Source organism: Pipistrellus hanaki (genome assembly GCF_964339955.1).
Source record: "Pipistrellus hanaki genome assembly, chromosome: 11".
Classification (NCBI taxonomy): domain Eukaryota; kingdom Metazoa; phylum Chordata; class Mammalia; order Chiroptera; family Vespertilionidae; genus Pipistrellus; species Pipistrellus hanaki.
In genome coordinates, this window is record NC_140513.1 from 17,350,290 (window position 1) to 17,638,647 (window position 288,358).

The window sequence follows — 288,358 nt, forward strand, 5'->3', positions numbered from 1 at the left end:
TTCTGTCCCACTAGTTAGTTTCACCCCAAGCGCAGCTTCTACAAATTGTCGCCGCATGGGAGAACGACTCGTCGGTCCCAGGACCGGAAGCTTTGCTGGGACGGTTGTCCTTGTCGTGGTAAGAGGCCGCGGGAGGCCCCCAGGTGACCTGTTTATTATTCCAATGGGTCGAGACGTGCGTGGGAACCACTGCAGAGCGGTCTCCGGGGACAGACGGGGCGGGGCCCTGGTTAGGGGCGGGGCTTCGGGGCGAAGCCGACCAGAGCGCGTTGGTGCCAGGTGGGGGCGGGGCATGCAGGGGGCGGGGCTCGGCGGCGGTAAAGCAGCCGGCGGGGCGGGGCCCGGGTTAGGGGCGGGGCTTCGGGGCGAAGCCGATCAGAGGGCGTTGGTGCTAGTGGGGGCGGGGCCTTCAGGGGGCGGGGCTCGGCGACGGTAAAGCGGGACGGGACGGGGCGGGGCCTCGGGCGGCGCGGGTGCATTGCCGCCGCCGCGGGCGGGCTGGCTGGCAGGCGGCGGGCCCGCAGTGGCGCGGCGTCCGAGCTGTGCGACCCGGGGGATGGCCATGGCCGCCTCTCCGGGCACCGCGGGCGTCGGCGGCGCCGGGGCAATGCCAGGCTCCGGCCCGTCCAGCTTCGGCTTCGACTCGGGGCTCGAGATCAAAACGCGCTCGGTGGAGCAGACGCTGCTCCCGCTGGTCTCCCAGGTAAAGTGGCTCCCGGCGCGGCCCCTCGTCTCCTGCGGCCGCGGCCCGCGATGGCGGCCGGAGGCAGCGCTGCCCCACATTCCGCGCCCGCACCACGGCGTGTGTGTCCGCCCTCCGGTCCGGGCTGGGGACCCGCCGCGGCGGCAGAGGCGGCGGGAGCCGGGACTCCCCCCTACTCCCCCACCCCCGACATCAGGAGGCGAGGCGGCGGGGGCTGAGCGCGGGGGCGGCGGCGGGCGCAGGTCCCGGTGCGGACCGAGTGCCGGCCGGCAGGTGCGCCCCGGCCGGACCCGCCGGACCCGCCTCGGGGCTGCGGCTCGGGCGTCCCGGGCCCCGCGAGCCCCCCGCGGAGGGAGGGCAGCGGAACCCAGCTCCCGGAGGCAGAGAGGACCCTGGCCGGGCCCCCCGCTGGCACAGAGGGACCCTCCTCGTCGCCCCTTTCTAACCCGCTGCCGCTCACGTTTGCTTTCCCAGCTCAGACCGGGCTGCTGGCCGCTCCGGCGGGGGCTCCTCCGCCTCCTGCTCCAGCGCTCCCCGGGCCTTTGTCCCTTCCCCTCCGCCGGGGGCGTGCGGCTCGCCGGCTCCCCTTCCCGGGCCGCCCGCCCTGTCCCTCACCTGCCTGCTCCCGCCGCTGGCTTTTGTCCCGCCTCGGGAGAGTGAAGTGAAGGGCTGTCTGAGAGCTAATCAGGATACACATCTTTTATTTTTTTCCCCCTTTTTTGCCAAATTCCACTTGGGCTTTATGGTTTATGGTGTTTGCTGGTCCTAACAGAAGTCTGGAAGCAGCTAATGGATGCGCTTAGTTTTAGAGAAGTTTTTGTTACCGTGAGCCGGGCCGAGCCGTGGGCCGCCCGAGGGCTCGAATTCCTCACCTGGATGAGCTGTGTGCCAAGTGCTGGGCGTGTGTGTGTGTGTGTGTGTGTGTGTGTGTGTGTGTGTGAAGAATCCTGTGCCTGGGGGCGCGCGTTGGCGGTGTGTGACTCACGACTAGAATGCAACGTCCTGATGACTCACTCGTATTGCCGAAATCTTCGAGGTGGAGGGAATCTTCGAGACTACCTGACTCTCAGTTTTTTAGAAAAAACAACAACAACCCTTTCTTACAGCATCCTTTGACACCTGGTCGCCAGTCCCTTCTGTAAACGTGTTCTGTTCTGTGATGGGAAGCCGGGAGCTGGTCCACAGAATTCTAAATGCCATCTCTTCTCCATCCCACTCCTGCCAGCACTCAAAGTCAGCAGTCACACATGTCCCTAGGTCCCTGGGATGCTGATTCAATGAACTGTTCCATGTTTCTTCCTCATTGTAGCCGGCTGACAAAGCGGGTAATGAGATACACCTGACAAGCTCCCCTCCCCCCACCCCTCCCATGTTTGAGGGCAGCACTGACTCCTGGGAAGGATTGCTAGGATCATTTAGTTATATCTGCACCGCCCCTCCCCTCCAGAGACTACCACCACCACCAATAGGACCACAACCCCCAGGGAGACACAGGGGAGTCGTTTAAGGAGACACGGAAATAAGAGCGTGGTGGGAGTTCAAGTTGACAGGATTTTGTTCATTTATTTACCATTGACTCTATGACAGGCCCTGTTCGAAGCATTTTATAAATATTAACTCATTGTCATAACAATCCTGTGAGGTAGATAGATGTTTATTCTCGTGATATGGCTGAGGAGATGGAGAAATAGTGAAGTGAAGTAACTTGTCATGGGACTGAACTGTAAATGTCAAACTGGGATTTGAACCCAGGCAGCCTGGCTCCGGGGTCTAGGGTCTTAGCGACTGCCTGTGCTGCGTCGTTTCTAGCAATTGGAAGCAGCGAGGAGGTCAGCTAGGAGCAGGTTCAGAGAAGAGAGTCTACAATGGAAAAACAAGCTCCGGAAGGCTGTAATCTGAAGAAATGGTAACTTTTCACAGTATCACTGCTTAAAAAAAACCCATCAAATCAGTCCTACAGCTGTGCCTTGTGTAATTCTGGGGTAGAAGAGGGTGGAGGGAGGAGGAGAGTGGAGGAGGAATGTATAAATCGCTGCTGAGAGTTAACTGGAGGTCAGTGCCAAAGAGGGAAATGCCAGTTTTTTTCCTTCCCTATTAAAGACTCATTCAGGCCCATAGCTGAGGTTCTGCATCCCACACGTTCTATAGCCACAGCAATATCTTTAGCACAATACCATAACTGATGATCCTAATGACAGACTGTACTCAACAAGAAGAAAGTTAAATTATGCTTAACATGAAAAAAAAAAAAAAAAGAGTATAAAGCATAGCCAGAACGCTATTAACAAAACAGGAACGTGTGGAGTACAATTAAGTAGGATTTTTTTGCCGGCCTGTGTGGCTCAGTGGTTGAGCATCAACCCTAGAACCAAGAAGTCATTACAGGTTTGACTCCTGGTCAGGGCAGAAGCTCAGGTTGCGGCCTCGATCCCCAGTAGAGGGTGTGCAAGAGGCAGCAGATGGATGTTTCTCTCACTGATGTTTCTACCCCTCTCCCTCCCTCTCTAAAAATCAATAAAAACATTTTTTTAAATAAAGTTGATGTGTAAGTTTCAGTGAATGTTAGCAGATTAAAGCTGCAGGTCTCTAGAAAACTCGTGTCCAAGAATCTCCTTTTCTAAGGATGCTGCATTATTATGCAACTCATGCTTCATCATCTTATCCAAAAAATATGTCAAGAATTTTAACAAAGCATTTGTTGTGTGCTTACTAAATTGCTGCTTTTTGAGGGTCTTGTATTCTAGCTGGGAAACAGGTGTACAGAATAGCACATCAAGTGTCAAATGAACATTGTCAATAGTAAATGCTCTAGCCCTAGCTTTGCTCAGTGGCTGGAGTGTCGGCCTGTGGACTTAGGGGTCCCGGGTTCGATTCCAGTCAAGGGCACATCATACCTGGGTTTTGGAGTTGATCCCCAGTAGAGGGCACGCAGGAGGCAGCCACTCGATGATTCTCTTTCATCATTGATGTTTCTCTCTGTCTCTCCCTCTCCCTTCCTCTATGAAATCAATAAAAATAGACTTTTAAAAAGTAGTAAATGCTCTAAGAGCTCAGAGGAGGCATGGATGAGTCAGGAGCGATGCCATAGAGGAGACAGAGTCTTGAGGTGAACAAGAAGGGCTAGCATTGGACAGTTTAGTGAGTTTCTACTCTGATGCCATCTCACCTCTCTGACTCTCCAAGCGAGAAGGTCAGGTTTACTGGCCTTATTCTAGGAATGCAAGGTTGAATCAATATTACACAACTATATACAATTTTCTGCATTTACATATTAGAAGAGATGTATTTTCCTATCAGATGCAGAAAAAGCCTTCAATTAAATTCAACTTCTAAGCATGATAAAAAGCACTTAAGAAACTAATAGCAGAAGAAAACTTCCTTAACCTGATAAAGTATATTTGCAGAAAACCTACAGTTGACATCATAGCAATAAGTAAAAAAAAAAAAAAAAAAAAAAAAAGTTTTTTAGTTCACACCACGGATATGTTTTTATTGATTGTAGAGAGAGAGGAAGAAAGAGAGAGAGAGAGAGAGAGAGAGAGAGAGAGAGAGAGAGAGGTGAGAGAAATACTGGTCAGTTACCTCACCCTGACAGGGAATCGAACCCGAAACCTAGCTATGTGCCCTGAAGGGGAATTGAACCTGCAACCCTTTCAGTGTACAGAACAGCGCTCCACCCAACTGAGCCGCCCGGCCAGGGCTTAGCTGGATTTTTAAAGGTAGAATTTGATAAAGGTAATCCTAAAATTTACATGAAAGAGTAAAGAGCCAAGAATAGCCAGAAGAGAAGCAAAATGGGTGGACTTACTCTACCAGATTTCAAAAGTTGTTATAAAGCTATCACCAATTAAGACAATATGGGTATAAAGATAGAGATGGACAAATAGAGTAGTGAAATAGAATGCGAACCTAGAAACAGATCCACACATACATGGAAACTTGGTAAGTCACAGAATTAGCTCTGCTTGTCAGTGGGAAAAGGAAGGAAATTTTTTAAAAACGGGTCTGGACCTGGCCAGTATTCTCAGTGGTTAGAGCATCAGCCCACGCACTGAAGGGTTGCAAGGTTAATTCCCTGTCAAGGGCATGTATCTGGATTGCAGGTTTGCCCCTGCCCCGAGTCGGAGTGAGTAGGGTAGGCAAGCAGTTGATGTGTGTCTCTCACATCAATGTTCCTATCTTACTTTCCTCCTGCCTCCCTCCCTTTCACTCTCTGAAAACAATGGAAAAAAATAACCTCAGATGAGGACTGAAGGGTCCCAGGTTTGATTCCAGTCAAGGGCATGTACGTTGGTTGCGGGCACAGCCTGGTAGGGTGTGTGCAAGAGGCGGCTGGTCAATGTTTCTCTCTCATCGACGTTTCTAGCTCTCTATCTCTCTTCCTCCCTCTCTGTAAAAAAATCAATAAAAAATATATTTAAAAATAATAATAATAATGGGTTGGGGCAATTGGTTATCTAAATAGAAGCACATGAAACTGGATCCATACCCCTAAGAGAAACCCCTGTGTGTGTGTTAGAGACATGGATTAGAATTTTGGCCTTTTTTTCTTTCTTTACTTCTTATGGCCCCAAACAGGAAACAACCCAAATGTAGGATGTTTGAATAAATTGCGCTGTGCTCATGAGATACTCTATAGCAGAAAAATGAATGGACCATGGGTATAATTAGCTATAGGGATGGGTCTCAAAAAACATAGTATTGAGTGAAAAAAAATTAAAGGTTCAAAACGTAGCAAAACAAAACCATATGTCATTTAGGGATATAACACGTGCGCAGTAGTTATAATAAGGGAAGAATGAGCACCGAATCAGGCCAGTGTTCTTTTCCAGGGGAGGGAGTGATGTAGAAAGGGAGGGACACACGGGCAGTTGGGTTGTCCGAGGTACTGACAGTGTTTTCTTCAGCTCAGCGGTGGTTGCATATGTCTTCCCTTCATTTCTTCAAACTGTACATGCCTATGTTATACGCACTCATTTGCTACATATTTTCTAACGCAGACCATTTTCTTAAAAGCTGTGGGCTCAGTCCCAAACATCTTTTCTGCAGACTAACTCCCCACCTCCTTTAATAATCACTCTATTCTTCCTGTCAGAACCCCCACTCCGAGTCTTAGAATGTTTTTATGGGAGGAAGGGAAGGGGGGATCTGCCACACAGCCCCACCCTGCTGAGGAATGTTATTCCACCACCCACTGGTCTTTTCCTGTCGGTGATGGATTTGCTTCATTCTCCATTGTGCGGACCCTTCAGAGTTCTGAGTAGCTGGCCCTGTCTTCCCATTTCTCTCCTCGGGGCCCTGGAAGCTTTTCAGGATCCTTGTCTCCCTAAGCTGGAGATAACCAGGGCACATAGCGGCCCCTCTTTGCTGATTTGTTGTATGTGAAGATATGTGTGTTTTTAATTGCAAAGATAAAACACACAAAATTCAAATGCTGCAGTGGTGTATAAAGTTAAGCATAATTGCCCCTTTTTTTCTTACTCTTAAAGCATCTCCCATGATTTGGTGTATTTTCTTTCATATTGGTTTCTATAGTCAATTAGCTGATTTCTATGTCTAATGATTTTAAGCCTTTACTGATGAGTGTGAGGGAAGAATGTCCAGCCTTAAGGAAAGCCTCATAGGAGTTCATTTGAGTTAAAGTGACAGCAATTGCCAGGAAGCCAAATCTCAACAGACTGAGGAAATGCTCTGGAGGATGGCAGTTTTGCAGCTTATTTTATACACTAGTAGCTCATCGCGCGTTATTGCGTGCAGTAGGCTGCCTGCCGCTTCCACGGGAGCCGGTGGGAATGAGAGGACACCACAGAGAGCCACCGGGAGCCGTGCTGCTTCCATGGGAGCTGGGAGGGAGCCAAGCCGATTTCGTGGGAGGTGGGCCCGCCATCTCCTCTCTGGGCCTGCGCTCGCCACAGAGGCTGCGGGCCGGCCCCCTGTCCTCCAGAGACCCTCCACAGCCACTGCCCAGAGGCTGCTCCCAAGGACTAGGTGCTCTGGCCAGGCTGAGGGGACTATGCACCACCATCTTGTGGCTATGGGTGCTACCATCATTGTGATGGAGTGATGGTTAATTTGCATATTACCCTTTTATTAGATAAAAGAATCAAAGGAGACATAAGGGGGGAGGTGAGGGTTACATGAAATCCACAGGTTGTAGATTAGGGAGGTGGGAGAAAGCAAAGTAGGGAATCTGAGATTATATAAAAAAGCAAAACAGAGACACATACTTCTTTTACGTGGTGGGTACTGGACAGAACACAGCACCAAGGTATGTTATCTTAGATGCGCAAAGACAAGAGACAGTTTTTTAATCTCTTGTCTTTGCCCATCTAAGATAACACACCTTAGGAATGCTACACGTTTCTACCCACCTTGACCGCTATTAGTTAGGAATTTTTACGTTCAGACCACCCTGTGTGTTTACTCTCAGTCACTGGGTTTGTAAGGCCCGCCATGCAGGCTTCCCCTGAGCTTGTCAGGTTTAGTATGAGGCCCAGGAGTTAAACCCAGAGGCAAACTTCTCTGCCCTGGGCTGGCTGTCTTATTCTTCAGGTCCCAGGGAATTAAGTCTGTGTTCTTTTGTAGGTATTGGCTACTGCCTTTTTTTTTTTTCTTTTTCTTTTTTTTTCTTTTTTCTTCCTGGTCTTTGCTTTCTTTTTTCCCCACAAAATCAGTAAATTAACGAAGAAAATCGATTTCACTCAAGAGGTTACTGTTAGTTACCCTAGGAAACAAAAATAACACCGCAAACCTGAGATGCTAGAAGTGTAAACAGTATCATACCTACCAGTCACGAGGTGTTGTACACTTTTACATTGACTGGTGTATTCCCCACAACCACTTGGTGAGACGGGTGCTCGTACCATTCCTGTTTTCACAGGTGAGAACACTGAGTCCTAGACAGGTTCGATGACTTGCCACACGGCAGAGCCGGAATTCAAACCCAGGCAAGGCGACACCAGAGATCGGGCTCTTGTGCAACTGTATGCTTTGTCAGAGATGGGTACTTCTTGACACTGTTGGTTAGAAGGTATCAAGTGAGCCCTAGTTCTTACTCTTTTATTCCACACAGAGTTCTTCATTGTATCAGATTCTCTTTCTTCCCCAGGGACCCCTTCTCTGCCCTCTTTTCCGGCTCAACCAGGTATGCTCTAGGCGAGTGCCAGGGCAGCTCCAGGTTGTGACTCCCAATATAAGGCGCCTCCCATTCTGCAGAACAGTAGCTAAAATATATATATTGATATATTTTTTTTGGTGCATTATGTAATGTACAAGGCACTCTCATCAGCTGTCTTTCCCTTGATCCCTAAGATAATCCTGGAGGAAAGAGCAAGTGTAGTGATTAAGAGTGAAGGCAACTCATTGTGACCTTGGGCAAATACTATCCTCATCAAACTTTAGGTTCTTTATCTGCAAAATGCGGGTGGTAAGAATATCTACCTCCTAGAGATATAACCATTCCATGAGTCAACACATGCAAAACACATAAAATAGTACTTGCTACTGTTGTGCTTAATGCTACAGGTTACCTATTTTTTTTTTTTTTTTTGCATGATGAAGAAATTGAAGTTTGATCTGAATTTTGTAAAACTGTGTGTTTACATGTGTATATGTATATGTATATGTATACGTATAAAACAAGACTGAAAGAATCATACCAAAATGCTCATGGGATAGTGGAATTATGGGTGATTTTTATTTATTTAGGCTTTTCTAATCCCCCCCCCCTTTTTTTTTAAAAAAAAACAACATAAATAATTTTTGAACCTCCCTTTTTAAAAGTTTGGTCATTATTCTAGGATATAAGTAGACCTCTTAGTAAGGAATTTTATAAATTGACTTGGCTCCTCTGTCAATTTTAAAGGCATGCCTCTATTTGGACTGGAACATTTTCTATTCTGCTTGGAGTAAGAGGAAGACAGCCAGCCACACCTAATTATGCACCGGGAAGGATGCTTGTAGTGAAAGCAAAGTGTGTGTTTCAGAACTGAACAATAGTTGATATTTTAGCCTAATTGCAGGAACTCTTTTCTTTATGACTGAAAGTTTAAAGCTTTTTGTAAATGAAGGGTTGACAAACTGAGTCTGTTCCCAGGTGGTTTTTTTGAATAATCAATGGTGATCAAGCCCTGGGTTCCCCAGGTGGTCTGGAGAGTTCCCTAGTCCAGTGTTTCCCAACCTTCTCTCATGATGAGAATCACCTGGTGGAGTTGTTAAAACACAGATTCCTGAATCCCAACTAAGAGGTGCTAAACTAGAATGTTGGGGAGCATATAGGTAAAATTGTACAGAGCACTAAGTTAAGCCTAGTCTATCCGATGTGGAGAAAAACCAAGCTAATGCTAAAGGGCTCATATTTGTCTCCCTGCTTCCCAGCAGCATGGCCCACAGTCACCCGCAAAATTCACCCTTAGCAACTCCTCTGTGACATGATAACCTAATGGCTTTAGGTAATATTTTATTTTGAAGACAGTGTTCTGCCACCCTCAAAAAAAAAAAAAAAAAAAAAAAATCAGGAAGATTGAAAACCTCCACCTAAGGAGAGTACTGGGTGGGCTTTGGTGTCAGACAAACTTGGGTTCACATTCTGAATGAGGCCACTTTTTAGCTGTGTGAGCCAAATCTTCACTTCACTCAGCCTCAGTTTTCTTATCTTTAATAATGCCTGAGAATTAAATAAGAGAGCTAATTATAATATACCTTGAGTGCTTGCTATAAACTTGGTACTTTGTTAAACACAATATGTGGATCATTTCATTTAATCCTCTTATAAACAAAGGCAGATAAGGCAGTATGGCTAAATGGTTAAGAGGCTAGGCTCTGGAGTCAGAATGTCTAGACGCAGAATGTCTTCTTGATGTCTAATTTCTTTATTCTTCATGATGTCCAATTTCTTCATTTGGAAATACCTGCTTCATTGGGATTTTTTTGAAGCATTATAGGGTAGTATAAAAGTTTGAACTTGGAATAAAAAATAAATAAATAAATAAAAGTTTGAACTTGCCGGGACCGGTTTGGCTCAGTGGATAGAGCATCGGACTGCGGACTGAAAGGTCCCGGGTTTGATTCCAGTCAAGGGCATGTACCTTGGTTGCGGGTACATCCCCAGTAGGGGGTATGCAAGAGGCAGCTGATCGATGATTCTCTCTCATCGATGTTTTCTGACTCTCTATCCCTCTCTCTTCCTCTCTATGAAAAATCAATAAAATATATTTTAAAAAATAATAAATAAAAGTTTGAACAAGTGGGATTCCTCTCTGCAATGCAAGGATGGTTCAACAAATGCAAATCAATAAATGTGATATGCCACATTAACAGAACGAAAGGGGAAAAAAAATCATATGATCATCTCAATATATGCACAGAAAGCATTTGACACAATTTAACATTTTTTCATAATGAAAATGCTCAATAAATTGGATATAGTAGGACCATATCTCAATATAATAGTAAAAAGTTGAAAGATTTTTCTCTAAGATCCTTTCTTGCTTAAAGATTCTTCTTGGTTTCTAAGGTAATAAAAAGAAACTAAATTTTTGATATTGAACATGCAATATAGTGTACAGATATCAAAGTATAATATTGTATACCTGAAGTTTATTTAATGTTATTAACCAATGCTACCTCAATAAATTTAATTTTTAAAAATCAATATACAAAAATCAGTTGTTTTTATTTAGTTTCCTTTTATTTTTATTTAAAAAATATTTATTGTTGAAAGAAATCAGTTGTTTTTATTTTATTTTTTTAAAATTTAATATATTTTATTGATTTTTTACAGAGAGGAAGAGAGAGGGATAGAGAATTAGAAACATCGATGAGAGAGAGAATCATCAATCAGCTGGCTCTTGCACACCCCCTACTGGGGATGTACCCGCAACCAAGGTACATGCCCTTGATCAGAATCGAACCCGGGACCTTTCAGCCCGCAGGCCGACATTCTATCCATGAGCCAAACCAGTTTTTGCAAAATCAGTTGTTTTTATTTAGTTTCCTTTTATTTTTATTTTAAAAATATTTATTGTTGAAAGAAATCAGTTGTTTTTATATGCTAACAATAAAATCTCTGAAAAAGAAATAAAGAAAACCATTCTATTATCAATAGCATCAAAGACAATAAAATACTTAAGAGTAGACTGAACCAAGGAGGTGAAAGATGTGTACACTGAAAACTCTAAAACTTTGATGTCTTCATGACAGGGCAACTGGCTCTCCTAAAGTGAATAATCTCAGAGCGGAGTGAGATGCAAATTGGAGTATCGTTATGACCCGTCCTCAAAAGTAGCGTGTCATCACTTCTGCTTTATTCCAAGTGCAGCCCATGTTTAGGGAGAGAGGAATGAGGCTCCAGCTCTTGAAAGGTGAAATATCAAAGACTCTATGGACACACATCAAAACCACTAGAGAGTCTATCACTTTCCTGCTTCTATTGCACTTACAAGAAAATACAAACTTGACTCCCACTCGTAGCCTTCATAGCCGGTCTCTGCCTACCAGTTGGATGTCAGTCTTATACTTGCCCTCTGGCCCACCTTAACCACTTCTGGCCTTACCTCATTCCTTAGGGGACCCCCCTCTTTTTTAAAACAATGATTTCTTTTCGCTAGAATACTTTTTCCCTGATGTTGGCCAGCCTGGCTACTTGATGTCATTTACATTTCAACTTAAATATCATTTTCTCAGAAAGGAAGAGAAATTACTTTCAGCTACACATACTTTCTAACACTTTTCCTATTTTAATATTTGCATAGCACTTATATTTAAGATTTTTTGTTTACCTAGTTATGTGATTATTGTGTCCCCCGACATTACAATGTAAACTCCATGAAAGCATGGGCCTTTCTTGTTCATTGCTGTTTGATCATTGCTTGGAATTTTATTTGGCATATGATAGGTGTGCAACAAATATAGTTTATGTAATTGAACTAGAGGCCTGGTGCATGAAATTCCTATATGGGTACAGTCCCTAGGCCTGGCCTCTGGTCAGGGCCATCTTCCCTGGCTGCTGGCAGCAGGCCCCACCCCTCCCCACCCCTGGTTCCCCATTTGCCATCGGGTGATCGGAGCCTACTGACCAGGTGGTCAGTGCACCTCCTAGTGACTGGTCAAGTGGTCATTGTGGTGGTTCTGCCATTTGGTTGATTTGCATATTATATATATATTATTGTTATTCTACTGGACAGTTAACCAGACAGAGGCAGGATTGTAATTGTCTTGTTTACTGATGCATCCTTAGGGTCTGGCATCTGGGAAGTATTTAAAATTTGAAAACCAGTATTATAGATGAGGACATTTAAAGAGAGTAAATTCATTTCCCTAGGTCATGTAGCTAGTCCGGACAGAGTCAAGGCTCACACACAGGCCTTCCTGATTCTAAACTATTAATACCATAACATAGAATGGCACATAATTATTGCCCAGACAGTGATTCCCTTCCTGTTCTCTTAATTCTCCATTTGGTCTTTGTTGATATATTTATAGAAATCAGTTCAAAGTTATGTTCCATGGCCATCTACTATTTAGGATCTATATTTTATGTAACATTCTTTAAATATTCTTATAAGTCAGCAAAGTTCACGTGCTAATTTTATAAGACATTTTGAAGATTTATCTTTGTTTCAACCAGCTTAACTTATCACCTTTTGTATTTTATTTCAGGGCCTGGAACCAAGTGTTCAGACTCTTGGTATTTCATTTACTTTGAGCTACAACAAAACTCAGAGAACATAGGTTATAATGGTCATTCTCAATATCTACTGAATTCAGTAAACATGTATGACATCATTTTGTACAAGCTATGAACTTGTGCTAGGCAGTAGAGTGGAACGCAAGGTGAAGATACTGTCTCTAGCCCTGGCCGGGCAGCTCAGTTGATTAGTGTCATCCTGATACAATCAAGGTTGTAGGTTCGATCCCTGGTCAAGGCACTTATAGCAATCAGTCAATGAATGCATGAATGGGTGAAGCAACAAATCTCTCTCTCTCTCTCTCTCTCTCTCTCTCTCTCTCTCTCTCTCTCTCTCTCTCTCTCCTCCCTCCCTCCCTCCCTCCCTCCCTCCCTCCCTCTCTCCCTCTCTCCCTCTCTCCTTCCTCTCCCTTTCCTCTCTCTTGAAAATCAGTAAATAATAATAAGGCTTTCTATTCATAGTAACTCAAGTAATAGCAAAAGAAACTAGAATTGAAGTGCTTTGATTTTCTGTGGATACTTTGAACTTAATGATCTAGCCTCTCTTATTTGTTTCCTGTCTCAAAGATTTGTTGAAATACCTGGAGGGCTTCTGGAACTTCATACCCAAGCTATCTGCCCTCTCATAAACTTGGAATTGTTATCAATGGGAGCATTGTCCTGAGGAGCAATGCAGGATGCTTCCTGTTTCCCTCTGGGTTGAAGCATTAAACTTTGAATTGGGTCTGTTAGGTGATCCAGGATGCCAGGATTAATGTACTTGGCCTTTGTGATATTGCTTTAAAAACAAGTGATTGCAATAAAATTTAAACAAGTTCCTTTTGTCTTTTATTTTTAGATTACCACGCTTATTAATCACAAAGATAATACCAAAAAGTCTGATAAAACCCTGCAAGCAATCCAGCGTGTAGGACAAGCCGTCAACTTGGCAGTTGGAAGATTTGTTAAAGTAGGGGAAGCAATAGCCAATGAAAACTGGGATTTGAAAGAAGAAATAACTATTGCCTGTATTGAAGCTAAACAAGCAGGTATGTGGATGTTGATATTGAAGTGTGCTAATACCAGTTGTACTGCTTTGGACAAGATTATCAATTATTGTCTCATTTTGAGTAAAGATGTGCACTGTGTTTAGCCCGATAATTATTACATGTACTGGAACATAGAAGGACAGGATTAGCTTCTAGGTCTACAGAACTTCTCTTGGCTCAAGCCCTAGGTCTGAAAGTATCATTTATCCATTTATTCTTTTAATAAATATGCTTTATTATTATTTTTTTAATGTATTTTATTGATTTTACACAGAGAGGAATTGAGAGGGATAGAGAGTTAGAAACATCGATGAGAGAGAAACATCGACCAGCTGCCTCTTGCACACCCCCCACTGGGGATGTGCCTGCAACCAAGGTACGTACCCTTGACCGGAATAGAACCCGGGACCGTTTAGTCCGCAGGCCGACGCTCTATCCATTGAGCCAAACTGGTTTCGGCAATACGTTTTATTATTAATGTTTTTTATTCTTTAGAGAGAGAGGTAGAGGGAGAGAGAGAGAGAAACATTGATATGAGAGTGAAACATTGCCCAGCTGCCTCCTGCATACTCCCGACTGGGGATCGAGCCCACAACCCAGGCTTGTGCCCTGACCTGGAATTGAATCAGCAACCTTTTGGTGCATGCGTACAAGACCCAACCAAGAGCCACACCAGCCAGAGCTATTTTTGTGTCTACTGCATGCTGGCTCTATGCCAGGCATTTTTCTAGGCCACAGGTATCTAGCCATGCACAGATTAGTCAAGAGTCTGCCTTCATTGAACTCGGATTCTGGTATAGTAAGGGAGACACACCTCTGTCCAGACCATAAACAAATGAATCAATAGGTAGGTATATGAGGTCGATTAGTGATAGTTATCATGAATAAAGTGACAAAGCCCAGAAAGGGTTAAGAAACCAAAGGAATTATATTTCAGAGAGAGTAGATGCCGTTGACATTTTGGGGTAGATAATGGTTTGTTGATAATCCTTCATTGGGGGTAGTAAGTCTCCATTGTCGACTGTTAAGCAGAATCCCTAGCTTCTACCTATTAGCTGCCAGTAGGTCCCCTCTGTTCCCATCGTGACAACCCAGAATGTCTTCAGACATCCTCACATGTCCCCAGTTGAGAACTACTGAGATGGGGTGGGGGTGTGTGTATCAAGAAACCCCTCTAAGGAAGTAACATTGGAGCAGAGACTGCCCAGCTACCGGTATATGGATACCTGGGGAAAAAGAAGAAGAAAACCAGGGCTGGCCTTCTAGGCAAAGGTAAGAACCTCGGGTTGTGTTGTAAGCGTAACAGGGGAGCTAGTGGAAGGTTTTGTGTAGGGTGGTGATCTGATGTCATTTACATTTTTTTTATGTCATTTACATTTTAAAAGGATGACTGCTGGCTCCTGTTTGAAGAACAGGGTTTTAGGCGCTAAGAGGTGAAATCAGAGAGACCAGTTGAGAGGCTGTTGCAGCCGTTCAGGTGATAGATGGTGGTGACTTAGACCAGGGATAGCCTTTGAGGTGGGGAAAAGAAGTGGCATTTGGTTATATCGTCTAGGTGACACTGGCAGGATTTTCTGACAGTTTAGTGGTGGGATGTGGTGGGAAGAAGGGTCTAGGTGTGGAGGATGAACAGCTGGGTAAACGATGGCACTGTTTACTTCCACGGGCACCCCTGACGGGGGGAGCGGGTGATTTGGAGAATCACCATGTGGGGAGGAGAGGAGTGGGGGAGATAAGCCCAAGTAAACATGGAAAGGCCAACCAGCTCAGCCATGGTTCTGTATGTTACATGACTGACTGTGGGTATTATTCTGCAAATGGTCATTGGAAGAATTTTGAGCCAGATGAAAGACTTGTTGTTTTGTGTTAGAAAACTTCTGGTAATAGGGAGGGAATGAACACATGAAGGCTAACTGAGAGGGGAGACTGAAGGCGGGGAAGGGTTTACAGTAAGCCAGGCTGCAGCAAGGCAGGGTCCGGGCCATGGAAAGAGCAGGGGGAATGCACAAAGCACCCCCAGCGCAGTGAGTAGCTAGAAGTCAGTTGTAGATTAAAGGAAAGGGAGGTGCCGGGTGACATGAATTTGTAGCCATTCACGAGGTGGAGAATAGATGCAACACTAGCGAGTTACACATACGTCGGAGATGACAGCCGTGGAGCTACAAGAAAGCTCTGTGGCTCCTTCAGGGAACTGATTTCTGAGCCGTCTACACTTGGCACGACTTCATCATGTTCAGGGAGCACCGAACCTTGTTGGCGGAGCAGGCCAGAAGCGACCAACGCACGTACTTGAAGTTCAATGCCAGGGGCTTAGTCAGAAAGGTTAAATGCTGCCATATGTGCAGGCTCATGTGTAACACTTTCGGCGATGGGGAGCCACAGGGAAAAGTAACATTTTCCAGAGGAAACGTTTTCGTCCTTTCAGCTCTTGCTGTTAGACGCCAACTTACACTTCTTCCCCCGCCCCTCTCGGTGTGTATAAGGTTTAATGCTAAATGCTTTTCTCTGCATATTTGGCTGCATAAAACTTGGTAATGGCTCCCTATGGCTGTGTAACTAATTAACCCAAACTTAGCAACTTCAACTGCAAACGTTTATTACCTCACATCTTCTCAGAGGGCCAGGCACGGGGAGTGGCCGACTGGTTGGCTCTGGGTCTGGCTCATGTGCTGCACTCACAGTGTGGCTGAGCCTGCAGTGATCTGAGGGTGGACTGCCTGCAGGGCCTGCTTCCCAGCTCCTTCTCAAGGCCACTGGCAGGCTTCACGTCTTTCTGGACCATTGACCAGAGGCCTCAGTTTCATCTCCTGAATGCCTCTCTATGGTAACAATTGCTTACAGCATGGTAGCTGCCACCCCTCTGAAAGAGAGAGAGAGAGAGAGAGAGAGAGAGAGAGAGAGAGAGAGAACACCAAAATGGCTACCTCGATGCCTAATAATTCAATGTTGGAAATGACATACCATTAAACTGCCATACTAAACCTCGTATGACGTGGGAGGGACAAACTCAAGGATGTAGATCCCAGGAGGTGGGCATCCCTGGGGGCTTGGCGATCACAGACTTCACCTACTAGCAGAGCTTCAGCGGTTGCCATGGTATTTCAGCATCCACATGAAGTGGCTTATCATTTGGGCTTTCCATTGTCATTTTAAATTCCTGTTGTCTGACACTAAATTTATCCTCTCCCTTTCCATGCCCTTCTGATTTTAAGTAACTTAGGTTTGCAGCCTTGAAGCTATTTTTATTTTTCACTTTCCTTTCCTTATCAACTGTTCAGGTACTAATTTTATATTTTATTTTATCAGTATCTCCCAAATATATATATTTTTAATTTTCACCTGAGGATTTGATTATTGATTTTAGAGATGAAGCGGGGGGGGGGGGAGAGGGAGGGAGGGAGGGAGGGAGGGAGGGAGGGAGGGAGAGAGAGAGAGAGAGAGAGAGAGAGAGAGAGAGAGAGAGAGAGAATATGAGAAAATCAGTGTGAGGTAGAAACAATCAGTTGCTTCCTATACACCCCCTGACCAAGGATCAAACGCAAAACCTAGGTATGTGCCCTAATCTAGAATCAAACTTGCAACCTTTTTCGTATGAGGGACAACACTCCAACAAACTGAGCCACCTGGTCAGGGCCAAATCATCCTCTTCTTTTTTTTAATATTCCTATGGCTTCATCCCAGTAAGATCCTTACTGCTTCACACACACAATTGAAATAGTAGCTTGACTTTAAGTCTTTCCTTTCAGGTGTATTTTATATGTTTCCATTAGGTCTAGCCTTGACTTTCATTATGTCACACTTTTACTCAGGATCCTGAGCACATAGGCTGGTACATGGTGGGTGTATGTAACGCTATTGACAAAGAGTGAATTTGTGAGAAAATCAATCTATTATGCACTCAGGTCTGTTTGGGATTTAAAAGATCAACATTGCAAGATAATTAAGTTTGTTTTTTAATACTCACCCAAGGATATGTTTTTATTGATTTTTAGATAGAGAGGAAGGGAGAAAGAAAGAGAAACATTGATTGGTTGCCTCCCATATGTGTCCCAGCCAGGGATTGAACCCACAACCTTTTGGTGTATGGGATGACACTCCAACCATCAGAGCCACCTGACCAGGGCAAAAGTTCATTTTTCTAATCTTATTAAAATAAGGTTTAGAAACAATTTCACACTTGTTTCATTTTTGAACAAATATTTGTATTGTTTTATAGATTGACTATTGTTATTCAAGGTCAAAAGGTTTTCAAAAAACAAAAAAATATATAAAGTTTTTGATAGCAGCAGTGAAGAACATTTTCTAGAGAATGGCTCCTGCCGGGTGTCATAGGAAGTATCAGTTCAAACAGCAAGCCTGAGTGAGGGGCGGCCTGGACTGAATTCCCAGGAGGAACGCTCTCCTTTAGTTTTGCTTTCCACCCAGAGCTCAGGCTGGCCAACAGATAATTTCCCTTATTGTTTCCTTTTGCTTATGGATGATTCTTCCAGGCCCCCTTTCCACTGAGGTGCCTCTCCCTGGGGCCCAAAGCCTTGTCTTCTCTCCCTGGGCGTCCACAAAAACTCAGGTGCCTTCAGGTTATGGAGATGGGCATTGTGATGCCTTCAAGATACAAGAAAGATCTGGACTTTAACTTAAGTGTGTTTAATTCCCAATGTGACATTTCTTCCTTGCCTTTCTTGTTAGGAGAAACGATTGCAGCACTTACAGATGTAAGCACCCCGCGTCACCCCGAATCTGGTGGCCAGATCACCATTTTCACAGACAAAACGGGAGTTATAAAGGCTGCGAGATTGCTCCTTTCTTCAGTGACAAAAGTGTTGCTGCTGGCAGACCGGGTGGTCATTAAGCAGATAATAACTTCGAGAAATAAGGTACTTCCCTGCCTGTTGTTTCCATACTGGGTCTTCCAGGGTTGTTCACAAAATTTGTTGTTATTTTTAGGTTTAACTGCAGGTAATTTAGCAATGCTTGTCCACTGAACACCATGACAATGTATATAGTAGAAACCTAGTTGGTAAAAATACTGAATTTCTCAGTACCCTTTTTTACAATTCAGAGAGTAACAATTTAGAAGCTCAAGAAAACAATCATCAGAAACCACAATTACTCACATTGTAGAATTTTCCTATGCAAAGTCCCTGAGTATTCCTGAAAAGTTACAAACCTTTGAGAATAGATTTAAACTCTTCCAGTGTCTCAGATAACAGTGCTCCTCGGTCATCCAGGAAGCTGGGGGGTGAGGGGGGGGGGGGAGAGAGGGAGGGGGTGGTAACTATTACTTGTTTCCCTGGATAATGCACTAGGCAAGGAGGCACTCAGCCAGGGACGGGATGGGCCCAATCGTGTTTAAGGGACCTGACCAGTGTGGAGTGATTCAGAAGTGTAAGTTTAAAGAGAGGAAGAAATTGGAGAGGTGAATGGATCGGGCAGTGTTAGAGGAATGAAAACCACCTTCCGGTCTCTGAAAGACAGACGCTCTGCTCCGTGGCGGCAACCTGCCTTATCTGTGGAATCGCCGGGACTTCCTGAGCGGCCCGGGCAGATTAACTCGCCAAGCATCCATCATATCCTCATTAGAGAGAAGGAAACACAGGATATCTGTGTTTTCTTTACTTAGCTCGGTCGGACTAAAGCTAATCCAGCAGTGTTATTTTAGAGAAAAAGTATTTGAAACACTGTTTCACATCTATTTACTTTCCTTTTTATTTTTATTATTTAAAAAATTTTTAAATTATTTTTTTAATCCTCACCTGAGGATATTGTTTTCATTGATGTTCAGAGTACTAGGGAGGGAGAAGGGGGAAAGACACACACACACACACACACACACACACACACACGTACTAGTACATCAACCAGTTGCCTCCAGAATTCACCCCATCAGGGACTGGGGCCGGGGATCAAGCCTGCAACTGAGGCACGTACCCCTGACCTGGAATCCAGCCCACAACCCTTTAGTCTGCAGCCTGACACTCTAACCACTGAGCCAAAACAGCCAGGCTATTTACTTTATTTCTAATGTCAAGAATATGCATGAGCCGAAACCGGTTTGGCTCAGTGGTAGAGCGTCAGTCTATGGACTGAAGGGTCCCAGGTTCGATTCCAGTCAAGGGCTTGTACCTTGGTTGCGGGCACGTCTCCAGTAGGGGGGTGTGCAGAAGGCAGCTGATTGATGACTCTCTCTCATCGATGTTTCTAACTCTCTATCCCTCTCCCTTCCTCTCTGTGAAAAACAATAAAATATATATATTTTAAAAAAGAATATGCATGACATTTTCTGTTGCCTCTACTACAGGTTCATGCTCTCTATTCACCCCTGGCTGCCCAAAGCTTCTTGGCGATGAATTCTTTTAACACAGGCAGTTCCTGTCTGATCCACCTTGTTTCCTGCTCCTGAAGTCCCCAAGCCTCCCTTTCTACTCCCCACTCTGCAGATTCCTTCCTTCCCCTATTCTCAGAAAAAAGGGTGTTCCCATGCCTGGTTGACTGACCTTAAAATTTGTACGGTCTCTTAGCCTCACCCCCTCCGGGTCCTCGGAAGATAGTCCTACTGGTCCTCACCTCCAGCATTCGCTACATACACCATTTCTTCTCTTGGATATTCTCTTGGATATTCTCTTGCATATTAGTCCTTTCCTTTATGCTTTCTCCTTTTGATTTTCAAGTGAGTTCAAGTCTCCCCATCCTAAAAACAACTTGTCCCCTCGATAATTCTCACCTTTGGATCTGCCTCTGCTTCTCTGAGCCCCGCTGTCGCCTCCAATTTAAATTTCTCTTTCCCTCTCTCTCCTCAGTCCTGACCTCTTAGTCTCTGGTATGCCTATACCTGAGAATAAAATATTCTTTGGTTTGCAGGTTCTTGCAACTATGGAAAGACTGGAGAAAGTGAATAGCTTTCAAGAGTTCGTCCAGATATTCAGTCAGTTTGGAAATGAAATGGTGGAGTTTGCACATCTGACTGGAGATAGACAAAATGTATGTATTTACCACATGTTAAAGTTTTCAAGTACATGCACACTTTCCTGGTGCACAAATAACAGTTATTTGTTCCATCTCACACACTGGGGAAGGTCAGTCTTGCCTTCAAGGCCCAATTCAAGTACTTCCTCTTTTGTGAAACTTTCCATTTCACTTTTCAATCAGGGCTCATTATTTATTTGCATTGGCTATGTGTTAGGTACTTAATATCCATGATTTCATTTAATTCTCAAAACATCCCTGTGAAGTAGGTATTGTTATCGTGAATGTGAGGAAACTAAATCTGAGAAGATAACAAACTTTCCCATGGTCACTCTTCTAGTAAATTGGGCTCAGTTATGCCTGAGTCTAAAACCTATAGTTTTCAAAGGAAACCGTAATAGAAGTTCTTTATAAGTCTGTTCCCCATTTCAGACTGGACACTGTAGTTTAGGAAGATGGAAGACCCTATTATATTTAGGACTGACTTTTCCTTGGGAGGTTATTTGTAAACAGGTTGAATATATAGTAATCAACCTTTTCTTGGAGTGCTTTGGTGTAGCCCCCCAGGTGGTGGTCTGGGGCGTGAACTTTCAGGCTGTAGCTGGAGTTGGGAGGTGGGTATTGGCCTGGGAAGTGCCAGACCATGTGGTGGTGATTCCTGGACCATCTGGGATTTATGGCGGCCTTTGTTTCGTCCTGTGGACCAGCCCTCTTAGATTGAGATGCCATCTTTGCCCCTCACTTGCCATCACCATCCACAGTATGATACAGTGTGTGGCTTTACAAGTGTCTTGTGTGGCACACCTGCTTGATGCATTGTCAGCTAGGCCCACAGGTTGTTTTGCAGGAAGTCCTGTTCAATATGTTAAAGACAAAGGGAAATTTTAGAAGTGACCTCAACTTTTTACTTTTGATATACATGATGGATGATATTCACAGGTAGGACACTGTCCTTTGGGATGTGATCTTGTGGCATAAATTAACGTTTGGTCCAAAGAAAGCTATATTGGGATGCAAGTGAATGAGTGATATTATAGGCATAACTCTGAATCTACTATAATAATTTACAAATAAAAGGCAAATGATTCTCAAACTTTGAGTCTTTGTTTTTTGTAAGAAAGGGCTTGTCACTCAACTTGAAATGAAGAAAGACCGACTAATGTGGCAGGTGGAAATATTATGTAATTTAAATGTCAGTGTCCACAAGTAACAATTTATTGGCGCAGCTTGACACTCTAACCTCTGAGCCATACCTAATTTGTTTAGGTATTATCTGGGACAGTATTCACACTACAGTGATAGGACTAAGTAGTTGTGATAGAGACCACCATATGGTTCAAGAAACCTAAAAGCTTATTATCTGGCCTTTTATTGAAAATATATGCTGACCTCTGGATTAGATGGTCATAACCAAATCATTATGAGGAGTAGTTGGTTCTAGATTGGATAAGTACTATTCGATACTTCTGTGATAAGCACACATTCCATCAAGGGCTCTGTGCAGAGAAATCAAAAGAAAAAAATTTCAAAATACAGTTTTTGCCTCAGAGTTCATAATCTAGTTGGGGAAGATTATATATATCTGCGAAACAGCCTAAGAACAAACATTTCAGAGCAGCAGGTTGGTTAAGTGTAGGACAAACCAACCTCATATCGAGATGAATTAGTACTTCGATGGGATTCATCAGACATGGTCCCTGGAAAGAGTTGCCTTCTAAGTATCTATTTTGAAGGAAACGATAGCCCACGGGTGCTCAGTAAATAAGCCACTTTTATTTAAGTAAAGCTCGGGGTGATCGTTTCTGGTTAGGAGTGAGCTGTGTCCACGAGGCCATGAGAGTGCCAGGCGTGGCCGGCCACCAGAGAGTAATCACATGGCAGCACCTCCCTGAGGCTCAGCCCTGGCTCTGCGTCCTGGCGAAGAGCAGCTGTTTTATTCCCCTCTGTTCTGTGCATGTCGTCAGATGGAAGAGGGGACACTTTGTGAAACTTCATTCTAGTTTTTTTCACGTCACTTTTTTAACCATGCCACTTCACCGTTGAGTATTGTCACTCTTGAGTAAATAATTTTTCAAGAAACTGGATTGTCCCATATCCCTGGCATGCTCAGTGATTTCACTCTCTTTTTAGGATCTGAAAGATGAAAAGAAAAAGGCAAAAATGGCAGCAGCGAGGGCAGTTCTTGAAAAGTGTACGATGATGCTTCTCACAGCTTCAAAGGTAAGGACACTTTTTGTTTCACTGTACTGCAAATTAATTAGAGAACCTCATTAAGTACACCTAATTTACATATTGTACACTTTAAAGGTGATCACAATGACACATTGGAATATAGGCTCTCCTAGTTGAATCTCAGTTATTCTTTGGCAAGAATGCTCACTCTCTTCCCCGGTTCCAAACTGCAGTTAACCTCCGAGTCAGCTTTGCTTGAGCAGCTAAGCAGAAGGTGCTGGGTTAGGTGCTAGGAATGGAGGCCTGCCCCACGTGGCTACTGCCTGCAGGGTTTTGCCAGTCTCGTTGGGCAGCCAGCACACCTATCTCAAGCGCAAGCTAGGCAAGTTAGAATCTGTTAAGTGACTGGAGTGTCAAGTCAGCCCTTAGTTTGTTTATTCTGGAAATTCATATCTCTAATTCCTTATCCTGCTTTAAACACAATTGTCAATCAAGAGCTTGTAACTCCAAACTGCAGCTGGCCAGCAAATTGGTACAATTCAAGAATGAACTAGTCAACATCTCATTAGCAGTGTGTTTAGAATTGCCTTTTCTGCTCAGAAATATTTATTCTGCTGCGATCAGTAAAGCTACAAAAAACAGGTTTATCTGGAGCCTAGGTGGCAGCCTCTGTTAGTGTCTGGCCCTTGAGTAGTTGTGCATTTATATCATTTTTTTTGAAAAGGCAAACATATATCCACAGTCACATCTCACCTGTTCATTTTTCCTCATTGTTTTTCAGTTCTTACACACATAAGACTACATTTAAAAATATTTTTAAATCATGATAAAGATATAGATAGGGGTTTTTTTCCCCCCAAAATTTTAAGTAAACTGATTATTGAATTATAAAGATATAGTCTTGCACTCTGCCTTTTTCACTTAACCTTGCTATCGCTTTTTACTCATCCTGCTTCCGCTTTTAGTGAGGAGAAGCAGCTGGGGGAGCCAGGGACCCGGGAGATTTTGGTAAAGAACCATTTTTATTAGCATGACATGTTCTCCGTAAGATTTTGTGTGTTGGGATTTGGATCAGATCTTAAAATAAAAAGCTTCACTTGTTTTGAAGACATGTCTCAGGCATCCCAACTGTGAATCGGCCCATAAAAACAAAGAAGGGGTATTCGACCGAATGAAAGTGGCCCTGGATAAGGTCATTGAAATTGTGACCGACTGCAAGCCCAATGGAGAGACTGACGTTGCAGCCATCAGTATTTTTACCGGAATTAAAGAATTCAAGGTAAGTATGTATGGGGGGGGGGGGCAATGTTAAAATATGTACACAGATAATAATTTAATAAAAAAAAAAAAAAAAAAAAAAAAAGAATTCAAGGTAAGAATTAAGAGAATATATTTTGATTTTTTTTTTTCTTTCCATGGAATATATTTATTCCATTCTTTCTATAGAATATATTTATTTTTGTGTAATATTTTAGAATACATGCTTTATTCTATATTTAGAATATAGAATATATTTAGAATATATTTAGAATATTTTTTTTTCTTTCCATGGAATATATTTATTCCATTCTTTCTATGGAATATATTTATTTTTGTGTAATATTTTAGAATATAGGCTTCACAAAGGCAGATATTTCTCTCTTGAAAATGCCAGGAGGTACAAACGTAATAACCAGTAACACGTGGCTTAGTGTGGAATGTACAAAGAACACTGGTCTTGGGTTTTCCCAGCTACTCGGACCCTGGTTAGCTGTATGGTTTGCAGTAGCCTCCTATCATCTGTTTAGAAGTCTGTCCCTAACCAAGACTTTGGAGCAGAGCTACACCATCCACAGATACTGACAGACAGCAAATCATTTCTGCTGGGATTTCTCTCTTTCCTGGGATATAGGACTTATAATTGAGATGGTAGTAGTACCCTGTTTCCCCGAAAATAAGACAGTGTCTTATATTAATTTTTTCTCCCAAAGTTGCGTGAGGTATTATTTTCAGGGGATGTCTTATCTTTCCATGCGCTATGTCTTATTTTCGGAGGTTGTCTTATTTTCGGGGAAACACGGTAGTAATAGTATTTATGATAATTAAAATTTTAAATGAGCCTTAATACATGCTAACATTTGTGGAGCACTTACTGTGTGCCAGCTCTGTTCTGAGTTCTTTAAATGTATGTGTATGTCACAAGAACTATTGTTCTTATCCCCATAGGCCAGGGGTGGGGAACGTCTGGGCCCGTGGGCCATATTAGGCCCACAAAATCGTTTGGTCTGGCCAAGGCATTAGGAGCGAGTTCATTAAATATGTGACCAAACATAGCTGGCTGATTGTTAAGGTGATAATTTTGTATGGCCCACGAAATGATGTTATAAATACCCACATGGCCCTTGGCAGGAAGAAGGTTCCCCACCCTGACATAGACTGTTGGGGAAACTGAGAAACGGATTACGAAGTATACTTGTCAGCTAGGAAGCGCCAGAGTCAGGATCTGAAACTAGCAAGTCTGACTCCAGAATCCCATCATTTTAGGGCAGAACTTCTCCTCAGAAGTCAGAGAGATGGTATAGCTGTTCTTTGACTCAGAGCCACCTCTTAGTCAGGGGCCCTAGGAAATCAGCTAGCACAACCCCTTATTCAGCAGCTGGGAAAAGTAGGGCCCTCGGAAATGAACTGATTTGCCTCCAGGTGGCCACCTCTCTGATCCTCAGGGCTGTGACAGGACGGGGATGGCATGGTTTTCATCTTACTGCACTTGCACTTTTCAGCTTGATTGTTCTATGGTTTAGTTGTGTTTCCGCTTTGGTTCCTGGAGGAGGTGAGTGTAACTCCCACCTTTTCCACTGCCATCCTGGACCCTCCGCTTTGAGTTTTAATTGTGTGAAAGTCTAAATAGGAACATGGGATGAAAGGTCCTTTATTTTTAGGGGCTGTGCTCTTAATAAATATTACTTAATCTCTAACACCCTTTTTAGGTGAATATTATTATACCCGTATTTCTTATGTAATATTTAAAAAATTGATTTGAGAGAGAGAAGGAGATAGAGGAAGGAAGGGAGGGAGGGAAAGGGGGGGGGGAGAAACATTGATTTGTTGTTCCACTGATTTATTTATACATTCCTTGGTTGCTTCTTATATGTGCACTGACCAGGTGTCAAACTCACAACTTTGGCTTATTGGGATGGCACTCTAACTAACTGAGCTGCCTGGCCAGGGCCTATTATCACAGTCATTGCTGTGATATGTTTCATGAACTAGAGATGGCGTAGCGTATCTTAGAAAACCGACAGGGAGGAAGGCTGTCCAGGGACACTGTCACACAGTGAAGGGACTCGAAGCACCAGGTGGTGAAGTGCGCGTGGGGTGAGAGAGACTGTTAGAGAGGTATATAGAGGCAGGGCCCTGGGGATTTTGTGTTTTACCATAGAGGGTTGGACTGGATTTCATAGCTGGTGAGGAGCCAGGTAGAGAGGGGGGCAGTATCAGAAGCTTCACCCTTTTGGAAAGATGACCCAGGGCCCCCTGGCCCAGGGTACTGGGCAGGGAGGTGCTGTTGGGGGTCATAAGACAAAATGGTCGCGTTTTGCTGAGTTAATTAAGGAAAAATTGAATCCTTTCCCAGTCCTTCCCATACCCTCCACCCTCCACACCCTTCCCCTGGGCTCAGGACATTTTTCTTTTTTGGGTGTAGCCTTTTCTAGGACTTTGCCTCAGCGTTTTCTCAGAAGCAGATCCTTGACGTGGAGGCGGGTTCACGTTTTCTACCAGTTGCTACATGCCAATGCTCTTCCTGCCTTTGCTACATGCTAATGCTCTTCCTGCCTTTGCTACATGCTAATGCTCTTCCTGCCTTCGTCTTCACTGACCTCACAGGAATGTGTGTTAACAGCTATGGGAGCGAGGCTCTGCATGGCCTTGGGGGGGGGGGGGTGTGTCCTGAGCTCTGTGTCCTCCCGGGTTAGTGGAGAATGCAGTCATCACTGGAGGTTGCTCCCCACTGAGCCCCCAGATCAGGCAAGACATTGCTGTGCCTCCCTGGGCACTGCCAGAAGCCACGGCCCCTTTTGGTTAGGTGGGAACACTGACTCGTGGGTGTACGTTGTTTTTGTTCTCAGATGAATATAGAAGCTCTCCGGGAGAACCTTTATTTTCAGTCGAAGGAGAATCTCTCCGCGACGTTGGAAGCCATCCTGGAGCGCACGGAGGACTTCACCGATTCCGCCTACACCAGCCACGAGCACCGGGAGCGCATCCTGGACCTGTCGGCCCACGCACGGGCGGAGCTCCAGCAGCTCGCCTCCGTGTGGATGCACGCTGTAAGACCCGCTTCCACAGAAGTAACTCTTGTCTAGTGGCTCTCCCCTAAAGTTGTGAGAGATGGGGGCGCTAAGCACATCACCAGGGATGTGGATGTGGCCCAGAGGGAGGCAAGGGCGTCTCATCCGTCGTCTCCCTCCTGCTTGGTCAAAGCTCCCTTACCATCAGCGCAGCACTCAGAGCACCTGACACCCCCAGCCTGTGTCCCATCCTGGCCAGTCTGGACTCTGTGCCACAGTCACTGTCACAGTTCACCTGTTGTCTCTGCTCTTCCACCAAGCTCACCTCTGGAATATTCCTCCCCAAAATGCTTCTTCAGAGTGAGGAGCAGAGGAGTCCCCACCTTGAGGGTCTTGGGACTTGAGTCTTACCTGAGGCACTCAGATGTGCACAGCGCTTCCCTCTGAGGACAGCTGGTTTGCAGACACAATGATGTAGGGAGCTTATTGAGGTCCAGATGCAGTGAAGACGGTAGATTCAGCTGGCCGGTGGTAGATTGCTCACCCTCACACAGATTCCCAGTCTGTGGGCAGACTCTGAAAGAGCCTTCATAGGCTAGTGGTCTACTTAAACATGGGCAGCTCTCAGGGCAGGAGAGGGAAAGGCTGGCAGAGGTGGGACAGCACAGGGAGCAGGTGCCTTTCAGAGGGTGGGTTACAACATTGAGAGACAGAAGCCTGAGATGATACTGGACCTTTATTCTTAGACCTTGCTGCATCAAAACAGTATTCAATGTGGTTTTCAACATATAGCATGGAGAGAAGAAATCTGGGACATACAGCATGGAGAGAACAAATCTGGGCATCTTAAAGGAAAGCTTTGGCAGTAAAGATGAAGAGGAAGGGTGAATGTGCTGGGATTGTCCTGAACAGAGCAGAGCCTACTTCCTTTAATACATTCATTTATGAATGAAGATTTCTCTCCTATTTTTTGGGCATCACAGCATGGCAAATGCTCACACTAGCAGGAAAACTTGACCTAGGGTAGAGTAGTGTCAGGAATGAAAGCAGCATTTTCTGTCTAGTTTGAATGATCTGTGGGCTATCTAATCTGAAGTATAGATTGCTTTGTGTTAAATGTGTAAGCCCAACATTCAGGGAAAAACGTTTCTGTGAGGAAATGCTGTCTGCGTTGGGAATCTTATTCTATTAGTACTTAGATTTGCAAGTAGCACCGTTCAGATATTTTACAAGCACTGGCATCTCCAGTTCTGCATTCCAGATGTATTGTTCACGCATTCATCTACTTCAGTTGTTACCATGTGCTTTTTATATGCCATCTAAAGATGAAGAAGATAAAATATTTGCCTGCAAGAGTTTTGCAATGGAGAAGAATGTGGGGTGGGGTGAGGCAAGTACAGAGAGATGTAAGCATCCAAAGAGGCAGACAGACCATGTGTGAGTTGAGAGGATTGAAGGGGGATGGATTTTTAAATATATATATTTTATTGATTTTTTTACAGAGAGGAAGAGAGAGGGATAGAGAGTTAGAAACATCGATGAGAGAGAACCATCGATAAGCTGCCTCCTGCACACTCCCACTGGGGATGTGCCCACAACCAAGGTACATGCCCTTGACTGGGATCGAATCCCGGACCCCCCAGTCTGCAGGCCTATCCACTGAGCCAAACTGGTTTCGGTGGGGGCGTGATGGGGGGATGAATTTTTATTCAGGGAGAAAAATGAAGATGGCTTGTTGAGGATATTGACATTTCACTTGGATTTATTCATTCAAAGACCTGAACACTTCCTTCCTTCCATTTGCTGTGCCAGGGATTGTGGATTCAGTGGTGAGCAAATTAAATATGATTGCAGCCTTCATGGAGCTTACCAATGCCTTGTGGGGAAGACAGACATTAAACAAACGAATAAAAAAGAATGGCATACCGGGATGACGACTTAGACTGAGAGTTAGCATGGATAAGAAGGGGGTCTCATTAGGTAGTGTGATCTGAGAAGGTGTAAGGACTTGAAAAGGATTCGTGTTTTAATTTTTAACTAGGTCAAGAATGATGATGGGCATCCTAGTCACAGATATCAATAAAATAGCTGAGTCTTAGACATGATGAATTTATTGAAGAAAATTAGAGTTTAGAAATTAACCCATGTATAGTTAGAGTGGGAAAATATAACTAAATACTTAAAATTCTATTTTCTATTCTAACCATAAGCAGGTGAATTTTTAAAATCTACTTTTCTTATAATGCACAGAATGATATTAAAAATTTATTATAATTTATAGTTCAAGTAAAATTGGAGTCATCAGATGAAAAAGATGAGGTAACCCTATGTATATACTTTTTAAATTGTTAGCAAAGCAAGAGAACAAAAAGCATCGCTGAAGAGCTGGAACTCAGTATATTGAAAATCAGTCATGGCCTCAATGAACTTAAGAAAGAAGTAAGTATAGTTTGAAATCTAGCCTCTTTTCACTCTTTGGAAATTTTCATGTTGTGTATGGTATGTAGAAAATGCATTAGTATGTCGCTGTGCACAGAAAATAATTTCTTAAAGTTTTTCTTTGACTTCGTTATTTTGAAGCCACCATTTTATTGGTGCCATCGTCTTAAAGCTTGTACACGAATGCTCATAGTAGCTCTACTTATAATGGCCCCAAACTGGAACAACCTAAAATTTCATCATTGGGAATTGATGAAACGGATTTTGGTGTGATTACACGAAATATTGTTGAGCAATAAAAATTATATACATGGTGACCGGTTTCACATCTTACTTGGTACCGACCTCTATTGAAATCTTCATTTTCACATCCTATTAGACCTAGAAGGATACCATTTTCTATGGTTTAAACAAACCCTAACCACCACCACCACCCCCCCCCATTCAATTTCAACCGAACTATTGTTAGAAAGATGACTATCTGAAGAGCACAAAATCCCGGAGGCGGAGTGGCTTTCCTCAAGCTTCATTTTCCTTACCTCTGAAATGGGTATAACAACAACAACAACCTGGGATCTTGTAAGAATTACAGGCAATAATGTTAAAAAGCTGTTGTCAGTACATTGCATGGACTACGAATTGATTTTATTCCCCCTTCCTCCCTTAGGGTTGGTCATAAATTGTAAAATTTGTGTGGCCTTGGACAAGCGACTCCACCTTTTCATAGTCTGTAAAATAAGGGCTGGCATTAACTATTCTCTGAGGCCTTGGTGGCTAAACAAACTCTTTTAGAATTCTCATGTGGTATTTTGTTTCCGAAAAAAGGGGGGCGTTTTAATGTCTTTGTTTCAGACTAATTATTCTCACTTGATTGCGTGAATGTGGACTGCCTATTGTTAATTTAATAGCAAGTCCTGTAATCTGAGTTGACATTGGATTACTTCCAGGGGGGGAAAATCACTTCATTCAAATGGGCTCCACTCAAGGTCAGATTTTTTTTTTTTCTGGGGACAGTGTTATGAAAAGTGATCTCTTTCTGGAGAACCCCAAAATAACCTGTCACATTATTTTTATGTTTATAATTTTATTGATTTCAGAGAGGAAGGGAGAGGGAGAGAGAGATAGAAACATCAATGATGAGAGGTAGTCGTTGATTGGCTGCCTCCTGCATGCATGCCCTCTACCTGGGATCAAGCCCACAACCTGGGAATGTGCCCTTGACTGAACCCGGGACCCTGCAGTCCATAGGCCGATGCTCTATCCACTGAGCAAAACCAGCTAGGGCCTATCACATTTCTTTTTTTATGGTCAGTATAAGAAGACTTTGTAGTTAATAGTACCCAAAGAGATCCATGTGAGAGGGCCATGCTTAAAATGCACTCCAAAGTCAAAAACAACCTTGGCGGTTTTATTACCCTTTTATGTATCACATCTCCTGCGACCCAGGTGTTAAGAATAAAGTTCTGGGTAACAACTATAGATAGACTGTAGCCCCACTGAGGGGAGGGTGGTGTCCTATTTGTCATGTGGGCCCAGGCTCTAACCCAGTGCCTGCCGTGATGCAGGTGTTCAATCACATTGTGGTGACTACCTTATTGACTAAATCCCACATTGATCCTTTTTCAAAAGTCTGATAAACTGGCTCAATGGATGAGTGCAACCTATGAACCAGGAGGTCACAGTTCCATTCCTGTCAGGGCACATGCCTGAGGGCATGCAGGAGGCAGCCAATAAATGATCCTCTCATCACTGATATTTCTCTCTCTCTCTCTCTCTCTCTCTCTCTCTCTCTCTCTCTCTCTCTCTCTCCCTCCCTCCCTTCCTCCTTCCCTCCCTCCCTCCCCCCTGCTTCCTCCCTAAAGTCAATAAATTTATATATATATATTTTATTGATTTTTTTACAGAGAGGAAGGGAGAGGGATAGAGTTAGAAACATCGATGAGAGAGAAACATCAATCAGCTGCCTCCTGCACATCCCCCTCTTGGGATGTGCCCGCAACCAAGGTACTACATGCCCTTGACCAGAAGCGAACCTGGGACCTTACAGTCCACAGGCCGACGTTCTATCCACTGAGCCAAACTGGTTAGGGCAATAAAAATATTTAAATACACTCACTCGTGATCACAAACTACCATTGATTTCTTTTTGTAATACTTTGGATACCATGTGGTAATACTGCTCTATTCCCCACTAACTTGAAGAGTAGCAGAAGCATTTTTGTTTAAGGTGAGAGAGGAGCTATGTGGGAAAGAGCTGATTGATAATAGAATGAACAAGGGATCGAGTTCATTTTTCTGCAAACAGCATAATTCCCACACGGGGGCCTCTCAGATGTTCTATCACCAGCCCAGGTCTACACAACTGCTACCGTCACCACGGGGAACTGTCCACTCCCACTGGGACTGAGTTGAGGTCTTTGGTTTTGAAAGTGATTCTGAGGCGCTTGCCCACGAAGTCTTATGGTTTGTTGTTTGTCTCATCCCCCTTAACCCCCCACCTCTGCAGCTTCACAGCACAGCAACGCAGCTGGCAGCGGATCTGTTAAAATACCATGCCGACCACGTGGTTCTGAAAGCGTTAAAACTTACCGGAGTGGAAGGCAATTTAGAAGGGTTGGCTGAGTATGCCTGTAAATTCTCAGAACAGAAAGAGCAGCTTGTCGAGGTGAGTGATCGGTTTACTCGTTCCAGAAATGGTGGCTTAACGGTCGCTGTAGATCACCAGGGAATGTTAACGCAATGCAGCTTTGGGGCAACTTTTGTGAGCATTTTCTCTCTCGTTTGGAATTCTAAAGGTATTATGTTTATCTGTGCCAATCTTTCAGCGGTCTGGCTTCTAAAACAAAACAACCCAAATTACCTGAACCCACAAAAGCACTTCTTAGTAATCTTTTCCTTATTCTCCCGGGATCTCAGTCTCTGAGTAGCGCTATGGAGGCAGAAGCACTGTCTGACCTTGTTTCTGTTTGAGCCCGTGGGTCTCAGCAGGAAAAGAATGGCACACTCAAGTTCGGATCCTCTAAAGATGGTTTAATAAAGGAGCTGTTTACAGTGGCATACACGGTGGGTGGGGGGTGGGGACCATGGAAGTGCAGTAACTGGGGTGAGAGCAGAGCTGGTGTCACCCTCATGCCCACCCTGATGGGGGTAGGGTGTGGGGGTGAGTGGTTATTAGAGACTGGAAGGGCCTGGAGTCTTCCAGAGAGACACCTTGAGAGGTGGTTCTAGGACTAGACATAGAGACAGTCCAAGGTGACCCTACAGGGAAAGGACATGGGGCTAAAGGCCCTTACTCTCCTCATGCCTGCTGGTCTATTGCTGGGGGTTCCCACCGGCCAAACATAGCTGCAGACCACGCAGGTCAGTGTCCCAGGACAAAAGCAGATTTGAGAGAGAAGGAAGGTAAATATGGAGGGACAAGGAGAAGCCATCCAGTACAAAATGCCTTCTCTGAACCTCTCCTGTTCTTCCCAAATCTCTGTTACGTGTTACTGGTGCTTACCTGCCACCTTTGTTATCATTCCAATTATTAATTGATATTCTAAGCCTTCCACCTATTAAGAATGTCTGACATCTGATCTGCTAGTAAAAAAAATACATACTCAACCCATGTATATCTTGTATATAAAAGGTAGGACTTAGCCCACATGCATATAAATGCACAAATATGAGCCATCTAGCTGGCTTTAGATTTTCTAATATACCCTGCTCATCATATCTCAAAGACTTAGGGCTGAAGAAACCTTTAGATCAACTGGACTAGCTTCCTCTCCTTCATTTGATTATATCTTAAAACTGCTAAGGAGCATTATTTTTTTGTGTGTGTCAATCCTTACCCGAGGATATTTTTCCCCTTGATTTTTTAGAGAGAGTGGGAGGGAAGGAGGGAGGGAGAAACATCAATGAGAGAGAGACACTGATTGGTTGCCTCCTGCATGCACCCTGACCTGAGCTAGGGATCAAACCTGCAACCCAGGTACATGCCCTTGACTGGAAATAGGATCTGAGACTCTCTGGTCCGAGGGCTGGTGCTCTAACCACTGAGCAACCGGCCAGGGCAGGAGCATTCTTAAAATGAGTGTAGAGTCATCTCCTTTTAAAATAGTTTTGATGCTGTTTTGTCTATAAGCCGAATATTACGATTGTAAGCAAACTTGGTAATTATAAGGTTCCTGCAGCAAATCTTTTTAAAAGATGAAAACATACTTTTTTTCTAAATTTCTGCTTCAAGCCTCAAGGCTTTCAATAATTTTTGCTGATATTAATGGTGGGCTCTCCACTCATTACATCGGTCTTGCCTAATCCAGTGTTATCTCCAATGAAAAGTACGTTAGTTAATTTCCCATGAAGGAAAGTGGTTTTTGTTGATAGGAAGAATACTTAGCTTTTAGTAATTGATGTAGTTTAGCCTAGAGACCTTGGGCAAGTCACTTCTCTGAGCTGGGTGTCTTCATACATAAAATGCGTGGGCGCTGCAAGATCCTTTCCAAGGTTGCTCCTGGTCCGAGAAGTCTGTGAACACCTTGCCATGATCAGACAGGACACAAAAACAAATGTCTGTACCCTTACTTGTTCCTCGAGACTCTGTTAGTAACCAATGTAGTTATGATAACTTCTCCTTGATGTAAAGACTTGTGTGTGTGGGTTTTCGTGTTTTATTGTCGTTATAAATTATAAAACGAGTCTGCCTTGTGAAGAACGCGAACGTGGAAGTTGAATGCAGAAATGCTCTCTTGCAGACCTGCCGGTTGTTGCGCCACGTATCTGGGACAGAGCCTCTCGAAATAACCTGTGTCCATGCAGAAGAGACATTTCAGGTGACTGGCCAGCAGGTACGCCCAGCAGCAGATTGCTCCTTCTGTAGTGAGTTTTGTCTGAGTGTCATAACAGATCGTGTGCAAGGAGGAGAAAGTGGTTCTGCTTAACTACAGGCCAAATCTACCGAGAGAAATGCAGACTCTGGAATTTTCCTAGGTACAGCGCCGGAACATAGCTGGCATTCCTCTGGGTTATCTGGTCATCTGCCAACCCGGAGATTGGCTCATTCAAGGGAAGCCTAGTTTATATCTCCTTTAACGAAGCTGTTGACATTGTGGGTTGTTGTAACATGTTTGAAAAGTAAGCTATCGCTATGGAACAAGCCATAAAAATATTCACATTTTGACCCCGTTATTCTTAAGGACAGAGGAGATAAACAACTACAACAAAAAACAAGCAAACCGCCCTCCCTGGTTTGGCTCAGTGGATAGAGCATCGGCCTGCAGACTGAAGGGTCCCAGGTTCAATTCCAGTCTCTCCTTCCCTCTCACTCTCTATAAAAAAATCAATGGGGAAAATATCCTCGGGTAAGGATTGACCAAAAAAAAAAAAAAAGAAGAAGAAGAAGAAAAAAAGAGCATGTGACCCTCCTGCCTGTGTGCAACCAGCTGGTCGCAGTTCTGTTTCTGTTTCTACTGCAGCAATGATTAGGAAAAGCCGGATTTTCTTCCCCACGATGATGATAGAGCCTGTTGTCAACTTCTAAACTTGAGAAGTTTTTTCTGTGCCCATCACCTTGGCTTTTACCTAGTCTTTGCCATCTGCCTCTCAAAGGGATTTTTAGGAAATCTGTCTATTTAGGAAATAGAGCATGCCTCTTGGATACTTTATATTTATTTCTGGAGCTCTCTGCTTTAGCAATGCCATTTTCATATTTCCTTTAAAGTGCTAGGCACAGTGAGCAGGTTACACGCTGTTCCGTGGCTCCAGTGAGGAGGGCAGCAGTGATAAAACCTGGCTGGCCAGCCCAGAGTTCTGCCTTCCCTGCAGATGGGGACCGTGTTCTGCTCATAAGGTTGCCACCAGCTTGTCAGCCCTGTGCCCATGCAGCCGTGCCCCCCAGGAGAAGCATTCTAGTTCTAGTTTCCTTGAACCTAGCATAACTTTGACATGCCAGTCTCTGAGAGCTCTCCAGTGACTTTCTTCCTTGCTCATACAGTCCAGTCCTTACTGTGGAGGTGTAACCATCGCATGGCCATTGTCGACCTTCCTTTTTTTTTTAAATTTCATTTTTAAAAATTTCTATTGATTTCAGAGAGGAAGGGAGAAGGAGAGAGAGAGAGAACATCAATGAGGAAAGAGAATCATCCTTTGGCTGCCTCCTGCACGCCCCCTTCTGGGGATCCATCCTGCTACTCAGGCATGTGCCCTTGAACAGAATTGAACTAGCAACCTCTCAGTGTGTGGGAGGACACTCAACCAACTGAGCCATACCAGCGAGGGCTGCTTGTCTGTGTTTGAGGATTAATATCAATGTAGTATGTCAAACACCTAACATGGTATCTCAAGAATATATCTACAATGTACTCATAGTTGTGTGCATATGTTACTACTACTACCTCTACCACGTATAATATCAATACCGCCGCCACCACCACTGCTATCTAGCTACACTACTACTCCACTACTATTGATACCGACACTACTGTTCCACCACTGCTATTGCCAGCACCACCAATGCTACTACTACTACCACTACTACTACTACTACTACTACTACTCTGAAGGTCCCCACCAGACTGGCAACCAGGGGAGCAATGGGCAGTGGCAGCTCGTCCCAGGATACCCCCCTAAATTTGCCCCCAAATTCTTTTTTTCTTTGACTCCACAGTGAGCTGACAGCAGTCCATTGTGGATTGAGATTGGCTCATTCAAGAGAAGCCAATTATGGTTTCTTTTCACTTCTTTCCCATAACCTTTCTAGAGAGCCAAAGCAGCCCATCCCATTCTCTCTCCTGTGGCTTCTTCTATCCTAGACCCTTCCTGGTTTCACTGTCCCCACTTTAATAAATGTACTCTCGAAATAAAAAACAAAACACACCCCCCCACACACACACACACAAAATATAGTTAGTCCCGAAATCAAGGTTTGTACAGAATAACACATACTGTTTGTCTGTAGATAGGGTTATAAGAAACAGTAAGTTTTGTCCTACCATGTATCTCCACATTGGCCAACAGGCTTATCAGTGGAAATTACTTCATAGTTGTATATTGAGTTGATTTGGACAGTACACACTTAAGTTTGGTCTTGCATTGATTCTAAGTGCTAAGATTTTGAAAATCACACTTGTTTATATTGTATTTCTTCAGATAATTTCTGCTGCTGAAACATTGACATTGCATCCAACTAGTAAAATTGCTAAAGAAAACCTAGATGTATTTTGTGAAGCATGGGAATCCCAAATTAGTGACATGTCAACGTTGCTAAGAGAAATCAATGATGTGTTTGAAGGGAAACGAGGTGAGAGACTGTCCACATATTGAAATATATTTATTTTATTGTAACGCTATTAGTTTTTCAATTTCACACTTCAGATGCAAAATGAATTATCTTGTCATATCCTGAGTTACTTTTATAGTAAGATGTCTTCCACAAAAAATCATGAAAATAATATTTGTCCTTTATTTAGCATCGAAGCAGTAAAGTTTGTTGTACAACAGCGTAGTAGATTTCTTTGAGTTAATATTAGCATTCTAGTTTTCCTCTTGACATTAAGCCATTTTATGTTTCTTCTAAACTGTTTTTTAGTTTTAGTACAAATATCTTCTGCAACTCAGTGATTATCTGATTTATTTCTACTAATTTCATAATGAAATGAATGTAGTTGTTTGATTTTTGAATTGCTTTCCTTCCACTTGGATGGAATCGTTTTCCTTGATGACCACCTGACCTGGGAATATTTCCTATGGTGGGTAAGTTCATTATTTCTACAACATGTAGAATCACACCGTACAATGTGCAGGAGGGCATCATTTTTACTTTCTATTTTAACATCAACTGGGATTTTTGTTTATTTCCCATTGTGCTGTGTGTCCTGTTATTTGTTTGCATTTTTATATAATTTTCCCTTCAAATGGCTTTTGTTAGTATCAAGCATGCTTAGTTTTTAAAATAAAATGCATTTAAAGTCACAATAATATCAAATTAGATATTTTTTTACTGATTAAGGACATTCAAACATATTTTTGAAAATATTTACTTAGAATAATTGCTGATATGCTTAAAAAAATCGGAATGGTATAGACTTTATAGATATATCATAATTTATAAAATATAATAAAAGTTTACCATGCTTGTACATCTAAAGATTTCTGTGAGGGCTAGTCTGAATGGCATATCATTTTGATGCTTGGGTAAAGTATTTATGGTTACATGGGTTTTTATGTGAGGCAAGCTTCATGCATTAAAAGGTAAAGTGAGGTAACTGAGCCGCATTTACAGGAGAATGATCTCTTAGCCCTCGGACTTGGCTAGGAAAGGAAGAGAAGTGGCTCCCAGCCTTTCTTAGCACTTGCACCCACAGCGGATAGGCCAGACTTGACACAGGAAAAGTCACAGACTTATTTTAGACTACATGGTCACTGTGGTTTCTTTGACTTTCAAGCTGGATATTATGTAATAGACCTCTTCTTTAGGTTTGGGTAACCTATCCTAAAAAATTCAGGAATTCCCTGGCTGGTGTAGCTCAGTTGGTTGAACATTGTCCCATGCACCAGAGAGGTGGCTGCTTCAATTCCGGGTTAGGGCACATGCCGGGTTGCGGGCCCGATCCCTAGTAGGGGGTATGTAGGAGGCAGTGATCGATGTTTCTCTCTCTCTCTCTCTCTCTCATCGATGTTTTTCTCTCTCTCTCTCTCTTTCCCTTGCTCTCTGTCTAATATCAATAAAAACCTATTTTTGAAAAAAAATTTCAGGATTACTTTAACCTCCTTAGGGCGAAACAGAAATTCCTTTTTAGGAGGAAAAAACTCTGCTGCTTTCTATCCATGGAACACCCACTATTTAACTGGTAAAGATATCAGACGACATCTTTATGTGGGGTTCACTGAGATAGAGTTAATTTCCTACAGTGCCTTTCTTTATCCTTGCTTTTTATCATGAAGCTCTTAAGAAAAGCTTTACCCCACGAAATCCAACTCTGAGTTTGCCGTTATTGATTGGGCTGAGTCCTTGTCATGGGGCTGCTCTGCCTGCTCTGTGGTTACGACAGACCTGCCTGTTCACCTTGTACCTGCCCACTGCTTGCCACCCAGCGCTGAGGGTATTCTTCTGATCCCACTTCTCTCTGCCGCTGTAATAACTCATGTTACAACTGTCATAGCCACCAGAGCTCTGCCCTGCACATGTTGACTCTCACAATTGGGAAAATTATCAGATATATTTGCAACTATCATGGAACCAACCAATTAAGTGGCAAACAACATGCTAAGCGATGAGAAAGTGTTCTCATACTTGAGTCATTCTGAGAGTTCAGTCATTGTTCTCTTTACTCAAGACACTCACATTTCACAGTTGGGCCTCATGGGATTGTTTTAAGAACTCAAAAATCAGCCCGACCAGTGTGGCTCAGTGGTTGAGTGTTGATCTATGAACCAGGAGGTCATAATTTGATTCCTGGTCAGGACACATGCCCAGGTTGTGGGCTCGATATCTAGTGTGGGGCATGCAGGAGGCAGCCGATCAATGATTCTCTCTCATCGTTTCTATTTTCCTCTCTGAAATAAATAAAAGGGTATTTTAAAAAAAGAATTAAAAAAATCAATATTTGTCTTCTGGTCTTTTATCTTAAAAAAAAATAAAATATATATATATAGATATATATAAAATTGATTTTTTTACAGAGAGGAAAGGAGAGGGATAGAGAGTTAGAAACATCGACCAGCTGCCTCCTGCACCCTCCCTTCCCCCCACTGGGGATGTGCCTGCAACCAAGGTACATGCCCTTGATCGGAATCGAACCTGGGACCCTTGAGTCCACAGGCTGATGCTCTACGAGCCAAACCAGTTAGAGCTGATCTTTTTGTCTTTTCACCAAACTTCCGTAGCCTTCATATTAGAAGGGACCAGATAAAGACTTGACTTTCCCTTAGTGATGAATATGTAGCAGCATTTAGAACTTGAGATTATTTTAGACAGATGTCAGGAAGAAGCCTTCTCCTGGCTTGCAGACTCTATCCCCGCTTTAAGGAAGCTGCATTTCCTTGGTTCTGTTGGACCCATGTTAGAGTTCACATGACTAAGCTCAGTTTTTAAGGATGTGTGGTAGCCCTGTCTCATAGCCCTGCGTGTAAGTCATCACCTGGCAGGTTGGATGCATAGGGTGCTGGTCAGTGACATGGGGAGTGCAGGAAGAGGAACATGCTTGTGGATAAATACAAGCTTATTTGGGGAACACATGAGTCTGGAACATGGAAGTGATCCATCCAGACAAGAGTTGATGGTGCGAGGGTAATAGACATGGAAATAAGAGGACTGATAACAGGAGAGTTTTACAAATAATATTGATAGGATTTGGTGATTGAATGTGAAAGTAAAGAAGGGTTTGAAGTTGACGATTGGGTTTGGATTTCAATCTGTCAATCCCACTCCCGAGGTTAGCCAATCATCTGACTGTCCAGTGGTTAGGGATTCGTTTTAAGTGGCTCTGGGGACATGGTTTCTTTTCTGATCAAGTATGTCGTAGAGAGCCCCTGTTGAGCCCAGAAAAGCTAACTAGCCTTCTCGTAGGGAGTAACGTAGCACATCTTCAGTGAAATGAAATGATGAGGCTTACATGTCCCTGGGGAATTTGTTTTATTTTGTAGAGATGCAGAAAAGCTCTGAATATTAAAAACGGGAACAGCACTTCTCATTTAGGTTTTCAAAAGAAATCATTTTGTTACTCTCGTAAGATAAGAGGGCCTTTGGGACTTAATGGTGAGCTTAATTGATCTTGAAGTATAAACTCAGAAATAAAGAGGGCACAATTATGGTTTTGATTTAGGCTGTATTAAACAAAGGATTTAGTGCTTTGAAAATAATTCTGTAAAACAAATATCTGTACCAAGTATGTGCTCCCTAAATATTTGTTTTTCCAATTATTCCTAATGTTTAGAACATGTTTCATCAGAGATAGCCTCCTTAAATTGATATAATAGCTAAGCATAATTGAGTCAATATATTCTTGCTCTGCTTCAAATTAATGGCAATAATTAGACTTGTGTGGAAAAAATTATAAAATGATTCAGATTCATCTTTTTTATTTTATTTTATCAACTTACTTGGCAAGAATGATCAGTTTTGCAATGATCGTCAAGCCTTCTGGGTCTCACTGAGGGCAGGAATGTGGAGCAGAGCCAAGCACAGTAGCTGAAGGAGGGCCTCAGGGAGTGGAACTGCTGGTACTAGGGACTGTGAGTGGGAACGTAGCAGACCCGACTATATAAAGGCTCTCTTACGGGTTTATTTATCCCTACCTTCTGGTTTCTTTAATTCTTTTGTATCTTAGAGAAATAAGAAACACTGAAACAGTTGGCTATTTTTTCCCTTTTGGAGAGTAAGTGTGAACATTTCAGGATCATGGGCACTGCAGGGGGTCACAAGGGTAGATAACATAGGATTGCTCCCCTAAGCTAATTATCCATAAGTATGATTATGCCCTCTTCTCATGCTTATTAAGATCATTTTTAAAGAGGTATTATGGCCGAAACCGGTTTGGCTCAGTGGATTGAGCGTCGGTCTGCAAACTGAAAGGTCCCAGGTTCGATTCCGGTCAAGGGCATGTACCTTGGTTGCGGGTACATCCCCAGTAGGAGGTGTGCAGGAGGCAGCTGATCAATGTTTCTCTCTCATCGATGTTTCTAACTCTCTATCCTCTCTCTTCCACTCTATCCCTCTCTCTTTCTCTCTATAAAAAAATCAATAAAATATATTTAAAAAAAAAAGATGCACTGCTGACAGTCTCTGTGTTCACCATCAAATTACACTTTTATTTCTCAATCATATGTGATTAATAGCCAACATTTTAAAACAAATTGGCTGACATTCCTGTTTATTTAATAATGTTTTTAAATTAGATGTGAATAATAGAAAATTTGTTTTAAGTTCTATATGTTGTTTGTAGGAGAGAAGTATGGCTACCTTTCACTTCCCAAGCCCCTGGTAAGTAGTTTTGTACATTTCAGAATGTTTTTTATTCAGAATTCAGTTATGCTCTTGCTGCCTATTGCAACTCAGCCCCCAATAACTGACATTAAAAATTGGATATTAAATGTTGATTGCTCATAGTTGTTATTCTGAGTAAAGTCTAGTTTCAGTTCATATTTTGATTATTTGTGTTGGGTTTGGAGGTTGAGGGAATAGGTAGCAGATTGCATGATTAATAAGAAGCCATAATCTGAAGTCAGAGGTCTTTTTGTTCTTCAATCTCTTATCTAATTCACATTGTCATGTTGTAATCATTTTCTATAGACGAGGGACTTTCTTAATGTTTCCTACCTTGATGACATTATGCCATGCTATTTCTATTTAGAGACTTGAAATGTACAGCTTTATATAACTGAAGCTGATGTACCTTACTGCATTCCAAAGTAGTGTCCACTAGATGGCAAGCTCTGTTGCATGAGTAAGATGGTTTCTGTACCTTTTCAGGCAATTCCCTTCCTGTATCTTCATAAAATACTTTAACAATAATTTGCAAAAGTAAACCTAAAAACAATGAAAACAGAAATCAATTTCAAAGAAAACATGGTACATAAAATTGTAAATAAAATAAAACCTAAAAACCTGTAGGTATTTTCTAAATGCTTTCTTAATTGCTTTGTAGTCTACTAGGTTAAGAAAGAAGATACAGATGATGCAATTTTACAAGGAGGAGCCAAAGAGATCATTGATCATCTCCATTTATTTTCTAATGAACATAAGAGGCAGCGTGTGTGTGTGTGTGTGTGTGTGTGTGTGTGTAACCTTATAGTTTCCCTGTACTTAGTTTCTGTCCTTTAACTTCTCCCAATTCTTCTAATGCAAGGAGCATTAGAAAACCTCAAAAGGGCTATATTAAATGAGCAAATATAAACTATGGAGTAGAAAAAAAGGAAAAGTTGGGGATGTTTAGCTCTACAGTAAAACTGGTGACACAGTAGCTGGCTAGAAGTAATAAGTCATGGTAATAATGAGGGCAACAAAAACAGAGAGGTACACCTATACCTCAGAAGTGTTGGTGATGATCTGTTTCTTAAGTGGGAACGTGAGTGTTTTGCTTTATTATAATTTATATTTTGTGTTCTCAGTGAGAGAGAGAGAGAAAGAGATTGTGATTGTGTGTCTATATATATAAAAGGCTGAATTCAAAGTATCCCATTGGGAGGTCAATCAGGAGACTGGGAGTTCAATCGCTTGCTATAAAGTGCCCTGAACACCAGAGGGCAGTGCAGAACGAAAGGAGGCCCTGGTCAGCAGCCAGAAGGCCTAGATCAGGGCCACCAGGTCTAGGGACCCTACCTGTGCATGAATTTTGTGCACTGGGCCTCTAGTTGTTTAAATAACTGTTTCCTTTAAAAAAAGTTTCCTTGCATTTTCTGGACCCAGCTGTTCTGGAACTCCTGTCCCAACCATGGGAGCTCCCAACAGATCTCAGCTTGAGAGGGATGTCCAACCTGGTCTGCCATCACTGAGGACTTCTGAACATATTTTTCAAAGGACCATTGCTATGAGTAGTGTTTTCTATCCGTCTAGTCAATAGGCACCTGCGGGTAAGCCTGGTAACCTAACTGGTGGACAGTGTTTTCTGCTTTCCCAGGGGAAATAGATTCTGAGTTCCAATAGCTCACATAGAAACAGATTTGCTGTTTCAAATATAGGGGCATGTCCAACATGTTGGTTCAAATATTAAACCTAAATTCTGTATATAATCTTCCATACAAGCTGGGTGAAGAATTGGGAATCAGAATGTCAGAGAAATGAGGTGCTGAAATTTAGCCCTCAAAGGCACATCAGGTACAGGCGTTGAATTCCAATCATAACGCTAGGGGCAGATGGACCTCTACAGAGGGTAGCTAATTTTATTACATCATTTCAGAAGAATAATTATAATAACGACTCTGGGAAAATGCCCAAGTCCTTTGGTCCTTCTGCTCCATTTCCCTCACCCCAGACTTCTAACTACCTACCTGTTCCAAGCTGAGCTCACATAGTGGCAGAGTACCTGCAGTCAGTTCTTTGTTTTAACTTAAACAACTTAATATACTTTAAGAAGTGTGTGCTGAAAATGTTTAGGTTACAACTTTATTACAGGTGTCTTATTATGCTTTCTAGTACTATTGTATTTCCTCACAGTGACCTTAATCTTTTATCTTGATCTTTTTAATGTCACAGAAGAATAATGGAAATCTGAAATCATTAAAGCCAGAGAAGTCTGACTCTGAGGTGAGACCTTTTTCTTTTTCATAATCTTACTTCTAATCTCCCTCTTACATCGGTAATAACAAAATTATTGTGAATAAAATATCTTCTCCATATTTTATAGGAGAAAGCCAAGATTGCAAAGCTTGGACTTAAGCTGGGTTTGCTCACCTCCGATGCCAACTGCGAGATTGAGAAGTGGGAGAATCAGGAAAATGAGATTGTTCGATATGGGCGGAACATGTCCAAGATGGCCTATTCTGTATATTTATTTACTAGGTAAATATATTTTGATCTTTTAAAATCAATTTAAGCCAAAACCGTTTGGCTCAGTAGATAGAGTATCGTCATCCTGCAGACTGAAAGGTCCCAGGTTCGATTCCGATCAAGGGCATGTACCTTGGTTGTGGGCACATCCCCAGTGGGGGGTGTGCAGGAGGCAGCTGATCAATGATTCTCTCTCATCAATGTTTCTAACTCTCTATCCCTCTCTCTTCCTCTCTGTAAAAAAATCAATAAAATATATATTTTTAAAAAATAAAAAAATAAAAATAAATAAAATAAAATCAATTTAATATCTAGTATAGAGAAAAAAATGCCATGTTAAATCACTGATAGGTTGAGTCAGTTTGGTATGCATGGTAGAAGTCTATATATGTCGTTCTTATGTCAATTATGTGAAAGCAACAAGAACACGATTAAGACTTAGATGTAGTAGGGATCCTCTTCTAGGTTTATATCCCATTCTTTTCAAAATTTGGATTCTACTTTTTTTATCCTATACATCAACCCAGCCAGCATCAGTAAGTTTACAAAACATGCCTTTTAAATCATTATATAAATGATTGATTAGAAACAGATCAAATAATAGAACCATTAGGCCTACCACCTCAACAGAGTGCCAAATGTCTGTGAGTCACTGTTTATTGTGTAGCACAGATTTTCAATAACTTTGCAATTATCATAAGACTCTTGAGCAAATATTCCAAAATCTTCCATTATAATAACCTTCCTATATGGTATAATAATGTATACTAGTATGTGTATATGATAGTAATACCATGTTGCTAAATATCAGTTATCAGCTCAATAGTCTGTTCTAGAATTTTCTCCTGGAATGACTTCAAACATTTCACTAATTTTCTGAAATCTATCTTTTTTATCTTTAAGAACCAGAAAGTACTCAATCTATCTAATGTTATGGCCTCTCCTTTACTCATTTTGATTTTGAAATATTGTCAGCAGTGGTTCACACCTGCACGTTGTTTCAGTATTCTGAAATGTAACCCATTTAGTCTGGAATCTAAGTTGGTAGATTAAAGCTGCTTGATTAAAGTTGGTAGGCTCTCTACTACTGTGTGGGCATCGGGGCTCAATAAATAGCTCCCTTTCCTTACCCAGCGTCGGAACAAAATACAAAAATAAGCAGAGGACTAGGCAGATGGGGGGCAGTTACATTTATACTGGTAAAGCTGATAATAGACAATGCAATTTATATCCACAGGCTGGTAGATTTTAACAATTAAATTCTATAATTAAGAAATCTTACTCCACAGGAACAGACTGTGTCTCTTGAAAGAGCAGGAATCTTTGTAAGGTAGCTTTACTTTCAAGAGAAAAAGAAAAGAAAGAGCTACCATGTCCAATTTATTTTCAGAAAGTCTGAGAGGATAAATAAATGTCCACCTCTTCAGTGGGATGGGAACATGAGGGAGGGATGTGTACTAGTGGAAAGAATTTGAGGACTCAGCATTCATTTCCCTTTTGTGTGTGTCTTCTGTTTCTTTTAAGATAAACCATTCTTCTGGAGGGCAAAGGAAAAATGACAGTTGAGCCATTTTTTCTGTGTTGAGCAGTCATTTGTTAACACCTTACCATATTTTCCATCATTGGTGACCTTTCCTCTTTGGTGATTTCCTTCCTTTGTTCTTAATTGTTTTAGTGAGCTTCTCTTGGGATTAAGTCTTCCCAGCACTATGACCTTCTTTAGTTCATATCTTTTAAAAATCTGTTAAGTCAAGTCTACAAAAGAAAGTAAAATAGAACTCCTTTGTTTTCTCAACAAGAAAATGTGCATAGATAAACTGAAATAACAAAGATCTTTACTTTTGGCTGGAATCATGCTAATAATCTCATGGTGATAAAAATCAGATCTTTTAAAAAACTTTATTTTGACTGATAAAAACTGGAGAAATACATTATTAATGAACATAGTCTGATATATAAAATCTGCCCTAAGAAAAGTTTCATGAGTAGATTTTTTCCTGTTTGCCATTCCCCTTTTATTTCTTGTTTCTTATTTCAGAATGTTTCAGGATGATATGGTCAGCATTTTTTTTTTTTGCTTCACAGTCAGAATAGTGGTTTTTGATAAAGGATGACATGCATCACTCAGAGATGGGAAGCATGAGGGGTTGCATTATGAGGGGGAGGGAACACTCAAGTTCTGTGGAATGGGACTTGTTGCTCGAAGATGGTTATTGGACTGGAACACTGAATCTTAGGACAAGGAAATCAGATTCTGTGATGGATAGATAACACCTTGTGCTGTTTGGGCAAGTCTTGTTAAAAGAATTGTACAACCTCGAGCTGGCTTTGTTTTCTACCAGCATATTTAGTAGGCCTGTTTTTTTCTCCAATTCTTTCTGTTTTCCCTTAAGACTGTGTGGTTTACCAATCTCATCTAGTTGCTTCTTTCAGAGACTTATCTGTTGGACCTCGCAGTATCCAGTTTTGTAGTTTTCCTGGGTAATTTTATAGCTCTTCTTCAGGCTATTGTTTAATGTTGTCTTAACGGTTTATATAAACTTCTTAGCCTCCCAACTCATGCCTTGTGAGTCCAGATTCATGCATTGTGTTGCTCTTTGTGGTAATTCACTGTTCATTTGTAGGATCTAATTTTTCTTGGTGGTTTTCAATCTGATACTCCCTAACCTTCTGATGAGGTACACAAATATTATTACGATTATTTTACAGACTCAGAATTGAAACTTAAATAACATACTTTATCAAAGACAACTGAACTCCTTGAGTTGAAATTGGAATGAGAAATGAGAAAAATAGGAAAAATAAAACTTTAATATAATTTGTGATATATAAGTTTTTTTTTAATTGTAAAATTAAGATGTATAATATTTAAAAAAAAATTTTAAGGGTCCAAGAAATAATAATTAAAGTTGCTTTAAGAATAAAATCATAATATTTATGATTTTATTCTTCAAAATTTGGGATCTCTTAATATACAAAATGTTTTATTACTTTAATGTTGCAAAACCAATTCCCAGGCAATGACTTTTTCTTACCTTCTTATTAATTCATTTATTTCAGGGGAGAGGGGCCATTGAAAACTTCCCAGGATTTAATTCATCAATTAGAGGTAAGTTTTATTTCCATTTTTTGCTGCTACTTCAATTCTGGGCTAAAATGGATAATAACTAATTTCTAAATAATTATGGTATCATGTTTGTGTGCTTACCTATGCACACATGTGTACTACAGAGAGTGAAAGAAAAGTAGAGAGCTTGATGTAGCTTTTTATGGAGCTTTTTTTTTTTTTTTTTTTTGAAAACATACCCTTAAATATAATAGGAGTAAAGTAGAATGGGCTTTGATAGTCAATAGATGACATAATAAGTTTTAGGTTATCCCAAGTAGGTGAAACTATGCTGTCAGCAGATGCATTTCTCTCATGTTTTCCTGAATGCTCAAAGGCTTTTTGGCCTCTTCATTATTGTTTAGATGAATGCTAGTGATTAAATGAGATAACATACAAGAAAGAATCAGTCATAGACTTGAGACTATCAGAGCAGACTCGGTACACGTTAGTCTCCTTTTTTCTTCCATATTCTTGATGATTTGGGGCAATCAGGGAGAGACAGGTATACCAACACCCACGCTTGTGCCCTGGGTGTGTAATGGAACTGCACATGGCCCCATCTCTAATTCTTCTCGCTTCGGTAGATGCTTTAGAATGACAAGCAGATGACAAGATTTCTTCTTATCTTCCCGACTCTCATGTCAGTCTGTCCGCCCCTCCAGAACCAAGAGCATTCTTGCTTCTGTCAGTTTAATCACCTTTATACCACTTTCTTTGGCCTCCCCATGCTTCCCCCTGGGCCTCTCGAGGAAAGGGAGGTGCAGCTTGAGAGGATGTTTGTCCACTGAGTCAGAAGAATTGTAGAAATATTTCTCTGGATTTTTCTGTAAAGTTGACTTTACAGAAATGAGTTTTTTCTCTTGAAACAGTTGGAATAAATTCTAGATTCATTCCAAGTCATACACAGCAAAGTAGGTATTTCACTGCTGAAGATCCATTCCTCACCTTCTTCTTGTGTGAGCTGACACTGATGCCTGTGGAATTGCCTACAAACTGCTAACATAAACTGTTCATTGACTATTGATGGAGTTTGTACCATATGTCAAACCCTGGACACGTGGGTCAGACTCTATGGACAAAAGTGAACAAAACAAAGCCCCTGTCTCCGTGGAGCTTACATTCTAATAGAAGGAGATAGACAATAACGAGTATATAATGCCCGTTTGTAAGGACTTAGAGATGAAAGTGTGTAAGATAAGCACAGAGAGGGGATAGAGGGGCTATCAGAAAAGACATCTCTAAGGAGGTAATATCTGCATAGAGATAGTAACTGAGGAAGTGAGATGGATGAATATCCTGGGATTGACTATTTGAGGCAGACAGAACAAGTATAAAGGCCCTGCCTGAGGTATGAAACTAGGCTGGGGGAATCTATAAGGAGGCCAGTGTAGATGACATGGAGTGAGCCGGAAAGAAACTGGTAACATATGACATCTCTGTAGCCACGGAAGAAACTTTCTTCCCCCAGGTGTGAAGGAAAACTCTTTGGGGGTTTTGAGGAGAGGTAGCATGATCTGACTACATTATAAAGCTTTTTTGGCTTGATCAACAGGGTAAATGGTAGTGCTGTTTGCTGAGATAGGGGACACCAAGAGACTACACCAGATCTACAGGGTGGAAATTGACCATTATTTTGCTAAAGACTGATATCAGGGTAGTTCAGGAATGGAGAGAGAGGTTTGGAAGTAATCAGCTTTACGGTGGTTTTAAAACCAAGACACGCCAAAGCCGGTTTCGCTCAGTGGATAGAGTGTCAGCCTGCAGACTGAAGGGTCCCAGATTCGATTACGACCAGGAGCATGTGCCTTGGTTGCGAGCACATCTCCGGTGTGGGGTGTGCAGGAGGCGGCTAATCGATGTTTCTCTCTCATTGATGTTTCTAACTCTCTATCCCTCTCCCTTCCCCTCTGTAAAAAATCAATAATAATAATAATAATAAAAAGAATTACAAAAATGCTGGTTTTAAAAAAAAACACCAAGACACACTATGAGACTGATGTGGATCTTGCACTCAAAAGGTTTATAGGCTAGAAGGGAAGAAGAGATAGGTAAAATAGAAAGTGGTAATGTAGAATGAGGAGGAATATATGAGTGAATCAATCCGTTTGTTTAGAAGCTCGGTATAAAACTCATTGGTCTTCCTTTTAAAGGAGAGGGAAGGATGCAAAGGATGATTTGACCTTGAGATCAGTTTATCTAATGACAGCATGTGTTAAGGCTATTGGACAGAGAAGTGAGTTATCCCTAAAATTATTGCCGCATTCATATTTCTCATCTATGGAAATTTATGAGCAAAACCTGTTTTGTTGTTTTTTTCCTCACAAATCATTCTCAGATTGTCCTGTTCACTTCATTCTTACTGCTGCCATTTAAAGTTAAGTCTTCATTTTTTTACTCCCCTGGTATCTTTCACTTAAACTGAATATTCTTATCAGTCCAACTCATTTGTCACTGTTTTTTCCCCATCATCCTGTTCTCCTCCTGGGTTGTGAAATGTGTGGTGAACAGGCAAAAACCAATCTGAATTGCTCCCCTGAAGTGGCTGGTTAAAGAATGTGTGTGGGTGACAAATTTTATCTTGCTTAGCTGGAAGTAGGGATGTTCTAAGCCTTATCGGCTCATGTTCTAAAATTCGTCACCCTTTTATAATTAGGGGTATTACAGGGTGAGCTTGGATCCTTCCAGAAGTTCAGACACAATTTGTACTGCTAAGTATCATAGGTCCATGGACCCTCGAGTGCTTGGAAGTGTCCAGGTGTAGAGGAACCTCCTTAGGGGAAGCAACTTTCTGGATACCACTGAAATCTTGTGTTTTCCTGGGTGCAACGGAAAACGTATGTGCACCATGACAGGCCTTTTATGAGTATTTTTCCTGCCAACTATCCAGAAGATGTACATTGAAAGTAGTTATATTTCTTTCTTCCCACTAGGTTTTCGCTGAAGAGGGCTTAAAGGTTGCTTCAAGTGCACAAGCTTTCTCAAAACAGGTAATGTGTTGGTGGTGATGTCATGAATACCCACTTTGGGGGTATATTATTTAAGATTGAAAGATAGAATTTGTTGGAGTTATGTTATAACTTCCCAAATTACATTTCAGCTGAAAGATGACGACAAGCTTATGCTTCTCCTGGAAATAAACAAGCTAATCCCTCTATGCCACCAGCTCCAGACAATAACCAAGACACCTGTGCAGAATCAAGGGCTTCTAAAGGTATCAGTGAGGGTGGGCTATCCAGGGAGGCACTTGAGACCTGGGCACTTCTTTAGCAGGTTAGCCTCCTGCCCTTTTTCTTCAAATAAAAAGCTAATAACCACAGAAGAGCAATTTATTTCTATTTTTCTTGCCATGAATGTGAGTCACCTATTATCTGCAGTTCTAAATGACCCCAAGAAGCAGTTGGTTCGCCTAATAAATCGGCTTTTTTGATATGCCTAATTCCATAGCATTAAGTCACTTCCCTTAAATCCTAACGTCAGCACATGTCTAAGGCACAGACTCCTGAGTAGAGGCTCCATTCATAGGGAATTAATTGGAGTGCCACAAAGCAGGGTGCCGGAGGAATTACAAAGTAGAGGGTTCACTGCCACTATTTGAAATGCTTAGAGAAGCCCCAAAATAGCCTAAAGTAGAACAGGTTGATTTTCCATCCGTTCTTTGGGGATTCATGAACTGGGCACAAGAACCAGCAACAATCCTTGCATCTGTGTTCTAGGGCCTCAGGTTATCAAGAACCCTTAAAGTTCCATAATGGAGAAACGTTATCATTTAAAAGTTAAATGGTGATAAAGTCTTTTGAAGTAACCATTGTAAAGGAGTTTGATTTGCTCACTTTTTGTCATTATAGGTTGATAAATGTATTACAAAGACAAGATCGATGATGGCTATTTTGGTTCAGCTTCTCTCCCTTTGCTTTAAACTACTAAAGAAGGTGAGATAGTTTTCTATCTTCTCACGTTTTAAAAACTAGTTTAAAGGACAATGCAAAAGAAAATAGTTATTTAATTTTACAAATTTCATTCTGAAAGTAAAGAATAAATTAACTATGTTAACTCTTTCCAGCTTCAGATGGAAAACAACAGATGGGTCTCAGTCACGAATAAAGACTCCATGGATGGTAAAACTTGAGAAGTTTTTGAGGACAGATCTCGGGAACACCATATGGCAAAGCTGACATTTTTAAAGCAAATGATCTTTTATATTTTTTGGAGTTCAGTCACTTTATAAAGAAAATAACACTGAAGTTCTGCTTTATTTTCTGATCATGACACCGATCGTGGCTTTTTGACAATGAAGTGCTGTGGTAGTTGCTAGACCTCTAATAGCAGTGTGATTTTTAAAATGAGACATTGCCACCAATATTCTTTAAAAATCAAGCCAAATATCCCAGCTGTCTTAATGACGGTTTAATCCAAAGAATCTATTTTGATTATGTGCTCACCTTTGGCATATTTTAACTTTGTTTTCCGTTTTTTATTTAAGCTTATCATCTAGAACACTAATTTAAGCTGGAAATACACAGTAGTCTGGTTGGAAGCAGTTTTCTTAAGCCTGTGGACTCCTCTTCAATCCCTCTAAGTGTGAGTGGGCCACTTGGCCACCCGCTGTCACAGACCATCCATGCGAGGAGCGCACTTTTGTTCTCTAACAAGCTTTTCACAGGCCAAGGTCATCTGTTGTGATGCATAGCCCTTCCACCCGCAAAGCTGGGTTATAGAGCTCACGCCCCGGAATCCTGGAGGAACTCACAGGAGATGGCTTTTAGTTCTAGTTGTAGCCAAGCAGCCTGTCTACCCTGAACACTAGCTGGAATCCTGAACCTATTGTGCTGGCTTTAAAAAAGTAGTTTTTAAACTGTCTTCAGTAGTGACTGATGGAATGGAAGATATAAGAGAATGATAGAACTAAGAAGCGGTTTAAAATAAATTCTGAACCATACATTTTATATAAGTGCTCTTGGAATGTTCATTGTAAAACAAATAAACATCTTTATTCTTTTTAATTTCAGGGTTTAAAGCCTTTCTTGTTTTTGTGGGGTGGGATTTGATGGAAGGTTTATAGGCCCTGCCTACCTGATATAATGCAGTTAGCTTTGGTTTGGACTTGTGATAGTGCTTGTATCCCAAAGCTTTGAAATCTTAACAGGACATGCCAGTTGCCAATTGGCTAGTTTTATAAGCTTGTCCGAGTCTTATCTGGGTTAGCCATCACAACAGTCACAAGATTCCAAAGACGCACAGTACTACAAACTAGGTGGTCAGTATTTTATTGAAGAAAACTTGAATTGTATGTGCCTCTTCTTTATAAAAATCATAAAGCATGATTTTTATTCCCTGGAACCAAAATATTTTTAAATTACAATAGAAATAATGGTGAATGATGAAAGGTAGTTAGTTATATATAAAATATACAATTTTTTTTTTTTTTACAATCATTGTGCTGCCCAAACCAGGGCCTGCTGGTTTGATACATTCTCAGTGCACAGCAGGGTCAGTGGAGATGTTTGCAGAGTTACCACCTGTATCATGCCTGGTGGGTATACCTGGTGACAGTCATGCTGGCACTTAAATTACAAGAAGTTTTTCTTGTAAGTCAGAAATAATTTTTTAATTTTATTTACAAGATACTTTTACAGACCTGAAATAATATTCTCTTATTTAAGTTCAAGTCGGGTGGGGAAGGGATGACTTAGGACTTCTACAGCATAAGATAGGGAACTAACGGAATTTACATGTCAATTGATTCCTTCTGTATAAACAACTGTTTGGATTTAAAAACAGATAGACATACATGTTTCAGCCTTTAAAAAATAACATTTTAAAAGTCTTTTATTTAAAATTAAGTATAAACAAGTATACAATCTTAAAACATAAATTCAGTTTTGTTTTTTAATTCAAATGCGAAAGCTTTTGTTCTATTCAAAGGCCTGTCTTTGAATTACAGTAACTTCTCCTTTCTTGTTACCCTGTAGCTAGTGTGAGACTGTTACTGTATCACTATTAATGTATATGTACTGCATTATAATGCTTTCATAAATCAAAGCCTTTTCATGTTGTTCCTCATAGAAGAAGCCACAGTGTTAGTTCTGCTTTGCCTCAGAGAGAAGGACATCCAGTGGCATAAGGACTAGAGAAGGTACATCTACACCCAGCCTCTTACTACAGCCTGGAGAGGACTGGGGGCAGAAGGGGTGGGACTAGACTTTCTGGTAGAGTCACAGTGAAGCACGCTGGGGAAGAAAGGTCAGCTGTTGTTTCCTTTGCCATCAAACTGATGGAAGTTTGAGCAAAAACAACTAACCATGCCATAACATTCAAACAGAAGTATGCCAAAACGTAGTATTTACTAATGAGTTATAGGATGCATAGACTATTTTTACTTGCTACTTTAAAACTTGTGTCTTCTTTTCCAAATTTCCCCCCAAATGCTCTCCTTTTTATCAGAAATGTTGCTTGTCATTTTTTAGAAAGAGAAGAGCAAAAGAGGAGCAGGCTAGGTCCATGGCTGGGCAGGTCTGAGACGAATGGGAACCCAGGCCTGTCCTGTAAGAGAAAGGGGGGAAACAAACAGGCTTCCCTGCAGAAGGCTGGCTGCGGAGTACGCTCCTGCCACACGGTGGTACTTCTTCAGTGCCTGGATCGAGTGCCGCATTGCTTTTTTATGCCATCTCAGTCCTCACGATGTGGCTGTTGGAGCATTACTGCGTTTTACCACAACTTCTTCATACTGTTTTTGTGTCAGTAACCCTTCTGTTATGCTTTTACTTTCTTCAAATTTGGGCAACACAACGGCAATGTAACCTTCAGTGGATGGCTACAAAGGAAACAGAACATTTAGTACTGTCATATGACAAAAATCAGATGAAAAGTATGTGGATGGGATCATACTTCTCCCCCTTTACCTTCTCTTGAAGAATAGAAGGCTTATGGAGAATATTTTCATTCACTTCCATCAGTCGTCCTCTAACACAGCTATTGAAAAAAAGAACTGTCTTGAAAAAGAATATTACCTCCTTTTTTATCTCCTAAATTGTGGTTAAATAGTAACTCACCTAGATATAGTATATTCTTCTCCGTCTGAGCAGTAAATCTTACACAGAGGTGCAAGTTCTGTTAGAAACTGTGCTCCCTGAAAATGAAAGGGAGGAAGTAATTAATTGATATACATTTTCACTTTCCTTTGAGAGGGAGTCCTCAGTGTCATCATAAGATATATTTATGGAATTAGTGTTTTAAAAATCATTTATTAAACATGTAAGTGCCTGCTATGGGCCAGGTACCATCCTGGGTTCTAGGGGAAAAAGCAAACTAAGACACATGTGATAACAGGTAGTTTAAAGATTAAGAATATATTTTTTGAACTTCAAATGAAAAAGCTGCATATAGCTATAAAGGTTTCAACAGTGTAGGAAAGTCCATCAATAAGTAATAATAGAAAATTCAACATTAGAGTGTGACACCAATATTGTACAAAGTTAACTTCATTAAGATTCCGACCTTCTCCAAGATGGTTTGAAAAAGGGATGTTTTTCTAGTTAACAAGTAATGAACTTGGAGGAAAATTTGGAAAATAGGTAAGTTATAAGTAGCAAATAAGAGCCATTTACCCATTATCCTATAACCCAGAAATAAATACCACATTTAAAAATACACATATTTTTTATTGATTTCGGAGAGAAAGGGAGAGATAGAAACATCAATGATAAGAGAGATTCATTGATTGGCTGCTTCCTGCACGCCCCCTACTGGGGATTGAGCCAACAAAAGAGAATCGAACCTGCTACCCTTCAGTCCACAGGCCAATGCTCTCTATCCACTGAATCAAACTAGCTAGGGCAATATCTGATTTTGACATCTGTTAGAATGCTAAGGCACGTTATTGTTTCATGTACTCCACACCCTATGGACATATCTGGGGAGTTTCTGACAAAAATCTACAAGGAGGCTCATGGGAACTGAGGCAGCCATGTCTCGTGTATTGCTCTTTTTCCCCCATCCAGGAATTTTTCCCAGAGTGAACATAGACATTTGAGGTCAATTTGCTCTGCTTTATGATCTTTACCCCTCAAAACATTCTTGTACAACATTTCTATGTACCACATTGGCTTCATTCCTCTGCATGTGGATACTTCATTTCAAAATACTAGTCCATGGGACTCCCCACCTTTAAAATATATTTTATTAATTTTTTACAGAGAGGAAGAGAGAGGGATAGAGAGTTAGAAACATCAATGAGAGAGAATCATCAATCAGCTGCCTCTTGCACACCCCCCTACTGGGGATGTGCCTGCAACCAAGTTACATGCTCTTGACCGGAATCGAACCCGAGACCTTTCAGTCCGCAAGCCGAAGCTCTATCCACTGAGCCAAACTGGTTTCGGCGGGACTCCCCACCTTTAGAAGGGTGGGGTACTCATTCCAGAGGGCTTGTCTACCACTGGGACTATGTCAAAAGAGCAGAGTGTTTTGACTCCTTTTTATCACCTCCCTTGGAAGACTAAATGGCAGGCAGTGCTGAGATCTAATTAAAACTTATCTGCAGTGGGTTCTATTTGTTCTCTCTCTGTTCTTCAGTAGTAACAACAGTGTTACTATTTTGGGTGAAGATTTATCACAGGACTTTCACAAGTACTAAGTGTTTTTACTTATAATTTGCAGATTTTGTCTTTTTAAGAATAGCCCGTGCTTTTCTAAGTGCATGTTTCCTGAGGTGAGGAAAATATCAATACTCATAAGCCACGTCGTTAGGGGATTTCAGGCCAACAAAGGGGAGTATAAACAAGGGTCTTCTGGCACAGTGAGGGTTATTGGCAGAAATTGTTAGTACGCACTCAGTACATGAAGGACCTAAAGCATCCTCTGTGATAGATCTACTAAAAGTGATCCTCTCCTTTAACGTGCTCATCCTGCCTCGGGTTGTAGAGGGTAGAGATAGCATTTTGTACAACCGAGCGTTATGTGGAAGTAGAGGGTGTGGCTATATGTGTATGAAATAGGCAATGGAAAATGCTAAGGTGCAAATACTATATATTTTTTAAGATTGCTTTTTTTACCGAAACCGGTTTGGCTCAGTGGATAGAGTGTCAGCCTGCTGACTGAAGGGTTCTGGGTTCGATTCCGGTCAGGGCATGTGCATTGGTTGCAGACATATCCCCAGTGGAAGGTGTGCAGGAGGCGGCTGGTAGATGCTTCTCTCTCATCGATGTTTCTAGCTCTCTGTCCCTCTCCTTTCCTCTCCGTAAAAAATTAATAAAATATATTAAAAAAACACACAATTGCTTTTCCCCCCTACACCTCAGGAAATGTTCTTGTCCTTTTTTAATTTACTTGTGGAAATATGTGTAGAGTTGGTCACCTAAATTTTACAGAACTCAAAAGCTGGTTTAACAAAACTGGGAGGGACAAAGTATCTCATTATAGTGGTATTCGAGTTGTCCTTTCAAAAGCCCACCTTCCCCTTCATCCTGGGGGTGACAGGTGGTGATATAGAACCTGAAATGACAGACCCTATACCTCCTGAAATACCTCATTTTTTTGGTCTGAGAATTTCTCTAGGGTCAATGTTTTCTTAAGATCAGCAATCTCAAACTGCCAAGGAAGGATGGTGAGCATACATCACTGGATTCTAAGACTGAGTGGATCTATCTTTACTATGAAGTAGAGGATTTAAGGGGAGAATTATAGGAACATACCCGTTTAAACTTCCCCGAGACCTTGTTCTGAAGTCTGCTACAGTTGGTACTGATTTGATAGGAAATGCTTTTAATTGTTTTTCCACTTTGAAGAACTGGATGAGATTCTGCCAACGTGATGACACATATTCTATAAGGAGCAAAAATTGGTCCTGATTACTGCTTGATATAATTTTTCCTCATATAACACATGACCAAAGATGATCTGAACTGACATTTGTTTAGTCAAACTATCATTTCCCTCATTTTCCTCTGGTTTCTGTAGAAAGGAATGCAATAATAAAATGGGAGAAAATGTGGTTTTATATACTTCCCAGAGAAGAGAAGAGTATGAGGTCTTCAGGTAGCACTGAGGCAGAAGAGAGAGTAGTCAGGCATGATCTCTGAACACATAATAATCAGGCCACTCAGTGTATATCCTATATAATAAAAGGCTAATATTCAAATTGTCCCCTCGACCAGGAGTTTGACCAGCAAGTAGGCCGGCCAATCGCCCATGTCCCCTCCCTCTGGCCCCCTGGCCAGACCCCATCCATGCATGAATTCATGCACACACACACACACACACACACAGGCACACTTCAGCGATCATAATAATCTGGCTACTCAATGTATACAGGATATCACCTAGACCTCCACCATAGCCTTCTCCAGGGGCTCTGGCAATTCAATGATTAAGCAAAGGCTGGTTACATCAGGCCTTAGTAACTGACTGAGGGCATGGTGGTCCATTTGAATGATCACATTTGTTTAATGTGAGTAGGCACCGAAAGGCTCCTTCTTGTCAACCTAACTCATATCATAAATCATACTATTTCAACACAGTGAAAAATGATCATTTATTGAACATTAGTTCAATCCAACACCATACCAGACTACTATACCAGGAAAAAAAATTTTTTTTAATTTAAAATTCCCAATTTGCTTACCGGTTAGAGTGCTGTAGTATACAGTGGTCCTCACAGGGTTTTCCTTTGACATCTAGAAGAATGAACAGGTCAGGAGGTTGTGGAGTCAATATTTACTACTTACTGTATAGTACTTCCTTGGTTCGCAGAGATAGTAAATTATGAAGATTGTACACATATCAATCACTTGTATCCTTTCATTACTTGAAAAGATATACCTAAAAAAAAAGGCTTGCTATAAAGTAAAGAGATGTGGCCCAGATGGAGTCATTCATTCATCATTTAAGTGATGATTCTTTGCTCCATCTCGCTTTATCCTCGCTTTAAAATGAGTACACATTATTTCTATTAGAAAAATGAGACTAGCAATGCATTCTTTATACAATACAGTAGTGTATGTTTTAGAGGGACCAACTCCTGGTTTGCCTAGGACTGTCCTGATGTTAACGCTGAATGTCTCGGATTCCGGAAACTCTCTCAGTCATAGGTAAACAGGGACAGTTAAGTCATCCAAAATTTGGCTAATAACACCTATGCTACAGTATTTTAAAAAATGAGTACACCTGTTATTCCTGAATGCAATGGAGCAAGTATGGGGCTAGAACAAGGAACCCAACGATGTTTCCACCACCGATATGCACTGCATATGCAAACAACAAAATATCCAATGACTAAGTGGCAGATGTATAGAATGCCCGCGGCTTCTCTTTTAGTAAAACTTGGATTCTGGTTTGCTATCCCTTCCCCCACAGGCCTGATCAAAACTCTAAGGAACATCAGGAGACTTGCAACCAGGGGAGCAATGGGCAGTGGCAGCTCATCCCAAGCTAACCCCTGGACCTGCTCCCAAGGCCCCCTTTTCTCTGACCCAGAGAGCTGACAGCACCCTGCCTAGGCTCACTTCTCTCCAGTCAGGTTTCTAGAGAGCCAAAGCAGCCCCGCCTATTCTCTCTCCTGTCGCTTTTATCCTAAGCCCTTCCTTATTTCCTTGTCCCCAACTTTAATAAACCTACTTAAAAAAAAAAAAAAGGCAATACACAAAATGGTTAGATTCTGTTTTCTAAATGCCTCTATTCTAACCCACCTTCTCCCCATCTCTACAGTCTTTACCTTGGTTCCGACCAGATCATTTAAGCCATTTTCTGTATGGCCACTCCCTAAAGGGTTTGCCGCTCTAACCCTTCAGGCACCCAGGAGATGGCCATCCAGCCCCTGCCAACCTCACCTTAGACAACCATCCTCTCGCCAGCAACCCATCCAGGAATTCGCACAGCGCTTGCCAGCCCCAGAATGCGCTCTGCTGGCATTTCAGCCTTTGCAAATACCCATTCCCTCCTGCCTAAACAAAGTAATACACACACACACACACACACACACACACACACACACACACACACACACGTTAGATTCCTTCCATCGTAGGGCTGAAATGCCAGAGAGAACGCGCGTGGCTGTCACCCTAGTCCCTACTGCATCAGGCCCCTAGGGCTCAGGAGAGATAGACATCATCCCCACTTACCCGCTTTGTACCAGCGAGTGAAGTAACGATCCACCAGTGACGGCACCGCGGGCCCCACGGCCACCGGCTCGGTAGCCATGGCGACCTCGGGCACCGCTCCCTCCGCCCCCGGAGACCCGAGCACTTCCTCCATGCTGGCCCGGAGGAGGAGGCGGTCCTTCCGGCACGCGGCCTGCGGCGTGCGCGTGCGCACTGCAACCCTGGCCTGCAGGCCCCGCCCACCGACGCCACCCATTGGGGCTTTGGGGTTTACGTAAACGTGAGGATCGACTACAATAGCATTCCTCCGCCTGTCTGGGGCCGCCAGCGGAAAAGGCCGGCCACGCCCCTCCAGCCGAGTGACGTCTTCCCGCGCCGCTCCGCCTGGGTCCGGCCTGCTTTGCTTGCCAGTCGTTGTCCCATCGGCTGCCTCTGCGCCGGCTTCAGCCACTCACTACCTCGGGGCTCCGGGGGCCCAGTGGCCCGGAGGCCCAGTGCGCCCGCGAGAGCTCGGAGCCGCGGTCGGAGAGGCGCGTGCGCGGCCCCAGGCGGACCCCGGGAGGCCGGCCGCGCGTGGCCCCGGAGGCGAGGGACGCCCCGTTGTTTGTGAGTGAGCGCGGCACCAGGTGAGCGTTCCAGGGACTCCCGGGGCGGGGGCTCCCGGTCCGCCAGGTCCTGATGCCGGGAACGCCCAGCGCGCACCTCTGCCCCGTGCAGGCCCAGTCGCCCCTCGAGCCTGAAGTTCTCTTTCTGCAGGTTTGCCTCCACCTGCGGCCCTGGGCAAGGGGGAGGGCCCTGCCTCCCGGCCGCACGCTTTGCCCAGCCTACGGATTCCTTGCAGGAGTGGGCAGTACCGCCGAGAGCAAATCAATGCGCGATAAAAGGCGATGGTTATTAGAAGTTCAGATACGGTGGCGGGTCCCTTCTCGTGAATGGGACTTTTTCGTGATGTCCCTGTGCTTCTCCATCTCATGGGGTATATTACATGGCCCTCTATACCGTTAAGCTGTGGCCTCTTGGAGGCAGTGACAGAATCATTTTTTGTCTTTCAGATTGGAGCACTTACCAAGTTCTCATTCCATGGTTTGCTTTTAGACGTCACCGGAAAATACTTTTTTCCGTTGATTTTTAGAGAGGGGGAGCGTGAGAGAGAGAAAAACAGAGAAAAACACCTATGTGAGAGAGACACATTGATTGGTTGCCTCCAGCATGCCCCCCAGCCAGGTGCAGGAGCGAACGTGCACCCAGGTACAAGCCCTTGACTGGAGAAAGGAACTTCGATCCTTCGTCTTGCAGGCCCAAGCTCTCCTACTGAGCCACATGGCCAGGACGCTTTCTGTGTGTCATGTAGGTCACACCACCAGTTCTTGGGATTGACTGGGTACTTACTGTATAAAGGATTCCAGCTGTATACTGGAATACAACCACGGTGGTAACCAGTGGATAGTTTAGAATGAAAAGTGGGAGCAGAAAGTAGGCAGTTTTCAAGTTGGGGAACAAGAGAGAGTAGAAATGCCGTGTCCCCAAACAGGGAAAACATGTGGTGGGGAAAGAGCAAGTACTTCCTTCATTTCCCAGGTTGCATTGATGTGGTTGTGAGACATTCTTGAAGTAACATCAGGAGGTTGAAAATGTGGGTTTAGTATCCAATTTAGGGTCAGGGCTAGACGTTTCCATCTCCGCAGCATATTAGTGATCTGCCTGTTAGTACTTGTAATCAGGGGCTTCATAAATTAGCTAAGAGATGTATAGAGGAGCAAGGGAAGAAAATGGAGTTGTCAGATATTTTGGAGATCAGGATTGATCTCTCGTGTAGAGAGTTCTTGACTACAAAAAAGTTGAATCATTGAGGGCTAGGAGTTGGAGATTGCAGACGTAAGAGAAAGGGTACTAATAAATAAGTTGAGGTCCCGGGAAGTTTGGAGGATACTCCTTTGCTGTCCTTGCAAGTTGTGGGGAAACTTGGAGAAGATAAGGGAGTAAGGATGATGGGTGTGAACATTCAGAGAAGTTCTTTTTGAGTTGGGGAGAGTTGGGGGGTGGGGAGATGAATGATGAGCTCACCTTGGCAGGTGATTCTGGAAGCTCAGTGATTTGAGAACTCCTGGTTGTTGGTTGTATTTGTCAGCCGGGGTCCAGTTGGAAAAGCAGAAATCACATTATTATTTGAACAGAATTTAATATGAAGAACTGGTTAAATAGCTATTGGAGGAACTAGCTACAACACTTAGCTAGGGCTGGGGATACAAACAAGGGAATCCCTGGGGATTTATCATGGAGCAGAGGCATTCATAAAGCAAGGACTCAGACTTCTGGAATTCAGAGGAGGAGCCCTCCTGTGGCTGGATTTCAGACACCTGGAAGGGGCCTGGTTATTGCTGGTTCCTCTAGGGATGGGGAGATGAGGCTGGTCATGGGAGTACTAAAGCCTGGGATCAAAGGCCCCTGCAAGGATGAAAGCCCATTGCTGGGGCAGCAGGGATGGGAACAGTAAGCTAACAGGAAATAGTGGGTTTCTCTCAGCTCTTACTGTCTTTACCCTCCAGATTCTTACCTCGGGGCTCCACAGGTTTATTGGTGACCAGTCACAGGGACTAGGGATATGAATATATTTTGATGATCTGACCATAGCAACAGTAAAAATAATTATTATTATTAGGTGAACTAGAACGAAAGAGCCCTGAAACTACACATCTGGTCCCCCTCTTGTCTGTCCTTACATCTTGGTACTGTATCACCTGTTTATTCCCCTCTAGTCAGACCTGCCAGGCAGTCTCTCAACTCAAATCTACCAGTCCTTTCAGATATATACCAGTGGTCATCCCAATGTTTAAAGAAAGATCATGGATGTAACTTTTATATAGTTTGGAAAGTCTAAACTTTCTGTGTAGAATTAAACTTAAAACCTTTATGGTATAATACAGGTTCAAATAATTTCTAGAAGTTCTTGAATATAAACATCACCTAAGCTTATAAAACCATTGTTTACCTTGATTTTTTTTCTTGCTTCCACCATACATGGTTTTGCCTTTCTCTTAAACCACATTTTAGATATTATATCCTTCAATTTACCCTTAACAGTATCTGCTGTGTAGGAGAAGGATTACCTCATCTTTTTCAATGTCATATGTATGAAATGCCAAGATAAAGAGGGTTTATCTTAGAATATGATAGCTTTAGGCCATTGTGGTTTGTGTAATTGCCACTCCTAACATAACTGAGGGATTTCCAGTTATAAACCTTTGAGGGATCAGAATGTAAATACCCAGCACGTTAATATTTGTTTTTCTTTCACTTAGATAATATACATTAAAGCAAGTCTGATTTTGTCAGATTGAAGTAGGTTTCCTATTTATCATTCTTTTCTCTCCTTACTCTTGCACTGGTAAAAACCAGGCCAGGAAAGTTGAATTACATGAAGTAATTATATCAAGTCATTAAACAAACATTGGTTATCATTTTGAAGTAAACTGTTAATAATCTTACCGGTCTTATTTTCCCTCTTAGAACAGTATGTACTTATATTTACTTCCACTTTTGATTTGAATTTTAACTTTTTTAATGGAAGTATATCCCAGCTTATAAATAAATGTATTTAGTGATATTAAAGGAATTTCATTCCAGATTTTCTTCAAATATTTATATGTATTTTACATGATTTTATAAATCTATTGGATTATAAGTTATCCTTATATTAAAAAAATAAAATGTTTTCCCGTTCATTTTCTTCTTTCAAATTTACAGAGGACTAACTGATGTTAAATATTTTTGTTTTAGAAGTGTTTTATCAATGGATATTTGTACTTTTCTTTCAGGAATTGCTTCACCATGAGAAATCTGAAGTTACTTCGGACCCTGGAGTTCAGGGATATTCAGGCTCCGGGGATACCTCAATGCTTCTCTTTCCGAACTGAGCGGAGCACAGTGCTCATTGGCTCAGAACATGGACTGATAGAAGTGGACCCTGTCACAAGAGAAGTGAGTTACTGATTGAGAATGCAAGCATTTGGCATGAGCACTGACTTGTTTTTTTCCAAACTTGCTTCCTCCAGATAGTCTTTAAATTGTACTGATTTTTTATACTCCTAAGTGAGAACTCCCTTTGTTTTACAGTGATGTCATATTAGCTGTAATTTAAATAGTGACCTACCTTTTACTTTGCTACTGTTTTAAATGTGAGTTGGCAAAACTCTGACTTCATGTTTTATGTGGGTACCCTACTTTTTACCCTTTCTACCTTGTACTTTTTGTAACAGTGGTTCTCAACTGGAAACTGGAAATTGCCATTTGTTTCAGCTTCCATCTCATACCAATTAAATCAGAATCTACTCCAGGATCTTGAGTGCATATAATATATATATATATATATATATATATATATATATATATATACACACACACACACACACACACATATATATGTGTGTGTGTGTATATATGTATGTATATGTGTATATATATATTTATATTTATATATTTGTATATAATGGGTCAAAAGTAGGTTAATGGTTGTTTATGTGGAAAATAATATAATTAATAAGTAGTAACACAAGAATAAACTCTGGATGGAAGAAAGATGGTGGAGGAGTAGGAGGATCTTTCTCCTACCTTTTCCCAGGATCTAACCGGAATTAATACTAAAGTGGGAAATACTCACCCTGACATACCTGCTTTAGACTGAGGGAAGAGATTTTTATTTTTTTAATTTTTATTTTATTTTTTTTCCCCATTTTTTTTTTTTATTGATTATGGTATCACATAATTGTCCTCATCCCCCCAATCCCATTCTAAGTACCTCCCTACATATGCCCTCAAACACACACACACACACACACAAACACACACACACACACACACACACACACACACACACACACACACGGTTGTCCATGGCCACTGGCCAGGCCCATGCATGCACACAAGAGGGAAGAGACTTTTAAACAAGGAAGGCCAGAAACCGCCTCTAGACTTGTAGGAAGGGCAGGGTTGAGAGCAGCCTTTGGCTGAGCTTTCAGGAGCCACGGGCCAAGGGTGAGGAGGGTTCCCTGGGAGAGAGTCTAGGACAGCCAGACAGTTGAGCCACTGGGCAGTAGCTGCCCACACAACAACCGGGGGTAGAGCTTCTAACAGTCAGAGCGCTGAGCAGCTTGGCAACAGCCACCCACATAGCAACCAGCGCCTGGCTTATATCACCCAGGAAGCAGAGCCGCTGGAGGCAAAGCCACTTTTTTCAGACCGCCAGAGCTCAGGAATTCCATGCCCAAGTTTTGTTGGAGTGGGAGGTGCATACTGGAGTTGCCTGAGGAGAGACAGGGGTAGAAGGAGTTAGGAGTGTGGCAGGAAGGACAGTTGCCATGATACCTGTGCTGTCCACCCCTATTCTCCCATATTACAGCAGTATTTCTCCTGAGATGCAAAAGGCCCTCCCTATACAAAAACTTAGGAAAAGGCAATTACCGCACCCCTTGGGATACAGCTCAGGAGGCAGCAATCTCAGGAAGCATCAGTGGCTGGCTATATTGCATGAATATTCCCCTTTTTTTCTTTCCCTTTTCCTTCTCTTTTCTAGTATTCTTTAATTTTTATTTTATTATTATTATTAGTAGTAGTAGTATCTTTTTTGTTTATTATTCTTGTTGTCTTTTCTTTTTCCTAATTCTCTCTTCTTTTGGGGTTGTTTTTGCTGTTGTTGTAGGGTTCTTTTGTATGTTTTGTTTTGTTTTGTTTTGTTCTGTCAGCACCTGCATGGCATTGTCAGGCTTGAGCATCACAGTTATCCAGCCTGAGAGGACATCTCACCAATGAATGGGAAAACAATGGTCAAGACCCAATTACAACAGAAGAGCCCAAATCACATAAGGGTTACTACTAGAGCATGCAGCTCAGTAATTCAGAGTCTGCACCATTGGTCTAACAGAACATTTACTACAAAAGACCACCCTTGCTAAGACCAGAATCATAGCAGGTATTTTAATACATAGAAACAAACAAAAAGATACAACTTAAAGGGGAAGACAAAGAACCCCTAAATGAAAGAAAAGGAGGACTCTCCAGTAAAAGACTAAAAGAGATGGAGGTAAGCAATTTACCAGACATAGTGTTCAGAGTAATAGTTATAAAGATGCCCAAGAAACTTAGTGAAAACTACAAGGAACTTAGTGGGAAATGCATCAGCACGAAAAAGACTATAGAAATCATGAATAAGAACCAATTGGAAATGAAGCATATTTTATTTAATATCAATAATACACTGGGAGGAATTAAAAGCACGATTGATGAAGCAGAGGATTGATGAAGCATTTTGGAAGACAAGGTGGAAAGACACTCAGAGAAACAAAAGGCAAAAAACATTTAAAAAGCATGAGGAGAGTTTAAGGGAACTTTGGGACAACCTGAAACAGAACAACATCTGCATTGTGGGGATACCAGAAGGAGAAGAAAGTGGAAAGGGATAGAGAACTTGCTTGAAGAAATAATGACAGAAAACTTTCCTAACCTGGTGAAGGGAAAAGTTACACAATTTCAGGAAACACAGAATCCCAGTTAAGAGGAACCCAAAGAGCTGCGAGGGGGCACGCGGTGAGCAGCTGGTTGTGTGGTGCGCGCCTGGGATCTCGGCAGTTAAAAAATAAACAAAAGAGGAACTCAAAGAGGCCCACACCAAGACACATCATAATTACAATGTTAAATGTTGCCTTAGCCAGTTTGGCTCAGTGGCTAGAGCGTTGGCCTGTGAAATAAAGGGTCCTGGATTTGATTTTGGTCAAGGGCACATGCCTGGGTTGCAGGCTCAATCCCCAGTGGGGGGTGTGCTGGAGGCAACTAATCAATGATTCTCTTTCATTGATATTTCTGTCCCTCTCTCCCTTTCTCTGTCTGAAATCAATAAAAAAAAAAATTTTTTTTAAACAAAGGCCGTAAGAGACAAAGAAGATTACTATATAAGGCTAGATGGACCATTCCAACGAAAGGATATAACCCTGTTAAACATGTGCACCCAACATAGGAGCAACTAAATATATTTTTAAAACTACTGGAGACTGTAAAGGGAAGATAGACAACAATACAGTCATGGTAGGGGACTTTAACAACCCATTGACATCACTGGGTGGTTCTTATAGACCAAAAAAAAAAAAAAAACCCCAAACCTAAAAATAATGACCCTAAATAATGCACTAGATCAGGTGGAGTTAATTGATATTTACATAATATTTCACCACAAAGCTGCAGAATATACATTTTTAAAATATATTTTTAATTGATTTTTATAAAAGAGGAAGGGAGAGGGATAGAGAGCCAGAAACATCGATGAGAGAAAAACATCAATCAGCTGCCTCCTGCACAGCTCCCACTAGGGATGTGCCTGCAACCAAGGTACATGCCCTTGACTGGAATAGAATCTGGGACCCCCCAGTTCACAGGCTGATGCTCTATCTGCTGATCCAAACTGGTTTCTGCCAGAATATATTGATACATTCTTAAGTGTATATGGAGCATTGTCAAAGATAGACCACATGTTAGGACACAAAACAAATCTGTACAAGTTCAAGAAAATTGAAATCATGTCAAGCATCTTCTCAGATCATAATGGTACGAAGCTAGACATCAACTTTAGTAAAAACACCCCAAAACATTCACACACGAAGACTAAGGAGAATGTTATTAAATGATAAATGGGTTACCAATGTGATCAAGGAAGAATTAAAAAATGTCCTGGAAATGAATGAAAATGAACAAAATCTATGGGACACAGTGAAAGCATACCTGAGAGGGAAGTTCATAGTATTACAGGCCCCCCTCAAGAAGCAAGAAAAAGCCAGCAGACTGAAGAGTCCCAGGTTCGATTCTGGTCAAGGGCATGTACCTTGGTTGCAGACACATCTCAGTGGGGACTATGCAGGAGGCAGCTGAATCGATGTTTCTCTCTCATTGATGTCTCTAACTCTCTATCCCTCTCCCTCTCTGTAAAAACTCACTAAAATAAAGTAAAATTTTTTTTTAAAAGATAAAGCTCAAATAAACAATCTAACCCTACAACTTAGAACAAGAAAAGCCCGGAGGAAGTAAAAGGAAAGGAATAATAAAGATCAGAGTGGAAATAAATCACATGGAGACTAAATAAATAATATAAAAGACCAATGAAACCAAGAGCTAGTTCTTCAAAATGATAAACAAGATTATAAAAAAGATAAATACCTTAGCCAGCCTCATCAAAAAACAAAGTGATGACCCAAATAAATAAAATCAGCAATGAAAGAAATGAAGTAACAACTGACACCACAGAAATATAAAGGATTGTAAGAAAATACTATGAACACCTATATTCCAACAAACGGACAGCCTCGGTGAATTGACAAATTCCTGAAAACATCAAAATTCAATGAGGAAAAATCAAAAAACCCTGAATAGGCCGAAAACAGTTTGGCTCAGTGGATAGACCGTCGGCCTGCAGACTGAAGGGTCCCGGGTTCGATTCCGGTCGGGGGCGGGTACCTTGGTTGCGGGCAGGTCCCCTTTGGGAAGTGTGCAGGAGGCAGCTGATCAATGGCTCTCTCTCATCGATGTTTCTAGCTCTCCATCTCCCTTCCTCTCTGTGAAAAAAAAAACAATAAAAATATATTTAAAAAAAAAATAAAGAAATTTTCAGGATTTAAAAAAAAAAAAAAGAAAAGAAAACCCTGAATAGGCTGGTAACAATTAATGAAATTGAAGCAGCAATTAAACAAACAAACAAACAAACAAACAAACAGAAAAAAACACCTCTCAGCAAACAAAAGGCTTGGCCTGGATGGTTTCATAAGGGAGTTTTACCAAATATTCAAAAAAGAACTAACACCTATCATCCTCAAAGTATTCTAAACAATTAAAGCGGAGGAAGGCTTATAAGCTCCTTTTTATAAGGCTAGCATTATCCTAGTTCCAAAACCAGATAGAGACACTACAAAGAAAGAAAATTAGAGTCCAATATCTCTGAGGAACATAGATACTGAAATCCTAAACAAAATATTAGTAAAACAGACCTAGCAATACGTTAAAAAGATTGTACACCATGAGCATGAGGGATTCATTCTGTGGGTGTGAGGCATGTACATTATTCACAACTCAAATGTGTTATGTTACATAACCACAATGAAGGGTAAAAATCACATGGTCATATCGATAGACTCATAGAATGGTGGATTTGACAAAATCCAGCACCCATTTTTTGATTAAAAACTCTGCAAAGTGGAAATAGAAGAAGTATGCTTCAAAATATCAACATAATAAAGGTCATATATGACAAATCTACAGCCAACATAATATTCAATGAGCAAAAACTAAAATACATTTTCCCTAAAAACAGGAACAAGACAAGATTGTCTGTCTATTTTCACTGCTCCTTTTCAACATAGTACTGGAAGTCCTAGTTACAGCAATAAGACAAGAAGAAAAATTGAAAGGAGTTAAGTAAAACTGTTATTATTCACAAATGAGATGATATTGTACATTGAAAACCCTAAAGATTTTACCAAAAAACTACATTTCTGCAAAGTACGTAACAACACCCAAAAATTGATAACATTTTTTATATACCAATAAACAACTCTCAGGAAGAGAAACTAAAAACAAACCATTTACCATTCCAATGAAAAAATAAGAAAACTAGGAAAAAATTTTACCAAAAAGGTAAAAATTCTGTACTCGGTAAGCTATAGGTCATTGAAAAAAAAAAAAATGAAAATACAAACAGTAAAAGAATATACCTTCTTCATGTATTAGAAGAATTAATCATTAAAATGCCCATACTACCCAAAGCAATCTGTAGATTCAATGTAATCCCCATTAGAATACCTTCTACTTATTTCACAGATCTAAAACATATATTCCAAAAATTTATGCAGAACCAAAAAAGACCTTCAGTAGCCACAGCCATCTTAAGATAGAAGAACAAAGTTGGAGGGATCACAATATCAGATATCAAAATATACTACAAAGCCATTGCAATAAAAGCAGCCTGGTACTGGCATAAGAATACGCATATAGAGCAGTAGAACAGAGCAGAGACCCTAGAAATTGGCCCATGCCAATATGGTTAATACTTGATAGAGTAGGCAAGAGCATACAACAGAGTAAAGACAATCTATTCAATAAATGATATTGGGAAAATTTGACAGGTACATCCAAAAAAAAAAAAGAAAAGAAACTAGATTATCAACTTACACCATACACAAGAATGAATCCAAAAGGGATAACAAACTTAAATGTAAATTGCAAAAACCATAAAAATCCCAGAAAAAACTAGAGACATCAAATTCAGACATCTCAAGTAGAATTTTTGCTGATACGTCTCTTAGGGCAAAGAAATGGAGGGAAAATAAGTAAATTGGACTATATCAAACCAAAAAGTTTCTACACAGCAGAGATATCACAAAATCAAAAGGGAGAACATATTTGCCAGTGTTACATCTGGTGAGTTAATTTCCAAAATATATAAAGACCTTATACAAAAGCTGAAACCGGTTTGGCTCAGTGGATATAGCATTGGCCTGCAAACTGAAGGGTCTAAGGTTCGATTCCGGTCAAGTGCATGTACTTTGGTTACAGGCACATCCCCTGTTGGGGGTGTGCAGGAGGCGGCTGATTAATGATTCTCTCTCATCATCAGATGTTTCTAGCTCTCTAACCCTTTTCCTTCCTCTGTAAAAAATAAAATATATTTTTTAAAAACGGAGAACAATATCTAAAAATGAGTGTCCTCTGTAAAAAAAAAAAAAAAAGAAAAAAAAAAGACCTTATACAAAAAGAGGAAGACAATACAATTTAAAAATGGGCAAAAGACCTGAATAGACACTTTTGCAAAAGGGATATACAGTTGACTCAGAGACAGGAAAAAATGCTCATGTCTCTATCATCAGAGAGATGCAAATGAAAATGACAGCGAGGTACCATCTCACACCTGACAGGATGGTTACCATAAAAAAAATCAACCAATTCTGGCAAAGATGTAGGGAAAAGAGAATCCTAGTACACTGCTAGTGGAAATGCAGACTGTTACAGGCACTATGGAAAACAGTATGGAGAACCCTCAAAATATTAAAAGTGTAACTGCTGTTAGATCCAGTGATCTCACTTCTGGGAATATATTTTAAGAATCCCAAAACACCAATCAGAAACAATATATGCACCTATGTGTTCAAAGCAACGTTATTTACAATAGCTAAGATCTAGAAACAGCCCAAGTGCCCATCAGTAGGTGAATGGATAAAAATGCCATTGTACATTTACACAATGGAATACTATGCAGCTGTACAAAAAGAATGATCTTTTACCCTTCGTGACAGCATTGAGGAACCTGGAGATTATTATGCCAAGTGAAATGAGCCAATCAGAAAGAGACAAATATATACAATTTCACTTATATGTGGAATCTAATGAACAAAATAAGCTGATCAAAAATAGGTCCAGAGACATGGAAGAATGGAACAGACTAGCAGATCTCAGAGGGAAGGAGTGGGGAGAGAAGTGGGACGAGATTAACCAAAAAACTTGTTATGGATACAGACAATAGTATGGTGAAGGCCTGGGGTGGGGTGAGAGCCAGGCGGATGGGGGAAATGGTGGGATATCTGTAATATCCTCAACAATAAAAATTAAAAAAAAAAAAGAATAAGCTGTGTCATGTACTCACTTATAAACCTACTTTTGCCTACCCCTGTATATATTTAAAAGCTATTTGGATTGATTTTAATATCTTCCCTTATATTTTGCTACTAATGTATTTTAGGTGATTACATTCTTAGTCCCCTCTCTCCATCGATAGAAATCTCAGGAAACCATAGTCAGAAAAAGAAAGAAAGAAAAAAAAAAATAAAGCAATAGTTTTTAACTTCATGTTTTATTGGATATTTTTTAAGAGACCAGGCTTTTTGCTTTTATTTTATGTCTGCTTATCAAAAATGTTGCATAAACTATTTTTCTTATTAAAGATAGGTAGGGTTATGAGAGTCCTTAAGTGAAAGTTTTTATTTTTATATATAAAAAATTTCTTTGAAAGCTTTTATATTATAAGTGAGGCATTAAAAAGCATTTTGTTTTTTTGTTGGAAATGTTGTCAATTGTTCTTGTAAGTAGATTGGCTTAATTTGCTTATGTGTTTGCTTTGATGGAAGGTGAGAAACGAAATTTCTTTAGTGGCAGAAGGCTTTCTCCCGGAAGATGGAAGTGGCCGCATTGTTGGTATTCAGGACTTGCTGGATCAGGAGTCTGTGTGCCTGGCCACGGAGTCTGGAGATGTCATACTGTGCAATCTCAGCACGCTCCAGGTAAGTGCAAGAGTCACGTGTCCTCCAACAGGTCCTTGTTTTGCATAGAAGTTTAAATGTCCAGGCAATGTACTAATTAAGCATTTTACAAATTACAGTCATTGCAATATATATTTCTTTACAAAAAATTGTTGGCTTCAGCTGTATTTCAGGATTCTTCTAAAACTCAGTTTTGTCTACTGCGTTTGTTAATCAGAACAATTACAACCTGGAAAAAAAACAAAAACACCCTGGCCAGGCTTGTGTGGTGTAGTTTACCTCTTATCAAAATCTGATCCTGGGTTGTAATTTATATTTCTCAATTAGAAAGTCTTTGAAATATTTATGATTGCCAAAGGAGATAGATTTCAACCGTTAGCCTCTTTCTCTACTCTAGCATAAGGTTGACTTTCTGGATTTCTGTCTTTACCTTTTTAACAGCAAGGGTTTCACACTAAAATAGTCTAAGTCTTTTTAAACTTCTTTGATTACAATATGAGTGTGATCTCTTTAACATTGATTGTGCAATGAGACTTGCAGTATTACTATAATACAATGATAGTAGTAGTAGACATTTATTCAATGTTTATAATGTGCCAGGCACTTTGTCAAGTGCTTTTCAAGAGTAATCTATTTAATATACAATCTTATGAAATAGATAGTTTTCTGATTCTTCAAAACTAGAGGAAGTTGAGGCTCAGAGAGCTCAAGTAACTAGGCCAAAGTCATCGTTTTCAGAGGGGATATGAAAACTTGGCTGTCTAAATCTGATTCCTTTGCTTTTAACCATTGCATTTAGTGCAGTAATAAATATTACTTTCAGTTTATGGTAAGAAATATCAAAGATATCAAGTACAACTTAAATAGTATTTCTCATATTTAAAAGGTATTTTTATTTTCAAAATTTTCTGTAGCAATTTTTCCTGATTACTGAGCTCCCTCCTGTCCATTAATTTAATCAAATGGTTTTAATCCTCCCTATTTGTGGCTTTTCAATGTATGCAAGACAGAATCCATGTTCTTACTGTACCATATAGGACCTTTCACTATGTGTTCCCCAAATTCCTTTTAGCTTCTCCCCTCCCCCATCATTCCTCTGTGTGTGTGTGTGTGTGTGTGTGTGTGTGTGTGTGTGTGTGCTCGCGCGTGCGCACGCGTGCGCGCCTTATGCTCTACTTGCAGCTGTTATTTAACTGCTTTTTTTTTTTTTTTTTAATTTTGTGCCTTAATATTGCATTTCCCCCGATGTCTTTTTCCTAACCCTATTATCACCCTTCAAGGTACCTTTCCAGAAAAGCTTTCCTGAATTCCTGGGCCACTAGTGGTTTCCTGCTCTGAGCCTTAACTTAATTCCCAGAAACCTCAATTATATCTCTAATCCCACTATAGAGTCATCTTTTCATCTCTTTCGTGAGATAACTGTGGGAGGAATGATGTGTCCATAGTCACATCCACTTCCTGTGCCCTGTGTCATGCCTAGTCTCTCAATACCTGATACTGAATAAATGTTTGTTGAGTAAATTCATGGTTGTTTTGTTTTTAATTATTTTGATTATGGTTGTAGTAAATTTTCACTGAGACAGTGGGGTTTTAATCTCTTATTTTTTCTGTCTGTCTCAGCTGGAATGTGTAGGGAGTGTGGCCAGTGGTATCGCAGTCATGAGTTGGAGTCCCGACCAAGAGCTGGTGCTTCTTGCTACAGGTAAACTTGTCATTGATCTCATCTGACTTTTATCAAACATGGCTCCTAATATCTCACAGGGTTAAGCTGTGTAGGTTTCAAATTTTTCTTTTAACAGTTATACCAGTGTTATAATTTAGAGAGAACTTTTATGTTAGCCTTACAACATAAATAGCTGAGAATAAGCACCACGTCAGAAGCTCTTTGTGTTTATGAAAGTCAAACACTTAGATTGAATTCTCTCTGTCTTGTTCTGTCTATAAACTCCTTCACACCAGCTCTGCACTTCCAGTGCCATTGATACTTACGGAATGGCAGATTTGTATGAAAATGAAATCATTCTTGTTTGTGCCCCTTCAAGGTCAACAGACTCTGATTATGATGACAAAAGACTTTGAACCGATCATGGAACATCAGATCCATCAGGATGATTTTGGTGAAAGTGAGTATAGCTTTGTTTGAAATGTCTTGTGCCCTGCGTTCCACTCAAGTTTGATCATTGTCTTGTGCACTAATCTCCACGCCATAACTCAGAGGACTATGATGTTTGAACTTCAGTTCATTAAGTGTCTGATCGCCCAGTTCCTTTGATACACTCCCGATCTTGAAAGGCATACTTCAGAGCCTCTCCCAGTCTGAGAGTTAGCTTTGTCAATAACCTGGGGAATAGAAAACTATGCTTAGGGTCATCTTGATAACCCAGGAAAGGGGCTACACTGGCTAGACAGAGGCAGGGAATGCCCAGCCCATGGGCTGTATGAGGTTGCGAAATCATTTGGCCTGGCCCTGCCAACACATTAGGGATGAGTTAATTAAATGTTTGACCAAATATAGCAGGCTAATTGTTAAAGTTGATCATTTTGTATGGCCCTCAAATGATGTTATAAAAATCCAAATGGCCCTTGGCAGAATAAAGGTTCCTCACCTCTGAGCTAGAATGAGGAGGCCATTTCTGGGTTACAACTTTGGGGAGAAAACAAGACAGATTTTTAACTTTGGCTGAGGTCTAATTTCATGCCTCCTTATTCCACCAACTCTAAGAAATTATTTAGAAAATGGCTGTTCGTTTATTCATTTAAAGTAATTTATTTGTTCAGTAATAATTTTGGGGTTGGTATGAACCCAGCAGTGTTAGTTGCTGTAGAGAATTTGGCTTTTCTCCTAAGGAGTCCCATTAGTTCACAGATGACTTGATGTGCAGGTATCAGGGTAGCATAAGGGGAGGAAGGGAGTAATGGAGAGGGAAGGCTTCTCAGATGTGGCTTCCTCAGCTGAATCTTGGCTGAATTGGTCTTGGGCAGTGGTTGGCAAACACATTAGTCAACAGAGCCAAATATCAACAGTACAACGATTGAAATTTCTTTTGAGAGCCACATTTTTTAAACTTAAACCTCTTCTAACGCCACTTCTTCAAAATAGACTCTCCCAGGCTGTGATATTTTGTGGAAGAGCCACACTTGAGGGTACAAAGAGTCACATGTGGCTCGTGAGCCGCAGTTTGCCGACCATGGGTCTTGGGTAAATGAGGGTAGAGGGTAGAGAAGTGATTCAAACAAGTGAATAAACTCATTCCAAGGCAAAATGTTTCCCAGAAGCCTTTTACACATTATAACTTTTTCAGACAACTGTGAATACTTAAGCGTCGATGGTTGCCAGTATGTGAATGTGGAATGAAATAACAAGGATGGATTTTGATTACGTTTGGTAGGAAGGGAATTTGGATGTTGAGTTATAGGTGATCAGCCATTAAAGGTTTTGATGATACAAGATTGAGTGATTGGTACAGAGGGAAGAGTAAGGGTGACCTAGTAAGAGGTTGCCAGATGAATATAGGTGAGGGATGAAGAAGGTGTGTATGGGGCCCAAAAGAGGTAATAAATTCAGGAAAAAATTGATTCTCAATGAGGATGGGAGTACATATTTTGGAATTATCTGAGCAACTATTTTGGAATATGTGTGCATGGTTCCTCTCCTGCCCTAGCCAGTGAGAGAAATACCGGTTTAGGAGGTACTATAGTAGGCTTTGGGTCTGTAAGGTGAAGAGGAAAGTTTAATGGGACTCCAGCCTGAAGCTCAGGTGGTGGGAGTAAAGGTGCCAGGATTTGAGAGGAAAGGTGGGAAGTGCTGGACTGTAAGGGGTAGGTGGTGAGTTATGTTTTTGGTTTGTTTCAGGGCTACCTGGTATCACTATGTGAAGGCGGCAAATATAAGGGGCCAAAGCATTGGCATGTAGGAGTCTTTACAATCTGGGGAGTAGATGAACTTGCTCAGGGAGCAGGTGTGGTCCTGGAGGAGTACGGGACCCAGGGTGGGTCTCTGGGCATTCAGCTTTGAGGACAGTCATAGAGATAGATGGTAACCAGCAAACCTTTGCATGGGAAAGTACCCTGGGTCTAGCTAATCCCACCTTTTTCATAATGTTGACTGCTGGTCCATTTATTGAGAGGTCTCGGAGCATCCAAGTAATTACCAGACCCTAACTTCTTGGAAACTAGCAATGAAACTGCTTTTATTGAATTTTATTTAGCTCACTGGTTGTCTTGCATGTTCTCAATCATTTGTTCTCTAGACAAGTTTATCACAGTTGGATGGGGCAGGAAGGAGACCCAGTTCCACGGATCAGAAGGCAGGCAAGCGGCCTTTCAGGTGCAAATGGTAAGGTTGATCTGATGAATAAAGACACTTAGAGGCTAATAAGGGACAGATGTCTTATGCTTTATAAAGCTGACACTTCAGAAAACCTCAGGGAATGAGTCATCCTAGGAAGATCCTTCTTTCTTTTTTGTTGCCATTGGCTTTATCTTTTTTATTTTTCAGCGTATGGAATAATTATAACCAATATTCAGTGTAAAAAATAAATCACAGGTAGAAATAAAACACTCTGTGTATCTCTTCCTAATATGTAGAACTGTTTTTATACTTTCCTACATATGGAGATATCAGATATTTTTTCCTGATTTTTTCCTTTTGGATGAAACTTACTTTCCTTCATTGTGGATGCATTTTGAAGGTAGAGCTACAGGATTTATTAATAATAGATCAGATGTGGGGTGTGAGAAAGTAGAATTGAGGATGATTTGGGGCCTGAGCAAATGAAAGCATTGTGTGTATATTGTATGTAGAAATTTCCATGAACTGCTCTTATAGTATAAACCAGAGGCCCGATGCACAAAGGTTTGTGCAACAATGGGCCTTCCTTCCCCTGGCTGCCAGTACCGCCTTCACTCAGACCGGGAGCGGCCTTTCTACCTTCCCACACTGTCCAGAGGCCTGGTGCGGCTAGGGTGCTCAGTGCCTGTGTATGCAAATTAACCCACCATCTTTGTTGGGTTAATTTGCATACTTGTGATTGGCTGGTGGGTGTCATGAAGGTACGGTCAGTTTGCATCTTACTCTTTCGTTAGTGTAGCTGAGTCAGTAATACACTGCCTACCATGTACCATTTTTTATCTTTCATTATTTCTAGCTGCATTTTGTGAATCGTATTTCATCTTTTAACCCTGCACCTTAGGAAGTTTGTGTTCTATACCATGGTTTTGTTTCGCCTAGAATGATTCTGGTTAGGCTGCCAGTGTATTTCCTGGGGTGCAGACTGTGGCACCATTTTGACTTAACCTGTCAGAGGAATGGATGATGGCTTTTCAGGCGGAGTTGTCCCCAACTCCGAAAAGTTGGTTTCTGTCTTGGAGGCCTTCAGGATTGAGATGCAAGTGGCACTGGACTGTTTTCATCATTGCTGCTGCCTTGATTACTCTGGCTCGGCTCTTCTGTGCACTGTTGTGAAGCTTACACAACAAATTTCTATTTATATTTAGACAAACAACATTTATTTTCTTGTCAAAGTTACCTGGTAGATTCCTCAACTCATTGGTGTTAATATCTCGATCTGTAGCTTTTTTCCTGTTGCTTGAAGGCCATTTTTTTTAAATGCTCAAAGAAGAATTTCGTTTTGTTAGAAGTTCTTTTCTCTTCTATTGATGATTTCTGCATCTAAGGGTCCTTTTATTAGAAGAGTTCCTGAGGTTTCTATGAAGCTGGTTTTTTTTCTAGGTAGTTTAATAGCGAATGAAAGATTGACATGTAATGGCCTGAGGCTTGTTTGATTCTGGGCTATTGAAGGCCCTCAATGACATTTGTCTTTTCTTATCTCTTTAGATTGAGTCTGCTTTGCCCTGGGATGACCAGAAGCCACAAATCACCTGGCGTGGTGATGGACAGTTTTTTGCCGTGAGTGTTGTTTGCCCAGAGACAGGTATGGAAATTAATTGCAGTTAAACAAACTAAAAGTTTATCTTATTAAGTTCAGGAAAGTTTATTCTCTCTCTTTTTTTTATGTGATACTCAGCATTTTAAAGATTTTTAAAAAATTGATTCTTAGAGATAGAGGAAAGGAGAGAGAGAGAGAGAGAGAGAAAGAAACATCAATGTGAAAGTGAAACATTGATCTGCTGCTTGCTACTCAATCTCCACTGGGGATTGAGCCCACAACCCAGGCACCCTTTTGGTGTGTGAGAACCCAGCTGGCAACATTGTCTTACATGGGATGCCGCCCAGCCAACTGAGCCACACTAGTGGCCAGGGCAATTTTTTCTTTGTCATTGAGAGTTTTATTACATAAAGATTTACTTTAGATGTTAACGAATTTAGAACTAAGAATTAGAAGAGTTCTTTGAGGCTATTTTATCCAGCCTCCTGTGTGTTGGACACAAGTTTTTACCAAGATTAATTTGTTTAGATTGTAATAAAACTATGACAGTTTTTATTAATAAGGGAGGGTGTTTGAAAAGTTCCGACTTGACAATGCTTATCTTAATGCTTTAAGCTTGTTTGTTTTTTGTCTTGTTTTCTCTCTACCTACTGCACAGGGGCTCGGAAGGTCCGAGTGTGGAATCGTGAGTTTGCTTTACAGTCAACCAGTGAGCCTGTGGCAGGACTGGGCCCAGCTCTGGCCTGGAAGTGAGTGGGAGTAGAAATCTTTTCATTCCTTCCTCAGAGCTCTCGGAACTGAGGGTGGGGGGAAGGGAGAGAGACCAACCAAAGGACTTGTATGCATGCATATAAGCCTAACCAATGGACACAGACACCAGGGGGTGAGGGCATGAGTGGGGGGATAAGGACACATGTGTAATACCTTAATCAATAAAGAAAAAAAGGATTCTTGGAATGGGGGTAGAGGTGGTGCCTATTGAATGTGGGTGTTTATATAACACAAAAAGAGAATTACTTTTTTTCATTTGGCTGTAAGCCTATATGTTTTTTTTCTTTTTTAGTTCCCTGGAGTCTGATTTCAATTTGAATAGTAGATTCTGAGTTCCTTCACAGACCTCACAATTCCGAGACCCATATGATTTGTAGGTTATAGGCAGGGTCTCCATGAAGCCATTGTATAAAGCAGAAAATGGTGCTTAGAAGGGAAGTCGCTGTATGCACAGCTCAGTGGGCAGAGGAGTTCTGGTGAGGACTAGGAAGAGGGCTTCCTTCCTGTGCACAGTCTCCCACACCAAGGGAATCTGTTTGCTGAGGAATGTGCAGGGTGGATCCAGCATGATCCAGCACGCTTGTCTGGTCACAGCCTGCTTGTGATTGTGGCTGCCCTTAAAATAGAGAGAGGATGTTCTCATCCACTGTCTCAGTAGCATCGGTTAATAAGCAAAGCCACTAGGTCTGTAGGTTTTAGATATCTCATTTCCCACCAGTATTTGAGTAGCAGTTGGATGATAGACCAAAGAGAAAAATGTATTTGAATTAAAACCTAGAGATGATGTGACTGAGAAGTCTTTTTACCTACCTGAGCATGGGATATTTGCTGGAGTTATCTACTTGAAGGAGAAATAGGTTATGGTGTTACAGGATGATTTAAGTAAGATATTGACTTTTTAAAAAGTTACCAAGTAACTAAGTCTGAGGCTTTGGGGGCAAGTGGAGGCTTTGTGCAAATTAGGAAAGGGCACTCTCCTCTGGGCGGGCATAGTCTCTCATTGCTTACCTACTGACATAGAATTTAAAACTTCTCGGATGCTTTTTGTTTTTGCTAAAAAAGACCATTTCTCCTAATTTTATCCCTTTTAAAGCCAGCTGCATGTACTTGCGGGCCTTCTAACTCTCTGTTTGCTTTAAGGCCCTCGGGCAGTTTGATTGCATCCACACAAGATAAACCCAACCAGCAGGATGTGGTATTTTTTGAGAAAAATGGCCTTCTCCATGGACAGTTCATGCTTCCTTTCCTCAAAGACGAGGTGAAGGTAGGTGCCTGAGTTGTTTCAGAATCAAATTTAGGGACTTCCCACAGCTATAGAGAAGGTTTATATTGGATATGGACATGCATGTAAATAGAAGCTCCTGTGTACATAGTAATAGAAATAGTGGCTTCTTATAACTAAGTTCTTTTGTGGGGGTTTTTTTCTTCTTAAAAATGAGAAATTCTTTTTCTTAGAGATTTTTAAAGAATAAGTGGTATTTCTTTCCCACCTACATAAAACATAGACAGAAAATAGAAATGCTGGTTTTTATTGTTTATTTTGACAAAAGTACAATTCTTCCAGCAATAAATTTGCCTTTCACTCATAACATTGAAACCTTAAGCATCTTATGTACCGTTAGGATCTTTGTTGGAGCAGATACACATCCAAAGGTACTCTTTAATTAAAGATACTAAAAGTGGAGAGAAGAGGTGGATGAACTCCCATGTACATATTATTTGCAAGATAACATTTTGTTATGTACATATTATTTGCAAGATAACAACATTTTGCAAAATTATTTTATCTATCCCCTCTCTCTTTGTCTCACACACAAGTATATATACACACACATTTTCATTTTATTTCCTAGGGTGTTTTTTTGTTTTTGTTTTTTAATTCTAGGAAATGTACTTTTAATATTTTTTTCTAACAAGTAAGAACATTTTTCTTTAAATAAGCATAAGTAACCACAATTACATTATTATAGCTTACAAAATTGGTAATCATTCCTTAGTATTATCTAATCCCTAGTCTATATTCAAATGTCCTTGATCGACTAAATGTCACTTGCATTTGGTTGTTAAATCTCTTTTAATCTTTAAGCATAATGCATTTTTTAGAGTCCTCTACATGAGAGGACAGATTACACAGATTTGTTTAATGACTCTGTAGGTTAATAATTTATAGCTAGGGGTCTGCTCCAGGAGAGGGTTGTTTGGTTTGTGAGAACAGGGAATTCAGGTATCAAAGATTTTGTGCATACATAGTTAAAGGACAATGACAGGTCTGTTTTCCCTACTAGGTAAATTACCTGCTCTGGAATGCAGATTCCACTGTGCTTGCAGTTTGGTCGGAAGACCTTCCGAGGGAAGAAAATTCTACTCTAAAAGCCTATGGTAAGACAGCACTGTTTCAGCCTTTTTGCCCCACAAAATAGAGTTGAAAATAGATGTGGAGTTACCCTTATCCCTTCTACTTAGTCCTGTAGTGGAATAAAAGATGGTGGAGAGGGGTAGGTGGAGATGGTTAGGTTTTGATTATTTATGGTTTCAGTCATGCATCAGTCACAGGTCTTTAGAGAAACAGAATCAGGGCAGGCCAGCAGGCTGGAAATTCAGGTAGGAGTTGATGTTTCAGTCTTATCAGAAATTTATAGGACAGGCCCGCAATCTGCAGACAGGCAGGATCTTACGTTACATGTTAGAGGTAGAATTCCTTTTTCTCCAGGAAACCCTTATCTTTAAGGCCTTTAATTCATTGGATGAAACCTGCTCGTTGTGGAGGATAATCTGCTTTATGTAAAGTCAGCTGATTGTTGTAGGGCGAAATGGGTAAGGGGGATCAAATCTATGATGACAGGTAGAAATTAGAATTTTGGTGAGAGCACTTTACAGTATAGATAGATGTCAAATTATAATGTACACCTGAAAAATTATACAATGTTACCAACCAGTGTTAACACAATAATAAATAATTTTAGGAAATTGAAAGAAAAAAAGTCATCTGATTGTGTATGTTAACCACATCTACAGAATACCTTCCTACCTTCCCAGCAATATCTAGACTAGTATTCAACGTGGTGCCATAGCCTAGCCAAGTTGACATGTAAAATTGACCATTACAGGTAACCAGTAATTTATTTTCTTAGGTGGTATTGCTGCAGGAAGTCACAATGTTGACCAATACTACTCTGAAAGAGAAAGAGAAATTAGATTAGATATAAGAATTGTTTCTATACCTTTTAAATTGTGTAAATAGGTATTTTTTAGTGCATACATAAGTGAAAACATTAAACAATAAAGATGAGAAAGAAAATAGTTAATCCGTAATTCTGTCTCTTTAATAAATTACTATTGAAATTTTCTCATCTTCCAGATTTTATTGATATGTTTCAGTATAGCCATGATCTCATTTTTGTTATGTTTGATGCATCAGTTTTTGTAATTTACTTTTCTGCTGCCATAAACATATTTCCACTTCAGGTATCCATCTATTATATATTATTCTTAATTACTGGATAATATTCATTTGTGCCACAGTTTATTAAATCCTATTCTGTTTGACTTTTAAAGTTTTGTACTTTTTCATTATCAATAATAATGCACTGAATATTTTTTTATTCACTCGTTCATTCATTTGACCCAGTGGCTTTCAACCCTGGTTGCAACTTTACTTTTTTTAATTTTAATTTTTTAAAATATATTTTTATTGATTTCAAAGAGGAAGGGAGAGGGAGAGATAGAAACATCAATGAGAGAATCATTGATTGGCTGCCTCCTGCATGCCCCAAACTAGATATTGAGCCCGTAACCCGGACATGTCCCCTGAATGGAAATTGAACCATGACCTCCTGATTCACAGGTTGAGCTTAACCACTGAGCCACACCCAGCTGGGCAACCCTGGCTGCACCTTTAGAAAACAAAACAACACTTTCCAGGCTTCATCTTAGTGGATTCATTGTATCGAAATAAAGACTATCCATATTTAAATTGTATGGGGAGGGGGGGAGCAATGTTAAAATATGTACACAGATAAAAATTTAATAGAAAAATATTTTTAAAAAGCATTAGAATAATAAATAAACCAAGTAAAAAAACAAACAAACAAACAAACAACAATGCTTCCAGATAACTTTTAACATGCAGCCAGGGTTGAGAAGCACAGGGTGTCAAGGGCAGGCAAGGCACTGTGATATGCTCAGGATATGTGTTACATAAGCACAGCCATGATACCTGTTATCACAGCATGGGCAGAAAGTCTAGCTTACCAACTCACTGCTAGAGAGATGCATTGCGATAGCCAGGTTAGAGAACTAGATTAGATTTACTGTGATCACTGAATTAAGAATTCGTGAGCTGGGAGATAATTAGAGAAAATAGGTTTCTTAATATAATCAAGAGCTTCATTTATGTGTCATCTGTTTAATAAAAGTTGGTTTTGACTTGACATGATTAGATCTTTTATTTAGCTTTATTGAGATATAATTGGTATACAACTGTGTAAGTTTAAAATGTACAATGTATGATTTGATACATGTATATATTGTGAAAAGTTTACCACAATGAGATTCACCTCACCATAATTACCATTTTTATTGTTGTTGTGAGGACATTTAAGATCAACTCTCTTAGCAAGTTTTAAGTAAATGTTACTGAATTATTAGCTGTAGTCACCATGCTGTACATTCGATCCCTGGATCTTACTCATCTTATAACTGCAAGTTTGTATCCTTTGACCAACATCTTCCCATTTTCCCTACCCTCCAGGATTAGGTCTCTGCTTTTAATAGATGTTGGAAAAGATAATTGCTTGCTAATCTCCCTTTGGACTGCTGAATCCTAATTAATACCAGAGAGCCTTGCATCTAGTTGCATGCAAAGCACTTGGGAGAAAGTATTAAGCAACTTAAGCTTAATAGAACATAGTGGTACTAGTCCAGTACTTCTGGATTGAGTGTTTTAATACTTTTAATCTTCTTTCTAATTCTTTATGAAAAAAACAACTGACTAAAACACTGTCTTGTCTTAGCCGTCCATCCTCATGATTAAAAAGTTTGAAGGTAGAGGCAAAAATAAACATGCATTTCTGATTTTATTGTGCTTGACATTTTGTCTTCATGGAAAATTGCCTTTTACCAGTTATTGTTAATATTGTTTTAATGGAGAGGCTGAGCAGGAAGGGACTTTCAAAAAAGAAAAGATTGTCCCATCCCCCTCTAGCAAATGGTATGAGGTCTCGTCCTCCAGCCTCTGAGGCCTCCTTTCATTTTCTCTTGCAGTTCAGCTCTGGACTGTGGGGAACTATCACTGGTATCTCAAGCAAAGTCTGATCTTTAGTGCCTGCGGGAAGAGCAAGATTGTGTCTCTGATGTGGGACCCGGTGAGCCCGTACCGGCTGCATGTTCTCTGTCAGGGCTGGCACTACCTCTGCTATGACTGGTGCTGGATGACCGACCGGAGCTCGGGGGATACTTCAAGCGACATGGCCAACGTGGCCGTCATCGATGGAAGTAAGCAGCTAGAAAAGGTGTCTGTGAGCCTGGAGGGGGCCCTTGAGCCGGTGCCTCCAGAAGTGGTGGTTTGGTTTAAACAATGGGGAATATTTATTTGGCTGGTTGGTTGGTTTATCTTTACTTATTTGTTGTTTTGTTTGGATGAGAATTCCTAAAGCTGGAGCATGTACTTTCCTGATTACCATAGTCCCTCCTCCCCACATCCACCTCGCACCCCAATTCCTCACTGTGCAGCATCCATGGTCTTCACATGTTTACTGGTCCGCCTTTGAAGACATTGAAAATTCTCACCCTGGGCAGAAGAGGCACAGTCATGTTAGGGTTTTGGATGTGTTAGCCTTGTCTATTGCCCTGACTCAGATTTTCATTGATCCTTGCTTCAAAGATAGTAATGTGAGTTGCTTGTACTAATTCATGTTCTATGTAGTGGTCATAAAACTGATTTAATAATCATATGATCTGTGTAGAGGACTTAATCATATATGCTTTATTACCAAATCCATGCAGAGGGAAGTGCTTCAAGGATTTTAAAGGCATTGATTTCCTGGCATTAGTCTGGCTCGGTTGCAGCCAAAGCTAGAACTCTGATCTCTTGACCTTGTCCTAACTCCTGCTCCTAAAACCTCCAAGACCAGAGATGGACTTCTCCAGGTCTGGAGGTGACAATAGCCTGATACAGAGTCCATGGTATTTCCTTCCTCCCTTACACGCTGTTTAAGCTTATTCATGATAAAACACCACAAATTATTTTAAAGAATTGCTGTATATCTCCTACCCCCATCATTTGTTAGTAGTACTGTGCTGTTCTGATGCCTTAATTCACAGTTGAACATCCATGTGCCTGATCCTCCTCCTCCTTCTCTGTCACATGCAGACAGGGTACTGGTGACAGTCTTCCGGCAGAGTGTAGTTCCACCTCCCATGTACACCCATCGAATGCTGCTCCCAGAGCCTGTGAATCAAGTCACCTTCTCTTCCTGCCCTGAGAGGAGTAACGACCTCGCCATCCTCGATGCCAGCAACCAGATTTCTGTCTATAAATATGGTATGCTTAGAACTGTTTCGAGACGTTCTGAGTCAGGTTTCCCCTCTAAAAAGCAAGTTATGGTTTGATGTTGCCTTCGCTCTAGCGTTTCTAAAAATTTTGAAATTTATCATTAATATCTTTATCGTCATGATATTTAATTGGCTTGTGGGGGTCTTTTTGGGGAAGTTTTAGTCTTACTATGGGTTATAAGAGCTATTCCTTTGCTTTTTGTGAAAGAGTCAGTTATTTAAAGAATAACATCCAACCCTGGAAATAGGACGCTATCTTATTACTCCTGTAATGTGTTTTACAGTTTTCATTGCCTTTGCACAAATTTTCAGTTGATCTCAACACTCCTAGGAATTGTGTCACCGATAGACTTCTTTGTGTTTTTTTTTAAACGTTTGCATTGACTTTAGAGAGGAAGAGAGAAGGATAGAGAGATAGAAACATTGATGAGAGAGAAACACATCCATAAGCTGCCTCCCGCACGCCCCCTCCTGGCGATTGATCCTGCAACCTGGGCTTGTGTCCTGACCAGGAATCAAACCAGTGACCTTTTGGTTCATGGGTCAATGACACTCCATCACTGAGCCAAACTGGTTGGGCTGGATTTTTTCTTTTTTATAATGAAGGACAGAATGCCAGCGGGTTTGCAATTTGCTTCAGCAAGCATGGACAGGAAGTCCAACTAAGGTGCCGTAGCTTCTAATCAGTTGTTTTCCACAGCTACATTGCTCTCAGTTCCTAGTTGCCTGATGGGCTGGGAAAACCTGACATTTGTTTTTAGTTGTGAGTTCTATGTTCATGTCACAAATTAAACAGGCAAATGGCACTGGTGGCCTTGTTTTCAAATAACTGATGCATTCTCAGAGTACAATCTAGATAGCTAGCTGCTAGGATAGAATAATTAAAATTAACTAATTTGGATTGGAATTTCCTGCTAATCAGATTTTCTGTTGAATCAGCAGGATTCTGTATATACTAACAATAACAGTGGGCCCTCCTTCCTTCAGTGTCATTTTGTTGGAACGTTGATGAGATGCTATGTAGGAACTCTTGTTTATTCCACTTACCTTATGATAAAATAGATTTCGTTACATATCATTTTGTCTAAACTCACAGAACCCATTGCCGGTGTTAAGCAAGGAATTACTGTACTAGAATATGTCTCCAGCTTCTCTGATTTTAGTTTTACTCTATAAATGCTATAACAGTTCTCCTTAAACTTTTTATTTCTTTTTTTTTCTTTTTTTCTTTTTAATATATATTTTATTGATTTTTTACAGAGAGAAACGGAGAGAGATAGAGAGCTAGAAACGGAGAGAGATGAGAGAGAAACATCGACCAGCTGCTCTTGCACACCCCCTACTGGGGATGTGCCCGCAACCAATGTACATGCCCTTGACCGGAATCGAACCTGGGACCTTTCATTCCACAGACCGACGCTCTACCACTGAGCCAAACCGGCTTCGGCAAACTTTTTATTTCTTAATAGCGTTAAAAAAAAAAGTAATAGTAATGTGTTCATTGTTAAGGAAAATCAGAAAAAGTAAAAATTAACTTTTTTTCGAAGTAGATTTTTTTTTTTTATCAACCTGTAATATGAAAAGTAAACAAGTGATTGTCTTTATACTCGACGACTGTTACTGCTAGTTTTGTTAGCTTAAAAGAATCAGATGTAGAGTACTAAGCTTTTGTGGTGCTTACTAGATGATACTAATTTAAGATTGTATATTTTTTATTGTTTTACTATGTACAGAATATTTTATCCTATATTCACTTAAAAAATAACTTTATTCATACCACTCATCCATTTAGGGTGTACAACTCTATGGTTTTAGTATATATGCAGTCTTGCAACCATCACCACAGTCAGTTTTAGAACAACTCAACTCTATCTCCCCAGAATGAAATTCTGTAGCACCCTGCGTTCATGATACTGACACTTACAACCCCATGATCAGATAGGGCAGGTTAGACTAGACCTCCGCTCTTGGGCGATGTATCAGGTGTCTGTGTGCGGGCAGGCCATGGTGTGGGCACCTGGAGACAGACATACCAGTGAGGCTGTTCTGAGTGACTAGGCAGGAGCTGGTGAGAGTTTGAGCCAGGGAAGTGTCTGTAGAAAAATACCAAGTGGGGAGCTGGAAGCCTTTGAGAGTTAGGAGCATGTTGTAGCGTATTTGGGTATAAGAGCCTGGGAAAAGGTTGTGGGAGTTGTTATTAGAGTGTAGGATGTAGAAATTAGCCTTTCAAACATGGAGCGATTTCAGACAATGGCCATGGTGTGGACAGCTCACCTGCGAGGGGAGCACAGCAGGAGGGAGGGTGGGTGGGAGAGTCAGAATTGCTGTGTAGAAGCAGCGGACGTCAGCTGTTGTGCAAGTGACAGTGAAAGTTGAGGAATAATGCATTGTGTTAGGATTAAAGGAAAGATTGGCAGTTGATGTTGAAGTCAGAATATTCCAGTTTGAGGTCTCAGAATGGACAAGTCAGAATACTGATAAGGGCTACTGAACCGAAGGGAAAGAGCTTGTATTACAAATGAACAACTTGGAGGTGAGTAGTGCACATTTGAGTCCAGTAGAGACATATTAGATGCCAGAATTTGCATAGGAGACATTTTATGTGTCCCCAGTTATTGCTCCTTTTCCCCCTCCATGTTTATTGATTGTCTCTCATATAACACATTTTATTCAAGTCCATACAATTGTGGAGTTTATCTTCTAATTGGGGAGAAAGGTAGTAAATTAGTTAAAGTCTATGAGATGGTAAATGCTGTGGAAAAAAATAAGCAAGGTCAGGGTATGGGAGAGCATGAGGATAAGTGCTGGCAGGGAAAGGTGGCTTTGCTTTTAGGTGGTCAGGAATCCTCTATGTGAAGGTGATATTTAAGCAGAGACCTAGTGGCAATTGGAGAGGGAGCCATGCGAATGCCTGGGGTAAGAACATTCTAGGCAGAGTAGAGAGCAATGGCTAAGGTGCTTGTCTCTGTGTAGGAAATAGCCAGGATTTCAGGGAGGCTGCAGCAGAGGAGGTAAGGGGAGGGTGGATGGGTGGAGTCAGAGAGGTGACAGGAACAGCTTTTGTCGGCCTCGAAGGGGCCTCGAAGGCTCTGGTACTACCTCAGTGTTATTCAGGAAGCCTCCAGAGGGTGGAGAGCAGAAGTGTGTGGTGTTCTGACTCAGTTATTTAAAGGGTTGTAATGACTGCTGTACAGTGAATAAACTGGATCAAGAATGGAAAGAGAATATCTTTTGATGAAGGATGCCAGGTTGGTGAGAGATGGTCTTGGGGCAGTGCACTGGGGTGAGAGGGCAGGCCTCCCCTGGTCTTGCTGAGGCACAGCAAGGACTGTGACTGAGGAAAGAAGATTTGGTTAAGCCTAAAAGGTAGGCAGAGATTTTAAAAAGAATTTGAGATGTGACTGTTTTCTAGATTGCTTTATTTGTAAAGTAGTTTGACTTCTAGAACCCCATAAACTTAGTATGAGGAGAAGTGTTCATAGATAGGGTAATATCATTGAATTTGAAATTTTGTTTTCTAGGTGATAGTTCAACTGTGGATCCCACGGTGAAACTGGGAGCTGTGGGTGGAAGTGGATTTAAAGTTTCCGTTGAGACACCTCATCTGGAAAAGAGATACAAGTAGGTGGTTCTTAGTAATGGGAACGTCTGGGAACAGAAGGAGCCAGCATTTACTCCTAAATTACCCAGTTGTCCTGTGCTTGTTGCTGAGTGGAACAAGTGGATACCACACCTGGGTGCTAGTTTTTAAGCCCTTTTGGGGAAGCCACTTACCTGGATTCTGAATGTCATGTAGGATGATGGGTGCAGGAGAGCCCAAGTGATAAACCGGCCTAAAGTCCATTCTTCTCAACAGTCCTTGGTTCTCCAGGGAAACATTGCATGGGAAAGATGGAGATGAATGACAGGGCAGAATGCATTCACGTACCTAAATGAGGATGTCTAGGTTATTCACATATGGCTGACCTTTAGCAGCCTCTGTCTTTGCCTCCTCCTACACCAAAACCTCTGGGTGCTGTGTTTTGAGGCTCATTTTGGAAATCACAATACATTTTCCCATGGAAATAATACTAGAAATGACTAGGTATAATTGAATACCTCAGGTACACTGTAGGCATTATAAAATGACCCAGAAGCCAATTTATAAATTATAATGCCATTTCTGTGAGAATCCAGGATTTGAGTCTATTCTTGATGAGTCTGTGCTCTCAATTCCTGCTCTATTCTGTCTCCTGGGAGCATTTATTCTTAAATTAATAGTAATAATAAACTAACTAGAGCAAATAACTGAATGTTTCTTAAATATATGCAATATATTTTATAAATGTATATATGTAGCTAACCTGTGTATGATTTAGGGGCTGCCTAAATCATACACAGGTTATGATCTTGTGTGGTCGGATTCATAAATGCTTAAAAATTTTCAAAAAACATTTATATGGATGATTTTATTTCACAAACTTAAAATCACTAGAGGAAGAAAGTGTAAGGCAATGTAGAATGTTAGTTTCATTTAGAGAAGACTTCATGAAGGACGCAAATACTAATCAATCATTGAAGAAGGACTAGGACTAGGTTAGGATTGCAGAGAAGGCTTGGGACCATTGGGTGTGGTGGGCAGAAGAATGTCGTCAAGACCCAGGTGGGGATGCTCCTGCATGGGGCTGCATGCAGTGGAGAGGCTGAGTCCTAGGAGCTGGTCCAGGAGGAAGTTTGGGCTAGAGACCCAGCTCCTTCATGCACCCTGAGGGTTTGCTGCTCGAACTCAAAGGCAAAAAGTGACCGTTATGAGTTCCTGCATGAGGCAGCAAACAGCACTGTCCTCTGCTGCATAAACACCGCAGAAGAAGATCTTAGAGGCAGAGAGACTCAAGTTAACGTGTTCATTATGGTGTGGGATGCTTGGGAAAGGACCCATTCTATTGAAGTTTAACTAGCTGCTGCAATTTGGTTTGAATGCTGGTAAGTAGGACAGTGGAAAACCTCTGGGTTTATTAGTGTAGGGTCAACCCCGGGGCAGGTAATTTTCTTGTGTGGTCGGATTCATAAATCTAAAGCTCTCAGAGAATAAGAAACAATATTAAGTAAACAGAAACCACATTTTCGAACCAGACAAACAGTATTTTGGGGGTTTTAGTATTTGACATCACTTCAGGTTTTGCCCCTACAAATAACTAGGTGTTGACTGTATACAGGGTGGTTCATTCTTCCTTCATTCAGGCAAATCTCGGTGGTATTAAAGTTTCATTCTTGGATATTCTTTTTTTGTTCTAATATTTAAAACAGAATTCAATTTGAGAATGGTGAAGATCAAGAAGTAAATCCACTGAAGCTCAGCTTTCTCACCTGGATCCAAGAAGACGTCTTCCTGGCTGTACACCACAGTCCGTCCAGCCCACAGTCCGTCATTTACCGTCTCACCGTGGCCTCTTCAGAGACAGATGACCAGCAAGGACAGCTCACTATTAGGTATCACAGCCCTTCTGTGTTCCATGTGGTAATAGGTAGAGTTATGCTTTTCTGTTTTGTCTTTATGAGCATAGGACAAAACAGAAAAGCATAACTCTAGTTATGAAGTAGGTTAAGAGGCAGTAGCTTCCTTGTTTGACACACTTGGCAAGAGGTTAAGTCTAGTTTTGAGTCATGTCAAAATACAGGCTGAAAATGTGTCAAGAAGTGGTGAAAAACGGACAAATACCAACAGATGAGGCAAAACATTTTGAAGTGTGTTAAAATTTATAATTGAGCATATGCTTACATTCTAGCAAGGCAATTGCTAGCCCATGAGAATCAGTCACTCTGATTACCCTTGTTAGTTATTAAAAGATCTATTTATATGTGCTGTATTTTGATGTCTGGCCTCTTTCTCTTTATATTCTGTTTGGCACCTGATGCATTACTATTGAAAAGTCTCTATTTTTCTTCTTTTTTTTACTGCCCCCCTAGCCTTGAGTTTCATTTTGATCCCTGACTGCGTCTAGTTCATGAATGCTGATTTCTGTAAGGCAAGCCCTGTTGTGCAGTAGATAAGTGGTATTGTCTGGGCAGCTCTGGGAAATCCTCAGGTTTCCAGTGTCACCCTTGGCACCGTGGGCCTACACTGATATTACTCTCTAGCTTCATTTGTAATGGAAGATCTGCTTAGATTTAAACTCTGAAAACCCTTATTGCAAAATTAGGAACCTTTCCTCATTGTATGCATCAAACATTTTGATGCAGTCATAAACTCCTAATCTTGATTCATAACTCTTTATATTTTTATTTATTTATTATTTTTTTAAATAGTTTTGTTTGTTTTTTATTTTTTAAAAAATATTTTATTGATTTTTTTACAGAGAGGAAGAGAGAGGGATAGAGAGTTAGAAACATCAATGAGAAAGAATCATCGATCAGCTGCCTCCTGCACACCCCCTACAGGGGATGTGCCCACAACCAAGGTACATGCCCTTGACCGGAATCGAACCCGGGACCTTCCAGTCCACAGGCCGACACTCTATCCACTGAGCCAAACTGGTTTTGGCACTCTTTATATTTTTAAAAGCTTTTTGTGAATATGTCTCGGTGCAGAAAATGTTGTAGCTACATGTAGCACTTAAAGGTTTTTGAAAAGCAGAGCATTTTTCATTAGACATGTTTAAATTATGAAATTTCTACTTTTCAAAATTTAAAATTATTTTTTAAGAAGTTATTTTTATTTTTAATTACACTTGACAAACAATATTATATTTTTGGTGTACAACATAGTGATGAGACATAAAATTTAAAATTATTTATAGAAAAAAGCTAGAGGCAGTCATTTCATTTACTGAAAAGGTAATGAGAAAGTCATTTAAAATATATTTCTGTTGCTTTGACCTTTGTTTCTCAAAAAAAAGACTGCTTGTTCATATACAATATCAATGTTTTTGAGGAATATAAAGTCCCTTGATTAGCTTGCAGCTCTTAATAGCTTACATACTACAGTTTGTCTTTGTAAAAGGTACTCTTCTTAGTGCTTTACCACTATTAACTCACGGATTTCTCACTGTACCTCTTTGGAATATGTACTGTCAGCATTTTACAGCTGAGACAGCTGAGGCACAGGGAAGGTAATAACTTGCCTGAGACCCCAGTCCCAGGAAGAGTAGCTCCAGAGTCTGCTTTCTTAACTGACAGTTAATTTATCCTCATAAAACTTAGGACATTTTGGTATTTCATAAATTGGTTAAAAAATCTTTGAATAAATGTTAGCATTGGAATCATTTTTTTTAAATCGCTATCTCTTTCACTTCCTTTAAGACATATCTAGTCTCTTTAAGATGTATCCTTCATTGACTCGGGGGGGGGGGGGAAATATGATGGCAACAGCACATTTTCCCTCTCCCCATGAACGAATTCCATGATTTCCATGAACGAATATGATAGTGATAGGGAGTGTTCTATGTTCCTACAGACCATCTTATTCAAAGAACTGCTTCATTAATGTAGTTTATATTTTAAGAATACAGAAATAATATTGGTACCAGGTATGTCTAATGAAGGCGATAAGTGGCAGTAAGTTATAATGAGTTGCTGCCAGAATAGGAATGGTGGACTTCACAATGTAGACTCCAGTTTATGTGTATTGTGGAAAATAGTGTGATGTGACAGGTAATCGCTTTATCTGTGATTGCAGTAGTTTATTGTGTGTGTGTGTGACGTGTATGTTGTATTGAAATAAGCAGAGTAACACTAAAAGGAAATTGCTTGTTTTATTTTTCTGTTTTGTAAAATCTGAAATGTCACTACTTTTGAGAAAAACTAGATCTGTTCACATCCCCTTTCTCCTTTTGATTACTTTTGTCAGTTCATCTGTGACAGTGGATGGGGTCATAATCAGCTTATGTTGCAATTCCAAGACCAAGACAGTAGCATTGCAACTAGCTGGTGGTCAGATACTTAAGTACCTTTGGGGTGAGTATCACAGTTAGAAAAGCATATTTATGATTTATATGATGTTTCATTGTTAAAAACATGACTTGTATCTTGTCTGTGCCACATTGACTGTAAGGTCTTTTAACTTCTCTGGAAAACGTTAAGCTATAGCAACGATTGGCTGGTGTTTTCTTTTTAAAAAAAATTTTTTTTATTGACTTGTAGACAGAGAGGAAGGGAGAGGGAGAGAGAGAAACATCACTGTGAGAGCAAAACATTGATCAGTTTCTTCCTTAACGCCCCCTACCAGGGATCAAGCCTACAACCTGGGCATGTGCCCTAATGGGGAATTGAACCAACAGCCTTTCAGTGCATGGGATGATGCTCCAACCAACTGAGCCACACAGGCCAGGGCAGCCAGTGTTTACTACCTGTTTTCTCTTGTAATGAATTGGAATACCCTAATGAGTTTCCAGAATACATTTGGAAAGTAATCCAAATTGCATGTTAAGTGTTTTAGTAAGTATTAATGAGACAGTGCTTTACAAAGAGCAGATCAGCTCTTGGTAAACCTCATCTGCTAATCCTGCAGAATCACCTTCTCCAATTGTTGAACCCTGGAAGAACCCGGGTGGATTTCCTGTTCAAATTCCTTATGAATGCACACAGACTGAGTTGGCCATAATTGGAGGGAAGGTAAGTGATCACAGGGCAGAAAAATTTACCACTTAAAAGCAGGGATCCAAGATCTGATAGCATTAGGTACAAAGAATATGGACTTTGGATGTGAGCCTGGTTCTCCACTAAATTGTAAGGCAACATTGAGAAGGTACAGTTCCCTGAGCCCCAGCTTGCTCTGTGAGATGGAATTAAGAGGTTGCCTGGCAAGCAGGCTTTAGTAGTCCCTTCCTCGGAACTGTAAATTTAAAAATAGAATGCAGTTAGCAAACTTTCATCCCCAGTTGTACAGAACAGTCAAAGTTAGTTTTATTAAATACCTTTTGGGAACAACAGAAATGTAATCTTGAAAGTAGTATTCAGTAGGTTGTCATTCATCAAATATTAAAATGCCTATAATTGTGGTGGGTGGTAGGATACAGTTGTTATAAAACAAAATAGCTCTTCAAACCCTTGTTCTTGTGGACTTTATAACCTATCAACAGATTATATAATTAGCCCTTCCAAAGGGAGAATGAAGAAAACAAGCAGGATGTACTGACAGAGTGTTGAGGTGCTGGGGACTAAGTGGGAGATGGTAGCTGTGAGGAATCGGGACCTACTTTGGTGGAAAGCTCTATGTTCTGGTGTGTGAACTGAGCTGTGATGGAAGAGAAAGCTCCCCAAGGAAGGGAGAGTGTTCCAGGGACAAGGAACTGTACACCACTTGAGCTTGGAAAGAGCTCAGCTTATTCAAGGAGCGAGTGTGGATTTTTTATTTATTAACAAAGGTAGGAAGATTATTAGTAACTTTAAATCAGCAGAATAATGTGATTTGCTTCATGGTTTTCTGGCTGCCAGATGGGGAGTAGGTTGGAAAGGAGCCAGAGTGGAAGTGACTGTTGGGATAGAGGCAGAGAGGGCAGAAAGGTGGCATATTTGAGATGCAGGTAGAAGATAGAAATGACAGGGCCTGCAGATGGATTGGATGGCTTCTGGACCACCCACATCTAACATGTCTATATTCAGCCCTGATTATAGAGACTTAGATGTGAAATCACAGGTCAGTAGAACTGTGTGATTGAAAGGTTAGGTTTAACTATTATAGTTTGGTTAGAATTGTTTATAATTTCAGTTTTATTTCTTTGCAGGAATATGTCCTTGGTCTGACTAACAGGTGTCGCTTTTTCATCAATGACAATGAGGTATAAAGGCGTGGTTTGGTGACAGATCTTCTTCAGGGTTGCCTCCAAGTAATAAAGCTACATTTCCCCTTATCTCCCTTGCCTTGTAGGTTGCTTCCAATATCACATCATTTGCAGTATATGACGAGTTTTTGTTGTTAACGACTCATTCTCACACCTGCCAGTGTTTTTGTCTGAGTGATGCTTCGTTAAAAAGTAAGTTCTCAGTGTATAAAATACACTATCTTTTGTCTTTTGAGGTCTTGATGACTTTCAAGTTCTTCACCTACTTTGGCTTTTGACTGGAGTCCTGGACAGGAGAATACCATTAGAATTTAGTTCCTTCGTCCCTAACCTCAGCACAGCATCGCAGTTCAATCATCCTGCACCAGTCAGCAAAGACTTCCAGAAAAGGAAGTCCTTCCTTAAGCAGAATATTCTAAAGATAGATAAAAATTGTTCAGGAAATTTCAATATACAATTAATATTTTACTTTGAGTTACCAGTAAATACCAAGTGAGCAATATGCTGTGACTTCTTTGTAATCTTTTCTTACTGTGGCCACCCTCCGCAGTACCCTTTGAAGGACTTTGTCTGGGACAGTGGTCAGCAAACTCATTAGTCAACAGAGCCAAATACCAATAGTACAATGATTGAAATTTCTTTTGAGAGCCAAAAACTGACTTCTGCTCCTTGGCCACGAAGTTTCAATTGCACTGTACGTGTGCACCCGCACATGGTATTTTGTGGAACAAACACACGCTAGGGGCCAAAGAGCCGCATGTGGCTCACAAGACTCAGTTTGTAGGAAATTGGCTGTTATTTCTTCTATTCCTTGCCCACCCATCCCCTCACCTTCAACCCCACTTCCCTTTGTGTGTGTATTTTCCTTATTCTGAAAAACCCCATTTATTTTCCTAGTTTCTAACTTGGAAATTGAATCATTCCTTGGTATGATCATAGCGCTAAGATGCTGCCCATTCTCCCTGTGTCTTCCAAGTCAGTTAATGAGTTGTGTGAGAATATGCATGAAGGCTCTGAGAGAGGGCAAGTTCGAGGGATGCAACTGTTTATCACAAAGGCTGATGGTCTTGAGGTTGAGTGGGAGAGCAAAGGAGCCTGGTTAGTAACTGCTCTCCTGTATTTCAGATAACATGCAGTTTCAGGTGCAGGTAATGGAGAGTGCCTGGTCATGACAGTGATTCTTAAGGCCCTTGTTGTCTCTAGCATTACAGGCAGGTCTGAGCAGCAGTCACGCGTCTAACGGGGAAACACTGCGGATGGTGGAGAGGGGTTCACGCATTGTCACTGTTGTGCCCCAGGACACAAAGCTGATATTACAGGTAAGCTGATTTTTCAGGCTGTGTTTCTGATTGCTGTTGGACAGTCAATACCAAACAGTTCTTGCAGATTGTATTTTAGGCTCTCTTTTCATTTTCAGTAATTTACTCTTAAGTCTTTCCTTGCCAGGTTCTGTTAGCTTTATTACAAAAGAGTGTTCATAGAGGCTCTGACCAGTAAGGCTTATAGGGAAGCTTTTCTGGAAAGTCAGTATAAATATTGAGCACAACTAGATTCTGCTAAAAGTGGGCTCATTTTACCTCGCGTGGTAGTTCACTGTGAAGTTAGGTAAAGTTGTGTAGTCTGGGTATTTAAATGTTTTCTATTTAATTTAAAACATTATTATTTTGATTTATATATTTTAAGATGCCAAGGGGAAACTTAGAAGTTGTTCATCATCGAGCCCTGGTTTTAGCTCAGATTCGGAAGTGGTTGGACAAGTAAGTACCGCGTACAGGACTAGTTAGCTTGTTATGACTTATGTGTGAAGATCATAAGTATCCTTTCAAGATTTAAAACCTAAAAGTCTGGAAAACCTTCATTACAGATGTCACCAATCAGATTCTCAGAGGCTTTTTTTTTTTTTTTTTTTTTTTACACTTTGATTTTTCTTTTTAATATTTATTAATTAAATTGATTGTGGTGACATGGTCCACACTGATTTTAATGCCGTATGGTATAGTGACATTTCCAGCAGAAGGGATCATGAAGCTCATCGTGTAGATCAGGGCTTCCTGGCATAAGGGGACCCACTGGCTTCAGATGGCCTGTAAACCTGGGCCACTGCACCAGCTGTGTCTGCATGTCTTTCTAGCAGGAGGCCCACGGCTTTCAGGTTCGCAGGGGGGCCATGACCCAAAGTGCCTGAGCCACTGTTAGCAGGGAAATGATTCATGGTCTGACTCGGTACAGGAGAAGCTTTGCATTATTTTGTTAAGACAGACCCAAGTTCCATGATGAGTGTGACTGTGAGGATGTAGTCCTCATCCTGTCATGATGATTAAATCATTCCTTTTCAGAAGGTGAATGAATTTGGTAGCCGATTATCTTATTCTGTGATTTCAGAGTGAAAACCCATTAGCAGTTATTGGGCACTTGGGCTGTAATCTCCTTAGAACTGGTTTGTATCATAATGGAAACGTGCTGGGTCCAGGGAGCTTGCTTTTTGTGAAATGGCTTCTCTGTCTTTTCTCTTCACAGGCTTATGTTTAAAGAAGCATTTGAATGCATGAGAAAACTGAGAATTAATCTCAACCTGATTTATGATCATAACCCTAAGGTAACTTCCTCACGCTGCTGTTTACTCTAGCTTACTTTAGACTTGAACTAATGTGATCTGAACTAAAATGTTTTGTCCTTTTTTTTTGGGTAGGTGTTTCTTGAAAATGTGGAGTCCTTCATAAAGCAAATTGATTCTGTAAATCACATTAATTTGTTTTTCACAGAATTGAAGTAAGTATTTTGAATAATTCATGAGTATTGTAGACATGATTTTCTCTCTTCTGGTTAAGGAAATCAAATAGATAGATAGCTAGAGGAGAAAAATTAATGTCTAGTATTTTTTTTTATCACTATAACTCTTAACCATATGTACTGGATTTTTCCTTTTTAAAACAGTATTTAAAACTAAGACTTTAAGTACGTAGGTCAGAATTATTATTTGACTTTATTTTTAGGTAGAATATAAAACTTTGTTTTTATGAATTTAAAAAGAAAATTGTATCTTCTTATGTCTGTATTGACCATTTCTCCAACTTTTAATGAGAAATTTGATAAAGAAAAGTTGAGAGAATTGTCACATGAGAATCCTGAAGCTTCACTAGGTTCTAGAATTCATATTTTTCTGTATTTGCATTATCACTATTTGCCACCGGTTCATGCATCATCTATTTTTAGATTAATTTCAAGGTAATTATAGACATTAGTCTACCTTTACCTCAGTATTTCATTTTGCATAGCACTATCTAGAGTGCATTGTTTGCATACGGGGTCCCGTTGTATTTATAGTGAAATGCAATCACCAATGTACCCGTCAGTGAGTTTTGACAAATGTATACTTCATTGTAACCTAAACCTCCAGCAAGTTCCCCCCAAGTTCCTTCTCAGTCAGTCCCTGACCCCTAGGCAGCCAATGTTTGGAGTTTTACACCCTGGATCAGTTTTACATGTTCAGGAACTTTATAAATGGTTTCAGAATGCTTAATTTCCTATGTAAATAAAGCTTCTTTCCCATAGTGTATATTATCTTGAGATTCATCCACTTTACATGTATTCAAAATCCACCTTATTTATCACTCAATAGGATGCCACTGTATAAATATACTAGTTTGTTCATTCATCCCCCAGTTGATGGACACCTGGTCTGTGCCTTGTTTGGGCTGTCTGGACAAAACACCTATGAATATCATTGTACAGGTCTTTTGTAGATGTGTTTTCATTTCTCAATAAATTTCTCCATTTTTATCTTCTATCAGTATTTTTATAATTAAACTTTTCCAGTAGCTTTTTTTTTTTTTTAATAGCTATTTTTATTTATTGTCTCATGTGATTTATGTGAATGGTTTGAGGAGGGGGACTGGTTCAGTTAGTGACCTTTTAATACACACTTATTCTTAGGGAAGAAGATGTCACAACTACCATGTACCCTCCACCAGATCCCGACACTGTCCCACAGTCCAAGGGTCTCGAGGGGAGTAAAGTGGACCTTATCTGCGATGCCATGCGAGCTGCCATGGAGAGCATAGACCCTGACAAGTACGTGTGCCGCATTAGGGGCATCTTGTGAATGTCACAAGCACATACCTGTCCTTACTCTGTTCATCCTTCTCATCCTGTGTTGCTCTTCGCATCTGACCTCAGGTACTGCCTGTCCATCCTCACCTCTCATGTGAAGAAAACAACCCCAGAACTGGAAGTTGTGCTGCAGAAGGTACACGAGCTTCAAGGTAGAGACCCGTTCACAGAAAGAGTGTTTTCGGGGCCTGATTGTCTCAGTCCTCCCAGCTCGGGAGAGGGCACCGACCAGGACCAGTGTCACAGTACAGATTTAACGTGTGGCCTTTGGCCATTTTAAGATCTGTGTCATTCTGTTCAGTGCTGCATGTACAAAAGAGTCAGAAATGTCTGTCTATTGGGAAATGTGTTTCTTTGTCATTTGGTTATGATGCCAGGTGTGGGGGCTTTTGCCCTATGGTTTTGCTCTGTTTTGTTTTCTGACAGGAAGTGCTACCCCTGTTCCTGATGGTGTGAGTGCTGAAGAGGCCCTCAAGTATTTGCTGCTGCTAGTGGATGTGAATGAATTATATGATCATTCTCTTGGGACCTATGACTTTGATTTGGTCCTCATGGTAGCTGAGAAGTCACAGAAGGTACGTGGAGTTGCTACTTTGCTATCTTTTTGGTTCTCGTTTATGTAATTATGGCAGCATGAATCCCTCTTCTAATGGTGCAGTGTTCTGCCCGATATTGTTCGGAGCACAGGCCTGGAGGCAGATCTGAGAGTCTCCGGGTCCACGCTTCTAAGTGCCATTCTCTATCATAGTTCTTTGCTTATCAAAGTGTTTTGATTGCTAGGTTGAGCAAGTGAAATAAAATTATGGGATTATTTTTAAGATTATAGGCATATGTGCGAACAAATTCTCTTATTAAGGAAATAGAACAAACGAATCGTATTTCAATTCAGGTCTGTTTTGTAGCTCAGTTACTAATGGAAAGTAGGAACACAGAGATTAGAAAGGTTCGGGGCCTCTGTCCCCGTTAGCATGCTACAGTCAAAATGTTTGAGAGCCCGGGCCTGCACCCTTTTTATCTGTTGTGCAGCCTTCGTTTCATCCTCTAACTTTCCTTTCTTTGCTCTTGTCAGAGTGACCTTTCCAAAAAGGAAACTTGATTCTTTATTTTTCTGTTTTAAACACTTTATAATCTCTATGGCCCCAGCATGAAATTCAAAGGCCATAATATTACTTAAACATCCTCTGTGATCTGTTCCCTGGGAATCTCTGTCCTCATCTCTTCACGTGGTCCCCTTTTCTCTGCCTGCAGAGGAAAGGCAGTGCTTTTGTTGCCTTAGCCACACACACCTTTGTGGATCACATGACTTCTGCCTCCCCTCTCACCCTCCCCATTCACCTGGCTAATTCTCACTCTTCTTGGTCAAAGGATGTCAAGGTGGCATATGCCCAGTAAGCGGTCCTTTTTCTTTTTTGGTGCCCTGATGGGATTGAACCCACAATCGGGATGACACTCCAACCAACTGAGCTACCTCAGTCAGGCATTCCAGTAAGCCATTTTTGCCTCTCTGCCCACTGCCCAGGGACTGAGGAGATGGCCCCTGTGTATTCCACTGCACCGTGTCTACCCCTGCATCCAGTCTGTCCTCTTCCGGACTGAGGGACCCCAACCATGCATGAATCCATGCACCGGGCCTCTAGTAAAAGGCTAAGTGTCCATCTGACTGGTAGCTATGACACATACTGACCACCAGGGGCAGACACTCAACACAGGAGCTGCTATGATGCTCACTGGCCATTTAAAAATAAATAGCACCACAGACCTGGTGCCGACAAACCAACATTCAGTTTTCCCAAGTGGGATATAGGCCCTGCCACCACCCTGGAGTGACATCCCACCAAATCGCAGCCAATGCTGCCAAGGTGCAAAATGCAGCCCACAGTCCAGCCAAGCCCGGAAATGGTCACTGTGGGCACCTTATACTTATGACAAAGAGAAGTTAGGGTGCTTCACTGGGTTGGAAAAAATTTAGCTACATCAAAAAGCACATCTAATTAAGCAAGTTTAATATATATATATATATATATATATATATATATATATATACACACACACACACATACACATGCACACACACATACACACACACACACACACACACATATATATATAAAAGGCTCAGTTGACTCGCACACACACAATACATATAAATCTCTCACTGGCGCCAATCACATGCATGTGTTTTGATCTGTCATTGTCAATCATTAATTTGGTTGACACTTCTATTATAGAGAAAGGGCGAATAGAGATTAAAATATTTCTTCTAATTAATTTCTTTCAATGTGCACAAATCCGTGCACTGGGACACTAGTATTATATAAAAAGTAATTAATATATTAATATGGTACATGTTCTTAAAATTATGTAGCTTTGGATTTACTGCTATAATTATTATATGTCTATTTTTATAAGTAAATATCACAAGCAATAAAGTTCTATTTATAATTTTTTCTAGGATCCAAAAGAATATCTCCCATTTCTTAATACACTTAAGAAAATGGAAACTAATTATCAGCGGTTCACCATTGACAAATACCTGAAACGGTATGAAAAGGCCATTGGCCACCTCAGCAAATGTGGTGAGTATGAGGATTACTGTGCTTATTTCCACTTCAGATTTTCTTTGGAACTAGGCAGGTATAAATTTAAATGTTAGTTTAAACACACACTGCTTTCAATTTCCACTCCTGAAATCTTTAACAATTACATAAATATACCTGATTTTATATGTTCTAAGAACTGAGGATAAAGCACTTGGTTTTTGTTTGTTTGTTTGTTTGTTTTCTTAAAATATATTTTATTGATCCTTTTACAGAGAGGAAGGGAGAGAGATAGAGAGCTAGAAACATCGATGAGAGAGAAACATTGACCAGCTGCCTCCTGCACACCCCCCACCGGGGATGTGCCCGCAACCAACGTACATGCCCCTGACCAGAATCGAACCTGGGACCGACACCACCACCCACCCACCCACCCACCCACCCCCCCACCCCCACCCCCCCCCGTCCGCAGACCGACGCTCCACCACTGAGCCAAACCGGTTTCGGCAGCATGTGTTTTTTAAAGAGCTGAGGGGCTCTGCAGCTAGGGAAATAGAGCAGATTCTTTTTGGGTTAAGAATGATTGGCTCCTAAATCTACTTCATTGTCTCAGAATCAAAATTAGATAACTCACTGTTCTCATGGTGTTTGCAAACACCTGAAGGAAGCTTGGCTTGTCTGTGAGGTGCCCACTGCGGTGCCCTGGAAGCCGGTCTTACTTACTCATCAGTGATGGGGTGGGCCAATTGCAGTGGCGGGTGCTCTGATTCCATCCCCCACCCCTCCATCCTCTGGCCCTGACCTGGGCTGCAGCCTCTGGCTTCAGCAGTTGCGATTCCTTCCTGAGGGCTGGGAGGGGGACAGAGAAGAGTCACTAGGGCTGGGCAGTACTCGTTGTGTGTATGTTTAATACACATCCCAGGTGATTCTTAAGGAGGTTGAACCAGTTGGGCTGGATGGTCATTGGTCAGAGGTAGTGTGAAAAAGTCCTGTAAAGTAGAACTCTGATCCCAGGCAGTTCTTCTAATACCTCAGAATCGGCAGTGGTGTTCATTGAAATTCAGATTCCTGAATTCTCTTCTCCAGATTTTCTGATTGTGCAGAAATCGTCCCTGTTGATTTTGTTTAGAGATGGTTAGTAAAAATGAAATCCTTTCTGCTTCCAAGTCTTAAGCTTATGTGTGTATGAATCTTATTCCTGCAGGACCCGAGCACTTCCCAGAATGCTTAAACTTAATAAAGGATAAGAACCTGTATAATGAAGCTCTGAAGTTATATCCACCAGACTCGCAGCAGCACAAGGTGTGTGGTGTGTAACGTTGTGCTCCTGGTTTTGCTTTGTGCCTTAGTTGGAAAGAGTGAGGGTCCTGAGTCAATAACACTGTCCTTGGTTTCAAGGTTCATCTTCAGACAAATTAGCCTCATCTTGAACTTCTTATCTGAGACAGTGGTTCTGACCTGTTCCTACTCTGAAGAACTTGCTCAGGCCAGAAACCTAGGTATTGTCCCAGATTCCTTGTGGGGAATACCCACACAGCCTCCACATGGGCCCCTGGTTCCACCGCCCTCTGCAGCCTGGCCTCTCTGCCCCATAATATCATCCTGCAAAGTGCAGATCTTTCCCACTGGTGAGCTAAACATATAATTCCCATAAAAACATGTTAGTGTTGTGCAGTTTATAGACGAGAAAACAACTTGCCTAAGGACCTGGGCTGTGAAGCGGCTGACCTAGACTACGGATCCCGTGCTGTTAACCACTGCTCACTGTGCCCTCATCCATCGCCATCATTTCCAGTTCATCTGCAAATTGCTCACATCTTTCTGTGTTCTGGCTCCTGACCGCCTCTTTAGCACCCACTGCCTCTGCCAGCCCTCTGCCTTCCCCTTCCTTTAGTCCCACTCGTCCTTCAAAACACTCAGGTTTCCTCTGTCAGGAAGCCCATGCTCTCTGCTTACCAAACCAGCCTTCTTGCATATTCCTCCTGGGCATTCCATACATGTTCCTGCCTGGTGGCCACGGTGCCTTCCTTGCTCTCGGCCTGGGACACTCTTTCTCACTCTTCATGTGGTTTATTCTCACCACTCCCTGGGCCTTGACCCCTGCAAATAAATCCTTCCTCTATTTCTACAGCAGGAACTTGATGGTGGTTCTTGTTACTGTTTGTTTTTTTGCTGGTTTGGTTTTATTTTTGCACTGCAGCATCTTTTGTCACTGTCCTGAATAGTACCCAGTAATTATTTGTTAAGTGAATAAATGGCACATCATCAGTAAGGTTTTGAATGGAAGAATGATTGGATTCACTGATCAATGATAGGACTTCCCTAAATTCAATAGTTTCAAGCATAGCAACTAAGGCAGCCTACAATGGAACTTAAATATGATTGTCACCTTTCCTCACCAACCCTCAATCTCTTGTCACAGGATATCAGCATTGCTTACGGGGAGCACCTGACGCAGGAGCACCTCTATGAGCCGGGGGGGCTGGTGTTTGCCCGCTGTGGTGCCCACCAAAAAGCTCTGGATGCCTTTGTGGCTGCTGGCAGCTGGCAGCAGGCTCTCTGTGTGGCGGCCCAGCTTCAGCTGAGCAAAGAGCAGCTGGCTGCCCTCGGCAGAGCTCTGGCAGGTAAGCACACATGTAAAGGGTTGCCCAAAATGAGAACTTCTCCAGAGGTTTTTTTATTTTTTGTTTGTTTTGTCAATTTTGCAAAGAAAGTTAGGGCAACATACTTTAATGCAGTCCTATACTCAATAAAAATTCATTTGGAATGCTTTACTAAGTAGAGTAAAAATTAAACTGCTACAACAGGAGTCCTAAGATGCAATGGTATAATAAAAGTTTATCTCTCATCTGACTGGTCCTCCCGATGTATGGCTCTGCCTTCTTCTGGGCAGAGAGCTGTAGTGGGGTTAATCTAATCTTCATTCCATTCCTTGGGGCGCACACTTACCTTTAAGTTGGAAATGACCTACAAGTCACACTGTTACTTCTCCATCTCATTCACCAAAACTAACATTATGTGGCCACGCTTAATGGAATGTAACTGGATGGCCATGTGCCCTATATAAAGCTAAAGATGATTTTTGAGGTGAGGCTCTTCGGTATAGGCAGTAGATTGTTGGAAACCATAATAGCAATTTTCAGTAATGAGGTAAAAGAAGAGGCCAAATGCATGAGCATTTGCAGATTAGAAACAAAGGCAGTTTAGGGGTTTCAGGGTCTAAGGACTCATCAGACCAGAGGCAAGGCTATACCAAGTCTGACTCCTTCGAGCAGAGGAAAGGTTAAGGTCTGCCTGTGAGAAGAGGTGAGAGGAGGGTCTGGTCCTCTCGCCTGTGCTTAAAGTAAGAGATTGATTAGTATGTTTTCCCCTTACGTTTCCAGGAGACTTGTGCATATTACTTCTTCTTCTTTTTTTTTTTTTAATATATATTTTATTGATTTTTTTACAGAGAGGAAGCGTGAGGGATAGAGAGCCAGAAACATCAATGAGAGAGAAACACCAACCAGCTGCCTCTTGCACACACCCCATCGGGGATACATGCCTTTGACCAGAATCGAACATGGGATCCTTAAGTCCGCAGACCAACGCTCTATCCACTGAGCCAAACTGGTTTTGGCTACATATTACTTTTTTTATTATTATTTTTTTAATATATTTCATTGATTTTTTTATAAAGAGGGAGAGGAATAGAGAGCTAGAAACATCAACCAGCTGCCTCTTGCACACCCCCTACTGGGGATGTGCCCGCAACCAATGTAAATGCCCTTGACTGGAATTCGACCCAGGACCTATCAGTCCACAGACCGATGCTCTATCCACTGAACCAAACCAGTTTCAGCTTCTTTATTAATATTATCTCTGGGGGGCGGGGGGGGGAAGCATTCCTGAAAAACCAAATTATATCCTGTTAAATGTATGTACATATTCTCATTTGAATTATTCTTTTCCTTGGAAATATAAAAATGTGTAAGATCACTTTTCTTTAGAAAGCCCTCCCAATTTTTCAAGCTGAACTCTTTATAAATGTGAGAATTTTTTATTTTAGCCCTTTTAGTTATTCATTTTGGCTCCATTGTTACTTCTGCTTTATAAACTGGTATTTTTGGTAGTTTGTACCTTCTAGCTCTATGACCTATGATCTGTGATTTTTTAATTATTATTTATAAATCTTAGTTTGCATTTACCTTATGGTGAACACCTAGACCTCTAGATGTTTAGTGGAAAATGGTGGGGAACACAGTGGCCAGAAATATTTGAGAAATATTATATGGTAATATTTGAGAAATGTTATATGGCAGAGTTGTTTCATGTGCACATTTACTTTATTAATTTACATGAGCCAGCAAAAGAAAGAAAAGATAGGTGACTCTGTTTTTGTCAGTCATAATGTGGCCAGGAGTTAGCATGAGATGGGAGGCATGAATCTGCCAGCCCCTTAGTCAGCTTCTGGTCTTATGTGCCTCTCATAGTGTGATTATCTCCACTGGGCTGACTATGATTCTAGGATCTATAATAAAAACAACACTGCATGACCCCAAGCATAAGCCAACTAGCTCCACCTAGTGTTCAACCAAGCAAATAGCAATTTTTTCCAATAGGAGGACAAAATGGATTAGTGTGAGTTACTAGGTCAGCTTCCCTTATCCATGCCTTTGTAAGTTAATTTAATGTCTTTTTCATGGCTAATTTTAATTATACATGATTTTCACACCTCATGCTAAATTTAGATTATAACTTCCATTCAAGATAAACTCCATGGTATTCCTGCCTCTTTCTCTTAAAGAAATTCACAAAGTATATAGTTTGATACATAATGAAGAGATATTAATTAAATACTTTAGCAGAAAAATTTTGTTTAACTTTGTTATTATCCTCTGGAACAGTCAGCACTTAGGAAAATGCTGTTTTAAAGCAGTTTGATTGGAATGTATACTTGTATTCTGTAGAATTCAATCTCCAGTTTGTATGAAGCTATATTTACTTAAATAGTACTACCCAAAACCATTTCACCTTGGGTTTTGGTAGAACTGTTGTTCTTAGCAAGCCAACTGTGGTCAAATGCTTCTTGTTACCTTTGCAGGAAAGCTAGTTGAGCAGAGTAAGCACAGTGAGGCGGCCACAGTTTTGGAACAGTATGCCCAGGTAAGCTCACTCTATCCTTTCTAAAAGTGCCCCGCTATCAAGCAAAGACTTACAGATCATGAAAATTTGAAAAACTATGGTAGGCCCTGGCCAAGGAGCCCAGTTGGTTAGAGCATCGCCCCGATATGCCAAGGTTTTTGGTTTAATTCCTAGTCAGAGCACATAAAAGAATCAACCAGTGAATACATAAATAAGTGGAACAACAAATTGATATTCTCTTCTCTCTCTTTCTCCTTTCTCCTCTCTCTCTTAAATCAATCGGTAATTTTTTTTTATTGTGATAAAAAAGAACAACAGTGGATAATTAGGATGTTCAGAGATAGTTTGCCCTAATGTCTCCCATCTTGACTTGGAAATCTAAATTCAATATATCTCTATATGAGTGCTCGTATGTAGAATACCCGAGAGCTCTACTATAATATGTTCTAGTGGTGTGACCTTGGTAGAAAGTGCTAAATTAAATCTCAAGGGAGTCGTACTTTTTATGTTAATTTGGCAAAATAGAGTAAGGAAGAATCATTCTCAAACAAGGTGATTGACTTTAAATACCTTTTTGGTTTTTACACTCATGCTCTCTCTTAGAAATATTTCTTTTACTTCAGCAGATTTTTATCTCAATACAGTACACACATATGTAAGCCAAACATCCTACTATGTCCCTTTGTGAACCTGTGGTGTGGGCCTGTTACTGTGGCACATGCCAGCTGATCCAGAGGGGTCTGTCTTGGAAGAAAAATTTTATTTTATCTTTTTAAATAAATTATATTATGCACCCTGATGAGGGATCAAGCCTGCACCTAGGTATGTGCCCTGACCCAGAATTGAAACCATTTTAGTGCACAGGATGACGCTCTAACCAACTGAGCCCTGGCCAGGGCGAAGTGGGCCTTTTTAGCAGACCTGTTTGGTGGGTTTGATGCTTGGGGAAATAGGATATGATACTCACCTTGTGCTCTTTGCAGAATGCATGCCCTCCTTTGTGTTTCGGATCAATATGTACTGAGCATGAGCTCTAGGCCAGGCCAGGGATAGAACTGGGACCGGAGGATAGCTGGGGAGGCAGAAGGGCTTCTGACATGCTTGCTCCCTTAACCTGCTGTTTGTCTTAATGTCCCTTTGCCAGGATTATGAAGAAGCTGTGCTCTTGCTGTTAGAAGGAGCTGCCTGGGAAGATGCTCTGAGACTGGTAGGGGAATGTTTGCAGCCCTCCCAGCATTAGGTGCTGAGCAGAAAAGAGCAGGAGTGCAGGGGGGATGGTCAGCCCCAGTGCCTTCCCTCTGAGCTCGTGAAGTGAATTGATAGTTCAGTTCCCACTCTAAGGACAAGTGTTAAACCATGTAAAAATTTATTCTTGATGTCGGGAATTAGTTACTCCTCTAAGTGTGAAATATTGCGGTATTCTACTGAAATGAGTTGCATTTCCAGTGGTTGTCTTATAGGAGGCTCACTCCTCTGAAGTGATCCACTTCTTTCTTAAGTGTCTGAACTCTCTGGCAACTTGAATGTATCCTGCCTGAAATTACTGTCTGTTTCCTCTTAGGTTTACAAGTATAACAGGCTGGATATTATAGAAACCAACGTAAAGCCTTCCATTTTAGAAGGTGAGGGTTCCATTTAAATAGATTTTCTCATTTGGAAGTGGAGGGGTGATGTGGGAGAGCGTTTCTGGTGTTATTACATCCTTGGCTCATGTGTCAAATGGGGTCCGTCAGAATTCTCCTCTGGTGTATTACTCACATCTGACCAGGGCTTTTCACAGGCTAACCAGTTAGGTGGTAGCACATGAAATATTTGAAGGTGAAAAGTCTGTGATAAGATAGGAGTGAGAACCTTTGCATTTGGGAGTAGATGATTATCTTGAAAGGAATAGTATTGTATGAATACACAATTTCCACATTTAATCATTATATTGTGTTTATATTAGGTAATATTAGATAATGTCTTTATTCTTAAGAAAGAGCTGCTGAAGTATTAAGAAGGGGTCATATCTGCAACTTATTCTTAAAAGATTCTACAAAAATAATGGTAAGAGAGAGAGTGTAAAAACTGGAAGCCCAAGATATGGCAAAATGTTAAGAATTGGTAAATTGAGGTTCTGGGTAGGATTTATGTATGTATATTGAACTATTGCAACTTTTCTGTAGGTTTGGATTTTTTTCAAAATGAAAATAAGAACTTTCGCAAATGAGGTTGCTGGTTTCTAGAGGGCAGATATGTGTTTCCAGGGGTAGAGTACTCTGGTGTCACTGCAACCCTCCCAAGCTCAGCTGGAAAGGACATCAGCTTGACTGATGGAAATCTTTGGAATTTCCAGCGCTGCCATATTTAGTGCAGTCTAGGTGTAAGTAAGGCCTAGTCTTCCTGACATTGACATGTGTTGACGTTCCTACCCAGCCTGCTCCCTCCTCCCATTCTAATTAAAACGAGGAGGGTTCTCTCTGTACCATTCACTTTGGGTACCTGGATTCGGGTACTGAGGCACCCTTCCTGAGCCCACAGCATCCATTAGCCAGCTCTTATTTAAACTGTCCCCACTGTTGAGAACGTAGGAAAACGCTGACAGTTCATCTTCATGGGCCGCACACCTGTGTTTGGGAAGCATGTCAGTGACTTTCCTCCTGTTTGTTAATAGCTTCCTGTGCTCCTTTTGTTTGCCAGGTCTGTTTTGGGTTAGGTATCAAGTCTGTTCAGGTGATTTTGAATGTTTAGTAGTAAGAGTATTCTAGGATGATGTCGATGAGTTCTAAGATCTGGAATCTCAGTTTGGTTCATTCTCTTAAAACGGGGAGGGTTAATACTCACTAGGAAAAAAATCTTCCTTGGAAAACCTAGTAACCTATTTCTTTTTGGTAAATTCCAGCTCTCACCTTTCCCCTCTAGTTTTCTCTGTGCTTAAGCATGATGCTGAAATTATTTTTCATCTTCACCCTCAGCCCAGAAAAACTACATGGCTTTTCTAGACTCTCAGACAACCACTTTCAGTCACCATAAAAAACGTTTACTGGTGGTTCGAGAGCTCAAGGAGCAAGCGCAGCGTGTCTATCTGGGTGAGTGTTACATGGAAACCCTCGGTGCTGGGATGGGAGGGGTGGACAACATCATCACGCTTTGTCTTGGCTGCTTATTGTGTCTCCTGCGGTGTGGGTACTGTGTCGTGGGGAGTCTAAGCCTCTGTGAAAATCCTTGGGGGCTGTGTATCGGGGTGTGTGTGTGTGTGTGTGTGTGTGTGTGTGTGTGTGTGTGGAGGGCTTGGGAGCAGCACCAAGCACGAATGGGAAGAACTGTGCCAAACCTTCCCCTCATCCCACCCAGCCAGAGTGTTAGACCACTGTGTTTTATAAAATAAGTCTTCTCATTTCTAAAAGTTCCTTTGCTGTAATAAAAAGGAAGAAAAGACTAAAGCGGTTTGGCACTGGTGTACTGGTATATAGTAATAATTGTATTTAATATTATCTCACTTCATTTTGAGATCAACTTTGTAATAATTTTCATCCATCCTTAGCTATGCCCTGGTTAACTATAACCCACCTACCCCACTGAAGGTAAACCCACATTAGCAGGAAGTTTTCATTCTGCATCTGGTCCTTTTCTAGATGATGAGGCGTCCCGCGGTCAACAGTCTGACCTCTACTCTGAAACTAGCAGTGTCATGAACGGCAGTGACATGAGTGGCAGATATTCCCACAGCAACTCCAGGATATCAGCGTATGTATCATGCTTACCCATCACACCCACCGTACTCTGGGCAATGGAGAAAGTCCAAGTAAATGGGTTGGTTTCTACCAGGATGTTGCTGCAGGAGCCGGAGGTCATTCAAGGCCATGTGGAAGTTGTGCAAGGCCTGTCCCAGCACATCCAATAGGTTAGACTTGGTGTTCACACGTTTCCGCTGCAGCTTCATGGCCTGTGTGCTCACCCAGTGCCCACACAGACCTCACACTGCATATCAATTTATAAACATCTGATTTTATTCACTCAATAAATACTATGTGACTATAATGGGTGGGCTCTGAAAAAATAAAAAATATTATAAAGAAAAAAGATTGTAGTCTTCAGTTCAAACTCAGGATTGGAAGAGGAAATAAATATATCATCATATTTTTACTCAGTGTAGCAATTTGTTACTGATCACCTATATGCTAGTTGTAGTGAAGATTGCAGAAAACTTTTAAGGAGATCGGAGTTATAACAGTTAGAGCCTTACTTGGGAGACTGAACAATGCAAGATGATATAATTCAACTGAATTGATCAGAAACTGTAAGAAAGGCGACTAGAACTGGGCATTTAAAAGTTGGGGTGAGCCCAGCTCGTGTGACTCAAGAGGTTGATCGTCAGCCTATGAACCAGGAGGCAGGTCATGGTTCCATTCCTGGTCAGGGCACATGCCTGGTTGCAGGCTCAATACCCAGGAGGTGGTGTACAGGAGGCAGCTGATCAATTATGTTTTTTCACCATTGACGTTTCTATTTCTCTCTTCCTCTCCTTTCCTCTCTGAAATCAATACAAATACATTTGGGGGGAAAAAGTTGGACTGGGAGAGCCCCAGACAAAAGAAATGGCATATTGATGACCCAAGGCAGGAAGGACTATTGGATTTGTATAGATTTTATTATGTTCAAATTTTAAGTTTTATCTTGTTGCCTTTAAATTTTTTATTATAAAATTCAAGTTCAGTGTTCTGTATATTGTTTAGCTCTTATTATCAGATGTGACCTCATTTTCGTCTGTATTTCAAAGAAAGCATCAGGCCAGATAATACTTTTTAGGATTTTTCTTATTCCTGCCTGTAAGACTTGCCAAGTTTTGTGGGTTTTTTTTTTTTTTTTTTTTTTTTTTTTTTTTAAATCACTTTTCACACCTCATCACCATTTCTCCCAAGTACAGATACCATCTGTAGGTGCCTGGTTTCTCAGAAAGTTAGTGGCCAACATGAACATTTTAATATGTTCGGCACAAGAAGAGCCCTTTATAAACAGCCCTCTAATTCCTAACAGGCGGTCATCGAAGAATCGCCGTAAGGCCGAGCGGAAGAAGCACAGCCTCAAAGAAGGAAACCCCCTGGAGGAGCTGGCCCTTTTGGAGGCTTTAAATGAAGTGGTGCAGGGCATTGAAAAATTGAAAGGTATCTGCTCAATACTGACTGACAGCTCCTGCCCACAGACAGACAGTCAGTGGACAGCACAGACAGACAGAATTTCTCCAACTAGAGGAACGAGCAAAACTGTCAACAGGAAGTGTCATTTTAGGGCACATTCCTGAAACAGCCCTTCCTAGCCGGTCCCCAAAAGCCTCCTTCCTTCTATTGGCATCCCGGTGCCTGAGCTGGGAGAGCTGAGCACTGAGGCAAGGTGAAGGCTGCGGGACCCTGCTTCCTGCCAGGGCCCTTAGTGTGTGTGTTCCTGTTGTAGTAGATGTGTCGAATGACTCCCGCTTTGGGGAAGAGAGAAGAAAATGTGGGAGATGGCAGCTGTAATGTGATGTTAAATGTGTTTTATATGAGAGAGAAACTGTGGACACCACTGAACTCGCCCTCACGTTTCTGTCCTAGATGAAATACACTGCATTTTAAAGGTGCTCTTTCTCTTCGAGTTCGATGAGCAAGGAAGAGAATTGCAGAAGGCCTTCGAAGATACCCTGAAGCTAATGGAGAAGTCCCTTCCAGAAATTTGGACTCTCAGCCACCAGCACTCAGTTACACCTGTAAGTTTTCCTCAAAGATAGAAGGTGCATTTTTTCATCATTTCACAGGTTATGTCACTCACACAATCTCTTACAAGTCAAAGCAAAAGACTTTGCTGTCCTTAAAACATACTTTGCCACAGCTCAGTTATCTGAGACTTCTGTTGAAGCGATCGCTAAGATTTTGTTTGACTGTACAGCAACTGTTACACTGTGGCTGAAGTTGTGTTCCCTTTTATTTCTCCTCTCTGCATGGAACACTGTCCTGCTGAATGTGGGACAGTCAGACAGTTGCCCCTGGCCTTCGATGAACTTGGAGTTGGGGGTGAGGAGTGTTCGGACTTAGGGGTGGTATCAGAGTTCTCTAAAGGAAGCCCATACAACTGCTCTTCTTTTTGTTTGATATTAAATCTGACTTGTTAACTTCTGATTATGCTGAGGGGTGTTTGTGTGCCACCAAGAATGACAGTAACCGTGGGAAGCTGCTGACAGAGCAAAAGGGAGAGTTTGGGGTTGTTAGGATTTAGAGGTTTGCAGGCTGGGCCCTGCTGAGCTGGTTCCTGACCTCTGGGAGGAGGGTGCCAGCCAGCTAGGGCTGGTATTTCTGAGGGGGCATACGATGCTAGTTCTCTGTATGGAAATGAACTGACACGAATGAGCAGCTGCTGATGGTGTATAGCTACTGTGGAGTGAAAGGAAGCGGACAAAGGAGCAGATTCCTCCTCCCTCCAGCCCTGCTCTCTCCCTCTGGTGGGAGCAGCTGACAAGGGAGTGTCTTCTCAAGTTCCCAGCCCAGCAGTGTATGGAAGGGTGGGTTTGGGGCTCTGAGAGAGGCTGGTAGAAACACACCAGTGCACTGGGCCTCGACTCCTCAAAAGGGATAGTACTTCCCTGTACACCTTATGATATGTTTTGAATGTTAAATAAGAGGAGAGATGTAAAAGCATTTTACAAACCATAAAAATAAAAGCAACTAAAATCATTACCCTCACAAATATTTGGATTTACTATAATAGGTATTTCCTAGAAGAAATGTGATCACCTTTAAAACTAGTGATTTCAAAGCTACTAGCAGTTTATAATGCTTCTCTTTCCCTCTCTCCCCTCCCCTCCCCTATTCAGATCATACTAACTTCTAAGTCACCAACTTGATGAGTTTCTTAGGAAAAGTGACCAGGCATATTGTGGTTTGGTTTTGGTTGTTAAAGTATGGTAATGGCATAAGTGCAGGATACCATAAGTCACATGGGGGTGCTTGGAGCATGTCATTGCTGTTTAGGGTGCCTTCCACCAGGGGGCGCTGCCTGCACTTCATTTACCCTGCAGAACTGAGTGGAGGCAAACGGGGGTGGGGGAGGGGCATGCACACCCTCAGGCTTGTGCAGCTCTGGAAGTCCCTTGTTTACCTTGAACACATGTAGCCTTTTTCCTCTGTCCCAATGGTATGCACCTTTTTATCTTATTGTAAGAATTCCCACAAATCTCTGAGTACAATTTGATACTGTGTATTCTATAGCTTTTTGTACTATTCCCTCTCCCTCAGAGTCAGACTTGCTCATGTGAAAGAATCAGTCGCATATTGTAGATTTTCTTTCCTTTCTCTTTAGCAAGAGAAAACAACCAAACTTAATACAGACATATGTATGGGAACCCCGCACACGTGAGAGTCAGACTCCACATGAAGTGAAGTACCTAAATTTTCTTTTCTTTAACCCATTATTACCTTGTTCTTCTGGTAGAAAGGAGATATAGAGGTCTGAGTTGAAAATGGAGAAACAGGTGAATTAAAATCACATAGGAAAGAGAATTACTGTATTTGCTACTATCCAATGAAAATGACGGGCTATTTCCTGCTGGCAGAGGTCTGGCCTTTTGCAGTTGTCAGAAGTATAAGGTCATCTTTGCTGATACAGTCTACTTTCTGCTTAGGTTCTGGGACCCAATTCTACTTCCAACAGTATCATGGCTTCTTATCAACAACAGAAGACTTCAGCTCCTGTTCTTGGTTAGTATTTTACCCTCTGAATTATTACAGTACTAAGCAGGAGTATCTTTCTGTATGTGTTGAGAATTCAACAGTTTAAGGTGAGAATCTAAGACTGCATCTTTAGTAAAATGAGTTTAATGCGTCTAATGGTGAGAAGCTGGGGGGGTGGGGAATCCAACATGACTTTAATGTATAGTGTTATTTTCAGTGTTCTCTTGTACACTTGTCAGTACAGTGGCTTATTCTTGCCTACACCAGCATACCACAGTTGAAGTTGGTGTCTAAACGATTGAATTTACACATACAGTTTAAAATTCTCCTGAATCATAATTTTTGGCGATAGGAGTTTCACAGTTGCAATTTTGGGATGTTTTCATAATCCTTAAGAGCTGAACCTTCTGGATCATCTTTAGGATTGACAGTGTAATTTGAAAGCAAATCCGAAGACCATTAACATTGCATGTGGATTTCCTGTTTACTTATACCTAAAATGTTTTGTTTGATGGGGGGAGGTGATTCTCAGTTAGATTACATATTCATCAAAGTTAAAACTCCTAAAGGCTTTCTTTTGAAAGTTGAATGGAAACGTTTGACAGGTCAATTTGGTACCTGAATATTTGCCTTTCAGGTGCATTAATCAAGAATACCAGTCTCTTAGCTTTGAAAGGTTAGAGATATGTGTAGAATGGCAGTTTTCACTATTTATATTTTCTAGCATGTGAGAGGCAGCAGTCTGAAATTTTTCAATTAAATGCCAAACTATAATAGCATTTTTATGACATTTGAAGTAGCCTGTGAGAGTTCAAATTAAGTTTAACTTTAATGACTTATGCTGCTACCGGGAATAAACCACTAACTACCTTTCATCCCAGCTAAGCACATGTATATGGATAGTACCATGCATTCCCTGCAAGCTGCTTTTGGTATCAATCCCAAAGCATACTTATTTCTGAGGTGCTACCAATTAATTCATCTTAGACCTGAGGCAGGTTAATAATTACTTAGTTTGTACTGTGACTAAGACAGTTGTAATTTCTGTCCCGTTTTCCTTCTTGCCGGCCTGATGCTGACCTGCAGGTGGTCACGTCAGTCACCCCTGGAGTAGTCTAGGTGGCTCCTTGCAGAGCACCTCCTTTCCAGCTGAGCAGTTTGAAGCTCCTCATTATCTTTGTACGTATTATCTATGTCCTTGTGGCTACAAGAATTTGTAGGAAGAGAGAAGATGAACTATCGATACTCACAAAAGTAGTTTCACTCAGATATTTGTCAGTGAGTCCTCTCCGGCTAACAGTACTAGTTAAGTACATTCATACATCCCAGTGGGATCAGTGGGCATTTTCTCTGATTGTTCATGTTTGCAACGCAGTATAACATCATGCAGATCGATTGCAAGTGTTGCAAAAATTCATGATTTTATAAAATGGATTCAAGTGTTATTGGAGTGCTTAAGTCCTAATCTAGTTGGACTTGTTAAAATTGATAACAAAATAAGTACTTCAAGTGAAAGTGATTTGACTCTCAAATAATTAAGAGAAGTCCTTGGAAAAATTGATAAAGCCCTCGGTGTATCTTTGTAAAAGTTACTGTGAAATTCAAACATGAAAGTCATCATGTCCTGCTGTCATACACTTTGTCAGTGTAATTATTTACCTCCAGATTCAGTACTTGGTATTTATTGTTAGTTAAGTTTAGGAATCAAATATTATTGAAATGCCTAAGTTTTTAATAAGGTAGAATATATTTTCATAACTTTTTTTCTTTAAGAAACAGATAAAATCTAGGTCAAAGTTTATTAATCACTATTTAATATGACATTATGGGCCTTATTGACAGTGGACTTATTTAAGTAGCCTTTCCCAATATCTATTCTTAAATGAGTAAAACCTCCTTTAGTCTTTGTATCTATATAGTTTTTGTTTGGGGGGGGAGTAAAGAGCAGCAATTGTATGTGAAATTATAAAAGTGATATGATTAGTAGAGAAAGTCTGGATTGTACAGAAAAGTATGTTAAAGAAAATTAAAATTTGATGATTTCTAGTCATATGTATGCATACATATATTTGTGTATAATATGAAACCATGTTTTTAAAAACTTTCTTGAGCATTTTTCTCATATTGTTAAATATTTTTTAAAATAAGTTTTAATGTCTGAATGGCTCATATGTGCAGACTGTTGGAAGTTTATAATGAATCCTGCTAAGATAGAACGTCTTTTAATGGACATGTTTCTCATATCTCTGCTTCCTGTATATAATTCATACTTAGATAATAGATTCCACAAATCTAACTGGAAAAGGTCTGGGAGTTTTATCTAACAATGACAATGCTCCCTCACCCATTTCCCCCCCCCCCCCACTTTTTCTAAGTAGGGACATTTTTATCAATTAGTGTGCTTGTAGAATTTTTTTTATTTTATTTTTTAATATATTTTATTGATTTTTTACAGAGAGGGTAGAGAGTTAGAAACATCGATGAGAGAGAATCATCAATCAGCTGCCTTTTGCACACCCCCTACTGGGGATGTGCCGCAACCAAGGTACATGCCCTTGATCGGAATCGAACCCGGGATCTTTTAGTCCGCAAGCCAACTCTCTATCCACTGAGCCAAACCGGTTTCGGCTGTAGAATTTTTTTTAACGTAAAGTATTTTCTGACCAGTATCTTTACTTATTGAATACATGCCCCATGTTTCTTTGCTCTTACAGTAGAGGTAAATTTTACATAGAGTAAAATGTACAGATTTTAGATGGATATAGTCTGATGGGATTTAATAGATTATAATATGGCCTTGTGACCACCACCCATTTGAAATGTAAGACATTCTTTCACTTGGAATCACTCGGTGGACATTTTTCTGCTATTCCCCCATGTGCCTGGAGTTGTAATGGAATCCCCGCTGCGTTTGCTCTGATCGAGGTTGGAAGGTAACAGCAACATTAACTTGTTTCTGATGGTCGCCTTGTAGTGGCCCAGTTTTACAGTTACTGCCTCAGCTCCTGCCACCAAGAAAGTGTCCTGTCACCATCTCTCTCCTTTGTACTAGATGCGGAGTTTTTGATACCGCCGATGATCAACAAAAGAACCCAGTGGAAACTGAGCCTGTTGGAGTGACGGCTCCTTTTGGGAGGGCTCGGCAGAGAAGACGTTTTCTTTCCACCCCTCAGTCCTCCAGGCCTGGCTGCCGAGAACCGGGAAGAGGAAGACTCTGATCTACCTTCGCATTGCCGAGAGCTGCTCGTGCAGCAGACCTCTGCACACACCACACAATTGTTTTCTTTTATTTTGCATAAAACTTTTCGTTTTAATTCACTAAACTTTAATCTTTAGTCAATATAGCATCATTTTGTAAGGTTTAGTGTTCTTTTATTTAGTGCTGCTTGAGAGCATATTTCTGGTATTTATGATAAACAGGAGCTGGGGTTTCATGCCCAGTTGCAGGTCTAAGTCATATTGGGACCTCAGACAAGTCACATAATTAATTTGTGCCTCAGTTCATCCGGAATAATGTTTCATGGTTTCTACCTCAAACATGTGAAGAAATGTTTTTATATTGCTTTATGTTCCTCGAGGAGAACATTGTACATCAACAATATGGCTGTTCGTGCTACCATCAGTTAGTCACATTTCGTCACTTCAGTGTTTTTTTTTACCTTGTCCTAAAGCAGAATTTTCCTGGCTAACCTGTTATTTTGCAGTATCTTACCTGATTATGTGCTCCCAGTTATAACTGGGATAAGCCTTCCATCACTACAGTGTCCACAAGGACTATTTTCACTGCCTGTGAATTTTCTGCCAGAGACTTAGCAGAACAGAGTGGAATTTCTGAAACACATCATGCAATTTGTTATGGTGAACAGTGTTCATCAGATGGCATGCACGATTGTGAGTTACTCCTTTTCTCCAAACACTGCTACTTTTAACAAAATGTTTTTGTCAGTGTCTCTAGACCATTTCATTTTTTTCCCCCCCTGTATGGTACCTAACTGACCTCTTCTTTTAGTTATTTTCTTTGAAAGTAATGAGAGTATTTTCTCTTTTTGGTCAGTCTAGAGAATGCTCATGTCATCTTGATGCTAGTTTTGGGGCTCGTAGGTAAGATTAAAAATTTCTTCCATGCCTTTAGTGCCAGACCCAGATCTTCATCACTATACACTAACTGGAAATGCTGCTTTTGATTCTGAGTATAGGTATATCCAGAATTAGAATTTCAGACTTTTCTTAATATAACAAAATGTTAGCTGTAGAATCTAGGTGTGTTCCCTGTGTAATTCAACTTTTCCATGTGTCTGAAAATTTTCACAAATAAAACTAAAAAGAAGAGATAAAGATATGTATATCCTGCTTAGGAAAAACTGGCTTTTTGGTTCATACCTATATGGATTTGCTGTAATTAAGTTCCCAACACTGAAAGGCTAAAAGTGCTTTGTGGCTTCCCTTTGGCATGGATAAATGAGCATGATAACTGCTATGGCATTTTAATAACTTTCAGTGCTCTTGGTATGGGTAATAGTAAAAGGACTTGCTGATGGATTGAAAATACAAGTAAATGTGTCTTGATAATGGTGTGATTTCGTGGATGGTCAGTTTTCTTAAAATAATGTAGTGAAGCATCAAGAAAGGAACTTGTGTGAATTCTTTCAATTCAGTTTACTATCAATTACTATCTCTCATCGGAGAAAGATGGAATTTTGTTCACTTTGAGAAGTAGCAGGCAGGAGCAGACCTTCCAAAGTAAAGGCAAAGTTGGGGAAGAATGCAGTATGGGAAAAGGAGGAACTCCTGGGAGTGGTGAATGCCTCCTTCTGGGGAAGGATTCCGTGAAGTTTTAGAAAAGAGTATATAGCTCTTCCCCCCCCAAAGCAAGTTCATGTCACAACCCGGGTTTGTGCCCTGACTAGAAATTGAACCCACAACTTTTTTGTGTGGTTTACAGAATGATACCCCAGCCAACTGAACCACCTGGCCTGGACAGCCTTGGCACTTTGGACACTTTGGGACATTTCATTCTTTGTTGTAGGGTGCTGTCCTGCACATTGTGGGGTGTTTAAACAAATCCCTGGCCTCTACTCTCATTGCCAGTATTTCATACTCCCCACTCCTATTATGACAACCAAAAACATCTTTAGATATTGCCAATGTCCCCTGGGGGTTAAAATTGCCCCTATTTGAGAACCACTAATCTAAGATAATTTTCAAATACTTAGTAAAAGTATTCACCTCTTTCATATATATATATTTTATTGATTTCAGAGAGGAAGGAAGAGGGAGAGGAAATTAGAAACATCAATGATGAGAGAGAATCATTGATCGGCTGCCTCCTGCAAGCCCCCCACTAGGGATTGAACCCACAACCTGGGCCTATGCCCTTGACTGGAATTGAACCTGGGACCTATCAGTTTGCAGGCCAATGCTCTATCCACTGAGCAAAACTGGCTAGGGCAAAAATTCACCTCATTATGAGTATTCTTTTTTTCTACAAGGCTGATTGTGTAAGGATCAAGTGAGGGAAGTCTTTGGAAAAGACTGCAGGTGTTTAGCCTTACATCTTTTCATTTTAAAATACAGCATAATGTTTAGGCCTAGGGAGGCCTGCAGAGTCCTATCCTCCATAGCTACCTCCCCTGCCTCCCCATCATCAGGACCCTCACTGTCCAGGGTTCTTGACTCTTGTTCCTAGACCCTTACAGAATTTGAAGATAGTATGTTTCTATATGATTGTTTTCCTCTGTGGTCCCCTATTTTATTTTACCCATTTAAAAATATTACTTAGAGGAAGGTACATAGGCTTTATCACCCTGCCAAAGAGGGCCAAAGGTTAAGAATTAGCCACACTTCAACCTGCCCATCAGTGAACGTTCATGCAGTGTTGACACGTGAGTGGTTTGGGCAGAAACTGACGTGAGTAGGACGTACCTCTTTCTCATGTCAGTGTACCCACTCTAGCTGATTCCCAGTGCTGAGGTAAGGCTGTCATCCTTGCTGAACTGTAGGCACTGCAGGTGCCCGTCTAGAGCTATCTGCTGCCCTACTCCAGCTCGCTGGTGCCAGCCGGCAGTGCTTCCTCACCAGGCCAGGGCCCAGGGTCTGCCATGTAGGTCTTTCAGGGGAGTCCAGGCAAACCTGGAGGCTCTGAGGGTGGTTCTGGAGAGCTTCTCCCTGGGGGTGGTAGGGATGCCATTTGCTCTCCTGTGAATGCTTGAGCATGTGTCTTTGTGGGGTTGGGGTGGGGGGCAGTGTGGAGACTCAAAACCATAGTAAGACTTTGGGGCTCCTGTAAAGGAGAGAAGTCTAAGATAATCTTAGCAACTCTTGTGATCCCCTCCTGGAGGCCGGACACTGGTGTTTAGCTGCTTTGTGGGAGACTGAACCTTGACAACATACTTCCTATTGGTGTTCACCAGAAGGGATCTTCGTGAACTTAATATATGCATAGCCCACGGACACAGTAGTGCAGTGAAGGCCTGGGATGGGGTAGGGACTGGGTGGAAGGAGGCAAAAGGGGACATGAGGGACATCTGTAATTCTGTCAATAGAAAGGGGGGCTCTTATGTGTCACAACAGCATATAATCTACCATCATACTTCCCCTTCCAAGCAGATCTTAACAATACAGTATTCCTAAAATGGAAAATGAAATAAGAGAGCACCATTTTAGAGCTAGTCCCTCCACCCCCCCACCTCCACCTTTGTGTTGGCAAACGTATATTTCAAGGCAGAGCTGCATGTATGGAGTTGTTCTCATTAAGTCAGGAAATGGACACACTGTGGAGGGGAACAGAGTGTTTAATGCTGTCGGAGTGAACGTGCCGGGCCTATGTGTGGGGTGGGTGCTCACCCAGCAACGCGGACCCCTGGCAGCCACAGCGACCATGCTTCATCCGGGACGTTCAGAAGCACCTTCTGTAGATGAAGAAAGGCCCATGTTCCTCATACTCAAAGCGGTGGATCCACAGTGGCTGGAAGCCGTGGAGCGAAGCCAGGATGGAGCCACCCGTCCACACCGAAGTCTCTCTCTCGGGCAGCACGTTCACCTGGGGGGTGTCATTGGGACACAGGCTGTTCAGCTCCCTCTGCAGACGGTTGGGGAAGCCACTGAGCATGGTGCTCCCCCCGCAGAGCAGGATGTTCCCCATGAGGTCCCGCTTGAGGGCGATGTCGCACTTGTTCAGGCAGGACACTGTCTGGGTGTGGAGGCCCAGCTGCATGGACCTGATGAGGGAAGGCTTGAAGAACATCTCTGAGCAGAGGAACCTCTCCTGGCCCAGGTATATCTGCTGCCCGTCGGGCAGGGTGTACTGGATCATGTGCTTAGCCTCTGGGATTTTCCTCTCTTCGATGGGGTCCAGGGCCACGAAGCAGCATTTCTTCTTGATGTCCTCCACGATGCCCCTGTGGGCCTCGGTGAAGTGTTTCCCCGAACTGTTCATCAGGCCCATCAGGTAGTTTGTCAGGTCGTAGCCCGAATAGTCCAGCCGCCCTGTGATGCTGGGCAGAGGGTAGCCTTCGTAGATGGGGACGACGTAGGACACGCCGTGGCCCACCTCCACCACCAGGCCGGAGGTCCTGCCGTAGGAGTACATGGACAGGCGGGACTGGTAGGCGATGTGCATGGCGGGCGTGCTGAAGGTCTCGAACAGCATCTCGGCGTACTTCTCCCTGTTGGTGTGCGGGCTCAGCGGCGGGTCTGAAACCAGGACCGCGTGCTCCTCAGGGGCGATCTTCATCTCCTTGTGGAAGATGTACTCCCAGATGCCCTGCACCGAGTCCCAGTCCACGATGACGCCGTGCCGCAGGGGGGTCACCAGCCTGAGGCGAACCTCCGGGTTGACGAGCTCCTGCCCCACGAAGGTCTCTTTGCGTTTGTCCCCAGTCTTGGTGGTCTCCATGTAGGGCTTGCCCACGGTTGACGAGATCTTGTGGGTGGGCCGTGGCAGCCCGGCAAAGCCGCATTTGCAGTAGCCGGTGCCCAGGTCCACGACCACCGCCTTGGTCACCTTCACCGGGGGCTTCTCCCTGGCTTCTCCTGATTTCGTGGGCTCTTCTGGCTCCAGGCAGTTCCGGTTGACCCACACCGCACGCTTCGCTGGGCCACATCTTAGGGAGGCCGTCGGGAGGGCCTCTGTGTTCTGGGGGGCCTGTTCGCCCCTCCCCTTGTCAGGCCCATCCCCTATGAGCCTTGCCTGTGGAGCCCACGTGCTATTGAGAGCCATCTCGCTCTCGGAAAGTTCCTGGAATCCACAGGTTTCAAGGCAGGAAAGGCTGAAATCAGAAGGCAACTTGAGAATGTCCGCACTGATGACATCACTGATTATGACATAACCTAGTGACCTGGGGCTTTCTGGATCCTGGGAAACCTTGTTCCAATGTAGGGTTGATTAGGGTAGTGTTTTATAGAGATTTACCTTTTTCTCGTTTTTTGTGATAAGCCTGAGTCATCCAGTCAGTATTTATTGAATGCTTGCAGTGTTCAAGCAGCTGAAAATAGAAGGCAGAGTAAGAAAAAGAAAATTATAGGTCCTTTTAGAGCTTATATGCTAATTAGTGACTGAGTGAAGACCTGCAGAAAGAGAGGGAGAATGCCGGGTGTATATATATCCCAGTAGTAGATGTAGAGCAGTGTTTCCCAACCTTCTCTCATGATGAGAATCACCTGGTGGAGTTGTTAAAACACAGATTCCTGAATCCCAACTAAGAAGTGCTAAACTAGAATTTTTGGGAACATATAGGTAAAATTGTATACTTAACTAGTGCTCTAAGACAGATGTTATATACAGAGCACTAAGTTAGCTATGCAATTTTACCTATATGTTCTCAAAAATTCTAGTTTAGCACTTCTTAGTTGGGATTCAGGAATCTGTGTTTTAACAACTCCACCAGGTGATTCTCATCATGAGAGAAGGTTGGGAAACACTGATGTAGAGGACTGGAAGCAGAAGTGCATCTGATGTGTTAGAGCAGGTGTCAGCAAACTAGGGCCTGCAGCCTGTCTTTGTAAAATTTCTTTTTTAATATATTTTATTGATTTTTTACAGAGAGGAAGAGAGAGGGATAGAGAGTGAGAAACATCGATGAGAGAGAATCATTGATCAGCTGTCTCTTACACACCCCCTACTGGGGATGTGCCTGCAACCAAGGTACATGCCCTTGACCGGAATCGAACCCGGGACCCTTCAGTCTGCAGGCTGACACTCTATCCACTGAACCAAACGGTTTCGGCCTGTCTTTGTAAATTTTTATTGGAGCACAGACAGCCACTGTCTATGGCTGCGTTTGTTGAGTTATTGCAACAAAGACTGTAATGGATCCCAAAGTAGAAAGTAAATGTTGACCACCCGGCCCTTTACAGAAAAAAATTGTCAGCCCCCAAGTTAGAAGATCCCCAAAAGATGAGTGTGGCTGGCATGGGAAGAGTGAGGAACAGCATGTGAGATGGAGGAACTAGGGCGGTAGGGAGGGCCAGCAGCTCCCATTGGGCCTCATGGGCCAGTGCTAGGACTTCGGCTCTGGTTCTGCATGAGGTCGGAAAACACTAGAGAATTTTGAGCAGGGAGTTGACACCATCTGACTTAGATTTTAGCAGAAATAATTGCTGTTGTGGTTCTTGTACCCAAAACTTATGTCTCATTTGTTCCTTGGGACAATCTGCAGAGGAATTATTTTTGGGCACGTATTTGTACACATATTGATCCTTTATTTTAGGTCTTTGGTTCATCAATGAAATTTGACTCTACGGAGTCCCACTGATGACAACACTGAGGTTCCTAGGTGCGTAACTCACCCAGGGGTGTGCTGTGGACACACCTTGATGGGAACTGACATAGGTCTCCCATGCCATCTCCGAAGCTGGGCATGTTGGTGCTGACACTTGCCACCCTCAAGGCTCCCAGAATCCAACCTTACATTGTGCGGTCACTTTTTTTCATAAAAGAGGCGGTCACTACAATGGTGGGCTTTCTCCTTTAAGACGGTCACTGGGGGTGTTCTTGGCTCTTTGTGGGCTGTGTGTGAAGAAAAGGACCAAGTCCAGTCTCATGAGCCTTATGACTATCTGATGGAGGTGGCTAAGCTGCCATCTCAGAAACAAAAATCTCAGCTTCTTAGTTCATTAGGGTGAAAAAGCACAGAATTTTGAAAGGCTAGGAAAGTGCTTTTCTGAATGCCTGGCTACTTGAAAAATAGTTTACTTGCTTCTGCTATTCAGGGATTTCCATGGCCAACTTGGATTGTTTCACTTTATTTCAGAAGAACTTGCATGATAAGGCGTATTTAACTTAGAATGATCTATTGTCCTTCTCCTCAATCCCCCTCTTGAATTTTGAGAAATCTGCAGCTGCTTAGTACATTTCACTGTCCTGGGTTTCTGGAGGGGCCTCTATTGCTTCTGTCATGAATGATCTCAAATTTAATGGCTTAAAACACAAATGTATTATCTTATAATTCTGAGATGGAGGTTAAAAGTCCACAGTTGGTCTTGGTGGGATAAAATCAAGGTGCGGACAGAGCCCTGTTCCTTCTGGAGACCCTAGGGGCTCATTTATTTCCTTGTGGCCCCTTCCTTCCTTCTTCTTCAAAGACTCCTCCGACTTCTGCTTCTTTGCCACATCTTCTCGGACCTGACCCTCTGTCTTTATCTTAAGATCCTTATGATTCCTGTGAGCCCTGTGTACTCCAGGGTAGTTAACCTCCTCTCTCAAACCCCTTAACTAGCATCTACAAAGTCCTGTGCCATCAAAGATAACAGTCACAGATTCCAGGGATTAAGGATGTGGACATTTTTTGGGGAGAGGGGGGTTAGATTATTCTTTCTTCCTCACTCTCTACATCTGATCTGATAATCTAATGCAAATGCAGTTTGTGAGGCTAGAGATGGCACAGGAACCAACCAGAGAAGGCCTCAAATGCCAGAATGAGAGCTTGGATTGCATTGAGGATAGTTGGGAAACCAACCAGTTAGATTAGATTCTACCTTCTAAACTTCTCTAGAATCTGTCCCTTGTTCTCTTCCACATTATCACAGCCCTACTTTAGGCCACCTTCGAGTCTTACAAGAATTTCTTCAATTCTCTTCTCAGGTCTCAGAGTTTTGCACCTTTATTTTATAGCTAAACACAGATCTTCCTAAAGTTATCTAGAAGTCAATCTGACAACTCCTCTGCATGGAGTCTTTATGGAGTCTCCAGCTGTCTTCTATTCAATCCAAGCTCCTTCCTGTTCCTAGCATTTGAGCCCTGCCTGGTTGGCTCTGTGACCCTCTAGCTTCATCCATGTTTCCAAACACCTGAACTACAGGCAGTTCCCCACCGTGGCCCCCTCAGAGCCTTTGCTCAAGCTGTCCTTCCTGCGGGAGATGTCTTTCCCACCTCTTAACTACCTGAAGATACCCATGATTCTTCCAGAACTCGACTTAAGCATCACCTCTCTAGGGAACCCTCTGCCTGCCCCCCTCCAATGAGTGCTCCCCTCTGGGCACCTCTGCTCTCCCAATGGACTTTCACCTGCAAACTCCTTTTGTCCATTCCATCTTCTTCCCACCTAGACTGGGCTCTGGTTGTGGCTGAGGTCCTATCACCAGCAGACTGTACGGGGCTGGACCCACCACAAACCCCTTCAAATGTTGGAGGAATGAAAGTGCTGTTGGGTCCCTCGCAGTCTTTAGGAGACTTGGTGCACTGAAGTTGCATGAACTTGGGTTAACGTACAAACACTCCAAGAGCTGTCCGTCCATGGGCAAGTCATTGGAATTGTGAGCCTCGATTTCCTCAGCTCTGCCTATCTCGTGGGATTCTGTGAAATAACCTGTGAGGTGTCTGGTATAGTGCCTGGCTTACTGTAAGGGCTCAAATATGCATCATCCTTGCAGCCAAGAAGCAGAGGAGAGAACAGTGTCCAGTTAGTGAATAGGAGAATAGAAACAGGGAGGTAAGAGAGCAGGAGAAAAAACTTCTGAGACCCAAGTGTGCTTGGGTTTCTAAAACGGTGCTGGCCACTTAAAATGCCCTGTGCAAAGTCAAGTGAGGCGGATGGGGGTGGGATGACAGAGCATGGAGCCAAGGCCCAGCCTCCCCTGACTGCTAGAATGGGCCAGCCCCAGTGACATCACAATCCTGAGTGGCTGCTGAGGCCCTGCTGGAGGTGGGCCCTCATTTCTCTCCACTGAGCACACCGATGTGGAAGCGAGAAAGGTGAGCAAGGAAGGCAGATGGCAACGAAGAACAGCTCAAGCCCCATGCCCGCGGGCACGGCCCAGGGTGACCCCGGAGAGGCAGGCACGCTGTCAGCCCCAGAGGCTGGCATCCGGGACAGAAGCTCAGCCACTCAGCTGAAGGCCAAGCCCAAGTACGTGCGCAGGGTCAAGGCGCTCATCATCGACCTGGGCTCGCAGTACTGCAAGTGTGGCTACGCGGGCGATCCGAGGCCCACCTACTTCATCTCCTCCACCGTGGGCAGGTGCTGCTCCCAGGTGGGCGATGCCCTCAAGAACACGTACGTGGGCCACGAGCTGCTCCACGTGGAGGCCCCCCTGAAGCTGGTGAACCCCCTCAAGTACGGCGTGGTGGTGGACTGGGACTGTGTCCAGAGCATCTGGGAGTACATCTTCCACACGGCCATGCGGATCCTGCCCCAGGAGCATGCCGTGCTGGTCTCCGACCCCCCGCTCAGCCCCAGCATCAACCGGGAGAAGTACGCCGAGCTCCTGTTCGAGACCTTCGGCATCCCGGCCATGCACGTGACGTCCCAGTCGTTGCTGTCCATCTACTCGTACGGCAAGACCACGGGCATGGTGGTGGAGAGCGGGCACGGCGTCTCGCACGTGGTGCCCATCTCGGAGGGCAACGTGCTGCCGGGCCTGGTGGGCCGCGCCGACTACGCCGGGGGCGACCTCACCAACTACCTGCTGCAGCTGCTCAACGAGGCGGGCCACAAGTTCACGGACGACCACCTGCACATCGTGGAGCACATCAAGAAGACGTGCTGCTACGCGGCCCTGCAGCCCGAGAAGGAGGTGTGCCTGGCCCTGGAGGAGCTGCGCGTGGACTACGAGCTCCCTGACGGCAAGGTCATCACCATCGGCCATGAGCGCTTCCAGGGCGCCGAGATGCTCTTCAAGCCCGTGCTGGTGGGCAGCAGCCTGCCCGGCCTGCCCGCGCTCGCGGCTGCCTGCCTGGGCCACTGCCAGGAGGCCGGCCTGAAGGAGGAGATGGCCGCCAACGTGCTGCTGTGCGGCGGCTGCACCATGCTGGACGGCTTCCCCGAGCGCTTCCAGCGGGAGCTGAGCCTCCTGTGCCCCGGGGACAGCCCCACCGTGGCTGCGGCTTCCGAGAGGAAGACCTCCGTGTGGACCGGGGGCTCCATCCTGGCCTCCCTGCAGGCCTTCCAGCAGCTATGGGTCAGCAAGGAAGAGTTTGAGGAGCGGGGCAGTGCGGCCATCTACGCCAAGTGCTGAGCGCGGCCCGGCAGGCCAGGCCTCGGGGGCAGGCGACCGTAGGCCACTCTATACGTTTACAGAGTTTCACATAAACATTTAACACAACGGCTCTTGTCCCGTCTGGATTTCTTGACTTAGGAGGTGATGGGGAGTTGGGTTTAGAGGTAGCAGCACCTTTTGCACTGCTGGGTGGGGAGCAGCAGGGATAGAAGGTGGGTGACCGCTCTCCTCATGAGGGTGGCATTATCTCAGAGCTTCCTGTTCTATTAACTCCTCGGGGTTCAAAACCCAATTCAGCAGACATGTTGCTTGCTCATCTGTCCAGGAACCATGTGGGACATGAAGGCTTGGATTAAGGGGCCAGCTTGGGTTATGTAGTTAAGTGGTGGGGGGAGACTCACAAGCATGTGTCTGACTTCATCTCCTGGTGCCTGCCCACAGCTGCATCACTGCTGATTGCCCCGGGCTCCCTGCCTGCCCTCCCCTCACTGCCTGCCCTCTCCAGAGGTGCAGCCTATAGGTGTGCCTCTCCTGAGTGGAGGGACCATTTCTACCCGTCTGACTTCCAACTTCAGCCAAAATTGCAGCTGTTTCCACAGTCACTGAACCCACAAGATGTCGGAGGAACCAGAGGGTCCTTTGGAAATCACGTGATTCTCTTCCTCCTGTACAGGTGAGGAAACTGAGGACGGGGAGGATGGGGAGGATGGGAGCTGTGGCAGTGGATGAGTCCAGGTCTCCTGACTCAGGGCGTAATTATTTCCAGAAAAGCAAACACAGTTACTGTAGCTTGGGCTGCTATAAAAATAAAATACCACAGACCAGGTGGCTTATAAATAGTAGAAATTTATTTCTTACAATACAATTTTGGAGACTGGAAGTCCAAGATTAGGGTGGCGGCATGGCAAGGTTTGGGTGAAGGCCCTCTTCCAGGTTGCAGACTGCTGACATCTCGCTGTGTTCTCACATGACGGAAGGGGTGAGGGATATGTGTGGGGCCTCTTAAGCACTAATCCCTTTCCTGAGGGCTCTGCCCTCATCACCCAATCATCCCCCAAAGGCCCCACCTAATACTATTGGGCATTGGGCTTTCAACATATGAATTTGGGGGGAGGAAGTGGGAGACACATCCAACCTATAGCAATGATTTCTTTTTTAAAATCTATTTTTATTGATTTCAGAGAGGAAGGAGGACGAGATAGAAACATCAATGATGGGAAAGAATCATTGATTGGCTGCCTTTTGCATGTCCCCTACTGAGGATCAAGCACACAACCTGGGCATGTGCCCTGTCCAGAATCAAACCATGACCTCCTTGTTTATAGGTCTATGCTCAACCACTGAACCACTGAACCACATCAGTCAGATTAGCAACGTATCTACTTACCAAGCATCTACTATGGCTGAGGCCCAGAGCTGGAGACCAAGAAATGACCAGAATGTGGCCCTTCCCTTAGACCCAGTCAGCAGGGACTCAGTGGACAGTGCCTGGGTAAGGAGACGAGGCCTGAGCTGTGTTCCTGGGGTGGGGAGGTGGAGGTGGTGTATTAGAAAGCTGTAAATGGGGAAGTGCTAGACGTGGTGGCCAGTTAGGGACTTTGGGGCTGAGGGAGAAATTTCTGAGTCTTGGGAGATTTCAGCTGATGACTGACTACCTACCACCTTCACCTCCTGATGGAACCTGTGACCAGGGGCCCACCACCGGATGTCCATGGGATCACACATTGGTGAGCTGTGTGACCTGATGGGCTACCAAGTGTCTCTGAGCCACCTCTGACCTTAGACCTGCTTGGGGGCACTCTGAGGTGTCTCTGTCCCTGCCCTGTCCTGGGGGCTGCAGGCTTGGGAAAGAACCAGACACAGTCTTAAATGCCAAGCCATTGCCCAGGATTGGGCTTCTAAACTGGAGTCTGAGTTCCCCTGAGCTGGCAGGAACTTGAGCTCTTTCCAGGAGAGAAGGGTTGAAGACTGGAGGTCTTAGGCTGATGGTGCCAGCAGACACATCTTGTTCGGCCAGCGCAGCATTTGAGTTTTTTTCTTGAATGCACTTTTTTTCAGGGAGGCCTACATTTTCAGGTTGCCAAAATCTCTACTACCCTGATGACTTAATATATACTTGCTGCTTCAGCCACGTTTGCTAATTAGGCAGCATTCATTCTATTGGCTGCAACCTAAGAACCGCTGAGCAGTACTAATCCTAACAACCCGATGAGGTACAGGCAGGGAAACAGGCTTATCGAGGGGAATATGATTTGCCCCAAACCACACAGGCAGAAAGTCAGAGCTGCAGGTGAACCCTCTTCCATATGCTGGTCTGGAAGAGGGCACAGGGTAGCATAGGGGCCTATGAAGACCAGGTATGAACCTTGCCTGACCCTTTGTCCTGTCCCTAAATCTCTACTCATGCTCAGGCCCAGCTAACATTCCCCAGGTGGAACCAATCGTTCCTGCCTCCATTTCCCCTCCTCCCTTCCCTGCAACTCCCAGTTTCTTTATGGGCATCAGATGGGCCAAGGGCTGACTGCCACGAGGAGCATGTGACTTAAGCTAAGCCAATCAGAGCAGCCCATCTGTTTGGCCACATGATTGGCTGGGGGTGAGCATGTGACTTTAGTGCCCTGGTGCAGAGGGAATCACAGGCTTTTTACTTGGAAAGTGGGCATAACCTTGGGGCGTGTGGCTTCTCACTGTTGCAACCACATTTGTTACCAGGACGGGAGCCAGCTGGAGGCTGGACCACCAAGGAGTGTAAAACTCAGCGGGTACCCTGCCAACAGTGACCTCCGAGTGAAACCACGCCTAGGGCGCCCTCTCCTATCAGACCTTGTGTTTCTGCGAGTCTTCACCTTCACCAGGTGAGTGTGAGTCTGCTGCTTTCAGCTGAGCACTTTGTAACTGTTTCTCTCAACAATGGTATTCCACCCGAGAACTTTCTGAGGCTGAGGGACCAGGCTTGGAGAGGCCTCTTAGAATTGAAATATTAAGACCAACATTTCATTGATTTACTAACAAGAAAGCTACTATACATGATGAATTTTTATCAAGGTATTAGAAGTGTCAGATATTACATGAATGCTCAAGTACAGAAACCTAGCTAAGAGGTGGTCCTGTTCTCTTGTTTAGATATTTGTTTTGGAGGTTGGACTTGGAGCTTCTTAAGGACAGGAGCTTCGATTTCTTTGTCTTAGCCTTCTTCGTGACCAGTGCAGACCCTGGCACAGAGTGGATGCTTAGTGCATGCCAATTGAAACCACCTACTCCTACTCTGTGAGGAGGAAGTCACAGTATTTTCTCCCATCTATATGTATAAAAGCCTAATATGCAAAGTATCCCCTCGGGTGTTCAATCGCTTGCTATGACATATGCTGACCACTAGGGGGCCTCTAGTATTACAGATGAGGAAACAGGTCTGGAGAGGTTAAAAATCTTGTCCATGTTCACCTGCCTGGAAAACCAGTCTTGTGCTAAATCATAGTTTTGTGATTCCAAAATGCCTCTTTGCCCTTGTTACCTCTCTTTCTCCAAATTATCAATCTCTTTTACAAGGACGGAAAAAAAAAGATGTAAAAATTGCTTTTAAGTCATGAACAAGTATGATGTAATTTCACAATCAGCCCGAGGTATGAAAGTTAAGAATGCCATTCTTTTAAGCAAAGGAGAGACTTATTTTGCTCCAGATTTCCAGAGACATAAGTAAGCAAGTATGAGGGTGACCTCATGTGGCAAAGTCCTACCATTTAGACATGGTGGGAGGCCGTTGTCCTCTCTGCCTCTTTGGACAGCCTGATCTCTCTCCCTCAAGTGTTTATTTACCAAGTTTTCTCTAAGAGTTATCTGCAGAAAATGGGCTTAAACAACTAATAAATTAGTTTAATCACAATACAAACTAGTAATGGTGTTCTATTTGATGAAAGGTGGTGCTTTTTTTTTTTTTTTTTTTTTTAGTATGCTACATTTTCTTGGAATGTAGTGGTTCTTAACCAGTGAGAAAGGGGGAGTGTAGGGTATTGGTTATGCTGGGGCTAGTTCTTAATAGCTCATAAGAGCCTGTTTTTAATATTCAGGAATCTTGCAAGCCAATTGTTAAACCATGTTATAGCTTAAAATTGGTCCACAGAAACCAGCAAGAATTACAAATCATGTTCCCCTAACCCTGAGAATTTGTTTAAAGGGGGGACAGGGGAAATGGGGAAAAATGGTGGTCAACAGAATCATCCGGGGAGCCCAAAACCCAACCCAACCCATGTGTACCTTCTCCCCAGAGTGAATCAGTGGATGGGGAAGCACCCAGGACTCTGTGATTGGTGAGTTCCCAGGTGGTTCTAATAGACGCTCTAGGAAAGAAGCTGCTCGGAAGAGTGCTGGCGCGTCTGAGCACCGTGCAGCGTTCAGAGTGAACCAGAAGCAGCGGCATCGTGTGGGACAAGGGCACCGAGAGACTGAGCGGCTGCTCCTTTGGGTCAGAACCTCTGTCACCGCCTATCTAAGCTCCCCTCGTCCTTCAAGGCGGGGGTGCACACTGTGGCTTTGCACAGCTGCCTTGGCTGTCATTGTCCACCCATCTTGGTGGAAAGGACGAAGACGGTGTCTTTCTCTCTTCCTGTTCTGGAGCAAGCTTGGGTGTGGCACTGAGCAGGTGTCCTGGGGAGGTATGCTGCATTTGTGTCTCCTAGGCTTCTTGCTTTGTATTTCCCAGTTCTTGCCTTTTTGTTGTTCTTTCTTCCCAGAACTGGGCAGGATCCCTGGTTTTTAAACCTTCAGCCCTGGCTGCCTGTCAGAATCCCCTGGGGAGCTTTAAAAACATCCTGATGCCCAAGCTCACTCCCAATTAATCAGAATGTCTGAGGTGGTGGGGAGGAGGATGGGAGCACCAGTGTGGTCTCCCAGGCCGGCAGTGATTCTGATGTGCCCCTTAGGGGAGACCGCTGCTGGGGGAAGCCTCAGAGCCCTTCATAGAGTTTCATTTTCACGGTCAGGAATGCCAAACAGCCGATGGGGCAGCACACAGTCTAGAACAGCATTCTTTTCCTGAGGTAGAACTCTAGAATCTGCCAATGTTCTGAGCCTTAGCGTTCCAGAGGCCATGATATGCTTCTGAAAGAAGTTCTAGTCCTCTGGGCTTCTGCTTTTGCACAAATATGTAAAATAACAATGAGGAACCAAATGAGTCACAGAAGAAGCAATAGAACTCTGCTTCATGAGTTCTGGGAAAGTCAGGCAAGAAAACGGTGCCATAAGGATGCCTCTTGGGTAACTGCATAGAGACTGAGCGTTACCTCCCTGGTTTCAGACAGGAAGTGTCCAGCAGAGAAAAATCATGAGAACCGGAAATGGATCAACAAGGTCTTGCATGACTGACTCCAGATCCACAGGCTTGAGAACACCCCTCCCATTTTCTTCTGGCCAAATAAGTAGATATGGCGTTGAATTCAACCAAGGGACATTTCTGTGGCTCTAAGCACTTTCTATCTTCTTGAGGGGACCAGGCCTCATCTCTACCCTCACCGGACACCACAGAGCCTGCAGTCTGCTTAGGGCAGTGGTCGGCAAACCGCGGCTCACGAGCCACATGCGGCTCTTTGGCCCCTTGAGTGTGGCTCTTCCACAAAATACCACATGCAGGCGTGCACGTACAGTGCAATTGAAACTTTGTGGCCCATGCGCAGAAGTTGGTTTTCGGCTCTCAAAAGAAATTTCCATCCTTGTACTATTGATATTTGGCTTTGTTGATTAATGAGTTTGCCGACCACTGGCTTAGGGGAATTCCTTTCTTTGTTAAGGGGCATTCAAACAAGGGAGGGCAAAGTTCTCTTGTTGGCCTTGTGGTTCTCAAATTTTGTTTTATGTTAGAATCACCCGGGGAGCTTTGAAAAATCCTGATAGCAAGGACTTCTGGTTCTGCCAAGGTGGAGAAGCCTTATTCTGTCAGGTCCTCCCCCTTACAACTAAAATCCCCTGGATGTTGGCAAAAATGCTCTTCTTGACCAAACTCCAGCCAGGCTCCTCTGAGCCCCTTCTCAGGTAGGCCTCAACGTTGACCCATAAAGACTTGGACAAACACTAACATAGTGTCTAACAGCTCAAGGCTACATACCTACGATGTCTCTATCACTGCCTGAGAAGTGACTGCCTCAGAAGCACAAAGATGCCAAAAGAATTTATTGTCTGTTCCAGCCAACACCTGAAGGAAGATGGGTCCCTGACTCCTGGTGTCCATGGAGGGGAGGAGCCTACCTGGTGTTTGTAATTTTCCACTTCCCTGACTCTACTGAGCCTCTGCTCACCCCACCCCGACCTCATTCTCCCTTTAACATGCCCAGTTACCTCTGATAAAGTGAAGTGGAACTCCCTTCCCTGCTGTAGTAGTATTTTACTGGTTAAAACCTATCCTTACCATTTAACTAGTATCCAGCTTTATTTTTGATAACACAATAGGTAAGCATGAGAAAACTCCCAAAAGTGAAAGATGTGCTCAGATCAAGTTGTCATAACCTTTAGAAATTACATTAACTCTATTTAAAAAATTTTTTGTAAGACTCCCAAGTGCCAGAGCATCAAGAGCGCAAAAAAAAAAAAGAAAAAAAAAAGAAAAAGAAAAAGAAAATATAGCTAGCATAATAGGCCCTGCACTGGATGGATACCAAAACAAACACAGAATCTAAGGAAACACAGAATAGGTTTTCATGGGGCTGAGGGAGGAGTTGCTCTTCCATTCCACCCTCCCACTCCATGGAAGTAGGTGCCATGCTCAGATTCCCCCAGTGGGTAATGTTTGGGGGAGTCCGAGTCAAGCTGTGTCCCCATCCCCACCCAGCAGCAATGAGGCAGAGTAAGGGGATGAGCGATGGGGCTAATTGGCACTTTCCTCCCTCTTCCTCACCTCTGGGGACAGTGGGGTTCAGCGAGGAGCTGATCTTGTACCCACTTGGAGGCAAGTAATTCGTGGATATCAACAATCTGACTTCACTTACTGTGAAGCTATAATAAATAAGACAGTGTGGTATTGGTGAAAGAATATTCAGTAGAGAGAGCTCCAAAGCAGACCCATACAAATGTAATCAATTGATGGTTGACAAAGGAGTAAAGGCAATTCAATAGAGAAAGGATAATAAATGGAGTTCAAACAATTGGAAATCCTTTTGCAAAAAATTAAACCTAGACTCAGACTTTATCTCTTACTCATTAACTCAAAATGGATCATTGACCTAAATTTAGAATGCAAAATTGTAAGACTTTTAGAACATAACACAGGAGAAAAATTAATTGATAACTTGGACTGAATTAAAATGAAAAACTTCTGCTCCCTGAAAGACACTATTAAGAGAATGAAAAGACAAGCCACAGATTGGGAAAAAATATTTGCATCCACGCTGAAAGGGAAGTTGGAAGGTTTATTTATTTTAATTTTACCAAGTTAAACATTCTTACCATGTGATCCAACAATCACACGCCTATGTATTTACACTTTTGAATCAAAACTTATGTCCACATAAAAACCTACACACGAATGTTTATAGCAATTCTGTTCATAAAACTGGAAGCAACTGAGATATTCTTAAATAGATAAATGAATAAATGGTACATCTGTACAATGGAACATGATTCACAAATAGAAACTATGGACTTGATTTAATAACGTGTCAGTACTGGTTTATTAATAATAACAAAGGTGCCACACTAATGCAAGATGTCAGTATTTGGGGAAACACATAATGGGCACAGGAGAAACGAATAAGGTCAGAGCTGTCTTCTTCCTGCAGTGACTGCTGAAGCATCCCAAACAAAGAGCACACAGGAAAGGTCCTGGGCAGCTGGGGAACTGGAACAGGGAGTCTGGAAAAGTATCTGGTCACATTTTTTTGAAATGAGAAAACAGAGGCCTAGGGTCGGGAAGTGACCTGCCCAAGTACCTAGCTGGTGACTGGAGGAGCTGAGACCATTGGGAGATTTCCCAACATCTGGTCCTGCACCCTCTCCATACCATTGGAACTGCTAGTTCAGCTACGTGCAGCGGGGCACATCCAGAGCACTTGCACGGTGTGCTCTTTAATCCTTTAAGACTCCTTTAAAGAGGAACAGAGTAGTCTGCAGACGCCAGTGACCTGGCAGGAGCTCACTCCCTGCAGGAACAATGTTGTTATGCTCCCTCTGCAAAGATCAGGGATGCGTCATCCCTCCCTGATGCCAAGCCATATGGGCATATCCCTCTCTCCTGATGGGGCGGGGGATCCCCCCACATCAAATCCATATCTTCAGAAGAGACGGCTGGTACTCTGGGAAGAGCTCCCTTTTGGGGCCCAGCTTTTCCATTAGCATTAGGAAGCCCAAGTGGCCAATTACTATATATCTCTCAGCAGGTCTGACGGCACTAATGAGCCTTCCCCCCACCAAGGCCCAATTTACTAAATGGCAAAGGCTTACAGCTAGATGAAGAACAGGCCAAGGCTTCTTGTTGAAGACGAGCAAATTGGAAGGAAGGCTATGGCAGAGAATGACAGTTGTTCAGCATAACATTTCTCTCCCTTGATAGGATTTGTGTGTGGACAGGTGGTGACTATACTCACCCGCCTCCCTTGTAACTAAGTGTGGCCATGTGACTAAATCCAGGCCAACGATATGTGAATGGAAGTGCTATGTGCACCTTCTGGGCGATCTGCAATTTAAAGGAAGATGTCTTTAAAGGGAGCAGCTCTGCCTTTCCTGTTCCCTTGAGCTGGAACTTGTTCCTATGACCCAGCCTTGACCATGCAGACAAGGAGAATGCCCTGGGTGATGGCAATACAATCAATGGAAGGAACCCGGATTCCTGAATGGCTGCACCAACCTGGACCTCGAGCCATGAGTGACAGAAACAAATCTCCATGGTCTTTAAACTATGTGCTATATTTTTGGGGGTCTTTTGGGTATAGAAGCTTTACTCTGACTTATACTGAGGAGAGCACAATAGGAAGTGGATGGTATTTTGAGCAAAACTGGAAGGCCTGCAGGGCAGAGCAGATATAAAATCCCATTCTTTGGGAGAATGCGCTGTTCTCTATCCCTTTTCCTTTTCTGACAGTTTCCTAAGAGAGCAAGTCAGCTTTCTCATATTACCCTTATAATAATCCTGGGAACAGGGTTTGCTCCCATTTTACAGTTGAGAAAACTGAGACTGAGAACGGGGAAGTCATTTGCCCAAGTTTGCACAGTTAATGAGTGATGAGACTATGATTAGATCGTAGGTCTCTGAGACTCCAGAGTCTGGATGCTTTGCTCTTTGGCATGCTGCCCCTCCCAGTAAGCCATATGTTTCTGAGAATAAGTGTTTTCTATGCCTTGGTGGTTTTAATGTCTTATAAACAGAAAGATAAGTATTCTGAATAGCTCTCTTATTTTGACTATTTACCATGAACCAGGCATTTAACATGTTATCTCATGTAATCCCTAGAACATTTCTAGGAAATGGGTATTATTATTCTCATTTTTATGTGAAGAAATCATCTTAAAAAAATCCAGGAAATCCCAAGTTCAAACATTAAGTGGGTTCAAACCATAATCTTTTTCTACAATGTTTCTGCCATTTTCTCACATTCCTTCTACATCTTTTTTGTTGCTGTTAATCCTCACCCAAGGATATTTGATTTTTAGAGAGAGTAGAAGGGAAGAAGGAAGGAGGAGGGAGAGAGAAGGAGGAACATTGATGTGAGACACATCAATTGGTTGCCTTCCACATACTCCCCTACCAGAAATCGAACCTGCGATACTTCTAACCACTTAGAAACATTGGTCAGAGCCCTCTATATCTTAAGAGATAAGTCATAATTGTCCCCAACAGTGTTGGAAGTAAGACTTAAGACTAATTTATTTACTTTTGAATTTTGAACTGTATAAGTGTTTTATATTTTTTTGAATAATAAAATCAAAAGGAAAAATAAAGCTAACCTAAAACTGAAACTAATAATCTTAGCTCTATCAAATTGGTTACATAGCCACATAGAGAAACTAATTACTACAAGTAATTTTCAAACATGTTCTTCTGTTATACAATACATTCTTGGTGGGGTATATTCCAAGGGAAAAAAGAATTGAAAATAATTGCAGTCTTCACTCAGTAATTTTATTATTAGGAATAATAATTGCATTATAATTTTTAAAAGTTATATATTAAGATAAAGTACAATAATGTTATTAAGATCCAAAATTTACATTGTGAGAAAAATATGATACAAAAATCATAGTTATGTAATCCAAACTTCTCTACTGAACCCCATATCCACTTCTCTATCTACTGAATGGCTTAGCCTTTTATATATATGTAAGAGGCTAATATGTAAAGTGTCCCCTGGGGAGTTCAACTGGGAGACCGGGAGTTCGATTTCTCTCTTATGATACGGGCAAACCATCAGGGGATGGTGTGGCTGGCAGCCAGAAGGCCCAGATCAGCCCTGATAATAACAGTAATAAACCAGTACTGACACATTATTAACTCAAGTCCTAGGGATTCTACTTATTCAGGAATTTCATGCACCAGGCCTCTAGTGTTAACATAGAAACATTCAAACCTGTAAAGAATTTTTATGAGTTTGAGCCACTCTGTCAACCATTGCCCGGGAAGCAGAACTCAACAAGTTGAGATAATGCTTTAGAGAATGGCGGGTTACATCTATATTTATATATTGCCATCAAAGGAAGGAATGTAGGTGGGTTATATGAAATCTATTGGTGATAGACTAGAGAGGCATGAGAAAGCAAAGTGGGGAAATCCCTGGGATTGGATGAAAAGTAAAATGATAGACACATACTTAGGTGGGTGCAGGAACAATTAACATGATAATGAAGGAATTTGTGGTATCTTTCCTGGCGGCCAGGCACATTAGGTTGTGCCCCAAGGGGTCCAGGAAAAGGGAAGTTACAAGTTACCCAGACATTTCAAGGGTATGTTATTATAGATGTAAAAATATAGATAGGCTCAGTTAAAGTAATGGTTGACCTTGTCCCTGAAGATACCAGCCTAGGATGTAACTGCCCACTTATAACCACTTTTAGTTAAAATTTCATTTCAGACCATCCTTTGTGGTTACTTTAGGTCTCTGAGTTTGCAAGACCGCCATGCAGGCTTTCCCTGAGCTTGTCAGGTGAGCGTGTGGCCCCTTCATCCACAAAGTTAGAAGTGAGTCAGCTGGGCTGGTAGGCTCAGGAAACAAGTTACAGAGGCAAAAAGAGCCCTTAGAGCTCAGCAGAGGTAACCCCCTGGGGTGGGGAGAGGCGTGGCGTGGCCCTGAGAGGGAGAGCACTAATTTATTATTTTTACTTTCTCTGTTTACGGAAAGGATTGAAAACCAACAGAGTTCCAGTAGCACTGTTAACTATCCCTTTGACAGTTTTGCTGCCAGTTCTGACAAAGTCTGGTCGTATGGGTGGGAGGGGTTTGGGTGCCTTGGGCCAAGACTGTTTTTGGGGAAGGAAATAGTTCAGTACTTGCTTCAGCAGCGAGAAACTTTAAAGTTGTCAGGGGCAAGGCCTTCTCCCCTCTCACAACATCATTTGTAAAGGCTACGTTGCTCACAAATGCTTTTATGTGCAAGTGGACTCTTGAGTGAACGTGCAGGCGTGGTGGTGTCCTGTGTCTGTTTGGTTTGACGCAGGGCAGAAACCTGGACTTGAGAACAGAGGAAATCCTGAGAATGTAAATCCCTGGGAATTAGCAAAAATTCCGGGAAGAACTTCATTTTCAAAGGCTATAGAATTGGTAGGATCACAGTGGAAGTGACCAAGGGGGTAATGAGCAACTCAGTATCTGGGCTGTAGGAGGAATGACTACAAAACTGCACTATTATTGACGATAATGGTGTAGAAAGGATAGAATTAGAACATACTAAGGCCCAGAGAAGGATGGAAGGATCTGGAAGGCTCAGGGAGGCATGCAGGGCTCTGCTTAGCTGGGGACTGTGAGGAGGGATTGTGGGTTCAGCCGCCTCTCTTGGTGCCTTCTCCGTGAGGAGGTCCTGGTAGCCTAGTGGACAGGGCAGCTTCTCAGTTCTCAGCTTCAGAGGCTGATACCCACATGCCCTGCAGAAAACTCTGCTCTCAGGGGTAGCTCAGTGAGTCTGGGACACTAGGTCCATTTGACCCTTTATGTGTCCTATGGGGTTACTGTTTCTGACCCTATTTACAGAGGAGTAACATTTGACCCATAGTTGAGAAAATTAGGCACATGACATAGGCGAATTCCCTGTAGCATCAGCCTATCTTCTTCTTCCTACTTTTCTAAATCACTGATGTTGAAACCAAAAGCCACCTAGATGGGACCTCTCAGGAAAGATTAGAATGCCATCAAGGAGAACAGGCAAGCATGGGAGTGGGGGAATGGGACTATTTGAAGTTCACGGTCCCTCTCTCTGAGGTTGGTAGAGGGCTCCATGAGAAAATCCTGATCACAGTGAGTCACAGACCACGTGTTGCATTGTTAAGAGAGTTCAGGATACTCGTAGGAGAACAGAATCCCTCAACTTAGTCACAGTCTCAGCTCACGGGGCTCTGGGCCAAGGTGTCTCCCATCCCTGTGTTAGGGCTGAGAGGGAGAACAACGCTCCAAGCCTTTGAAAGCCTTCACTCGGGTGCTGGAGCCGAGCTCTGTCAATGAGCACAGCATACAGTGATCTTTCCTTCAAGTTCTCTAAGAAGGAAAAATAGGCAATATCTATATCCACTTTAAAGTGAATAACAGGGAGAGATCACAGAGCCCTTTAATTCAATATAGAAAATCAGATGATTTATAAATGTCCACTGGTGCCTGTAGAAAAGACAGAGAAAATACAGCCCTGGCCACTCACTCAAGTCTCTTAAGTACAGAGCCCAAAACAGGAACAAAAGTGCAATATTAAAAGGTAAGGTTTGAGCCTGGCCAGTGTTCTCAGTTGTTGAGTGTCGAACTATGAACCAGGAGGTCATGTTTGCATCCCGATCAGGGCACATGCCTGGGTTTCAGACTCGATCCCCAGTAGGGGGCGTGCAAGAGGCAGCCGAACAATTATTCTCATCATGGATGTTTCTCTTTCTCCCTCTCCCTTCCTCCCCGAAATCAATAAAAATATAAACATTTTTTTTTTAAAGGTAAGATTTTGTCTGCTCAGCCCTGGGCTACCCAAGGTTCCACCTTGATCTCCCTTTTCCATGAGGGCCAAGGCCCACAACCTCTGATGCTGTCAGTTCCTAGAGCAAGTCCGTTAGAAAACAGAGCTCTGGGAGGGATGGCTCACAGGGAGGGTGCAGATGCCCTCTGTGTCCAGTGTCCGTCCGAATAAAAGAAGGACGAAGCTGGGCCACGCTGGTGCCAATCAGGATGAACTGGAAACACTATTGGTTTGGAGGCACAACTCCCGGGTTATGAGTTTGGACTAGCTATTGAACGTGGGTCAGAGAGAGATAGGATATTAGAAGAAAGAGAAGGGTTCAACCCTCCATTGCTGGCTTTGAAGGTGAAGGATAAGGGCCACAGGCCAAAGAATATAGAAGCCTCTAGAAGCTGGGAATGGTTATTCGTTGATGGAAAGCAAGGAAATGGAGTCTCAGAGCTACAACCACAAGGAATTGAATTCTGCCAACAACCCAATGAACAGGAAAAGAGATTATTGCCTAAAGCTTCCAGAAAGCCATGCAGCCTGCCAACACTGTGATTAGTGAGGCCTCTCCTGAACTCCTGACCCACAGATTGGTAAGATAGCACACTGGTGTTGTTTTGTTGTTTTAAGTCATCGTGTTAGAATCCCAATGCTCAGGTTCCCCTTCTGCGGCCACACCTGGCCTCCAAACCTCACAGGATTGTTGTGAGGATCAAATGAGATAATGAAAGGCCCGACTGTGAAAGGCCAGACTCCTCCTGTCCTGGACTACATTGTGTACTAATTTTGGTGCTTTCAGAGTCTTAGTACCCTACGTCTCCCCAAAGGACATTTCACTCAGGCTCTTAAGACATCTCTTTGCTCCTGTCTCCTCAGGAGTGGCCAGGCTCTGGGGTTCCCGGTTGGAGAGGTTGGCTAAAAGCTCTCCCATCGAGCAGGAGACGAGTCTCTCTCCCCTCTTTCCTGTGCCCCTCATCCTGGGATGGCTCACACAGTTTTGGGGCCCAGTGCAGCCTGGGCTGGACCCCGGGGAGGAAGCTTATGGGACAGGGGTGTGAAAAAAGCCCTGGGGGGAGGAGTTAGGGAAGCATGGTGAAGTCTAGGATGTGGGGCCACCTCTGTCAGGCCCCCAGCTCTGCCTTTAGCTTATCCTCTTGTCTTCTGCAGCCTGCTATGGCAGTCGGTGGCAACTGCTTTGTCAAGGTCCCCGCTGTGCGCTGAGTGACACCCGGCTGTGGAAGCTGACCTCCTCCTGGGTGGGGCGCCCATGGGAGATGGCGCTGTCTGAGAGCCCTGGCTCCCATCTTCCTCTGAGGGGGCAGCCTCTCTCTCACCCTCAGAAGACCCATAACCATCCCCTGTCTCAGCCTGGGTACCTGTGGCTTCCACCTTCTCTATATAAAACCAATATAAAAAATATAGATTTTGGGGACTCCCCAAACACCGGCTTCTGCCTTTCCTGGGGACTCTCCAGGGACGTGTTTACTTGTGTGGCCTCTGGCCCCACTACCCCATGGGCCCATCTACCTCCCCTGAACTCCGTCTCCTTTCCTCTCAGTTGTGTTCTGTTTTCTCAAAGCACCTCCTTTCACCTCCATCACTGGCTTCCCTTCTGTGATGATGTGGTTGGAAGTGCTAAATCTCACAAAAGGTTTCTGAGTGTGGTTTTGTTTAGGGCCAGAACCTTTCTTTCTGTGTGCGACATGATAGGGGGGTTTTGGAATTCAGATATCTGGCCAGTTACGCCGTACCCCAGATCACTTCTTGGTTGTGTCTCATCACCTAGGGCATCAGCTGATTAACCCCATGAGCTTGCTAGCAAAGGAAGCTGGGCGGCACCCACAGGGACAGGAAGTGCAGACCCAACTCTGTAATTGCACCCTGAAGCCAAATCGTGAGCAAACTGCAGCCCAGCTTGGACTCAGGGAGGAATGACTCAGTGAGTAATAAGGATTACTCAAAGGTCGGACAGTTTATAAGAAATGTAAGCCTTCACTCTGCAGAGAGTAAAGAACAAAGAAAAGGAACAAAAGCACATGCAGATGGAAGTCCCCAGAGCTGGCTCTGATGGTCTTGTCTGGCAGGTCCTGGGAGAGGGGGGTACATCCTGGGGCCACCTGCTTGGTCCTGGTGGTGGGTGGGAGGTGCCCTTTCCGCAGTCACCTGTTTTGGAGGTCTCAGCACAGCCTTGCAGTGATTTAGAGTCACTTATGTCTTTTGACTTGAGGCAAGGGTTTCACTGCTGTGTTAGTTGTTAACGGTACCTGGGGATGGTCCTTCTTAATGAGGAGGGGCCAAGTCTTTCTCCCAAGTCTGACCTGGCAACTGAAAAATAAGGAAACGTGTTACCATTTAAGGGAGGAAAAAGAGCAGAATATTTTGGTGGAAAATATTATTATTATTATTATTAAAGGAAAACTCTATTATCTAGGTACAAAATAACTTGGTCATTTAACTTTACTCTTTTTATGTATCACCTATACACATTGCAATCTGCAGTAAACGATTTGTAAGCCTTTTCTGTGGATAAATCCATTAATATGGAATATACCTGTAAATTTGTCTGTCATTTATAGAATTAAAATAATAAACTTTTATTTTTTATGTCTTTGTAAATAAATACATAATATATCTATAATAAAATTTTAGTTTTAAAATATAATTTATATTAGCATATTGAAACAAATGTATATATTACATTTAATAAACAAATCATTAACAGTCAAGCCATATTCATTATCTTGCATATATATTCACATTCTTCTGTAATTATTATACAAAGTATCATCCTAATAATTTTTATTAATTACCACATTTAGCCAAGGTACCAATTTTTGTTTTCTTCAGACAGGGAAAACTACAAGGCAAGAAACCAAGAACTGACTAACTAAATTTTTAGTAGTACCTATTTTATATTACCTTTCACCTTTTTAGGAGGCAGAATAAATACATTATCCAAAGGCATTTATACTTTCTATTAATCTATAGTCCTGTATAATGTATATGAATAGGGATATATTAAAATTATATATATATATATATGTTGATACTTTAAATATATACTTTATAAATGTATTCATAAAGCAACATTTAAATAATCATAGATGATATTTAATAACATAGTAAAGCTAAGGTATTTTCTTCTTCCAGAGCTATAGCATGAAGGCTATTTATTATTATTATTTTTTTGCATGAAGGCTATATATATATATATATATATATATATATAAAACTATATATATATAAAAATTATATATATATAATTTTTTTAAACTTATAAACTATTCAGGTATCCAAGTAATATATATCAAGTAACTCAACATTTTCTAAAGTCTTAGCACTTTAATTAACTGTTTAGAAATTATAATTTTAGCTAGAACATTAAATCCTCATGATTTTTAGTATTGTAAGAGTTTTACAAGATCAAAACTCTTTAAAAAAACATCTGTTTTATGATTTCATTTAAACACAATTTTATATTTTGTTCCAACAATGATCTTTTTATTGTCCCATAAAACCAATATAAAAAATATAGAAAACTTCAAAAGTTTTAATCTTGGTCTTATATTAACTAGAATATTGTCTTAGCATTCATTTTATATTAAAAAAGTAGGCAATGTAGACATACAGTTGTCTTTAATAAACATGATTAACTTATTCTAATTCGTCCAAAATTTATTTATCAGAAATATTACAGGATACTTTAAATATATACTTTATAAATGTTGTATTCATAAAGCAACATTTAAATAATCATAAATGATATTTAATAACTCATAGTAAAGCTAAGGTATTTTCTTCTTTCAGAGCTATAGCATGAAGGCTATTTATTATTATTATTTTTCTGCATGAAGGCTATTTAAATACATTTGTCTACATTTTATGTTGTAATATACAATTTGTTGAAACTTTTTTAGACATTTTCAACTACTGAGTATGCAAAATAATGACAATGATTTTTTAAAAAATATATTTTTTATTGATTTTTTACAGAGAGGAAGGGAGAGAGATAGAGAGCTAGAAACGTTGATGAGAGAGAAACATCGACCAGCCGCCACATCAACCAGCTGCCTCTTGCACACCCCCCACTGGGGATGTGCCTGCAACCAATGTACATGCCCTTGACCGGAATCGAACCTGGGACCTTTCATTCCACAGACCGACGCTCTACCACTGAGCCTAACCGGCTTTGGCGACAATGATTTTTTTTTTTTCTGAGCAAGTAATCTTTAAAATTTCCCAAGTGAGGGGAAAAGGGGACAGAATAGCAATATCAACAGAAATGTGTAAGAGATAGTTTTAGACAAATAGGAAATGACCTCTGTAAAAGGTTTTTATCTCTGTTAGGAGAAGGGCGAACATGTAGATGCAGGAAAATCCTTTTCATATACACATAGATACAAAAGAGGAAGCCATTATAGCTGGTTTCAACAGTAATTCAAGTCTTGGGACAATTTTATCCAGCCATGCAATGAAAAGCCAATGCTTATTAATCCCTAAAGCATGGAAGTGGAGGGGAAATCTCCGGCAAAATCACAGGGCTCTCTCTCTCTCTCTTAGACAGACCAGTTACACAATCTCCTCTTGAGAGTTTCCTTTTTTGCCCCATGCATTTCTCAAATGAACATTTTAGTTGGAGTCAAAGTTCCCCAGGTGGCCAATAGAATTCTAACTTATCCTCATTGAAGTCAAGTCAGGAGATAGCACAAGTTTATTCTCAAAAGCCCATGAAAGAGTGCTGGACTATTGATCAAGGTAACATAGCACTTGTGTTTTGAGTTCTCAAACCTCAAGTTAAACTGCCTCCACTTGCTGACTTGAGAAATCAGCAGCCACCTGACTCGGGGAATATGTGGAGAGCTCTTCCCCAAAGCCAAGTTCTCATACCCCAAGCAGACGGGCAGGGGGACGGGGTGCGGGGGGCGGAAGGAGGAACAGACATGGGGGACCGGGGATGGACACAGACTTCTCAGAGACAAAGGATAGTGGACACATGGGAGATAGGAGATGGTGGTAAGAGCCAGATTTCACCAGGGGACACCAAAGACTAATTGGAAACCAAAACTTCCAGGAGACAAGTAATCATCTGATGTTGAAGGACCAGAAACTAAATTCAGTACACAACCACACGCAGAGAAAGGGACTTTGAAGGTCTTGAGACTCTAGGTATGTACATTATCACTGAGTTAAAAAGGCCAGTCTCTGGTAGCAGGAGTCCAGACCAAATAGCCAGAGAACCTCTAAATGTCCCAATCAGGACAGCAGGAGCAAACTATCGTTTGACAAAGTCATTTATTGGTGACAAGGGACATTACAAACCAGAGGAACCATGCAGTATGGCACCAAGAAAGGAACAGTTGCAATATAATTTTGGGGAAAGGGTGGCAATAGGTGAAACTGATATGAAACAGGGCTTCATCAGCTCTCAATGCCAAAGTGGACTTTCCTTAGAAACTATAAGGTAAGATTCGTGTGGAATATCCCAAACCGTCTTACCTGAATCTGCGGCTGGCTTGGGCACCAAGGCAGCTGCTCTGTGACAAACTGAATTCGATCCTGCAGGCAAGAGAGAAGGGTTTTGTTCTTACTGAAATGATTTCAAAAGCAAAGTTTCTGATAAACTGTGATTTTAGAGAACAGGATTTCTCAGAAGCAAATAGTCCTGCTACTGTGTATCATTAGGACACTTGACAGATAGAGTGTTTCCTTGGGAGAAACGTAATTTTCGGCTAACCTGGCAGCCGGCCTTCTGTGTGTTCTGTGGCCTGGTTGCCCAGTTTGATGAATGAATGCCATGGTGGATTTTCATTTTCTCAGGCCAAACTCATTTTCACTTTCTCAGCATGTATCTCAGTCTTGTTTTATCACCTTGTGGAAGTTGCTAGAAAGAAGCTGTGGTGGCCTGGGACCTTTTCTGGGAGAGATGAATCTCTTCCCCTCTTTCCTTTCTCCTACTTTCTAGCACGGGCTTTGCAATGTTAGGGCCCCATGCAGCCTCGATTGTTCCTGAGGGAGGAACCCATAAGGAACAGAATGAAAGAGCAAGCCTGGTTATGAGGGATAAAAAACATGTATTATGAAGTCTCAGATGTGGGGGAACGGTAAGGGGACGTATGCTTCAGGTGCTCTTACTCTTGCCAGACCCTCTTGCTCCTGTCCTGTTCCTGGCTGCACCTTGCAGTTTTGGTAACTGCTGGGTCAAGACCTCCTTGTGGAGGCTGACCTTCTGCTTTTGGGAAGCCTGTGAAAGGTGCTGCTTCCTCTGTGATCCCTTTGGCTCCCATTGGTTGTCTGCCCGAGCCCTCTTTAGCTCTGGCCTCTACCCTTTTACCAGACCTTCTGTCTGAGCTCTTTCCTTCTGGCCTACTTACCAGCCTCTCTTCTCAGGACCCTGCAGTGTCTCGTCTTTCCCTGCTGTGCCCCCTCTTGTGTTTGACACTTGCGTAGTCTGTATTCTTCTTATTGCTCCCTGCCCTTCACAGTGGGTCCCACCCTCTCACCACTCTTTTCACCCCCATTACTGGCCCGTTCTCTGCCACCAGAGGCTCTACCATTGTTCTCCACATCTTTACTCGTTGCTTTTTCTGCTTCTGCAGTGGCTTTGTCTCCCCTGTCTGGGAGCCCTCCTTGCCTTGGCCTCTCCTAATCTTTCACTTTTTCTTATTTCACCCCCCCCCCCCCCCACACCAGCTTTCTCATTTTTCCACCAAGGTCCTCTCTGCTGATGCCTTCCCACTTCCCCTCCCAGTCCTCCTATTCAGTCTCAACACTGGGCACCAGACCCCTTTTTGCCTCTGAGCTACAATCTTAATGGACCATCTTGGACTCCTGTCATTTATCCTTCTTCCTGTCCCCTCGCACACTCTCTCAGATGCTGGACCCTCTTTTCTAGCCAGATTCTACCTCTTCACACGATCCTGCTCTATCTGTCAGGACCTCAACGTCTGATCTCTCCCAACATCTCATTCACTCCATGAAGCCTACTGATGCATTTGCCCGTCATCTCACCACCAACTATTACCCCCCCCCCCCCCCCCCAATTGCCAGACCCTACTTTAACAATGACTCCATTTGGCCTGATTTCAATCCTACTCAACACTGTCCCATACGACAGTGTTCATCCTCAGAAAACCCCTTTTGTCTGGCCTCTTCTAAAGCAACAGTAGGCAGTGAGGGCTCCCCAAACTTGCCCAGCTCTACCTTCTCCTGGTGGCAGGTGTGTGCTGAAGACTTGGTTCTCCTTACTTCTCCATACTGTGATTTCCAGCAGGAGCTTTACTCTTTTCGTCCACTGAGTTCTGTCTCTGGGGAGATCCTGCAACCAGACCTGTGGAAGCAGGTCCCTTCTCATTCCTCAGCCCAGAAGCTCCTGGAGAGACAAATCGCAAAGAGTGCGGGTTTCCAGATTTGGGAGGAGAAAGTGAAGGGGTCATTTCTAAAATAATGGAGGGCATACTACCAACTTGATGGTTCTGTGATTCCTTTAGCACAGTGGTCGGCAGCCTGTGGCTCGTGAGCCACATGTGACTCGTGAGCCACATGTGACTCGTGAGCCACATGTGACTCTTTGGCCCCTTGAGTGTGGCTCTTCAACAAAATACCACAGCCTGGGCGAGTCTATTTTGAAGAAGTGGCATTAGAATAAGTTTAAGTTCTCAGATGACATTTCAATCGTTGTACTCTTGATATTTGGCTCTGTTGATTAATGAGTTTGCCGACCACTGCCTTAGCATCATCTGCTATTGAGCACTGCTCCACAGCCCTCCAAGCCTTCTGGAGATAGGAAGAACAACCAGAGTAATTGCATGGTCCATAAGCTTCCAAATCCCCAAACCTTGGGAAACTAGCAGAAATGTAGTTAGCTCTTCAGAGGGCTCCCTTTTCTATACAGAGAGAGCCCTGCTGGACCTCTTGTATTTTTAAAAAAATATATATTTTATTGATTTTTTACAGAGAGGAAGAGAGAGGGATAGAGAGTTAGAAACATCGATGAGAGAGAAACATCGATCAGATCAGCTGCCTCCTGCACACCCCCTACTGGGGATGTGCCTGCAACCAAGGTACATGGCCTTGACTGGAATCGAACCTGGGACCCTTCAGTCTGTAGGCCGACACTCTATCCACTAAGCCAAACCGGTTTCGGCACCTCTTGTATTTTTTGATAGCCATGCTTCACCAGCCTCCCTTTTTCTTATTCAATTTCTATTGGCCTCCTTCCCCAATCCAAATGCAGATAGTAAATCCCTGTCTGCTTCCTAAGGTCTCAGATCTTTCCTGCATCCCAAAGCCTAACTCCAGCCCTTGGGGAAGGAGCTCACCCAGAAGAGCAGTATCTTCTCGGCTTTCCACTTTAGGAATTTGATGACAGAGATAAAGTTAGGGATTCTTTCCAGTGTTAAACAGTCCAGGGAGATAGTCAAGGCTAAGGAAGCCCCAGTCTAGAGCAGCCTGGGTCAGCAGAAGCTCTGTGTTGCTAAACGTCAGACCCCATGCAAAAGCAAGAAAATGAATATAGCCCCAAAGGATGAGAGAACCTTCGGAGATCCAAAGCATAAATACATCAGTGAGGGATGGGGAATCTTCCAAGCCAAACAGTCACCCTCACAGACTAGGGACTTAGCTGATACCTTAGTGAGCGAGCCTCCTTCCCCCCTACCTCCCAGATGGAATAGACTTCTACAAAGTCACTTGGGGGAAAAGGATGAGATGCTTGTTTGTTTCATTGGCTTTGCCCCAGGAAACAAGGCAAAAGGTAAAAAAGGTCTGGTCAACTCTGCATTGTCCACATCCAGTTGAAACCAGAGGGTCTTTGGTGATGTATCATAGTGATTGTTCCAAGCACCTGAAACGCATTAGAAAAAACAAAGCTGCCTGCCCTCGGGGAGCCTAGAGCATTGCTCTGGAGTAGCTCCCTCACCTGCCGTTCCAAAGGGTATCAAACCTTCATTGTTCTGCAGTGCTCCTCCCATCCGCTGCCTGAAGGAGCCACACACCTTCTGATGAGAAATTTTCATCATCAAATCTTCAAAAACCTTTGTTTTCCCACCCTCCTTTCCCCTTTACCTACAGCTGCCCGAGAGGAGGGTCCTTGTGGGAGGCCTTCCGCAGCCCTTCCCAGGAAGAGCTTGGTGCCCATCACAGCTCTCCTTACACTGGGCTGGACTCTTGAGCTGTCATCTAGCTTCTCTGAGGCCTGGGCGCTCCCCTGTCGCCCTCACTGCAGGCTGGTGTGTTGCACCTAATTAACGGTCATAACCGTTTGGAAATGGACAGGGAGCGCTGGGCAGAATCCCTGGGGCAGAGGCCCCGCCCAGCCCGTTTGGGGGCGGGGCTGCGACTTGGGGGCGGAGCCACCCGCAGGCCTTGACCTAGATTGGGCCAGAGGTTGGTTGGGCTCGCATCCTGGTGTAGGTTGCCTCTTGCCTCTCTTCCGAGGAACCTGCCTCCTGAGTCCAGCGCTGGGCCGGCAGGTGCTGGGATTCACACCTCCGCATGGCACCCTTGGGGCCTTTCCACCTCCCTTACCTGCAGCGCTCCGCCAGCTCCTTTTGCCTCAGTCTACCCGGCGTTGCACTGGGGCTGGGAGGACCAGGGCTGCGGCTTCTGGAGGCCCCGGGAGCCCCTGAGCGGGGGAGGGGGGGCAGCCCAGAGCCGGTGCTGCAGCTGCCCCTTGGACTGGGCCAGGCCAGCATCTCACGCCCCTGCAGGACCAGTTGCCGCACCATGGAGGATGCCCACTGCCCGCTGGAACTGTGTTCAGAGGAGCTTCCAGGGAGGCCCTGGTGCCTTCAGCAAGGCCTGGAGACTGGTTCTGAGAGCCCCCTGGGCAAGGCCCAGCAGGACAGCGTGACCCTGGAGGAGATGCCACAGCAGACTCGGAGCCGGAGCCGCAGGCGCTCTCAGGTATGGGCACCACCCCGCTTTTATTGGGAGCCTCCTGGGTCAGGTCCTGTGTTAGAAGGCGCTCTGGCGATTGTGGGACCGTGGCCGTCCCTGGAGATGGAAGGAAATACAGTGTTTCTTCAGTTTTTTTGGGGATGGGGTGGGGGTGGGGAAGGAGGTAAACAGGTTTTCTTGCCTAAGTATTATGTCGCAAATTTGCAAGATGTAGAATAGTAGATGGTAGTACCCATAGGCCCTGTGTTAGGGTCCTAACCTCAAAACAATGTTAACGTTTTGATGATCAGGATTTCTCTCCAGACTTTGCTGTGCATATTTTACAGTGTTTAAATAATATGTATATTTAAAAGGTAATCACATGGAACATTTTATCATAGGCAATTTCTGCGTTATTGAGCACTCTTCCTAAACATTCTAAGCATCTTCCAGATGAATTTAATCATTCTATTTTACTTTTATATTTAGGTTCTAAGTTTTGGACGTTTTCACACATTACTTAACGTGTTTGTGCTTAATTGGACTTGCTTATGAACTGTCTGTGACAAAATTACAAAGCTTTCCCTGAACTTCAGGATGTTTTTCTAATCCAGGGTTTTGCCTGAGTCAGTGTTTGTCCTCTTTCTCTCTCCTCCCACCCCTATACTCTCTTTAGGTGAGATAGCTACCTGTGCAATAAATTATCTCAATGCTGACTTCTTCCCTTTGCTTCAGACTTATACATCTAAATGCTTGCTAAGCACTGCCCACCTCTGATTTCCCACAGGTGCCCCAATCCTAAAACCTGTAAATTTAGCCCATCTTTCTTTGCTACCGACCGCTCTTGCTCTTTATTCCCAGTCTCAATGAGTAACATCTGGTCTCTAAGCCAGACACTTAAGAGCCTTTCTGTGCTCCTCCTCCTTCTCGCAGCTTAATTAGCCAATAATCAAGTTCTGCTGATTCTGTGTGCTATCTAGTTCTCAATTTCCCCCCCCCTCAATTCTTCCTACCACCCTAGAAGTCAGGCTTTCATCATCTCTCACCCTACTCTGCAGCAGCCTCTAAACTAATCTCTTTGTGCCCCTACCTTTGTCCTTCTTCAGTTCTTTCCCCTCAGACTGTCAGAGCAATCTAACTAAAAGGGATGTGAGCACAGCTTTAAACTCTTCGCTGACTCTGTTCCCCGTGAAACCTGTGCTTCCCCACGTGGCAAACAGAGGCCTCTACTTACTCATCTGTCCTTGAGCTGTTTCTGCTACTCCCTGCCGTGCGTTTTCTACTCCAATAGTACAGGCCTGTTTTGTTCAGTGCTTCCACATCTTTGCTCATGATTTATCTAGAATGCCTTAGACAGGTCAGCATTGGAGTTCTCACAGTCTGCTACAGTAGGGCAGGGGCTGTATTGTTCATGAATTTATTACATAATTGCTTATAATGTTTTCTTATTAGTCTTTTAATGTTAATAGATCTGGTGATGTCAACATTGGTAACTTGTGTCTTTGTTGATCAGGCTGACTAGAGCTGTGGTCAGCAAACTGTGGCTCTCGAGCCACATGTGGCTCTTTGGCCCCTTGCGTATGGCTCTTCCACAAAATACCATGACCTGGGTGAGTCTATTTTGAAGCAGTGGTGTTAGAAGAAGTTTAAGTTTAAAAAATTTGGCTCTCAAAAAAATTTCAATCCTTGAACTGTTGATATTTGGCTCTGTTGACTAATGAGTTTGCTGACCACTGGACTTGAGGTTTGCTAATTGTCTTAAAAAAAACAACAACAACCAGCTTTTGGTTTCATTGATTTCTTTATTTTTCTGGCTTTTATTTCATAGATTTCTCCTCATTTAAAAAATTTTCTTCCTTCTGTTTGCTTTAGGTTTATATTGCCTTTTTCCCTAGTTTCTTAAGGTGAGTACTTGTCAGGTCATTGATTTGAGATCATTCTTCTTTTCTCAATATAAACTTTTGTTTTTTATATAAACATAACCTCAAGATTTTTTTGCTTTCATATTAAAACAGAAGGTGAAACTCAGAACTGGATCACTAGGCCCTTTCTCTTGTATCCCTTCCCAGTTCACAATGCATTAATGCATGTGTCTCTTAATAGCCAGCATTCTTTTAGATATATACATAATTGGATTCAATACAGGCTCAGGTTTTTTTTTTTTTTTTTTTTTTTTTTTTTTTTTTTTTTTTTTTTTTTTTTTTGTAGTTGTAGCCTTTTTCTGGAAAATTGGCTTAATCTGCTCACCACACCCACTCTTCTTCCTGTAGTAACATTGCTCTCCATGGACGCACACGAATTCTGGCTCTTCTTGTGTTCTCTCATTTTGTGGGATTGTGCTTGCCACATTTATTATACAAAGTCTAACGTGTTTTAGGAATATTTACCATGTTTGCAGGGGCACACACTATTGCTATAAACTCTACTGCTATGAATTTTCCCATAAATGATGATTTATCTGTAACCCAACAAATTTTGATATGTCGTGTTTTCCTTTTCAATTCAGATTATTTTATAATTTTATAATTTCTCATGTGACTTTTCCTTTGCGTTATTTAGAGGTATGCTTTTAAATCCCCAATATTGAGGGGTGTTCCATATATATATATATATATATATATATATATATATATATCCTTGATTTTTAATTTAATTCAATTGTGGTGAGAGAACATACTTTGTACAATTTCAGTGTTAAAACGGTTGAGATTTGTCTTATGACCTAGTATATATTTTATCTTGGTGACTGTTTTATGTGTACTTGGAAAAAAAAGTGTACTCTGCCGTTTGCTGGTACTTCTCCAGCGTGCATACCTAGAAGGGAAATTAGAACACTCCAGTAAGAAACAAAGTAGAGAGGAGAGTTGGAAGTTAAACCTAGAAGGTTTTAGGGTTGCACTAGGGTTAGTGGGTGTGGTAGTGGTTAGTGGCTGTGGATGTGACAGATGCCTTAAAGCCTTGGACCATCCTTGGTAAAGTTTGACGACATCACAGTAATGGCATCACGTTTGGAACTAAGGGATGTCTGAAGGAACATGGGTTGGTCACTGTTTTCATGCCTTGGGTATAAAGAAGTAACTTTTTTCTCCATCAGAGATAGAAAAGAGAAGGACGTGACTCACTTGGCTGGTCTTTCAGAGGGGCTAAATGACTTGCCCAAAGTCATTTGGCTAGTAAAGGACTAGCTTTGTGGTCATCTCCCAGAGGAATGAGTGACAGCCCAGGGACCTTAGGAAAGTAATTGAAATTAGAGATCACCTGGTTATACACCTTCACGGTTCCAATGGGGAACAAGGTCTGCAGAGGGAAGGCTTGATCAGGATTCTACATCTAATCTGGTGAAGCTGGAGCTCCAGCCCTCCATGCTGGCATACTCCAGCCCGGCTGAAGGAGGCAGAAAGCAGAAACAGGATGGAGCTAGGTTGGTACAGCAGGGGAAGTGGTGTGGGGTCCAAGGAGACAGAGACGCAGACAGTATTGCCACCTATTCCCCCTGCAGCCCACTCTCTTCCTTTCTCCAGATTCCTGCGGACTTCTTTCTTTAGGGGCATCAAAGAAGTCCAAAAAGGAAAACTAAACAATCCAAATTACAGGGTAGAGAAAAAGCCCATTTCCATGTAAATGTTACCATTCTGCAGCAAACCAAACATAATAGAAATAATGAGACTTTGGTTTGGATCTGCAATGTAGAAGATGGGCATAAATAGTCACTAAACCAGCAAGTGGAACCGCAGTAATTCTCTTCTTGATGGGGGAGGGTTGGGGGCTGGGCACACCACCCAAATGCAGCTATTCAAAAAGTGAATTAAAATCACTTGATCCTCTTGCAGTAAGCATTGATTCAGGCAGCAAAACAAAATGAACAAAAACCCAACCAGCGTGTGCAGCGGATGGACCATTAAGACACAAAAAGCTGGACACACAAAGGACAGCTGGGAAGTTGCGGAGGTTGGATTTGAAACTGCCACCCGGCTTTTGCCCACTTTTACAGCACAGGGTCTCCAATGGGCCTGCTCACCAGACAACTAAGGATGCCCGTTGAGAAGTGGGGCATCTTGGGATGCTGTCTTCTGAGTATTCTGGGCACAGAATATTCAAGAGGGGAGGGTCCCTTAGAGCAGTCTCCCTGCCTTGGGATTCCTGGGATATTTAAAACAAAAGGCCAATTCCCGAACTACCCTACCCAAACTCCCGTAAGGATCAGTATGGGGATGGGCCAGGAATCTGCATATTAGTTGATCTCCCAGATGATTGTTTGGCCCCAATGGGCTTGTTCGATCATTTTGCAGAGAATTTCCAGGAAGAGAACATTAACAAACAAGTGACTTAAGGCAGAGGTTTCTAATTTAGAGGGCATTTTAGAATTCTTATTTGTATTTGGAGAAAATTTCCTCATGAAGTTGGCACATCTACCATGGGCACCAGCAGGTGCCAGCACAGGCTAAGCTTTCAGAAGGGCAGCTTCATTTGATTTTATCATTCCGCATCCTTCAGTGTGACTCATGAAAGCCCGGACTTCCTTTCCTTTCATTCAGAGTGATTTCTGTGTCTCCTAGGCTGTCTGTGTGCTACTCTGAGCCTGGGAGAAAAGGCCCAGTCTTGCACTATCAAATGTCAACGAAGAAGAAAGACCACCTGTTTGGGGGATCCTTGTAACAAAACTAATAACACCAGTGGCTGCATTTGGGCAGCACTTTACAGTTTGCAGAGTGGATATAAAATGGTTTTCATAACCTAACCATTCGTTGGTCTTCAACCTAACTTTGGGCTTACTTTCTTCCTTTTTACACCCAAATCCTTTCCTTCCAAATCCCCTGCCTCCATACCTTCCTCTGCCTCATTTCCCCTCATACAGCCTACACTGAACTTTCCTTTTCCTGCCCTGTACAGCTCGTCTCAGGCCTTTGCATATGTTATCTATCTTCCTGAATCCTGGGAGATATCTACTCATCCTTCCAGTAGCAGCTCGACTTCCTCTTATCCCTATGATCCCTGCACACCTTGGTTACAACAGTTGTGTGGACTAGGATCGTCCCTTTCCCTGTCTATCTCCCCACCCCCCCTTTTTAAAAAAAAAATATATTTTATTGATTTTTTACAGAGAGGAAGGGAGAGAGATAGAGAGCCAGAAACGTTGATGAGTGAGAATCATCGACCAGCTGCCTCATGCACACCCCCCACCGGGGATGTGCCCGCAACCAACATACATGCCCCTGACTGGAATCGAACCTGGGACCCTTCAGTCCGCAGACCAATGCTCTACCACTGAGCCAAACCGGCTTTGGCTCCCTGTCTATCTTCTCATCAGACTGTGCTCCCTGGGTCAGGGACCATATCTCACCTGGAACCCTGTGCCCGATGTCTAGGAGGTACCAAGGAAATGCTGGTTTGAATGAACTATTGTTGTAGAATTCATCATTCCGGGTAAAAGGATCTTAGGTAAGCATCCAAGTCATCGAGTCCAGCTGCTGTGGAGCCAGTGAGGGAGCCCAGGGTCCAATTCTCAGTTCCATGCCCTCTGGGTGCTGCTCACAGTGCCTCTCAGAGTGGCCTCCTGACATTGCTGTATAGACTTTTCTGACCAAGTCGGGCACAGAAAGACAGAAATGAATGATAGGAAAGCATGGCACTTCAGATTTACAGGCCCAGAAGAGATTTCTAAACAACACCAGGCAGCCAGTGTGCAAAGGCACGCTTTGAATGTATCAGAAAAGACAAAATTACAGTATGTCTGCCTTTGATGTGCTGTCTGTTTCGTGCTGAATAAAAGGGGAACTCTGGCTCCGGGCTGAATTTCAATCGCCAAAATAGACTAAATTCCAACCCTTAAATTATCAAAAGTGCCACATACTTGACAAGCAGCTTAGCAGAGGGCAGAAACTACCAAGTTAGTAATTAAACAGCTTAAGTCAAATTAACAGAGACAGACATTCTTGTCTGGCGGTCAGAACAGAGGCCTGGAGAGCCCTGGATCTGGCCCTGGACCTGCGTGGCCAGAGTCAACTCCTGATGTGCAGCCAGAGCTGCCAAGGAGAGACCCGTGGGCCCCTCACCCCCCGCTATCTTCCTGAAAAGCCTGTCAGGGTGGGAGGAGGGGGTGTTCTGTTGAGAGATGGGATGGGGAGGGTTGGCCTTTAAGAGTCTGGAGGAGGCTGAGGGGGGCAGTTCCCCTCCATTTCAGAATTTGTTTCCAAATATTATGAGGCTGTAGAAGATTAAAAAAAAAAACTTTTTAAAAATCCTCACAGAGGATATGTTTTCATTAATTTTTTATTTATTTTTTTAGAGAGAGAGAAGGGAGAAAGAGAGCAACACCAACCGGCTGCTTCCTGTATGCATATCAACTGGGGAGCAAACCTGCAACCAAGGTATTGTGCCCCGACCAGGAATTGAACCTGCAACCTTTTGGTGTGTGGGACAATGCCCCAACCAAATGAGCGACCCAGCAAGGGCTGGAAGATTAAAACAAAACAAACAAAAAAAACACAACCCATATAAGGTGATTATATCTTAGGAGCTCTTATAAATATTTTCATATAAATTATCTTTCCCTCAGAATATTCTTTCTCTTTATCTCTGCAGCAATGGACAAAGCAAAGTCCCAGCTTTGTAGGTGGCTGTAAGTGACATGGACATTATAGTGAAAGGAGGAAGGAAGACGGGGAGTTCAGGACTAGGGGAGAACAGAGTAAGGGAGAAGAGGAGGATGCAGCTGCTCTTTACAGTAGGCACTTAGGGAAGACTTTTCTGATAAGGTGATATTGAAGCAGAAACCTAAAAGGGAAGAGAATTTCCAGGCAGAAGGAACAACAGTAAGTGTAAATGTCCCGAGCTGGGAGAGTGCTTAGCATATTTAAGGACAAGCAAGGAGGCCAGTGTGGCTGGATCAGGGCAAGCCAGGGACTGGAAATGACATTTAAAAGAGATTAGGGGCTAGATCATGTAGGCATTCTAAAGACAGTGACCTTTCTGGTAAGTTGAAAGTGGAGTCATGGAAGGAATCTGAGCAGATCTTACATGATTGGTAAGGGTCACTGTGTTGAGAGTAGACTAGAGAGAGACAAGAGTTACAAGGTCTGTTAGGAGGCCAGTACAATAATTCCGGGGAGATGCAATTATAGCTGAGATCAGATGGTGATTAAAAAGTACTTAGATTTAGTATAACTTTTCACAGTAGAGCTTGCACGATTTGCTGATCGTTTGATCTGGGAGGTGAAAGGAAGAAAAGATTAAAAGATGACTAAAGATTTTGGCCCAGGTGGAATGATGGAGTTGCTAATTAATGAGATTGATCTGAGGGATTGAAATCAATAACTTACCTCTGAGTATGATGAATCTGAGATGCTAGTTATGCCACTATACCAGGTATAGTGTAGAAGCACAGCCCTGGGGATCAATCAGAAGGCAATTTTATTTTGCCTTCTAATGACCCTTAACATTTACTTGGTTGAGAAATAGTTTTCCCTGCTACTGGGTTGAAAACTGTCAGACACCATGATATTTCTGGTCACTCTTAGTTATCAGAAAGCACCACTATTCTCTTAGAGTAGGAAACCATATTCTAGGTTCAGAAATAATGTCCAACATGGCTCATTTTTAAAAGTTATGTGTCTTTTGCTTTCCCCTTCCTTCACTGTCAAACCTCTCAAGCAGGCCATCCTTTCAGAGGAGGTTATGGTTGGCTTTTTTCTCTTTCAATGCTCATCTGCTGTGGTTTTGACCATTTCAGAGTTGGAGATTTTGAGGGTAGAAAGCAAAGAGATCAGAAATGCTGGGACTGTCCCAGCATTCCACGTTCTCTCCTTGATCCTTTTGTGGATTCTGTGGCTGCTTCTGTGCTGTGGCTCCTCTCTCTTGAGTCATCACTGGTATGGGTGATGCGTCCTATTCCTCCAGCTGCCACTGGTTTTCCTACAGCTCACTCCACAGGCTTTCTCCTTCCAGTCCTGTCACCCCCCTGGCAGAACACTGGAACAAGAGTGATAAGGCTCTTGCTGGCTCTCCTCTTGTCCACAGGAAGCACACCCTGTGCGTTGGCTGACCCCCAAGGGAATCATCTGTTCTCTGTGGGATACCACTGACTGCTTTAGCAGCCTCTCACCTTCAGGTTCCTTATGAATTCAAGCAGCTTCCTTCCTCCCCTTTCTCCAAACTGCAGGGAACACAATATCAGCTCTCCAGTCTATTCTCCTGGGGGAGGAGCTATTCACAGCACAGCTTCCTTAAAAAAACACCCCAAAACACCTTTCACAAATCCTTCCTCCCTTCAATTTCTAGTAACCTGACCATTTTATGACCTTGATTACAGTGAGTGTACTGATTTGTATTGGCCCCAAATACTTTCATATTTGATATCTGTTTTGTTGGAGCCTTGGCCTAAATGCCCATTTAAACGTCTTGCTGCACTCTGAAAATCTGAGAGGCAACTGCATATGAATCCTACTCAGAAAGCCATGAGATTAGAGGAAATCACCTGTGGTATGAACTGCAAATAGGTCTAAGGACTGAGCCCTGAGACTTTCATAAGTTGAAGAAATGACACAGAAGGAGCAGTCAGTATTTGCCCAGTTTCTAGATTGGCCAAACCCCCCCCCCCCCAAAAAAAAAAAACAAACAAAAACAAACAAACAAAAAAAATCCCCCCCAAACAAAATACAAACAAACAATGAACACTTCAGACTCTTAGAACTCATCCTCTATTCTCAATTATAATCAACTAGAGACCTGGTGAATGGATTTGTGCACCTGTGGGGTCCCTCAGCTTGGCCTATGGGGATTGGGCTGAAAGTGGCCCAGTGCATGGATCTGTGCACCTGTGGGGTCCCTTGACCTGGCCTGTGGGGATTGGGCTGAAATTGGTTCTCCAACATCCCCTGAGGGGTCCCGGATTCTGAGAGGGTGCAGGCCAGGCTGAGGCACCCCGCTGATGCATGATAGGGCTGGGATGGGATCATGGGAGGGCTCCAGGGCATGTCCGGCCTGTCTTGCCCAGTCCCAATTGGCTGGACCCCAGCAGCAAGTTAACCTACTGGTTGGAGTGTCTGCCCCCTGGTGGTCAGTGCATATTATAGTGATAGGTTGAATGGTTGAACACTTTAGACACTTAGCATATTAGGTTTTATTATATAGGATACTGTACCAGTTGTCTTTCCAAGAGTGACTTTTCCTTCTTCATGATGCCATCATCATATGTGTCTTTGACATTCACACAGTGTCCCTTATCTTATTTCAGCAACCCTGTACTCCTGTGAGGAAGGTTCATTGTAGATGAGGAAACTGAGGGCCAAAGAACTTTAAGAGGCTTTCCCTGGGTCCAAGAAGTAAGAGGAAGAGGGTGGATTTAAATTCAGGTGTTTGGCTCCAGGTTCTAAGCTCTTTTTTTCAGTCACATCAGACATTCTCAAAATAATCATAGTTTTTTAGGTTTGCTAAAGTAGACTATTTAATAAAATGAAAGCAAAGGTTGCATTTTACATGCCGGCATCCACGCATTAGTCAAAGTTACTTGGAGAGCTGTGTTGAGCAGGATCCTGAGGTATAACGATGATCAGCAGGAAAAGAGTACCTTGATTTATTAGTGATGATTGCCATTTGTGTGGGAGGGTTCTGGTGGCATACATGCCATGCATTTAGTATCACTGGTTTAATTATTTCTGCTGTGTGTGTGTGTGTGTGTGTGTGTGTGTGTGTGTTGTTCCCTGGAACAATTGTAGTTTTCAGAATATATTAAAAAAATGGGAAAAGGAAGAAAGAGCAGCCTAAACCCACATGGGGTTACTGGAGATGACAACATTGTGTACATACATTCTGAGAGCACACAGTTTTTAAGATGTGGCATGAGCAAAGGAGACATACTAAGCTCAGAGCAGTCTTGCAAATAAATAAAGCCACTATTCTCCAGTATTTTTCTACCACATTTTTATTTGGAGAGACTTCAAGCCAAGAGAAAAGTTAAAAGACCAGTAGAATAAATGCCCTTCTATCATTTTTCTAGTTTCATCCATTGTTGACATTCTCTCACTCTGCTTTTATCCTCTATTATTTAAAAGTAAATAACTCATGGGGGGTGGAGCTTGAAGATGGCGACCGAACAGATGGACTTGTTCTGACCCCGGTCCCAAAACAGATAGAAGCAACATCTGAGTCGCTCAGGGAATGTTGATTAGCAGCTAAGGGGCAGCGGATCACTCTAGGAAGGTAAGGAAGTGTCCGCTGGACAATTTTTCCTGACCAAGCGGCCAGCACTCCCGACTTCTCCCGGAGCTCCGGGCTCGGCGCAAAGGCGGCGCCACCCTACCAGGAAGGGAGCAGCTTCTCTGAGGCCTGGAAAACCCACAGCCGAGGAGTCCATCGAGCACCTGTGGCGCCCCGATCGGAGCAAGCGCGTGGATTCAAGGAAGCTCTTCAACCACCCACAGAAAGGTCAGAGTTTGCGTGGCTAGGCTGAGAGTTCAGGCTGCGATAGCCCCATTGCTCCCACGAGGCCCCGCCCCCAGTGCGGCCCTGAGCGCCAAGGCCCCACCTATTGATATATTGTAGCACCAGAGTGCCGCGAGGCCCCGCCCCCAGTGCGGCCCAGAGCGCAGCGGCCCCGGAGCGCCGCGAGGCCCTGCCCCCAGTGCGGCCCTGAGCGCTGCGCCCCGGAGCGCCGCGAGGCCCCGCCCCCAGTGCGGCCCTGAGCGCTGCGCCCCGGAGCGCCGCGAGGCCCCGCCCCAGGTGCGGCCGCGGCCCCGCCTATATTGTAGCCCAGGAGAGCTGCGAGGGCCCGCCCCCAGAGAGAAAGAAGGCCAGAGCAACCAAAGTCTGGGAGGTCAAACCAGTAACACTGACACCTAAGGGCTGAACTACAAACTGCCTTTTTTTTTTTTTTTTTTCCTTTTTCTTTTTCTTTTTCTTTTTCTTTTAATTAATCAAAAATAAATGGACACAAATAACTAAGATATAGCCTACCTAAAATTAAGGACTACCTTACAAAACTGAGGTGCAGTGGAAAGCTGGGAACTGCAAGACTCTCTGATCCAAGAACCAGGCATACCAAATACAATAACAGAGGAAGTGATTGAACTCTACTGGACAATTTTATGCTAATTATACTATTCTTTATTTTATTTTCATTTTTTACATTTTTTATTTAATTTTCATTTTTTACATCTTTTACTTCAGAAACGATTTTTTTTCTTTTTTTCCTTACTTGATTTTACCTTTTCAATTATTACATTTTTCAATCTCTATCTTCACTATTACTACTATTTTGCAATTTTTTTTTCTTTTTCTTTTCCTCCCCAGTACCATTTTACTTCGTCTTTATTTTACATTGGGAGTAACCTTCATTCTATTTTAATCTCTACTATAGCATCATTCAACCCTATCTCAATTCGACCTTTACCCCATCACTCTCTTACTAAACTTTAACCTTTTAGTCTCCAGTTTATCCTATCCCTTTCCGGCTTTAGTTTTTCCTCTATTCTTTCTGTATACCCCCTGCTAAAGCTCTCACTATACTCATAGACCTAAGTTCCAACCCCTGATACAAGTGTATAAATATCACTCTCTGCACTATATTAACTAGTTAAAAAAAAAAAAAACACACAAAAAAACGGTTCTACTTTCTATCCTTTTCTCATTGTTTGAGTGAAGGTTGATTATTGTGAATATTTGTGCTTTTCAGTGAAATTGTTATGCTTATTCCAGTGTTGTTATTGTTGCTTTGTATTTTTTTTTAAATCCTCTGTTTTTGTTTGTTTCTTTGACTTCTGTATATCATAACCTTACTTAATAATAGTGGATATTGTATTGTAGTTTGTATTAATCTCCAAGTATTGTTACCGGCATTGGCTGGGCTCAGTGGTTGATCTATGGCAATTTTCTCCACATATATATAGTTTGTTTCCCATTTGTTTAGTTTGCTTCTTCTCTCTCTCTCTCTCTCTCTCTCTTTCTCTCTCTCTCTCTTACTCTCTCTTCTTTTTCTCCCTGTTTTCTAACTTCATTTTGTCATTACTTTATTTCTTCTTTGACTTTTTTTTTTTTTTTAATTTTTCTTTATTTTATTTTTACCTTCCTTCCTTCCTTCTCTCCTATACCCTAATTTGCCTATCGCTAGGGGTTACCTTTATTAGAGGTTATTAATATTGTAAATACATTCCTGTTAAGTGCCTCTCGTGTTGTACCTGGTAGTGTTGTATTTTGCACCTATAAATTAACGCAAGAGAAAGAACACCACATAACCAGACATCCTGAAAAGAGATACCATGGGAAGACAAAGAAACACCCCACAAATGAAAGAAAAGCAGGCATCACCAGAAAAGGAAGTAAACGAGCCAGAGGCAAGCAGCCTACCAGAGTAAGAGTTCAGAATAATGATTATTGGTTGGCTAAAAAGAATGGAAGAGAAATTTGACAATAACCAAGAAGAAATGAGGAAGAACCATCAGGAATTGAAGAACCAAGAAGAAATGAAAAATGACATCGCTACCATGAAGAACTCAATAGAAAGCATCAAGAGTAGACTAGATGAAGCGGAAGACCGCATCAGTGAGCTAGAAGACAAGATGGAAAAAAATACCCAATTAGAGCAGCTTCTAGAAAAAAAGATTAAAAAGCAGGAGGAGAGCCTACGGGAGCTTTGGGACATTACAAAACAAAATAATATTCGAATAATAGGGGTTCCAGAAGGAAAGGAAACTGAGGTAGACGTGGAAAAAGTATTTCAAGAAATAATGACAGAAAACTTTCCTGAGATAGAGAAGAAAAAACCCACACAAATCCAAGATGCTCGCAGAGTCCCAAGCAAAATGAATCCCAGAAGACAGACGCCAAGGCACATTATAATTAAAGTGGCAAACAACAACGACAAAGTAAGAATCTTAAAAGCAGCCAGAGAGAGACAGAAAGTTACTTACAAAGGAACCCCCATCAGACTAGCAACTGATTTCTCAACAGAAACATATCAGGCCAGAAGGGAATGGGATGAAATATACAAAGTCATGCAAAGGAAGGGTTTGAATCCAAGAATACTGTACCCAGCCAGACTATCAATCAAAATTGAAGGGGAAATCAGGAGCTTCACAGACAAAAAAAGACTGAAGGAATTTATCTCCACCAAACCAGCAATGCAAGAAATGCTAAAGGGTCTACTGTAAAAATAAAGAAATAGGAATTGAAGAAGGAACATGGGTATAGAATAAAAATGCCATCAAATGAGTACCTATCAATAATAACCTTAAATGTAAATGGATTAAATGCTCCAATCAAAAGACATAGGGTGTCAGATTGGATAAGAAAACAAGACCCTTACATCTGTTGCCTACAAGAAACCCACCTCAGAAAAAAAGATGCACACAGACTGAGGGTGAAGGGATGGAAAAAAGTTTTCCAGGCAAATGGAAAGGAAAGAAAAGCTGGGGTAGCAATACTTATATCTGACAAATTAGATCTCAGAGTGAAGGACATAACAAGAGATAATGAAGGCCACTTCATAATACTAAAGGGTACAATCCAACAAGAAGAAATAACCCTGGTAAATATATATGCACCCAATACAGGAGCACCCAAATACATAAAAAAAACTGCTGGAGGACATTAAGGGAGAGATTAATAGCAATACAATCATAGTAGGAGATTTTAATACCCCACTGTCACCCTTCGACAAATCATCTAAACAAAAAATCAGCAAAGAAATATCAATCCTAAACGACTCACTAGACCAGATGGAATTAATTGACATCTTTAGAACATTCCACCCCAAAGCCACAGAATATACATTCTTCTCAAGTGCACATGGGACATTCTCAAAGATAGACCACATTTTGGGACATAGGCAAAGTCTCTTCAAATTCAAGAAGATAGAAATCATATCAAGCATCTTCTCAGACCATAGTGGCATAAAACTGGAAATTAATTACAATAAAAATAATCCAAAGAAATCAAATACATGGAGACTAAACAACATGCTATTAAACAAGGACTGGGTTACCAGAGAAATCAAGGAAGAAATTAAAAACATCCTGGCAACAAATGACAATGAAAACACAACAATCCAAAATCTATGGGACACAGCAAAAGCAGTTTTGAGAGGGAAGTTCATATCCTTACAAGCCTATTGCAAAAAACTAGAAAAAATGGTAACAGATGAACTAACTCTACAACTCAAAGAGTTAGAAAAAGAGCAACAAGAAAAGCCCAGTGTAAGCAGAAGGAAGGAAATAACAAAAATCAGAGCACAGATAAATGACATAGAGACCAAAGAAACAATACATAAGATCAACAAAACCAAGAGCTGGTTCTTCGAAAGGATAAACAAGATTGATGGACCTCTAGCCAGGCTAACCAAGAAACAAAGAGAGAGGACCCAAATAAACAAAATCAGAAATGAAAGAGGTGAAATAACAACAGACCCCACCGAAATACAACAGATTGTTACAAAATACTACGAACAACTCTATTCCAACAAACTAAACAACCTGGAGGAAATGGACATATTCCTAGAAAAATACAAACTGCCAAAACTCAATCAGGAAGAATCTAAAAATCTCAATAGACCAGTGACGTGGGAAGAAATTGAAACCGTCATCAAAAAGCTTCCAGCAAACAAAAGCCCAGGGCCAGATGGCTTCACAGGAGAGTTTTACCAAACATTCAAGGAAGAACTAAAACCTATCCTCCTCAGACTATTCCAAAAAATCCAAGAGGAAGGAACACTTCCGAACTCCTTCTATGAAGCCAACATCACCCTAATACCAAAACCAGATAAAGACAACTCAATGAAAGAGAATTACAGGCCAATATCCCTCATGAACATAGATGCCAAAATCCTCAACAAAATTCTAGCAAATCGACTCCAGAAGAACATCACAAAGATCATACACCATGACCAAGTAGGATTTATTCCAGGAATGCAAGGATGGTACAATATCCGCAAATCAATAAACGTGATACATCACATAAACAAATTGAAAGATAAAAATCATATAGTCATATCAATTGATGCAGAAAAAGCATTTGACAAAATCCAACACCCTTTCCTGTTAAAAACTCTTAAAAAGGTGGGAGTACAAGGATCATACCTCAACATAATAAAAGCTATATATGATAAACCCACAGCCAACATTATACTCAATGGGCAAAAACTAAAACCATTCCCTCTAAGAACAGGAACAAGATAGGGATGCCCACTCTCGCCACTCCTGTTTGACATAGTTCTGGAAGTACTAGCCATTGCAATTAGACAAGAGGAGGAAATAAAAGGCATCCAAATTGGAAAAGAAGAAGTAAAGTTATCCTTATTTGCAGATGACATGATATTGTACATAAAAAACCCAAAAGACTCCATTAAAAAACTAATTGACTTAATAAATGAATTTGGCAATGTAGCAGGATATAAAATTAATGCCAAGAAATCCATGGCATTTCTATACACCAACAGTGGAACTACAGAAACAGAGGCTAAAAAAGCAATTCCATTCACCATCGCACCAAAAAAATTAAGATACCTAGGAATAAATTTAACTAAAGAAATAAAGGACCTATTTGCGGAAAACTACACGACACTGAAAAAAGAGATAGAGGAAGATGTAAGGAGATGGAAGAACATACCATGTTCATGGATTGGTAGAATCAACATCATCAAAATGTCCATACTTCCTAAAGCAATCTATAGGTTCAATGCACTCCCCATTAAAATACCAACGACATATTTCACTGACCTAGAAAGAACTCTCCAAAAGTTCATTTGGAACAATAAAAGACCCCGAATAGCCACAGCAATTCTGAGAAAGAAGAGTAAAGTAGGAGGGATCTCAATACCAGACTTCAAACTATACTACAAAGCCACTGTTCTCAAAACAGCCTGGTACTGGCACAAGAACAGACAAATAGATCAATGGAATAGAATTGAGAACCCAGATATCAACCCAAATCACTATGCTCAATTAATATTTGACAAAGGAGGCACGAATATACAATGGAGTCAAGACAGTCTCTTCAATAAATGGTGTTGGGAAAATTGGACAGACACATGCAAAAGAATGAAACTAGATCACCAACTTACACCATTCACAAGGATAAACTCAAAATGGATACAGGACTTAAACATCAGACGGGAAACCATAAAAATACTAGAAGCATCCACAGGTAGCAAAATCTCAGACGTATGCCAAAATAACTTCTTCACTGATACTGCCCCTAGGGCAATGGAAGCTAAAGAGAAAATAAACAAATGGGACTACTTCAAAATAAAAAGCTTTTTTACAGCAAAAGAAACCATCAATAAAACAACAAGAAAGCCCACGGTGTGGGAGATCATATTTGCAAATATCACCACTGATAAAGGTTTAATCTCCAACATTTACAGACAGCTTATACAACTAAATAAAAGGAAGATGAATGATCCAATTAAAAAATGGGCCATGGACCTAAACAGAATATTTTCAAAAGAAGACAGAAGGAAGGCCAAAAGGCACATGAAAACATGCTCAAAGTCACTAATTATCCGAGAGGTGCAAATCAAAACAACAATGCGGTACCATCTCACACCTGTCAGAATGGCCAACATCAACAAATCAACAAACGACAAGTGTTGGCGAGGTTGCGGAGAAAAAGGAACCCTCGTGCACTGCTGGTGGGAATGCAGACTGGTGCAACCACTGTGGAGAACAGTGTGGAGTTTCCTCAAAAAACTGAAAATGGAACTCCCATTTGACCCAGTAATCCCACTTCTAGGAATATATCCCAAGAAACTAGAAACACCAATCAGAAAGGATATATGCACCCCTATGTTCATAGCAGCACAATCTACAATAGCCAGAATTTGGAAACAGCCTAGGTGCCCGTCAGCAGATGATTGGATCCAAAAACTATGGTACATCTACACAATGGAATACTATGCTGCCATAAAGAAGAAGGAATTCTCATCATTTGCAGCAACCTGGATGGAATTGGAGAGCATCATGCTGAGTGAAATAAGCCAATCAACGAAAGAGAAACACCACATGACCTCACACATCGGTGGATGATAAAGATCTTTATAAACTGATGAACCAAGAGACAGATATAGAGAAAGTAAAGCAACAGGCAGACTGTCAAATTACAGTGGGGAGGGTAGGGATATCAGGGGGAGATAATAGATCAACCGAAGGACTTGTATAAATGCATATAAGTACAACCAATGGACATAAAACTATGGGGAGGGAGGGGATGTGTGGGAGGGAGGGAGGGGGGCAATAAAAAAAAAATCAAGAAAATATGTAAAATCAAAAAAAATAAAAAAATAAAAGTAAATAACTCATGATGCCAAAGCATTCATCTCTTAAGAACAAGGATATTTTGCATAATCCTAATATCATTATCATATCCACAAAAGTAATGTATAAGCCATATTTAAATTTCCCTAATTGTTCCTTACATCAGGATCAGATCGAATGCACTGCTTTTGACCCTTTTATTTTGGTAAATTATATATGTATCCTAAGACTTTTCACTTCATCAATAAAAAGCCCTATCAAAGATTATATGCCACTTGCTATATTCCATTGGGCTTATCAAAGCATTCTTCAAAAGAAAGGATTATTTCTGTTGTGCTGCTCTCTATTCCTGAGTGGGCGTTCAGTAGCGGTTCTGTGGTGAAACTAGTCGGACTTGCAGTCTGATGAGCTAAAACTGCGCTATGCATTGTGGGAGCCGATAGCCACATGTACCTATCGGGTACTTGAAGTGTGACTTATGTCACTGAGGAACTGAATTTTAGAATTGTGTTTAATTTTTATAAATTTAAACTTAGAAACTGATAGTCATTTCAATTACTGGAAAACTTTTAAGTCCATGCAAAAACAGTTTGAGTATGTGAATCTGTTTTTCCCCCACCGGCTATAAATGTTATGATCTAAATACTAGTAAGTATTTCCATTGAAAATTTAGCCTTGATATTGAGATGTGCTATAAGTGTAAACATACACTGGGTTTTGAAGACTTAGTGTGACAATTGTAAAGTATTTCACTAATAATTTTTATATGGGTTACATTTGGAAATGATAATATTTTGGATATATTGGATTACATAAAATATGTTATTAACATTAATTTTATCTGTTTTTCTTTATTTTTATGTGGCCACTAGACCATTTAAAATGAGACATGTGGCTCCCATCCTATTTCTCTTGGACAGCCCTGCTCTAGAATTAGCCATGAACGAATGTTTGTGTTTTTCTAACTGGGGATTTCCAGATTAGACCAGTACAAATCATAGTTCAAATTCACATTTTCTCTCCCGTAAAGAATTTCTGGAGCAACCTCTTCGGTATATAAGACACTGGCTAATTGCTTCTTTAAAACCTGTCGAGACTCCGTGGGTACTGACTGAGGTGGGTTTTGACCTTCTGGGAGGCGGCTTCCTAGATCCATATCTGTGCTTTGTCCCAGCAGCCCGTGTGGGGAGCCACCTCCCAACTCTCCTTCCCTCCCCCAAGGCCTCCTGAGTTTGTGGACTCCGGCCCTACTTTGACCTCACTTCCTGCTGGTTCTGTCGGTTCTGTCTGACCTTACCCAAGCTTGGTTTGGTGCTTTTGGGTCTGTGCTGGTTTGGCTATTTCCTTGGAGTGTCCCACTGTGCAGGACACGACTGGACACAGCATTGGGAAAAGCTGGATTGCAGGTGACTCCTTTGATACATGCCCTCATTCCTGAAAGCTTATGTGAAAGGTCAACACACCCCAAAATAGACATTTCAGCTGTGAGATGAAGACTGTCAACCTAACAGCTGACACAAGTCTCAAATAATACCTTGTCTTTTAGCCACAGTCTGTGCTGCTATCTTTCCAACATTATCATAATGCTCTGTAATTTTGTGATGATATTTGCAGTTGAAAACACAATTATCTAGCTAACTGTACCATTAAGTCAAAAGATGCACCACATTTAACACCCCTAACAAATGCTCTCATTTTAAAAAAAAATATATATTTTATTGATTTTACACAGAGAGGAATTGAGAGGGACAGAGAATCAGAAACATCGATGAGAGAGAAACATCGACCAGCTGCCTCTCGCACACCCCCCACTGGGGATGTGCCCGCAACCAAGGTACATGCCCTTGACCGGAATCGAACCTGGGACCCTTCAGTCTGCAGGCCGATGCTCTATCCACTGAGCCAAACCAGTCTCGGCTCATTTTTTAAACAAATATGTTAAATTTATAAATCCACACTTAGTAGTGTCAATATTTTCATTTTTTTCACTGCACATTTAAAAAATATCGAGGGTAAAGAAAACAATGCTTTTTCAAAGAATTTTAGTCTTGGATTTTTTTGCTTTTTTCCAAATGAAACTTATGTCCCAGCCAGTAAGGAAGGCAGAGCAATGTAGCATGCTGTGGTTGGAGCAGGGGGACATGTGCATAGGAGGGAGAGAGGGGTCCAGGGATCCTGAGGGGCATGGACAGATTGCTACCAACTCGACATGTAAAAAAATCACAAAATCACTGAAATAAACTCTTCACATAAGGCAAAGACCCTTCTTTGGGGCAAAAAGGTGATACTGCTGAAACTTGTCTGCCAGATGGTCCCACCAGGATGTTTTTGGGCTGATGTTTAAGAGCCTGAAATTGGTGATTGAAAGGTGGTTTAGGGTTGTGACAGTGTAATGTACAAAAGTGTGGGTTGTTTTCTTGAGGCCTGATGGATCCCCACTAGATTCTTGAATCCTGTACTGGGCGGTGCTGGAGGGAGGCCGTGTGTGTTTTTTCCTATGAGAACATGTCTATGATTTGAGGGTGGCGGCAGCGAGCTACAGATAAAGACACTTTACTACATGCTCAACAGTCTGGTTTTATTCCCTCATCATGCAATTCTCTGAAGATCATGGATGATTTTCCTGGCCGAGTGTGCCTCATAAACCAAGACAATGAGGTGTATGGGACACTTGCCGACCATGTGAGAACAGTCTGTAAGTTCGTGAATGTTCGCCTTTCCTGCTCCCTGCTCCCTGTGCCCAGTTGGTGACTGGCCTGGTGTTGGGAGGGAGCAGTTCCAGCACTTCAGAGTGATGCCATGCTAATAAATGTGTATTCTGTTAGTGGTAAAGAAATCCCTGCTTTTCCAAAGAAGACCTGGCTTCAGGGGCAAAGCGGAAACGAAGATTCCTGTGCAAGTGAAGGCTTTAAAAAATTTCCTTGTAAATGAGAGCAGGTAAGCAGTTTATCAGACCCCATCCCATTCTCCTCAGCATTCAGCCTCTTTGGCTCTGTGCAATGGCCTTCAGTTCTCAAAGAACCCAAGAAAAAGATGGGAAGGGGGATGCCAGGCTGAGATTACTTATTGTATGATTAGCTCCCTGCTGTATGTTTTAAACAGTTAAGTTCACTGAATTTCCACAGTAGTTCTATGAGGTGGGATCTCTTTTCCATTCAAATATGAGAAACCCAGGTCCAGGAGGTGTGGCATATTTACCAAAAGTCACACAGCTGGTAACTAGGCTTTGTTCTAAAACCCATTTACTTATGTAACACGAGGAAAACACTTCCAATCTTAGGATTAATAATTCCCACAATGTCCTTAAACCCTTGTACACAATGAAATATCACATGCACCATGATTCTTGTTAATGCACCCATCTGTCTCCCTCACTGTTTACTATGTGGGTTCCCTGAAGTTTGGGTCTGGGAAAGATAATTTTGGTTCTTCTCCCATTAGCCATTTCTTTCGTGTGTGTGTGTGTGTGTGTGTGTGTGTGTGTGTGTGTGTGAGTAAGACTTATCTCATTGACCAGAATATAGTCCCATGATCACACTTAGCTGTAAGGGGAGCTGGGAAATGTAGTCTTTTAAGTGGGCCATTTTTGCATAAATAAAAATTGGATTCTCTTGGTAAGAAAGGAAGGATGTTTGAATATAGGGTAGTATACTAGCAGTTTCTCCTTAAAATACTTTTAAAAATGTATATTTTAGCCCTAGCTGGTTTGGCTCAATGGATAGAGCCTGCGGATGGAAGGGTCCCAGGTTCAATTCTGGCCAAGGGCACATGCCTGTGTGTGGGCTTGATCCCCAGAAGAGAGCGCACAAGAGACAGCTTATCAATGATTCTCATCATTGATGCTTCTCTCTCTATACCTCTCCCTTCCTCTCTAAAATCAATAAAAATATTTTTAAAAAATGTATATTTTAAAATACCTTTAGGAAGAACTCATTTTTCAGAATGCTTTCTTTTTTGCCCTTTTAGCTTGGCTCAATTCATACATTTGTGTTACCCGTGGGCACTGAATTTGGAAGAAACCTCTGTGGAGGCAGCATCCTCCTCCTCCATTCTGGTGATTTCCAAAGATTTCTTTAGTTGCTTTCCACAGGAAATGTAAAAGTTTAATTTCATTCACTTTGAAATATTTCAGGAAAACAGATCTAATGTGTAAATAGGGAAGAATATGTAAATAAATAGATGGGTAAACTTTTTTTTTTTGATTCAGGAAATGAGTCATTTGACGTTGCTTTACTGAAACCCAGTTGATACCAATCATGCCTACCATTATTTGAAACTTAACTGTCTTTTGGAGGTCAGGATGGCTTGGTAGTGTGGCTTTGTAGGGTAGGGATACGGCATTTGATTCATTTTAGTAACCGTCACAGAGATAAGCATAGCCAGGGGCCTGGGACATATGTGTTGAATTGATTGGGCAGCAGTCGAGTTTCATCAGACCTAATTGATTCATGTGTTAAAATTCTGAGAACATTATAGATTTCTGGCTGTTCTGTGGGAGATCAGTTTGTAAGTTAATTAGCTTCACATGTATTATTGTGCTCAATTCTAATTGTTTATGAGCTTTACACAGATGGTTTTGCTCTGAATGAGAGAATTAGTGCCCATAAATAAATAAAAATGTTAGACTTTTGTGTACTCTTTGTGTCTTTGTCATATATATTATGGCAGGATCCAAGGCTGATAAATTATTTTGACATAGAGAATTGTGATCAGGAACTTTCTACTCAAGTAAGGATATAAGTGGTCTTCCACAGTGGTAGCAGAAATAGAATTTTGAATTTGTTAATTGGCAAATGGGTCCTTTCCATCAGGCCAGTCTTATAGCCATAGGGCAACCTTTTGACTATTTATTTAAAAACATCAGCAATTAGGAACACATCCTTTATAATGAAAGGCTAATATGCAAATTATCCCCTCAACTGGGAGTTCTACCAGGAGTTCGACCAGGGGGTGGGCCGGCCGGCCAACTGCCCATGGTCCTTTCCTCCAGCTGGCGTGGCCTGGCCCCAACCCATGCACGAATTCGTGCACTGGGCCTCTTGTGTGAAACAATGGAAAAAAAATATATTGGTTTCTGCCTCCAGTTCTTGGTACAGAGCTCCTAAACCATTGTAATTTCCTAAATGCTAAGAGCACCAGGCCCATCTTTTGTTCTAATATTTGGTCTTTGATTCTGATTCCTGACACAGAGCTCCTAACTCCCTTGAATTTCCTGCATGATAGCAGTGTCTTTTGTTTTAGTGAGGTGACTCCTGCATGGGTCTGGTCACCAAAAATAGATTAGAAGCTTGGGATTTCCAGCTCTCCCCTGTCTCATTCTCTGGAGAGGGGAGAGGCTATATCTCTGTAGACTACTGAATGGGATTGGGGGCCAGACTTATAGGATTGCGTCCTTAACCTGTGGGATCTGATGCTAGCTCCAGGTAGATGGTATCAGAACTGAGTTAATTTGTAGGACCCCCGGCTGGTGTCATGGAATTACGTGGTGTGGGGAAAACTCCCACATATTTGGTGTCAGAAATGTTGTGAGTGTGATACAGTGTGAGAGGAAAGAAGAAACACAGGAGTAGGGTAAGTTTTCTTTATAGGTGCCTATCAGAGATAGCTGAATTTGCCACATATTTGAAACACTTCTTCATTAAAGTATAATTACACAGAGAAAAACATGAAAATTGTAAGTATAGGGTTTGAATTTTATGAACAGAACCCACTCATGTGATTAGCACTCAGGTTAAGAGACAGAACTTGAATGGTGCCGTCGGAAATTCCCTCACGCATCCTCGCAGTTTGCACTGTTTTTTCCAAGCGCACCTTTTTCTTGGGCATAGAAGGAAGGAAATCCCTCTTTGTTTCCATCCATTCTTAAAGCTATCCAAAAGCAAATGAATTCTACTAAAGATAAAGCCATTTCTTGAATTATTCCTAAAATAGTACTATTAGGCTGTTTAATGGTAGTTCCATATTTCCATTTGTATTACTTTAAAAGCAGTATTACATTGATTTTCTCATCTAATTTTTACAACTGCCACTGAGGTGTAGGGATGATTGTCACCCTTTAGACCCAAAGAAGATAGGCTTAGGGAGGTCACACAGTGTTCAAGGGATCCCCGGACTAAGGGACTCCAGGGTAGGGTCGTTGATGTTCCATCAAGAATAGACGAAATGGCCCTAACAGGTTTGGCTCAGTGGATAGAGTGTCGGCCTGCGGACTCAAGGGTCCCAGGTTCGATTCCGGGACCTTGCTTGTGGGCACATACCCAGTAGGGAGTGTGCAGGAGGTAGCTGATCGATGATTCTCTCTCATCAATGTTTCTAACTCTCTATTCCTTTCCCTTCCTCTCTGTAAGAAATCAATAAAATATATTAAAAAAAAAAAGAATAGATAAAATGTATGATCCTTCACTGAGTAGAGTGTATTGTGGATTCAGAGACCTTGAGATCCCCTGGTTTATGTGACTCACAGAAGGAGACGCCGTCATCCATCATTCAGAGACATGCTAAGTATGCAGATAATTCGGAACAGGGCTGGGGAGAGTTGCTATCCATTAATCTAGTAATTCATTCTTTCCTGATTACTGTTTGCCAGTCGCTGCTACAGGGATACAGCACGCAGCAAGACAGACACTGCCCTTTTTCTCTCTTGGCGCTTATATTTTAGGGAAGGATACAGAAAATACATAAGGAAACACAAACACAGACAAACTAGTTGGAAATAGTCATAGAGCCATGAAGCCCATAAACAGAACTAACAGGAGATTGAGGATCTCCTGCATGGCGTGGTCAGGGAAGGCTTTTCTGAGGAGGTAACTTAGTCAAAAAACGTTTTTGTTGAAGTATAGCATGCATACAACACATGTGCAAGTCATAAGTGGACAGCTTGATGAGTTCTGAACACACCCCTGTAACCGCCACCAAGGCCAGAAGCAGAACATTGCCAGCGCCCCGGAGGTACCCTTCTGCCCTGGGGAGGCGACATGGGAGTGGAGACCTGCGTGCTAAGGAGATGGCTGTAGGTTCAGAGTGTTCCAGGAAGAGAGGACTATAGCCGAGAGGGCCAGGGGAGGAACAGACGGAAGGCCAGTTTGCCCCAGGCTGTTGATTTGGCTTTGTGATGTCTGAGTTATGTGCTTGTAATGTGGCTCTGAGTGGGGACCTGGAAGGGAAGCAGCACTTTGCCTGTAACTGCGCTTCCAGCCCATCAATCAGTAACTGGGCTCTTAGGGTTCCAAAGTAAATTGGAGCAGAGTCTCAGCAGGGAAGTGGAGGTTTTGTTGACCCCGGTGTCCACCACATCCCAGGAGGGCAGTATCCTGGTCCATGCCCAGCTCAGAAATAGAGACTTGCTCACCTTAAAGGAATTCTCCTGGATTCCTTCCAATCCCATCAGACTCACTTCACCATGGGAACCCATTAAACCTAAGAGTCCCTCCTTGTATCTTGTCCAGGGCCCTGCTCTTGACATTTGATAGCCCACCATTTCATCGTGACCATGCACTTGAAAATCCCAAGTTGCGTAAACATTTGAACATAGGTTGGGTTGATTCCTAAGAAGGGCTCTAGGGATTTCACAGAGGTATTGGGAGGCATAACATAACTGGGGATTATAGGACCACTGGGGAGCCATTCCACAAAGATCTGCTATTGAGAGCTATTCTGTTCGGAGAACATGTCAAATTGTGGCTGTCTGGGCAGTTGAACAGTTTTCTGCCTGCCCTAGTGAAATTCGAATCCTACTTTCATAGTAGACAGTTCCATAGTTTTGAACATTTCTTTGTAGGAACAACATTCATTTAGAATTAGACAAATGAGAGCTTTGGTGCAGAAGCAGCCCCGCCTTCGCACGGGACAAAAATAACCTAATTTGGCCCCTGACTGCCTGTGCAGAGGCTCCATCTGGACCCCCAGGAACACTTCAGGGGGTTTCCCATGAGCTTAGAGCGTGTCCACTGCTATCATGTCCGTACCGTGCCCATACCTGTTGTGGGCATCACTGCTGTACAGTGGGCAGGGCTGGGGACACCGCTCTGCGTCAGTCTGTAACTGGCTGTGACTGCCCACAGTTCTTCCCTGGCTGCCACCGAGCCCTCAGGTGCCAGAGGTGTGTGTGGGAGGACCTTCTCCTTCACCTTTCCTACACAGTTCCAGGTGTTCCCATCTTTGCTTGCAGCCTTTTACTGATCAGAGGTCTCTGACACGAACCTAATGGGGGTTGGGTCCAGTGGCACATTCGAGGGACAGACACTTGGTCAAACTCAGAATTCTCCATCCTTAGGACTTCATACAGCCTGCCAGGGTCTCTGCCTTGAGGCAAGTTCCTTCTCAGTAGACTCCTTGGCAGCTCTCCATGACAGACTTCTGCCAGGTGTGCCGGCTCCTGACTCCCCAGACTGGATACAGCACCAGATCCTTCCCAAGGTGGCTCTGTGGCCCGTCGATGGGCCACCGGAGGCCTGAATCGTGCAGCCTTGAGCTGGGAGCCTCCACCCCTTTTTTAAGCTGCTCAATGCTGTTTTCTTTTCTCAGCAAAAGCCTGATTCTGGTTTTGATGAGTCATATCCCAACGTGAGAAAGCAGCACTTGGACTTGAACTACCTGTATTATATATGAAGCTCCTGGGTGTTTAGTTCTCTCCTCCCCCACCCCAAGTCTTGGTGAAGAAGGCATTGGGCTCCCAGCAGATGTCTCTGACCAGAGTGGTCCCTGTACTTTATCTGCTTGCGTGGGGTCACTTGAGCGATCTTGCTAAAATACTGAGTACACCCCTGCTCTCAAAGCTGTTCATGCTTGCTCATCACTTAAGGCCAACTTCTTCACCACGGCAGACCGGGTCCTTCCTGACCCCTTGGCCACCTTACTTCTGGCCGCTTTTCCCACTTCCCCCTGCATGTGGCATCCCCAGTCACAATGGTATGCTCCTAGCCCGTATCCATCCTCATGCTGTTCCCTTTTCTGGATACGTCTCCCCACTCTCCTTTTCTACCCATGAAATTACTCATCCTCTAGGCCCAGCTCACACGTTCCCCCCCCACAAAGCCACACAGGCTGCCTCCTCGCTGGCTGCGGAGCGGGGTGAGCAGGGTGCGGCTGGCAGCTGTGCAGCAGCGTCCAACTCCTACCTGGGGCTGGCCGTTCCCGAGGCCTGGCATGCCTCTCCCCACGGCACGGATTGGCTCCTGGTGAAGTGCCCTCTCCTTATTTGGCTGCCGGGGCCCCGCGTGCCAGCCAGGAGCACGTCAGGGAGTTGCCTGTTCGTGCGAGATCCTCAGCCCCCTTAATCCTCCTTTGTAAGTGGATTATGTCAGACTTGAACATGGGCCTGCAGGCTCCCCATGGGTCTAATTTCAAAATAACACAAGTGTCATACTCACTACCCCCAACTCCCGCAACCCATGTATTTGTTTTAGAGACAGTTTAATAGGATAATACCCAGGAAGAAACAGGAGCAAGAGGAAAAAAGAGAAAAAAAAAAAGAAGGCTCCCAAGTGCACCGGCGGCCAATGCACTAAGTATGTCCAAGGGCTCACAGCTCCTGCAGGAGTCACCTTGCAGAGAACCGAGTGCCTTCTCCACAGACAGGCGACACTGCCCTGGGCTGTGAAGGGTTTTTTACGACCGTTAGAGCTTTTTCTGTTCTCTTCCTCCACAGAGGCTCTGGCAAAGGCACACAGCTCTTGTGTCCTCCCTGTGGAAGGGCTTGTCACTCTGTGGGACTCACTTCTGGTTTTCTTGTGACCTCCGCCCCCAGAAAGGCTCAAGGGAAGTTATGGTTCTTCAGATTGTCTGTGTTTCTTTCTCTCCTTGTTGGGGTGGGAGTTGTGCTCTCTTGTGGCTTTCTACCCCTCACTGTGGTTTTTGATTTAAATTTCTCCCATCACTAAGGAGTCTGAGCACCTTTAATTACAATGACCTCATTTAGCATGTTTGTGCCGTGCTGCCTCCATCTGAAATGGACACAACACCAGAAGCTTTCCTTTATTCTCTGCCTGTTCAAGGGTCAATTCAAGGGTTTCTGTTCAGCAGGCTTGAACCACCTCTGTCTTCCTTTGCACCCCCCACCCCCAAACCTTGCTCTTTTGCTGTCCACTTCTCCAGTATTTCATACTATCTGTACTAGGCAGCTGGGAGTTGGGAATATATACCTTTTTTCCTGGTTCCCATCAGATTTTTCTTACAGTGATTTTTCTTACAGGGAGAAGCAGAGCAGGCGGCAGAGCAGGCCGGTGAGAGGGTGATATAGATGAACCCACGGTGGTGTGCACAGCCTGGGGATTCGGAGCAGGGTCACCTTACAGCTGCTCTGGAAGCTTACTTCTGGCTTCGGTTGTCTCTCTATTCCTTGCCAGGCACTATTCCTGCCTAATTGAGCCCAAATTGCTGAAAACAAACTTTCACGGGGGTTATCCTCATCCTGTTGGGTATCGGCTTTCCCTAAAACCAAAATTGCTGCTTCGTCTAGACCTGCGCATTCATTGTTCTATTTTAAGAGTGGCCCAACACCACCGCAGAGCAGCAGAGGTGGCTGCTCCATGGAGCAGTGCCTTTCCCTCCGGCCTCTGCTCATCCCCTTGACAGCCCTTGGGGAAGGGTATCTGTCCCCTGGTGGCTTCTGGGTGACTTCAGCTGCTTTGGTCCTGACCAGGGCAGCAGTAAGGTTGGAAATAGCATGTCTAAAGTGAGGGGAGAGGAAAATAAGATAAGTGCTTTTGTCAGGCACAGAAAAGCAAGCCTGAACTCTGGTGGTTAACCAACCGCCTGTTGATTAAGCCATGTCCAAGTGTGTGAGGCTGGGTGCCCTCAGTCTTTCTTTTCCTAAGACTTTATGCACTGCATTTCCCCTTTTCATTCTGCTTCTACGCCTATATTTCCTGGAGGAGCTGGTGAAGCACTTTAGTGTTCTGTGATTCTCTCCCACTGGGACCTTGGGCAGTGGTGTGCTGGAAAATGCTTAGCAACCAGCTCTCTAGGAAGAAAAGCCCTGGTTTGCAGTGTTTGCCCATTTCCATAGTGTAAACTAGTGACCTCGTGCACTGATTTGTGCACATTGTAAAGAAATTAATTAGAAGAATTATTTTAATATCACTATTTGCCCTTTCTTTATAATAGAAGTGTCAACCAAATTCATGATTGACAATGACAGATCAAAACACGTGTGTGATTGGTGCCAGTGAGAGCTTTATATGTATCGTGCATGTGTGAGTCAATGTCTACTTTTAAATTGCCAGTGCATGTCTAATGCACCAGCTGGTCGGTCAGTCAAATGTTGAATAGATGTACTGTAGCCTTTTATATATATAGATACTCCCACCATAGCTGATTTTAAGTTGCCAAAGTGATTATCACTGACATGGAATTGGAAAACAATACTCAGTCACACACAACTATATAAGTGAGATAGATGTAAATATTGCAAGGGCATAGATCAGTGGTTAGCAAATCATGGCCAGTAAGTAGGCCAAAGCAGAGCCGGCGGCAGAGCAGGCCGGTGAGAGGGTGATATAGATGTCCAGGGCCTGGAGAAAGGAATGGAGAGGATTTCTTCCAGAACTGTTAAGGCTGTTATGCAGCCCATGAGCTAAGATGGGGTTTTACATTTTTAATGGTAGTATTTAGCAGTCAGTTCTCATGATGCAGAAGGAGCTGACTTCAGCACACCACTGCCTCCAGGGTGCACTGAAAAGTTGCTGGTTCAATTTCTGGTTAGAGCACAAATTTGGGTTTGGGGCTCAATCCAAAGGAGGCAGATGATCACATTGATGTTTCTCTCTCTTTCCTTCCCCCCTTCCTCTTTCTCTAAAAATCAATGAAAAAATTTAAAACAATCAGCAGGGATATTGCAAACCTATCTATTGTTAGGACATCATAATGGCAGTATGAAGCACCTGTCAGGGAAAACTCCCCCAGAATGCAACTCCCTATAAATAGTGTTTTCATTTTGTCTGACTTTCTCCTATCCTTCTTTACCTACGTACACTTTTGCATACGTGTGTTCATAACATACTTACATATTTTTTGAGTTGAAAAAATGAAAAGTTTTATGAAAAGTTTTTATGTTGCTGTAATCTAGATATTTTCATTTCTAATAGTTGAACAGTATTTTTCCATTGGTTTACCACAGTTCAACTAATTGTTCTTTTATAATTAAATATTTAAATTATTTGTAGCATTTGTTATCATCAACAATGAAATGGACACTTGTTTTTTATTTTAAAATTAAAAAGTCTAATTCCTTAGTGCAGTCCCCTGAAGGGGGAGGGCAGCTTCATGGCAAGGACCTGGATTTAGCGTTGGAGACCTGGGATTGCTCTTTGATCTGTTACCTGAGTGATTTGGGCAATTTACCTCATGCTAGTGAGCTACAGTTTTCTTACCTGTTAACTTTTTTTAAGTTGAATTTATTGGGTGACATTGGGTAATACAATTACATAGGTTTCAGGTATACCGTTCTATAATTCATCATCTGTACATGGTGTTGTGTTCACCACCCCAAGTCAAGTCTCTTTCTTTCACCTGTAAAGCTAATTTATACAATTTCATACCTTGCAGGATTTTTTATGAGGATTAATGAGATACCATGTAGATATTAGCACATAGCCTACTCAGCTGAGTGAGTTTCAGCTACAAAAGAATAGACATTGTTATCCTGCTTCATCCATGCCACCAAACTCCTTCTCAGAAGATAGAATCACTAGGGACTTAATGAGAATATGCAGGCTTGAGGGCAAACTCAGCAGATTGTATTTTATGATTTTTAGGTCAATACAATAGACATGAATGCTATCAAAAGGTACTTAGGGACAGTCAAAATGCACAGAAGAAATGCTTAGATAGTAAAAAGTAAAACAAAGATGACAGCAGCAGGCAAAGCTCAGCATGGTATGAGATGACTGAAATAAGAGAACGAATCAAAGAGACGGGGTGGGAGAGGACCTTGGCAGGAAGCTGACTTGTCCTCTGCGTCCCTAACCTCTGTCACATTGGCGCATGGGTGGGCCGCCCGGGAGCATTCGGCATTTTCCTTTCTTCTGCATGGGCAGTGCATGGTTCTCTCCCTGTGCCCTGGCAGATGCCCCAACCTGGTTCTTCTCTGCCCTTCACCCGTAGGGGAACAGATGTAATGCAGGGAAGGAACAATGCCCACATTGTGAGCCCAGCTGTCACACACAACTCCCCGCTACCCTCCCCACTAGGGAGGCTGCCCCCCATGCTGCCAGAGCCTCCAGCCCACTTCTCTGCCCACTCAGGCGCAGCCCTGCCAGGCACCAGGGGCAAACAATGCCTGGCTGTTCTCGGGCACACTGATCTCCTGGCAGGGCAGCCACCTCCTTGTGCAGAGCTGCCTGTGGGTTCACTCTCCACTGGGCCGTGGTGCGAGAGGAAGGGCCAAGATACTGACGTTCTGAGGGGCCTGGTTGAAGTGACCCGAGTCTGTGTCATCATCATGAGGCTTAGAAGGTCTTGATCATGAACTGAACTGGAAGCTTCAGAACAACTCTGGTGAGCTCCATGTTCCAGAGCTGCTCTTCTGGAAAGTTCCATGGTATCTACAATAATGGTCTGTTCAGGGACTTACACCACGAGTGGGAAGAAGCAGCCATCTCCGCATCAGGCACTTGTTTTACAACCAAGCACAAGAAATGTTCTGAGGTGCCAGGAGGATTTCTTCCCTTTTAATGTGCTTTCCATCCATCAAAGCTTGTTCTCATCCATTCCCTTTGAGGGAGACAGAGGTGCAATGGGAAAACTGAGGCCCCTGGGTGGAGGGCAGTTGGTGTGTATGGGACTGAGACTTGGAGTCTAGGTCATCAATCTCCTGATCAAAGTTGTGTTTTTCTCAGGTAGAGCGACCTGGGACAGTGTGTGGGGAGTGCAAGCACACAGGACCAGCTCTCAGATTTCTCCTGTGTTTGGCTGACACTCTAGCTCCTTTGTGGCTTCCTGCAGTACTTCCTCTCCCTGGGTTTCTTTGGCTTCTAGTAGGACCGAGACGGCTGCTCTGAGATGAGTATGCCTAGGGCTTCTGATGCCTGAGCCTTTGTGAGCAACCATGGGCTGGGGGCAGCTGCTCAGTACTGGACTGGAACAGCTGGTGGACCTCAGGTTACCTCTGTTAGAGACGGACAGTCTGTTTCTCCCTTCTATGCCATCCTATGCCTCTCATGGAGGGTGATGATTTTAAAATCCCCTTGCTCAATGCTTTTAAGGACTCTTATTCACTTCCCTCCTTCTTCCCTTCCTCCTCATTTCCCGTTCTCTCTTTCTTTTTTCCTTGTATTTAATACATTTTATTGGATGCCTACTGTATGTCAGGCAACTTCCCAGAGTCTGAGAGAAGCTTTTGGTGAGAATAATGTGTGTTTTGTTGTCTTTTCTTGCCCATGTCCCCGAGGGAACTTTGAATTTGTCTATATGACTTAGCCTCAAATGACAGGCCCCGCAAATCCGGGGAGGTGGCTAAAAAGGCGCTGGGATAAAAAGGGTTTAGGCTGGGCCTGCCTCCCAGACCCCACCCCCCTCCAGCCCACCAGGAAGTCTCCACTTGTGATATGAAAATGCCCCTTTCAACAGCACCCTTGTAGAAGCTCAGATGTTTGTAACAGTTGCTTAATTTTAGGAAGAGGGATATATTTTGCCAAATTGTGATCCCACGGGGCTTTTGAGCAGTCTGAACTTGGAATGAAATCCAAGCAATGGGGTCTTGAACTTTTGAAACTTAAAAAAAAAAAAAAAAAAGAGATATTCCAGGTTCAAAGGAAAAAACATCACCAGGCTCTTGGATGAAAGGAGCTGACCCAAAATACAATCATCCAAAAATAATATTCTGAAGGTTTCTGTTGGAAAAATTGGATATATATGGGTAAAACTTTCTTTTTAACAAATGATATAAATAGGTAGAGTGTGGAGAATGGGTCTCCTTTCCATTACATTCAATTCAAGAGTTGTTTTGTGATGTCAACTGCTCGGAGAACATAAAATGCTTTAAAAATATTTTATTAATTTCAGAGAGGAAGGGAAGGGGAGAGAAAAAGACAGAAACATCAGTGATGAGAGAGAATCACTGATTGGCTTCCTGCACTTCCCACACTGGGTATAGAGCCCAAAACCTGGGCTTGTGCCCTGACCAGGAATTGAACTATGACCTCCTGGTTCATTCATTGATGCTCAACCACTGGGCCACATTGGGTGCGCTTCATTTTTTTGACTAGAAAAGATCTTCCATGGCTAATCCTATATAATAAAAGCCTAATATGCTAAGTGTCTGGTCATCCAGTTGTCCATTCAACCAATCAAAGTGTAATATGCTAATGATATGCTAAAGCCACTCAACTGCTTGCTATAACGTGCACTGACCACCAGGGGGTAGACAGTTGACCAGTTGACCAGTTGCTATGATGTGCATTGACTACCACGTGGCAAACTAACTACCAGGGGGCAGACTGGTAGGTTAGCTTGCTGCTAGGGTGTGGTTGATCAGGACTGAGTAAGATGGCCTGGACATGCCCTGGAGCCCTCCCAGGGTCTCTCCCTGGCTGGCTAACCTTCTGCTTCCCTCCTTGGCCCTGTTCGTGCACCAATGGGGTCCCTCGAACTGGCCTGCGCCCTCCTGCAATCTGGGCTGAGGGACCCTCTCATCTCCTGAGTGCACAAATTTTGTGCACCGGACCACTAGTGGATTTATAAGTTTGAGTCCCATTTATATTGCTTACTTCTGAAAGGTGGAGTTCACAATTATCCTCTCCAGGGGAGGCGAGGAACCCTTTATTTTATTTATTTTTTAATTTCTTTATTGATTAAGGTATCACCTATTTGTCCTCAAACCTCCATTCCAATTCCCATTCCTTCCCACTCATGCCCCCACCTCCCTATTGTCCTTGACCAATGATTAGGCTCATATGTTTGCAGATAAGTGGCGAGGAACCCTTTAAATGTTAGACCATATATGTATAACCCATGGACACAGACAATAGGAGGGGTGGGTACAGGTTAGAGGGGTCAATGGGAAGCACACATTCACAAAGAGAACATGTGCAATACTTTCAACAGTAAAGATAAATTAAAAAAAATAGACTGAAGACAGCGTAGTTCAAAGCCGATTTGGCTGATCATAAGCTGGGATTATGAAAGCTATGCTGATGGGATATTTCCTTCTCCTCCTTTGGGATGCATTGAAGATTTTATCTCCTCTGTAAAGTGTCTCTGTACTTTTCCCCTCGGCCTGTGTCCCTCCATTCTCCCTGGCCCATTTCCCTCCTATTCCTGCCAGCTGCCTCCTGTCCCAGGTGTGTGGTCTGGCCCTCAGAGGCTGCTGGTCCTCCCCCTACCCCAGTCTGCTGCTTTCAGGACCCACACCTTGGCCCTTCAAACATCTGAGATCTTTAGGAGAAGAGTTCTGGTGGTAATTGCAGCTAGTCAAGGCCACAGCCATTTCTCCCTAGGAAACCACTCGGAGTCTGGGTGGCTTACTCCACCTGCCTGATTGCCAGGAGCATGAGGAGACAGAAGGGATATTTCCTTGTGTAGGTTCCTTGGAGGAATCCCTGGCTAGGGAGATTAAAAAAAAAATAAAAAAAATATATTATTGATTTTTTACAGAGAGGAAGAGAGAGGGATAGAGAGTTAGAAACATCAATGAGAGAGAGTCATCGATCAGTTGCCTCCTGCACACCCCCTACTGGGGTTGTGCCCACAACCAAGGTACATGCCCTTGACCAGAATTGAACCTGGGACCCTTCAGTCCGCAGGCCGATGCTCTATCCACTGAGCCAAACTGGTTTTGGCTGGCTAGGGAGATTTTGGAGGCTCCAGAGGGAAGAAGTGCATGTGCAGAGTCTGTCCTGGGGGGAGGAGGGGGGTCAGATGTGGCTCACCAGCCTCACTGTTCCTCTAGCGAAGGAGAGGGGAGGGGTTGCAGGAGGCAGTCTGTTGGCCTGGGCCTATGGGGTGGCCTGGATCTGAGGAAAGTCTGCCTGGAAGAAGAGGGGTGCTCAGCAAGGAGGCTGTGAACTTGTGGTTCAAGTTCATTGTGAATGCACTAGTAGTTGGGCCCATGGTAGGATGGGAAAAGCTTCTGCAGGAGTAGGAAGTAGGACCCTGCAGCTTCAGGGGATGGCAGCTTAGTGTGGGGCAAGAAGGGAGAAGCTCATGCATCTGAGCCAGGAGCCTCTCTGCTTTGCGGCTCTGGATTCCAGGACCGCAGGTAACTCTGCGGCAGCCCATCTGTGGAGTCCTGTCCTGCAGGAAGCCGCTACATCTGCCTGGGCTGAGATGGAGGAGAAGGCACACTCCCTGGGCTGGGAAGTGTGGCTTCACGAGAGGAATTTCTTTGACATGCCACCCATCAAAAGGTGGAATCTAAACGCTCCTTGAATATGGGATTCACTTCTAACTAGTAGGATGTGCAGAGGGATGCTACCTGACTTCTGAGAGTAGATTCGAGAAGGCAGTACAACCTCTGGGAGCCCAGGCTATCATGCTATAGGGAGGCGCAGGCCACAGGGAGAAGCCATGTGGATGTGTTGCAGCCAAAAGTCCCAGCTAAGGTCTAGCTTCAATACTAGACCTTGAAAGAGCCTTCAGATGCTTTCAGCCCCTAGCCATTGACCCGGCACAGCCGATGCCACTCTTCACTGCCAAGCCAAATTGCAGATTCATGAATGAAATAAAGGTTGCATTTAAAAAAAAGATTTTTTATTGGTTTTTACAGAGAGAAGAAGAGGGAAAAAGGGAGGGAGGGAGGGAGGAAGGGAGAGAGAGAGAAAGAGAGAGAGAGAGAGAAACATCTATGTGAGAACAATACATCAGTCAGCTGCCTCCTGCATGCCCCCTTTTGATGGTTGAGCCTAAAACCTGGGAACCAAATTGTGACCTCTTGGTTCATAGGTCAACACTCAAGCACTGAGCCACACCAGCTGGACTTAAGTCACCAAGTGTTTACACCAAATCCTTGGCTTTACTCAGGTCTTTGACACATAGATATCCTGTCTTCTGTCTCCCAGCTGGAGAATGAGTGAAAAATATAAGCTAAGCACTGCATATATGATAGAATCCCAATTTTGTTTGAAAAATGTGTGCATAGGAAAAGAACTAAAAGGAAACACACCTATATGCTGAAGTGGCAGGATTGTGATATTGAAAAGAAATAATTTTTGTCCACTTCAAATATTCTATAACACACATATGCTTTTTTAATAATGAGAAAAAATTGTTACATTAAAAAGATGATCAGTCCATTTCCTTTTCTCACAATAAACATGGTGTCATTTCTTATTCTTAATTTCATGCATAGTTTCCAACTATGCATGAAGTGAGAATTCATATTCATTCCAGAAAAACAGTTCCAAATAGATAATAGTAATTAAAAAAAACTGGCTCTTTTCAAAACAAATATAAATTAAATGAGCTTTAGACTTTCAAAAAATCCATTCTTCCAGTCCTTCCTTCCTCTCTCATTTTCCTCTTATGTAAACTTGACTCCGAGCCATATTTCATCTCATTGAGTGTCAAAGTCTTCTGGAAACTTCATACTTTCTGGAACAGTCTCTTGGACCTGCCTCCTTGCCCTGCTCTCATTCCCATTTCCAAACTTATGATTTCTTGCTCCCTGAGGAGCAAGAAATATCTTTTCGGAACTGTTGTTAAAAGACACATGCTCTATGCTAAATTAGTCTCTAGACCAAAGCTTTCTCTCTCTACAGCCCTAATTCAACTTTGTAATCCAGGAGATGGAAATGGAGTCCAGGAATGTTAAATTTGGGAGAAACCCCATAGATTTTCTGATTCTACTTTTTTCTTCCAAAGGGAAGGAACTCAACATCTAAAGTGTTTAAATGGCATTCCCAAGAACATTATAAGAACATGACAGACCAGTATTGGGGTCAAGTTTTTCCTGACTGGCAACAGTGAGGGTGCTGTTGGTGCTGAAGGCTTGAACCCATTTTTGGGTTCAAGCCTTCCCTCTTTATTGACTCTGTAAAATTGGGTAAAGTTACTTAACATCTCCGAGTCTCAGTTTCCCCATCTATAAAATGAGGAGAATTATGTTTCTTGAAAAAATGTGATATTAGAAATACTTCATCTTCCTTTCAAATGATCAAAGAAAACATTGTTCTTGCTGGGCTTTATGCAAGCACTTAATTTCTCCAGAGGAATCAATTCAAGGGTCACTAATGGGGACAACTATACACCCAAGATACAAATACAGGCATTTTCAAGGTCCAGACTTCCAAACACCTGCGTTAATGAATACTTTTTAAAAAAATATATTTTATTGATTTTTTTTTTACAGAGAGGAAGGGAGAGGGATAGAAAGAAACATCAATCAGTTGCCTCCTGCACCTCCCCCACCAGGGATGTACCTGCAACCAAGGTACATGCCCTTGACCGGAATCGGACCTGGGACCTTTCAGTCCACTGGCCAACACTGTATCCACTGAGCCAAACCAGTTTCAGCAATGAATACCTTTTGAACACCACCTCCTCTCCATCTGTCCATGTCACCTCTCACCACTAGGTAGCTTGTCACTGTCCTTTCATCTTGTTCACGCCCCCGGCTGAACACCCCATTCTCCTCCCTCTGTGCACGGTTTCCTTTACTTTTGAATTCATCTATTAAAATATTTTTTTTCTTCTTCTGTATCTTCTAACATATGTGAATTACCTCAGGGAAATCTCTCTTCTTTTTATATTAGCCATAAATTTCCAAGTTCCCCAAGTCCTGGAGGACACATATGCCAGTAATGATGCTTTTGGTCACGATTCACTTGTATGCAGGAAAATGAAATCCACATGTGTTTTGAGTGTTATTAGATTGCAATAAAATATGATTAAAAGTTAAATAATACTTTTTGTCCACTAGATTGGCAAGAATAACAAAAGACATAATGTTCATTATTGCTAAGGATGAGGGGGAATTTGCATTATTTTGCACTATTATGTTAACTATGAATTTATGATATATATTAGACAGCATATTTGCATCAATATGTAATTACTGATGCAGCTTTTTGGTAGAACATTTTGACTATATCTGTTAAAATTTAAAATGTATTTATTTTTTATTTGTATACATGCACAAAGAGGCATGTCCAAAAACACTAAAGTATTACTTACACGATAAAAAATTAGAAGCAAATTAAATGTTTCTAAGTAGGGGAATGATGAAATGAATCATGGTTCATTCACTTTATGGGATACTCTGAAGCTCTTAAAATAGACCTGTGCCCAGCTAGAGTGGCTCAGCTGTTGAGCATTGACCCATAATCCGGGAAAACAGGGTTTGATTCCCAATCTGGGCACATGACTATGTTTTGGCTCAATCCCCAGTAGGCGATATGCAAGAGGCAGCTGATCAATGATTCTCTCTCACCATTGATGTTTCTATCTATCTCTTCCTTCCTCTCTCTGAAATCAACAAAAACATTAAAGAAATAGGTCTGTGTTTGTCAACACAGAGATCTAGTCAGCACTTAAGGAAGAGGGGATCACACAATGGCATGAGCACCAGGAGGCCATTGAGAGCCATTTCAGATAACTGCCACCACAGAAGCTATTGGCTTAGGAAATTAACAAAATCTAAAAATAAACTTATTTTTTTGTCAAGCACAGTCTTTCGATTTTAAATGTGCTTATTCAATTCACTTTTAATTTTAATTATAATAATTATTTAAATATTTTTATACCTTATTGCATTTCTTAATATCTCATTGGTTAAATACACGTTTGTGACAAGCCTGGGATCTCAATCAGGTCTGAGTTCCTATGGGGAAAATACATTTTGAATTCTGTAAAATTCTGTATAGTACTTCCCCAGATTGTGGGAACATCACTCACTTGCACACTCTGGGTATAGGAGCACTCATTCTAGAGATGAAAATGACCAACACATCTTCAACCTCTTTCTCACTTCAGGGTTTGCTTATAATGGGTGTCTATTTTAGTCATCATCACTGTGTAAATACTGCCTTGAAACTTAATGGCTCAGAAATACCATTTTATTATTGGTCATCAGGTGATGGGTGACTGGGCAGCTCTGTAGTCAGCTGACCAGTCCACTGCGGTGGGTGGGAGGTTGGGTGGTCTGGGATGACTTCACTCACCTGCTGGTGGTTTTTCAGCTGGGACAGATGCTCTGTATTCCACGTGGTGTCCCATTCCCCAGTAGCTAGTCAGGGCTTCTGCATGTGGTGGTCTGAGGGCAAATCTTCTTGGTCAGTGCAATTACATGGCCAAGTCTGGAGTCAGTATGGGAGCCCTACTGCACTAGGGGCCTTACTAGTGTCCTAAAGTTTTTAAGATGTTTTGTCACTTTCTTGTTCTGTACTCTTTTATTTAACATAGCGAGCAAAGGGTATAAATCTTGTCAACCAGTAAAACAGGAACTGTACTTTTGGCTCTCAGCAAGAGAGTACATCTCAGTGAGGAGTGATCCAGCCCTTGTTCAAAGCTAGGCTAGGGCTGTTGCTACTTGAGGAAATGAATTTGAGAGACGTTTTATCTATTCCTCTCTGTATTCTAAGCTCTATCCTCATAGCAACTAAGGCCAGCCAGCATTAACAAGTATACCTGGGTGGCATTAACCCAGCTACTTGCAGGAACAAAACATCCCTGGATAACAGCTTAATGTCATACCTTCACTCATAGTCATGATCACTATGAGAAATGACCATGGGAATAAATCTGTACACCTTTAGTAGAATTATTGTGGAGAATATTATCAGGCCTCGTGCACGAAATTCATGCACTAGGCGAGGGGGTCCTTCTCTGCTCAGCCTGCACCCTCTCCAATCTGCGACTGCTGGCTCCTAACTTCTCACCTGCATGCCTGCCTGATTACACCAACTGCCCTCCTTGCTAGCCTTATCACCCCTAACCACCAGTTTCCCCCAACTGTTACCCCAATAGCTGGCCTGGTCGCCCCAAACTGCCCTCCTGCTGGCCTGGTCGTGCCCAACTGCCCCTCTCACCCCCCAGCCAGCCTAGTCACCCCCAACTACTGCTACCCCTGCTGACCTGGTTGCCCCATGCAGCCTGCTGTTCAGTCATTTGGTCATCCCTCACTAACTCCCCTGCTGGCCTGGTAGCCCCACTCAGCCTGTTGGTGAATTTAAGTGAGAGACCTGTGACTTCCTTTCCTTGAACACTTAGAGGCCATTGCAGGGTTATTGGCAAAATTTCTTTAAAAAAATATTTTTATTGATTTTAGAGAGGAAGGGAGAAGGAGAGATAGATAGAAAGATCAAGGATGAGAAAGAATCATTGACTGGCTGCCTCCACACTGGAAATTGAGCCTGCAACCAAGGTATGTGCTCCAACCAGGAATTAAACTATAACCTCTTGGTTCATAGGTTGACGCTCAACCGCTGAGCCATGCCATCCAGGGTGGCTTAATTTCATTGTAGTAGCGCCTCAGAGAAAAGGGAAGCCTGAGGGAAAGAGAGAAAAATGGGGGAAAGGCTAGTTGATGGAGCAGTTAGAACATATGATATTTATCCATTTGGTTTGCTGCCTTGAATGGGCACTGTTCGTGGTGCCCCAAACAATTGCAATAGCCACATCAAGGATCACTGATCACAGATTACCATAACCAAAGTTATAACTGAAAAAGTTTGAAGTGTTGTAAGAATTAACAAAATGTAACATAAGACTCGAAGTGAGCAAAGACTGTTGGAAAAATGCTAGATGCCAGGTTGCCCCAAACCTTCTGTGCTTATATTCTGGTTCCTCTACTTTCCAGCTATGTTAGACTGAGCATGTGTCTTCACCTCTCTGAACATTTGAAAGCTTATTGTAAATTTTTCTGCTATCCTGGTTGGTAGATGTAGAACAGGGCTCTCGATTCAGTCACGAACATAATTTGCCTTTTCATGACCAAGCAAGCAAGACTCTGATTGCAAGAACTTCACACCATAATGGTTTCTGCTGGCCCCACATGGGGCTCTCAGCTGGGAGGTGTTTGGAAAGCATTTGGGGTTGTTTTGACTGTCACAGCGACGGGGGGTGTTTTCAGTAATTAGTAGGCAGGAAGCAGTGATCCCAATTGTCCAGTAGTGCATGAGGTCGTCTTGTACAAGGAGAATTGTCCTGCCCCAAATTCCAATGGCATCCACTTGAAGAAATGCTAGGTTCAAGAGATCTGAGAGGGATCTCTGGCTCAGAGTCACAACATTCAGTCAAGGTGTTTGGGGTGTTACCTCCTAGGAGACTAAGATGGCCAACTCATTTGAGACTCAAGAACATCTTAGTGTATGCCACTTTCTCCACGATTTCACTACTAACATGGATACTGAGTCTTATCCTTAAAGTGCCATGAAATATCACCAGCTTTCCCACTCACATGGCTTTCTTGCTGTTCTATGCCTGGCCACATGCTCCTGTCAGAGCCTTTGCACTGGCTGCTACTTCTGCTTTGAGTGCTCCCTCTAGACGGCTCTACCTCACCTTATTCATGTCCTTTCTTTTTTTCTTTTTAAAAATATTTTATTGATTTTTTACAGAGAGGAAGGGAAGAGGGATAGAGAGCTAGAAACATCGATGAGAGAAACATTGACCAGCTGCCTCCTACACACCCCCTACTGGGGATATGCCCTCAACCAATGTACATGCTCTTGACCAGAATCGAACATGGGACCTTTCAGTCTGCAGGCAGACGCTCTATCCACTGAGCCAAACTGGTTTCGGCTCATGTCCTTTCTTAACAACACCTTCTCAGTGAGGCCTACTCTGACCACCCTATTTAAGAGTGCACCCCCTCCAACACTTCTGGTTTCCTCTTACTTTGCTCTTCCCATAGTATTTGACATCTTCTGAAATATTATATTACCTATATATTGATCATGTTTATTTTTGTCTCTTTCTACTGTAATGTAAATTACACAAGGGCAGTGGGGTGTGTGTGTGTGTATGAGAGAGAGAGAGAGAGAGAGAGTTAGTTTAATTCACAAGTGTGTTTTAAGTCCTTAGTCCAGTGCCTGACACATAGCATAGTTGCTCCGTAGATATTTGTTGAGTGAATGAATATCGGCAGTAAGAGCTAGAAAATCTAATGCAGTTAGAAGGTCCCATAAAAAAAGATTTTAAAAAGAATTAAATCTGGGAAATACACGGAGCCTATGTGAAGAAAACTATAATATGCTACACTGAAGCATGAGAGAGGACTGAGTTAAATGAGTTGTGTTGTGGGCTTTTAATTGGCAGATTTTTGTATTGAAAGGAAAGCCATAACTTTAATGAAATTTTGATAAATGTTCTCATGAGTTTTTTTTTTTAACTTGACCAAAATGGTCTCAATTCGTTGGAAGAATAAATAATAGAAAAGTCAAGAAACATATAAAAAAGAGTAAGAAGGAGAGGCAAATCTCAACTTTATTGAAACCAATTATAAAAGTGAAATAGTTAGAACAGTGCCCTATTGGTGCAAGAGTAATCAGACAGAGCAGCGGAACAGAATAAAAGCCCCAGAGGAAAACACAGGTATATACGCAGATGGATGGAGGTAGTATTTTAAATTAATAGGGAAAAGTACAAATGACTGACATTTATTGAGCATTACTACTGATTATTTACTTCTTACATGAGTCCTAAAAGGCCTGGACTGTCATTACTTATTAGTCGAGGGAATAAAATTCAGGTGCAATCACTGCCCAGCTTGAAGTCACCAGGTTCGTACATGCAGAGTGGGAACTAGAACCAAGAGAAAAGAAAAAGAAATTGTAGCTAAGGTTTAGCTTCAAAGATTTTTACAAAATGTTTTTCTATTAAAAATTTGAGGCCATATGAATTTCATATTCTATTTTAAAATAATTATATATTTTCTGATTTTACAATATATATATATATATATATATATATATATATATATATATATATATATCTACACACACAAAAAAATTAGAATTATAGGCAATTGTCAAAATAAGGTAGAGGAATATTAAAGTATGTGAGAGCTCAGTCAGAATTTGGGTGAAAAATATTTTACAAAAAAGTGTGAAGTATGATTTATTTCTATAAAAGTGTAATTTATAAGCATCAACTAAAGCTTAGAAGGACCCCTCACCCCCATCTACAATACAGGGTTGGGCAAAAAGTAGGTGTACAGTTGTGAGTATGTGAAACAGTTTATTCTTGTGTTATCATTTATTGATTATTGTATTATTTTCCATAAAAACGACGTATATCTACTTTTGCCCCACCCTGTATATGTTACATGTTTGGAAACTGTTGGCACAGGAAGAATTCTGTGGCTGTTTCTCTCTTGTGGGATGGTTCTCTGCCAGGGCCAGACAGAAAATGGCACCTGGTACCTTGCCAAATAGATACTCAGGTCTTCTTTGTCCACAGTCATTTCTTCACCTGTCACTCCTGTCAGCCAGCCAGAACAACAGCCTGACTTTCTTTGCACAGAGTTCCCACCGGATCCCTACCTTCCTCAACCTGATATGTCAGACTTTATAAAAGGCAGCCTGGAAGCCTTGTTAACTCTCTTTTGAGTCTTCCTTGACTTGGAGTGTTTGAAGGTTTAGGCTGGTTAATGATGTCTGCTTTTACGGTTACTCAACCCAGGGCCTATTTCTTACCCAGGCGTCGGACTGAAGGGAGGCCTTTCTCTAAGCCATGCCCACTGATGAGCAGAGGTTCAGGCACCAGCTCCCGGCTCCCCCGGGCCTCTGGTTAGCACTACAGTGTGTGTGTGTGTGTGTGTGTGTGTGTGTGTGTGTGTGTGTGAAAGGGAGAGGGGTGAGAGAGAGAGAGAGAGAGAGAGAGATTGTGTGTGTGTGTGTGTGTGTGTGTGTGTGTGTGTGTGAAAGGGAGAGGGGAGAGAGAGAGAGAGAGAGAGAGAGAGAGAGAGAGAGAGAGAGAGAGAGATTGTGTGTGTGTGTGTGTGTGTGTGTGTGTGTGAAAGGGAGAGAGGGGGAGAGAGAGAGAGAGAGAGAGAGAGAGAGAGAGAGAGAGAGAGAGAGAGAGAGATATTGTGTGTGTGTGTGTGTGTGTGTGTGAGTGAGTGAAAGAGAGAGAGGGAGGGAAGAATGGAGGGAGGGAGAGAGATTGACTGCACTGTTTCTGCCTCTGCTAACCGCACTAGGAAGGACTCTGTTCTGGTTATTTCACATGAGTCAACCTGCCCAGGTAAAATATGAGAACAGGGTAAGATGAAACGGCCCAATGGAGGCTGGGTGTTACTCACCTCTGTGTCCTCAGTGTGATGTGGAGGAAGGAGCCTGGACTCTGGGAATTCCCCAGATCTTGGTGGGAATCCTTACTAGCGTGGTAACTCTGATTTAAGCCTTTTCAGCTTCTCCTTTATCATCTATAAATTGTAGTTGCCCAGTAAAAGCATTAGTGAAACGATGTATGTGAAGCCACACATCCCAGCTTTTAACCGTTGTCCATTGACCACAGACAGAGCTAATGGTTCCATGTAGGTGAAGATGAATCCTCCCTTGTAGTAATCCAGCTTGCCCACTAGAAGGCGTAAGAGCTCCATGATTGATTCCCTTTTTCATTCAATTACTTTGCGAAATTCAACCTCTGCATCTTTAATTTTGATTTATTATTTATGAGTCTTTGAATGGCCTGCCCCTGTACTCATTTTCTATTAAAATTATTGCCATTAAAATTAAAGACAGTGTAGCTGGTCAGTAAAACATTGACTCCTTTTTGTCTGTGGATTTTTTTGTTTGTTTGTTTGTTTGTTTTCTTTTGCTGATCTCCATTCGGGGTACCAGAGCCTTGTTGCTTGGGTACCTAAAGCTTAGCCTTCATTTTTTTCTGTGTGTACTTAACTCCCTGCGCTGACACCTGGTGTCTTGGTCTGAAAGTTTGAACTATTTGTGGGAGGGGTTATGAAGCCTGTCTTGATCCATTGTCTTATAGAACCAGGAAGGACCACCTCTGGCCCCCAAAGTGCTTAGAAGACACATTCTCAGCTCAGTCTTTGTTTATTGTCTCTGGTGTGTTCCCTGTGTCCAGCAGACACTTCCGGTCTGAAGCTTGAGCCTTGATGGGGCCTCAGCCTCACAAGAACCTTCAGGGAGGAATGAGCCCACAATGCCCTTGGGTGTGGAGACTGCGGTGCAGATGGGAGTGGGGCTGGGACCTTGGGCCTCAGTTTCTTTGTGGGTAAAATAAGAGGACGGGCTGAGTATTTTCTAAGACCTTCTAACTCAGACATTTCACACGTCCAAGACTGGAGGCCAGGCTCAAGTGAGGTGTGGATTCCGGTTATGAAGAGCAGAGAGATATGTTGTAAGCCTTATATTTATGGATGTTGTGGCAGCCTAGCCCTCGGAGCCATGTCGGGACTTTCTCACAGTAGAATTATGCCTTGGAACAGGCTGTTCTGATGAGCAACACAAGGACACATCAAAGACTCTAGTTCCCGCGCTTGGCTTTGGGACCCACGATTCTCCTTTTTATGGTCCTGTGATGTTGGGACAGCGTTAGCATTTACTTCTGTTTGCTAAGCAGGACAACATGCCACAGGGAGGCAATAGTTATGACTATTCTAATGGAAGTAAGTCGAGCCAGGAGGACAACTCAGTTTTCTGACATATGGCAGGCATTGGTATTGACTGCAGTCTGAGTACAGAGGAAAGAGCCCACATCCCAGAACAGAGCCGGCTTGGGTTTAAATCCTGCTGTGTGACTTCAGGCAGGTAGCTAAACTTCTCTGAGGCTCACTTCCCTACCTGTAAAATGGGATAATAATACCACCCACTGTGTAGGATTGAGAAGAGGGCATTTCTGTAAGGTGCCCATGAAATATGATGTTGTTTTTATTTCTTTCATCTTGAAGCACAAGAACAATGAAACATGCATTTTCTTTTCTAAAATGAAAGTTTGGGTAGGATTAAACATGGGAGAAAATAACTTGAAGGACTTCAGTGAGCAGCAGCAGAGTCTGAATAGGGATAACTGAAAATTAAAAGAAAAGCATGATGGGAAAAACACGCAAGCCCTGTGGATGCCCCTGAGCTTCTGAAAGAAGGGAAGCCAGGAATCTTGATTTATCCAGAATTCCAGAAGAGTCAGACCGCTAAGCATCACATCAGCCTAGTGACCATGGCTTCTTACCTTCTGGTATCAACTGCTGGAATACGTGTCCTCTTTCTGACCCTTCTGCCCCATCCGGCCATGCAAGCATCTCTTGAGCATCCATCCCGAGCCAGGCTTGTGTCACTGCTGGGGACACTAGGAGGCCAAGGGTAGGTCCTGGACTCCACTGTCTGATAGGGAAGGCCCAGGTGAAAGTCAAGTTCACTATCCCAAGAGCAGAGGGCCTCAGTCGAGGTTCGCCTACCTCAGGGAAAAGGGAGAGATGGGGAGAATCCAGGTTTGTCTTCCAGATGCGGGTCAGGGAAGACCTGACTGCGGAGGGGGTGTCTGGCTGGGGGTGGGGGATAATGAGGACTTGGCGGAGGTCAGGAAGGGGCCAGTGATGAGAGAGGAGAGAGCCAGCCTGAGGAGCAGGGGGTGTGCTGCTGCCTCTCAGGGTTGGGAGGAGGGGGTGGTAAGGATTGTTGGAGGAGGCTGCTCACTCTGTCTTCTTACTTCCCATGCCCAAGGCAAGGGCCCAGGTTATCCCAAAGAGCAAACTCTGACCCCCGTGGCCGGACAGCATCATCTCAGATACTAAAGGAAGTACCTGAGGGAGAATAAGACCAGCAGGGAGCATGCCCAGTAAAATCCATAGCTTCTCTCAGAGACTGTTGTGTACTAACTGAATCGGCAAATGTCTGGTGGGGGTGGGGAGGGGAAAAGGTTAACACTCAAAGCGGACGAGTTTCTGTTGAGAATGTCTTGTTTGCTGTCTCTAGAAGCATGAACAATAGGGCAACATGTAGGAACAGCCATGATGATATATGTGTCCCTAGGCTGCCTCTGGCCCTTAGTTCCATTCCCCTACCCCCGAAAGGAACTGAAGGAATCTGTCCCAAAGCAGCAGCTCCCCAGCATGGGCCACCTGGCTGAGGGTGTACCTGCTCCAGGGGTGTCATTCATGTGGACACGGGCAAAAACAGCGCCTCTTGCCAAAACCGGTTTGGCTCAGTGGATAGAGCGTCGGCCTGTGGACTGAGAGGTTCCAGGTTCAATTCTGGTCAGGGACATGTACCTTGGTTTGCGGGTGTGTCCCCAGTGGGGGTGTGCAGGAGGCAGCTGATCGGTGTTTCTCTCTCATCAATGTTTCTAACTCTCTATCCCTCTCCCTTTCTCTCTGTAAAAAAAAAAATTATATATATATATATATATATATATATATATATATATATATATATATATATATATAAAACAAAAACAAAAACAAAAAAAAAAACACAGCGTCCTTTGAGTGGCACGCTGCTGCAGTCCTGGGAGCAGGAACAGTGTCTCGCTCACTGCTAGAATCCGGGGGCCTGCATCTGACACACGGTAGGCATTCAATAAATACTGCCTGGGTCTGTGGCAAGCACAGGTGGCATGCCAACTCATGAGTCCATTGTCCAGAGATTTAAAATGATTGCCATAATGATAAGGCATAAACTCACATAGAAACTTTAACCAGGAAAAAAGCGAGACTTAAATATCACTTCTGTGGTGTACTTACCACTATGCAAAATTATATATGAATGTGAAAACAAGGCCTGGAATGGAATGGCAAACACGAAAAGAATTACATTTAGTATGCTGAGATTATGGGCCATTGCTTTACAATTTTAAGATGTTTTCAAAATAAAGCCAAGTCACATTATTTTTTGATCACACATTTGAGGTTGGTTTAAGAAAAACAAGGCAAGACATTTTTAGTAGTGGAATTGGATTTAAATAACTAATTTCACAGCTTCTTTTTTTCCCTTGGAGTTACTAAATATGGATCATCTGTAATCCATACTCGGTAGCCTCAATCTCAAGGCAGTAAACCCATTCAAAAAGCCAAAGGACTGCCAGGATAGAAAAGGAGAAGAGGACGTTTGTTTTCAATATCTACTGTGAGAATGCAAGCATGTGAACAAGAGAGAACCACCAAGGGAAAAGCAAGCCCGGTTTGTTGGAAGGCTTACATCCACTGATGATCCGGAGATAGAACTCCCCTAATGACCGGAGGGTATAGTGAGGTGAGCTAAGAGGTCCAAAGGTTCCTAAGGCGGAATCGGCTTTGCCGAAGAACATGCTATCAATTTGCCTGTCTGTGTTTCAGCCTCCATTCCTTCTCGCTGCAAAGGATGAATGCGTTGCATTGTGGGGATGGAACCTGAAGCGAAGCTTTCTGGGTTCACTTCCCACAAGGGACTCTGCATCCCTTTCCATGCCTAATTTCCAGTCTCTGGCTGGTTAGGAGTGAGAATTGCCACTCACGGCACAGAGAAGCTGTCTACAGCAAAGTTTTCTATGTTCGGGCACCAGAATTAACTGGAGAGCTTGGTAACACGAGTTCTCAGTCCTGTCCCCAGAGACCCTGTCTCAGTAGGTCTGCATGGGCCTAAGAATGATTTCTTTCTTTTTTTTTAAATAAATTTTTATTGTTCATATTATTACAAATGTCCCCCCCCCCCCCATTGCTCTCCTCCACCAGGTTCCCACCCCACCTTCTGCCCTTTCCCTACTCCCCATTGTCTTCATCCATAGGTGCACAGTTTATGTTCAGTCTCTTCCCACATCCCCCTCTCCCCTTTTCCCCAAGAATTGTCAGTTCACTCCCCTTCCATACCTCTGATTCCATTATATTCAACAGTTAATATTGTTCATCAGATTTTTATTTATTTATTTTTATTATTTTTTTAATATATTTTATTTTATTGATTTTTTTTTGCCCCCCCTCCCTCCCTCCCATACATACCCTCCCTCCCCAGAGTTCCATGTCCATTGGTTGAACCTATATGGATGTACACAAGTTCTTCGGTTGATCTACTATCTCCCCCAGATCTTCCTCCCCTCCCCACTGTAATTTGACAGTCTGCCTGTTGTTTTACTGTCTCTATATCTGTCTCTTGGTTCATCAATTTATAATGTTCTTTATCATCCACAAATGAGTGAGGTCATGTGGTGTTTCTCTTTCATTGATTGGCTTATTTCACTCAGCATGATGTTCTCCAATTCCATCCAGGTTGCTGCAAATGATGAGAATTCCTTCTTTTTTATGGCAGCATAGTATTCCATTGTGTAGATGTACCATAGTTTTTGGATCCAATCATCTGCTGTGTTCATCAGATTTTTAAAAAAATTTCCTTGGTTTTTAGATTCACTTGATAGTTACGTATTTGTTGTTCATAATTTTAAAAAAAATATATATTTTATTGATTTTTTACAGAGAGGAAGGGAGAGAGATAGAGAGCTAGAAACGTCAATGAGAGAGAAACATCGACCAGCTGCCTCTTGCACACCCCCTACTGGGGATGTGCCCGCAACCAATGCACATGCCCTTGGCCAGAATCGAACCTGGGACCTTTCAGTCTGCAGACTGATGCTCTACCACTGAGCCAAACCGGTTTCGGCTGTTGTTCATAATTTTTATCTTTATTTACTTTCTCTTCTGGAAGAACCCCCTTCAGATAAAGAATGTGATTTCTAACCGGCCCCGGGGTGGTGCTGATGCTGCCGGCGGGGGAACCACACTGTGAGTGGCTTCCCCAGGCGGGTGGTGTTCCAGGGGCAGCTGGGTGAGGATTCACCTCCCCTCTGACAGTCCACAACCGGGAGCCCGGGGCTGTTGTTGGCAGGATCCAGTTACCAACACCTTTCAGGGAGCCAGCCAGGCTGCTGGGGGTCAGGCCCCTCTCCCTTTTTTATTTTTATTTTTACTGGATTTAAGGTCAGGAGCAAGTTCCTTAACCATTTACAGCCCAGTCACCTTGGCAGAATCCTGGGAAGATGATAATGGTTCTCACCTTAGATAGGTTGTAGTGAGGTTTAATGAGGGTGTCACTGAGGCATTAAGCACAGGGCCAGTATTCAGCAGGTGCTCAATCAGGACTGTTGTGACGATTGAAAGACAAAAGGAAACCTTTCAAAATGTAAGCTTTACGCCAGCACTCTGCCCAATTGAGTACGTTCATTATCCTCACAGTCCTCTTTTAAAGACAGAGGAAATTATGTCCTTGCCCACTGTCACATTGATCATCAATAGAGGGGTCAGGGTTAGAACTCAGGTCTGAGTGATTCCACAGACTGCAGTGTACCCGGCCTCTCACTGTCATCCTAATGAAACCTCAGAGACCCAGCTCTGCTCTGCGATCCCTGGTGGAGGGGCCACAGTTCTGTGCGGAATGAAGGCAGCAGCCGTCTGGGCCAGCAGGGAAGGCTCCCTGTCCTGGAGGCTCCAGGCTCCATCCGTCTGGCACCGTCTCCTGCTGTCCATCCATTCTTCCCAGTCTCCATCAGGTGACCCCAGTCATTCAAGTAAGCCCAGCACCTTTCCTCCCAGGGGACCCCCATTCTAGAAACAAGGACTCCGAGGCTCAGAGGACTGAAGTGACCAGCGAGGAGGTCAAACAAATGGGAGGCGGCAGAGCCCAAATTCAAACACAAACAGGCCTGACTCCCAAATCCACACTTTTGGCATCACGTGAGGCTGCTTCTCCTTAAGGAGAGAAAACCCTTGGTGTGGTGCATGGACTTCAGATTTGTTACTCTTTCAGCTTCATTTTGCATTGGTTTCAGGTGTACAGCTCGGTGGTTAGACAATCATATACTTAAGCTTACATACTGTTCTCCATATTTCCAATATCCCAACTGGCGCCATACACAGTTATCACAATATTATTGACTATATTTCCATGCTTTACATACATCTCCGTGACTATTTTATAACGGCCAATTTGTGCTTCCTAATCCCTCCATTTCTTTCACCCAGTCCCGCCTCCCCCCTCTCATCTGGCAACCATCATTCTGTTCTCTGTGTCTATGAGTCTGTTTCAATTTTGTTTGTTCATTTATTTTGTTCTTTAGGTTCCACATATAAGTGAAATCATATGGAATTTGTCTTCTTCTGACTGACTTATCTCACTGTGCATAATACCCTCTAAGATCCATTCATGCTATCACAAATAAGTTTTCATTCTTTTTTATGGTCTATTCCACAGCCTCCCCCCCACCCCCCCACTCATTAGTTGATGGGCACTTGGATTGCTTTCATATCTTGGCTATTGTAAATAATACTGCAATAAACATACAGGTGCATGTATTCTTTCGAATTAGTGTTTTGGGTTTCTGCAGATAAATCCCTGGGAGTGGAATTGCTGGGTCATAAGATAGATTCATTTTTAATTTTTGAGGACACTCCATACTGTTTTCCAAAGAGGCTGCACCAGTCTGCATTAAGGGACTTCAAAAGTTAAAGGACAGGATGGGTAGGGTAGGTAGGGTCAGTAGGGTGAGTAGAATAGTACAGACAGAACAGAATAAAAAGCATTTTCCCTCAGACAGCACAAAAATTAGGCTTAAAAGAGACATCGTGGTTTAATGAGTTAAATCAGTTTTTCTCCCTTTCCACTTCCCTTTCTAACCATGAAGGGGCTCTTATGAATCTCCCTTAACATGCTTAAAGAATTAATGGCCAAAACCTGTTTGGCTCAGTGGATAGAGCATCGGCCTGCGGATTGAAAGGTCCCGGGTTTGATTCTGTTCAAGGGCATGTACCTTGGTTGCGGGCACATCCTCAGTAGGGGATGTGCAAGAGGCAGCTGATTGATGATTCTCTCTCATTGATGTTTCTAACTTTCTATCCCTCTCTCTTCCTCTCTGTAAAAAATCAATAAAATATATTAAAAAAAAAGAATTAATGGAGTAGCATTTAGCATCTGTAGACTCTTAAAAGAAATTCTATTAAAACCATATTACCTATTACAAGCCAGGCACTGTGCTCGTGCTCGATGTTTTCCCAACATTGTCTCATCTAATCTTGGAAAGACCTCTGCCGGGAGGCAGCAGTGGCCTCATTGTGGATGGGAGAACTGAGGCTTGGACAGGTTAGGTTTCCATGGCTGGGGCAGAGTTTTGACCCTGGACCTAATTCTGAAGCTCTTGTTCTTCTCCTTCTATCAGGAAATGAATGGGGTTCACTTCACAGCTAGGAAGTAATTCCTTGGACTCCACTCTTTGATTCCAAGCCCAGATTCCTTTTTGCTTTTCAGTTCCTTAACCCAACCAAGTTCTCTTTACATGGCCTCTGTCAGTCTTCCAGGCTCAGCTACAAACTCTTCAGAGGCCTCTCCTGATCCTTGTACCTGAGGAAGTCCCTCATCCTGTCTGCTATCATCATGCCATGTGTATTTTCTTATTAGGGCCTATGCTGTTCACAGTGACTTACTTGTTTCTTTTTCTGATTATTGTCGCCCACCTCTATTGAACTGTGATCTCCATGAGAGCAGGGGCAACATTGCTTTATAAATTGCCTGACCCCTGTCTTGTCAATTGCCTGGCAAAGATTTGTCTGAATGAATGAATGAATGAATGGCAGCTATGGTGTAGACCATTATTTCCGGCCTCCTCTCTCACTCACTAAATGACTGTAGTTACTCAGAGATTCAATTTCCTCGGCTATATATATAGAGCCATGAACCCCACCTTGCAGAGATGTTGTGAAGATGAAATCATGTAACAGACATGAAAGCTTTGCTATAAACCATATGATACTGTGCACATGGGAAGTGAAGAGGAAGTAGTTTTCTTTTCACCGTGGGACTTTGATGAATATCCAGATCAGCTCCCCTGCTCCCAGCCAGCCTTCTTGAATTTTTCTTCTCTTATCTGATACATGTCTTGGCAGTGGGGAAAACTTAATGCCACCTTAATCATGGAACCTAATGACAGACCACTAAAGTAATCTTAAAGTCAGTATGCCTGCAATGGTAACAAAAATTCTTCTCTCTCTCTGTAAAAGCATTCGCTGCTTTGTCTTTTAGCTGCAGGGTCCTTGATTGATCAGACAGGCTGCTAAGGAGAATGACCCCAGAACTTAAACTTCAGAGACCCAGGTTTCATTCTTGGCTCTGTCAGATGATAGACCTTGGGCAACCTCTTTCCTTCAAGATAGAGATAATATTAGGAAGGGAAGTTAGAGATCCTCTAGTCTAGGAAAGGCAAGCCACAGGCCAGTGGGCCAAATTTGTCCCACCACCTGTTTTTGAAAATAAAGTTTTATTGGGACACAGCCATGCTCATTTGTTTACATATTGCCTGTGGTTGCTTTCTTGCTACAAAGACTGACTAGTTGTAACAGAAGACCATATGGCATATGAAGTTGAAAATATTATGTGGCCATTTCAGAAAAAGCTTTTTGACTCCTGCTCTCGTCCAATGTTGCTACCCCTTCCTTTTTAAATATGGAAAATTAATTCCAGAAAGAGAAAGAGAAAGGGACTGTCTCAAGATCACATAAAGAATGAGGAAAATCAGGAAGGCAAAACTGTTATTAAATATTCTGCCATAGTGCGGAGGTTAGACACATAAATTATTCCAAGATCATGAAGATATATTTGAGGGGCTTTGCCCTCCCTCATTTTATATCTGTCTAAATAAAACAAGTATTATCACATTTACATGGTTCCAAGGTAATAAAAAGTGCCTTGAAGAGTTATCATGAAGTCCTTTTAGTGTGATCCAACATGTTCATTGTAATGAATGTACAGCATTTTGTTTTTGTATAATCTCTCTGATGTCACTATTCATCTGGACTTCACTAATATGGAAGGTGTGCTAATTTGATGACATAAGCTCTGGTTAAGTTTATCTTTGCACATTGCCTGACAAAATGCTTTATTAAGCCAATTGATAGTGTAGATAAGAATTTTGGGAAGTGGTGTTTTTACATTACTTAGGAGGGCAGGCCATTTTTAGCACTGCCAAATTATTTAGAAGTGTTTATTTGAAATAAATGATGACTGGGCAAATTGCAAATCATTTTTATTTCATCAATGCATGTTCAAGGTTCTTCTAATTGGAACATATTCTGACAGTGTTTCCATTTGGACATTGAAAATCATTTCTCTCACGATAGTCTGCAACTCATCCCCCCACTAATTATGATCATTTTTTCTCTACAATAGCATCCAAATGGAATATTGGTGTGGGAGAAACTTTAGAAATTATCAGTTTTCTAAACCATAGGAATATTGATATATGGAGTTGTGTAGTGCAAAGTTACTCCCTTTTAACTTTTTTCAATAAAAAAATATATTTTATTGATTTTTTTGCAGAGAAGAAGGGAGAAGGAGAGTCAGAAACATTGATGAGAGAGAAACATCCATCAGCTGCTCCTGCACACCTCCCACTGGGGATGTGCAAGCAACCAAGGTACATGCCCTTGACCGGAATCGAACCTGGGATCCTTCAGTCTGCAGGCCGATACTCTATCCACTGAGCCAAACCAGTTAGGGCAACTTTAAAAAAAATTTTAAATTTATTTTTCATCACCATTTATTCCCCCAATACCCTCTTCCACCCCCACCCCCAATTCTCAAATGGGTGCTGGTCCTTCACAGCTCTTTACTGCTTACTAATCTCCTTGCCTGAAAAACAGAGAGCAGACCTCGGGGAGCCAGTGCTCAGCGAGTTTCTCAGAGATAATGAACAGCATTGTTCTGTTTCATTGCACTTACTTCTACGGCTGCCTTCTGTTCTGGCAAGTGATTGTGCTTTCCACTCACGGTAATTCTATCAAGTTTCCTTTGAAAATCAATTTCAAAAAGAAGAAAGTGAGGAAGCAAGGCAGTTTTAAGCAGATATATTGTGCAGACAGTGCAGATGATTTGTGGATACGACACAAATCCTAACGAGGTGAATGTTGATAAGGGAAACATAGTAATGATGGGCTCGGGTGATGGAAGTTTGGGTTCAAATAAGCTAATCCAATTGCCTTACTTTATGGCAGAGGAAACCAGTGCCCAGAGAGGGCTAGAGACAGGCTAAGGTCACATAGTCCTGGTGTTACAGCTGAGGTCAGTCAGGCCCATGACCCTCAGCTCACAGTCTTTCTGCCACTGACACCCTTTCTGGTGTTCCTGTCCAGCTATAAGTAAATGTCTGGGAACGTGACCTTGTGTGAATGTATCTTTCACCAACCTACCCCACATGGAAATGTTTGCCTCAAACCAGCCTGGCCTGTGGTCTTAAAGAAAAGTTAGCTGGAATGATGGACAGTTGAATAGGATCAGGCCCACACCCTATTGTGGTTCTCATTTCTTCTGTGACTTAACTCACCCAGCATTGAGAGGTCACACAGTGTTGTCTCTTTGAGAATAAATGTGTCTTCTCAGTAATATCCCAGGAAGTATTTGTGTTCCCCCCTCAATGGGGAGCTCACTACGCAATCACGTGACTATTCCATGAATGGTGGTGAAAACAGTCCTAAGGATCTTCTGGGGCTGAGGGGAATGGCTCATAGCCCTGAGACCTCAGATGCCCATTTCCTTCCAGCTAAACTAGCAGAGATCTTAGAACCCTGGTGAGGATTGTGGGCTGCAGCATTGGCCTTCCCATCTCTGTTTCTCCTTGCAGCGGGGCTGGAGGCAGTCTTGCAGGGCAATAGGGAGGTGATGGCCCTCCTATTCCCCAAGCTCCTGGCCTCTGGACACAGCTGAGACACGGGTCCCTTCCAGCAGGGGGCCACACCCATTGGCTGTGTCCCTCTGGCCTCCCAGGCACGTGGAGCATTGACAACTGTCACCTCCTTGCTTTGAACGTAAAGTGGCGAAGGGAACAAAGGCTCACTTCTCTGAGTATAGTGCCAGGAAACATATTTCCTAGGCATTTTTCAGATGCCACTCCACCCGCCTGAGCCAATAATCGTTTCGAAACCACATACTACCCCTATGGCACATGATGATGTGGGTTTTCAACATTGGCCCCCTAAGTGACACAGTGATTGGCAAACCAGGAGATGAAAGGCAGAATGAGGAGGCCAGGTCCACGTTTTGGGGGATGACTGAAGATAAGCAATAAAATTCCTACCACCCACTGAGCAGCTCCTTTGTGCCAGGCACTATCCTAAGTGCTTTATTTCTCTTGTCCTGTTGAAGTCTCTGGCACACTTTAAGAAATCTATATTATAATTCTCACTTTTAGGTGAGAAAAATGAGGCTCAAAGAGGTTCAAGTATGTGCCTCGGGCAAGGAGCCAGCATGAGGCGGAATTGGGATTCATCCCAGGTCTTTCTGATGTTGGAGCCCACAGTCTTTTCAAACCGCAGCAGCCTTTATGAAAACACTGGACTGTTGGGACTCTCTGGCTTTGCTCAAATGGTACGATTATCTATTTCTCAGTGCCACATTTGATCAGAGTCCATTCAATGAGAAATACTGCTAAGGGGCCCAGGCAGGACTGATGTTAAAGGAGATTATTACTGGCTTCTTGTGAATCCTCGAGGCAGCTGCCCCAGGTTCTCATCTGATGGACTGTGGGTGCTTCCGGTTAGGGACCTGGGCACAGCACAGGGCCTGGCACCGGGAGGGGGGGGGCGGGGGGGGGCTCCGCAGTGAATTGGATTTAGAATCACTTATCTCCCTGAGCCCTGGAAGAAACACTCATTGGAAAGAGGGTACGTCATTAGGAACAGGTGACATTACTATTTGAAAGGTGTTATTGATAAGTGTCACATTTTTAGATACTATTTGTTTTTTCTATAACGTTATGCTCCCTTTCCTTCCGACATGAGTCCTGACAGTCATTTGGATGAGAATGTCCTCTTACACCCAGTTTCCTTGCCTCTAGTTTCTCTTTTTCAATCCAGCCTCTCTCTATGGTCCTGCTAGGACAGGGCCATCTTTCGCAAACGGGATCCTGATTCCATTCCCTTCACAACCCCCTCTGTTCTGCCGACCCCCTTTGCCCTTTGCCCCTTTGGAGTGGAGAGCCGCTGTGGTCACGTATTCTCTCTCTCAGTGCTCACTGCTGTGCCTGACACAGGGCAGGGGCTGAACAGATCTTCACAGAGGGTGTTCCTCTTACTGAAATGTCCTTTCCTTTTCAAAAAATTTAAAATACATCCCCAATCATTGCTCTGGCTGTCTTGGCTCAGGTTCCTTGAAGTAGGGCCCGAGATGAGGATAGTTTTGCATGCGGTTTATTGAGGGGAAGCTCTCAGAGACAAACCTGGACGGGGCAGGAATGGAGGCCATCAAAGAGGAGCTGGCAGCTGGAGTCTTGTCCAGTCTGATCCCGCGGGAGCTCTGCAGCGGGAAGAGGACCCCTGAGGCAGGGGCAGGCCTTCTCCTTGGAACCAGTGAGCCAGTGCCTGAGGCTTGCTCCTGTGTGGGTTTTTCTTTTGGGGTTACGGGGTTGGTGAATTATATAACCTCTCAGGCTAGGTGGCTTCTGTTTCTGCAGAAAGTTCTCTGGAAAAGGGTGCAACTGCTAGCAGCCCCCCAGCTTCTAGGTGAATGGGCACCTGAACCAGGTAGAGACTGGCTGGGCTGGGGCCACCGATAGCATGCTGTGAAGACCAAACTCAGATGTCACCTCCTCACCCAGCCAGTGTGGGTCAGTGGTTGAGCATTGACCTGTGAACCAGGAAGTCATGGTTCGATTCCCAATCAAGGCACATGCTGGGTTATGGGCTCCATCCCCAGTGTGGGGCGTGTAGGAGGCAGCCAATCAATGATTCTCTCTCATCATTGATGTTTCTATCTCTCCCTCTCCCTTCCTCTCTGAAATCAATAAAAATATATTTAAAAAAAGTCACCTCCTCTGTGACTCATTGGGGCAGGACTTCAAACAATATTGCTTTTGACGATCATGAACACAACCTGCTGTCTTGTTCAGCAGGCTAGTTGCTTGCCAGTCATGGTATACACTGAGGTTTTGGAGCCAGATACATCTGCCCCTCAGTACCTTTGGTGCCCTGAGCATAGAATCCCCTCTCTGAGCTCAGTTTCTGCCTCACAGAACTGTTGTGGCGCCACGTGAGCGATGGGCACACAGCACCTTTTCCACAGGAGACTCTAAAGCAGGGGTCCTCAAACTTTTTAAAGTGGGGGCCAGATCACAGTCCCTCAGAGAGCTGGAGGGCCGGACTATATGAACTACTAATTCCTACTGTAACACCTCGGCTGCACTCACTGCCCAAAAAACCTGGCGGGCCGGATCAGACTCCTCTGCGGGCCGCATGTGGCTCGCGGGCCGTAGTTTGAAGACCCCTGCTCTAAAGAGTGGACCCAACCAATTAATGAATGACTTGCAATGCATTTAAAACTTTTCAAAGAGTTGTCAGTTCTCACACTATGATTATCCCCCTTACACCGGTGAAGAAACAGTTGAGTGAGCTGGTCACTTGCGGAAGGCAGCAGTCAATAAATGGCAGGGCTGGGTCTTACCCTGGGACTCCAATGAGAAGGAAGAAGCACAAGTGGTTTTTGCTCTGTTCCCTGCCCGCTCCCCCTTCCCCCGCTTATTCCCCCTTCGTAGTTATGACTTTCAGCTCTGATGACACCCCATTGATAAGTAGATGGAACCACTTGGGTCTGGTTGAGAAGGTGGGCCGAGAATAGAACTAATATTTATTGGGCAAGCACTGGGAGAGACATTTTGTACTTGAGCTCTTCCAATCTTCATAACATAAATGGAAAATTTCACTCCCACGTCACAGACGAGGAAAGCCACACGTTGACGCGCGGAGCATGAAGCTCTCTTCAGAACCAGGCTGCCTTCCTCAGGGAAGGCGTGGTGGCTCCTGCACTTACCCTCTGCTGTGGTCTGGTCTGACAGTGGTTTTCTATTCAGTCCTCATCACGTGCCGCCCCCTCCCTTGGTGTGTCTCCAGTCCTGCCCAGTGTGGCTGCGGATGGTATTTTTATTGCGGTGGACACAGACCTAGGCTTTTCCCAGGCAGTGTCATCTGCCTGCCCAGTGGACACTGGAGGCTCTTCCCAGCACATACCATCCAGGGGCACATTCCATGCACTGCTCAAAGGCCCCTTGTGTGGGCCTGCGTGTGTGCACTTGCCCAGGCATCCCTGTTCCTCCTCCCCCCGCCCCCCTCTGTCAGAATGCCCCCGGCAAAGAGGTTGGTGTGGCTGCCCTGTTGTCTGTCCACAAGTCAGCCTGTGCAGTGCTCTGGTGCTTGGAGCCTTGTGTGGCAATGCCATTCATGCACTGGTCCACTCAGTCATACATTCTGTCTCCTCTTATTGGACACCTGCTGTGTGTCACTCAGCCTTGTCCCTAAGGAGCTCAGAATCTAATGGAAACACAAAGAAGGCAAAAGACCACTATAACCCAGTCCGTAGAGACGAAAAATGGTCCATGATTTACTGTAGCTGCTGGTGCCTTCTCAGGGGCGTGGTGTATATCAGGGAGACCCTTCAAGTTCAAGGCTTTCCTCTGGTAGGGATTCTTCCTCCTGGGCTCAGGCTCTTGTCCCTTGTAGTCACACCCACGGTGGTAGATGTTACTTCTGTTGTAACTGTCGCCATGCTGGTCACAATCTGCCATCAGACTATGAAGACCATCTGGTCCTTTTGACTTGTGGGAGCAGTGTAGCTTTGGAAGCAGAGAAACCCAGACTTGAATCCCAGTGCTGCTAGTTATCCGTGCAGGGCCAGGGTAAGGGTGAGGGGAGCGAGGCACTCACTCTGGGTGCAGTTTTAAAGGGTCACCAACAAGCTCAGTAATCCAGTAAACAGTATTTTAATAAAGAACAACAATATTAATGCAAAAAAGCCACAATGACCCAAATTTTAAATAAAGACAGTATCTGACCTAGAACTTGCATGATTTATCTCAGTTGCCTCTCTGGTAATACTGCCCTGTTGTGTTTTCATTAATTTGGATTAATTTTTGCATTAATATTGACAAAAACACTGCCCCCCTGGAGCTCACGTTCCAGTAGGGGTGGTAGATGTATGCACAAATGACAATCACACATACCATTCAAGGAAGGTGCAACCCATCTCCTAGGACTGTTGCTGCAGGCAGTGGGGTGGAAGGTGGAAACCATCACTGAGAAGTGGTGACATCTGACCTGGGTCTTGAAGAATAGGTAAGAGTTCAGCAGCTGCTCGAGAGGTGGAAAGGCAAGCGGTGGGAATTGTCTGAGGAGAAGCAGAAAAGCATGGGAGTGCTGATGCGTCTGGGGAATGTCAAACAGATCAAGCTGTTAGATTTGGAGAGAGCTATTCTGTTGATAAGAGACATGATTATATCCATTCCTGATGTGTTGTGTTTCCAAGGACATTCAAGTGAAGTTTTCCCCTGCAGGCAGCTAGCGATCCCGGGAGTGAGACGGGAGGGATTTTGGAGTCAGAGGTAGGGAGAAAGGCAGGAAAGAAAGTTTCTTTGGGGAATGGTGTGGGCTATTGGGCCCTTGACAGAAAAAGTTAGCTGACCCTCGTCTAGTGCATAGCAGGTGCACATTCTTTTGTTATGTAATTATGTTGTTCAATTCTCACAACAACCCTGTGTGATTGATTTTATTAGTTTATTATCTCCCACGTCAGAGATGAAGACCGTAGTAAGGTTAAATAACTCGTCCAAGATTACATAGTAGGGGAGTCACTGGAATGTAGGAAAAGGGTTGACATCATGAGAAATTGCTAAGGAAGAGATTATAGAGACTAGATCATTTATTCCAAACCTCTTCCGAAGAGACCATAAGTCTCTTTGGAAATCTGGTAAAAGCCAAGAACATCTTTCCCTCTCTCCCATGCCAAGCATATAAGTACGTATTTTCCAGCGTATAAGACGACTTTTGAAACGAAAAAAGTCAACCGAAAATCGGGGGCAAAAGACCAAAATTGCACAAAAATTACCTGCAGATCTTGACGGTAAAGTAAGTCTTTTCTTTGAAGTGAGGGGTAGTCTTATACAGCGAATATAGGCCTAAACCTATGTTTTAACTGTAAAATTAGGGGGTTGCCTTATACGCTGGAAAATATGGTATACACACAGACATATGATAGTGGGATTTCTAATAAGAAATATGTGTTTGGTTTTTGTCCCTGTTTCTTGAACAGAGCTCTTAAAACTCTTGGGTTTTCTAAATGATAAGATCCATAAAGGTGTCCTGATATTCACAACAAATTCCTTTCAGACACCCCTGAGTTTGTTAATGAGGTGACTTTTGGAAAGCAACCTAAGGATGGGGGCCGATTGACATGAGAACCAATCATTCCCCAACCTATAGAGAGAAGCTGGAGGCTGACCAGATCGCCAATGGCCAGTGATTTCATTGATCATGCCAGTGTAATGAAGCCTCATGAAAACCAGAAACAGTAGAATGGTACTTTTTTCTTTTGTTAAACCAAGAATGAACCTACATTGACACATCATCATTTGTAGTTTACCTTAGGATTTGTTCCTGGTGTTGTTCGTTCTATGGGTTTGGACAAATGTATACATGGCATATATTCATCATTATAATATAGAGTTTTTTTTTCACTGTCCTAAAAATCCTTTGCATTCTGCCTTTTTAATTCTCCTCCACCCCATCCCTGGCAACCCCTAATATTTTTATTGCCTTCATAGTTTTACCCTAATATTTTTATTGCCTTCATAGTTTTACCTTCATATAGTTGGAATCCCACAGCACGGAGCTTTTTCAGATTGGTTTCTTTCATGAGTAATGTGTATGTAAGGCTTCTCCATGTCTCTTCATGGCTCAATAGCTCATTGCTGTTTAGCACTGAATAGTATTCCATTGTCTAGATGTACCTTAGTTTGTTTGTTTATTCATCTACTGAAGGACCTTTGGTTGTTTCCAAGCTTTGGCAGCTATGAATAAAGCTGCTATAAATACCTGTGTGCTGGGTTTTGTGTGGATGTGAGTTTTCAGCTCATTTGTACAAATACCAAAGAGGGAATTTGCTGGATTATCTGGTGAGAGTATGTTTGAGATTTGTAAGAAACCACCAAACTGTCTTTCAAAGTGGCCGTGCCATTTTGCATCCCAACAGTGATGTGTGAAAGTTCTTGCTGCTCCAAAATTTACTCATCAGCACTTGGTGTTGTCAGTGTTCTGGATTTTGGCCATTCTAGCAGGCGTATAGTAGTATCTCATTTTGTTTTAATTTTAATTTTCCTGATGACAAATGATGAGGGGCATCTTTTCATATATCTATTTGCCATCTGTATATCTTCTTTGGTGAGGTGTTGTTAAATCTTTGGCCCATTAAAAATTGTTTTTCTTGTTGAGTTTTAATAGTTCTTTGTATATTTTGGGCAACAGTCCTTTATAGATGTGTCTTATGCAAATATTTTCTTTAAATATGTTACCCTGTGACTGGGACCCTTGGGATTCTGGTTCATTACTGCTCCCCACACCTAGACTTAGTTCACTGAAAGTTCAGCTGGTTTCTCTCTTCTCTGTTTATGGCAAATCTTTCATTTCTCCCCCAGAAAGAGTTTGCCACTTTCTGGAGTTTAGTTCATTTGGGTTTCTTTATGTCATCACCTCTGTAATATGTTTCTGAAAAACTGATTTTTGTAGCATAATTGTCTTGGTTTTATTGTTACAGTGGGAACAACAGTTTTCTAACTCTCTCTCTATCCTAACTAGAATGCATCAACTTTTAAACAAATACCCAGAAAGACAAATATTATTATTTTGGTTGAGTTCTTGCTGCAAAGTCCTAAACTTTCATTAACTTCAGTGAGTTCTCATCCCCCATCCCTCCTTTCCACCCCATCCCTCACTCCATTGCTGAGTCTCAAATGCTCACAGGACATGCCCGACACAGCTTTTGTGTTGGATGCAGAGCTCTCTCCCTAGGAAAAATACTTTGGTTATTAAACACGAGAGTCCAGGAAAGCGGATGCTGACATGATGGTCAGGACTGGGTGCCCTCTAATTTGTGGGCTTCATGTTTTGAGAAAGAATGAAAACTTCTAGCCTGTGACACTCCCTGTCCAGGACTTGTCAGAGCAGCTAATGTTTATCAGCCATGATATTTTTCATGTTCTGTTTCAGGCTGCCTAGAATCTGGTCCCCAGTCAGAGGTTGGGTCACAGCAGAAGTGGGTAAGACAGGAGTAATAAAACCTACCCTACAGGGCTGGTAATGACAAAATGAGGTAATGTCTGTGACGTGCATGGCATGGAATAGGTGCTTAATAAGTACAACCTCTTATTACCTTTAGGCAGAAGAAAGGGGCTCTCAGAATTGAGGATGAGTTTCCTGTTTTCATGTAGAGACTGTATGGGACTGTTCTGAACTTGTGTAGCCAGGAACCCAATTTAAAGCTTGTCCCCCAGGATTCAAACCTGGATAGAGAGCTGGTCATGTGTGCCCAACAGTAATCTATTTTCATCATCCACCATGGAGCTTCCTGTGAAAAGTTCATCAATGGGAAAAAGAGGCAGGTGCATAAGCTTGGGCCAGGCCTCTAGGGCAGGGGCAACTCTAATTCTGCTCCCACCTAGATTTCTCTCTTGCTCCAGCGCTTGTGGATTCCTGCCTTCATCCTGGGAGGAGAAGGTATAAAAATTGCTCCTTTTTCTTTGGTCTGAAATCATTTTGTGTTGAATCTCAAAGCGATATCTGCATCCCATGGTCATTGCAGCATTTATTCACAACAACCAAAATGTGAAAACAACCTAAACATTTATTTAAAGATGAAAGGATAAAGAAAATGTGGTATACATACATACAATGGAATATTATTCAGCCTTAAAAAAGGAAATCTTAACGTTGGTGACAACGTGGATGAACCTGGAGGACTTTATGTTAGGTGAAATAAGCCAGTCACAGAAGGACAATTATTGCATGGTTTCACTTAAATGTGGTGTCTACATTTAGCCAAAGTCATAGAAGTGTGGAGTAGACTGGTGGTTGCCAGGGGCAGAGGGGAGAAGGAAATGATGAGTTGTAGCTCCAGGGGTATAAATCTTCAGTTATGCAAGATGAAGAAGTTCTAGAGATCTGCTATGGAACACAGTGCCTATAGCAATAAGCACTGCATGCTTAAAATTTGTTAAGAGGGTAGAGCTTATGTTAAGCATTCTTGCCACACCCACAGAAAGGGACACAGGAAACTTTTGGAGGTTATGCTATGTTTATTACTTGGATATATTAACAGCATCACAGGTATATGCATATTCTAAATACATCAAATTGTATACATTAAGCATACAGTTTTTTTTTTTATTATATATCAATTATACTTCAGTAAGTCTGTTAAAACACAATACAATAATTCTGTGGTTGTTGCTGAGTCCAACCAATACCATATAGCTTTAGGATCAGTGCAGTGGCATGTGGTGTGAGTGTGGGCGAGAGGAATTGCTCACTTGGCAGGGAGCCGCACAGGACTCTGGGTATCTTAGCAAGGGTCCTGGCAGAGTGGCCAACATCAGTGGGTGGAGGAAGAATCTTCAGCTGGAGCACCGTAGTGTTTTTTTTCAGGACCTCCCAAGCTTCGGGATGCCTTCTTCCTCTGCACTTGACTCTTCTAGTTTTATTAACATGAATGGGATGGAAATTTTGGGGCCACTAGGGACAGAGATTGGTAAAGAGTCTCACTCAGGTTTTGTTCACTATCAATATGGTGCAGGTGTTCAATTGCCCTAATGGTCCTGGCCCCCAGAGCCGACGGGGATGGTCCAAGACAGAAGGGTTACCCTAACGGTCAAGTCTCTTATGGCCAAGGCTGCCCTCCAGTAAAGAGAAGGGCCTCCTCTGACCCTTTTCATTTTTTGCTTTGGTGCAGAAATTGTGGACTCAAGGTGGAATTCAATCAGACTCTTCTGCTTCATTGGGGACATAGGGACAAGTGTCTCTTTAGTAGTGGAGGCAAACACTCCGAAGAGCGCACATGGTTCCGACACCAGAGGAGTCTGTGTGTGGGCTTAGTGGACAGCACCCTCTTCTCTTTAGGGCAGACACACAGGTGTCTGAGAGGAAAGGGGCTTATCTTGGGTTTACTAGTTGCCCCTGTGCCCCTAGGGGTGCACAATCTTGTCAAGGCTGATGCCAGGCATTTTTGACCCCATTGGGGGATTTTCCTGAGGCTCCCTGGGGCAGGTATGGTACCTGCAGCTTTCTGAGCTGGCAGCATTGGGAGATTTAACGGGGGCTGACAGTTGCAGCAGTATTAACAGCAGCATGAGACAGGGCTGGTGGCTTTGTGAGCATCATGGACAAAGCCTCTGCTATGGTGCACTGTGCCAGCTGGTGGGTACTGGCTGCAGGGGGCAGGAGGCATACTCACTTGACTGGCCACTCAGCAGAGGCCCAGGAGTGTATAAAGGATGCCACAGCAGGAGATAAAGAAACCGTGGATGTTATATGGTGGTGGGCAGAACTTGCTTCTGTGCCTATGTGTGGTCACTCTGCAGCTTAGAAAATGGTTCCATTCATTTCCTGGGGCTGATGTAACACATTACCACAACTGGGCTGCTTAAAGCCACAGGAGTTCATGCTCCACAGTTCTGCAGGCCAGAAGTCGGAAATGAAGGTGTTGGCAGAGCTGCGCTTTCTCCAAAGGCTCTGGGGGACAATCTGTTCTTGCCCTCTTCCAGCTTCTGGTGGTTGTCGGCATTCCTCGTGGCTGCCTTCCTACAGTCTCTGCCTCCGTCTTCACAGCGCCTTCTCCTCCGTGTGTTTTAAATCTCCCTTTACCCTTTTCTTATAAGGATGCTTGTCATTGGATTTCGGGCCCACCCAGATTAATATCGAGGATGATCTCATCTCAAGATTCTTACTGTGATTATATCTGCAAAGTCCCGTTTCCCAAATGAGGTAACATTTACAGGTTCCAGAGATATGGTGTGGCCATACCTTCTTGGAGACCACCAACCCACCCCCCTGAGGAGGTCAGGGTCAGAGGCCGCATGATCTGGCTGATAGGGTGCAGCTAGAGAGAGCAGGGTGAGGGGATGGTCCTTCTCTCCCCCCACCCTCCCCATGTACCACATACAGCCTCATGCATTATCCCTGTCTTCAACCAGACAACCACCTTGATCCTGAATGCCAAAGCCCCCTCTTGCCCTTACCTTTCTCATGCAAATATTCAATAATGTACCACCCTCAAAAAGCTTTCTTCACCTGTTGATCAAAAAACCATTTGCTGATTCTCAGGATGCCTCAAGTCTTGCCCATCTTTACCAGATGATTAATGTATAACATGTACCGTACTTGTGTGTGCATACTATTTGTGTGTTCCGAGATTGTCCTCTTGTAGCAAGTCACTCGGGGGACCATGCCCACCGACTCGCTGGCATTCTTCCTCATTGAGCCTAGGCATCCTCTGGCAACACTGGCACTTGCCAGCCTATACCAGGAGCCGGTGGTGGAAGGATTGGAGGATAGCTCTGGAGTCAGGCCTGGATTCACTGTTGGCGGGGCCAGTTGGCTCTGTTGGGGGATCTGGGCATGCCACCGAGCCTCGGTCTTGTCCCCGGAGAACAGGGATACTAATTCCTCTTTATAGGATTGTGGTGGGGATTAAAAGGAAACGTGCACACGTGGCACCTGGCACAGGGGAGGTGCTTAATAAGTTAGCTCCTTTTATCCCTCCGTCCCTCTCATTTGGGTGTCTTGAGAAATCACCTTCCTGTTCCCCCAAAGACATCACTCACTGCTAGTATTTTAGCTCCAAGACAAACACACAAATTGTTCAGCAGCGACCAATTTTGCGCCATGGCAACCTGCTGTTTTTAATTATCCGCCTTTACCCCGTAACAGCTGTGGGGCACTTGGCCTGACCAAATGTAATTGAGTCTTGTGACGTGCTCCAGATGTGGAGGTGTTCTGCCAGGTGTTTATTTGGAGGCTATAATCTGTCCCTTTTAGCACACGAAGTCTTTCTTTCCCCATCCTCTCCCTGCTTCACCCCAGATGTTCTTTCAGGAAAGAAGTGCCGGCCCCAGCTTCAGGCCTGGCCCTAGAGCAGGCATTGTGAGTTTGGGGCCTTGTTATATGGGCTTTCTACCTCTTCCGGGGCCCCCCAGTTCCCCAGACTCACTCTGTTCATTAGGAAAGTCACTGCTACCCTTTGAGAAGGAGCCACCCAGTGCCTCAGGGCTTGCTGGTTCTGCTAGGGTCTGGATCAAGTCTCTTGGACTTACCCTGGGCTGGGCCAGGCCTTGTTTGGTGGCGTATCTTCCTGCGAGGGAGCAGCACCCCCGACTCCCCACTCCCCCGTCAGAATGTGGCTTAAACAATGAAGCTATATTATTTAGGACCTAGGAGGCCAGATTGAGCCCAGTCCACGGGGCTCCCTCCCCAGCACCAGTCTGGAGCACGCACTTTCTCACGCTGCAGCCACCTGGAGCCCTGCCTGGGCCTCAGTATAAGTGGGGCAGCCGCTGTGAGAGTGCTGCTTTAGAAAGTGGAAACGTGTTTCTGGAATTTTTTCTTCCTTTTCCATACTCTTTGTAAATTTGAATGGCTGAAGTTTCCCCCTCTTTTGCATTTGTTAAAAACCTTTGGGGGTAATTTGTTAAAGGAATTGAGCACATTTGGCTGATGGTGGCTGGTATGAAACTAGGTTTAGGTTATTTAATTCAGTTTCACTTTTAACCCAGTCTAGTCTACTTCAGCAGTTATTTTTGGAGCACCTACCATATGCCAGGTACTCTTCTAAATACTGCTCCAGCCCCACCTTCTCATGCTGCCCAGAGCCCCTGAGAGACTGGGAGTGAGGCAGAACGCTTGGCGCCCCCCCCCCCCCCCCCCCCGTCACTGGATGCCTGTGTATGCAAATTAACTGCCATCTTTATTGAGTTGATTTGCATATCACTCCTAATTGGTTGGTGTCGTAGTGGAGGTATGGTCAATTTTACATGTTTGTCTATTATTAGGTAAGATGGTTCAATCTCCAGAATTCTACCTCAGTATTCTTTTTATTCTCCCACACTGTGCCTCATTATCATTAGCAGACTATTAGCTTGTGAAGCCCCAAATTACCTTGGAGATCTGAATTATTCCAATAAAAAAATTGTTTTCCTCTTTTTCTTTACCCACCTCGACCCAGTAAGCATTTGCGTTAGCAGGAGAGAAAACAATAAATAAAATAATTAAAATTAAACAGGCTTTAGGATGTGACTTGTTTTACTCACCATTGAGGATCCAGTTCTACTTGTCTCTTCCTAAAACCTTGAGAATTATGGGTGTTCCACTGAGAATTAATTCTGATATGTGTGTGTGTGTGTGTGTGTGCGGGGGGGCGGTGGTGGTGGGTGTAAAATAGCACACTTTGAGTCAGAAGACCTGAGTTCAGGTTTTGCCCTTATAGCTAGCTGGAAAAGTAATCTTGGAAAAGTTTCATTTCTTTTTGGGGCCTTAGTTTCCCTTCCTGTAAAAAAAAAAAAAAAAAAAAGAGTGAGGATAATCCCACCTGGCCTACTGAACTTCAGGAATTGGGAAAGAGCACATAAACCAATGTAGGTGGAAGAGATTTGTAAGGTGAAGTGCATCTTTATGGCAAGGAGAGAAAGCTGTTCAGACCGAGGCTCTGAAAGAACCCGAGGGGAGACAGAGGCATGGAACACAGCCTCGCTCGTGGAAATCAGAGCAAGGATCTGGGAAGCCATTGGAAATGGACATGGCTGCTTTCTTTCTTTCACTTTTTTTTTCTCCTGAGCCAGTCATCCTCTTCTTTTCAGACTGTTTTTTTTATTCTCTTATTATTATTATAAGAAAAAGAGTAGCTCCAACCCTAATGCTACATGACCTTTCAGTTGAACTGCCCACCATCAGTTAATGGCAGTCTCTAACTTTCTTCCAAAACTCGAGGAAGATTCTTACCTGTTACATTGGCCCAAGTCCAACCACCTGAGACCACGGAAGCAGCGCCACACAGCTCAAATATAGCTGCATCAGCAGGTGCTGAGTGGAGTTGTTCTGCGAGCGAGGGATGTGGCCGGTCAAGGACACCACGCGTGTCTCTGCGGCAGAAATGCTTATAGATGCAGCTATGGTGGTTCTGCCTTCAATGGCTCTGCTGACAGCTCTGGGAAGTGGGGTGGAAAGCTTTTTGTAAAGAGACAAGCCACCTGAGGTGACTGTAATGAAAACATGATCATTTCCAGGTATTGGACGTGTGCACCGGCGGTCCTTTGTAAAACAAAACAAAAAAACGTGCTGCTCTACACAACGTATTTAATCTATAGTTTCTGCTAACTTCTGGGCTCCAAGAGAAGAAACTGTGTGGAAAGAGACAGAGAGGAAAGAAGCAAAGGTTTCCATGACTACTGGCTTGCCTGTGCATAAGACAAAAGTTTTTTGAATGGCAAACATCGATTCATGCAAAATATTTTCCCTCTCCTATTAACTTGTTTACTTGGTAAGCAGAGAAGCAGAGCAGGGAATGTTCTGGTACAAATACATAGCCTGAGGGATTGAGAAAATTTCCAGCTGCCAGGAACATCTCAAACAGAGGCTGGAGTGTTCAGAAAACTTTGGGGACACTCGGAACCTGCTTGGGTAGATGTCGAGGCCAGGAGTGTGGGCCCTGGCTCTGCCAGTCAAATGAGTGATGTTGGGTGAATGATTTTATATATTTTATTGATTTTGTACAGAGAGGAAGGGAGAGATATAGAGAGTTAGAAACATCGATGAGAGAGAGTCATCGATCAGCTGTCTCTTGCACACCCCCTACTGGGGATATGCCCGCAACCAAGGCACATGCCCTTGACCGGAATCGAACCTGGGACCCTTCAATCCCCAAGCCGACGCTCTATCCATTGAGCCAAACCGGTCTCGGCTGGGTGAATGATTTTAAATCTCTTGAGTTTAAGTATCCTATTGGTAAAAGAAATAAGTGCCAGTGAATCTGAGCCCTGAATTGAGGGTAGTGCTAATAACCTGCATGAGCTAAGGTTAGATCACCTGCCTCTGAAGGAAACTCAAGAGTAACTTTAACACTTATGGTTTTATTTTTTTTTGAGTAAGAGGCAAGGATGGGGTGACGAAATCATCAGGGACTCACTGCTTCCTGTTTTCTGATCCACCATTCCCAGGACATGGCCTTCGTCTTCACTGGCCAGATGGTTGGGAGGACTCTAGTCATTATACCCGTGTTCCAGACAAGAGGAGGGAGGTTGGTATATTTTTGTAATCCCCTCCCCTTGAGGGTGGGCTGAACCCAGTGACTTACTTCTGTCACTGGGTTCAGCCCACCCTCAAGGGGAGGGGATTACAGATAACAGAAACAGCAAAAGTGATGTGATGTCACTCCTGAGATTAGGTTACAAAAAGACTGTAGCCGCTCTTTCTCCCCTCCTATTCCTCTCTCTTCTTTCTTTTTTCTTCCCTTTCCTTTCCCATCTCCCTCCCCTCCCCTTGGAAGCAGATTCTCCAGCCTCAGTTGCATATTGAGAAAACCACAGTCCTGGCCAAGCAGCTTAAAGGGCAGCCTCACGTGCAACCTTGAACTGGAGGTATCCTGCAACCCGGCACTCAAGATTCCTGACTTGTAGAAACTTTGGTAGAAGAAATGGTTTTCGTTTTTAGCTGCTGGGTTTAGCTGGTAGTTTGTTATATAGCAACAGAAAACAAATTAGAGGCATTAGAGGCGTTCTGTGAACTCTGGGCATATAGGGGACCCCCCAGAGACAGCCTAATGGAAAGCTGGACCCAGAGTCTCAGGTTTCCCCAGGCAGAGTGTGGACCAAAGCTGTGCTCCATTTCCTATCACACGGACATTTTCCTAAACTTTGCTTAGAGGAAAACAATGAAATCACCACAAGCACCCATGCATAGAGTGCACTGACCTAGCCCCCATCCTCAGAGCCTGCTTTGTGCATGCCATAATCTGACCCTGTGGTTGGGGGCATGGGGCACAGATCTGGCAGCGATGTGGCCCATGGGCGGCACGGACTGCTTGCCCTTGCTGGCTCCAGGATTGCTCAGAAGCAGGCCCTCTGGCTCCAGGGTCTCTGTGGCTAGCGTGAGCCCTGCTCACAGGCCAGCACACAGGGCGCTTTCGTGCAAATCACACAAGAGCTCCTTCCTCGGGGTTGTCGCTGTGCCAAGGGGATTGGCCGGGAGCCTGGAGCAGGCTGGCGCTCACTCCCATGTGCCTCCCTGGCCTCCGCAGGGCATAGCTATACTGCTGTGGGTGACAGCGCTCTCCCTGGGGACCAGGTTCATGAGCCATAAAGAGGAGCATAAATAAACCACCTGCTTCTTTTCACAGGGCTGATCTAAGCTCTGAAGAGTGGCCACCTAAAAACAAAGTTTTCTTGATTTTTCATAGTGTATGACTTGAGTGGAAAAAAAGATCACACAACAGCAACTGTAGTGTGCTCCCAGTTATGGATTATATGCATACACATATAAACAAACAGATTTCTTGTAGTATTAGCAAGAAATGCTAATAACTTATGGATAGTGGGAATTTGGATAGTGTTTACTTTCTTCTTCTTTTTCCCCCTGTAGTATTTTATTCTTTTTGATCATAACTATGCATTATTCCTTTAAACAGAAAATAATAACAAATCCCCTTTTCATTTTGAAAAAAACAACAACTCCTGGTTCTCTGTAATTTATTTAGTGTTTTCTCTATTCCCAGCTGTAGCAACGGATGCTCAGAGAGGTGAGAGGATTGGCCTTTTCATGGAGAGAACCTTTTCTCCCTGCCCACCCAGGTATCACCTGTCTAAAACTTCACCTGACAACATCAGTCTATAGACCTAAGGCTAGTCACATCCCCTTTCAGCTTTCTCATCTGTAAGAGAAGGTTAGTAATAGCATTTCCCCCAGAGGGTCATTGTGGGGATTCAATGTGGTACGTAGTATGTATGAAGTGCTTAGCACAGTTCCTGGACCCTCGTAATTGGTTAATTAGCACAGTTCCTGGACCCTCGTAATTGGTAATTAGCATTGGTTATTCTTGCATTATTTCAGAGAAGGCATTTCCCCTCTCTGGTCTGTGCCTTGAAATTCAAAGTGTATATTGTGGTTGGACTTGATGGTTATTAAAAATTATGCATTTCCACCCTCGGCTTCCAAAATGTTGTTGCTATGATTTCAAGAAGCAGTTGTCAGCCATTCATTTCTCTGCTGAATTAGCTCAAAAATGATTTAAGCGCACAAACAATGAAAAAGAATCTGGGGGAAGGTTATTTCTGGCAGAAGACTAACACATGCACACCCCTCGGAAGGGCTGGGCAACTGGGAGGGAGTGATAAGGGACTGGGTGCTGGGGGCATAGGCTAGCAGCTCTTTTCAGAACCAGGTTTATTGCCACAGTCCCAGGAAAGGTGCCCGGATTCTCAGTGAGCCCTCCATACCAGGGTGCCAGGCTGCTGAGGAATGTCATATGCAGGTGCTTTTAAAGGCACAGCCTATTAGCACCAGCTTTAAGGATCTGCTTTTGGGCATTTGTTGGACTGGAGAACATGAGAAAAGTGTCAAGTCCATGCATCTTCATAAATCAAAGGCCTGGATGTGGCTTTTCCATCTTTAACAAGTCCCCTGGGACATCTGTAGGAATTCCCTACCCTACACAGATGGTGGTGGGAGGTACAGTGGGCCAGGAAGCTGCTGGGCGGAGACATTCTGGCTGGAGAGCAGTGTCCTGGCCTTCATTAATGAGCTGAAGACATACCCTTTGTCATGGTGTCACTGTGCTCATCTGACGTAAAGGCAACAGTCAGTAACATAGACTGCAAGGGAAAAGAGTCATATTTACTCTCCTTTTTGAGAATGGGAAATGAAATTAGAAGATAAAACAAAAGCAAAACAAACAAATAAACACCCCCCCCCCCCAAATAGAATGGAGGGTTGCATATAAGTGAAGGATGCTGCCCCTCCATTCCTTTCTCCCTCCTTGTTTTTCACCTCTATGATAAAATTGCTTCCTGTTTGGAGAAGGTTGAAATAATATGGTCTCTGGGCTTTATGCCCCAGCTCCCAGGGCATCCTCTACTCACGCAGTTCTTTCAGAGGTGTTTCCAGCACAGTACTTTCATGGCTCCATACTAGGTAAAGCACAGTGCCCAGGCGACGTGCAGGGCTGTTTGCAATCTCCTGTTAACTCTCCCTTTCAGCCTCTTCTTGAAGGAATCCTATCCACTCCATTTGGAATCTAGACGTTCAGAGTTGGAATGGATTTTGTCCTGTTTGTTGCTTTAAAAAGAGAAAGGATTAATAGAGAGAGGGAGAGAGAAAGGGTTAGTTTTCTTAAAGTCTTATCTGGAACATCAAAAGAGCCGAGATTGTCAACCTGAAGGAGTTATGGTGGTGGTGGGACTCAGGGGCTCACCCATATTTGCTCTCTTAATATCTTCTCCCCAAAACCTGATTGGCCTCTGAATTTATGAAGGGCTAGTGGAAATACTTGGAAATCATTGATTTTGTTAAATTCACTCCTAATACATAGAGGTTGTGTTGCTTGCCCCGGGTTCCTGAGCTGGTATTGCAGACTCAGCTCTCTGAGATCCCTGATAGGGCCCTTGCCTACACATCTTCCCATTCCCCTTCCCAATGTTCCTGCTGTGATTTAGATTATAAATTCTTTTGAGGTGTTGTTTAATTGCATCTCCAGGCGAAGTTCTTTCCACAAGAAGCAGCTAAAGGATGGTGCCAAGTAACCTTGGCCATTTATGTCTTTCCTGGTCACTTGGTCTTTAGGATCTTGGGGATGTGAGCAGCCCCATAGCCAGATTGCTTGGCAATGTCACTGAAACCCATAAAATCAAAACAGGGAGCCTCTTCTCTTTTTGAGGGTTTGTTGATGAGCCCCTTGAAATATTGTCTTACTTTCAGGGAATATTTTCTTCCCAAAGAGAGTTCTTGACACAGGATTAGATTTACTTTTAGCAATCTCTGCTGGCTTACTTAGCTTTCATATTATTGGGGAATCCTACTTCAGCATCTAGGAATCATAAAGCTGGAGAAGGTGCTTGTATTCCTCATGTCACGCAATGGCTTTTGGCATCTCTGGCCTATGCAGTTTCTGGGGGAGGTTGGTCAGAACTGACTGTATCTCTTCCACTCACCATGGTGGATAGAAGGACTCAGATCCTGGGTGGTAACAGAAAGTGTTTCTATTTGTGACCAATTGATTATTATGGTGTAATAAACAGGACAGGGGTGGCTCTACATGGCTGAGAGTAAATCTGATACTTAACTTGAATCCCTGGAAATGGCCTTCCTAACAAGATGATGGCGTTGATGATGATGATAACAACTGATAATAATTTTGTATTGATTATGTACCAGGCTTTATACGAAGTCATTTATATACATTATCTTTTAAAAAAGTTCTTATACAGTCCCACGAAGCAGATTCATTTTACAGGTGAAAAAAACAATGAAAACTCAAAGAGGCTAGGTCATTGCTCATGGCTGCACAACCAGAAAATGGTGTTGCCACCAAAGGGAGGCACTTGATGACAACTCTATGTATGATGTCATTTGCATGATAAAGTCAAGGAAGTAGCACACGCAATGAAAGAAAGTGACAGCTGAAGGCTGTGTCACAGCCCAAGGAAGAGTGTGGTTTCCTGAGAACCCTACTGTACCCCAATACTTTGAAGATAGCCTCTGGGGCCATCATTGCTACCAGACGACCCCCAACCTTGGCCAGAGCTGATTGGTCCGGAGCTGGCCACCTGGCCATGGGTGGTCAGTTCATTGCCTTATAAGTAACTCATCAGACTTCCTGTGCAAATTTGAAATAAGTGTGGGAACTGCAGTAAGTTGGTCTTGGGCCCTTGGCCCAAATGATGAGTCAGAGTGGAAAAGAAAACTGAAGTTGGCTTCGCTGTGTGCTTCCTTCCTTCTTGCCCAGACTGCTCTCTTGTTCTGAGACCTGGCTGGGGCATGGATAGGAGAACAGGCTCTGAAACAGAGAAAAGAGATTGTTGAACTTGTATGTGATCCCAGAGTCTCTATGATTTTGCCGTGACCTTGGAGAAACTTAGGAGACTGAAACCCAGAGAAGCTGTGACTTGGTTTCCCAACCAGGGGGTGGCAGCAATGGACCTAGAGTCCAGGCTCTACTTCCCAGCCAGGCAGAGGGACACCAGGAAAAGAGGAAGGGAGGTCGTATTTCACATTTGCACAAGGCATTCAGAAGGGAACAATCTGCTTCAAAGAGATAAACCTGAGTAATAGATTGCCTGGATCACATGAAAGAAAGTTCTTAGATCTACTCCAAGTATGACTATTTCATAATAATCATTACATTTATGTCTGATTTACCTGTAGTGCTAGGGATATGCATATCTGGGTTTATTAGCAAATTTATCTTTTTTTTTTCTTTTTCTTTTTTTAAGTGTTCATGAAGCGATCCTTCCCCTAAAACCTGGGTGGAGAGGAAAATAAGGAGGCTGAGACAAAGCAATAATTTCAAGCTGAGCGGAAAGAGATTTCCTTGTGTTTTTGGCACGAATTGCACACCCACCCTGAGAAAGGCACTTTGTCCACTTACAAGTTATTTTTCTCCGTCATTGATGATGTTGGATACCAGCAACTCTGTTTATAATGCACTGTGGGATCACTTACTCTCTGTGCAACCGTCATCATTAAACACCATCATTAAACTCTGGCTTCAGGAACGCCGGAATCGTTGTTTTGATTGTGGTTGCCAAGACGACAAGTGGCCCATTGGTCCTGAGTCTCATGTGTGATGCTCATAGCGTGTCCTCGTTTGTTCTCCTGTTATATAGTTATGTACAGGTAGCGAATTACGTTTCCAATAGCTCACGTCAGAGTTTTAACATGCCCAGACATAGTCAGGGAAAGGCTGTGAGGGAGAGGAGAGCCTCCTCATAGAGAGGGAAAGGGTGAGGCTGGATGGCTGCTGTCATCAGGCTGAGAATGCCCTGTGTGGCCAAACAGACCATGTCCCTGCCCCGCCTCAGCTTTGCTACCTCCTCCCAAGCCAGACTCACTGACCTTCCATCTTCCAGCTGTTTCCTGCTCAGGTGTTAGATCCCTTTGGATCTGAGGCAACAGCCCCAGCTTCTTGGACATCTCCTTTTGTCTTTCACTATGGTTCCAATCAAATGTCTGGTCCTGAAGACCTTTTGCAAGGCCTGGAACCTTGGTCCAGCCTGGGATACAGTTTCCTCCTGGGCACAGGGACTGGTGACCTCTCACTGTCACTTCCTGCCATATAGTGTCACCTGCTCTGGCCTGGGCTTTCTGCCCCATGTCTCTTTCTGCCCCTTACTGACACACTGCATGTGGTAGGGACTCCCACCATCTACCGAGCCTTTCTCCTTTGGGCACAGTGCTTCGCCTAACTGCTGGAATGCCCACTGCCACCTGGGCCTTTCCCTTCCAGAATCTTCCCTAGTTGTTATGGGCTAGGCTAGAGCCCAGCTCTGGCTTTTCTCTGCCACCGGTCTTTTAGCTCCATTCAGACAAAACTTGTTTATTTTCTCTGAAAGATGACAACAGACCAGTGGGACAGCTGTTGAGTCACCTTAGCTGTGAAAATGTATCTCCTTTTATTGGAAGTTTCTTTTGGCTTTTAAAGAAGAATGGACAAATAATGCCAACCCAACCACAAGTGAGAGCTACAGAGGGGCAAATACCTGTCCTCTCTCTCTCTCTTAGGATTTTGGAGAATCAAGTGTTGGTTCCGAAAATATACTGCTTCCCCTTGGTTTCTAAAATAAAGTTAGTCTCTCTAGACTTGTTCTCAGCTTCTTCTGAAGCCGGTGGAACTGGTTTTTAGGACAACTGAATGCAGTTTGGTCCATTCAGGAAATGTTTGTGTTTTGTCCCAACAGTGCCTCCATCCGTGCTCCCTCTCCCACCCTGAGTAACAATGGGGGCAGATCCCTCTGCTAGCTCTTCACTTCCAGCCTTCAGAGATGTCTCCTTTTCCAGTATTAAAAGCCCAAATTTAGTGCTGGTCTCCAGGCCCTGCCACACCAGGATGGGCAGTGTCTTTTTTGTTTGGGCTGCTAAAATAGAACACCAAAGACTGGGTGGTTCATAAACACCAGAACTTTTATTTCTTATAGTTCTGGAGGCTGGAAGTTCAAGATCAAAGCATGAGTGGGTCTCGCATCAGGGGAGAATGTGCTTCCTGGTTCATGGATGACCATCTTCTCATTGTGTCCTTGCATAGTGGAAGAGGCAAGGATGCTCTCTGCAGTCTCTTTTATAAGTGCACTAATCCCATCCATGAGGGTTCCACCCTTATGACCTGATCATCTCCCAATGACCCCACCTCCAAGTACCTTCCTATTGGGCATTAGGATTTAACATGTGAAATTCGTTTAACATGGACTCACACAGTCCATCTATGGCAGATTGACTTCTCTGCCAATAGACAGGAGCCTGCACTATAAGACATTAGGGTATTGCTGCTCAGCGCAGAGTGGAGTTGAGACCTGCCGAGAAATGTACTCTAGCCTCTCCCCTAGGAGCTGGCCAAAGGGCACTACTTTCAGAAAACAAATTACACTGTTCCCCCTTTTCCCCCCAGGAGGAAATGAGAGTGATTTGCTTGTTCATTAACATGTTGCTATCTTTTCCAGCGGTAAATCAGGTCTTTCCAGCAAATGCTTTTGTTTCTAACCTGGCTCAGAGGAGAGGCCTGAGCATCACCAACAGGCTGTCAGGTTCCCTGGGCTCATGTTTGTTCAACTGACAAGTCCCTCACACTCCTGACCTTTATTCTTGGGCTGTCTAATTGTCAGATGATACAAGGCCAGCCTCCAGAAGGAGCTGCTTTATAGCTAGCAATTTGGCCTTTGAAGGAGGTACCATATGCAAAAGAAATTATGTGAGAAAAAAATCTAACACCTTCGCTACGGAGTTACTACACAAGGTCCAGCTGTAAGTCTTGTAAAATGAAATCTAAGGTCATAAACATGCTTTGCACATCTGGAATCTTGCATGTGATAGATATTATAAAACTTGAGATGCTATATTAAAGGAAGGAAAAGAGTGTTTATTGAATACCTACTAAGTGTCAGGCTTTTTTATACTTTACCTCATTATAGCAGTGATTTTCAACCCTTTCCATCTTATGGCCCAAAAAGCTAGCTACTAAAATTCTGTGGCACACCAATTGTTCACTGTAGAACATCATTCTAAACACAAAAATATATTTTTGCCAATCTGATAAAAAAAAAATAGGTATAATTTTGATTCATTCATACCATTTTATTTATTTATTTATTTATTTATTTATTTATTTATTTATTTATTATTTCTTAATCCTCACCTGAGGATATGTTTATTGATTTTAGAGAAAGAGATAAAAACATTGATGTGAGAAACATTGACCAGTTACCGCTGACCAGGGATTGAACCCACAACGTAGGTATGTGCTGTGACCGTAATCAAACCTGCAACCTTTTGATGCTCCAATCAAGTGAACAACCTAGTCAGGGCTGTTGTCACTTTTTTAATTGGACAATTGAAGGAGAAGAGGTCCGTGCCTCAGGTGGTGTATGTTTTATTTTTATTTATTTATTTATTTTTTAAAATATATTTTATTGATTTTTCACAGAGAGGAAGAGAGAGGGATAGAGAGTTAGAAACATCGATGAGAGAGAATCATCGATCAGCTGCCTCTTGCACACTCCCTACTGGGGATGTGCCCGCAACCAAGGTACATGCCCTTGACTGGAATCGAACCCGGGGCCTTTTAGTCCACAGGCCAATGCTCTATCCACTGAGCCAAACCGGTCCCGGCAAGGTGGTGTATGTTTTAAAAATTCTTGCAGCACTTTAGTTGAAAATTGCTGCATTATAGCAACTTGTGAGCTGAGGTTATCCTCCATTTACATATAAATAACTTCAATGAAGATTCAAATTCTTGCTTTCTGACACAGATTCTGAGTGCATTTCTGCCACTGTAAGCCAAGCACATCAAAGAATTTACAAGAACACCAAATAGTTCCGTCTGGGGCAGAGGAAGGGTTCTGGTTCTTCCACATTCTGTGCCGGTGGATGGTGGAGAGCTCTGAGCTGAGGGTGGGAGCTAGGGGACCGGCAGTTTATAACTCAGCTCTTGATTGGTTTGTGGTTTTGAATTCTCTTCTGACATCCTTTTTTACTTCTGTGCTGGAAGATGAAGAAAGCCAGGATTTTTTAAGAGACTGCTACTTAACTAAGAAGCAGTCTTCTTTCACACATTATTAGAAATCAGGGCAATGATTTCCTCCTTTTCCAGATGGATTCCTTAAGCTTCTGCTTACACCCCACTGTCAGCTTCTTCCGTGGGGTGCCTTGTTCAGAAAATAGTGGCGCCTTTCTCACTGCTGAGCAGGATTGTTCAGTGGCCCTGTTGCTCATGAGTGCCCCGCAAGAGGAGATGTCCCTGTGGCTGGGTGGGATATGTGGCCATTTCTGGCCAGTGGCTTTTGTTGGGAATGATGTTTGCTATTGATGTCTCAGCATTTAATTGCTCCTGTCTTCAGCTAGCTAGTTAACCCTTTCAATGCTAAGAGTCTCTAGAACTTTCTCTTCTTTCCGGAGCATTGACGGCCATGCCATGTTCTAAAAGATTCTGGCTTCTTGCTTCAGCTTGGGTCCTTGATTTGAGCAGAGAGATTTTCTGACATCATGTGGTCAACTTGTACTATGAACCAGAAAGAAACATTTATTATTATAAGACACGGAGGCCCTGGTGTTTTGGTCATTATGATATAATCTAGACTTCCTTGCAGCTACAGAATCATTTACTGAATGGATTAATCTATTCCTAGTTTCTATTCTCACGGTTGTAAGTCCTAACAAATGCAACTGCGTTGTAAATTCTAATAGATTTTTCTTCAGTTCTTATTCATTTGTATAATTAATTAGTCCATTACCTTTAGTCTGCTAATGTCTAGGGCCCTATTTTTTCACCCTTTATTTTTTTTTTTTTAGCAAATTCATTTGCTTATGTGATTTTTAACTACTATGTATATTTGTAGCAAACAGCATGCTGTGTGTGAAAGAATACTCGATTTGGAGATAGTTAGGCCTGGCTTCCGGTTCTGACTCTGCCACTTCACAGACACGGGGGTAAACTGCTTCCTGCAGTCTCAGCTCTGGCATCTGTGACAGTTGGAGCCATGTGACTGCCATGCATGTTTCCCTAGGTCACCTGTAGAATCAGATGGGAGAGCAACTTTTTTTAAAAAAATATATATTTTACTGATTTTTTACAGTGAGGAAGGGAGAGGGATAGAGAGTTAGAAACATCGATGAGAGAGAAACATCCATCAGCTGCCTCCTGCACACCCCCCCTGCCCCTCCAATTAGGGATGTGCCCGCAACCAAGGTACATGCCCTTGACCAGAATTGAACCTGGGACCTTTCAGTCTTCAGGCTGATGCTCTATCCACTGAGCTAAACCGGTTTCGGTGGGAGAGCAACTTTTACAAACTGGAGAGATAATTCACATGGGAGGAGGTGTTTTAGAGCAGCGGTTGCCAACCTTTCAGACCTCACGGACCACCAGTGATCTGAGGTCCACCGATTGGTGACCGTTGCTCCTAAGATTTCCTTAACCCAGTGGTTGCCAACCTTTTGGACCTTAGGGACCAGTGTTTGCGGACCACTGCAGCAGTTTTAGAGAGACTGAGCCTCTGTGCCAGCAAAGTTCTGCTCTGAACCCCTTGGGTTCAGGGTCCAGCTTGCCTGGCTGCCTCCTCGTTAGGATGACCTGCCTCAATATTTGTGCTCATGCACTTGGTTGTGGCTGCATTTCATCACCAGCCCTGTGTCCCCAGGGCTCACCCCGCCCTCTCCCCCCACCGCTGGCCACCTCTTTATTTCTCCATCACTTTTTCCTGATGATTCACTTCCAACAGGCTTCCTGGATCTCACTTGTTTCAACTTGGCCACCATCTCCAGGCTGTGCCCCAAAGATCTTACGACAGCTTGTTTTAATGTGCATCTTCTCCTTTTCAGGTTCTCACTCCTTTGACCTAACTTCCTCTCAGCAATGAAAAGAAATTGCCCTAAGCCTTACTTAGCGTGCGTCACTCCGCTGCTCAGAGTTAAACACTGACTCCCAGTTGCCTCTTCATAATAAGATGCACATGAGTGCACACACAATTTCGGTGGTTATTACAAAAGCAACTTGTGCTTAGTGTGCCAAAATAGCAAAATGCAGGAAAGCAAATGGAAAGATAAACAGATTGCTATTATCCCATCACTTTAAGATAAGCACTGTAAGCATTTTCATTTTTCTGTATTTTATAAAAATGCTATCAAACAGTGCATACTGTTTCATACCTAGTTTTTCCGCTTAGTAATATATTCTGAATACTTTTTCAGGTCATTAGTTAGACTAATTCAAGGAATCAATGGCTTCATTGCAGTCCATTGACTAGGCTTACCATAATTGACTTATTAATTCCATATCACAAGACATTGTTTTCTATTATAAATAACCATGAAGTATATTCTTATCATGTATCTTGTGCACATATGTATTTTATACTTTTTTAGGAGAGGGTAATGAATCTGTTTGGCTGAAGAGTACACAAATTTTAAGATATCTGAAATATAGTGTAATTGCCTTTCTAACAGTATTTACCCCTTTATTTTTTTAAAAAAATTATTTTATTGATTTTATACAGAGAGGAAGGGAGATGAATGGAGAATCAGAAACATCGATGAGAGAGAAACATCGATCAGCTGCCTCCTGCACACCCCTCACTGGGGATGTGCCCACAACCAAGGTACATGCCCTTTGACAGGAATCAAATCTGGGACCCTCCAGTCCTTAGGCTGATGCTCCATCCACTGAGCCAAACTGGCTTTGGCACCACTTTATGTTTTGAGCAGTGTTGAAGAGTGTCAATATCCACACATTCTCAGCAAATTAGTCTTTGCTAGTTTTATGGGAAACAAATCCCATCATGAACCTTTAATTTGAGTGGTTTTGATTAATAGTCAAGATGAATATTTGTTCATATATTTACCTACTTTATTCTATTGGAAACTGACTCCATGTAGTATTCCATTTTTATAATGCAGGGCAAATCTTTTCCTCATTATATTATAAAATGTCTTTAATGTATTAAAGATATTCCTTACCTATCATATATTATGTACTTAAGTTTTCTAGTTTGCCATTTGCTCTTGTTCTCTACATTACAAATGTTTTTTGCTTTTACTTTTTAAGTTTTCTGACTTTGTTGTTATATTTAGAAGGAATTTATATATACATTTCTTTTTATGATTTATTTTAAAACATTAACTCTTGAATCCAACTGTAGTTTATTTTGGACTAATGTAAGTAAAAGTGTGATTAACTTACTTTCACATAGTTAATTCATCAGTTTGCTAAAATTTCCCATGGAACATAAAGGCTATTTAAAAAAAAATATATATTTTATTGATTTTTTACAGAGAGGAAGGGAGAGAGAGATAGAGAGCTAGATACGTCGATCAGAGAGAAACATCGACTAGCTGCCTCTTGCACACCCCCTACCGGGGATGTGCCCACAACCAATGTATTATACATGCCCTGAACGGAATCAAACCCGGACCTTTGAGTCCACAGACCGACACTCTATCACTGAGCCAAACCGGTTTCGGCCATAAAGGCTATTTTTGTCATTTGGTAAATTCTTATGCAGTTATCCTTGGGACTATTTCTGATCTTTTTATTCTGCTTCTTTGATCTATGTTTCTCTTCTGGCAGCTGTATAACAACATTTCACTTATAGGTTTATAGTATATTTTAAAACCTGGTAGATCAAGTTTATCTACATTCTTCTTTTTCAATATTTTCTTGAAGGTTCTCATGCATTTATTTTTAAACTGAACTTAGAAATTACTTTCTAAAGTTCCAGGAATGCTATTGTAATTTTGATTGAAAAAGGATTAAATCTGTAAATTGATGTGAAAGCTTATCTGGGAGCATGGAATTTTTTTCCATTTATTTAAATCTTTGTCTATGCCTCATTGTAAAATTCTGAAGTTTAACAAATATGACTTAAGTTTGTTAGTTGGTATTTTAATGACTTTTGGTTTCTTAGTTTAAATGAAATCTTCTTTAAAAAATATTATTTTCCAACTGTCATTGAGCCCATTGAACTCTTTTTAGTGATTCTAAAATAAATCATCATAGAATTTTCCAGGAGGAAAATCTTAACATCTGAAAATAATTATAAATTGATTCCGCTTTCCCACTATTTTTTACCTCTTATTTACTTTTCCTGTCTTATTGCATTGATTAAAAATTATAAAACAAGGTTAAACATAAGCGTGAGTGTTGGCAGTTTTTTTCTTATATCAGGCATTTCCCAGTTAAGTAGATTACTAGCTGGTGCTTTCAGATAGATATCCTTTCTCGTGTTAAACAAGTAAATTTTAGTTCCCAGTTTGTTTTATCTTTAAAATCTTGAATGACTGCTATTTTATCAAATGTCTTTTTGGCATCCTTTACAATGATCATATGGTTTTTCTCCTTTGACCTATTGATGTGATGAATTATGTTAATAGATTTCTTCATATTGAACTATCCTATGTTCCTGGAATAAACCCTGCTTACTCATTCTGTGTTATCCTTCAAATGCACGGCTGGATTTGATTTGATACTATTTTATGTAGGAATTTCGCTTCTATGCTTTTGAGATTGGCTTATAGAGTTTTTTTGAGAGGAGTATCTGTGCCAGGTTTTGATTTCAAGGTTTTTCTAACTTTCAAACATATAAGATGATCATCTTGAAATAATTAAAGGACATTTCTAACATAAACATTTTGGCCCTCAGGATGGTGTGATGGTAAGAACGCAGGACTGGTAGAAACCAAGGTTCAATTCCTGCCTCCGTCCATTAGCTTTATAAGTTTGGACAAATTATTCTTACCTTCCTAAACCTCAGTTTCCTTGTCTTCAAGTGGGGATTACACTGGTTTTCTGCCCCAGCTCTCTTGCAGGCTGTTGTGAGAGTCCAGGGAGCTAATGAGGGTTGAGACACTTTGCAGAGGAGAGAAACCTTTATAGTCAAACCTCAGTTCTCAAATGCTTCCCATCACGAACAGTTTGGTTCTTGGTCAAGTTGTTCACAGAAAGATAAATGCCTTGGTTGTTGATCAAAACTTTTCATGCTGATACCTCAGCATGACAAAAAAGCAACAAAGGAGTAATGCTTTTGTTGCTGGCAGAAATAATGTTTAGCCCAATTTTAAAACATAAAGAGGTCAGCAGGAGTGCTAATGTTTATAAGGGTATGAAGATGCTCACAAAACAACAATCACAGGCAATTGAATCTATAGAAAAACTGTTGTTGATTGGATAAATGAAAAGCAGTTAGCATTTCTGAGGCAGTGGTATATGAAAAATTTGGTTAAGGCTAGGTAGACATGCACTGTATATAAGAAAGGTTAAATATGGAATCTTTTGGGCATCTGGAGCAGATTAATTCAATTAATGTTATTTCTAATAGGAAAAATGATGAGATTTTCGGACAAATTGCTTCTCAAACACACTCTGGGAATGAATTAAGTTTGGGAAACGAGGTTCCACTGTATTTGTTTAACGCATCAAGCAAGGTGCTGTGAGTAGCATGTTACATACATGTCATTACTGAGCATCTTGCTGTAAACCTCACAGGGAAGCCACAGTGAGGACTCCTAGAGCCTCGCAGCAGTGGGCCATGGGTCAACTTCACCAGCATTACCCGGGGCCTGTTTAGAAGTCCCGACTCTCCCGCCTCACCACTGAACCAGAATCTGCATTTAAAAAAAATATATATATTTTATTGATTTTACACAGAGAGGAATTGAGAGGGACAGAGAGTTAGAAACATTGATGAGAGAGAATCATCGATCAGCTGCCTCTTGCACACCCCCTACTGGGGATGTGCCCGCAACTAAGGTACATGCCCTTGACCGGAATCGAACCCGGGACCTTTCAGTCCGCAGGCCGATGCTCTACCCACTGAGCCAAACTGGTCCCGGCCAGAATCTGCATTTTTATAAGACCCGTAGGATGGTTTACACTGACTGACATTCAAGTTTGAGAAGCCCTGATGGCTCCCATGTTGTCAGGTACAGATTCCTCAGCATTAGACTAGAAATACAGATGTAGCATTTAGAAACAATTCCAACGATGACTCTCTCGTTCATATTTCTGATATTCTGGATGAGATGGCTACACTCTGAAACTATCAATGTTAGTCATTTGGAGCAAATATCATGAATATGCACACTAATTTCCAATCCAAAGTTGACTGTCTTTGGAATCTGAGTAAAACTGACTCATCCATTGTGAGTTATTTTCTAACAAGTACGAAATTAAAAAGTAGTTTCAGATGCACACTTCTCTGGGGAGACTCAGTATGCTGCCTTCCCATCAGTCAATCTGAAGGAATTTCAGCTGATCCTCTGAGCAACCGCAGACCTTTCACTGGGGTGAGGATTACTGTGTCATTTTCATCTCGGAGATTACACTAGTCACTCCTCAAGCATGTTTTGACTTCCACCGAGAGCAAAGGGCAGCATGCACTGAGCCTCAGTACACACATTAATATACGTACATGCATGCACGAACACGCTTAGAGAACATCTATGATCATGCTGGGAACTGAAACCATGGCAACCAAAAGATCAACAAGGATTCCCTCCCTGGGAGTTTTGCAAGGATGTGTAATGCAGTCGAGGTAACTGTTTGTAGGTTGTGGCTAGCAGTTGCCGTGGAGACCAGCAGTTGGATGAGGGAAACCCTTCTCAGTGACGTGGCCAGCAGCTGTGTTCTTCCTTGCACGCAAGCACTTCTTTCACACCCTTTGTGGGAGGGAAGCACAGGTGTGTCTTTTGGTAAGCTAGAGAAGCAGAGGAGAAAGTCCAGTGTAAAACTATTCTCAATCATGGCATTACTCCAAGATGGAGAAACTATTTCTCTTGGTCAGAGTTTAAATAGACATTTTAAAAAAGTGAATGCCCGTAGTGTCAAGGATGCTATCATTTTAAACTAAAGTGTAGAAGTTTCTGTGAATGTGAAATGATTTTACTGTGTTAGAACTTCCTTGCCAATTTAGATATTGTATCTACACAGCTTTCTCCAACTCCCTAGGGCAGAAATAATTGATTCTGTGGCTGCACACACTTAGAAATTAGTTTATAAATCTATTATAAGTTATATTATAGTTTAGGTATAACCATCATCTCCACATAACTAGTTTACCTGCCACTGTCCCCACATAGGACTTTTTCCATAGCCTAACCAAGCTAATAGGACCACTGTGTCTACAACAGTGCCCAAAACAAAGGATATTAACTACTGTATTAATTAGTATTGCTGTGTAACAAATTACTGCAACCTTAGCAGTATAACAATATAAATTTATTATCTCACAATATCTTACCTGTCTGACCCTGGGTTAGCTAGTTCCTCTGCTTAGACTCTCATAGAGCTGTGATTAAGATATGGGATGGGCTGCATTCTCATCTGCCAGCTCAACTGGACAAGAATTTGCTTCCAATATCATGAAGTTATTGGCAGAATTTGTTTCCTTGTGTCCTGTAGGAACTGAGGGCCTCAGTTCTACAGGCTGTCCATAGTTCCCTACCACATGGCCTCTCCATAGGAGGTTCACAACATAGCAGCTTACTTCTGCAATGCTAGCAGGAGAGCAAGAGTGACTCTAGAAAGAGTGTAAGAGTGTAATGTAATGTAAAGTAATTGTTGGAGGGACATCTCATCACTTTTGCCATGTTCTGTTAGTAAGAACCAAATCACAAATCTCCCTCATGCTCGGGCAGGGAATTATATTGTACAAGAGTGTGAATACTAGGAATTGGGGATTACTTTGGGTCATTGTACCACAAAGACCTTTTGCAATTTGTCCAATAAACTGGCCATTTAGGTGCACCAAAAACATGAGTACTCCATTTGAGTTTGTTAGGATGGGAGAGGAGATACTTGCCTATCACAGAACCCTGTTATTTTTGTGAGAATTGAGTTTTGTCACATACGGTTTTCAGGCATCCTCCATGCTTAGTCTGTGTCTCTTATAAAAAGCTATATTTTATTATATTGGCCATTTTTTTATTTAGAAAAAGTTGCAAAATGGAAATGAAACAAATATTTCAGAAGTTTTAATTGTCTTTATCCAATTTTGTACAAATTTGCCATTGAAGCCATAAGAGTGTACCTCTTTGACTATAAGGGCTATGATTGATTAAGGCCACAGCTGCTCTGAAGCTCATCACTGCATTCAGGTCACAGCAAGACTTACCACTGGGACCTCCGAGCCAGCGAGGAGCCTGGTAGAGATCCTGAAGGAGCCTGCTCCTTCCCTGATGGGGTACTTGCAGGCTGGCAAACTTTCCTTAGGCCTGAACGGCAGTCTGAGATACTTCTACTCAGTCTTCTTTTGTCCCTTTCTCCGTGCTGTCCTTCACTCAGGGTCAGACCTGCATCATGGCCATATAGCTCTCCCAGCCTCCCCAGACTCCCTTGCCTTTTTTGTGTGTGATTTTTTTCTCTCACAGGTATTTCTCAGGATACATATCTGGCATGTTTATTCCCATTTTGATATCTACTTCTCAGATGACGCAGACTAACACAGTCACTATCATTTGCACAAGTCGACAGTATCATTCAGTGCTATTGATATATTATTGAATAAGGTCCCACCCTCTCAGCTGCCTCCAGCAATGGTGTGGGGGGTTGGAAGGAATGTGGACATCACACCTGTAGATCTTGGTATTGTTCTGGATGACCATGGGCAAGTCACAGCCTTTCTGAGGCTCATTTATCTCACCTATAAAAGGAGGAATTGAAGAAAGGAGTTTGGCTGGAAGTGGATGCTGAGAGCCTGTTTGGAAGTTGCCCTTGCATAGCACATGCACTGTTTTTTGTTTTTAAATATATTTTTATTGATTTTAGAGAGGAAGGGAGAGGAAAAGAGAAAGAGAAACATCAATGATGAGATAGAATCATTGATTGACTGCTTCCTGCATGCCCCACACTGGGGATCGAGCCTGCAACCAGGGCATGTGCTCTTGACAGGAATCAAACCCGGGAACCTTCAGTCCGCAGAATGACGCTCCATCCATTGAGTCAAACCTAGGGCCACATGCACTGTTTTTACTTACAGCATGCATTTGTTCACTGAGGCATCTGGGGGAAGGGCAGTGAAGATCAGGGATGGGGAGCTGGGGCCAGGGGAGAGTTGAGTCTAAATGCTTATATAACTTTTTAATCAGGAGCTATCAATCCTGGGTTTCTTCGGAGCCTCATAACTCTTCTGTTCCTTTACAGTTTTGCAAGAAAACTGAAATTCAGAAAGGTTAGTTAACTGGTATAAGGCCACACAGCCTCACAGGTTGGAGCTGAGGTTCCATGCCAGGCCTGGAGCCAATTCATGAGGCCGGGCTTTGTAAGCAGTAGAATCTCACGGAGATGGATAGCGTTACTTCTGTTGCATTTAAACAAAGAAGGCAGCTGAAGCCTAGAGCAGTGTATTGGTTTGCTGAAGCCCACACAGCTTGGGAGCCAGAGAGGGGTCTAGAAGCTGGGTTTCCCGTTCTCAGAACAGGGCCTGTTCCACCCTGGCTGCTCCTTAAGAGTGCTCTGTGGTCCTGTCCCCACCTCACTCCCACCCCCACCCCACCCCATTTTCTTTAACAAAAAAATTAATAAAAGGCAACCAAGTAATGGCTAATGGGTTCACGAGAGGTTAGGAAATATACTTGTGAGGCCATCACAAGATTGCTTTCAGTGAAACACATGATCTTGGTAACAAAAGGAATCCAGAAACTTCTTTGAATCCTCTTCAACCTGATCGGTCCTGATGCTGCTAAACTGTTCCTGAAACCCTCTGGTCCTCCCTCTGAAGCCCAAATAAAGCATAATGAAATAAGCTGCAAGCATTTGGGGGTGCTTCAAGTCTCTGAAGTGCTTGAGGATGCAATTTGTAGGCAAGATGTTAAGGAAATGTGTGTGTGTGTGTGTGTGTGTATATATATATATATATATATATATATATATATATATATATATATATATATATATATATATATGGCTGGCTGATGCCAAGCCGCATTGTACCAATTTCTCCATGGCCCCGTTGCATGTTAGGTATGCATATGGTCCACACATTTTTCAAAAACATCCCCCCAGGTGTCAGGGTCTGTGCTTTAGAACATATCAACTAAATGTGGAGAGACGGGTGTGCTGAGGAAATGAAAAATAAAACCCCAGCTGCTCCATGGAGCAATGCTGTGATTTGGAAGTTTGGCGCAGGCTGCAGAGTTCTTGTGGAGAGTCCCACAGATGCGGTGCCCTGAAAGGCGAGCCCCTCTGGGGCAGAGCCCAGGGCCCGGCGTGGGGCCCGGTGCAGAGGAGGGGGTCCAGGAACTGAGGAGAAGAAACGAATAAGCAGGGAAGGCTAACAATTAAATCGGTGCCAGGGGAGAAAAGGCCCTTTCGATGAAACTAATTAGAATAAGCCATGCTCTCCACCCCACCAGTCCCTTAGCCAACTCCTGCCTAAAAACCTACCACCGTTTAAAAGAATTGACTACATGCGATCCATGTTCCTCTCTCATACATTAATGTTTCTCTTTTTTCCTCTCCCTTCCTCTCTCTCTAAAAATCAATAAAAATATTTAGGAGGGGGAAAAAATAATTGACTGCATGGTGCAAAAGGGACAAGGAATGAAATTGCGACTTGGGTTATGAGCAGTGGGGTTGCATGTGAGCCCCCTTTCTAATGAGAAAGTTGTAGAACACCCAGAGCACTGTGTGGCCCATGTTAGCCATGTTGGGGAGTGGGAGGGTTTGAGCATGCTTCCAGAGAGGCTGTGGACTATGCCCCGGATGGAGTTGTCAGAGCTGACACCAGGCCAGGCCTTGAGATATGGTCTCATGGCCCCTTCCCAGCACGTAGGCCTTCTTTCATAGATCGCTGTCAGCTTTCTGAAGAACAAGATGACCCTGTGTACATGGTCGTCAATGGCATGACTCTAAGGTTGCTTGGGAAAAACTGTTTTATCTTGGGTTATTTATTCTGCAAAAACAGGATGTGGTTAATGGGCTTAAAAGCGGTCCTACACAAAGGGTTGTGGCTGCTCTCTGGTCTCCCTGCGTGGAGAATAGCAGAGTAGTCGCCCGGCTAGTCACTCACCCTGCCGGCTAATAAGGCTCTTTGCTTTTGCATTGGACTCGGCTCCCTGGTGGTCCTTGGGGATCTTGAAATCTGGGCATAACAGACATACATTTCATTCATTCAACATCAATGCAGCAACCTACAATGCACCATCCTGATGCTTCGAGCTAGAGGTGGAGCAATCACTACCCTCAAGGAGCTCAGAACTGAGTGGAAGTGGGTACTTCTTATCATCACCGAGTTCTCTGGCTAACCCCCTTGCGGCAGAGGTGGTGTCTCTTCCTTGAGCAGTAAGGAGGTCAAACTTCAGAGATGCTCCCTGGCCTGCCTCAGTGTTACAGCCCTCAGTGTGGGCACCTCATGTGCAACTAGCTTAGCATCCAAGGTCAGCTCACAGCCCGGTGTGGCCTCACACACGTCTTGTTTGGGTTTCCTCTTGTTTCTAGAGGAAGACATACAGAGTGGGAATCGTTTGGACAAGGCACGTGCTTCCCAGTGCAGTGTGGTCCCTCTCCTGCTGAGGTCCAACTTGCGGGTAGCTGAGTGTGTAATCCCAACTTAGACCCACCATTTCTGCAGCCAGTGCTCTTCCCAGGGCCTCTGGGCAGGATGCAGTGCACCTGGGCAGGGTATGTTGCCTGTCTCCAGCGGGGCCTATGGCTGTGCCACTGGACCCTCTGGGTCTGGCTGTCAGCATTGATGGCCACTGCTCCCCAGGCACAGTTTGTACAGCCTCTCGGAATGACGCTTAGTTCTGGATGAAAAGACTCAAATCACTCGTGGCAAGCACAGAGTTTTGTGTAGTTTTTGGGCTTTTTGGGGACAGGGATGATGGTAGTGGGACATTGTACAGCACAGACTTGGCACATACTAGATGCTTGGTCAGTGTTGCCCAAATAAACGGAAAATAATCTGAAGTTGGCCTCTCCCAATAGCCCCAATTAAACAAGTTTTTCTTTTCTCCTTTGAAAACAGAGGAGCATTCCTAGCACTATATTCGGTTCACTTTTCTCAGTTTTCTCACGGAAAGGGCAGGCAGCTGGTATTATATCCCCTAAAATGTTTCCACGCTGAGGTCATCTCTTCTACTTAATGTAGGTTGTGCAGCTTTGGGGTCTCCATCAATCACTGGGAAGTACACTGGAGAAAATGTATATTTCCTTCCAGAAAAATCACACTGGCCTTGGGTGCCCATGCTAGGTGCCCCTCGGACTGCCTCAGCGTGGGCAGGAGCGGAATCTGGCCTGGAAGTGTCTTCAGAGGAGGCAGGGTCTCCTGGGATCATGGAGAAGGGAGCTCCCTGACTGTGTTGATCACACAGACTGTCTGCCCTGTTCCCAGTTGAGTGACTAGTAAGGAGGTGGGTGAGTTCTAGTGCATGCTCAGAGCTCACCGAATATGTAAGGTGCCCTGTGTGCTGTAATGGATCATGTTGAGGTGGAGTAGCTTTGTGTATGAATGAGGATTCGAAGTCAGGTGGGACTGGAATCCTGGCTCCACACTTTTAAGCTCCAAGACTTCAGGCATGTTAATGTCTCTGCCCTTTAGTTTCCTTACCTGCAAAATGGGGATAATCACTGCACCTACCATGTAGGGTGTTTTTTGAGGATTTAATTAGCAAACACATGGAGATGGCTCAGAACTGTGCCTGGTACATTATAAACACTCAATGTGTGCAGCTATTATCAATCTTTCAAGCTCCCCTCAAGCCCACCTGTGAGTGAGGTCTGACTTACAGAAAGCAACCAGCTTTTCCTGACCAGCTTTAATGTGCTCCCTTGAGTTGGTAGCAGTTGATGCAAGATTAGCATTTCTGTTCTTTTATAAATGACACTTGATGACAGCATCATTATCCATATAGCGCACTCTCAGAAAGACACCCAACTGTGTCCATGAAGATGTTTGTATTCTGTTGACCAAAAATAAGTGGTGTTACTGTGTTATGTTTTCTGCCTTCACTGCCAGGAAATCTAGAATATCACCCACTGCTTATTTTGAGTGCCCTCAAGGATCTATTTCTTTCATTTCCTTCACATGTAATATTTTTACCAAACTAGATTTAATTTTTTTCATGGAACCACTAAGAACAGCCAAGTGTAGTGACTGAAGGGAATTTGGAGATTATAGTCTTAAGAGGAGCCCATTATATATTTATGTGAGCTTTCATATTCAGTTAGTGCTTTGGATTATTAATCTTCAAGTAGAATGGATGGGTTGGGAAGGCATTCCTCTGAATTTGTGTCTCCTTATGATAGCCATTAGCCCTATTCATAAAGTATTTCTGGTTCATCCTCCTTTCAGGCACGTAGTAGGGTTCATGTTCCTGTCCACCTAAAGCAAGTGTGATAAGTGATTAACTTGGCCAAGGGAAGCTCACCAGTCTGGCCAGTGCACAGTTGGTCACGCTGCCTTGCTGTGGTGAGATAGAAGCTTGGGCTGGGAGGAAGCTCCATCTGATGAGCTGGGGCTGGGCTGGGCAGGCTAGGTCAGTGGTTGGCAAACCATGGCTCGCGAGCCACATGCAGCTCTTGAGCCGCGGTTTGCCTCTCTGTTGACTAATGCGTTTGCCGACCACTGGACTAGACTAAATGTTACCATGTAATTGAAAGCTGTGAGGATTAGGTAATTGTGGCATATTGTGTGCAAGAGGTAAAGGATAGTATATGACAGTGGTCAGCAAACTCATTAGTTAACAGAGCAGCAAACTGCGACCACTGGGCTAGTTGAACAAGTACATGCTGTTGTTACTAGCCACTGAGTGCTCAGGGCTGCTCATCATTGCTGTATGACACACTATCCTGACCAACACTCTTCTCATCCCCTTTAGTGCCTCAGAGTTCCCAGGGGAAGCCCAGACTATGTTTGAAAGTGGCCTCTGGCATCTTGTTAAGAACCATACATTTTGACCAATGAGGAATACAGATAAGAATTAAAAAATTGCAAATGCTGGATTTCTTCTCCTTTTTCAGAAATAATCTTCTTCTTCTTCTTCTTCTTCTTCTTCTTCTTCTTCTTCTTCTTCTTCTTCTTCTTCTTCTTCTTCTTCTTTTTCTTCTTCTTCTTTCTCCTCCTCCTCCTCCTCCTCCTCCTCCTCCTCCTCCTCCTCCTCCTCCTCCTCCTGCTCCTCCTTTGCTTCCTCCTCCTTCACCTCCTCCTCTTCTTCTTCCTCTCCTCCTCCTCCTCCTTTTTTTCCCTGTTAATACTCACCTGAGGTTATAATTTTCCAATTGATATTTTTTAGAGAGAGTGGAAGGGAGGGAGGGAGGAAGGAAGAAAAGGAGGGAGGGAGAGAGAGGGGGGAGAGGGGAGAGAGGAGAGAGACAGAGACAGAGAGAGAGAGAGAGAGAGAGAGAGAGAGAGAGAGAGAGAGAGAGAGAGAGAGGAGAGATACATTGATGTGGGAGAGACTCATGCTCTATCCATTGAGCCAAACCGGCTAGGGCTCACTTGGTGTCTCATGTGGCTGTGGTCTGATAGCACTGGGGCTGGAGTGAGCTGAATGCATGAGAGGCCAGCTTCTGAGCTGACCTCTCACACACACATCTGGTACCCCAGCTGCATGGCTGGAATAGTCAGTGGCTGGCCAGTTCCTCTCACATGACTAGCTTGGACTTTCTTGTTGCATGGCAGTTTCAGGGGAGTAGGACTCCTTACATGGCATCTGGCTTCCCTTAAGGCAGAATATCTCAACCTCAGAACTATTGACATTTTGGGCCACTCTTTTGTGGGGGGTTGTCCTACGCCCTGTAGGATGTGTAGTAGCACCCCTGGCCTCTATCCATCGATGCTAGTAGCACCTTCCCCAATACCCTCCAAGTTGTGACAACCAAAAACATCTCCAGACATTCCCAGATATTGCCTGGGAAGTGAAATTGCCTCATGCTGGAACTCCCTGGGACCCACTGCACAAGCTACCATGGCGAACACATTTTCTGGTAGAAAGAGAAGCCTCAACTTAGGGAAATCTAAGAGACAGTGTTTTTAATTGAGAAAGTATGTCTCCATGGTTCTACCCATGGCAAGCCCACACTAATCAATCCACCCTTTGTTCCCAGGATGGAGTTCCCACTGATTTGTGTGGCATCCTGAGCGTTTCCCAATACGAACCCAGCTTCCTTCTCCAGCCTTATCTGCTGCTGTTAGTAATGCCGCACCTTGACTGGAACACTTGTCCTTCCCCCAAAGGCCCATTCATTGGGTTTGTCATCATGGTTCCCTCTTCCGGTAAAGCGCCTCCTTTCTCTTTTTTGTCTGGCGACTCCTACTCAGTCTTTGAGGTCTCGATTGTTTATTTGCCAGACATCTAAGAGCACCTCCGATGAGCAAAACCCCATGCCATATGCCTGGGGGCCTCAGCGATGAATAGGACATGTCCCTGACCTGAAAGAGACCACAAGTATTACTTTCTCTGTGAAAATATCTTTAATCCCTTTGGTAATTCCCAAAGCATGCTCTTAGGGTCTCTTATAACACCGATTGATTTCAATATGTTGCAGTTATTTGTGTGTGTCTAACTTCCTCATCGTTCTGGGAGGGCGGAGACCACACCTGACTTTTTCATTGTTGCTCATGTTCACAATACCCAGCTCATGTCTGGATCCCAGTCAACACATATATTTTAAAATTAACTAATAAATGAATGAGTGAATGGGTAAGTAAATGCAGCTTCTAGGCGCTTAAGTATATGGAGCTTTGCCAGTATGTACCTCACAGCAGTGGGCTGGGAGAATGACTTCCCTATTCCATATGGAAGTTGTGTGTGAAGATTTCTATATATGTGCTTCTCTGAAATCTCTTAGTAGAAGAACAGGTTTTGGACACACAGCCAGCAAACCTGACAGAGTCAGGTTGCTTTCTTTAAGAAGATTAATGAATAAGGACTTAAGAGAAGGGATGGGTGAACTGGTTACTAACAAGTAAGAACCAGCCATAAGCTCAACCCTATTTCGGGAACAAACCAAACGAGGATCTTTAAGGTTGAGCTTGGCTTAATTCAATTAATCCCTCTCCTTCTCTTTGTGGCTTCACGGCTCCCACGCCCACTGCTGCCTCTCACTCATCTTTGTTGAATCATGAATCACAAGCCGGCAGCACCTCCACGCTCTGCCGTCTGTTGGGTCTGGTGTTTTCTCCACTTTGCTGTCCTCTGAGGATGGAGGACTGGGGGTGGAGGGAGAGTCTTAGGTAAATAAGCCATTTTGAGTCTTTCAGAGCCAAGGAAGGTCTGAATGGGCCTCGTGACTCATGGTGAAAGGAAGAAGTGGAGGAGGCATGGGTTGGGGTGGGAATCTGAGGGGAAGAAAGGAAGGTTGTGCCATCTTATGGGGATGGGTGGGAAGGTGAGCCTCAGAGTCAGATAAGGAGTGGAAGGTTCACAGCAGGTGGGCGAGGAATTGCAGGATGAGTGGGGACGGGATGGGGACATTTTACCTCTTCTGCACGGGAGGTTCCTAGTCAACTTTCAGTATCCAACCTGAGCACCCCTTCCTTGTGAAGCCTTCTCTGACTTTGCTGGTGTGCTCCAAATGGCTAACATCCTTCCAATCCCCTCTTCCCCCATTTCATCTCACACACTGGCCCCGCCTTGCTCCATGGCCTTCTCTCTTAGACTGGGAGCACCTGAGGGCCACACCCTTACGCTGACCATCTCTTCCTAACCCCAAATCGAGTCATGGGTCCATCACGTGGTCTAAGCACGGCACAGAGCCCCGGAAGTGAGGACCATTGTGGAACTTCCGGTGCACATGCTGTAAGGGGGCTGAAGACACCTTTTGCACCAAGAGTCCATGGAATTTAATAGTTTTCAATTTATTCCTTCCCCCCAAAATTCCTGGGGTTTCTGCCTTCCCAAAATGAAGATGCATTTTGCTGAAATGATTCATTTTCCAAACTTCCTGCAGGCCCCAAGCAAGAAGAAGCATGCACATAGGTTTCAAATGGAAACGCACCGTCTGTAATCTGGGGGTTTGGTTCCAGTGAAGTTTATTAGTTCAACTAGTATGAAATGTCATTTTCGAACTAGGCTCTCTGATAGGAAAGTGAGGAGTGTCAGCAAACTCAGCATGCAGTTAACAAGCCACTACTGTATGCCAGACCCTTCTGTGTATGTTATTCCATTTAGAATCAACGTAGGACACAGGTAGGGATCAGCCACATAAATAGGCATATTTTTATGAGGAAACTGCTTGACTCTGTGAGGGGCAGATGTGAGCTCTGAGAATCATTCTGAGCCTAACCACCCACGTCACAATCCAGGTAGTCAATAAAAACTCAAAAGAGCCCTTGTTTGTTGAGAATGTGGGGACAGCAGCTGCTCTTGCTGCCTTCATGATGGGCTAAAGTCCTTCCTCTGGGACACTGGGGGGCAGTGTGGTACAATGGTTGGAGCTGGGGATTTGGTATAATAAGAGGATTTGAAAGCTGTGTGGCTTTAAGCAAATATGCATCCTCTCTGAGTCTCAATTTCTTTGTAAAAAAAATGGGGATAATCACTGTAATTCCCACCTCACTGGGAACATCAGATGAGAAATGGGTATGGGAAACTGTGAAGAGCTCAGTGCATGTTTCTAATACTACTGAAAATGCATAATTGGGGGTGTGACCTAAGACCCTTCTAAAAATCACTGTTTCCTCTTTGGGTTCAAATACACCCTACAGGATCACTCCTACGAGGGGCAGTGCAGGAGGCAGCCGATCAATGATACTCTCTCATCGTTGATGTTTTTATTTCTCTCTTCCTTTTTCTGAAATCAATAAAAACATTTAAAAAACAAAAAACAACAACAACACAAAAACAAAACAAAACACAAATACACCCTACAGGAGACCATTGCTCAAATAAACACGTATTTCCTGAGATGGAGGTGGGGAGGGGCAGCCCAGGTGTAAATGGGGGGCACATTTAATAGTTTCATCTTGTCTTGTAACAGGAAAGCAGGTGGCTCGGGGTCCAGGACAGTTGTATTTGGCTGGGGGAGGGGAGGAAGGGAAAGGTGCCAGGCTGGCCGTTCAGGGAGGCCAGGTGAACACTAGGGCTCTGAGGATTCCAGCCTGGGGCCTGCACTTGGCTGGAAGAAGAAAGGCTGAAATCAAGTGACCTCTGTTGGAGGGTGGGATTGCAGGTCAGAGAACCTTGGGACCTGGAGGCAGGGAGGAGCGTACTCACCAATGGCATGGACAGGGCCATGCTTATGTTGGCGTTCTGTATGTGCCCAGGAAATACTAGTCAAATGAATGAATAATCAGATTTCATAGCCTACAACTCACTGACCTTCTGACCATCCCTTAAAGTGCCTGTTAAAAGTCAGCCAATTTGGGTGGTGGGCACATGGTCCTATATACAGATTTTGTAAATTAGTAATCCACACATGTAACCGAATGTTTATGTTCATGTTGATGAATGTCACCCGATAAAATTTAAAATAATTAAAAAAAGTCAGCTGAAGCAGTCCCCAATTCCCCCCTGCCTCCTACCCGGCAGGGCTATTGGGTCTCTAGTAGAGAGAGCACTACATTAGTTTGCCAAGGATGCTGTAACAAATATCATAAACTGGTCAGCTTAATGAACATAAATATATTGCCTCACAGTTCTGGAGACTAGAAGTGGGAGATAAAGGCATTGACAGGGTTGGTTCCTTCTAAGGGCTGTGAGAGAGAGTCTATTCCCTGTCTCTCTTCTAGCTTCTGGTGGTTTTCTTGTAGACGCATCACCTTCATCTCTGCCTTCATCTTCACATGGTGTACTCCATGTGTGTATCTGTGTCCAATTTTTTCCTTTTTTAGGATGCTAGTCATACGGGATTAGAGCCCATCCTCTAATGACCTTATTTTTAACTTGATTACCTCTGTACAGACCCTATCTCCAAATAAGGTCACATGGGGTATTGAGGGTTAGGACTTCAACATAAGATTTTTTTGTTGGACACAATTAAACTCGTAACAAATTCCAAGTTCTTGGGAATATGACCATGCCTCTTAGAGTGCTCTTATCCACACTTCAGAAGGGGAGACCAGACTGGCTGGGTAAACTCTGAAGTGTGTATATATATATATATGATGTTTTTCTATTGATTTCAGAGAGGAAGGGAGAGTGAGAAAGAGATAGAAACTTCAATGATGAGAGAGAACCATTGATAGGCTGCCTCCTGCACACCCCGCACTGGGGATTGAGCCCACAACCTCAGCATGTGCCCTTGACTGGAATCGAACCTGGGACCCTTTAGTCCGCAGGCTGATGTTCTATCCACTGAGCCAAACCAGCTAGGGCATGAGGTCCTCTTTATAATTTGTTCTTTTTCATTTTAGAAAGTCCAGTGGTAACTTTCTTTTCCTTCATTTGTTTAACAATTATTTATTGAGTACTTATGTGCCAGGCCCTTAGAGTTATGTTCTGTAAGCAGAGTTCTCTCAAATGGTCTGTGCCTTCCGGCTGAATGAGACATAGTGAAGTGTCCATGACGTATCTGTGGTCGGCATCTTCAATGGAACCATGTTATTCGATTCGATCTGCCTCATCAGCTATTTGAATATTGGTTTCACAATCTGAAGAATAGACCCGTGGCTGCCAAATTTAAATCTTAGGCATAATCTGGTTATGAAATGTGTTTGGAAATACTATGAGTAAGCTGTTCAGCCCGCCACTCTCCAATCCTACGTTTGCAGCTCCAGGAGGCTCAGGTGCCATCTGTTGTAAAGGAAGTAGTAGCACACACCTACAGGCGGGCCTACTTTGTTCTTACCTAGGCCTCCTTCTAGTTTTTTATTTTATTTTTAATTTTTCAGTTGCAGTGTACATTCCGTGTTAATTTGTATTAGTTTCAGGTGTTCAGTCTAGTGGTTAGACAATTTTATGCTTTACAAAGTAGTCTTCTCCCAATATTTGAAGTAACCACCTGGCGCTGAACATAGCTATTATAATATTATCAATTTTATTTCCTACTTTAAATGCACAGGGCATAGCCAGGTATCTGCAGAGCAGGGACTGGGCACTTCCTGGGGCTATAGGTGAGCCAGATCTCCCCAGATTGTTCTCTGTGGCCTCCCTCTCCCCTCACTGTGCCCACCAGAACTAAGCACATTGTTTAAACAGCTTTCATGGAGCCATGGCTCACCGTGTGCTCCAGCCACTGTGCTAAGAATCTGAAGGGTTTTGTCTCATTTAATCTTTGCCTTGTAAGATAGGAACTATCATTATGACCATTTTATAATGAGAAATAGGAATTGCTGAATCTTAACCAACTTGCCTGTGGTCTTACAGTTAGTAAGAACTACCATCTCTTCACCCATGGATCTGATCATACCACTCTCTTATTAAAAACCATCTATAGCTCCCTATTGCCTCCAGTGGGAGAGAGCATTTCTATCGGTGCCTAGAGATATGAGAATGCCCTGACACAAATGCAGAGTTTTGGATGTGTGTGCATATGTGAGTGGAGCCAGAGCTGACCTGCTTCTTCCAGTGCCCCTGACCTCAAAGGCTAAAAGTGCACCTGCCTTAGAGGGGCAGCCGAGACCCTTTCCAGTCAGATCTTCACATTTCTCATTAGGGTTATTTCTCACTACTTCTCCTCTGTACAGTTCTGTAGTTCTGAACTTCTAACAACTTTCTAGAAGGTTCCTTGCATTTTCACACCTCCAGGCCTGCACTTATGTACTGGTACTGCCTGCTGTCCTCTTCCCGACCAGGGACACTTTAGCTCATCCTCCAAGGTCAGCTCAAATGTCACTTTCTGCAACCTGACCAGGCAAAACTGGTCACTGACCAGGCAAAACCGGTCACTCGCCTTACTGGGTGTTCCCATAGGCTTTTCTCCTGCTCTGTGTGTGGAACTCATTATATTGACCGGGGACTGTACAGGTGGCGGTTGAGCCACTGGAGAGCCCCGTGTTCCTTTCATTCTTCTGTGCTGCCAGATACAGGGTCTGGCCTAGGGTGAGCATGCAGCAACTATCTGTTGAATGGAGTTAAAAGGCATTCAGAGTCATTGAACTTTCTCTAGGTCTCATGTCCAGGGACACATTGTTAAAGGCTAGCCTTGGAGGGCAGGGCTCATACCCACCTTGTAGGCTACATGTGTCCTTTCAAGTTCTTGCTAGGAAGGCTTGGACAGGGACAGCACTTCCCTATGTTCTCCCCACCCCACTCCACCCCAACCCAGGCTCAGTTCTAACTGTTCCCTCAGGAAAGGGGGGACTCTCTGGGGAGGCCCATCTCCCCCACTGCTGCAGGGGCTTCCAGAAAGATTTGATTTCATTGAAGGGAGCCCTGCTCCACAGCCCTCTAGATGGGGTCCCGGCTTGTGAAGACAGGGTCCTGGGTGCAGAAGTTTTGCAGACATGCAAGTTATCGCCATGCAGGGGGACCCTTTCCTGGCCTGGGAGCAGGCAGCAGGCTGTCGGGGGTTCCTAGGACCCAGAGGGCACTGGGAAACCATCAGGCTAATGGGGGTTTAATCCCCTCCTTATTCATTCAGCAGATACTGAGCAAGTTCCAGGTACCAAGCTAAGCCCTTCCCAAGGGGCTCAGCAAGGGGAAATAGGCATGGAAATAAGCTACTGAGTGCAGAGTCCTAAGGCAGGGAGGCAGGGGGCTGCAGAAGGACAGAATAGGAATTGCCCAATTCTCACTCATTGTTTCTGTCATTTTCATGCGATACCTACTACACGTTTGTTCTGGGTTAGCATTCTCACACGTATGATGTGATATGACTCTACTTATATATCTGTCCAGCGTATGCTTTTAATTCCTTCATGAGTTTCTCATCAAAAGTGTCCCCCATTCCTATTGCTCCCCAGAAGAGAATTTAAATTCTGCAAAAGCAAAAATCAATTGTATTCATTACTGTACACCCAGCATCTAGTAGCAAGTTTATGAAAAGGTAAATGCTCAATAAATATTTGTTGAATGAATTAATAAAAGGGAAGGTGAAGGGAAGATGGTCTGTGATACTGGTTCTCAAACTTGAACAGAAGAATCATGTGAAGAGCTGTTCTGTGATTTCATAGGTCTAGTCCAGTGGTCGGCAAACTCATTAGTCAACAGAGCCAAATATCAACAGTACAACAATTGAAATTTCTTTTGAGAGCCAATTTTTTAAAACTTCTTCTAATACCACTTCTTCAAAATAGACTCACCCAGGCATTGGTATTTTGTGGAAGAGGCACACTCAAGGGGCCAAAGAGCCTCATGTGGCTCGAGAGCCGCAGTTTGCCGACCACGAGTCTGGGGTAGAGCCTGGCATTTCTAACAGGCTCCCAGGCGATGCTGCTATTGTGGGTCTAAGCTCCACACTGTGCACAGCGCTGGCCTATGGTGTACTTTTTCCTCTGGAGACCACAGATAAGAAGTGGCCCTGGATGCTGTTCTCGAAGGATTGCTGTGGGTTTTGATCTTCCCCACCTTCTAAGCAGGGGCCCGGGGCTGTCACGCAAGACAGGTCCAAGCAGTTGGGGTTCTGACAGGTGCACGATGACACAGTGTGACGCAGGTGCTGAGCCGGCCAGTGGGCTATGAATGTGTGCCTTCAGCAGTCTTCTTGTTAAGTGAAACACGGGGCTATTAAAATGCATCTGTTTGTGAAACCCTTTTGTCTGTTGTGATCCCTCAAGGTCTCTTCTTATGCAATCAGCTTCTTCAAGGAAAAGGACCTGCTCTTGGGGCAATTTGGGTTTTGACTTACTCATCCTCACTGCCAGTTCATGCTGAGTAAGTTTTAATTGTCTTTCAAATTGAGCAAAGAGCCCAGTGCTGGTGGCCTCTCTTGCCAAACTGCTGCAGGCATGGGGGCAGCTTCCAACGAACCCACTGTGCGCTTCCGAATGAAGAGGCCTGACTCAGTCCCACTGAGACATGTGGTTTCTTCCCTTTCCACAAAGATGGGAGACCAGTGGATACTTACTGGAGACCTCTTGCTTCAGAGGTACCTCTGCAGTCCCTGCCAAAAGCTGCTTGTCTTTTGTTTGATGAAATAAGCGATGTGGTGAGGTGAGGAGAGCTTTGGAGTCTTTCAGTGTCCATTCGGGTATTGCCTTCTCTGTGATTCAGGCGCCTCAGTCACCTCAGAACTTCTCCCATGGCCCCCGCGGGTGTTACTGACTGCCAGGCCACGTGTTAGCCTCTGCCACTGGGCTTGGAGTTCCCTGAGCACAGGGATGTCTCTGGCTTCCTCTCCGGCCACAGAGCCTTCTGCGCCGGAGCAGCTCACTCCGTGGCTGCTGAGAGCAGGAGGACCCGTGCAGGCCTTGTCCACATCCTAGCTGGGCTGCTTGCCAAACTGGTGTGATCTCGCAGTCACTGCTCTGAGCCTTACTTTCCTTTTCTAAGAAATGAGGAGAATAGGTATCTGAACATTGTCATTCCTGAGCTGGGCCTGATTCTGCATGCTTCTTGCGTGAGGTCTCCTTTCATCCTCCTGACCACCCTGAGAGTGGGCATTGATATTAGCTCTGTTTTCAGTTAAGAACATTGAGGAGCAGAGAAGTTACGGAATTTTCTCGGGCTACCTGATTCATGGGGCAAGGGGATCAGGGTTTGATTTCTGCCTGTCTGATGACAGAACCTCCAAAATTAGCCACTATAGTAGTGGTTCTTCCTTCCTTCCTTCCTTCCTTCCTTCCTTCCTTCCTTCCTTCCTTCCTTCCTTCCTTCCTTTCTTTTTAAAATAAATCCTCATCTGAATACATTATCATTTTTTGTTTTGTTTTTTAGAGAGAGAGGTAGGAAGAGAGAGAGAGAGAGAGAGAGAGAGAGAGAGAGAGAGAGGAGAGAAACATCAATCGATTGCTACCTGGACTTGCTCTGAGCAGGACTGGGAATCGAACCCGCAACCTAGGTATGAGCCCTGCCAGGGGTCAAACCTGTGATCCTTTCGTACACTGGAGGATACTCCTACTGGCTGAGCCACAACAGTCACGGTTATAATAGTGGTTCATAACTTGGGATGATTCAGCCTCCGCAGGGGCATCTGGCAATGTCGGGAGACAATCTGGGATGTCACAGGTGGCAAGGGGAGGTGCCGCTGGCATCTGGTGTGTGGAGGCCAGGGATGCTGCTGAACCTCTCAGTGCACTGGGCAGTGTCCCCCCTCTCCCCGCAATGATCTGGTCCAGAATGCCAGCAGTGCCTGGATCGGAAAGCTTGCACTGCCTGCCTGCATCACTGAAATCTCTGGTGCAAAGAGCCAGGTTCAGAGCAGGCCCACGATGCAGGCACTTCGTTCTCAAAGCCCATGGTTCCGGCCCAGAGAAGATGAATCACTCATTCTCCAGTTTCCTTCAGCAGCTCAGGTTTTCTCCTTAATGGTTCCCGGCTGCTTGGCATCTCCATCCCGGGAGTTCCTGTCTCTGTGAAACGTGCCGACAGTTATCAAGAGTCCGGGCAGAACTCTCCTTGGGAGAAGTCCAGCTTCCCGGAGGCCTGGCGGGCTGAGCCACTCCACGCGGACTGCATGCCTTCGCGGGGACACTCCTGCCCTCTGACCTCACGCCACACAGGACTCTGGGGCCGGCAGGGTTTGGGCAGTACATTTCTCCTCTCATCGAAGGCCTCATAGGGTGCTCGCCACCATCAGTGAGGGCTCCCTCTGGATGCTGGCATGGTCTGGCCCTTGGAAATGCGTGAGCCACAGGGAAGCATGACAGATGACCGGCCAGGCAGGGTGGTGAAAACACTGCATGCCGGACACTTTGGATGGGAAACTGGGAGGCCATGGTTTCACCCTGACCCCCTCGGTGACCTTGGGCAGTGCTGGGAACTGCCTTTTTTCACTGTCAGCACAAGGGCCTCCTTCCTGCCTTAAAGCCGGATGACCTTTGGGTGACCTGGCACTAGGGATCTCGTTATGGGGAAAAGAGAACTAGAAGCAGGAAGGTAATGGCAGCTGTGCAGGACAGAGGGGACCATGGGTTAGCAGGAGGGGTTTCGTATTCTTTCATGCTTCCGCAATGCAAAGTTAGAATAGTGTTTGAAGCAGTAAAGGTCTGTTGAATTTTTGTTGAAAGCTTGCTCACAGCCTTGCCTGGGTTTTGATACCTGGAGCAACATTTTCTAGCCACGAGCCCAAGGAAGTTTTACTTAACATGCTGGCCAGCGGTAGGCAGCAAAAATGGACTCTGACGAACCAAGGGCACCCACCCTGGCATCGGAGCCCAAACAACAGGCTCCTCTGGGGCCTGAAGAACACGGTGCTTTCAGGGAAGATGTTGCCTGGGATTTATGAGCTGAGGAGAACTGTTCCTTCTTAAAGCTGATATCACGCCTGTGTACACCCCTCCAAACTCACCAAGTTGCATGTGTTCAACATGCATGACTTTTTGTACGTCAATCATACCTCAGGAAAGTGGCTAACACAGAAAGCTGGCAGAAGGCTGTTTCCTCTCTGTGAGCGGGATGGTGCGGATCCACAGGCGGACTTGCCCTGCCCGTGGTTCCCACCTGTGAGGAGACCTGAGGAACTCCGAAGAACTGGCTGTGCACTTCTCAGCAGCACTGGCTTTGGTTTTCATGAACAGAATTGACACCCTGGCTAGAGTGTCCTGCCGGTATGGCAGGGTGAGACTGTTGCCTCCTTGCCGCAAATCTGGAACCTTCTTGGGTAAGATGTAAGAGGGAAGTAGAACCAGTGATAACCTCCTTCCACGGGTCTCCTTTTCTGAGCCAGGTATGTCACCGAAATCGGTCCCGAAAACCCACCTGTATACCACAGATGTGAAAGGAGCAGCTTCTACGGAAGCACAGACTGCAGGCAGAGGGCACCTGCCCACTGCAGGGCAGCAGTGGGTGCAGACCCACCGTGGCTCTGTTGCTCAGGCGTGCAGGCCTCCCGTCCCATTCCAGCTGCAGATTTGACATGCAAAAGTGCTAAACTGAAAGGCTGTGGGTGTTCAAAAGCGAGATGAAGTCCAGGACCAGTTAATAGAACTCAGATCATGTTCCATCAGAGGAACTTGATGCTCACAGGATGTTGCAGCCTGAGGATTCTAAGGTTTAGAGTGCTGTGTTGGATGGCTCAGGGTGCTGTGGTACTTGTAGCAGGTCTTATCAGTGGCCTGAAATAAGGTAACAATAAAAAGTAGCAATATAGCCCTCATTGTGTACCTGCAACACCTGGGCGTTTATAATCTTTTAAGCAAACTGAAAATTTGATATTATTTGCTCTTTTTGATTGAGAAAAATGAGGTCTAGGGTACTTAACTAACTGTACATGCTACCGTGTTTCCCCGAAAATAAGACATCCTCCGAAAATAAGACCTAGCTCATGGAAAGATAAGACATCCCCTGAAAATAAGACCTAGTGCAACTTTGGGAGAAAAAAATTAATATAAGACACTGTCTTATTTTCGGGGAAACAGGGAAGTTTCTGGTAAAGCTAGAATTAGAATTTAGGTCTATATATATATATATATATATATATATATATATATATATATATATATATTTTTTTTTTTTTTTTTTTTTTTTTTTAAAGCATGCTTTCTGTCTCACCTTCAGATGGAACTGGTAGAGTTAGGGAAAGGCTCAGCTGTAACACAATCACCCAATGCAAAGTGGGTTCTCTAAGACAGAAGCGTATTTCTCTTTCGCAGCACAGTCCCATTGGAGATGTTGGCCTAGGATGGCTTGGCAGCTCTGAGGTCACTTGGGGACCTAGGTCCCTCCTTTATTGCTGCTCCACCATCTCCTAGAATGGTTTTCTCAGCTGCATAGCTAGTTTCTTGCCAACAGTGTTCTCACCCTTGGGAGGGGAGAAAGAAAGTGATTGGAAAGCAAGTAATTTATTGCGAAGAAAATGACCAGAAATTGTACATATAACTTTTGACATACACACCATTGGGGAAATGTAGTCACATGGCCACTCCTAATGGCAGAGCAATCTGGGAAATGTGGTTTTGGTAGAGTGGGTATGTGTTCTGCTAATCTCAGGGTTTTAGCAAAGATGTATGTTCTAATACCAAGTAGGGAAAGGTAAGAATGGATTTTGGGGTATATTTAACAAAATTAAAAACAACTTTCCCCATTTAGAAAAAAGTGACACACTTGGCCCTAGCTGGTTTGGCTCAGCAGATAGAGCATCACCCTGAGGACTAAAGGTTCAATTCCAGGCAAGGTTGCGGGCTCAATCCCCAGTAGGGGGTGTTCAGGAGGCAGTCAATCAATGATTCTCTCTCATCATTGATATTTCTATCTCTCTCTCCCCTCTCCCTTTCTTTCCGAAATCAATAAAAATATATATAAAAGAAAAAAAATGCTTGAAAATTCCATCTGACAAGGCACCCTTGACCCAGTCATGCTTACTCAATGAGTTGATGTAAATACTAAGGTGATGTGAGACCTTGGGGCTCTGGCCTGGGCTGAAGAAGGAATGACATTAAGCATTGCTGCTTGCTGATCTTTCCCGGGGGACAGTTTCAGTAAACCCCGACCTTGGCCAGATTTGTCAGAAGCTGGTCACTAATCATGCTCAGCAAATACCCGATCATCACTCAGTACTCAGGATAGCTCAAAGTTGAGCATGCTCTGTTTGGAATTCCTACTGCTTCTGGCAAATTTCCCACTCTATGGACTCTTGGTTGGGATGGTCATATCAGCTTAGGAAAATGGTGCTTGGAGTTGTCTGGATATTCTGTTTACTTCATTCCCTCTGCTTTCCCAGTGAATACAAAGGAATTTAACAATTCCAGTATCACTTTTTGGTACCTGAGATTAGATACAGCTCTTTTTAATAATGGAATAACCTGGCATCTCTTCTGGGATTCTGCTATAGGAGCAGTCATGTACTTGAGGTTGAGGTATATTTCACATCCACATGCCTTCCTTTTTGCTTTTCTCTCCAGTTGCACTGTGTGAACAAAATACCTTTGGTTTCAAAGAATCTGAGCTTGTTTCATGCCACTTTTTCTTTTCACATTTGTTTCTTCTACTTGGGGTCTTCTACCTTCCTCTGCCCTGATCTTTTGTTCCCTCAGACCTCCCTGCAGTATCTGACTGACTTCTCATCTGTGAAACCTCTTAGCAACCTCTCTTCCTCTGGGGGGCACCTTTCCTCCCGTCCCAGTCTGAATCAGGTGCTTCTTGCCTGTGGTCCTGAGAACCTTTGCACTACTTTCTTTCTTTGTAGTGTGTAGTGCAGTCGTCAAAAACCGAGTTTGAGTCAGGGATTTGTCACTTGCCATTTGAACAACCTTAGCAAGTTTTCTCCTCTTGCCAAATCTCAGTTCATCAGTAAAGGCTGATAGTCAGGTACCTCAGTAGGTCAATGAGATAGTGCAGGTAAGTTGCTCAGCTTGGTGTTTGGAACAGGGGAAGTCCTCAGCATAGTTTGGCTGCCTGTCATCTGAAACCCATCCTTATATTTGGAGGTTCCCTCCGGTTGAGTGCTGGAAGGACTGCATCCACCTTCAAAGCTGAAAGGCTGGCTGCAGCTTCCCCCTCCCATTGAGATGCCCCAGCCTCAGAGTCTGTGTCCCTGTACTACGTGGGGCGGGGGTGGGAATGTCTTCTGTTGGACTTGGCAGCAGCAAGAACAGCCTGTTTTTTACAGGAGCCATGGAAACAGGACCAGTCACAATATCCTCACCAGATCTTCCCTGTGGTGGGATTTGGGCCGTGGCCCTGCCATGTGGCCTCTTTTAGTTTCTGCCCATTTTTGGCATCTAGTTCTCCAAGCTTCCCAAAATTCTGTGAACATTATCCTCCTCCCCCAATCCCAAATAAATTCCTTTCCTGCTTAAATAAGCCAGCTGGGCTCAAAACGGCTGAAAATGGATAGAGCATCGGCCTGCGGACTGAAAGGTCCCAGGTTTGATTTCGGTCAAGGGCGTGTACATTGGTTGTGGGCACATCCCCAGTAGGAAATGTGCAAGAGGCAGCTGATGGATGTTTCTAATTCTCTAATCATCTCTCTTCCTCTCTGTAAAAAATCAATAATAATAATAATATATATATATATATATATATATATATATATATATATATATATATATATAAATAAGTGAGCCGGTATCTGCTGCTTACAACCAGAGTCAGCAGGTTAACTTCTATTGTTGCAATAATCATCATAGTGTATTGCAATCACTGACTGATTTATCTGCTTCCCCTCCTGCACAGCGGTGAGCTCAGAATAGACCTATTGAATGAGTGTATGATGTTTAATGATAGGTGGGAAATGAATGTATGATTGACAAATGTCTTATTTTATCCTGATTGTAGCAGGAGCTCCCCAGGAATAACCATAATCAATTATATGAGGTTTTGCCCTTTATGAGGTATAGAAATGCATATATTCCTTTATTTAATCCTCACAAAAACGCTGATTGGTAGGTATTATCCTCCCCATTTTACAGATGAGGAAACAAGAGTCTCAAAGAGGTTAAGTAGATTATAGAAGATGACTCACCTAGGAAATAACAGAGCTAAGTCTCAAACTAGGTCCTAATCTCAAAATACCATGCTGCTACTGGTATTATACTTGTCCTCTAGGGGAGTAGTAAACTGTCAAGGAGGGTTATTTTAAAGGAGGAAGTGAAATTGTTTTGTGGAAGGCACTAGGTATATTATCTTGGGCATTTTGTTGGCAGCACAGTAGAAGGATTTACATATGTCATAGCCCAGAAACTATGCTTGATGTTTTGAGATTTATTCTGGTCATTAGAAAGCCAAAAAAATTGTAGTACATTATGATTTTCAGTGTAATCAACCAAACCAAAGTAATTTTTTGGTGGTAATAAACCAAGAAGCCTTGGCCAAGAATCCGCATGAATCTTGTAAGACACTTCCCCACGATGCTCTTGAATGGTATGTGTCTCCCTTTCAGATTGGCTCAGAGTGCCTCGGGTTTTACTTCTGGCATTAGCAGCACCTACATCTCTGTGTTCCTTGTAGGAGACGTGCAGGCTGTGGGCTCATCAAGCCTGATAATAATGGGCTTTTATCACAGTGCAGTGATAGAAGTTTTATCACTTCTTCAGAACTCTCCTGATTTCACCCATCGCCTCCAGTGGTGGGCAACCAGAGAGGAGGTGTAAACAGCTATGAATTTTTGCAGAGGATTGTCGGATGAAATTGCACACCTCCAGTGTGCACGGTGCCTCGGCGTTAATACCAGCTCTGTCTTGGTAACAGGAAGCATTTACCTTGGGCCCTGGCTCACCTGTCTTTGGCGGAAGAACGAGATGGATGGCATTATATAGATTCCACTTTATGTTTTGTTGAGAAAAATGCAAACTTTAAAATAGTGCATCCCACAGCTCCAGTAAGGGAGAAAAACTATATCTTCTAGGGCTAACCAGCCCATTAAAAAATAGTTTTCATTGTCAGAATTGTTTTGAGCCATAAAAATGCGTAACCACTTCGAGCTAGTAATCTGTAAAATGGGGTTAATGGTACTTTGTTTAAAGAGTGAATGACAAGTTATAAGCAATAAGAAGTTTGTGGCACTACTGTTTATAATAAGACTATTTTGTAATTCCATTATAAATTAAATCATTATCTGTCTATTTTGAGGAATATTATATATCCATTATTTTAAAATAGTAAAATTCATGAAGGAAGATAAATAAAACATATAAGTTAGATTTAACATGATTAATCTAAAATTACATTTACATCATATTTATTAAAACATAAACATATTATACTCTGGGCAAGAACTGGTAGGCAAAACAGAAAAAATGTAAAGGACTTTTTGGTGACTAGTGAAATTCTTGGTGTATTTTTAAATTTTTGTTACTATTACTCTAGGATTATTTATGTAACAAATAGTTACAAACAATTTTTTTTAAATAAATAGTTTTTTAAAGAAATCCTCACCGAGGATATTGTTTTTATTGGTTTTAGAGAAAGAGGAGGAGGGGAGAGAAAAACATTGATGTGAGTGAGAAACATTGATCGATTGCCTCCCGTATAGAACCCACAACCTGAGTATGTGTTCTGAATAACCTCTCGGTGTTTGAGATGCTGCTTCAACCAACTGAGGTATCTGGCCAGGGCTAAAATGTTGTTTTAAAGAAAGAAAATCTTTCTTTTCTCTTCAATAAGGTGGTGATCTCTGGCTGAAGCTCTACTCTTTATCTCCTGAAGAACCACCTTATATTTTATGCTCTGTAGGACACTAAGTCAGCACAATCCTAACAAGATCATTTTGGTTGTTAGAAAATGACTTGAAAGTTGGCGTTATTTGGGAAAATCAAGAGCAGAAATTCTGTCTTGTGTTTTCTTTGAATCCAAGTAAAGAAAGAATCAGAGAAAAACAAGGACAAGTTAGCAAAGTCCAGTTTTATAGAAATATGCCTTTGACCACAAGCCTTCTCTTCTGCATGGACAAGTTAGATAACAAGGCGGTGACTAGGAGAGTGAGAAACCTCATCACACGAGGACTGGTTAAGAACTGTGTCAATCGACTACAATATGCTTGCTGCATAGTTCTGAAGGTAGGTCAGGCGAAAGAGAGACTAGACTTGCTCTGTGGAGCCTCACAGAGTTCAGCTCATCATGAGGGAAAATTTTTAAAATAGTCACAGATGTCCCAAAATAGGATGGTTCAGCTCAGGCGGTGGTGAGCTCACCATTCTTGGAGGCATTGCCAGTGAGGGCTGTCGTGGGGACAGGACATTGGCAGGGGCTGGGACACGGAAAGTAGGAGCGTGTCTTTGATGTGTCTTTTACCCTGAGATCCTGTGACTCTTCCTGGAGCTCAATTGGTGACAGCCAGTCTCAGGGATCCACCCTCACTTCCTTTCTTGTCACTCACCCTGAGGAACTCAAGGGAATTACTCTGTCACCACTTCCAAAGTGGGGAAGTTAATGACCTATTCACGGGCTCAATTTACCGTAGGGATTAATAAAGATTAGTAAAGAATTGTCAAGAGATTAAATTTCCCCAAGGATAAAATATTATCATTTGGCTGCAATTTAGGTGAATCATTTTCAGGAGAAAGAGCTACAGATGACAAAATACTCTGACTCAGTATAAAGAATACTTCATATTTTGCAAACACATTCATTCCTGAAATATTTATTGAGCCCATATGAACACTAGACATTTTCTCTAACTTACATGGCATCCACCTATGGTACTGAATCACGCACAAAAATAATTTAAGCACAATTGAGTCCCATCTCCTCCAATCTTTCTGACTTAATTAGAATTATTTAAAATCTCTTCTTATTCCTGTTTTCCCAGTCTCATTTCCAATTTATAGCCATTTAGTATTTTATTTCAGGCTGTATTTTCAGAGGGGTTCTTGGATATGTTCACCAGTTGGAAAAAGATATTAAAGATGGCTTTGCTTTCCACTAAATTAACAGTGACTCATGATTTCCCCACTTTTCCAGACTCTGCTTGTTTATGCACATAATTTATAAGTAAGAGGGCATGAAACAAGTAACAGAACTCACATGGACAGGAAGAAGGTAGCTTGTCCAAGCAGCTTTTGCTCATTGGAGCACCGGAAGCCACCTGAAAGCCAGGTTTATTGCGTAACAGGTGGGTCTGCAAGGGACCCGATGCCAGGAACCCCTGCTCCCTCCTAAAAGCAGGAGGTCCTCATGGGGCTGCCTGTTGGTGAACTGCTTTTCCTACCATGCGGAGACTGGCACAGGTTTAAAGAACAAGGTGGAAACAGTGTGAGTGAGCTCAAATGATAGAGCGAGTACAAAGGTGACGAGATTGAGAGCCCTCTTTGGCACTGACTTGCCAAGGGAGGTGTCAGCCTTGGATGCAATGATATGAGGCAGGTTTTTTATAGAAATTTTAAAAATAAAAATAACCTGACCTTCACCTTCAATTTTCTCAACAATGTCAGTGAATACGTACACCTTGAGAAGATCTTTTGTTCTGAGTTTTAAATGATTACTAGGGTAGATGTTAGTACCGTGTTTCCCTGAAAATAAGACATCCTCCGAAAATAAGACCTAGCGCATGGAAAGAGAAGACATCCCCTGAAAATAAGACCTAGCGCAACTTTGGGAGAAAAAATTAATATAAGACACTGTCTTCTTTTCGGGGAAACAGGGTAATATACATGTAAGGTTCATAGTATCACATTTTCATATTTTAGACTTCAATGAGTATTGTCTTCTACATGGAGGTTAATTCAGAAAACTCCGAGTTAAGTAAGTAGTTGGTGCTCTGCACACATGGACTCAGCTTCGTATGTTGGTTTTGAGAGGAAGTTCATACTGATTTGGAATCTACTTCTCATTTCATATGTGTTTTTTGTCTCCAGTTCTCGTGCCCCACCTATTCCTGTGTTTCAGCTGAAGATTTGAAATAGACAATGACAGCACACTGATTATGAATACAAAGAGACAGGATTTAAGTTAAACCATTCTGTGAGTCCATATGACCACTTAGAAGTTATCTGTGCTTAACATCTAAAACAGTGAGATCACATGTGAACAGTGAGGATGATCTTTTTTGTTTGGTTAGTGCAAGTCTCTGTGCATGTGAAATATTCTGCTGACCTTGAATGACATGTTTAAAATGGAAATGTATTCTTTGAATTAATTGTTTTGAAATTAAAGAAAAAAAGAAAATCATGATTATTTTAAGATAATTACTGAAAATAATTCTGTTGTATAGAAGTGAAAAATTAAAAAAGGTGTTTTAGATGTGAAATTTTATAGTTCCACCACTGTCTTTAGAATTGGGCAGCTTTGTTTGGGTCAAATCCTCTGAGTTACAGAATCATTCTAGACCTCTGCTTTCTCATGAATGAAATAAGTATCTCCTTTGTAGAGTTATTGTGAGAGTAAGTGAAATAATGCATATACGTACCTACTATAATATCAGGAATGTAGTAAATGCTCAAGAAGTGACAATTTAGTAATAACATTAGAAATAGTTGTTGAATTTTTTTGAAATGCATTGCAGACAGGCTTTGTATATTAAAGAGATCCAAGCCCAGTTGGCGTGTCTCAATGGTTGAGCATTGACCTATGAACCAAGAGGTCATGGTTTGATTCCTGGTTAGGACATAAGACCAGGTTGCAGGCTTGATCCCCAGTTGGGGCATGCAGGAGGCAGCCGATCAATAATTCTCTCTCATCATTGATGTTTATATCTCTCTCTCCCTCTCCCTTCCTTTCTGAAATAAATAAAAAATATATTTTTGAAAAGGTGATTGGAATGCAGGGCATAGAATGCCTGAAGAAGCACCTCGGGTGCTGTGGGAGCTGGGAGTCAGGTTGTGGGGTGGAGGCTCAGGAAATGTTTTCACAGTCGTTCTTTCTTATTATCGATGTCTCTATCTTTCTTTCCCTCTTCGTTTCTCTTGGAAATCAATAAAAAATATTTTAAAAAAAGAGATGTCCAAGCTGACATAAAACAATTAGAGACATTGAGAATTCACTGGAAATAATCTACCATCCTCCATCCTTGTTACAAGGAAGTAACTAGTCTCATTCATTCATTCAAAAATCTTTTTGGATGGTTTAACCCAGGCACCATTTTAGGTGATATATACAATATATATATGGCATTAAATAAGACAGATAAGGTCTTTATTCTCAAGGAGCCTACTGGTGGAGTTTTAGTGGAATACAAAGCTCCTTTAGGTGTCATTACTTTAACTGTATAGACCCAAGCTTTATATATGGGTAATATTGTGGTGCTCAGAGCAAGTGGGGAATAAGTGGAATTCCAGAGCATCAGTGTGGTTCATTTGAAAGAACATGTCATGTACAGTCAGACTGGGTTGAAATCCAGCTTCTCTGAGCATGAGCTGTGTGACCTTGGGCAGGTCATTTCACATCTCTGTGATTTAGGTTCCCCATCTCTAAAATGGTGATAGCAGTGTCTGCCTCACAGGGTTTTAGTGAAATAGACTAAGTTCCTGTTTGCTTCTGACAAAGTACACATGTGAACTTCTTAGGCCAAGTCAGTTAATTACATGAGGAGTAGATCAGCTTTAAATACTGTGGGTCATTGTTATATTCTTTACCAGATATGGAGAAAGTTAGAAAGAACAAACTCAAGAGTTTTAGCTTTTATTGACTTTTTCTTAAACTTTCATTCCACAGAAAGGAATTGCTACTGAGAGAAAAAGCTGTGTCCCATACAGACCAATGCTCATAGAGATCCTGAGGGAAGAGGTGTTTTTCAGCAGGGTAAGCCATATATCCCACGGCTTCATTCTTTAAAAAAAAAAAAAAAAAAAAAAAAAAATATATATATATATATATATATATATATATATATATATATATATATATATATATATATATTATTGATTTTTTACGGAGAGGAATGGAGAGGGATAGAGAGTTAGAAACATCGATGAGAGATCGATCAGCTGCCTCTTGCACACCCCTTACTGGGGATGTGCCCGCAACCAAGTTACATGCCCTTGACCGGAATCGAACCTGGGACCTTTCAGTCTGCAGGCTGACGCTCTATCCACTGAGCCAAACCGGTTTCGGCTCATTCTTATAAACTTGTATAGTAATAATGCATCATCGCATTTGGATGAGATGGTCATATGCTTTCTGTGTCATTTGAGAGAGAGAATAACAGTATGCTGACCTCATCATGATTTTTATTGTTTCAAACTAAGAAGGATACCTCAATAGACAAACCAATGCTGTCATCTAATGGCTGCCAGAAAGAGGTCACCTAAGATCAACTAGTCCAAAACCAGTTTCCTGAATTTGGGTGAACATCTTCTCACCGTTATCTATCTTAGAGTGAAGAATTGTACAGTTGTAATCTGACTTGTTTACTTTCACTTACATTTTGCAGTTAGTTTATCTTAGAGGCTCGTAAGGAAAGGATACTTCCTAACATCTGATGTCATTTGGAGGCTCATTGATTCTTTTATGGTCATAGTTGGCATTTCAGAACAATTTGTGAACTTTTTCTTGGCAAATGACATAGAACTTGGGCGTCCTAATCCTTCGTTATCTGTGCACGGGCCAGACACATGAGTGTAGAAACTTGAACCAGTAATAGTGTCTACCTTTATTTACCTCGGGCTTGTAGTGGGTTGGCCTTTAACCCAGGGATAATTCTATGTCAGAAGACATCATTTTCCTGTAGATTCTGATGATCTTCTTTATCCACTGTTCCATTCTTCCTGAAAGTAATATAATCTTGAGTTTTAGGTAGATATGAGCCTGACAGGAAGATATTTCATTTTTTCCATATTATTAGATTTTGGGCAATGAGGATGTAAACAGATTGATATGACTTTTAGATCACTTTCTTTTTTATGAGGAAGCTGTTTCTCCCCCCCCCCCCTTCTTCCTCTGCTTCCCTCCCTCCTTTCTATTTTCCCTCCCTCTGTAAAATGGAGCCCATTTTACAGCTACCTAGACTCAGGGGAAGTTGCTTGTTGAGGATGACAGGGCTTGCTGCCAGTCTGGGTCCCTAGATGACTTGTGGGTACAGAGTTGCCCACCTGCCCTGAATAACCCTCCTACTCCTGGACTGTTACATGAGCAGAAATAAACTTTAGTTTTATCTAGATCTCTGTATTGTGAGGTCTCTTTGTTTAAGCAGCTTACCCTATACTTTATTTATTTATTTATTTATGAATATATTTTATTGATTTTTCACAGAGAGGAAGAGAGAGGGATAGAGAGTTAGAAACATCGATGAGAAAGAGACATGGATCAGCTGCCTCCTGCACACCCCCTAGAGGGAATGTGCCTGCAACCAAGGTACATGCCCTTGACTGGAATCAAACCTGGGATCTTTCAGTCCAAAGGCTGATGTTCTATCCATTGAGCCAAACCAGTTTTGGCAGCTTACCCTATACTTTAGCTAACATACCCTTCCCAGGGTCATCTGACTGATCAATCATATAGAACTCTGCATAGTGCCACAGCATTGACTGAACTCCAATGCTTGTTGCTTTCAGTTCACTGTTACTTAATACTCATTAGAAGTTTTTGTGTGGGAAGTAACATTCACAGAACCCAGCATGTGAAGGGTGTGCTGTTAAGGAATTCCTCCAGAGTCTCCAGATGTCCGTTTTGGATTAAGACAGGCGATCAGAGAATCACACACCTGGGCTGTCTTGATTTGGCTCCTTGGAGAATTGCTCCCTGGATCTAAGCCTTGGCCTCGTGCCATCGGCCCACACTGAGGAGTACTAGCAAACCTCCCTCTGCACCCCGCCGCGGCCGGTCCCCGAGGATGTGATTGAGGATGTGGTTTGCTACCCTTTGTGAGGACCCCAGGGAGAAGTTTCTTTCAGATCTCGTACCAGGAATAGTCGTGCTTCTCCTGGGCAACTGGCTTGTTTTGTTGTTGTGGACACTCTACATTGTGTAACTGTCTGTGTCCTTCAAAGCCACCTCAAATCCTTTGGGAGCAAGATGGGGTATAAAATCAAGCTATTCGGAGTCAAGACCTAAGCTCCCTATTTAACTCATTATATTGTTTTTGAAAACGTCATTTCATTTGGCTTTCCTTTCTTGGCTTGTGAGTTAGAGATAATGACTTCTTCCTGTGATCAGGGTGTAAATTAATATAAAGCACGTAGAGTTTCCTTAACACAAGTCATTATGGAAACTAACAGTGAATGTTTAATTCCTATGACTCTGCTGCTTTGTACTTCCTACTCTCTTTATATCCTTCCAGAAGTTTGCTTGTTCATTCATTTATTCACATTTGAGGACATCACCAAACACCTGGAAGGGTACAACTCATCCTTGGTCAAGTAGCATGAGTTGTTGAGGATGTACTTTCTACCAAAATCAAGATTTAAATAACAAACAAATGGATACACAAAGTACTTTAATTATACAATTCTGAGGTTGCGATGAAGCAGAGAAATATGTACAGTGGGAGAGAGTAATGATTGCTCTAGAATGGAGATGGAAGGCACCTCTAAGAAGGCAACCTTCAAGCAAAGACTTGGGGAATAAAAGGAACAACTCTGCTAAGAGCTGAGGAAATAAGTCTTAAGGCATGAAAGGGTTTAGCACGATAATGGATCTGATCACATACTGTGACAGTAAGCAAGGGCAAAATGGATATTTAGAGAGTTAGGTACCAGGCCATTGAGGGCCTTGAAGGTCAGAGCATAGAACTTGGATCTTCTCTTACCTTCCATAGGATGCCTCTTGAAGCACTTTGTGGGCCAGAGTGATGTGGTATGGATGATGTTTTGAGGAGACAACTTTGTTTGTATGTCTATTGTGAGATAATATCATAAGGGAGATGCTGGGGTGAGGTGAGCACTGGGGTCAGGACTGGAGTGCACAGAGGAGGGGCTCTCAGGCTGGGTGTTGAGTGAGATTCCTGAAGCACATGGTGGCTGAGCTCAGTGGTTGAGGAATGAAGAAGAGTCAGCCAGAGGAAGGAAGGGTGAACTAGATCGTGAACTGCACGACTGAATGTACAGAGGCGTGTGACAGCACAGTAGGGATGCTGTTGTATTTAAACATCAAGTGAAACGGAGCATGGAGGGAGCTGGAGCTAGAGAGGAGGCTGAGAATGGGATCATGGAGAACCTTGGGTGTCTAATGTCTTCTTCCCTGTTCCTTGGGTGTTAGGTGGTAGGGAGCTGGGTTTCATCTCTTAATAATTTTAGAATAATTACTTGGGAAAATATTTGCTGGCAATATCTTAAATAAAAAACTGACTTTTAAAAATCCTTTTTTTTTTTTTTAAATTAGGACCTTTGGAGTACTGATGGCCATGAGCGACTGACTCTTCTGCAACCTGAGCTAAAGCCATTGGGAGAAGGTTAGTCATCCTCATTCTTGCCTGAACCTTGGCTGCTTCTATCACCCCCCCCCCTTTTATCCCCCCCTTCTCTAGCTCTTACCTTCTCCAGACCTCGGCAGGGGGTTGCTGGTGAGTGCCCATCCCCCTTCCTAATGCATGTGGAAGTGCTTAGTGAACTGCTCCAAAGATTTGAGGTATTATGATTTGTGCTAGGAGCACTCATTTAGAGTCAGGGGCTGGTTTGGATCCTCTCCTTAGTTGGTGAGTGATCTTGAACAGGTGGTTTAACTTCTGAAGTGCTTTCCTCACATATATAAAGGAGAAAGAACCTACCTTCTTGAGCTGTTGAGAGGATTATATGAAAAATTGAATATATACAAAATGCTTACATAATGCCTGTTTAATAAATTGTAGGTGCTCTTATTATTCATAATAGGAAAGTGATAATCAAACAAAAAAAGCAAATTTGAAGTTTTGTTTTCTAAACACTGAGCATGGAAGACCAAGAAATGGAAAAGCTACTGAAACAAAAAGAGCTAATTTATCTTGGCTGTGTCACTTAAACCCATTTCTTCATCCAAACAGTGGGAACTCCAGTTTTCCTTGTGTAATTTATTGGATGTTTATAAGGAATGGATGTGATTATGGATGCAAATGTTCTTTGGAAACTGAGTGTTTTATTTATAATATTAGTCTGAATCCACCAAAAAAGAGATGCTAAGGATTTCATTAGGGGAAATACTTGTGAGAGAAAATGGGGTGAGAGCTAGAGAAGCTTGCAAATCTGGCAGACCTTGATGGGGGTCTGACCTGAGAGGGATGGACAATGGATGGCAGCATCTTAAATGTATGTGACATTGTTTGAAGACACGGTAAGGAGAGATAACCTTGAACCATAGCCACCCACTAGAGGATTTCTGCATGCCCCATATTTCAGGAATGGGGCACCTAAGCTCTCCCTGCCGAGCTCATGGGAGGTTTGGCCTTAGAATAAAGAAGTGATGGATTTCAGAGCAGCAACTGGGCCCATTGGTCAATTTTACTCCCTATAGTTGGTATACTTTCATCACTACCACATTTATTGTGGTGATAATCTATTTTAATAGTACCATACACTTTTTGCAACCCAAACTACCTATTCTGAATCCCCTCGATGTGTAAGAGAACTATTTCCAGAATGTCCAATGCCATAGTTCTTCCAGTGCAGGTCAACAAATAGCATGCAGTGCTCTGACAGTGAGCTCAAGGAACTTGTGAACATGAGCACTGCTTTTATCAAAAGTGGGTCCTTTTTTTGAGGTAACATTGGTTTATAACATTATTGTACATCTAAATTTTAGATGTACAACATTTAATTATATACATTACACACTATAGTATGCTTATCACCATGATATAGTTTCCTCTTTTACCCAACAATTGACCCCTTTACACATTTTGCCCTCCCTCAATCCCCTTCCCTTCTAGTAACCATCAACTTGTTGTCTATATCTATGAGTTTGTTTTTGTTTTATCTGTTCTTTTTTTATATTCCACATGAATGAAATAATAGTTGTTGTGCTCTGTTGGTTTATTTCACAGAGCATAGTATCCCCAAGATTCATCCATGTTGTTACAAATGACAAGATTTTATCTTTTTTATGGCTGAGTAGTATTCCATTACATGTAGGTACCACATCCTTTTTTTCTTCTAAAAATCAATTCATATGCTGATGGACACATAAGTGCATTCCTGAAAGAGCTAATGGGAATGGTGTTACTGTTCTTCCTTAGAGATGGTGCCTTTCGTTTCTTTATATAAAATAGAATTTATGAATAATGATCTTTGCATCCATTGACTTTTTAAACGGAAATGAAAAGCAATCTCTACACCATTACTACACAGTTTATACACTTTCATATATATTTTCTCATGTGATTGTTACACAGATCTTGAGGTGCAAAACTCCCATTTCAGAGGCATCAAAATGAGGATCTGAAGGTTAAATGATGTGTCTAAATTACAGGGCTGGAAAATAACTAAGTTCTTTGGAAACTGAGTGTCATCATATTTCCAGCTTTTGTCACTGCAGCCCGGCATTTGCAAACACCTCTAATTTAATGAATAATAAATGTTCTGAATCTTTCTTCTCATCGCTCTCAGTTGAATGTCCTCATTGCATAAATAAAGGGAAAGGTCTGGAGAGGCTCCATAGAAAGCATCAGGCACTTTAAACGGGCCCTTGGAGGAGTGCTGAAGGGACTTGGAGTCACTCACTTTGGAAAAGAGAGAGCTGAGGGTTGACCATGACTCACCTTCCAGCTGCAAGGAGTCATTGTGAGGTAAAGATGGACGCATTGCTCTCCATCCCCGGAAACTTCAGATGTCAGGAAACAGAGCTTAATGAGGCAGAAGCTCTTTCGGAGTTGCCAGGGCAATTAAACAAATATACTATGAGAACCATGGGAACTGGTGGAATAGATTTGCAGATAAGAGCGAGTGTGACTGCCTGGCTGGTTCCCTACCTGCCATCCGTACCATGTGGGACCTGTAATTCTTTGACATCTGAGTCTACTTGTTAACATCGGAATGGGATGACTTAAATCATGTGAGAAGCAGGGCATAGCTCGGCCAGCCCTTATGTTAGTGTTATAAAAATATCATTGTCATTTTGTCTGTTTTTTCATGCAACAAATGTTTATTGAGTGGCTACTACTTTCTGGGCACTATTTTAGATGCTAAGGATCTATATAGTGGTGAGCAGATAAGATCCCTGGCTTTATGGCTCTTATATGTTAGTGGGTAGAAACAGGCAATAAACAAATCATGAAGTAAATAACAAATTCAGGTAGTGATAAGAGCAATGGAAACAATAAAGCACTGTAATGCGACAGAGAAAGACTCAGTGGTTTGGGAAAATCTCTGAATAGGTGCCATTTGATCTGAGACCTCGGAAATGAGACCTCAACCCTGAAAAGATTTAGAGGATGAGCATTAGAGGCAGAGGGCAGGTAACCTCTGGGCTGAGCCTGGAAGATAGAGATATAGCAGAGGGAAAACAACAGGGAGAAGGAAAACCAAGAGTCACAAGTATGTTGACTAATGAAGCACTTTCTGGAAATGGTGACTATTGCACTTTGCCTGGAGGTGGAGTTGGTTTAGAGCTATCATTCTCACACTGGCGTGTGCTTCGAGTCACCAGGAGGCCTTGTTACAACCCAGATTGCCGGGCCTCAGCCAGAGTTAATGATTCAGTTCATCTTCCATGAGGCCTGAACATTTGCATTTCTAGTGAGTTCCCAAGAGATGTCAATGCTGCTTCTCTGGGGATTATGCTTTGAGAATCACTGGAAAGATCCATTACCATTTTGTATCCAATTAACTTCCTAATATTAATAAGAAAAACTAATATTTGCTAAGCCATTACTGTACGTCCGTTATTGCATGGACTCTCTTATGGAATCCATAGAACAGCCCCATAAATTACCCCCTCCCTCTCAGCAGAGAGAGATCAAATAACGTACTAAAACTCCTAAAGTTGCTCACAAAGGAAGACAGTGGTAGAATGGGGGTGGGTGGGTGGATGGGGTGGTGGTGAATCATAACCATGGGGTTGCAGACCTCCTCACCTCCAACTGTAATTCAACTACAAGCCAGAGACATGGAGAGGCAGCAGTTGGCCAGGTAATTGAGTCAATGCAGAATGAAGGAATCTTATACGGAAAGAGCGGCGTGTGTGTTTTGGATCCAGTTGGTTCTGTGCTCAGCATGCCTTCCCCATTCCTCTTTCCTGGCTTTATTCAGGTACCATTTCACCTTCCCAGCTCTAAGTGAAACTTAGCTACTCTGAGTTTGTCTGTCAGCACACAGCATTTTCCTAGTAACTTATCAGTTCTAGATAGACTGTGTGTTCTGAATTGGTCACACCAGAATAAATGGAAGGAAGCCTGTACTCCATGGTGGGAGAGTGACTTTCTCTTCTTAGGCATGAGCATGGAGATGGGTTTACCTGGCTGCTGTTGCCAGCCAGTTTTCAACTGTGTAAACAGGCACTCTGTGTAGAAAGCTAATAAATTGAGGTTGCAGAGAAGGGAAGATGGGAGGAAGCTCCTAATGACATCATTGAATCAAAAACCTCTGCAGCCTGTTGGACTTCTGGACATTTGTTAGTGAGATAACCAATTTCCATGTCACTTGAGCCAGCTTGAGTCAGGGTCACAGGCAGCTGAGAGCTTCTTAGCTGATAGAACAAGCACTACAATATGAAGGAGACTGTTATAAATTTAACATAACAACGAGGAGGAAATAGTATAAGTGTGTGGGAGGTTGGGGGACTTAATCTGGGTGCTGTCTAGAAAGAGGAGGTATATGGAGAGAGAGGGGGAGGAATGAGATAGTGGAGATTTCTCTGTATTGGCTGTGGGCCCTCATACCCTCCAGAATGCTCTTAGTAGAACTGGACAGCTTTAAAGCAACAATGGCCTCAGTATGTCTCTCTATTCTTTCCTTCTTCTCGCTCTTTTATCTTGGTCTCTATGTACCTTCTCAAAATGAGGGTGGAAGTCATACTTCAGGATTCTGGGTGATATGGTTAAAAGTATTTTGGCCAAAGCAGTTGGTGAAAAAGAATTGGACAGCACAGTGATGTGGCCAAGGAGGACTCATTTTTGTTTAAGTTGATCGTTGCTTGACATTCGCATTTCTAGTGATGTGAATTATGGAAGCAAAAGTGAGGTAAAGGGAAATGTTAAAAGACAAAAAGATTAAATCTGTGGAAGGATTTATTTGTGTGTATGTGTATTATTTTTTCCTAAAATGAGGTGAGATTTTCTGAAAGATTTTATATCAAATTTCCTAGTACTTTAGACTTTTATATTAATATATATGACATTATGATATATATTATATATAACTTATAACTAATCTTATGTTTTTTATATTCTTTTTAAATGAAGGGCTTGAAGTATTTTAATAAATTAATTTATGTGAGTTGAACTCCTACTATGTGCACACACGTGATAGAGATGGGAAAAGATGAGTTCCTCTTCTGAGGGCTCTGTGGTCTGGGAGTGTGAGGATGGGTGGCAGAATGGCGGGTGAGGACAAAGTTGAGGGAGGTCAACACATAGGCACACACACATCAGAGGGAGGGAGGTAACTACATCAGGACTGTTTCTCAGAGCTTCTGAATAAGACAGAATTTCCTAACATTTAAGAAACAAAGAAGACCGTGTATGGATTTATATCCTAGTGAGAAATCATACCCATAATCATGTGGGGCTCTGCGGGCACGTGAGCTGCCCCAACATGAGAAATGGCTTCAATTTAAAAACACTCAAGCACTGAGACATAGGACAGGTATTTTCTGAAATGTCACTCTATAGAAATAGCTGGAACATCATGAAATTATCGGGCTGTCTTGTGTATGATTTTAGTGATTAGGCCTGAGTAAAAAGTCACGTTCCTGGGGTTGGTATGTCAGGCCAACTCCCTAATTCCCATCAAGTTGGGTCCTGTGGAGGTGAAGTTTGCTTTCGAGTTTGGGTTGAGTCACTGGCATGATGACTCTCCATCAAGAACTGTGGCATTTTTGGGGCCGCAGAGTCAGAAGAAAGTGTGAACTGGTATCTGTGAGGTTTTCTAACGTGAAACAGTGTCTGAGGTGGGTAAATAGAGAGGGGAGAGGATTTGGACAAGAGACAGCACTGGGCGGAATGGCAGAACAACACTGAGCTGTGTTCTGAGAATGGAGTAGGGGTTAGAGGAGGGCTCATGGGTAGGTTTTGTTAGAGAAAAATCTTTAAAAAGCCACAAAAGTTAAAAGGCAGCCTTAGAAAAAGAATCAGCATTGTGATTAAGTTATAAATCTAATTATGCAGCGGAAGGTTGACTCTTTGGCCAGGTTACGTGTTAGAGGTGGCACTGTGAATCATGGGGGATTTGGTAGTCACAACCAGAAAAACCAGAGTGGGTTCCAGGAGCAGATTCCTTTAGGTTTAGCAGAGACCCTTCTAAATACCACCTTGGACAGTGTGGCTCGGTTGGTTGAGTGTTGTCCAATGTGCCAAAAGGTTGCCGATTCGATTCCATGTCAGGGCACATGCCCGGATTGTGGGCTCAACCCCCAATAGGAGGCATGCAGGAGGCACTGATGGATGTTTCTTGCTCTCCCTTTCTCTCTCCAATAAATAAAAATATATTTTAAAAATAGTGTAAACACCAAGGGTTGACTTTCTTATATAAATGAAATCTGGGAATCTGGGAGTAGACTGTCCAGCATTGACATGGCAGCCCCACAGAGTCATCAGGGGTTTGGGGCTTGGACTCCTCCTGACTCCCAGCATTTCCATCCCTAGGGCGTGACCTTGGTATTCATAGTTGAAGATGGCAGGAGTGCCACTTGTTACATTTCAGTCAGTGGGAAGGAGGACAAAATCCTTTTCCTGTTAAGGAAATTTTCTAGAAGTACCTTTACAGTTCTTAAATATCATTGGTCAGCCTTAATTACAAGGCTACACCTACCTTTAAGGGAGGCAAGGAAATATATTCCTTTGATTGAGTACGTGGTTGTTTTAAGTAAGTTCGGCAATTCAGGGTTTTGTTACTAAGGGGACAGGAGAAGAAGTGACTTGGGAAATGATTAGCTCTTTCCAAGGATGTCCACAATTGATTTTGAAAATGGACGGAAGCAGCTGCACAGAACATAAACCACAAGTGATAGAAGTAGTTACCATTCATCTCATCTCATTCATTCATTTACTATTTGGCAAGCACCTGTGTGAATCAGTTCTGGGATAAAAGTGTGACTCTAGACTCTACACTGATCCCTAGAGATGTCTTTCTGCTTGAAAGACAAAGTCATGAATGTTAGAGAATTTCCAGCTATGATAAGCCATCTTTTTACCACCCTGATCCTTACTCTTACCCCCACTCAGAACACTTTATCCATTCCATTTTAGTTACCGTCTTTTGAGAACCACCTAAAACATCTCTTGGCTCTCTCCTTTCCTATACTCACTATCTTTCTGTTCTTCTCTGAGACTTTATTTTTCCAGATAAAAAACAAACAAACAAACAAACAAACAAACAAAACCCTTCCATTTCTTCAGCTGTTCCCTGAATAACATGATTTGGGGAAAGGAATAAAGAGGAAAATAACATGTTTTGGGGGCTTATCATGTGACGGATACAATGCTAGGGACTTTATGTACATTATTTTATTTCAAGTTTCACAGCAACACTGTGCAGAGACTGATCTTTATATTTTGCAAGTGGCGGCCCAGGGTCCGGGGGCTTACCTTCACCACCACCTCTCTAGTTCCCACACTCAGGCAGTGTGCAGGCAGAATCTCATCCTGATCCAGGCTATACGTTCCCACCATAACTTGCTGGTCCATCTTCCCATTCACTCCATTCTGAGGATGCTTGGTTTCCTAAGTTGCCAAAGAGGACTCATTTCCTACCTACTTCAGGAAGAGACTTCAGTTAAAATTGAAGCTCATGGAAATGAACCTTTCTGTGCCCCAGACTTGGGATAAAGACAGAGAATGTGTGCTGGTGTGCCAATTATCTATACATGTGGGCAGGAGGACATGTAATCAGAACATACCCCCCCAACCCCCCAAAAAAGAGCAGAGGGTGCCCACCCCTGTGTAGGAATGCCAGTGGAGATTTCTTGAAGAACAGCTCAGTTAGGTCTGTTATCGATAGCAGGTGGCTTTCTGGAGACTTGAAGGCGGGGGAAACCTCCATTGGGGGTGATGAAGCTGAGCCTCCAGCATCACTCAGCATCCTTCATCAGCTACATTGTTGTGCCCTTTATCAGCATTAAAGGAACTTGTACCTCTTGCCTGTGTCTTTGGCATTTTTCTCTTAGATAGCATTACTCTTATAAAATGCTCTCTGTTCCCACCAGTAAAACTTAATAGCACTGAAGAGGGAATCATATAAGAAATTGCTTCACTAAAATAATGAAGCTCTTTTGGAAATGTTTTCATGTCATTTAATCTTCAAGGATCACTGTACCAAAGGCAGAACCATCTAGTATTTCTCTCTCATTTTAAAGGGAAGGAATAAGCCATAGAGCAGGGCTATATAGCTAGCTGGTCATTTGGGGGAAGTTTGCTTAGGACCCCTGAATCTGAACATGTCACTATAGGCACAGTTTAGGTTTTAAAGACAGTTCTGTGGTCAGTGAAGCTGAGTACATAAAAGTGTCCACCATCCATGTGACTTGGGTGATTAGATTTGTTAACCCTCTAGTTTCCCATATTAAAATGGGGATGATAAAACTACCTGTCCTAGCCCTGACTGTTGTGTCTCAGTTGGTTGAGCATCGTTCCATAAACCAATAGGTCACTGGCTTGATTCCTGGTCAGGGCACATGCACAGGTTGCAGGCTTGATCCCTAGTGGGGGGTTGTGCAGGAGGCAGCCAATCATTTCTCTCACATAAATGTTTCTCTCTCTCTCATTCACAATCCTTCTCTCTCTTTCTCTCTCTCTCTCTCTCCTCTCTCTCTCTCTCTCTCTCTCTCTCTCTCTCTCTCTCTCTCTCTCTCAAATAAAAACACATTTTAACAAAAGTGCCTGCCCTAAACAGATTATGTAAGATAGGAGGGATTACTATTATGAACCAGTTAGGATGGTAACTGGAACATATTAAGTGGCATATCAATGATTGTTGAAAAATGAAAATAAACTTTTATTAGAACAGAATGAATCACGGGTTTATGAGACTGGAATTTCCTTTTTCTATCCCTTTTGGTTACTGATTATAACATTTTATAGGACCTATGTATTTTTTATAGCTTATTGAATAATTTTACATGCATTATATTCTTTGTCAAACAGAATTTGATCCTCTTAGCTCCTTTTTAAGATGAAGATGCTGAGGATCAGAGAGGCAAAGTGATTTGTTTAATTCCACACATCAAGCAAGTGACAGAGCCCAATACACTTTCCCACTAGTATTAGTACTATAGGTGTTATTCCCATTTTACAGGTGGCAAAAGAGAGGCCCACAGGGGTTAAATAATTTTCCTTGGGCACCATAATAAATTATTAGAATTCAAACCAGGTCTGTTTGAGACGAGAACCCTGTCCTCTTTACTTCAACACACTGACCATCTTCCAGGAAAAAAGAAGGATCCTTCGATCCTTGGCAGTGAGGGCTTTGGTAACGAAGACTGTGTCCTCACTTTTATATTCCCCAGTCAAAGTGCCTGGCACCAAGCCCAGGGTCTGGCATGATAAATGCGAGCGGAAATGAATGGAGCTGGCCTCTTATTGGCCATCTCCCTTCCTTGTAGCCAGGTAAGGAGATGCGTGTTTAGAAGCCTGGACCTTGGCTCAGCTGCAGCTATTAAATGTAGTTCCCAAAGTTGTTTCATTTCTTCTCCATCACTGGATATCATCAGATATTACTTCCTCTGCAATTTTTTTGGCCCTTCATTGGGAAACTGCTCAATGTTATGATTTCTCTGTCCATAGCAGAAGAAGGGCTCAATAGTGCAATGATAATTGAATTGTTAATGAAAACAGGTTTTGATGAAATGGAAATCTCAGTTCCTTGCCAGTTGGGAACATTCAGAACCAGGGATATGGGGAACATGATGGATGCATTCAGCTGTGTTAGCAACAATTAAAAAGAGGAGAGGTGGGATAGACAGTGTTTGGAGGGGAACGAGACTGTAAACTTAAAATAAACAATCCTTTGGCACTTGGTAGATAAAGGGCCTGGAAGACAACGACTTAGGTGGATTGTGCCCAAAGGGAGGGTCGAGCTCCCTCACTCTTATATGAATCCTCAGTCCTGCAGATGAGGATGCTGACTTCAATACAACAGTGGTCAATGTAAAGTCATAAAGCAGTTTGGTAGCAAGATCAAGCCTAGGGTCCAGTCTCTTCATTTTCTGTCTAAGGCTCTTTTTATGCAAGATTCATGATTGGTAAGCTGTGGAAAGAATGCCCTGAGGATGACCCTCATGCTTCTGGCTGTAATGTTGGGAGAAGGAGGGAAAGAAATAAGCCAGGGTGTTGTGTTTGACAAGTTTACTCATGCGACTAGTAAGGTTGGTTGCTGTTGTACAATTGGTGACCCAATGATGATGTTTCATTGGAGTCTGTGGGCAGCCATATTGTAAAGGACTGATGGCAGAAGGGAATTGAGTGGTAGAGACAGCTATACAGTTTATACTTTCAATATGATCTGTGAAGGGAAAAACTGAGAAGTAAGATGGGAGCTGGAAGGGGAAAATATGTTTGTTTTTTAAGGATTTCCAAGACTTGAGCTTCTTTGCAGGCTGAGGGGAAGAAGCCAGACAGGTAGTAGAAGTGATGGCCAATGGAGCACAGTCTTGGAAGATGATAGAAGGGAAGAAATCAGGCCCATAGAGCGATGGGTTAGATCTGGAGGTGAGGAAGAAGCAGGGAATTATAAGACTTGAGTGGTGTTATATTTAAATTTAGAGGAGGAAAGCAATATGGTACCAGTGTTGAAAGTCATATTCTCTGTAAAGTAGAAAATATTCACGAATAAATTGGATTGGACTTTAATAGGTTTGCATGACTCATAGGGGAGTCAAGATCAGCTAACACTTTCACTCAAGAACAGAAAGATAAAGGAATAACGTATGAGTTAGACAAATTAGCATTTGTCTTTTGGAAATGAAGCATGAACAGAAGGGATAGTGCCTGGCTTTGCTAATTGTTTTGTGTCATTTGGGAACAGAAGCGGGCAGTTGATCTTTCGCCAGGATGTTTATAGATGTGTACACCTAACTGATGTTTTTGCTGGCTTGTTAAACCTTCCAGAAAACGGGAACTACCTCCTGCCAGACCATTCCCATTCCCTGACCAACCCTGGGCTTCTAATCAGTCTAGACCACTGCAGTGAGTTCTGGCTCTCTTCCCATCCTCTGCTGAAATGCAGCCACTCTGAGATGGAGCGTGAAACTGATTATGACAGAGCCAGGAAATTGTCACCTCCTGGAAAAGATGAGGCTGGTGAAACTGGACTGTGTAGGCTGAATTCTCTGACTCCCCCAGGAAGGAGAAGAGTGTGGACCAAAGGTGTCCTTTTCTGAGTCCTCTGCCCCGCTGTCACATGATTCCAGCCACATGTCACAAAGTGTCCAGTCAGATTTAAAGTCCCACAGTGAGGCTCACAAAGCCTGGGTGTTGCGTTAGGGTTTCAGTTTGGAGACAGATGGTCTGGGTTGAAGTCCTGGCTCGGTCACATACATCAATATGACATCACATGTGATCTCTTGGAGTGTCAGCATGCTTCCCAATAAAAAGAGATGATAATGGCTCCTGCGGTATCTACAATGGTTTGTTGAGAAGAATCCATAGGCCAGTGAATATGAAATGTGATAGATAAGTGCTTTAATTAAGAAGCAGGGGAAGGAACTATTATGTATTGAATACCATTTGTGTGCCAGGCTCTTTGTGCGCTCACTAGGTGTTTTGTTTTCATGGTCATGTTTCACCCTGTGGAAAACTCGGAGGCTATTTTATTTATCCCTACTTTACAGATGATGAAACATATCCAAGGGTGAGGAAACACCTTGTCCCTTTTTGCTTGGCATATCCCTCCCTGGATCACATATGTTGTCCCAGAGTAATCATTAATAAATCACTCTTTCAATCTCAGAAATTTTGAATGCAAAGTATATGATCACCCTATGTGAGGATGGGGGTCTGAGGCTTGGTAAAGTCCTGTCTTTTCTTTCTCTAGAGGTGGGTGAGAGGAATTTACTCAGCACAATTTTTTGTGCTCCATTTCTGCCCTGCAAAAAGGCTGCACTTTTCTGCCTTAAAAGCAAGAGAGAGACTCCCTGTTAATCCACTGAGCCCTGCCTGGGATACTCTAGCATAGGGGTGTCGAACTCAATCAGAGAAGGGGCCAAAATCTAAAATCCAGCCTAAATCGCGGGCCGAATGGTTTACTGAACAGTCATAAACTGACAATGTCATAAACTGACAGCGGAGTGCAGTGATGACAGCGCGGTGCGGGCCACATTGCAAGGCCTGGCCGGCCGGATTTGGCCCGCGGGCCTTGTGTTTGACACATGTGCTCTAGCAAGACGAGGGCATCTAAGAATAAAGGTTAAGAAATAGAAGTATAGGAAGAAGAAACCATTTGGTTATATGATTGTTGGATCCATCCATCCATCCATCCATCCATCCATCCATCCATCCATCCATTCATCCATCCATCCATCCATCCATCCATCCATCCATCCATCCATCCATCCAAATATCCATCCATCCAAATATCCATCCATATACTTCATTCATTTACTCATATGCTGACTGTTTGCTACTTGTAGGGCTCAGAGGCAGGTACAAGAGTGGGAGGATAGGAAGATGAACATGATACAAATCCCATAATCAGGAAGCTTACAATCTGGCAGATGCAGTGGACTCAGGTGCACGGCTAAAAGTGCAGAATTTAAGGGAGTAGTCAGGGGATGTATCACTGGGATTTGGAGAGAGAGACCACTTCCTGCACAGGGTAATTTGGGAAAGTTACTTATAGGAGGCGGTCTTAGGGCTAACTTTGAAGATCTGGTTGGATGTGAACCCCACAAAGTAAGGGAAAGGGCTGTCATGCAGATGTATCACCAAATGCAAGGCAGGGGAGCTTAAAATCAGGTGACAGAGTAGCTTAATTTTATTAAAATGCAGGCTATAGAAAAGGGAATTGGGGTGTGTGGGTCAGAAATTTTGGGTTTATACCATGGATGGTATGCATTCTGGACTAGAAATGTTTAAATTTTAGTCTGTTAGTGGTGGATATATAAAGTAGATAACTCAATTAATTAGTATTAGTTTATTTGTTGCTCTATCTATTTTGAAGCAGAAGGGTTAAATGATCAAATCTGGTAGTTCAGTAGAGATGAATCCAGGTTAAGGGAGACCAGAGGTATGGAGACTTTTAAGTGGGTTGTCTAGACAAGAAAAGCTATCAGAAGAGAATGATAACCCAATTCCAATATTTTTTAGGGTATTGCAATTTTGTTTGCAAACACATGGATATAAAATTTTAGGCATGGCATGCTTCAGCATATTGGCTGCTGGAGAGATGCTTAGTGGAGTGACCCAGGAAATATCGTGGAGCTGTAAATGAGGATCTTTTCCAATTCAGACTCAAAGTAGGAAGGCACTTTTTGAGCCAAAAAGGGGATTAAGCTCCCAACATCACCCATGGCATAGAGGACTCCAATCAGAGCCGAGAGATGGCAGCTGCTAAAGGGAGCATGAATATAGAATTCTCAGGACAAAGAGACAGCCATTCTGATTGACAGCAGAACAGTGGCTCTCAATAATTTTACACCAATAGTAAGAACATCATGATAATAGTCAAAATGGTAGCAATGGAGTTGGTTTCTCAAGAACCAAACAAACAGCAGAAATAAAACCTAACTGTAATTCTATAGATCTACTTGGTAAATCAAGAACAGAGGCAATTCAAGATCAGAGTCAACTTAAGACTATAATGCTAAAGCTCCAGAAACAATGCATTCTTTCTGAAAATTGCTAGAATTCCAACCATTTGAGTTTTCTGCACACAGAAAGAACTCTGTCTTTTGTAGAAATAGCCAGACTTGATTGGTAACCACTGAATTAGAGTTTAGCACATTTTAGCAATGTACTAATTTTAACATATTTTAATCCCCAATTTTAGTAATCATTCATAGCTTCATATGAATGATTCAAATTTTCATATCCATGTATATCTAGGACTACTTACTGGTCACCTACCAGTAAGTAGTCCTAGATATACATGGATATGAAAATTTGTGGACTAGTTTAGTATTTGCCAAGTAGAAACAGTTCATTACTCATTAGGAGCCACTTTGGAGTGAAACCTGCTAAAGCATTTTGTATAGCAAGTTAGAGGCAAGTGCTGCCTCCAAGGAAATGAATTGTGAAGAATCAATCATTTGATCAAGAGTGTAAGCAAAGAGTACAAGAATCAGAGTCCTAAATATTGAGAAAAACAACAACAACAAACAACAAAACTCACCCAATCTGATCAAATGGTGTAAGAGATAGAATAAGTGTCAGGCACACAAAAGCACATCTGGACCTGCAGGGCATAGCGATGTCCAGTCTGAGTGTGGGTCTTCTCCAGGTTCTATGAAAATGCTTGAGGGTTGAGATTAGGACCTATGATATGTCCCATAAGGGACAGCGTAGCCAAATATAGCTTTCTTTCAGATCATGGGTTTGGCCATGTTCAGCAAATATTTTGCCATCTTCATAAAATTATAATCTTAAAAATACCAAAATAACTCTGCTCTCTTAATACAGTAGATATCCTCTTATCAGATATGATTGGGACCAGCTGGATGGCTTTTTGAAAAGTTGGTTAGCCCTGGCCGGTGTGGCTCCATTGGTTGAGCATCATCCATCCCATGTACTGAAAGGTCACTGGTTCAATTCCCCGTCAGGGCACATGCCCAGGTTATAGTCTCTCTCTTTCTTTCTCTCTCTCTTCCCCCTCCAATTCTATCTCTCTCAATTAAAAAACATACATTTTTGTGTTTTTTTTTTTAAAGGAGAGGTTGGTTAAAGTGGGGATAAAATGATACACATATACCATAAGCCATTTTATTTTAATGTAGGGAGTATACATGTATATGCTTCTGCCAGTCTTTTGCTGTCAGGCCAAAGCTTTTCTTTGGGGATGGTTCACTGACTGTAGTCATTCTTCTTTCATAAACCACAACCATGATGCACAATCGAATTTCTATTTCTGCTTTCTTTAACATGGAATCTCTAATACTAAAAGCGTAATATGTTAATTAGACCAGACATCCTTTTGGACAACTTTTCAGACGAAGCTGGGGCTGCGAGGAAAGCTTATGCCCTGGGTGCCGTAGGAAAGCTGGTGCTGGCAGCCAGGGGAAGGAAGGCCTACTCTTGCATGAGTTTCGTGCATCGGGCCTCTAGTAAGAATATAAAAACTTTTGTGAAGCAATGTGGGCATAGAATCCTGGACCTGCATGACCCGCCCCCATTATTGACAGTTATCTCTCACACATCTATTTCCAAAGCATTTACTTAGTGATTCCTCTTTATGGAGTCTTTTTAAAGTATTGAAATTATTTCTCATAGACATAACTCGTACTGCATTCATATTTTATTGGATTCGAAAAATACATAAATTATGTGATTTTACTAGTAAGTACAGTAGGAATAAACACATTTGGATTGAATATAGGTGACTCTCAGTAAACCAACAGCAGACTGGTGTACTGTTCTGGGGAGTAACCTGCTGTGGGTTCTGTGTGCTTTGGTTTCTGTCCATATGTTTGACAAAAAGATTGGAGAATGTGATGAACTCAGCAAGAAGGTTAGATGGAGGGTCTCAGGGCAGGCATATAGTTCTCTGTACTTGAGATGTTTCTTTGCCTAAAATAATTAAAGATATTAGTCCCTATAGTGGGCAACCTGGATAAATACCTTTGACCACTTTATAGAATTATATGTGAATAAGGATTATTCTTATCTGGGTAAGTGGTGTGTTATAATGATTATGATTTTTAAATGCTAAGTGGAAAGTTTCTTGGGGCCTTAATATTCCTCTTATATTCTTAGCTCCTAAGTGAAGGCTCTGTCAATTGTAGGTTCTTGTCACATATTGGTTTGATGATTGAGTGACTTCCAAATATCTTCTGCTTTAATGAAATTTTCTAAGCTATTTCCATACCTTTCAGAATTGGAGTGAAAGTCTAATTATTCCAGCATTACAGGGAAAGTAACAGAGACTGAAGTATCAAGAGACTTACCCAAGATCACTAGGCAGGTTAAGTGGAGGAGCTGGAATGCCTTCTGTGTTAATTGCCACACCAGTGTCTTTTAGCAACGCATCTCTCAGTAGCTTACTCTGGGTTTGAACCTGGCACTGTCAGTTACTAGCTGTGTGACATTGGCAAGTAACAAGCTGTATAGTGTTTCTGAGCTTCACTTTAGCTACATGTAAACTAAGGATAGAATATCACTTGTGCACAGTGTTGTAGGACTGAATGTCAGCAATGTAGATAAAATAGGAAAAATGTTCAGCACACTGCCTTGGCACAGAATAGATGTTCAATAAGGGGTGATTTTTTTTTTTTGGTAGTTAATAAATAACACAGTGTCTTAGAGCTGACCTAAAAGGAAGGGACTTTATGTTAACAGTGAGAGACTTCAGTGTTTCAATGGACCACAGATCATTGTCCCTCTCCATCACTTTCAGAGGTCAATCCAGAGTTGTATTGTTTTTGACTAAACTATGCACAGATCTCCTGTTCTACATTTTGCAAAAATCTAGAACCCGTCTTTTTTTGGGGGGGGTGGGGGGAGCCACTGGAGCCTTTCTGGTGGCCCCTGACAGGTCTGCAAGTATGATAGTACCTACCAGAAAACCAGAATTACCTGTTGCCTGGAAAGGTTACGCTGAAGTACTTTTTCCGGCGAGTAAAGAGAGACTGTAGCAGAATGAAACTTTGCTATTTATGTTTCTCTGAGGCAGAGTGAATATAGAAACCAAGAATGTTGTGCAACGAGAAAATACAAGCATGAAGCTGAAGCAGGAAGTTAAAGACAATGAAAACACCAGCTCTCATTCCCATCGCTGGGAAAACAAACAAGCGGCAAACATCTCAGCCACCACTGGGAAGTTCTAGAGTGTACCCGAGAGAAATATTTGCCTATGGACAAAAGCCCACCTTCCTCAGAACTACACATCAGGCTCCTTTAGGGTTTGGCCCTAGCCCCAGTTCTGTTCCATTATTAGCCCTCCCTCCTCACTGTACCTCCTTCCCAAGTATACAGTTCTTCAACCAAACCAATCCAAACCAATTAATCCAATCCAAACTAAATCAAATGGAACCAAACCAAACTAAAACAAGCCAAGCCAAGCCAAGCCAAGCCAAACCAAACCAAACCATACGAAACCAAACCAAACCAAACGAAGCCAAACCAATCCAAACCATTATCCTAAAAACCCACTGTGTGCTTTCAAGCTTCCATGAGGTTGAGAATTTTATCCCCAAGTCTCCTTCCCCCCATTTCCCATCTGGTGAACACCCCTCACTCTTTAAATGAAATCTTTACTCTGCATCTTTTTTCTAAACACCTTCACCCTGACCCTCAAACATTTGAATGAAAAGTTTGAATTCACATGGTTGACAATTGATAGTTTATTATATATGCACTTATAATCATACTCACCACATTCTGTTCTTTCTCCTGTCTTTCCTTAATATTTTTCTTTTAAAAATATCTGTCTTTTATTCTAGAGCTGTGCTGTATGGGAGTCATATGTGGCTATTTAACTTTAATTTAATTAAAATTAAATAAAGTTAAAAGCTTCCATTCCCCAACCACATTTCAAATGTTTAATAGCTGCATGTAAGCTAGTGGCTACCACATTAGTGTGAGAGAGAATATTTCCGTTACTGCACCAAGTTACACTGAATGAAGTTGTGATTGAGTATGTGCTCCTTGAGGGTAGGAACTGTGTCAAATTTTCTTCTCCAATTGCAGAAATGAGCAAAATATGGAGTTTAGAGAAGGCTTTAGACAATAAACAAAACTTAGCCGAAACTGTGGGCTCTGACTAGTTGGTTTGAATCCTACTTCCTGGCTTTTCAAGAAAAATAGAAACTTCCAATTCCCTTCCAACATCCCAAAATGTATTAATTCTACAAATTTCCAGGGCAGAAGCAGACAAAAAGTGATTTGGATAGAGTCTTGCATTCTGACTTTCATAATGCTTCTTAAATTCATTTTCCAAAGGTGATAGAATCTTGGACAAAATAAGAATGATAAGAAGGAAAATGAAGGCAGGTTTTTACCTTAGATGGATGTCATGTGTAATCCCACATCTGTTCTAAAAGGCTCATTTGTGGGGAGAGGCTTTTGAAATCCTGAAACCTTGTTTTGACAGTTGGTCACTGAGGTGGCTGAGTTTATCTTTGCCAACATTCTCATCATTTTTGAGGAAAGTGAAATATGCCTTCATTCCCCGAAGGGAAGCAAATATTAAACAAATTCATTGTAAGCTTTTGAGACAAGAGCTTTAGAAATCCTTTGCAGAGGTAGTGAGATTAGGATCGATGTAGCACATGCTATCTTTAAGCACCAGCTTTCATGGAAGCTCAGGCCATTTAAATGTGTTGGTCCTCTGTCCAAGATGATGCCAAAGTCATGGAACTTATATCACACTACTCACCAGGGTCCTAGAGCTGATTGGCCATAGAGTCTGGTTGGAACCTGGGTTTTCTAACTCCAAGTCCAAGGCTTTTTCATTATAGTTAAAGTTTTCTAGCCGAAACCGGTTTGGCTCAGTGGATAGAGCGTCGGCCTGCAAGTCCTGGGTTCGATTCCGGTCAAGGGCATTACCTTGGTACCTTGCACACCCAGAGGGGGGTGTGCAAGAGGCAGCTGATCGATGATTCTCTCTCATCAGTGTTTCTGACTCTCTATCCCTCTCTCTTCCTCTCTGTAAAAAATCAATAAAAAATATTTTTTCCAAAAACTTTTCTAAACTCACCTGAATTACCTGGAATCTCTTGTTAAAAAGAGCCAGACTTACTGAATCAAAATTTCAACACTGGGAGTCTGAGATTTGTATTTTCACCAAGTGCCCAAGATGGATCGATATAATTACAATATAATGTGTCAATTTACCTTTGGGATTAAAAAGTTATTTTAACATATGTGGGTCTTGCTATAAGATATCTTACTATTTAATCACCTGGTTGGGATTTAGAGTTGAATCAGGTTATTTCACACAGGTGTAGAATCACAGACTGAGAGATGAGAGGGATGCAGAGTTTGTTTCTTCTCATTCTCACTGGACACAGGAATTATTACTACCTCCTTCTTGGCAGAAGGTCACGTAACTGTCGATTGATTAGTTCCATTACTCTAGGGAAACACGTTCATTGCTGGCTGTCCCTCTTATTAGAAAGTGCTTCCTTCTTCTGAGCTACAATCTTCCTTAGTCTTGGTCTGGTTAAGGCTTCCATAACAAGGAAGTGATTTAGTTCTTAAGGAGCTGGCTGTCCTGGCTGGTGGGACCTCAGAGGTCAGATCACATGGTTGAATCCCTTCATTGTTCAGACGAGGAAACTGATGTACATTCTTTCAACATTTAACAAATACTTATGGTACATTTACATAGGGACAAAAGTGGACCTGGAATCTGCTGTCCTGGAGGTTATAGCCTGTGAGGGAGACAAACAAATACTGGTTAAATCATCACAGAAGTATGTTATTGTCAGGCACCAATAAATGCTGTGGGGAAATAAAGAGTGGGCAATGAGAATGTCCAATGGGAGTCTGTTTGATCTGGGGGACAGGGAAGGCATCCCCAACAAAGCAACCCCTGAGGTGGTCATAAGGGTGAGGAAGAGTTGAAGAGTTGATGAAGTAAGGGAAGAGCCTTTTATGCTGAGGAATAACATCTGCAAAGGCTATGAGGAGGGAAGGAGTTTGAGAAATTGAAAGGCTGGCTCTCAGGGAATAGTGGGGAGAGAAGTGTGGTATAATTGGAGTGGGGGCAGGGGTATTGTGTGCATGTTAAGAATTGTTTTTTTTACCCTAAAATAAATAAATGATAAGCGTGTGTGTGTGTGTGTGTGTGTGTGTGTGTGAGAGAGAGAGAGAGAGAGAGAGAGAGAGAGAGAGAGAGAGAGAGAGAGAGAAGCTCAGTTTGGTTGTAGTGCAAATCTTGGATTGGATGCCAGCCTGAGTGGGAGTGAAACACTAGTGCTGAGTTTAGAATTTACTGCACAAGGTCAGGTCAGACATGGATTGAACTAGGGATTTAGTAGTGGAGATGGAGAGAGGAGTGTTTGTATTTGAGGCAAACTCAAGAGGTAGAAGAAGTAAAACTTGTGGTGGGTTGGATATCTAGGGCAAGAGGGTTTTAGGGCAGGGTAGAGGGGAAATGTCTTGTTTACGACCATATAGCTAGAAAATTCAGAGCTGAAGAAAGAGATCAAGACCAATAATCCTGAAGTCAGATCTGGTCAGGGTGCTGCAACGCCAACAGACTAGACTTTGGCAATAGGCCGGCCAGTTTTGACCACTGGCCTTGCTGCAGCTAAGCTCTGTGATCTGAGTAGTTTCCTTTACCTCATTGAGATGGAGATGAGGATGATAAACATACCTCTTTCATAGAGGACTTGTGGGGAATTAAATGAACATAGTATTATGCCTATCACACACAAAGCACCAAAATAGTAACCTAGCTGAGGTTATTATTTGTATTATTAAGAACTATTATATCTTCCTTGAGTCTTCTTCAAACCCATTTCCTTTACCTCTGTTTCAAATGTCATAACTTCCAGAATAATTTCAAATCATAGCCTTTGTATCAGACATCCTGTGAGGCTCCAATTACACAAGATTAAAAACCTTGCAGTGCTTACAAGTGAAACCAGTATGATGCTGAGCTGTGTAATAAGCTGGATGAGATGTAGCCACTGACTCTTCCTCCAGTGACCAAGAAAGACTTCCTAAGCTGATGTTTAGCTCAGCCTCAAAGGATGAGTAGATATTTTCCAGATGAAGGAGAGGCTGGAGATGGTAGTAATGGTGGCGAAGGTGGTGGCTGTGAGAGGCATCTCATTCAGAAGAAGCACTGAGTAGAAAAACCAGAGGCATGAGAAAGCCTCCTTTTCTGAGGACCTGCAGGAAGTTCGGCATGGTGAAGTGATGACTTACAGGCTGAGTGGCAGAATTTGTTGTTGGAAATATAGGCAGGGGCTAGGCTGTAAAAAGATTTGTAGGTCAAGCTGCAATCTTGAACTCAGATCTGTAGATAATTGGGAGACTCTGAAGCTTTTTAAGATGAGTGGTATAATCAGAATTGCGTGTAAAGGGGTGTTTTTCAAGAGATTGGGTTTGTAAGTTTGTATTTTTTTTTCCTCTAATGAGTCATTGCAAATAGTCCCTTTGGAAGGGTTGATGCTGGGATTACTGGGGAAATATTGCTTTGAAGGAGGTAGCCTTCCTCAAAAGGTTTCTGGGGAAAGAGAATTTAATATGATTTCCTGTATTTTTTAGTATTTAATGAAAAGGCTTCCTGCTTCCATGGGGTTGATCTCTGGGAAATGGGATGATGGGTGTGGACTCTTATGCTGGTGGGTTCTAGGACTAGTACTAACCAATTAACATGGACTCAAGCAGTGAACTGGGGACATACAATGTGACTACATTTGTACCAAAGCTTGTGGATAAGCACACATGGGTACATGCATTTACCAGGCACAAGATCATCTGATACATTTTCTAGCAATCTAGAAAGAACAAAGGAGAGAATGTAAATGTCAAACTGCTTGTAGCATCTGAAATAAAAGATGTTTATCCCACTTGATTTTCCTTCCTGAAACAGAATCTATTGGACTAATTTAAAAATAAGAGTTTTCTTATGAGGGTGTTTTATAATGAGTTCTGCTTCTAGTTTTATTCCTTTCTGAGCACTGGAATCTTGACGATTATAGCTAGGTATGTTTTATTCATAGCAAAGAGGTGCTTTATGGAGA

The 288,358-nt window shown here is 42.8% G+C and overlaps 5 protein-coding genes across 5 annotated transcripts; 3 read left to right on the forward strand and 2 right to left on the reverse strand.

Annotated features, from left to right (window-relative positions):
- Positions 1-447: 447 nt before the first annotated feature.
- On the forward strand, positions 448-51,835 carry CTNNAL1 (catenin alpha like 1). Its single transcript, XM_084899314.1, has 20 exons — positions 448-703; positions 13,228-13,417; positions 18,104-18,291; positions 20,276-20,395; positions 22,511-22,600; positions 23,661-23,831; positions 26,659-26,859; positions 29,173-29,259; positions 31,766-31,924; positions 33,999-34,091; positions 36,391-36,541; positions 41,184-41,221; positions 43,433-43,483; positions 43,584-43,738; positions 46,787-46,835; positions 49,766-49,822; positions 49,933-50,046; positions 50,681-50,764; positions 50,896-50,950; positions 51,316-51,835. Exons 1-20 carry the CDS (start codon positions 557-559, stop codon positions 51,333-51,335), a joined length of 2,220 nt encoding a protein of 739 aa, XP_084755440.1. The 5' UTR covers positions 448-556; the 3' UTR covers positions 51,336-51,835.
- A 1,034-nt stretch (positions 51,836-52,869) lies between these two features.
- Positions 52,870-59,140, reverse strand: ABITRAM (actin binding transcription modulator). Its single transcript, XM_084899316.1, has 6 exons — positions 58,952-59,140; positions 57,454-57,505; positions 56,525-56,654; positions 53,885-53,961; positions 53,735-53,804; positions 52,870-53,646 (listed from the first exon to the last, which is right to left on the reverse strand). The coding sequence occupies exons 1-6, from the start codon at positions 59,082-59,084 to the stop codon at positions 53,509-53,511; spliced, it is 600 nt and encodes a 199-aa protein (XP_084755442.1). The 5' UTR covers positions 59,085-59,140; the 3' UTR covers positions 52,870-53,508.
- A 99-nt stretch (positions 59,141-59,239) lies between these two features.
- On the forward strand, positions 59,240-118,204 carry ELP1 (elongator acetyltransferase complex subunit 1). The gene is made up of 37 exons (XM_084899291.1): positions 59,240-59,556; positions 62,746-62,908; positions 71,080-71,232; positions 72,832-72,913; positions 73,254-73,334; positions 75,462-75,547; positions 77,048-77,144; positions 77,758-77,848; positions 79,011-79,134; positions 80,156-80,249; positions 83,133-83,363; positions 84,241-84,411; positions 87,944-88,043; positions 89,709-89,891; positions 92,248-92,354; positions 92,908-93,011; positions 94,124-94,177; positions 94,267-94,372; positions 95,384-95,499; positions 95,864-95,937; positions 96,698-96,776; positions 96,870-96,949; positions 98,114-98,251; positions 98,357-98,442; positions 98,717-98,865; positions 100,743-100,866; positions 102,032-102,129; positions 103,250-103,451; positions 105,911-105,972; positions 107,096-107,158; positions 107,513-107,573; positions 108,906-109,019; positions 109,566-109,677; positions 110,968-111,095; positions 111,522-111,673; positions 113,582-113,657; positions 116,683-118,204. The coding sequence occupies exons 2-37, from the start codon at positions 62,759-62,761 to the stop codon at positions 116,748-116,750; spliced, it is 3,996 nt and encodes a 1,331-aa protein (XP_084755417.1). The 5' UTR covers positions 59,240-59,556; positions 62,746-62,758; the 3' UTR covers positions 116,751-118,204.
- Positions 118,205-120,525: 2,321 nt separating this feature from the next.
- On the reverse strand, positions 120,526-121,940 carry ACTL7A (actin like 7A; the record flags this gene model as incomplete). Its single annotated transcript, XM_084899440.1, has 1 exon — positions 120,526-121,940. The coding sequence occupies exon 1, from the start codon at positions 121,846-121,848 to the stop codon at positions 120,526-120,528; it is 1,323 nt and encodes a 440-aa protein (XP_084755566.1). The 5' UTR covers positions 121,849-121,940.
- A 3,879-nt stretch (positions 121,941-125,819) lies between these two features.
- Positions 125,820-127,082, forward strand: ACTL7B (actin like 7B; the record flags this gene model as incomplete). Its single annotated transcript, XM_084899614.1, has 1 exon — positions 125,820-127,082. The coding sequence occupies exon 1, from the start codon at positions 125,838-125,840 to the stop codon at positions 127,080-127,082; it is 1,245 nt and encodes a 414-aa protein (XP_084755740.1). The 5' UTR covers positions 125,820-125,837.
- Between the last annotated feature and the right edge of the window lie 161,276 nt (positions 127,083-288,358).

Excerpts from the sequence above, each read along its gene's own strand:
- ELP1 (XM_084899291.1), top strand. The coding sequence starts at position 62,759 with ATGAGAAATCTGAAGTTACTTCGGACCCTGGAGTTCAGGGATATTCAG. Across the intron at positions 95,938-96,697 it reads ATTCGGAAGTGGTTGGACAA|GCTTATGTTTAAAGAAGCAT; the intron begins GTAAGTACCGCG and ends TTCTCTTCACAG. Across the intron at positions 98,866-100,742 it reads TAGCTGAGAAGTCACAGAAG|GATCCAAAAGAATATCTCCC; the intron begins GTACGTGGAGTT and ends AATTTTTTCTAG.
- CTNNAL1 (XM_084899314.1), top strand. The coding sequence starts at position 557 with ATGGCCATGGCCGCCTCTCCGGGCACCGCGGGCGTCGGCGGCGCCGGG. Across the intron at positions 26,860-29,172 it reads CCTCCGTGTGGATGCACGCT|CAAAGCAAGAGAACAAAAAG; the intron begins GTAAGACCCGCT and ends TTAAATTGTTAG. Across the intron at positions 50,765-50,895 it reads GCTTTAAACTACTAAAGAAG|CTTCAGATGGAAAACAACAG; the intron begins GTGAGATAGTTT and ends AACTCTTTCCAG.
- ABITRAM (XM_084899316.1), bottom strand. The coding sequence starts at position 59,084 with ATGGAGGAAGTGCTCGGGTCTCCGGGGGCGGAGGGAGCGGTGCCCGAG. Across the intron at positions 57,506-58,951 it reads CACTCGCTGGTACAAAGCGG|ATGTCAAAGGAAAACCCTGT; the intron begins GTAAGTGGGGAT and ends TCATTCTTCTAG. Across the intron at positions 53,647-53,734 it reads CTTCTATTCTTCAAGAGAAG|CCATCCACTGAAGGTTACAT; the intron begins GTAAAGGGGGAG and ends TTTCCTTTGTAG.